General features: G+C 42.5%; 3 protein-coding genes and 1 pseudogene across 17 annotated transcripts; 1 reads left to right on the plus strand and 3 right to left on the minus strand.

The window, feature by feature from the left end:
• The first annotated feature begins 3,477 nt into the window (after nt 1–3,477).
• On the plus strand, nt 3,478–8,451 carry LOC109907728 (14-3-3 protein beta/alpha-2-like). Of its 2 annotated transcripts, XM_020505889.2 has the most exons (6): nt 3,545–3,832; nt 5,530–5,831; nt 5,922–6,045; nt 6,227–6,390; nt 6,724–6,819; nt 7,022–8,451. In XM_020505889.2, the coding sequence occupies exons 2-6, from the start codon at nt 5,538–5,540 to the stop codon at nt 7,076–7,078; spliced, it is 735 nt and encodes a 244-aa protein (XP_020361478.1). In that variant the 5' UTR covers nt 3,545–3,832; nt 5,530–5,537; the 3' UTR covers nt 7,079–8,451. The 2 variants fall into 2 exon arrangements, 1 of the variants encoding a protein (XP_020361478.1); XR_004203642.1 differs by having other exon boundaries at nt 3,478–3,832; nt 6,227–6,819.
• A 10,994-nt stretch (nt 8,452–19,445) lies between these two features.
• Nucleotides 19,446–20,641, minus strand: or90j1 (odorant receptor, family 90, subfamily J, member 1). The gene has a single exon (XM_020504770.2). It carries the CDS (start codon nt 20,500–20,502, stop codon nt 19,573–19,575), a length of 930 nt encoding a protein of 309 aa, XP_020360359.1. The 5' UTR covers nt 20,503–20,641; the 3' UTR covers nt 19,446–19,572.
• Nucleotides 20,642–21,625: 984 nt separating this feature from the next.
• On the minus strand, nt 21,626–47,318 carry LOC109907730 (RNA-binding protein 39). Of its 14 annotated transcripts, none has more exons than XM_031793893.1 (17): nt 46,956–47,282; nt 44,854–44,910; nt 44,472–44,528; nt 43,575–43,724; nt 43,208–43,260; nt 42,439–42,609; nt 35,953–36,006; nt 30,760–30,877; nt 30,449–30,601; nt 28,113–28,250; nt 27,963–28,028; nt 27,682–27,886; nt 27,322–27,423; nt 25,718–25,832; nt 25,332–25,437; nt 22,533–22,611; nt 21,626–22,267 (listed from the first exon to the last, which is right to left on the minus strand). In XM_031793893.1, exons 8-17 carry the CDS (start codon nt 30,820–30,822, stop codon nt 22,167–22,169), a joined length of 1,128 nt encoding a protein of 375 aa, XP_031649753.1. In that variant the 5' UTR covers nt 30,823–30,877; nt 35,953–36,006; nt 42,439–42,609; nt 43,208–43,260; nt 43,575–43,724; nt 44,472–44,528; nt 44,854–44,910; nt 46,956–47,282; the 3' UTR covers nt 21,626–22,166. The 14 variants fall into 14 exon arrangements, with proteins under 14 accessions (XP_031649753.1, XP_020361479.1, XP_031649754.1 ...); XM_020505890.2 differs by lacking the exon at nt 43,575–43,724 and adding an exon at nt 26,339–26,371 and having other exon boundaries at nt 46,956–47,068; XM_031793888.1 differs by adding an exon at nt 26,339–26,371 and having other exon boundaries at nt 21,630–22,267; nt 43,208–43,724; nt 46,956–47,068.
• A 3,242-nt stretch (nt 47,319–50,560) lies between these two features.
• LOC109907731 (solute carrier family 12 member 5-like) lies at nt 50,561–234,785 on the minus strand (annotated as a pseudogene).
• Nucleotides 234,786–284,253: the final 49,468 nt, after the last annotated feature.

Here is a 284,253-nt window from a genome sequence, read left to right on the forward strand (position 1 = left end):
ATATTTCTGTATTTCATTTTCAAGAAATGTGCTAAAATGTCTAAAACATGTTTTCTCTTTGTCATTATGGGTATTGTGTGTAAATGGGTAAGAGAGAAAAACATATTTAATCAATTTTGAATTTCAGGCTGTAACACAACAAAATGTGGAATAAGTCATGAATACTTTCTGAAGGCACGTGTCAAGAACATTAAAGTACTGCTTGACATTAAGGTAATGTTCTACTAACTTTCACACCTCAACATGCTAAAAAGGTTCTGAGAAGGTTTTTGCTAACATTGATAGAATCTTCCCCTAACTAACTGAAAACGGGACTATCAAACATTAGGGACATTTGGCTCCCGAGCGGTCTAAGGCACTGCATCTCAGTGCAAGAGGTGTCACTACAGTACTTGGTTCAAATCCAAGCTGCATCACATCCAGCCGTGATTGGGAGTCCCATAGGGCAGCGCACAATTGGCCCAGTGTCGTCCAGGTTGGGCCGGTGTAGGTCGTCAATTGCTGGCTTTCGCAGCAGAGTTGCAAAGAAAAAGCCATATCTCAGACTGGCCAAGAAAAAGAAAAGATTAAGATGGGGAAAAGAACACAGACACTGGACAGAGGATCTCTGCCTAGAAGGCCAGCATCTCGGAGTGGCCTCTTTACTGTTGACGTTGAGACTGGTGTTTTGTGGGTACTAATTAATTACGCTGCCAGTTGAGGATTTGTGAGGTGTCTGTTTCTCAAACTAGACACTCTAATGTACTTGTCCTCTTGCTCAGTTGTGCACCGGGGCCTCCCACTCTTCTTTCTATTCTGGTTAGAGCCAGGTTGCACTGTTCTGTGAAGGGAGTAGTACACAGCGTTGTACGAGATCTTCAGTTTCTTGGGAATTTCTCGCAAGAAATAGCCTTCATAGTTCAGATACTCAACTAGTCTAAAGAAGACCAGTTTTATTGCTTCTTTAATCAGGACAATAGTTTTCAGCAGTGCTAACATGATTGCAAAAGGGTTTTCTAATGATTAATTAGCCTTTTAAAATGATCAACTTGTATTAGCTAACACAACGTTCCATTGGAACACAGGAGTGATGGTTGCTGATAATCGGCCTCTACCCCTCTGTAGATATTCCATAAAAAATCTGCCGTTTCCAGCTACAATAGTAATTTACAACATTAACAGTGTCCACAATGTATTTCTGATAAATTATGTTATTTCAATGGACAAAAAATTGCTTTTCTTTCAAAAACATGGACATTTTTAAGTGACCCCAAACTTTTGAACGGTAGTGTAAATATTTGGACAAAGAATGTCGGAGCAGCATAGACTAAAATACAGTAGAATAGAATAGAGTATATACATATGAGATGAGTAATGCAAAATATGTAAACATTATTAAAGTGACTCGTGTTCTATTATTAAAGTGCCTGGTGATTTCAAGTCTATGTATATAGGGCAGAAACCTCTAAGGCGCTGGTGATGGCTATTTAACAGTCTGATGGCCTTGAGATAGAAGCTGTTTTCCAGTTTCTCGGTCCCACTTTGATGCATCTGGATTTTTGTTCACCTTTTCCACAGGCAAGCAACATGTCATTTGCCAGTCTGTCCAGAGGAAAGAGGCTGGCCCTATCATCATTGGGTGTGTTGACCGCAGGAGGGGCCAGTATTGCTCTGATGCTTCACCAGTCTGTGAAATCTTCAGATCGGGTGCTTCGTCCACCATTTTATCCATGGACTTACAGTAGCATGCTTTCATCTCTTGATCATGCCAGTTTACTTCACCTCCTTTATGTTATTGTCACATGTGAGAGGATGTTAAAACATGTTGGATTTGTTTTGTTTTACAGTATTTGATGTGGATATCAGGTGTAAAAGCAGGTGTGTTCTGCCTGTCAGTATGGAATGCATGGCCTTCTGAAATCTTGTAGGAGTCTCGCACATAGAGACTGAAGTCAAGGTGCTTGCTGAAGAGGTGAGAGCAACTGACTTGTTACTAAAGCATACATTCCAACATTGAGTATTCAGCTTTTTTAACTACTAATGACAAATACAAATGGACCTTTTTGTAATATATAAAACAAACTCACACAAAACCCTGACAACAACAAAGAAAATGGGAATAGATGCGTTAAAGAGGTGAATGGAATGCAGACCGTGGGGATAGAAAAAGGACACCGGATAGGAGCACATTCAACAAAATCAGCCATAAATCCCCTTGTGACAGGAAGCTTGTGTGCAACAGGGAGTGGCAAGCTTCACAAAAAATGAAAAATTATTAAAACAGTTCTAGCCTATCTATGGGTAACAGGGTTGACATGTTATGCTTGACCTGCTCAGTGTTCTTCCACAAAACACCAGAAAATGGCCAAATATAGTAGAACCAGCTCCCATGATTTTACTATGATTAAAAATCAAATTGTATTGGTCACATACATACATTTAGCAAATATTATCGCAGGTGTAGCAAAAAGCTTACAAGCATTTCACTATTAGATGTCCAATGTTTCTTTAAAAAAAATCATTTAAAAAGGAACCATTTCACCATATTAAAGCAAGCATTCAGTTCACGTAACAGGGTTGACCTTAAAATAAAGTACAAAACCAATACTGACTGAGGTACTGAGGGCTAAATAACGATGGGGAGCAGGTGTGCTTAATGATGGTACCAAGACCGGTGGTTAATACACCGCTGACGTCAAGCATTGGAGAGGGAGTAGGTGTGACACTTGGAGACATTTTGGGGTTAAGAGGTGACACAGAGTTGATGGAGCGACATATCAAAATGCTGAATTTTGGCACTTCAGCAAGTCTTTATTCATATTAAAAATGAGATTTATTGAATTCTCCGTGTTGTCTAAATTAAAGAGCACTTCATATAACAAGGTTTTAAAATGCAATATTGGTGCACGATTTCTACTTGAAATATCAAAGAGACGGAAAAGGAACCCATTTCGTGGGAACGACCCACTTATTGTGTAATAAATCCAATATATTTTCAATGACTAGATGTGTGTTTTTTGGAGGTAAGGAAGGGGAAGGGTGATTCATTACTTTCTTCATAATGTATATGAATGGAAGTTGGGCATTATGGACCCCTGATACATGCAATGACTTGGGGCATGTGAATGCATGCACAAAACCAAAAAAAAATGATGAACAGCACTGCATTAATGCAATGTACATATGTATGAGTCAACTGTATTGTTTGAAAGGAAGTCATTGTAAGATACCGAACACTACTCTCTCTGCTCATCTTCATTCCAAAGCATGTCTATTTAGCTTTGAGTCATGTTGGCTCATTCTGGCTCAACATACTCACTGTAAAATGTCCTGATCGTCAACTGCACGTTGCATTGAGTAGAGAAAAAGTATTCCAGTAGATAGGATTTTGAAAGCAAAGCCCATCTATAGTGCAAGTACACACCTGAACTTTGCATATCTTAAAACACTGCCCAAGTGCATTTGTTTTTCACGCTATCTTCAACAATATTTTAACGCTGTGATGAGATTTGTCCTCCAACTATATTAGTAATAGGGAAATATAATTGCTTCATATGTTCAGGTGCATCCAACATGCATTGCAATCAGTGCTAATTTGAAGATACTGTATGTGTAGCTGTTCCTCTTACTAGCCAAAACACACTGCATTGTCCTTTTTTAAATAAGGGGTTGAGGTAGCTGAATATAAATAGCGTGAAGTATTTTGTTGACATGAAGCTAACGTTAGCTAGCTAAAGGAAACAGAAGTGTCAATGTAGCGGAAGTGGTACTGCCCTGAACGATTCGAGGAGAGAGACGGAGGACGGAGGCTGCATTGTCCAGAGAAAAAGCAGGAATTAGAGCCGTAAAAATTGTGAGTTTGCATACTCGGGACCCGAGAAAAGTTCATTTTTGTCTTATGTTTTTATTTCGTGTGTTCAATATTACACAGTATATCCGTTTCGGTGTAATTATATTCGTTAGCCATCATGCTAGCTCGCTAACTTTAATTATTCAACGCTCCTCGGTGAAGTGTGCTGAACAAGGACTTGTTTTCTAGGTGGCTAGTAAGCTAACTGAGCTCCTGCCAAACTAGCTAGCTAGGCCATGTACGCGAAATGAAAATGGTTAGCTAACTTATCAGCTATAACTGATAAAGCGGGTAACATGACCTAAATCGTAGTGGAAAATAACCATTGACCTATTCCTACTGAAATGGACATGCGAAAAGTCGATAACCGCAGACATCGTATTTTACAGCTAGCTAGCTACTCCTAGCCATTTGACCGACCTCCACTGTTCTGAAGTGGTGTGCTGCAGCTAGCTGTCGACTAGCATCTATAGCTAGCGTCTAACAGGCAGAACACAGGCCTTTGCGGCTGACCCGCAACGTTAGCCGGATAATTGTTTTGATTCAATAACACATATGTCTAAGCCAGCTAGTCAACTACTTTAAATTATATCGTTTGACAAGGATAGTAACCAACGTTACCGTTTGCGAGTTAAAGTGAGTTACATCAAGCCTCTTACCGCAACGTTAACTAGCTAGCAAATGCCCCGCCATTCAACCATCGTTGTTTTAATATCGCATTAAATTGGCTAACGTTAGCTAGTAATAACCAACACGTTAACGCTAATGGCAAAACAATATACATAACATATGCCCCACTAAAGAGGTTGGGTAGTTAATATATACACGAATCGACATTAACCGTCCTATATATTTATTTATTGAAATGAGCTACTATAGTTATTGATTTCAAACGGGGTAGCTAGCTAGGGGCGGGTGAAGACACATCGAAAGGTTATTAATGTCGATTGATTGTTCTGTCAGAATTGGATAGCAGTAGTAAAGTTAACTAGCTTCTAGATAACTCAACGATATGTAAAGGTAGCTTGCTAAATTGATGAAATGATTGACCCATTAATATACATCCCTGGTTAGCAATTTTATGCATGTAGTCTTACAAGTTATGTAGTGAGTGGTGCCGCCCTACGGCCCCACTACGCATTACTGCCACTACTATCTAGTACAAGCTTGCGTGCAAGAACACATTCAGGACATGAACACACCACCATGCCTAGTTGTATGGAACTCTTACAATGGCGGCCATGCACCAGTAAAACATTAAGGCTAAGTGTAGTTCTACATAGCTACCTGATTTAGCTAACATTCAATTGCAATCATTAAAATTCATAGAAAATTGCATAATCATGGCGCAAATCACTGAAATCACTTATTTATCTATATTTCAAATGGCCTTAGTCCTGGTAATACGAAAGTAGGCAATATCAGAGTCCCCTAGACATTTAATTCATAAGAATGGCCTAATCTATCTAAAAAACCAAGAGAAGGAACATGAACATTAATCAGTTAGATTAACCTACCGCCCTGTGTCACCTCTCAGCAGTTTGAATAAATTCTGTAATTGACTAGTCATATGTATGGTGCTATAGGTATATCTAATATCAATAGTCCTTTCCTTCATCTGCACAGATATGAGAAAAAGTCCCACCAGACTATTTTGATACACTCCTAACATTCTGCACTCTTTTTTTTTCTTCTCACAGACTGAAAAATGGACAAGAACGACCTGGTACAAAAGGCCAAGCTCGCTGAGCAGGCTGAGCGCTATGATGATATGGCTGGGGCCATGAAGTCTGTGACGGAGCAGGGTGGGGAGCTCTCCAATGAGGAGCGCAACCTGCTGTCAGTGGCCTACAAGAACGTTGTGGGGGCACGCCGCTCATCCTGGCGGGTCATCTCCAGCATTGAGCAAAAGACAGAGGGCAATGAGAAGAAGCAAGCCATGGCCAAGGAGTACCGGGAGAAGATTGAAACCGAGCTGCAGGACATCTGCAACGATGTGCTGGTAAGAACTGTTGTGGTCCACCCTCTGAAATATAACTTTTAAATTTCTCTCTAGGTAGGTATGCTGATTTCAATCATTTTTGTCTTTCAGGGACTTCTTGACAAGTACCTGATTGCCAATGCCACTGCAGCTGAGAGCAAGGTGTTCTACCTGAAAATGAAAGGCGATTATTATAGATACCTGTCTGAGGTAGCAGCTGGGGATGCAAAAAAGAGTAAGTAAACAAGACAGAGTTTATTTAGTTGTATGAAATACACCAAATCACATAATGACTTCTAATGGATCAGATGTCTGGATAGAGGAATATGTTAAAATATTCCCTAAAGATGTGATGAATTGTACTGCTACACACTAAGTGCTCAAATTCATCCTCTCCCTTCTTGTTGCCTTTAAAGCCACAGTGGATAATTCCCAGCAGGCATACCAGGATGCTTTCGACATCAGCAAGAAGGAGATGCAGCCAACACACCCCATCAGGCTCGGCCTGGCCCTCAACTTCTCTGTCTTTTACTATGAAATCCTCAACAACCCTGAGAAGGCCTGCACCTTGGCCAAGACGGTGAGAGAGCGACTTCAAGTGCCAAATCATGCCGCCTCAGCTTTCACCCCCAAGACAATAAAAAAGTGCTTCACTCAAAGAATGCAGAGCCATTGTGACATGTCCTATCTTGCCAGTTTCTGCATTTGTAAGAAGGCACTTTGGCTCAGTTTGCAAACATGAAATTGGATCTAAAATTGTGCCCATCCTGCAGTTATTTCAGCATACCACTATTTTAACAAATTACTGGCGTGACAATAACTTAATGCATTTGTATAGCAAAGGGATAGCTGTGTACTGGAATAACTGGTGGCAATTTAGCATTCTATTCTTAGTGTAATTTCTTCTTTACAGGCATTTGATGAAGCAATCGCTGAACTCGACACCTTAAATGAGGATTCCTACAAAGACAGTACTTTGATCATGCAACTACTAAGGGACAACCTGACTGTAAGTCTTTTCTTTCTTCTTTTTTTGTATAATTATTAAATGGCTTGACACCAATTCCTCTTATTGTAATTTCTTCAAGTCAACCCATTGATGCTTCCAGTTACATGCATATGTTTTGTTCATTTCTATGGTGTTGTGTAGAAGACACCAAATTCAGTTTGGGGGAGTATAATGTAACAAACCTTTTCTTTTTTTTTTGCAGCTGTGGACATCGGAAAACCAGGGAGATGAGGGAGAGACCGGAGAAGGGGAAAACTAATGGAATTGCACTGTTAATCTACCTACACTCTTAAACACAAACAGCTTATAAACATCCACCTCCACTCCATCAACCCCTCCCCCCTCTGTATGACAAGCAGCCGGAATTGTTCCTGACCAACTAGTTTATCCCTCTCAGGTCACTGAGGCGACAGGGTAATGTCCAGGTTGTCATTTTGTTTGTGAAAATAATGTGGTTGTATTGAGTAGCGAGTCCATGTTGCTGTTATTTAGTTGTTGTTTTTTGTGTGTGTGTGCGCTAAATTGGGTGTGTGAATGACTGACTGTGTTGGGGGCGGGCGTTGTTAATTCTAATCGTCCTTAATTCCTTTGTTCCACCTAGCTGGTTGTGCATATTTTGTTACGGTCATTTTTTTTGTGATTTGTCATGGTATTGCAGATTTAACGTATGGTTATTAAACTGGCAGTTAATTTTCACCAATACTGTGATGCTAAGTGTTATATTTTCTTCCCCACATCACTATTGCTTTTAAAATTCAGACAGTACAATCCTGTATTTAACTAACAGTGCAATTCTGCTGTGTGCTCATACAGAAAGGAGGCAGGTTGTATTGTGACACTGGCATCTGGGCGTTTTGCTCTATAATCACTTTCACAATTTCAAGGTTTGATTAAGGGACCCCTTACTTCGCCATGTTAGATTTCCCCATTATAAGACATTCCACCAGAATTGTATTAGGCTTTATGAAAGGCAGAACTCTTTTTGAACAAAGTGGATTATTGTCCTAATGGTATAACTCACTGTTCAAGATCAAGCGCTGCTTGAACTCAATACAATGAAAATTGTATGTGCTTAAATGTTCCATTTATTTTGCAAGATTGACTATCTTTCTTAAAAACCTAAAGTAACTGAAAGTTTTTTTTGAAAATGTCTTATCACACTCAACCCTGCTTGCAAAATATTCCTCTTAAAGTGGTTGTTTTCTCTAATGTTTCTGTGCCTGGTTTCCTATTAGACACTTCAAAATGGAAGACTGTTCATGTCGCTTGTTTGACTGCCAAGAAGTTGAAATTAAGCTTAGACCGTCTTCTATTCTCTCTTAGAATCTCAACATATTTGTTATGTTTGTTCTATGGTTTGTAAGGTATGTCATAATTTGCTCTCATGCCCCTAAACTCCACTGCTTTGAACATAAGCCTCTGAAGCCATTGCTGTACAATTTATTGTGAAGCAGCAGATTGGAGACCCAACCCATACCACAACCCAAGTAAGAAGCAGTGTCACAAATTCACAATATCAACACAACCATTACATCCCACATAGAGTAAGACCCTCATCTACATATAGCGGCCAGTCTGCTTTCTTAGAGTCAATTCTCATCTTTATCTGAATAAATAAAATGTGGAACAGGCTATCTTGCTTTGTTTTTACTGACCAGTATTCTTTCTTGACAAATGTGCTCCTATAACCAGGTTTCTATCAAACCTTTTCATGTGATTTAAAGTACATGTTGGAGAATTGGTTTTAATGACAGGCCTGATGGAAACAGCTGATTTGTCTGTAAACTTTCCAAATGTCGACAAAACAAAATATGCTAGACAAGGAGGGCTCATTTTGTGTCGGTAAAATTGATTGTACGAGATGTGGATGGAAATGCTTTTATACATTAATATCGACAAAAGCATTATATCGAAGTGAATTTGCAGTCTCACAATATGTTGTGTGGTACTCCCACTGACCCAGGAAAGATGATGGTTGATGCTTGGCTGCCTTTTGACAAATGCAAATTTCATGTAGTATAGGCTATCCTACTTGCACTGTATCTGCAAGCTGTTATTTAGAGCACACGCGCCAGAACACAATATAGCTGAAAATGTTTTGTGACAGTCATCAGTGAAGTTAATCATTCGATGGAAACCCATTCACCTTTTAGTCTTTATTTGGTACATGGTAATTTAACAGTCAAGTTGTTTTTGTGTACTACGTCATCACGCATGTCAATTTGATGGAAACATCTGGGGAAAATGCACATTGTATTTGTTTAAAAAAATAATATTGTTATGAAAATCTGTTGCCAACTGGGTGGAAACCTAGCTTGAGACAGTCTATTTTCACAGTGGCACATGGTTGTCAAAAGTTAGAATAGCTAAAAGTAGCTATTAATGAAATTGGGAAAACAGGTTATAGATTAAATATTTCTTGCAAAAAACATCCCAGTTTCACTTAGGTAATCATTTGTAAACTGTCAAAGTCCAAGTGAAATAAGGTTGTTTAAGATTTATTTTAAAGGCAGAATGTCGTCATCTTTATTATTCAACAGTATTTACAAAGTACATTATTGTACAATCATTGGTTTTTGCCAATTATCAACCTGGTCTGTGAGCATTTCGTATTATTCTGTATGTCAATTCTAGATAACATATAGTAAATAGACTATATTTCATATGGCATGTACCCATTTCGTATGATATGTTATGAATTCTAGCAAGCTGGCTAACGTTAGCTAGGCTAGGGGTTAGGGTTAAATTTAGGAGTTACATTAATAAGGGCAAGGGTTAGATTATATAAGTAGTTGCAAAGTAGCTAAAAAGTAGTAAGTATACTGAACACAAATATAAACGCAACATGCAACAATTTCAAATATTTTACTAAGTTACAGTTCATATAAGGAAATCAGTCAATTTAAATAAATACATTAGGCTCTAATCTATGGATTTCACATGACTGGGAATACAGATACTGTATGAATCTGTTGGTCACAGATACCTTAGGTAGGGGCACGGATCAGAAAACCAGTCAGTATCTGGTGTGACCACCAATTGCCCCATGCAGCACTACAAATCTCCTTTGCATAGAGTTGATGAGGCTGTTAATTGTGGCCTGTGGAATGTTGTCCCACTCTTCTTCAATGGCTGTGTAAAGTTGCTGGATATTGGCGGGAACTGGAACATGCTGTAGTACACATCAATCCAGAGCATCCCAAACATGCTCAATGGGTGACATGTCCATGCAGGCAATGGAAGAATTGGGACATTTTCAGCTTCCAGGAATTGTGCATAGATCCTTGCGACATGGGGCCGCCCACGCATTATCATGCTGAGACATGAGGTGACATTTTCTGGCAATAGCTCTGGTGGACATTCCTGCAGTCAGCATGCCATTTGCATGCTCCGTTAAAACTTGAGACATCTGTGGCATTGTGTTGTGGGACAAAACCACATTTTAGAGTGGCCTTTTATTGCCCCCAGCACAAGGTGCACCTGTGTAATAATCATGCTGTTTAATCAGCTTCTTGATATGCCACACATGTCAACTGGATGGACTATCTTGGCAAAGGAGAAATGCTCACTAACAGGGATGTAAACAAAGATAAATAAGCTTTTTTGAAAATGTCTGGGATCTTTTATTTCAGCTGATGAAACATGGGACCAACACTTTACATGTTGCATTTATATTTTTGTTAAGTGTAGTTGAAAAGTTGCTAATTAGCTAAAATAATGAGATTCAAACTCTCAACCTTTTATACACCCACCCATCCACCCTACTTTTCTTTTTTTGCCTAAAGTAACCATATGTCTTATGTAACCATACAGTACCAAACATATTCTAATTTAGTATAACGAATTTACGTTTACGCTACGTCTAGTATATGAGACGAGGCTGCAGTGATGTATACACCAGGACTCATTTGTTTTAACAAAAGTGTCTGGGACCCAGTTTTCTGTTTTTTCGAATCCCAGAATGTATCTTTTCAATGTACGGGACTACTTTTTCACGCAGAAGATTTATTCGGGCCGCGTCGACATAGTTTGTCATGGCTACGGAGTGACAAGGTTGGTGTTTCACAAGGGAACGCCGTTGGGGTCTTTGAGTGTCAAAAAAGATACACGTCAAAGAACACTATTTAAGGAGTCAGTAAGCTTTTAAATTTGACACGTCAAGTCACAGTTCTATTATAGAATGTTATGTGCTGGATGTGTTAGCAAAGCACAACCACTCAAAGCTGTACTAAAAAAGTCTGCGAACAACACAGGCAAACGGTGTGTTTACAATACCGATTTGGTAATAAGGTATTACTTGTTAGACCAGATGGGAAAACGTTTGTGTGTGCCATTGGAATAAGATTTTAAAAAATGAAATATTTTTGATACAGATGTTATTAGCAACTTCTAGAGTAGCTAGCTAGCTTTAGCTTGGTACCTAGCTAGCGTCAATGCAACCAGCCTGAAACTGCAGTCATTTACAATATTCCAAACAATGATGTAGGAATCGTAAGTATTAGCTAGGTAGCCACTTGTTGTTCGCCTATTGGAGCTGAATTTAAGTTTATGAAAAATAACTAGCTAGCCATCTACTTATTCCTGTTGCCCATAGCTAAAACCATAAGCAGCCACTTAAGCATCGTTCGTGGACTGTGGGTGTTCGCAGACTTTTTTAGTGCAGCTTTGACGGTGCTACTGATAGTGGTGCTTTGCTAACACAAATCCAGCACACACAAAATTCTATAATAGAACTGTGTTACTTGTGTGAGGTTCTGTGTTATACACTATAGCCCGTTACCATATCATATGTGGTGGAATATTATTTGCTGTTGGCTTGTGTGGATATATGTGTTATGCAACATAGCTGACTTGAGACATTGTTAACAGTTTCAGGGCCATGGGCCTTTCTCGTGATGGAAAAATACAGAATAACGTAACGGACACATACAGAACGTAGTGTAGGGTACAAACGGTCTTTTGTTAGATAACAGGTGCCTGATAACTGTATCGAGCATGAGCGCTGCAGCTGTACATAGTCTATCGGTAAATAGCCCACCCATTTTTACCTACCTCATCCCCATACTGTTTTAATTTATTTACTTTTCTGCTCTTTTGCACACCAATATCTCTACCTGTACATGACCATCTGATCATTTATCACTCCAGTGTTAATCTGCAAAATTGTAATCATTCACCTACCTCCTCATGCCTTTTGCACACAATGTATATAGACTTTTTTTTCTACTGTGTTATTGACTTGTTAATTGTTTACTCCATGTGTAACTCTGTGTTGTCTGTTCACACTGCTATGCTTTATCTTGGCCAGGTCGGAGTTGCAAATGAGAACTTGTTCTCAACTAGCCTACCTGGTTAAATAAAGGTGAAAAAAAATATATATAGATATTCTACACAACTACAATGACTGACCGCTGAAGCGCCTAGGGGGTGGGACCAGCTCGGGCGCCAACAATCAACGATAGGCTGAGTGAGTTTAAACCACGCCCAGTCTCTACTCTGACAGGCCGGCTCGGAAGCAGGAACTACTTCTGTCAAAGAGTATATTATAATTTTGTCAGAAACGAGTCAGTTCTCTGTTTGCCCTGCAAGGTGTGACAGAGAGCCCGTATATACGAAAATTGCATTTACCACTTATTGCTTAGCTAATAAAAAGTACATAGTATACAATCGGTGACTCATTGTCATATTTATCCTGATACGAGATTTGATTAACGCAACCCTTAACACTTGACGTGTCAAATTTAAAAGCTTATTTGAAGCGTCAAATAGTGTTCTATGACGTGTAGCTTTTTGACACACAAAGGCGTTCCCTACTGTAGTTTAATGACCAAAAAAACCTACTTTTATAGGCCAGCACTTTGTAAATTAAGTAATCTGACTGCGCTCTGTTTCCACCTTGGGCATTTGAATATTTGGATTTTTAACAATAATGACTAAATAGTGTATACATTTTATGTGGAATTATAACTAACATTAATTAACAGAATTCTATGCTGTCTGAAGAGTAAGATGTTTGTACATAGACTAAGAAGAAGTGTTAACAGACAACTTGTGACCACAGTGAAACTAACAACAGGTCTGGTCCCCATCCAGGGAGGGGGAAAACCGTAGGACATGCAATAGATTGCGTAACATATGGTAACATAAGATAAACAATATGTGTGTGTTGGAATTGCATTGAAAAGTAGCTAAGTCATTGTCCAAGAGGAAGAGAGACAATGTCCAAGAAGAGGAGGGACATATTAAAAGCTATGACGCTATGTGTGATATAAAGCCTAATGAACATGTGATTAAGAGCAGAGCTCTCGGAAATAAATGCTACTGATTACTTTTAAGGCTGGTCTCTGTCCATTTTATGCAAATAAGGATCTTACAAATTCTTAGAAACAAGTGTTTTAAATGAATTGGTTAATGAACATATAGGAATCAAAATTCCTCTAACAGTCAGTCATTCTCCAATAATATAGATTTATAAATGCTATTTTCTGGAATTTATTTTGATTTCATTAGTGAAGCTGGAATTGATGGCAATCACGAGTCCGCCAACTTGGCTAGTGACCGTACCTAGCTAGCTGACATTAGCCTAACGTTAGCTAACTAGCTATCTATGGAAGTTGCTAAATAGCTAGCTAGCTAGCTAGCAAGCCATGTAGCTAAGCAAACAAGTTGTATTTCAAACAAATGGCCAAATCGTTTGAATGTTACCTGCTAGAAATCTGCAATCTGTTTAAACTATGAACGTTGTAGTTAATTTAACTCACTGCGTACCAAGCATCGATGATCATGTCACCAGAATAAGATCTTTGATTTTTATTGGAAAGGAGCATCAAGCAAATCCCCTTGCACTTTCAGCACCCTGGGAAGTTCATAATTTATTAGCCCTTATTTATCTGTAGCATAATAAACAGCTCGTTTTCCTGAAGAGTTGTAGTGGGAGGACCACACAACATGCCATAGTGTGACTCCAAAGCCTTGTTTCCATTGGCATTTAAAATTAGGGCCAAGTTTGAGCTGGCTCAAATGGAATTCTGAAATTCGAACTGGGTTGATGGAAAACCAGTGCAGCCCAGTTTCACAACTGGTGCCAAAGGTGACAGCTCCCTCTTTTTCCCCTGCCCCGCTACAAAGTTTCTCCCTGCAGGCGGTCACTGAGTCCAAGGTGCTAAAGGAGCTCCTTGAACTTGACCCCAAAAAAACATCTGGGTCAGATGGTTTAGACCCTTCTTTAAGGTTGCTGTCCCTATCATCGCTAAGCCTATCCCTGACCTTTTTAACCTGTCTTTAACCTGTCTTCTCTCTGGGGAGATTCCCATTGCTTGGAAGGCAGCCACGGTTAGTCCTTTATTTATTAAAGGGGGAGATCAAGCTGATCCTATCTGTTATAGGCCTATTTTTATTTTGCCCCTATTATCAAACATGTTGGAAAAAGTTGTCAATAATCAACTAACTGACTGGCTTTCTTGATGTCTATAGTTTTCTCTCTGGTATGCAATCTGGTTTCCGCTCAGGTTACGGATGTGTCACTGCAACCTTAAAGGTCCTCAATGATGTCACCATTGCCCTACCTAACTACCCCTCTGAAAGAGTGCAGTGTATAAAGTCAGAACATCTGCTGTCTCAGCCACTGCCTGTCACCAAGGGTGTACCCCAAGGCTCAATCCTAGGCCCCACGCTCTTCTCAATTTACATCAACAACATAGCTCAGGCAGTAGGAAGCTCTCATCTATTTATATGCAGATGATAGTGTTACACCCAGTTGGCCTCTCCTTGGATTTTGTGTTAAACTCTCTACAACAAAGCTTTCTTAGTTTCCAACAAGCTTTCTCTGCCGTTAACCTTGTCCTGAACACCTCCAAAATAAAGGTCATGTGGTTTGGTAAGAAGAATGCCCCTCTCCCCACAGATGTGTTTACTTCTTCTGAGGCTTTAGAGCTTGAGGTAGTCAGTCATCTCATACAAGTACTTGCTAGTATGGCTAGACGGTACACTGTTCTCTCAGCACATATCAAAGCTGCAGGCTAAAGTTAAATCTAGACTTGGTTTCCTCTATCGTAATCGCTCCTCTTTCACCCCAGCTGCCAAACTATCCCATCCTACCCATGCTAGATTATGGAGACGTAATTTATAGATCGCAGGTAAGGGTGCTCTCGAGGGGCTAGATGTGCTTTACCATTCGGCCATCAGATTTGCCACCAATGCTGCTTTGCGTGATGTATTGTTGTCTCTACCTTCTTGCCACTTGTGCTGTTGTCTGTGCCCAATAATGTTTGTACCCTGTTTTGTGCTGATACCATGTTGTGTTGCTACAATGTTGGTGTCATGTTGTGTTGATACCAAACTCTATGTTGGTGTCTTCGGTCTCTCTTTATGTAGTGTTGTCTCTCTTGTCGTGATGTCTGTTTTGTCCTATATTTTATTTAATGTTTTTATTTTTAATCCCAGCCCCCGTCCCCGCAGGAGGCCTTTTGCCTTTTGGTAGGCTGTCATTGTAAATAAGAATTTGTTCTTAACTGAATTGCCTAGTTAAATAAAAAATAAATACGCTGTTACTATGCAACCACCATGTTGATCACAGCTCGTCTGGGCTTGTTGCTGTTAGCTAGCACATGGACAAGCAGTACTGCGTTAATCCCACATTACACAAATTACCACCATAGCTGTTGGTTCATTTTTGCACTACACCATTTTTTCGTGAGAACAGTCAGCCCTCAAATGCTAGCTACCTAACATTAACTAGCAGGAATTTTAGCTGTCCAGGTCAAATTGAAAGCTAGCTAGGTACATCATATCACACCTGTCGTCTGGTTAGCTTGCTAGCTGATAATCAACTCCATGGCAAGCAAGGTTAAGCTAGCTAGCTTGTAATGCTAGTGAAGACGCTAACCGTTTAGCTAGATAGCCAACGTCAGCAAGCTAAATACATGGCTCTTGCTGGAACTGTCTGGCTGGCACCCTGCTGTAATGTTAGTTACAGCATCGTGAGGGTGAATACAATTCTTCAACATGCTAGCTAGCATCATTAGAGAAGCCGGCTGCAGTCACATAATGGCTACCTAGCAACATGACATAATTTGTCATTTCTGGAGGCAGTGGAAACTCAATTTGAGCTAGCCCACCAAGGCCAGCCAAACCTAGTTTGACTTTAAAGTGATAATGGAAACGGAGCTCAAGTTTACTTCGATATAATGGTTATTATATTTACAAACACAAAATGAGCTCCCCTTGTCTACCGTATTTAGTTTTGTCGACATTTGGAAAGTTTATCGAAGTTTATAGGCCTGTCATCCCTTTTTTTTTTTATCCAGCATGTACTTTACTTGCATAAAAAGTTTAGATGGAAACCTGGTTACTGTGCCAAAATGGATATACGAATGTTCAAGTCTGACATGTTAAAATGATCTTGGCAACCGGGGCTCTCAAATTATGGATAAAAATATACAGTACCAGTCAATAGTTTGGACACACCTACTCATTTCAGGGTTTTTCTTTATTTGTACTATTTTCTATATTAAAGAATAATAGTGAAGTGATCCTTTGCCTTGATGACAGCTTTTCACACACTTGGCATTCTCTCAACCAGCTTCATGAGGTAGTCACCTGGAATGCATTTCAATTAACAGGTGTGCCTTGTTAAAAGTTAATTTGTGGAATTTATTTTTTTGTTAATGCATTTGAGCCAATTAGTTGTAATTGTAGCAATTTAGAGGTGGTATACAGAGCTAGCCCTATTTGGTAAAAAACCAAGTCCATATTATGGCAAGAACAGCTCAAATAAGCAAAGAGAAACGACATTCCATCATCACTTTAAGACATGAATGTGAGTCAATCTGGAAAATTTCAATAACTTTGAAAGTTTCTTCAAGTGCAGTGGTAAGCCAAGCCATAAGACTCCTGAACAGGTAATCAAATGGCTACCCGGACTATTTGCATTGTGTGCCCCCCCCCGGTGTCTGTATGTAGCCTCTACTTTTATAGCCTCGCTACTGGATATTGCCTCGCTACTGGATATAGCCTATCTTTTTACTGTTTTATTTCTTTACTTACCTATTGTTCACCTAATACATTTTTTGCACTATTGGTTAGAGCCTATAAGTAATCATTTCACTGTAATGTCTACACCTGATGTATTCGGCGCACGTGAAATAAACCTTGATTTGAAAAACCATCAAGCGCTATGATGAAACTGGCTCTCATGAGAAACGTTACAGGAAATGAAATCTGTCCTTTGGTCTGAGTCCAAATTTGAGATTTTTGGGTCCAACTCCCGTGTCTTTTTGAGACGCAGAGTAGGTGAACGGATGATCTCCGCATGTGTGGTTCCCACAGTGAAGCATGGAGGAGGAGGTGTGGGGGTGCTTTTGCTGGTGACACTGTTTGTGATTTATTTAGAATTCAAGGCACACTTAACCAGCATGGCTACCACCACATTCTGCAGTGATACTCCAATACTCTGTCATAGTTGAAGTGTACCTATGATGAAAATTACAGGCCTCTCTCATCTTTTTAAGTGGGAGAACTTGCACAATTGGTGGCTGTCTAAATACTTTTATCACATTTACAAAAATATTCAGACCCTTTACTCAGTAGTTTGTTGAAGCACCTTTGGCAGCGATTACAGCATTGATTGTCCGTAGGTATGACACTACAAGCTTGGCACACCTGTATTTGGGGAGTTTCTCCCATTCTTTGCAGATCCTCTCAAACTGTCAGGGTGGATGGGGAGCGTTACTGCACAGCTATTTTCAGGTCTCTCCAGAGATGTTCGATCGGGTTCAAGTCCTGGTTCTGGCTGGGTCACTCTAGGACATTCAGAGACATGTCCCGAAGTCACTCCTGTGTTGTCTTGGCTGTGTGCTTAGGGTCGTTGTCCTGTTGGAAGGTGAACCTTTTTTGGTACCATTCCCCAGAGTTGAGCCTCGACACAATCCCATTTCTGAGCTCTACGGACAATTCCTTCGACCTCATGGCTTGATTTTTGCTCTGACATGCACTGTCAACTCTGGGACCTTACATACACAGGTGTGTGCCTTTCCAAATCGTATCCGTTTTTATTTTTAATACATTTGCAAAAATGTCAACCTGTTTTCGCTTTGACATTATTGGATAGTGTGTAGTTTGCTGATGATTTTGTTTTATTTAATCAATTTTAGAATAAGGCTGTAACGTAACAAAATGTGGAAAACATCAAGGGGTTGATGTGAACACTTTTCGAAGGCACTGTATAGGCTTCTTTCTGTTCTTGGTATCCCAGGCAGGACCCTCAGTGTGTGGTTGATGATGTAAGAAAGGGTGTCTTGGATTTGTAAACTATGGAAACCAATACTACCCTGAAGTTGCTCCCTTATGTGTCATCTCTTCATCAACCAGCATGATGTCATTATAATGTGAAAATTGGGAACATGACATTTAAAATTGGGCTTTTTAAGTCGACTTTGAATGCTTTTAGGCAGTTGAGATGAATGGGAAAGAACTCGTTCCTGGTCGAGTTTTGTACGCGAGCCGTGCTCAGAAGAGGATTGCGCGACAGGGGGAGCTGAAACGGAAGTTTAAACTGATGAAACAGGAATGCATCCACCACTATCAGGTACTATGGGGAAATGCACACACCGTTGGGACCATGCCCAGCCCAGTTATCGACTCCTACCAGCAGGCAGGCTACTATATGTCTGCTGTGCCTCAGGTTCGTAGTACAGTTGGAGGGAGGAGGTAATCACTAGATAGCTCACAGGCTTGCTAATTTTGTCTGTTACCTTTAGTCTTTTATCTTAGGACTGGCCTGGAAGAGGCGACTCCGGGATGCTGGTCTTCGCGGCAGAGTTGCAAAGATAAAGCCATATCTGGCCAATAAAAAAAGAGATTAAGATGGGCAAAAGAACACAGACAGTGGACAGAGGAACTCTGCCTAGAAGGCCAGCATCTTGTAGTCACCTCTTCACTGTTGACGTGGAGGCTGGTGTTTTGCGGGTACTATTTAATGACCCCAAACTTTTGAACAGTTGTGCATATGTGAAAATAAAATCATGCTGTTTGCAGTGGGTTGTGTTTATTCTACCAGTGTTAAAATTTAAGGAAGAGTCATATTTTGTGCTTTAAACCTGTGGATCACGTGTCATTTGTTGTGGATCTGTGGAATGAAATCCCCTTCAATTTTTCTGTTATAGATCAATGATTAGTTCAAAACAATAGAATATTGAAGTGTGAAATTGTGGTAAGGATTGTGATGTGACTGTAATTCCTTGGAGAAGTAGTTAATGTTGATAATAGCCTAATACCCCAATGGGATCTTTCAAAGGTGAAAACAAACTAGAGGCAAGGGGGGATCATATTGAGATGGGAATAGTTTCTGAATGTTCCAATAATAACGTCATGATGGAGACATTCAAACGAACCGATAGGTACAGGTACCAATTGAAACACCTTGGCTCATGCTGCATTTAAAAGTAACACATTAATGGTCAGTAACACAATTTAATGAAATGTTCTGTATGTAAGCAATAAGCATTACCTGCTGTGCTCGATAAAGGGCAATACCAGATTATAGAGCAGATGGTTTATTACTTAGGTGTGCAGTATAGCAATAATTGCACACGTTTAAACTCAGACTACATTATTTCACCATTGGCTCTTTCAACTGCAGGTAGTGGAGCACTGCACCTGACAACATTCATGTAAGTGCAGTAGAAATGTCTAGTAGCAATGTTCTACATGTTGCACTGGTTTACCCCACTGAATAAGCCCTGAGTGCTTTAGGTTTCAGTTAGGTTTCACCACCGGATTGGTTTTCATACAAAGAAGAGAACCCTTTATGTGCTTCTTAAACTTCTGATCTCGTAGACCGTAGATGAGAGGGCTGAGCAGCTGGGGTAACATGTTAGTTAGGATGTTATTGCAGAACAGTATGATGGAGCGGAAGTTGGGGAAGAGGATGATGAGGGTAGTGTCCATGACAGGAGTGATGTAGGACAGCATACAGAGTAGAAGCTGCACCCCATGCAGTAGTATAGTAATCTGGGCTTTTCTGACTGAAACTGGATCTGAGGTTGCAGCTTTGGCTGAAAGCATCACTCTAAAGTAAGTGTAGATCAATGTGATCCACACAAAGCACATGTAAAGGATATTGGTGGCATAGTTGTTGTTATAATTGTGAACTGAGCCAAAGACATTCTGATGATAGCACATCCTACCGGTAGAGAAAAATGACAAAGGCTTTAAGACAAAGGCAACAATGACATCTATGAACCCAGGGATGGCCCCTACAACCCAAATACAGGCGATGAGCGCATAGGTCCTACTCACTGTGCAGATCAGAGGGTGCTGTAAAGGATGACAGATGGCTACAAAGCGTTCAATAGACATGATTGCCAAGTTCAGAGGAGCGTTCTTATGAGTGTTGCTTTCTATTAGAATCAGAATTATACACACGGACACATTTAGGAAAGGGCAGACATATGACATGACAAGCAAGACCACAATGAAAGACATCTTGATGCTGTCATTGATGATCAGCTGCATGTACAGGATGTACCTGGAGTTGCTGTGGAAGGTTACGTTGAAGAAGGTGTACAACAGGGTCCCATTGATATAGTTAATAACAAGGCCAAACAGAACCACTGCGAGGTTCTTGAACAAAGCCTCCTCAAAGAAGTCTCTTCGCCCGCTGGGGGAGGAGAAGTTGCTAGTCATCCCTGTGGCCTCTGGTGCAGAGCCAAACACCAACGATGAACCTGTTACCGATCTCTCACTGCTACCTCTAAGGTGTGTGAAGAGCAGACACTATAGTAGCGTTGTCTCCAAAACACAATAAAGGAAGATGCATTAAGTACAGATGTGCTATGAAATGAATCAAGAAAAAGACCATGATAAAGAACACATGGCTACTGTTAACCATTGTGGTTCCTTGAAAATGGATACATACAGTACTGAATATCTGTTCTGTTGAATGGATGATAAATGTCTTACCCCTCTTTGAAGGGGGCTAGAAGGGTTTCTTATAGTCACTGGTGTAGAAAACAAGTCACCCACTGGTGATAGAACATAAGATGCATACATAGGATGATGTACTCAAGGGTCCCAGCCTAAATGTCAAGAACCAAGGTACAGTAAAGGGACCAACATTGGGGTATGAGTTCATGTTTATTGGTGAAGTCTGCAGGCTCTCAACAGATAACTGCTGACTTGGGACCTGTAGAGTTCTACAGATAAACATCTTATCGTGGGGGCTTAGGGGACCCAGTGACATTTCACATTCTCCTCAGGGTCAATCCCAAGCGACTCCTTAAAATGGTTATTACCAGAATGCATCACTGTCAAGTAATTCTCATAAGATGCTGTTGACAAAAGTTAGGAATGATTTGATGCGGGTTTCATAATTGGCATTCATGGGAGTTAGTGCTGTCCTAAGGGATTGAATTGCGAGTTGAGAAAAGTCATGACTATCTGAAGCACAAAACTTCTAAATCTATTGACCAGTTCTGTACTGCTAAATGTATTGATTTATTAAATCAGTACCATACCCATGGTGTAACTGTGTAGGAATACAGTTTCTACAGATGGAGGTTTACTCTATATTTAAACAGTATAATTATAAAGCAGGAGATGGGGTTGCGTAAACACCAACTTAGAGAATAAGACCAGCTGTTGTAAACCAGGTTATGACAAATACATAGGACTTTGGATTGTGTCATCTGGAATATGGAGGGCAAAGTCATTAAGATGACAAAAAGCATCACATTGGCCCAACCGAATCAAGTTGATTACAAAATGTTAACGTAAAGTAGTCTCAAAACAAATTAATATCTTGCAAAAATAAATTTGTTGGCATCGTTTTTTAATTTAACACTTTAACTGACAAAAACGTACATGGCAAATTAACATTTCTAAAGCACAACTGAATGACTAAATGTCCAATATAAATGCCCTAATGGGATGACAGCATACGGCAAACTGCAATTCGAGTCACAGGTTAATTTGGTTGGGCTGTCCAAAAATGGGTTGTTCTTCTGGGGTCGGTTTCAATAGAAATATACGCAGACTTCCCACTGTAAAACAACTCCGTACCCTATGTGCCCCTCCCCCCACCAAAACCCCAAAAGGTAGTATTTTCACAATGCAGGTTGAAACAACGTAATTTTCTCAAATGCAACTACAGAAATGTGTGACTACAGAATAACTCAAGCTTAGCCTCTAATAGCTGTCAGACTGAACAAGAAAACATTGCGTGATGAAGATAGGGTGGATTGGTACAGTGATTTGCTACTGTGTTCAATAAGATCCCAAAATATTGGCAAAAATGATGTACATTCTTGAAGCCAACAGGCATTGTGACATCTACCCCATGCATGGCAGAATCATTGCCGCACAGGCATCAATAACTGGGCTGCAGTTACCGAATCAGGAAAAAGGTTATGGTAGGTCGGAAAAGGTACGTACGCTGCAGTGATCATTTTACCTACAGAGAGAAGAAAAAAAAAACATTCCATCAATACTTGTCAAATACATATGCATTAGTCATGTATTAAATGTAGAAACCTGAGAGTTCAAAAGAACACAATCTAGCTACAGATTACAAATCAGCAGCACAAATTCCCTAAACATGGTACCATTTCATTTTGGTTAATTCCCACCATCCCTAGCCACACACATAACTGATTTAAATGCAAGGTATAAATATAAAATAATGACCATACATAATCCATTGGTACAAGGATACACACCAGCAAACCACCGCCCATGTAGCGCATTCACTGCAGCCATTGCTGTTGGGATTGTCGGGCATTTCATGTACACGTTGCCCTAAAAAGGAAAGGAAGAGGGTAAGGGTAAACTATCAATCTGCAACAGACCATTTGATGGGTAAAAAAGTAGAAACATACATTTCTACATTAAACCATAATAGAAAACAAAGAAATGGTAACTGCATTTATAATTTATTTGCAAAGTGCGCAATTTGCTGGACCACCTTAGACCTATCCACTTCTATAAAGTTGTCATGAAGTTACCCTTTTGTAGGTTTATGACCGCCATAAATACATTTCTCCCTTCTCTCCACCCTACAGAATGGACTCTTGGAAAGCCCGTTGTTAACATTAAAAAGGTTGGGGAAAGGTACAATATTTCTGTAATCCAACCAGTTGAAAGTGTCCGTTGGTACTTAAAGAATATGTCGTCAGATCAGTTGGTGTATGAGACATTATATCTGATGATAGGACGACAAATTGTATCTTGGAAAGGGTGCACATTCTGATTCACATCAGATTCACATGGAATTGTTGTGCAATTTAAAATGTTTAAATATGAAACGTAATTTTAGATTCTAAAATGAGAGAATTGTTTTCATAAAGTAAACTATACTCACTCAGTGGCCACTCCCAAGTGAACAGACATTGGTTGAGAACTATGAAACACACCCCCCTCTCTCCCCCAATACAAAAGCCCGTTGATGGATGTCAACTTAGGTTCTTCGATGACTGGTGTCCATGCGTTTAAAACGGCTAATTTCAACGTGGAGGTGACGATCATCACGCTAGAAGGAGGAATTTCTACTAGACAAGCCAGAATTCAGCGCGAGCTGATTATGGCAAAATTAACTTTGAACTCATTCACTAAAGAAATGAAACATCCTAAAAGTCGAGTTATCAGCTGCAGCTGTAACCGTACGTGGCCTAGGAAGGGACAGAATCTCCTAATAAGAACGACAGGGTACAACATATCCGACCTACAACCAGAAATATTCTTCAAAGGACAAGGGCGATCTCTGCTGGGCAAACCAGTCTTCCATCTATCGAAGCACAGCTCAGTGTAAATATATATCTTGCATTTTCCTTATCCGAATGGGCAGTTATTAGAATTCATAAGATTCTGTATTTATGGCAGCATAGCTTCTCAAGGACCCAATCCTTTTGTTCCTAGGTCTTCCCTCTCTTTCATTTAAACCCAACCCCCTTTCTTTGTTTAATCAGCTGTCATATCGGTTTAGTCCGCTAGGGACTTTCTTTTATGACATGATTTGTAATCGATGTATGCTCCATCCTGTGTATATGTAATTCTGTGTGATCATTTACAGTGGGGCAAAAAGTATTTAGTCAGCCACCAATTGTGCAAGTTCTCCCACTTAAAAAGATGAGGCCTGTAATTTTCATCATAGGTACACTTCATCTATGACAGACAAAATGATAAAAGAAATCCAGAAAATCACATTGTAGGATTTTTAATGAATTTATTTGCAAATTATGGTGGAAAATAAGTATTTGGTCACCTACAAACAAGCAACACTTCAAATTAAATCATTTACCTTTGATGCGCTTTGGATGTTTTCACTCACGAGACTCCCAGTTAGATAGCAAATGTTAGTTTTTTCCAAAAAGTTATTTTCCAATAATGAAAATAGTGCCCCCTAGATTCAAGAGGTTAACCTCTTGAGGGTAGGGGGCAGCATTCAGAATTTTGGATGAAAAGCATGCCCAAATTAAACGGCCTGCTACTCGGACCCAGAATATATGATATGCATAACTGGTAGATTTGGATAGAAAACACTAAAGTTTCCAAAACTGTTAAAATAGTGTCTGTGAGTATAACAGAACTGATTTAGCAGGCGAAAACCTGAGAAAAATCTATTCAGGAAGTCGTTTTTTGTTGTTGTAGCTTCTATTCAATGCCATTACAGTATCCATTGACTTAGGACTCCATTTGCAGTTCCTATGCCTTCCACTAGATGTCAACGGTCTTTAGAAATCGTTTCAGGCTTGTATTCTTATAAATGAGGGAGTGAGACCAGTCTGAACGAGTGGACCCTAATGTGACGCAGAGTTTCAGGCGCATTTCTTGTTTACCTTTTATATTGATGACGTTATTGTCCGGTTGAAATATTATAGATAATTTAGGCTAAAAAACAACCTGAGGATTGAATATAAACATCGTTTGACATGTTTCTATGAATTTTTTGTTTGATTGTTTTGACTGAGTTTGAGCCTGTGGATTACTGAAGAAAACACACTAACAAAATGGAGGTATTTGGATATAAAGAGACTTCAAACAAAAGGAACATTTGAGTAAATGAATGTCTTCTGATTGCCACCATATGAAGATCATCAAAGGTAAGGGATTAATTTTATCTCCATTTCTGAGTTTTGTAACGCTTCTGCTTGGCTGGTTACTGTTTGTAATAATTTGTCAACTGGGCTGTTCTGGGCTAGGTATGCTTTCGCCGAAAAGCATTTTATAAATATGACACCCTGGATGGTTTAACAAGAAGTTCATCTTTAAACCTATGTAAAATATGTTTTGTCTTCTGAATTTTTATAATGAGCTTTTCTGTAATTGAATTTGGCGCTCTGCAACCTCACTGGATGTTGGCCAGATGGGACGCTAGCGTCCCACATACCCTAGAGGTTAACGAGTTAATTGTTGCATGGTTTAATTCAATCATGTAATCAAACATTAGGTAATCGATTTGATAAAGTAGCCTGTCATAATTTAATCAGTCAGAGACAAAGTGCATTTCAAAAGTGGATTACCTGAGGGCAGTTCTTGTCAAGGTATATGTGGACAATTCCACCGTGTTTGTTGCACTCCTCAATGACGTCATCTTGAATCTCGACATCCCAGCCAGGTTCCTTTTCCCTGGAAAAGAGGCAGGTAATTTCAAGCCATTCATCACAAACGCATCTGACCTAACCCAGCTTCAGGAAATGATCAGTTACATTAACATTAAAGTAAATACTTTTGGGCTCCCAGAAACATGCCATATTAATTACTTTACAATCATTCAGTATTTTCCCATTTCTATCCTAATCTTATATTTGGGAATGCATTTATGAATTTAGTTCAGTGAATTAAATTAAAGATCTAAAACAATGCTTCCTTTCATCATGAAATGATAAGGTTAAAAGTAGTGTCTCACAACTGAGGGTTGAACATGTTGGACAGCTGTAGGCAGTGCGTAGCCAGTGGCTGCGTTGAGAGGGTCATGGCCTGGTTCATGCTTGGAGCCAGATTCAGTGAAAGGGTGGCAGGAGCTGTAAAAGGAGATGACAGTATCATTAACAGAGGTCCTTCTTACCAGAGCTGCTGTCAAGTGCAGATTAATTCCTGTCTGTTGAATTGAACATCAGTTCCTGGACTGACTGGAATTTCAATGTCATTAATTGACCCCAACCCTGCTTCTAACTGAGAACATCAGATTGACAATAATTGCCATTCCCTCCCTCCCAATGAATACATCTGAAAGTACAGGACTAGTTTTTCCTGTGTCGTTTCAATGCACATTTGGACAATGTAGTTACACACAAGAAAACCAGAGAAGATGAAAACAGACAGCTTGAGAATGTTATCATTTGGCTTAAACAAAAATAAAATGTGGGTATGCATGACAGCAATGATTTCAAACCAATACAAGAAAAAAGGACCATTGGAGAGCTCTCTCCGGTTTGAAACATGAGAACTTGAAACAAAATGATTTATTTTAGATGAGCATTAAATAATGTGCAGATTTGAGAAGCTGTTCACTTTCTTTCACATTCACCTTCAGGGGGTGGGTTCAGGCTGGCTTGTATGTCTAAAAGATTAGAAGAAGAGAAATTAAAGACGCACTTCAGTTAGAAAAGGTTGTGAGGATAGAACGATGCACAATGGATGAAGACCATTGACTTACTACACTGCAGTGCACATTAAGCCTATGTGCTAGAGGGGGACAGCCATAGCATTAGGCACACAATATGAGAGAAGCAATGGTTATCTGCATGCTAGTTCAATATCAGCATTCACATCTAACATGGTACTGTGATATTGTAGTGTGTTACATAAGTTTGAAGAGTCCCTTCACTTAGCAAGACAAACTGCTGGCTTTGGCAAGTCAAAACAACACACAGGTTGACTTGAATGATGTTAACTCATTTCTGGGTTTCGTACAAGTTTCCCATGATATTCAATGTGCTCTTTTCAAGCAGGGCCATAGTGAGTGAAAAAACAGCTCTCTCAGAGACCGACTCTCATCAGAGACTGGCAGGATGTTGAAGTGATTAACATACCTCATAATGAGTGTTGGTGGCAATGCCAGATTGGCCTTTAGTGTTTACATGTAGATCTATTGGATACATGTGGAAGAGATCATTAAAAGGAGAAATGATAGTGAGAAAAGAGAAGTCTTACGGCAGTTCATTTTAGATTATCATATATTGGTGGTCATGGATGCAGATAATGTTAACACACTTAATCTCCAGATAATGTTAGCCCCCTTTGCACTGTTTTCTGACACGTCACAAACCAAATTAAGGGAGGAGCAAAAAGGTAACTGGAAATCATCCTGCCAAAGCAGGTGTGACAGCATTCCTTTGCTACCTACCTTTAGAATGAGATTCATGATCAATAGCCAAAGCAAATTTAGTGGTGAATTTCACATTTGCATGAGGTATCAAAAAGCTCAAACTTCAAACTCCCTTTGAGGAGTCTGCAGTGCTCTTAGATGAGGCCAGTGAGTAGTTCATTCCACATGGATAATGAGCCTACCTGTACCAGCTGCCATGTTGATGAAGTGGATTGGAGTCGAGTGGATGGAACCACTCATCTGTAGAGCCTGCTGTGCAGCCGGGGGGATCTGAAGACCAGTACCTGAGAGAAACAAACTATTCATTAGCATCAAGTCTGTTCAAAGCTATTCAAAACAACTTGAGCACACACTGGAGTGATTATAGAAGTCAACTGGAGTAACACCTTGGTTGACCAAATCAGTTTTAGATTTCAGCACAAAAGTAGACATATCGAATACTAAGCTCAACTTTCACTTACTGCTGACAAACCTAAATGGTAATTTTGAGCACCAAACTAGACCAAACTACATCCACTCAAAAACAGCAGTTAATATCGCACCCTCTGCCAGCCGGGCCATGAGCTGCAGGCGCCCGGTGGTGCCCAGGTCAATGCCTGTCCTCTCCAGCTCGTCGTTGTCCAGGAAGGAACTGGCGGTGGAGGGGTCTGTGCGATCCGTCACGTGACCAACTTTCATGGGCCGCCCGGCCAGCTCAAAGCCATTCAGCTGCTCCAGGGCCTTCTTAGCGCACTCTGCATCTGCAAACTACAATACAGCATGAATCAGCTAACTAAAATGGCACACACCCTAATCTATTGCAAGTCTAAAATCAGGAACTTACTGCGATGAAACCATATCCTTTGGATCGTCCAGTTTCACTGTCATTCATCAGTTGTATGCTCTCAATCTGTTAAGGAAAACAGTTAGATACAAGAGTTAGTGTAAAAGGAGGTTAAAATGTAATTGATAAGTAATGGTGTTTCCTCCTTACTCTTCCGAAAGGCTCGAAGACACCTCGCAGCATGTCCTCTGTGATGTTGAAGTGTAGAGAGCCCACATACAGCCGCATAGGGCCAGCATTACCCTTCTGAAGGTTGTTGGCCATTGCTGCAGCTCTGTTCTTCTCAGCCTGCACACACACAAAAAATGGTGAGTCTATGCCATCTTCCAAGTAAGCGGTGAAAGGTGACATCACATATAATAATTCCATCAATGCTAAATATTTAAGTTAACCTCTCTGCGCACGGAACCCGCAAGTGGGCTGAAATTCCACAACATACGGTGATCGCTACATAAATAGTCATATTAAACATTCATGAAGTGTCTCACATGTATAGAAAGCCTAGATTCTTGCTAATCCAACTGCGTTGTCAGATTTAAAAAAGGATTTACTGCGAAAGAATACGATGCGATTATCTGAGCATAGAGCCCCATAAAAATAAAACATTTTTAAACCATCACAAACTGCATTAAAATAAATTGTTTCCCTTTGACGATCTTCGTCTGTTTGCAATTCCAATGCTCATTGTTACGCAATGAATGATCTTTTGTTTGATAAAATCGTTTTTTATAGCCTAACACGAAACATTTTGTGAACCGCTTGTGTCGTGAATTCCGTCTCATTCCATTTTCGACGACACATTCCAGGTAAATAACCCACACAGAACGTGACTTTCCCAGTCATGTTTGGTTTCACTGCAATCAACTGGTTTGTTTGTAACTGGAAATGGGACATTTCGCGGGACGTATTGACTGAAAGAAACCGATTTGAAGACAACAAGTCATGACATTGTGCACCAATTTTCCCGCTGTTTCGTTGATTGACTGTCTTTTAACCCAATGACCACTGATCGTCTTGAAATCTAGCTGGGTAGATAGCCAATGAGCTGAGCTAAACGGCAATACGCCATGTTTATGTGTTGCAAGACCAACCCATGTAGTAAGCTCCAGCGTAAAGAGAGTCATGTGCTATTGCATTTTCATACCGGAAGGAGAAACACATTACGCATTGCATTGTTTGGTGAATGCGCAGATTCAGCTGTTTATATATCAAATCATTATGGCGACTAAGTCAGGGAAAGCTAAATCTAAGTCTAGATATACAGATGTACACACAATTTTAGAATAAATTGATTGGGAAGGTGAGACAGATTGTTGTAGGACGATTCACTTAGCGATTGTGGAGGAATATTTTTTGAACGGGAGAGGACATCGTTTTGGACTGGTAAGTTCTTATCATGCTAATGCCCTAAAATATTATTTGTAAAAAATTTTTAGAAGCAATATATAAACATGTAATGTCATGTGAGATGCGTGTGTCTGCCGCCCCACCCCAACCCACATGGACTACCTGGCATGATGACTCCTTGCTGTCCCCAGTCCACCTGGCCTTGCCGCTGTTCCAGTTTCATCTGTTCTGCCTGCGGCTATGGAACCCTAAACTGTTCATTTTTACTCGAGGTGCTGTCCTGTTGCACCCTCTACAACCACTGTGATCTCCACCCGGCACAGCCAGAAGAGGACCGGCCACCCCTCGTAGCCTGGTTCCTATCTAGGTTTCTTACTAGGTTTTTGCCTTTCTAGGGAGTTTTTCCTAGCCACCGTGCTTCTACACCCGCATTGCTTGCTGTTTGGAATTTTAGGCTGGGGCTATATAAAATTGATTTGATAGAGGATTGAGGGTCTTCCAAATATTGAAAGTGTGTAAATAGTTACCCATGTTATTTTGTAAATAAATAAATAAATAAAATTTTCTTTTTCCCCCATATTTTTTTAATCAATAATTATTATTTTTTCATTTATTTTTCTCAATTCTTTGGGGGGGGGGGGGGGGTTAGAATACCATTTTGGTATTTTGTATATAGTTATTTGTTTCAAAATGTATACCTTCACCAATTGGGTACATTTGGGCTACTTGTGTGGGACACCTGGGTGACTTCATGATAAATGTAGCACACTCATTTTGGAAGTTATCACTCTGAAACTTTGCACAAGTACTGTTGCCCTCTTATATTTTTCACTGAAATTGTCCCCATCATCCTATCTGAATGTTTGTTATATCTTGTTCATTTTAAAGATGATAAAAAAATACAAAATGTATGGTTTTCTTCATTGTTTTATCTAAACCAGATCTATTGTGTTATATTCTCCTACATTCAATTTACATGTACACAAACTTCAGAGTGTTTTCTTTCAAATGGTACCAAGAATATGCATATCCTTGGTTCTGTGCCTGAGCTACAGGCTGTTAGATTTGGGTATGTCTTCAGGCGGAAATTGCACAAAGTAGGGGGGAAGCTGTACCCTCTACCCTCTTAAATCCACTACCTGAGGGGCCTGTACGATGATGGGCACTCCTAGAAGTCTCTGACCAGTTAAGCCAATAGCCAGCGGGACTGAATTCACATCCAGAAACTCAATGTAGGCAATGCCCTTTGACCTCCTGGAGTTTCTGTCAGAGATCATCCTCACGTCTCTCACCTACAGGGGATACAATAGTAATAGTGTGTCAAGAGTGAGCACCTTCCTAATGACCATTAGCTAAATTCTGTCAAAATAAAGTCTGCTGACTTATTTCATACGGCAAAGATAATGCAATCTACTTTTAAGTTTGTGAACTGTAAACTGCGAATACTGACTTTCCCCACAGCTGAGAAGAAGTCCTCTAGGTCCCGTGGTTTGATTCTGGCTGCCAGCTGCATACAAAAAACAGTGTGGGCATCCCTCTCCTCTGGGGTCAGGTTGTCAATTGGTTTCCTTGAAAAAAAAAAAAAACAGAGTTTAACACATATCATTTTCATGGATGGTGAGCAAAAAAAATAAAAACATGAGAGAGCTTATAAATCAAAGTTTATTGGTCACATACACAGATGTGCAAAAGTTATCCTAGGTGCAGCAAAATACTTATGTCCAGCTCCAACAATGCAGCAATACAACACACAAGTAGAAATAACAACGAGCAGTATCTGAACAATCAATGTCCACAATATAAATATACAGTATATGAATAGAAAAGGTGATTACAGCAGTAGTTATATAGGATAAGCCATGACTAGAACACTATACATATATACACACACAGTCGTGGCCAAAAGTTGAGAATTACACAAATATTAATTTTCACAACATCTGCTGCCTCAGCTTGTTGATGGCAATTTGCATATACTCCAGAATGTTATGAAGAGTGATTAGATGAATTGCAATTAACTGCAATGTCCCTCTTTGCCATGCAAATGAACTGAATCCCCCCCAAAAATGTCCATTGCATTTCAGCCCTACCACAAAAGGACCAGCTGACATCATGTCAGTGATTCTCTCGTTAACACAGGTGTGAGTGTTGATGAGGACAAGGCTGGAGATCACTCTGTCATGCTGATTGAGTTCAAATAACAGACTGGAAGCTTCAAAAGGAGGGTGGTGCTTGGAATCATTGTTCTTCCTCTGTCAACCATGGTTACCTGCAAGGAAACACGTGCCATCATCATTGCTTTGCACAAAAAGGACTTCACAGGCAAGGATATTGCTAGTAAGATTGCACCTAAATCAGCAATTTATTTATCGGATCATCAAGAACTTCAGGGCGTCCAAGAAAGTCCAGCAAGCGCCAGGACCGTCTCCTAAAGTTGATTCAGCTGCGGGATCGGGGCACCACCAGAACAGAGCTTGCTCAGGAATGGCAGCAGGCAGGTGTGAGTGCATCTGCACGCACAGTGAGGTGAAGACTTTTGGGAGGATGGCCTGGTGTCAAGATGGGGAGCAAAGAAGCCACTTCTCTCCAGGAAAAACATCAGGGACAGACTGATATTCTGCAAAAGATACAGGGATTGGACTGCTGAGGACTGGGGTAAAGTCATTTTCTCTGATGAATCCCCTTTCCGATTGTTTGGGGTATCCGGAAAAAAGCTTATTCGGAGAAGACAAGGTGAGCGCTAGCATCAGTCCTGTGTCATGCCAACGGTAAAGCAGACCATTCATGTGTGGGGTTGCTCCTCAGCCAAGGGAGTGGGCTCACTCACAATTTTGCCTAAGAACACAGAACATGAATAAAGAATGATACCAACACATCGGGGAGCAATCGGAGAGCAACTTCTCCCAACCATCCAGGAACAGTTTGGTGACAAACAATGCCTTTTCCAGCATGATGGAGCACCTTGCCATAAGGCAAAAGTGATAACTAAGAGGCTTAGGGAACATAACATTGATATTTTTGGTCCATGGACAGGAAACTCCCCACACCTTAATCCCATTGAGAACTTGTGGTCAATCCTCAAGAGGCGGGTGGACAAACAAAACCCCACAAATTCTGACAAGCTCCAAGCATTGATTATGCAAGAATGGGCTGCAATCAGTCAGGATGTGGCCCAGAAGTTAATTGACAGCATGCCAGGGCATATTGTAGAAGTCTTGAAAAAGGGTCAACACTGTAAATATTGACTCTTTGCATCAACTTCATGTAATTGTCAATAAAAGCATTTGACACTTGTAATTATACTTCAGTATCACATGGTAACATCTGACAAACATATCTAGACACTGAGGCAGCAGACTTTGTGAAAATTAATATGCGTGTGTCATTCAAAACCTTTGGCCACGACTGTGTGTGGTATGTATGCATGCACACATACACCTGGCCGGGTGGTGCCAGAACAACAACCTATCCCTCAACGTAACCAAAACTAAGGAGATGATTGTGGACTACAGGAAAAGGAGGAGCGAGCATGCCCCCATTCTCATCGACGGGGCTGTAGTGGAGCAGGTTGAGAGCTTCAAGTTCCTAGTTGTCCACATAAACAACAAACTAGAATGGTCCAAACACACCAAGACAGTTGTGTGGCATGGGTCCTGAGAACCTCAAAAGGTTCTACAGTTGCAACATCAAGAGCATCCTGACTGGTTGCATCACTGCCTGGTACGGCAATTGCTCGGCCTCTGACCACAAGGCACTACAAAGGGTAGTGCGTACCGCCCAGTACATCACTGGGGCTAAGCTGCCTGCCATCCAGGACCTCTATACCAGGCGGTGTCAGACCATTTTTAGGGCCTTTCTCTAAGACCCCAGCCACCCCAGTCATAGACTGTTCTTTACTACCACATGGCAAGCGGTACCAGAGTCCCAAGTCTAGGACAAAAAGGCTTCAACAGTTTTTTCCCCCCAGCCATAAGACTCCTGAACAGGTAATCAAGTGGCTACCCGGACTATTTGCATTGTGAACCCTCCCAAAACCCCCACCAACCATTTTACGCTGCTGCTACTCTCCGTTTATCATATATGCATTGTCACTTTACCTATACATTCATGTACATACTACCTAAATTGGGCCGACCAACCAGTGCTCCCACACATTGGCTAACCGATCGATCTGCATTGTGTCCCACCCTCCACCCCCTCTTTTACACTACTGCTACTCTCTGTTCATCATATATGCATAGTCACTTTAACCATATCTACATACTACCTCAATCAGCCTGACTAACCAGTGTCTGTATGTAGCATCACTACTGTATACAGCCTGTCTTTTATTTCTTTACCTACCCATTGATCACCTAATACCTTTTTTTGCATCGGTTAGAGCCTGTAAGTAAGCATTTAATTGTAAGGTCTACACCTGTTGTATTCGGCGCACGTGACAAATTTACTTTGATTTCACACACACACGGTTAGAGCATTGGGCCAGTAACCGAAAGGTTGCTAGATCAAATCCCTGAGCTGACAAGGTACAAATCTGTCATTCTGACCCTGAACAGGCAGTTAACCCACTGTTCCTAGGCCATCATTGAAAATAAGAATTTGTTCTTAATAACTGACTTGCCTAGTTAAATAAAGCTAAAAAAAAAACAAAGCTGTCTTCCTAGGCCGTCATTGTAAAAAGTTTCTTAAACTTCTTATGGCTCCAATCCCATTAACGGGATCGATATGACAACAGCCAGTAAAAGTGCAGGGCGCCAAACTCAAAACAGAAATCTCATAATTAAAATTCCTCAAACATAAATGCCATCAGTGTCTGATTTCAATTAGGCTTTACAGCGAAAGCACCACAAACGATTATGTTAGGTCACCACCAACTCACAGAAAAACAAATTTTTCTAGCCAGAGAGGAGTCACAAAAAGCAGAAAGAGAGAAAATGAATCACTAACCTTTGATGATCTTCATCAGATGACACTCATAGAACTTCATGTTGCACAATTACATGTATGTTTTGTTTGATAAAGTTAATATTTATATAAAAAAAATCTAAGTTTACATTGGCACGTTACGTTCAGTAGTTCTAAAACATGCAGTGATATTGCAGAGAGCCACATCAATTTACAGAAATACTCATAATAAACATTGATAAAGATACCACTATTATACATGGAACTTTAGATAAACTTCTCCTTAATGCAACCGCTTTGTCAGATTTCAAAAAAACTTTACGGAGAAAGCAAACCATGCAATAATCTGAGAAAAGCCTTTAGACAACAAAGCAGCCAAAAAGATACCCGCCATATTGGGTAGTCAACATTACTCAGAAATAGCATTTTAAATATTTACTTACCTTTGATGATCTTCATCAGAATGCACTCCCAGGAATCCAAGGTCCACCATAAATGTTTGATTTGCTCGATAATGTCCATCAGTTATGTCCAAATATCTTCTTCTGTTTGGGCATTTGGTAAACAAATCCAAATCGGATGAAAAGTTCCGATACAGCCCGTAGAAACATGCCAAACTAAGTATGGAATCAATCTTTAGGATGTTTTTAACATAAAACTTAATTAATGTTCCAACCGGACAATTCCTTTGTCTGTACAAATGAAGTGGAACGTAGCTACCTTACACGTGAGTGCGCCAGACCGAGGCTGTGGCACTCTGGCAGACCACTCACTCAAAGAGCCCTTATGAGCCCCTCCTTTAGAGTAGAATCCTCAAAACAGGTTCTAAATACTGTTGACATCTAGTGGAAGCCTTGGGAAGTGAAACAACTAATATCACCCTGTATCTTCAATCGGGGCTGAGTTGAAAATCTACAAACCTCAGATTTCCCACTTCCTGGTTGGAGTTTTTTTTCTTCGGGTTCTTGCCTGCCATACGAGTTCTGTTATACTCACAGACATCATTCAAACGGTTTTTAAAATTTCAGAGTGTTTTCTATCCAAATTTACTAATTATATGCATATTCTAGCTTTTACAGCTGAGTAGCAGGCAGCTTAATTTGGGCACGTTTTTCAGCCAAGCTACCCAATACTGCCCCCTACCCCAAAGAAGTTAAATGAAGGTTAAATAAAAACTTTTTTTTTTTTTATATTTTAAGTGGGTTAAAACAGTATGTAAGCATTGTTAAAAAGTGACCCGTGTTCAATGACTATGTACATAGGGCAGCAGTCTAAGGTTCAGGGCAGGGTACCAGCTGGCTAGCGAAGGCTGTTTATCAGTCTCTCAGTCCCAGCTTTGATGCACCTGTACTGTCTCCACCTTTTTAATGATAATTCTTGCCTTCCTGTGACACCGGGTGCTGTAGATGTCCTGGAGGACAGGCAGTGTGCCCCCCATAATGCACTGGCTGACCGCGCCACCCTATGGTTGCGGCCGGTGAAGTTGCCATACCAGTCGTTGAGACAGCCCGACAGAATGCTCTCGATGGTGCATCTGTTGAAGTTTGTGAGGGTCTTGGGGGCAAGGCCAAATTTCTTCAGCCTCCATAGGTTGAAGCGGCGCTGTTACACCTTCTTCACCCCGCTGTCGGTGTGCAGGAACCATTTTAGATCCTCTGTGATGTGCATGCTAAGGAACTTGAAGCTTTGGACCCGCCCCACTGTGGCTTCTAAGATAATCCGGCTGTGTATATCTCACCTTACTGGACTCTTGTCTTTCTTGAAGGGGCTACAACTTCTTGAGCGTTTCCAACTGAAAAAAGGAACAATCACAACGTTTAATTCTTACCCAGACTTTACATACATACTTTATTGACAAGACATCCAACAGGGAAACAGTAACATGTCACATCACAAAGAATTATAAAAATAAAATAAAAACTTTGTTTGTTGGCATGTGGTGGACCAACCTTCCCTCCCGGAACACCACAAAATCTCAGCTCCAAACTAGGGTGTAAAACAAGGTTCAGCTCAGTATGTACGCCTACAATGCCAAACTGTATAGGTTTTTAATAGATAAGTATTATTCTATTCAACTTACTTTCCTTCCCTCATTTGGGCCTACTTTTTGTACTCTACTTCACTTGAAACACATCAGCCCGGTCACAAACAGGGAGGGGATTGACCTGAGGACACAAAACCAGGGCTATGGCTTCAAGTTGAGATGACAACAGTAGTAGGCTTGATTACCAACGATGACTAGACAGCCTACAGGGAGGAGGGGAGGGCTCGGAGTGTGGTGCCTGGAAAACAACGTCAACAAAACAAAAGGAAATGATCACGGACTTCAGGAAACAGCAGAGGGTGCACCCCCCTATCTACATTGACGGGACCGCAGTGGAGAAGCTGGAAAACTTCAAGTTCCTTGGCGTACACATCACTGAAATGGACCATCCACACAGACAGTATGGTGAAGAAGGCACAACAGAGTCTCTTCAACCTCAGGAGGCTAAAGAAATTTGGCTTGTCACCTAAAACCCTCAAGCTTTTACAGATGCACAATTGAAAACATCCTGTCGGGCTGTATACGTAATATATATATATATATGGCAACTGCACCGCCCGCAACTGCAAGGATCTCCAGAGGGTAGTGCGGTCTGCCCAAATCACTACAGGGGGGAAACTACCCACCCTCCAGGACACCTACAGCACCCAATGTCACAGGAAGGCCAAAAATATCATCAAGGACATCAACCACCCGAGCCACTGCCTGTTCACCCTGCTATCATCCAGAAGCCGAGGTCAGTACAGGTGCATCAAAGCTGGGACCGAGAGACTGAAAAGCAGCTTCTATCTCAAGGCCATCAGACTGTTAAACAGCCACCACTAGCACATTAGAGGCTGCAGCCTATAGGCATAGACTAGAAATCACTGGCCACTTTAAGGAATAGAACACTTGTCACTTTAATAATGTTTACATATCTTGCATTACTCAGCTCATATGTACAGTGGGGCAAAAAAGTATTTAGTCAGCCACCAATTGGGCAAGTTCTCCGGCTTAAAAAGATGAGGCCTGTAATTTTCATCAGAGGTACACTTCAACTATGACAGACAAAATGAGGGGGAAAAAAAATCCAGAAAATCACATTGTAGGATTTTTTATGAATTTATTTGCAAATTATAGTGGAAAATATGTATTTGGTCACCTACAAACAAACAAGATTTCTGGCTCTCACAGACCTGTAACTTCTTCTTTAAGAGGCTCCTCTATCCTCCACTCGTTACCTGTATTAATGGCACCTGTTTGAACTTGTTATCAGTATAAAAGACACCTGTCCACAACCTCAAACAATCACACTCCAAACTCCACTATGGCCAAGACCAAAGGGCTGTCAGAGGACACGAGAAACAAAATTGTAGACCTGCACCAGGCTGGGAAGACTGAATCTGCAATAGGTAAGCAGCTTGGTTTGAAGAAATCAACTGTGGGAGCAATTATTAGGAAATGGAAGACATACAAGACATACAAGACCACTGATAATCTCCCTCGATCTGGGGCTCCACGCAAGATCTCACCCCATTCACAATGGTGAGCAAAAATCCCAGAACCACACGGGGGGACCTAGTGAATGACCTGCAGAGAGCTGGGACCAAAGAAACAAAGCCTACCATCACTAACACTACGCCGCCAGGGACTCAAATCCTGCAGTACCAGACGTGTCCCCCTGCTTAAGCCAGTACATGTCCAGGCCCGTCTGAAGTTTGCTAGAGAGCATTTGGATGATCCAGAAGAAGATTGGAAGAATGTCAGATGAAACCAAAATATAACTTTTTGGTAAAAACTCAACCTGTTTGGAGGACAAAGAATGCTGAGTTGCATCCAAAGAACACCATACCTACTGTGAAGCATGGGGGTGGAAACATCATGCTTTGGGGGTTGTTTTTCTGCAAAGGGACCAGGACGACTGATCCGTGAAAAAGAAAGAATGAATGGGGCCATGTATCGTGAGATTTTGAGTGAAAACCTCCTTCCATCAGCAAGGGCATTGAAGATGAAACTTGGCTGGGTCTTTTAGCATGACAATGATCCCAAACACACCGCCCGGGCAACGAAGGAGTGGCTTCGTAAGAAGCATTTCAAGTTCCTGGAGTGGCCTAGCCAGTCTCCAGATCTCAACCCCATAGAACATCTTTGGAGGGAGTTGAAAGTCCGTGTTGCCCAGCAACAGCCCCAAACAGGAGATCTGCATGGAGGAATGGGCCAAAAATACCAGCAAGTGTGTGAAAACCTTGTGAAGACTTACAGAAAACATTTGACCTCTGTCATTGCCAACAAAGGGTATATAACAAAGTATTGAGATAACTTTTGTTATTGACCAAATACTTATTTTCCACCATAATTTGCAAATACATTCATTAAAAATCCTACAATGTTATTTTATCGATTTTTTTTCTCCTAATTTTGTCTGTCATAGTTGAGGTGTACCTATGATGAAACTTACAGGCCTCTCATCTTTTTAAGTGGGAGAACTTGCACAATTGGTGGCTGACTAAATACTTTTTTGCCCCACTGTATATACTGTATTCTATACCATCTTTACCAGAAACAAGGCTCTCACCGTTGCTGCTTGTTATAGACCCCCTTCAGCCCCCAGCTGTGCCCTGGACACCATATGTGAATTGATCGCCCCCCCCATCTATCTTCAGAGTTCGTACTGTTAGGTGACCTAAACTGGGACATGCTTTAACACCCCGGCCGTCCTACATACTAAGCTAGATGCCCTCAATATCAAACAAATTATCAAGGAACCTACCAGGTACAACCCTAAATCCATAACCATGGGCACCCATCCTGACCAACTTGCCCTCTAAATACACATCTGCTGTCTTAAACGAGGATCTCAGCGATCACTGCCTCATTGCCTGAGCGTGTAATGGGGCCGCAGTCAAACGTCCACCATCATCACGGTCAAACGCTCCCTAAAGCACTTCAGATAGCAGGCCTTTCTAATCGACCTGGCCCGGGTCCCCTAGAAGGATATTGACCTCATCCCGTCAGTAGAAGATGCCAGTACTCTTAAATAAACACACCCCATTCAAAAGAAAATTGAACTAAGAACAGATATAGCCCTTGGTTCATCCCAGACCTGACTGCCCTTGACCAGCACAAAAACATCCTGTGGCATTCTACATTAGCATTGAATAGCTCCTGCGATATGCAACTTTTCAGGGAAGTCAAAACCCAATATACTCAGTCAATTAAGAAAGCTAAGGCTAGCTTTTTCAAACATAAATTTGCATCCTGGGACACTAAAGTCCATGGAGAATAAGAGCACCTCCTCCCAGCTGCCCACTGCACTGAGGCTAAGAAACTGTCACCACTGATAAATCCACTATAATTGAGAACTTCAATAAGCATTTTTCTACAGCTGGCTATGCTTTCCAGCTGGCTACCCCTACCCCGTCCAACATCTCAGCACCCCCTGCAGCAACTTGCCCAACCCCCCCCCCCCCCCCCCCCACTTCTCCTTTACCCAAATCCAGACAGCTGATGTTCTGAAAGAGCTGCAAAATCTGGATCCCTACAAATCAGCTGGGCAAGACAATCTGGACCAGCTCTAAAATTATCCACCTAAATAATTGCAACCCCTATTACTAGCCTATTCAACCTCTTTCTGAGACCTGAGATCCCCAAAGATTGGAAAACTGCCACGGTCAATCCCCCTCTTCAAAAGGGGGAAGACACTCCAGACCCAAACTGTTATAGACCTAAATCCATCCTGCCCTGCCTTTCTAAAATCTTCGATAGCCAAGTTAACAAAAAGATCACAGACCATTTAAAATCTCACCATACCTTCTCCACTATGCAATCTGGTTTCCGAGCTGGTCACGGGTGCACCTCAGCCACGCTCAGGGTCCTAAACGATATAACCGCCATCGATAAAAGACAGTACTGTGCAGCCGCCTTTTTCGACCTGGCCAAGGCTTTCGACTGTCAATCACTGCATTCTTATCGACAGATTCAATAGCCTTCACTTCTCAAATGACTGCCTCGCCTGAGTCACCAACTACTTCTCAGATAGAGTTCAGTGTGTCAAATCGGAGGGCCTGTTGTCCGGACCTCTGGCAGTCTCTATGGGGGTGCCACAGGGTTCAATTCTCGATGTCGCTCTCGCTGCTGGTGATTCTCTGATCCACCGCTACGCAGACGACACCATTCTGTATACATCTGGCCCTTCTTTGGACACTGTGCTAACAGACCTCCAAAACGAGCTTCGACGCCATACAACACTCCTTCCGTGGCCTCCAACTGCTCTTAAATGCTAGTAAAGCTAAGTTCATGCTCTTCAACCGATTGCTGCACACACCCTCCCGCCCAACTAGCATCACTAAGCTGTATTTTTTCTGACCTAGAATATGTGGACAACTTCAAATACCTAGGTGTCTGGTTAGACTAAACTCTCCTTCCAAACTCACATTAAGCATCTCCAATCCAAAATTAAATCTAAAAACGGCTTCCTATTTCGCAACAAAGCCTCCCTCACTCATGTTGCCAAACATACCATCCTTCCGATCCTTGACTTCGGCGATGTCATTTACAAAATAGCCCCCAACACTCTACTCAGCAAACTGGATGTAGTCTATCACAGTGCCATCCGGTGTCACCAAAGCCCCATACACTACCCACCACTGTGACCTGTATGCTCTCGCTGGCTGGCCCTCACTACATATTCGTCGCCAAACCCACCGGCTCCAGGTCATCTATAAAAGCCTTTGCTAGGTAAAGCCCCACCTTATCTCAGCTCACTGGTCACCATTGCAGCACCCACCCGTAGAACGCGCTCCAGCAGGTATATTTCACTGGCCACCTTTCCTTCCAGTTCTCTGATGCCAATGACTGGAACGAATTGCAAAAAAATAAAAAATAAATCACTGAAGCTGGAGTCATATCTCGCTCTCTAACTTTAAACATCAGCTGTCAGAGCACTGTACCTGTTCATGGCCAATCTGTAAACAGCACCCCCAACTACCTCATCCCCATATTATTACTTACCCTCTTGCTCTTTTACATCATCATCTGCACATCTATCACTCCAGTGCTAATGCTAAATTGTAATTATTTCACCACTATGGCCAATTTATTGCCTAACTCCATACTCTTCTACATTTGCACACAATGTATATAGATTTTAAATTTTTTTCTATTGTGTTATTGACTGTGTGTTTGTTTTATTTTTTTTATTTAACCTTTATTTAACCAGGTAGGCTAGTTGAGAACAAGTTCTCATTTACAACTGCGACCTGGCCAAGATAAAGCATAGCAGTGTGAACTGACAACAACAGAGTTACACATGGAGTAAACAATTATGTCAATAACACAGTAGAAAAAAAAGAGTCTATATACATTGTGTGCAAAAGGCATGAGGAGGTAGGCGAATAATAACAATTTTGCAGATTAACACTGAAGTGATAAATGAACAGATGGTCATGTACAGGTAGAGATACTGGTGTGCAAAAGAGCAGAAAAGTAAATAAATATAAACAGTATGGGGATGAGGTAGGTAAATTGGGTGGGCTATTTACCGATAGACTATGTACAGCTGCAGCGATCAGTTAGAGATTGTTTATGGGTAACTCTTGTTTTTGTCGCACTGCTCTGCTTTATCTTGGCCAGGTCGCAGTTGTAAATGAGAACTTGTTCTCAACTGGCCTACTAGGTTAAATAAAGGTGAAATAAAATTCTACTGTATCTTAGTCCGTTCCGCTCTGACATCGCTTGTCCATATGTATATAGTCTTAATTCATTTTGCTACACCCGCAATAGCATCTGCTAATCACATATGTGACCAATACAATTTGATTAGAAAGGCAACAAACCACGCCACTTTTAAATACAAAACCAGGTTTCATTTCATCATCAACACTAAGTTTATAGACAACAGCTTTCACAGTGGAAAACACAAATTATGTCCAAGGAGCAGACATAGCAGATTATTCCAACCCATTTTTGTCTGTAGACAACACATAAGGAAGCCCAAAAATTGTGACACAGGAAAAAAAAAGAAGACAGAAGCGTTTCCCAAACTCAGACCCCAGGAACCAAAGAGGTGACGTTTTGGTTTTTACCCCAAACAGCTGACTAAAATGATCCAAGCGTGATGATCAGTTGATTATTTGAATCAGCTGTGTAGTGCTTGGGCAAAAAATGAAATGTGCACAGTTTGAAAAAGCCTGCAATACGTACAAGGGGCCCCGGCATCCTCTGTAGCGTCCAGCATGTTCCCTGCTACGGGAACCACTGCGCCGGCGTTCTTTACTGTGGCTGCGTTTCTTCTCCAGACTCTTCTTCCCATCTTTGCTGTAGCACTTGTCAGAGCTCAGGCTGCGACTACTCCTACGATGGCTCCTCTTTTTCCTGGAACACAGTATGACATTCAGGGTGCAATCACACAACACAATTGGAAACGGATACTTCAGACATCACTGATGCCGTTTCCAAAAGGTTACATGATTGAAACATGACCTGTGGCAACTGACAAGATAAATCAAAACTACATTTTATTTGTCACATGCGCCAAATACAACAGGTGAAATGCTTACTTACTACAAGCCCCTAACCAACAACACAGTTAAGAAAAATAAACAAAAATAAATAAAACAAATACTTAAAGAGCATCAGTAATATAACAATAGCGAGGCTATATACACGTGTTACCGGTATGGAGTCAATGTGCTGGGGCAACAGTCAAGGTAATATGTACATGTATGTAGAGTTATTAAAGTGACTATGCAGAGATAATAACAGAGTAACAGCAGCTGAAGGGGGGGAATCAATGCAAATAGTCTGGGTAGCCATTTGATTAGATGTTCAGGAGTCTTCTGGCTTGGGGGTAAAAGCTGTTTAGAAGCCTCTGACCTAGACTTTAGCGCTCCCGTACCGCTTGCTGTGTGGTAGCAGAGAGAACAGTCTGTGTGGAGATGGTTTAGCAAAGAGTTTAAAAATCAGTACTTACTTCTTACTACTGCGCTCTTCATTTCCATTAGCACTAGAGGACTTTATTTCATCCTAAGCAGGGTTGATAGAAGAACATCATGAGGATGTAGAGGAAACATTGCAAGTCGTCAGGGGTGAGGGAGGGAACAAGAAAATACAGAACATAACCATTAGGTTAAAAATACTGTTAACATTAATATGTAAGGGGGTCAGCCCCTGTAGAGTTCCATTCCAATTACTCCCCCTGCTGTTATAACTACATATCATACAGTACTCAATCCAACCAAAAGTCAAAGTATATGGGAAAAATATATACTATTTTGGCATGATACAGTAAGTTATGGGAACAGTTTGGTCATCTCAACCCCACCCCTCCTTTGTCGTACCAGTACCACTATCTGTTCCTAAGCCCACTGAGACCATGCTTGGCCCACAGCCGCTAAAAGTGATCCTGTGGTTGATGTCAGTCCAGTGATCTTCACCCATTTTCCTTCTTGGACTGTAAGAGTTCGATGCCACCTCTGTCACATCTCGCCCTGAAGCAAACAGGGATTCACACTGCTTAGTAATATGGACTCCCAAGTAAAACTGAAGAAAAAAATCTAATCGTTTAGCCTCATGTTAAATGTCCTATAATTTTTTTTGTGCCAGTTGAATGGAGATGTTTGTATTTGAATGGCTTGAATTTTATGAGGGGAAACATACTCATACTGGTGAAATCATTAACTAAATGTATAATAGAAATGAAACCTTGAAATAAATCTTACAAATAAATTGTAGTAAGAAAATAAACGTAAAATATTACTGGTGTTAAAAGGCATGCAAAGTCAAGATGCTGATTTACAAAATCAGAAACCATCACAATAGACTTGGGCAGGGAGACAGTATTCATATTTTAAAATAATCAATAGCTTGTTTTGTTGACCTTGGCAAAATCATGACTACTCATTTAAGCCTGATTTGTTAAGTGATATACTATAGAGAAGACTAATCTACTACAGCCAAATGTAAGGGTAAAATAGGTACTTATGCATGTAATTCCTATTTTTAGGTCAGACTTACTTGATTGACACTGATGCATAACAAAAGGTCACATATATAAATAGAATATGTGCAAGAACTACTGGTACCACAGTAATTATATTTCTATGGGTCAATCCAACTGTAACATTAGGTGTAAACATTGTGAAAATGCCTTTAGCTACCATGTCAACAGAAAATTTGAATATTGTCTCCTTTGCATGTGGGGTAAAATGTGCTGATTATCATCCATTTGCATTCACCTTGTTGCAACCAAACAGGTGATAGATAGGATGTTCTAAGATGAAGCTCTTTTTGTCCTAGGGGATCACAGTACATCAATACATTGCTAAATTACTACCTTACACTCTCCCCCCAACACACAGTTCTCACTCGAATCAAAAGGTGAGAGAAGAGGGGAGATATCGTTAGGCAAGTCTACAAAGAGAGAGAGATGGGCATTTATTCAGACTGTTTGGATTATGTCAATGCATCACACACCGCATTCAAACGTTGAGTGGCACAAACAACCATTTAACCATAAATAATAGCAACATATCTCTGAGCAGCAAGATGATACAAGACCAGCAAATAGTGAATGCGCAAAAAAACATAGCTACAAGCCTGGCAATTCTAGCTACCCACCTTTTTGTATGGAGCCTCTAGCATAGCCTCAACATCAAAGTCGTCTGCCATGGTCTCCTGAAAGAGAAAATCCGATACAATCAAGTCAGAACATCAGTCATGAGATATACATATTTCTGCTTTTATCTAGATAGCTAGATACTACAACTGGCACAGAAAATAGGGGTTAGCTGACAACGTCACGAAAACGATGTGCACACTTAATTGGAGCAGAAGTCCGTGTTGTTGTGATTCTGGCTGGCCAGATAGCTAGCAACAATGACAAGAACCTGCCATGTGGGGAATCGTAGGTGGCTCGTTTCAACTTGTTCTTGATACCATGTCTTGTTTTGACTGGTGTCACGTATATGTTAATATTGCTAAAATTCGTTGGCTAGGTATCCAATCAACGATGTATGAGAGACAAGTGCTCATTGTGAAAATGTATTTACGTTTTCAATAAACATTGGAGACAAAATATTGTTTACATGTTGTCAATCTAGCCAAGCCGATAGCTTGCCTAGCTAGTTGGTCTAATTTGAATAATATACTAGTCAGAATAGATTCAGACCCTGCTTGCTTACAGCTGCACTGAGTTGGACAGGTTTCCTGTTTACATTTGCATTTTTTATTTGTGTCCTTCAAGGCAGATGTCAATGAGCACGTTAGGCTGCCTTTCACTTTTTTTTTTATGGCGGATTGATCGCGAGGGAGGCACTAGTAATGTCTGAAGTTTTCGGTTTGGCTATTTGTTTAAAAAGTTTATTAGACTATAAATAAATATTTGCCAAAATTTGTAATCTCTCCCATGTCTTATTCAACTGGTATGAGACACAAGTGGCACCTTACTCGTCAGTGTAAACTCCCAGTTCTGCATAAATATGTAAATAATATGGCCACCTTACTTTATATGAATGGCCGTAACATGCTGTAATTGTTTATTCAAATTAACACATTAAGTATCTGATTTGCATAAAGTAGTATAAAAAGTTGTATTCTAATTTCATAAATTGTTACAAACTCAGTTTTGCATAAATCATTTTGATTTGTTAATATGACCACCCTACCTTAAATTGGGCTTAAATTACTCTAGTTGTCTATTCCATACTGCCTAATTTGTATAATATAGCATTTTACTTAATTTGAATCAATTGTGATCTACATCAGCGCTGAAAATGGCAAAACAATATGACCACCATATCTTGAGATATTGGACAAAACGTGTTGAATTTTTTTGCCCAGACAAGTGATTTGGTGCCATTATTGACTAGGGATTAACATTGGCCTGTCTGCAACCTTTTTGACTTTAGCTGATAACTTAAAAATAAGATCTCAGCAATGGTAAATCCTATTCTCATGGAATAAACTGTTCTGTGTTACCATAACATGGAATATAAAGTATAACACCAGAACCAAAGTTGAATTTTGTCCCCCAACACCATAGGAAGCCTGTCCGACCCTAGAACAGCTGTAAACAAGCATAGGGTCAGAATCTATTCTCATTAAAATTATACCGAGCAGTACCAAAAACTGTACAGTATGAAGATAGGTCAAAACTGCTTGTCCAATAGAAATCCCCGATCACACTTGTAGGCGAATCCATTGCGAAGATAAACTCATATTTAGTAAACGTCACCGGGTCTAACAGTCGTCATGTGCAAGCCGTTAACTCTTGTCAGTCTTTCGATAGAAAATTGTTTGACCAATTAAAACGTGTCAATATGTCACTTTCACGATGTTGGAGTAATAACACGTCCACAACTACTTATGACATTGGCTCAAATCTAGGTTGTGCATTTTAAGATTTCGAGGAGAACTAAGGAATAATCTCATTGCCTTCTCAAATCCCGATCTGTGTCGCAAGCGTTCCCGGAAGTCTCGCCTCCAGGTTGAGAAACTCCTGAGAGTACGGAGCCTCACATTACATCAGCCCTTTACAATCTGCTAGCTAGCACATTACTGTCCCTTTTTTAGACCAGCAAGAACCATGTGGAACTTAACTAGCTACATGGCTTACTACCAATATGTTTTCTAGTAACGCTAGCTAGCTAAACAACGTTAGCCAAAATCTGTGAGGAAGATGTGCCTGTGACGATTTGTAATGGTAACGTTAGCTAACTTACCGCAGGGATTTGTCCCAACGTCTGCTTCTTCTGTGACCAGAAACAATTAAGTTAGCTAGCAAACTTATACAACCAGCCAGTGAACTAACGTTAGCCAACTACGTCTTCAGGATAAACTTGGCCAAATATGACCTCGGATTCGCCTGCTGCTGTTCTTACCAACAACACACAACAGCTTAAAAAGAAATGTTCTCGTTCCGCGCTACTGTACAGTAGCTAGTAATGAATTCAGCCTTATATTAGCTAGCTATAACTTGTTTTGCGTTTGAAGTTCATTAGCGTCTCTAAAATGGCGTTCTCTGGTTTTATCAACACGCGACTTGCAATGAGCGTGGTCCTATCCAGTGTTGCCAACTCCATAATGAAAGCAGCTATTGCAGCTATCAGTAAAGGAAACCAGCTATTGGCTGTCCTAGAAGTCGCTAAATTACGTCATCACCTCATTTGCATAAGTGGCCTTGTGCATGTAATTGTGATGGAAGCTGTAGGAGAGAGGAACAACGTCGTGGGGGAGACAAAAAGTGAGTAAAAAAAACACCCTAAATATGTTAAGAACTACAGATGAACTTTCTTCTGTCGTTTATTATTTTAATTTTTTATGTCACAATTCCAACCCTCCTTTATCCGGGCTTGGGACTGACAAAAGTGACCCAAAAGAGATACTCTGGCGGAGTTGCTAAGTTTTATTATTTAGTGTTTAGTTTTCTTAGTTTGGTTTTTAACCTTATGGTCCACTTAGGAGCCTACAACAAGTCACAGTAAACATTTTTTAACATTTTTTTTTAAAACAATCTAAATGGACCAAAAAGAGACACTAGAAAAAACTCTCAATGGCAATGTGCAATAATTATGGTGACTAGTCTGGCCCTAATTCATGTTAATTTTTTATGTATGCCAGGGCGGGATCAGCTAGGGTCGGCTTCCTGCATGCGCGATTCATTTGCAGTCTCGGCAGGGGTGAACATCCCCTGCTCTGACTGCAGCTGGGAGGGACTGCTGTGTGAGGACTGGGCCGCCTGTGAGTGCTTTGAGACTGGGGTGGGGCCCACTGCAGTGCTCGTTGAGAAGAGTAAGAACGCTATGTGCTTTCACTTAAGAGTCTCCAATAACACCAGAAAAAGTCGCTAGCTTTGTCGCCAGTCGCTTTTTTGAAAATGTGTTGCTAGAGGGGTCTGAATACTCGCTAAATATAGCGACAAAGTCGTTAAGTTGGCAACACTGGTCCTATCTAAAAAGGGATTAGTGCAATCCGGAATCCTTTGGACTTCCCTACTTTAACCCCCTACTACTTATTCTATGGTATATTGGCGATCACACACTGTAATATGCATCCCGCCACCTACTTTGCGGGATGGAAACAGGATTCCCTTAAACTGAACTACCAAAAAATAAATAAAACATATCTGATCCCTACACAGGCTCAAGGGGAACCTGGGAGGGCGGGGTCTTCCGGCACCAGTACCCCTTGCAACTCTTCCAATGTTAAGCTCTTGCGTCCAGAACACTTTTCTGCTGCAGCCACAATGTCTAGTTTCTTCGACTTCTGCTGTACAGTTTATAACTGTGGCAATGAACACAAAATCCCCCTTTTTGAGGCACAGGGTACCTTTTGTCTGTCAGCAAACATTTACTACAGGCTGTGGGGTATCCACTAGCATTACTTGTTTTTGCAAACCTTCTAATCGCCTCTGCATATGAGATTCGATTGACTGCTCTAACTTTTGACACTTCAATTTCCTTCACCCTTACAGGGCACTCCAGGAACTCAGCATCATGATATCCACCACAATTGCAACACCGTCGTCCTTCTACATACCTTTCTTCAGAATAATCTTTTTGTCTGCATACACTTGAAACATGGCCCAATTCTTACACTGCAGTGGTTTGGAGACGAAAGCTCTTACGTCGTATCTTACAAAACCAAGCGTCACATGCATAAGTACTTGCTCTTTATTTAAAAAACAACAGGACTGACATACTTTCGTCTTTTTCTCCATTCACCCAGATGCCGGGCACCAACCACACCAGGAATTCTCTTCAACTATTCAACCTGAACATCCGTTGGCACCCCTGAGATGACTCCTTTGACCTGTGCTCTACTCCGAAGTTCAAAACACAACTTCTGTGGTCCGGATTATTTTGAGGCTCACTGCAATCTTCCTCTGCTGTTCAGAAATACAATGAATTAAAATAAGACCACTCCTGGTCACTCTGACAGACTCTTCCAAGCGCATACTTCACAATTTGACACCTCAAACGGGTTTCCCACATATGCATCCCAACAAGAAGTGATTCATTTGCACACGTATTCTCCATTCCAATTTTAGACAATTAATTTTTTTGTTCCAGTTTTCAATATTACTGTTGAACATTCGCCTTCACCAAATTTACTAATCGCGCTGATCCATTTGAACTCATCAACCATTTCTGCTATCTTCCTCCCTTAACCCCCTACCATTTGACATGTCAACTTCAATGGAGTAGGGACGTCCCAAGAATCCAGATAGCAAAAGAGCTGGTTAAAAAGGGTACTCCACTGCCTCACTATGGTACTTTACCGCATCTACTGGAAGATCAGATGAATTCACACAAAATCAATGTGAAAAACAAATTCCCCATAGGACTGCATTACCACCTGCACATAAGTTTACGTTTATAAACAACTAAAAATTGACATGGATTTCACCAGCCAGTGAGACAGACTTTATGAGGTTTCTGTGTTATGCACTATAGCCCATTACCATATATATGATTGAATATTATCTGCTGTTGGCTTGTGTGGATGTATGTATGTGTTATGCAACATAGCTGACTTGAAACATTGTTAACAGTTTCAAGGCCATGGGACTTTCTCATGATGGAAAAATACAGAGAAGCATGAAGACAGGAACTGTTCAATGAGTTGGGAGGGGGGCACATTCAGAGCGGGGTGTTGCTAGAACAAGCGGTCTTTTGTTAGATAACAGTAGCCAGGTGCGAGATAACGGTATGAGCGCATGGATGTTCTTCGCAGCAACAGTTACATCTATCAACAGAAGCGCCAAGAGGCGGGGACCCGCCTGAGCGACTGCAATAGGCTGAGCAAGTTTAAACCACGCCCAGTCTCTACTGTGATAGACCAACAGACGGGTTGGAACTGTCTATCACAGTATAAAGAATACTGTTTACATACATCTTGTCAGTTCTCTGTTTTGCCCTGCGAGGTGGGACAGAGAGCCCATATATACGAAAATTGCATTACTTATTACTTATAATTACTTACAAGTAAATTACTTATTGCTTAGCTAATAAAAAATACATAGTATACAATCGGTGACTCATTGTCATATTTATCCTGATACCAGATTCGAATTGATGCAATTCTAACAACTTGCACACTATAACATTTGAAAATAAGTACAAAAGCAAATTAGAATGGTTCATTTAGTTAAATCATTGTGTGTGTGTGTAACACTTTTATTGTGTGTGATTGTAAATACAGAAGTGCAAGAAAGAGAAATGGACCACAGAGTACATTATCCATGACTGAGGGTTTCTTCTATTAAACTGAACAAATATACAATGATTTTTTAATCAATTTGAATCAAATTAAACGTATTTATACAATTTAAATGCATAGCTATCACTCTATTGTGCTGTCAAATCAGTTCTGATTTGACCATTTTAGACCCATCGGACAATCATAGTCGGGCGGAACATTGAAAATAGCTCATCATCAAAGGAGAGGTCATCTGAGGGTGATGCAAGATATGGCAGCTTCAACACAAAGTCTCTCAATACACCTAGTGCTGCCACTCCGATAGTGGAGAACACAGATGCCAGCTGGTAGAGGGCCTGTCCCCTGGCACTGCGCCCCAGACCTGGCTGAAGACTAGGAATCAACTCCTGGAGCTCCAGAAGCTTAGGGTCTCCTTCCATAGGTGCCCTGTGGCTAAAGATCTCATACATACTGGGTCCATACACCTCAGTGGCTGTCACAATGGCACATAACCCCTCAGTGCTTTTTGCAATTCTCAGTGCAGAAGGTACATCAAATCCTTAGATCAGAGAAAGCCTGCTTGGTCCTGATCTTCTTGATCCCTGCTTTTTACAACTGGCAGCTGATTTCATAGCTGAAGCAATTACATATCTGTTCAATCTAACCCTGGAATTTAATGAAATTTCAAAGATCTGGAAATCAGCATTTGTCCTACCACTTTTAAAAGGGGGAGATCCAACTCTTTTAAATAATTATAGGCCAATCTCAAAGCTGTCCCCCCTGGCGAAAATACTTAAAACCCTTGTCTATAAAAACTATTTTATCTGTTCACTAACTCTATTTTATCAATATACCAATCGGGCTTCAGAAAGAAGCATAACACAATTACAGCAGCCGTGAAGGTTTTAAATGATTTCACTGAAGCCCTTGACAAAAAACAGCACTGTCTCACTTTTGATACAGTTGATCATGCTATACAGAGGTTGTCGAGTGTCGGTCTTTCGGCGAATGCAGCTGCATGGTTTGCTAACTATGTGTCTGATAGAAGAACTCGGTGCACTCAATTTGATGGGCTCATGTCTGTTAAAATGTCTGTCTAATGGTGTGCCCCAGGGCTCTGTACTTGGTCCCCTCTTATTCACTATTTTAAAAAATTATTTTGTCAAATGTGCAAAATACACAACTTCACTGCTGATAATAATCAATAAATAATGTTGTTATTTATTGTTGTGCCTCATCTCTCACAAAAGCTTTCCAGAACTTGCAAACTGCTTTTTATATTGTTCAACATACCTTGTGTCAATTGAAGCTTATCCTCAATACTGACACCTAAACTAATGGTGTTTCCTAAGGCAAAAAATAGACCTCTGAACCTTTCACCTATTACTACCTGTCAGGGCAATGAGATTGAGACTGTAACCTCGTAAATATCTTGGAATTTAGTTTGGTAAATGGGCTTTTATGTACTCTGCCCCATCGGCTTGGAACGCCTTACAAAATACTTTTAAATTGGAAGAACTTTTTTTTTATCATTGATGAAGGATTTTGACACTGTTTCCCTGACCTGTCAATATTTTTTATTTGCTGTTTCATGATTTTGAAATACTCTTGTGAATTCTATGTTTTTTTCCTAGGTTACCTGTAGTTGTTCATGTTGTCTGTCTGTAATTGTGTAATGACTTGGTGCTGCCTATCTTGGCCAGGACGCTCTTGAAAAATACATTTCAAATCTCAATGAGCCCTTCCTGGTTAAATAAAATATGAGTCCTGTGAGGCCATGCAGGTTATGGACACCACATTGGATCTTGAAGTGGTGGGCCAGAAAGGGGCTGAGATGCTTGTATCCCATCACACCCAGCACATACGCTGCTGCAGGAGTGATCATCATGTCCACCGACAACCCCGCCTGCCAGTGTCACTTTCTGGATGTTGGCCATGGTGATCTTGCCGTTCTTGTTGAGCATGGTGGAGAGGGCAAACGCCGTGAGGATGGAGGAGCTGAAGTTGTGCAGGATGGCCCTGTGCTGGTCATCTCCCTTCAGGGTTAGAGCAAAGTTAGAGGACCAGAACACCCAGAGAAATAAGGTGTCCATAACTGACAGGATGTCTGACTGGTAACTGGTGTTCTCCTTGCCGTGGCCCTTGTTCAGATGTGGACTTTACAGGATAAACGTTACACCCAGGCTGAAATAGCAGGCTAATAGGTGGATGAGGATGGATCCCCCTGCGTCGTTGATCTTCAGGTACTTGAGCACAGCACATTCATTGATTGAAAACACTGGGATCTCCAGCAGGGCTTTGACTAGGAGCTGCACTAGGCTGGTCTTCCCCAGGACGGCCCCAAAGGAGATTAGCACCACGGCACAGGCAAACTCTGCATTGATCAGGTTGATGACCCCCTGGTGGATATTCCCATCATGGCTGAACTGGAAGTAGCCCTGCACCAGGATGGCCCACTGGATGGCGAAGGTGGCCGTCAGAAGGTTGAAGACCGTCCCACTGAAGCCGTAGAGGCAAAAGAAGACCAGAAGGCACCTCAAACCGATTAATATCATCACCTGAATGTCAGCAAAGAATGGGTAATATCTGTAAAGTGCGTTGTCCACGGGTTTGGTCTCATTGTTCTGCAGTTTAGCATCATCGTTGTAGCTAACAAAGGCAGCATAGATGGCTAGGAAGAGCACCTCCAGGACAGGCATTCTCACCCTCAGAATTGTGAAATGCTTCTTCACGCTGACAGCTGTTTCACAAATATGACCAGCATTACTTTTTCTTGACATTGTATTATCTCTCCCAAGATAAGAGAAGCATAGAAACACTGCTACTTGTACTTTGGCTTTTACAATAAGCTATCGCAGGGTCAGTGTTGGAGAAGCTACTCTATAAAATAAAGCTACCAATTACTTCACATTGGAAGAAGTTGAGCTACAGTAAAGCTACCCTGAAAATAAATATATACTGAACCAAAATGTAAACGCAACATGAAACAATTTCAAAGATTTACAGTTTATATAAGTCAAATTTAAATAAATTCATTAGGCCCTACTCTACGGATTTCACAGGACTGGAACAACAGATATGCATCTGTTGGTCAGATACCTTTAAAAAAAGTTAAGGGTGTGGGTCAGAACCAGTCGGTATCTGGTGTGACCACCATTTGCCTCATGCAGATCTCCTTCGCATAGACTTGATCAGGGTGTTATTTGTGGCCTGTGGAATGTTGTCCCACTCCTCTTCAATGGCTCTGCAAAGTTGCTGGATATTGGCAGGAGCTGAAACATCCTGTCATACACATTGATCCAGAGCATCCCAGATGTGCTCAAGGGGTGACATGTCTGGTATGCAGGCCATGAAAGAACTGGGACATTTTCAACTTTCAGGAATTGTGAACAGATCCTGGTGACATGGGGCCACGCATTATTAGACTAAAACATGAGGTGATGGCGATGTATGCCTGGCACGACAATGGTCCTCATTGCCATTATTGCCATTGATAATATGCAATTATGTTCATTGTCTTGTAGCTTATGCCTACCCATACCATAACCTCCCCTGCCAAAATGGGGCACTCTGTCACAACGTTGACATCAGCAAACCACTTGCCCACACGACACCATACACGTGGTCTGCGGTTGTGAGGCCGGTTGGACACATTGCAAATTTCGCTGTAGTTCGGTTCAGCGTAGTTTGTTTAGGTTTTCACTCCAACCATAAAAATTTGCAGGTTGATAAGCTAAATCAGGTTAGTTACAACTGGGGCTGTAGTGAAAACCTACAGGAGGGTAGCGCTACAGGAACAGGGTTGGAGAGCCCTGGGCTAGGCCTTGTCTGGTGAGTGGGACTTTTATGTCATTTTTTTGTTGTTGCAGCTAACCAGTGCCCCCGCACGTTGACTCTGTACCGGTACCCAGCTGTATATAGTCTCGCTATTGTTATTTTCAGTGGTGGAAAGAGTACTGTAAAATCTTACTCAAGTAGAAGTACTGTTACTTTTAATGAAGTACTTGTGTTGAAAACTACTCAAGTAAAAAGTAGCACATTTTAAAAAGTAACTTTTACTCTGAGTTCTGTGTTACTTCTAAAATAATTAGCTATTTCAATTTTGATTATTTTTATTCTCCTTTTACAATAATGGACATTTGAATCCAAGCTTCACAAACAAATGAATATCAAAAACATTTACTTTTCTATATACTAATGTATATTGTGGCATACAGCAGGTCAGCCACCAGAGGGAGACTCGTTGAGGCCTGGTGACAGACGGAGTACGCATCACGAGGCGATGGCTTTATCGGCTGGACGTGCCAGGTCTCGACGGGCTTTCCTGCCAGGACTTATTGTGGCTGATTGGTGAGTAATCAAGGGCTGATTGCTCACCAGCTGTACAAGTCCCAGAAAGCTGCCAGAAGGGCAGCACACAGGGGAGAGACTGGGGGATGAAAGGACTCCAGTATACAGTGCCTTGCGAAAGTATTCGGCCCCCTTGAACTTTGCGACCTTTTGCCACATTTCAGGCTTCAAACATAAAGATATAAAACTGTATTTTTTTGTGAAGAATCAACAACAAGTGGGACACAATCATGAAGTGGAACGACATTTATTGGATATTTCAAACCTTTTTAACAAATCAAAAACTGAATAATTGGGTGTGCAAAATTATTCAGCCCCTTTACTTTCAGTGCAGCAAACTCTCTCCAGAAGTTCAGTGAGGATCTCTGAATGATCCAATGTTGACCTAAATGACTAATGATGATAAATACAATCCACCTGTGTGTAATCAAGTCTCCGTATAAATGCACCTGCACTGTGATAGTCTCAGAGGTCCGTTAAAAGCGCAGAGAGCATCATGAAGAACAAGGAACACACCAGGCAGGTCCGAGATACTGTTGTGAAGAAGTTTAAAGCCGGATTTGGATACAAAAAGATTTCCCAAGCTTTAAACATCCAAAGGAGCACTGTGCAAGCGATAATATTGAAATGGAAGGAGTATCAGACCACTGCAAATCTACCAAGACCTGGCCGTCCCTCTAAACTTTCAGCTCATACAAGGAGAAGACTGATCAGAGATGCAGCCAAGAGGCCCATGATCACTCTGGATGAACTGCAGAGATCTACAGCTGAGGTGGGAGACTCTGTCCATAGGACAACAATCAGTCGTATATTGCACAAATCTGGCCTTTATGGAAGAGTGGCAAGAAGAAAGCCATTTCTTAAAGAAATCCATAAAAAGTGTTGTTTAAAGTTTGCCACAAGCCACCTGGGAGACACACCAAACATGTGGAAGAAGGTGCTCTGGTCAGATGAAACCAAAATTAAACTTTTTGGCAACAATGCTAAACGTTATGTTTGGCGTAAAAGCAACACAGCTCATCACCCTGAACACACCATCGCCACTGTCAAACATGGTGGTGGCAGCATCATGGTTTGGGCCTGCTTTTCTTCAGCAGGGACAGGGAAGATGGTTAAAATTGATGGGAAGATGGATGGAGCCAAATACAGGACCATTCTGGAAGAAAACCTGATGGAGTCTGCAAAAGACCTGAGACTGGGACGGAGATTTGTCTTCCAACAAGACAATGATCCAAAACATAAAGCAAAATCTACAATGGAATGGTTCAAAAATAAACATATCCAGGTGTTAGAATGGCCAAGTCAAAGTCCAGACCTGAATCCAATCGAGAATCTGTGGAAAGAACTGAAAACTGCTGTTCACAAATGCTCTCCATCCAACCTCACTGAGCTCGAGCTGTTTTGCAAGGAGGAATGGGAAAAAAATTCAGTCTCTCGATGTGCAAAACTGATAGAGACATACCCCAAGCGACTTACAGCTGTAATCGCAGCAACTTCCACACTTGTTATTCTCAGATACTGAGATTGATTTGAATTGTTCAAATGCATTCAGACCTAACAAATTCTATAATGTTGAGTCCATGTCTGGCTGTACCCAAACATAGTTATATGCTAAGGTTATTGTCCAGCACCTGTAATGAAACTTAAATAAAGAAAAACATGACAAAACAACAATTCAAGAAACGACTGAAAGACCAAAAGATATATGGACAATGAAGTTCAAACCTTTTGGAGTAAAGAAATCATACCGGCTGTGATGACATCAGCTTTGTCAGTCCAAGACGTCTTGAACTTTGGCAGAAGGATTGCAGCAGCAAAAAGCTGTGGCACCTCCATCATTTCTCCAAATAACTTTTGGAGATCGTTCTGAATGGCTCTGATAAGTGGTAGGCACATTTGGAAGATGCTTCCGGCCTTTGAAGTTTTTTTTTAGAAAGAAATCACTGGCAGCAGCCACTCCATATGCGTGTTGGTCTCAGATTGTAGAATGTTCAAGGCCTCATCACTTTGCAGTACTCATTCAAGAAGGACGTTTCTGCCGGGCTCAGCCTGAAAGACAAGGTAAATGTAATACCTCTTAGAATTCTAACATCTCATGGACAATAAATATTACTGTAATAGGAAAACATTACAATGATTCAAAGAATTGCTAGTCACATTTTCACTTTTAGTTCTTCACACACATTTCTTATGGCATCCTTCCCCTTCTCTTGTATGATACGGGTGATCCTCTCCACAGCCAGGTAAGTTGAGTTCCAACGTGTCTGATTTGGACAGATCAACTGCAGTTTGCACTCATTCTCTACAACTTCAGCGTGTTGCAATGAGGTTCAGCAGGTGACATGCTGAGGGAGTTGATATTCTAGGCCACTGTAATTTTCTAGGATGGAATAGGTGTCTTGGTATTCAACCTGCTCTGCTGGCTCTTCAGCATCTGAGTCTCGGTCTGCTGACTCAACTGCCTGGCTCTGCTCACCAAAAACATTGAATGCTTTGATGTTTGATCCACTCTCTGTTGTGGTTCTTACCACTTTCCCCCTGATCCTCTATGCACAATGGATGTCATCGAGGGCACCTGCAAGCACATCAAATGTGTGGGAACCTCTCAATCTCTTGCATGCGAGTGCAGCAGAACGTCTTACCAGAGTTTCTTCATCTATCCATGTAACTCCTTTGAGCTGTCCAACAATCAGTGGTGGTGGCAACATAATTTACCCTGCCACGGTCTGCCATAACTCTCTTCTTCATGTGATTGCTTCATGTATTCTTGAATGAACAGTAGATCTGGAGATCACTTTGCATTGAGGATGCAGGGTGGTTACCAACTATTTAAAAGCTGGTTGTTTGACCACAGAGAATAGCCCTCACAGATCAAATTGACAAGCTTGTCAACGGTTGCCTGTGAGATGCACCTGGCTCCTCCCACTGCCATCATTTCAGACATCTTTGTTTTCTTGCAAGTTGAAGAGGTGTTTGATAGTTCCTTGGTTCGTTTGTTTGTGGTTGCAGAGGTGAGCATATTGTAGTTTGTCATCTTTAATGGATGTTTCCTCTGTAGACAAAATTATTGCATCAATCTAGGCAAAATGTATATAGCCTGACCAGTTTGGTTTTATACAAATGAACTTAAACCAGCACAAAGTGCAATCTGTAAGTATTTGGGCAATGACAACATTTTTGTTTTGGCTCTGTAGTCTATCCAGCACATTGGATTTTAAAAGAAACAATGACAATGGGGTTAAAGTGCAGGTGTTTTTATTCATATCAAATTAACCATTTAGAAATTACAGCATGTTTTGAATATTGTCACTGTCCAAATACATACGGATATTGGGGAATATTGTTCTTTCTTTTCCCCAGTTAGAAGAACTATAGTTTTACCAAAAATGATTTTGGGCTATTATTCGAAACTCAATGATCCAAACAGATATAGCTAGGTAATAAGCAAGCAAAAAAATATACTGTACAAACCTAAAAAGCCCAGTATCAAAATGATTTATTTATTTTATATTCACAAATTCATTCATTTCACTATTTTAGCTATCCCCAACAACTTACATTATGGGGATGGCTAGCTACTAGCCACCATAATATCAATGCGGTAGTAGCACGCACTACAGCTTATAGTTCTTCAGCTGTATAAAGACGTTGGTCAGGGTTAGCTTCTAACTAGCTAGCAACAGGATTAGCTAGCTAACGTTAGCATTATGCTACAGATTGAATGCAGCTGGCTAGTAGCAACACTTTGTTAGCTACATTACATAGCCTACACAACAAACGCCATTCATGGCGATAAAATATATTTATAACTTTACTTTTTGTACCACTACATGTTTCCTCAAGTTTGATGCAGAGTTTTTGTAGTCAGCCACCACCACCATCTTTGGTAAGCAGAGCTTACATTCCATAGTTACACTGTCTCCTCTTCTCTGCTTAAAGTTGAAGTGTTCTTTGAGATGCGGCCAGGGATTTCCTTCCTCATGGTTTTCAGAAGATCCGTCCACTGGCTCTGTGTCTGTATTGTCTCCTGAACCTGCTTAATCTCGTTAGGCTCCATTTATTTTTCAAGTTGATTAGGAAACCTTTTTTTTCATGGCATGTAGCTACCTTTTTTTGTACTGTTAGAAAATCCTGCTACCGATCATCACTTTGTCTGCATACACAGCTATGATTGGGCCATTTTGGCGTGAAATTGAATTGTATTGGTCCATCTGGTCACGTTACTTATCAGTGACAAACAAGTGAACAGTTCTAGCCGCTTCAAAAGGCGCAAACTTTATGTGCTTGCCATGATGATGTGTATCCTTTTTCTAGATTGTACTCTGTGTAAAGTGTGGCAGCCCACTTTCCAGCTCCAGATCCCAATCACAGGAATTCTAATCACCTGTTCACAGACCTGCATGTCATCATCCCACACTATTTAGTTCAGTTCCTTGCACCCCATCACTGTGAGGTATTGTTTGTTTTGAGAGAGACTTTTTCGGAGCACTGGGTTTTCACCGCCTGTCTCTCCTCCCATGTATGATAGTTTTTGCCTGCCTGCCTGCCTCACTCATGACGCCTTTTGCCTATTCCCTGCCTGTACTGTTGCCATTTTTGGACCTACCGTGTATGACCTTCTGCCTGCCCCTGGACCCAGCTACCTGCCTCCTATGGAGGAGATTTTCTAGATTTTTTAGTTTGATACAATGTATTGGAAGATTTTTGGTCCCTCCTAAAGGCTTAGGTCCTATAGTCACGATTTGCCACTGTGACTACCGCATCTCTGTACCCCACAGCTACAATTATCTGTAAGGTCTCTCAGTCAAAATTTCAAACACAGATTCAACCACAAAGACCAGGGAGGTTTTCCAATTCCTCGCAAAGAAGGGCACCAATTGGTAGATTGGTAAAAAATAAGGTCTGATTTCAAATGATAGCCATGTGCTCAATAATCAGTTTAAAACTTTTACTTTGATTTATATAACACTGAAGCCTCTGGAGATTCCCAGTTGACAGACGCTATCCCCTCAAGTTTACCAATACCGAAGCTAAACGACAAAGTGAGAATGGATCTTGATAAACCACTTACCTCTTCAGAAATTTTACAAGCCATAAAGTCCTTAAAGAATGGCAAAGCACCGGGACCAGACAGGTTCTCAGCTGAGTTTTTTTAAAGACATTTCCTTAAAAACTCGTACCGCTTTTAGCCTTAGCCTTCTCCCACCTGTTTGATACCAAATCTCTACCCCATACTTTTTACCAAGCCACTATATCAATAATTCTAAAGAAAGATAATGATCCCATTGTGTGTGCCTCCTACAGTCCTATAAGCTATAACATATTGTATAAAACCTATCACTTTTCCTTGAGACTGCCTTACCTTCTATAATCAACCCCGATCAGACAGGGTTTATTTAAAAACAGACATTTTTTTTTGTTGAGATGCCCATTTAATATTATTTATATATATATATATATATATACTCCACCCTCTGCAAACTCAGAAATAGTTATTTCGATGGATGCAGAAAAAACATTTGACCATATTAGAATGGAATTATTTATTCCAGGCTTTAAAGGGCTTTGGTTTTGGAGATGCATTTATTTAATGGGGTAAAATAATATACAAATTTCCACTGGCTTCTGTTTGAAGTAATGCCATCCTTTCTGAATACTTTCCTTTACAACATTCCACTAGGCAGGGCTGTTCAATGTCTCCATTACTTTGTCTTTAGCCAAAGAGCCACTAGCCATCGCTCTACGTAGCAGTGAGGTTGTGAAAGGTGTGATAAGAGGTCTCAAACACAAAATCTCACTTTATGCTGATTATATACTTTTATTTATCTCTGATCCAATGTTATCTGCACCAATGGTTTTGAATACTCTTGAAACCTTTGGGGAAATATCTGGGTATAAACTAAATCTGCATAAATGTGAAATGTTTCCTATTCTCCCGCATGATGGATCCACCAGTTTGGCTACACTTCCATTCAAAAGGGTCACAAATAAATTCACATATCCAGATGTTTCAGTTACCCTCCATTTTGAAAGACTTCCTAAAGGCAAACTTTACAAAGCTACTAGAAAATATTAAACTTGACTTTGAGCGTTGGTCTCAAATCAAATCAAATGTATTTATATAGCCCTTCGTACATCAGCTGATATCTCAAAGTGCTGTACAGAAACCCAGCCTAAAACCCCAAACAGCAAGCAACGCAGGTGTAGAAGCACGGTGGCTAGGAAAAACTCCCTAGAAAGGCCAAAACCTAGGAAGAAACCTAGAGAGGAACCAGGCTATGTGGGGTGGCCAATCCTCTTCTGGCTGTGCCGGGTGGAGATTATAACAGAACATGGCCAAGATGTTCAAATGTTCATAAATGACCAGCATGGTCGTATAATAATAAGGCAATAATAATAATAAAGTCTCTTCTCCACCTTCACTATCTGGATGCATAAACACTGTGAAAATGAATGTCTTGCCAATGTTTACCCACCTATTTCAATGTGTTTTGGGGGATATTTGTTTTCAGCTCATGAAACATGGGACCAACACTTTACATGTTGCATTTATTGTGTTTTATCTATCAATAAAAAAGTGGTCAGATGAAGCGGATGCTAAGCTACAGGACAGTTTTTTTTGCTAGCACAGAATGTAATATGTTCCGGGATTCTTCCGAAGGCATTGAGGAGGAGTACACCACATCAGTCACTGGCTTCATCAATAAGTGCATCGATGACGTCGTCCCTACAGTGACTGTACATACATACCCCAACCAGAAGCCATGGATTACAGGCAACATCCGCACTTGAGCTACAGGGTAGAGCTGCCGCTTTTCAAGGAGCGGGACCAGGAAGCTTATAAGAAATCCCACTATGCCCTCCAATGAATCATCAAATAGGCAAAGCGTCAATACAGGACTAAGATCGAATCATTCTACTGTACATTGGCTACGACGCTTGTTGGATGTGGCAGGGCTTGCAAACTATTACAGACTACAAAGGGAAGCACTGCCGAGAGCTGCCCAGTGACACGAGCCTACCAGATGAGCTAAATTACTTCTATGATCACTTCGAGGCAGGTAACACTGAAACACGCATGAGAGCATCAGCTGTTCCAGACAACCTTGTGATCACGCTCTTCGTAGCCAATGTGAGTAAGACCTTTTAAACAGGTCAACATTCACAAGGTCGCAGGGCCAGACGGATTACCAGGACGTGTACTCAGAGCATGCGCTGACCAACTGGCAAGTGTCTTCACTGACATTTTCAACCTGTCCCTGACTGAGTCTGTAATACCAACATATTTCAAGCAGACCACCATAGTCCCTGTGCCCAAGAACACTAAGGTAACCTGCCTAAATGACTACCGACCTGTAGCACTCACGTCTGTAGCCATGAAGGGCTTTGAAAGGCTGGTCATGGCTCACATCAACACCATCATCCCAGAATCCTAGACCAACTCCAATTTTCATACCGCCCCAATAGATCCATAGATTATGCAATCTCTATTGCACTCCACACTGCCCTTTCACACCGGGACAAAAGGAACACTTATGTGAGAATGCTATTCATTGACTACAGCTCAGCATTCAACACCATAGTGCCCTCCAAAGCTCATCACTAAGCTAAGGACCCTAGAACTAAACACCCCCTCAGGCAACTGAAAAGATTTGACATGGGTCCTCAGATCCTCAGATCCTCAAAAGGTTTTACAGCTGCACCATAGAGAGCATCCTGACCGGTTGCATCACTGCTTGGTATGGCAACTGCTCGGCCTCCGACCACAAGCTTCCTGCCATCCAGGACCTTTTACCAGGCGGTGTCAGAGTAAGGCCCTAAAAATTGTCAGACTCCAGCCACCCTAGTCATAGACTGTTCTCTCTGCTACAGCACGGCCAGCAGTACTGGAGCGCCAAGTCTACGTCTAAGAGGCTTCTGAAACAGCTTCTACCCCCAAGCCATAAGACTGCTGAACATCTAATCAAATGGCTACCCAGACTTTTGCACCCCCCTACACTGCTGCTACTTTCTGTTATTATCTATGCATAGCCACTTTAATAACTCTATCTACATGTAAATAATTATGTCAATTACTTTGACACCGGTGCCCCCACATATTGACACATTGACTCTGTATTTTACTGCTGCTCTTTAATTATTTGTTATTCTTATCTCTTACTATTTTGGGGGGGATTTTCTTAAAACTGCATTGTTGGTTAAGGGCCTGTAAGTAATCATTTCACTGTAAGGTGTTGTATTCGGCGCATGTGACATAAAATTTGATTACCCCCAAGCCATAAGACTTCTGAACTGCTAATCAAGTGGCTACCCTGACTATTTGCATTGTCCCCCCCCCCCTTACACTGCTGCTACTCTCTGTTATTATCTATTCTTAGTCACTTTAACTCTACCTACATGTACATATTACCTCAATTACCTCTACTAACTGGTGCCACCGCACATTGACTCTGTACCAGTACCCCCTGTATATAGTCTAGCTATTGTTATTTTCCTGCTGCTCTTTAATTATTTGTTACTTTTATTTAAAATGTTTTACTTAGTTTTCTTAAAACTGCAGTGTTGGTTAAGGGCTTGTAAGTAAGAGTTTCACTGTATGGTATTCTGTTGTATTCGGCGCATGTGACAAATAAAATTTGATTTGATCTATCTATAAAGCAGGCATTGAATATCCCTTTGAGCATAGCAAAGCTATTAATTACATGTTGGATGGTGTATCAATATACCCAGTCACTACAAAGATACAGGCATGCTTCCTAACTCAGTTGTCGGAGAGGAAGGAAACAGCTCAGGGATTTCACCATGAGGCCAATGGTGACTTTAAAACAGTTACAGAGTTGAATGGCTGTGAGAGGAGAAAACTGAGGCTAGATCAACAACATTGTAGTTACTCCACAATACTAACTTCATTGACAGAGTGAAAAGAAGGAAGCTTGTACAGAATAAAAATATTCCAAAACATGCATCCTGTTTGCAATAAGGCACTAAAGTAAAACTGCAAAAAAATGTGGCAACGAATACAAAGCTGAATACAAGGCTTTATGTTTGGGGCAAATCCAACACCACATCACTCTTCCTATTTTAGCAATGATCGTCAACCAATTTGACAGAGCTTGAAGAATGTATTGTACTATATATTCATTCAGCAAACACATGCTCTCAATATAATTTTTTTTATTTATTTTTTATTTCACCTTTATTTAACCAGGTAGGCTAGTTGAGAACAAGTTCTCATTTGCAACTGTGACCTGGCCAAGATAAAGCATAGCAGTGTGAACAGACAACAACAGAGTTACACATGGAGTAAACAATCAATAACACAGTAGAAAAAAAAGAGTCTATATATTGTGTGCAAAAGGCATGAGGAAGTAGGCGAATTATCACTGGAGTGATAAATGATCAGATGGTCATGTACAGGTAGAGATATTGGTGTGCAAAAGAGCAGAAAAGTAAATAAAAACAGTATGGGGATGAGGTAGGTAAAAATGGGTGGGCTATTTACCGATAGACTATGTACAGCTGCTCAGATAGCAGATGTTTGAAGTTGGTGAGGGAGATAAAAGTCTCCAACTTCAGCGATTTTTGCAATTCGTTCCAGTCACAGGCAGCAGAGAACTGGAACGAAAGGCGGCCAAAAGAGGTGTTGGCTTTAGGGATGATCAGTGAGATACACCTGCTGGAGCGCGTGCTACATCGCCGAAGTCGAGGATCGGTAGGATAGTGTAATGAAGTGCTATTTCCTATGCAAATGACCAGCTTACTGCTATTGCATTGCTATAACTGAGACAACACATAGCAACGTATTTTCACAGTAAAACATGGTAGGGCTCATACAGGATATCTCTCACACACACACTCACTGCAAGGACACACAGACTTGCCAAGACAGGAACGCACATACACACATGCAGCCTCTCCCCTTCTGGATGGGCTCCAAAGACAAAGAACTCTGTCGAGAACCAATGGGATACTGACACCAGGCTGGAGGAGACTGTCTATCATCTACAAGCAACCTACCAGAAGCCAGGACTACCAGAATCTACCTGCGTCATTTCAAATCAAATCAAATCAAATCAAATTTATTTATATAGCCCTTCGTACATCAGCTGATATCTCAAAGTGCTGTACAGAAACCCAGCCTAAAACCCCAAACAGCAAGCAATGCAGGTGGAGAAGCACAGTGGCTAGGAAAAACTCCCTAGAAAGGCCAATACCTAGGAAGAAACCTAGAGAGGAACCAGGCTATGTGGGGTGGCCAGTCCTCTTCTGGCTGTGCCGGGTGGAGATTATAACAGAACATGGTCAAGATGTTCAATGTTCATAAATGACCAGCATGGTCGAATAATAATAAGGCAGAACAGTTGAAACTAGAGCAGCAGCACAGTCAGGTGGAAGTTGAAACTGGAGCAGCAGCATGGCCAGGTAGACTGGGGACAGCAAGGAGTCATCATGTCAGGTAGTCCTGGGGCATGGTCCTAGGGCTCAGGTCAGTTGAAACTGGAACAGCAGCATGGCCAGGTGGACTGGGGACAGCAAGGAGTCATCATGTCAGGTAGTCCTGGGGCATGGTCCTAGGGCTCAGGTCCTCCGAGAGAGAGAAAGAAAGAGAGAAGGAGAGAATTAGAGAACGCACACTTAGATTCACACAGGACACCGAATAGGACAGGAGAAGTACTCCAGATATAACAAACTGACCCCAGCCCCCCGACACATAAACTACTGCAGCATAAATACTGGAGGCTGAGACAGGAGGGGTCAGGAGACACTGTGGCCCCATCCGAGGACACCCCCGGACAGGGCCAAACAGGAAGGATATAACCCCACCCACTTTGCCAAAGCACAGCCCCCACACCACTAGAGGGATATCTTCAACCACCAACTTACCATCCTGAGACAAGGCTGAGTATAGCCCACAAAGATCTCCGCCACGGCACAACCCAAGGGGGGGGGGGCGCCAACCCAGACAGGATGACCACAACAGTGAATCAACCCACTCAGGTGACGCACCCCCTCCAGGGACAGCATGAGAGAGCCCCAGCAAGCCAGTGACTCAGCCCCTGTAATAGGGTTAGAGGCAGAGAATCCCAGTGGAAAGAGGGGAACCGGCCAGGCAGAGACAGCAAGGGCGGTTCGTTGCTCCAGAGCCTTTCCGTTCACCTTCCCACTCCTGGGCCAGACTACACTCAATCATATGACCCACTGAAGAGATGAGTCTTCAGTAAAGACTTAAAGGTTGAGACCGAGTTTGCGTCTCTGACATGGGTAGGCAGACCGTTCCATAAAAATGGAGCTCTATAGGAGAAAGCCCTGCCTCCAGCTGTTTGCTTAGAAATTCTAGGGACAATTAGGAGGCCTGCGTCTTGTGACCGTAGCGTACGTATAGGTATGTACGGCAGGACCAAATCAGAGAGATAGGTAGGAGCATGCCCATGTAATGCTTTGTAGGTTAGCAGTAAAACCTTGAAATCAGCCCTTGCTTTGACAGGAAGCCAGTGTAGAGAGGCTAGCACTGGAGTAATATGATCAAATTTTTTGGTTCTAGTCAGGATTCTAGCAGCCGTATTTAGCACTAACTGAAGTTTATTTAGTGCTTTATCCGGGTAGCCGGAAAATAGAGCATTGCAGTAGTCTAACCTAGAAGTGACAAAAGCATGGATTAATTTTTCTGCATCATTTTTGGACAGAAAGTTTCTGATTTTTGCAATGTTACGTAGATGGAAAAAAGCTGTCCTCGAAATGGTCTTGATATGTTCTTCAAAAGAGAGATCAGGGTCCAGAGTAACGCCGAGGTCCTTCACAGTTTTATTTGAGACGACTGTACAACCATTAAGATTAATTGTCAGATTCAACAGAAGATCTCTTTGTTTCTTGGGACCTAGAACAAGCATCTCTGTTTTGTCCGAGTTTAATAGTAGAAAGTTTGCAGCCATCCACTTCCTTATGTCTGAAACACATGCTTCTAGCGAGGGCAATTTTGGGGCTTCACCATGTTTCATTGAAATGTACAGCTGTGTGTCATCCGCATAGCAGTGAAAGTTTACATTATGTTTTCGAATAACATCCCCAAGAGGTAAAATATATAGTGAAAACAATAGTGGTCCTAAAACGGAACCTTGAGGAACACCGAAATTTACAGTTGATTTGTCAGAGGACAAACCATTCACAGAGACAAACTGATATCTTTCCGACAGATAAGATCTAAACCAGGCCAGAACATGTCCGTGTAGACCAATTTGGGTTTCCAATCTCTCCAAAAGAATGTGGTGATCGATGGTATCAAAAGCAGCACTAAGGTCTAGGAGCACGAGGACAGATGCAGAGCCTCGGTCCGATGCCATTAAAATGTCATTTACCACCTTCACAAGTGCCGTCTCAGTGCTATGATGGGGTCTAAAACCAGACTGAAGCATTTCGTATACATTGTTTGTCTTCAGGAAGGCAGTGAGTTGCTGCGCAACAGCCTTCTCTAAAATTTTTGAGAGGAATGGAAGATTCGATATAGGCCGATAGTTTTTTATATTTTCTGGATCAAGGTTTGGCTTTTTCAAGAGAGGCTTTATTACTGCCACTTTTAGTGAGTTTGGTACACATCCAGTGGATAGAGAGCCGTTTATTATGTTCAACATAGGAGGGCCAAGCACAGGAAGCAGCTCTTTCAGTAGTTTAGTTGGAATAGGGTCCAGTATGCAGCTTGAAGGTTTAGAGGCCGTGATTATTTTCATCATTGTGTCAAGAGATATAGTACTAAAACACTTGAGCGTCTCTCTTGATCCTAGGTCCTGGCAGAGTTGTGCAGACTCAGGACAACTGAGGTTTGGAGGAATACGCAGGTTTAAAGAGGAGTCCGTAATTTGCTTTCTAATAATCATAATCTTTTCCTCAAAGAAGTTCATGAATTTATCACTGCTAAAGTGAAAGTCATCCTCTCTTGGGGAATGCTGCTTTTTAGTTAGCTTTGCCACAGTATTAAAAAGGAATTTCGGATTGTTCTTATTTTCCTCAATTAAGTTAGAAAAATAGGATGATCGAGCAGCAGTAAGGGCTCTACGGTACTGCACGGTACCGTCCTTCCAAGCTAGTCGGAAGACTTCCAGTTTGGTGTGGCGCCATTTCCGTTCCAATTTTCTGGAAGCTTGCTTCAGAGCTCGGGTATTTTCTGTGTACCAGGGAGCTAGTTTCTTATGAGACATTTTTTTTGTTTTTAGGGGTGCAACTGCATCTAGGGTATTGCGCAAGGTTAGATTGAGATCCTCAGTTAGGTGGTTAACTGATTTTTGTCCTCTGGCGTCCTTGGGTAGGCAGAGGGAGTCTGGAAGGGCATCAAGGAATCTTTGTGTTGTCTGTGAATTTATAGCACGACTTTTGATGTTCCTTGGTTGGGGTCTAAGCAGATTATTTGTTGCAATTGCAAACGTAATAAAATGGTGGTCCGATAGTCCAGGATTATGAGGAAAAACATTAAGATCCACCACATTTATTCCATGGGACAAAACTAGGTCCAGCGTATGACTGTGACAGTGAGTGGGTCCAGAGACATGTTGGACAAAACCCACTGAGTCGATGATGGCTCTGAAAGCCTTTTGGAGTGGGTCTGTGGACTTTTCCATGTGAATATTAAAGTCACCAAAGATTAGAATATTATCTGCTATGACTACAAGGTCCGATAGGAATTCAGGGAACTCAGTGAGAAACGCTGTATATGGCCCAGGAGGCCTGTAAACAGTAGCTATAAAAAGTGATTGAGTAGGCTGCATAGATTTCATGACTAGAAGCTCAAAAGACGAAAATGTCATTTCAATGTATAAAATGAACTGTCCGACATGTGTCCGGTCTCTTTTTTCCAATAGTTCACATAAGAACTTGACGAAACGGGGCCGTGCCGCACGAATTGCCAGATATCATTACTCTTGAATAAACGGCCTTTACTATACCGTATCCGCCTTGTCCAGAGTCGCAACTTGGTCTCGTTTCTCATATATCTATTCATCAACAATAGTCAGTTTTACTAGGGTAAGTTTGGCGGCGTGAGTGAAGGAGGCTTTGTATAGAAAGCCGACTCTAGATTTGATTTTCGATTGATGTTTGATATGAGTCTGGAAGGAGAGTTTACAGTCTAGTGTAATGAAGTGCTATTTCCTATGCAAATGACCAGCTTACTGCTATTGCATTGCTATAACTGTGACAACACATAGCAACGTATTTTCACAGTAAAACATGGAAGGGCCATACAGAATCTCTCACACACGCACTCACTGAAAAGACACACAGACTTGCCAAGACAGGAACGCACACACACGCAGCCCCTCCCCTTCTGGATGGGCTCCAAAGACAAAGAACTCCGTCGAGAACCAATGGGATACTGACACCAGGCTGGAGGAGACTGTCTATCATCTGCAAACAACCTATCAGAAAGCCAGGACTACTAGAATCTACCTACGTCATTTCAATGTATAAAATGAACTGTATGATTGTGACCGGCCACTTTCTTTTTCCAATGGTTCGCATGAGAACTTGACGAAAGGAGCCGTGCACGTAATTGCCAGATATCATTACTCTTGAATAAACGGCCTTTACTATACCGTATCCGCCTTGTCCAGCGTCTCGACTTGGTCTCGTTTCTCATATACCTATTCATCAACAAATTGGTAGCAGATGGATGGTTTAAACCCATGAATTCGGTCCATAGAGAGTTGATGAGAGAAAAGACAAGTTGACGACTGATTCAAAGGACGGGCGACCTGTTTACTAGGAGCCATCGGGGATTCAACTCGCCTTAGGAAACTGATCTAAAGAGCTCGACAATATAAGGTAGGCAGAAACCTGTTAAATCAAAATCTGCATATTATATCATAGTCATTATCCAAATTATTGATCAGAAGTACTAAAGGCGTAGGTATGAATTCCTGTTAAATTTATGGGAAAAATTATCCGATAACAAAAGGCATTCCGTAATGATATCTGAGTGATAAATTGTCATTTCATATTCAAATAGTCTGACAGTGGTTGATCAATCTTATCTACATAGTCTGACACTAAACGAAGTTGCGATCGTATTAGGTGTACAGTGAAGATTTGATGACCATGAATCAATCAGGTGTACAGTGAGGGATTTGATGACTCTGTGATATGTGGTAAAATCTTATCTACATAGTCTGACACTAAACGAAGTACGATCGTATTAGGTGTACAGTGAGGATTTGATGATGACGATATATGGTAAATCTTATCTACATCGTCTGACACGAGACGATGTGGCGATCGTATTAGGTGTACAGTGAAGATTTGATATCGAGACGTGTAGCCAAGACTGGGACTGGTGGAGCTGGCATCCCACCAGGAGCCTCGGTTATAGATTAAGATTGGACTAGGAGTGAAGGAATTAAACCTGATCTCTCCAGATTAATGTCACTGATTGACCGTTTCATGAGACCGAGTGATACTGACCACTGACTCTAAAATTGACCGCCGAGTCGAAAGTGGAGCGGGGTGGTGCGGCCGCCGTGCTGTGTAACGAGTTGATTTTTGTCCAATTCGAGCTGTTGGTGTTGCCTATAATTAATTCGACCAATATTATAGAAGGCAGTTGAATATATTGACACTGACCCAAAAGTAGGCGTTAGGGACACTAACATTTGGCCAGGCAGTAGAAATGTGGGTAGTTGTAGAATTACAATATTTTTTTTTTAAACGCATAATTATCTCGCGAATATCCCTTTTCAATATTTTTGTACAGTCTACTCCAATAAACTATCCCAGACGCATAATTATCTCGCGAATATCCCCATCGATATTCTAGTATAGTAATTCTACAAAACTCTTTGTGCACGAGGGTGAGACACAAGAGATAACTTTGTGTGAGCACCGTGAATACATTGCTGGTTTAGACTAAGTGACGGGCTAAGTGTATGAAGATAGTTATTAAACCCAGACATAGTTAAACGACAGAATGGCCACAACCACCATTCCCAAACTCAAATTCAACGAATATTTAGATCTGAGAATACAGGAGAGATCAGGGGGAAAAAATGAATATAATTCTATAAAGAAAGTATGGGAGGGAATTAGGCTGAAATGGACACAGGCAGGTTACATTAGTGGAGTCGCCCCGTCAAGGGAACAGCTCGTCGCTATGGAGAGAGAATTAGATGAAACAGTGGAACACAGTAAAAAACTGAGAAACAGAAATAAATAGAGCCATTTTTTCAAAAATAAAGGGACGAAGAATAGGAAGAGCGCTGGAAGCTGAGAAAAAAAATAAAATAGGAACGTGGCAATTCAAGAGACAAAAAGGACACGCCCACACAAAAAACCTGATATGATGGGCGTGCTTGCCGGGGCCTCAGATGACGTCAGAGAAGGCAAAAGCAACAACCACAAACCACAAACCACTACCGCCCACCGTGACCACCCCATCAGCCCCGCCCTCTCTATACCCACCACTGCCCCAGGAAGAGAAGACTGAAGTGCCACCTCCCTATTCACAAAATCCATTCACACACCTCCCACACAACCCGTTTAAAATCCACACCACCCCAGCCGCCGTACAGGCCCCGGTCTTTATGGTGCAGGGAGGACAGCTAAAAGGGAACATGACTGTGGGGTTGATGGCGCTACCTTTAGCTCAGTTTAACTCCAATGTACATCACCACATCACCCAATTCAACAAGGAAAAGGGTGGAGCGGATACACAAGTCCAGTCCCTACAGATTCAACTTCTGAAACTTCAACTGAAAGACGCGCAGGGGGGAGACAAACCACAGAAACAGATGGTGGCCGAAGCATCTACAGACATTGCCGATATAATCACTAAAACAGTCACCCAGATGATGCAGCAACAAACTGTCCAGCAGACCTCCGCACCCGCTCCTGCCCCTGCGCACTTAACACCAATGCCAATGGCAGCAGAGGGGGGACCACAGGTTGCATTCCAGCCACAATGGATTCCAGGACTGCCTAAAGGGGGAGTCTGCTACAACTGTAGGACGCCCGGTCACTACTCAAGGGACTGCCCATATCCACGGTCTCAACCTCAGTCCCCACCCAGGGGAAGAAGGCCCTTCTACGGTCCACCTAGAGGGACGGGTGGCTACAGGCCATCCCCTCAGCCACAACCACAGCCGCAATCAAGAATTGAGAGTGAACAACCTGCATACAACCACCCAGTGCCATTTGCCTCCTACCCACCACAGCAGGCGCCGTTCCAGGGTATGTCAGGAGAATACCCACCTTGGCAATGAAGCTGCCCATCATCACCACGAGAGAAAGACCTGACTCCTCCACCGAAACAGCTGCTAAAGAATTGAAACTAAGACCCGACCTGGGAAAACACACCACGGACCAAACCTGACCTATGGTTATACACAGGTGGCTGCTGCTACAAAGGAGAGAATGGTGATGTGGCGGACTATGCAGTGGGACAGCAGGCCCAGACGGCTCATACGTTACCCTTGAATCAGCCATCATCCCTCAACCAGCACCTGCCAATTAGGTGAAATCATCGGATTTGACGCAGGCCCTCATCAGAGGAAAAGGAAAGACTGTGAATATCTATACAGACTCAGCCTATGCCCATGGAGCAGTCCACACTGATGGACCCAGAACTTTTACGAGAAGCACATAGCCACACACACGAAGGCAAACTAAGGATTTTACAGAAGGTGTCTCACATCTGGTGGCACCCTCACATGAAAATATGACTGATTTTTAAAAATATATTTTTTAATTGTTTAAATTATTTTACTTTATATGACGATGATTTATTTTATGACAAATGAAATGTTTGTGACAGACACAACCCATTGAAATCATATCAAACACCAATGGGCTCATACTCAGTACCTAATGCATGTTTTCAGGATATTAGTATAGACCACACCGACATGGGCCCCGACAAGGTATTCTAAAGATAAACGCTATCTCCTAATTATGATAGATAGGTTAAGTGGCTAACAAACCAAACTAATACCCAGGTATGGCATCCAAAGAAAATTCTAATTTGACTATTTGGCTCACATTTCAATAACAAACACCTGAGACAGTTGGAAGCGATTTGGCATAACACACAGATATGGTTCTGTGTACCACCCCCCGATCCCAAGGTCTCGTGAAACGCAGGTCAACAGTTTAAATCCAAAAGAGTTAAAGTATGTGCCGGGTCGAAGTTGAAATGGGTCAAAGCCCTGCCCCTGGCGTTGATGGCCATGAGAGCCTCACCAGGGTCAGGCACCCATCTCTCTCCTCATGAGATAATGACTGGTAGAGTCATGCCTGGTCCACCAAGGGAGGGAGGTCATATGCCCGCCCTTGATGTACAACAAATTGTAATGTCTGATTATGTGAAAAAACTGACGGTTCTCTCTGTAGCTCTCTCTGTTCAGGTTCGCAAGGTCCAGGAGAGAGAACTGCCGGAAGCTCCAGCACCACTGAAGGTAAAAATTGGAGACTGAGTAAGGGTGAAGGTCCACAAAAGAAAGTGGCTGGAACCCAGGTGGACTGGTCTGTACGAAGTGAAGGAGGTTACTTCACACTCAGTCCAGGTCAAAGGTAAATTGGGCGCACCTTGGCACCACCTCACATATTGTACACCAGCTCCAACCCCTTCCCGCACACTGACGGAAGTCAGAACTGACCTAAGTGGTCTACATTCGGTCCCAAATTCTACATCTATTTAGCCAAGGAAAATGGGAGGTTCAGCCCCATACTCCCTGACTAAATCACACTTTTCCCCCTGGGAACGGTTGGGAATCTCGATACCCCAGTTTGTTATTTTTCTTCTAATAGGAGGGGTCACTCTACTTACACTCACATGGCTCATAGACAAACAGATGACCCACTACCGATTCACACACTGAATTCTACTCTGCCAGGTGAAACTAACTCTCTCTCTCTTCCCTCTTATCTACCACAAGACCATACCGTTTCTAGGCGTGAGGTGAGGGTAACTAAGTGCACCCCCCAGGAGTTGAAGAGCACCACTTTGTGTTTGCCTTTCAATGCCACCACCACCGCTTACCTGCCTTGGAGCCTTTTGGGTCATGCGCGAAATAGTCTGGGGCTACCTGCCTGGACCTATTCCAGTTTTAACTGGTATATAACCAAAGGGGGATATGGTGAGTGGTCTTGGAAAAACCTGGTGGCAGAAACAGGATATGACTGGTCCAGCTATTCCAAGGGACGGGCTGTCCTTGCCTGGCGCAAACGGCTTACACTTTCACGCACTGGTTTTCAAATGAAGCTGATTATACGGCCTGGGACCACTATGGGTTGCCAGGTTTTTACGTTGGCCCCATATGTAGATAGTGTTAGAAATTAGATATGTAGACGGGCGAGTCGGTCAAGGATCGATTCAGACAAGGTGGTAAATTGTATGACAAGCGACAGTTTATTCAGAGTGAAGATATCTAGAACAGCGTAATTACGGCTCTCCCGCTGGTTCGTACGGAACTGCAGACAAAGAGACCGATACAATCAGTACACCACTTATATATAGAACAGAAAGTAGGTTGATTCTGGAAGATCGGATCTTTGGATTGGTTCAGCTGGGGTGTAGTCTGTAGTCTTCCGCCATTGGCTCAGTTGTCTGTCCGTCATCGTAGAATCCTCTTCGGGCACACAATGTTCAGCTACAAAGGAGATTATGCGTGTGTGCGCTGGTTTTGGCCGTTAGTGTAATGCGGGAGCTATCCTGTAGGGGACCCCACAGGCTTTACTTTAAGTTGTAGCCCTTTATTAGCCACAGGTTGGTCACCTGCATAAGAAATAGCATTTCTCTACAAAACCCTCTCTTCACGTCTCACCAGAGACGTGACACAACCTAACTGGATCCAGACACAAAGAGAAACTTCTCCCAAGGGGACTATGAAATAAGGCACGGTTTTAAACAGAAATAGATATATATGTATTACCATCATGTTCTCCATTCAATCCCACTATGTACTAAGTTGGCTACCAGCCACCTAGGAACTTACAACCCTCATTTAACAGAGCGGAGAACAGCTCAAAATAAAAGTAAATGCTTGTCTACATAAGCCAACTTTTTTCCCCGCAGGAAAAAGTTGTGATTCCCTCTCTTCACATCTCCAAAGAGATGTGACTTAAACTAGGCAAGTCAGGCGGAATGATCCACTTGCATAACACATACATACATCCCCATAAGGCAACAGCAGATATAATGTAAACCTAAATAGGCACTCTCCTCCTCATCCTTGAATTCAAGTAGGTCTTTATCCAGCAGAGGAAACATCTGGGAGGGGAGGAAGGGTCAATGGCTCTAGAGATAACCCTAGTGGCAAGGGAACGGATGCATGGAATGCAACAGCATCCAGAGAACTAAAATGGCAGCGAACACCGAAATGGATACCAAAATGGAGGACACCAGGGTTTTATATTTACCAAACGCACTCATCCAGGAGTCCCACATCGAGGTATCCATCCCAGAATGAGATTTCATTTTACCATTAAGCGTCCGCAGACCTTCTAGGGCTATGGTCAAGCTACCATCCGAGGCTGTGTTATTAGGGATGAAAGTACAACACTGTTCACCAAACATAGTACAAGCTCCACCTTTCTCCGCCAGTAGCATATCCACTGCAATGTGATTCTGGAATGTCATAAGAGAAGTTGCAGCCAGGCTCTCATGCTCCATACCGTTATCACGCACCTGGCTCCTGTTATCTAACAAAAGACCGCTTGTTCTCGCAACCCCACGCTCTGAATGTGCCCTCCCTTCTGTATTTTTCCAGCATGAGAAAGTCCCCTGGCCCTGACACTTTTAACAATGTTTCATGTCAGCTATGTTGCATAACACTTGCATACATCAACACAAGCCAACAGCAGATAATATTCAATCATATATATGGTAATGGCTATAATGTAAAACACAGGAACCAATAATCCCTCTTTTTCACACCCCCAAGGGTGTGAACAAAAATTCAGCAATGAATCATATAACAGTCACAGAGTTTAAAATACCTTCATGTCAAAAGAGAACAGCTCATTCAAAAACAGAACAAAAAAAAAATGGTGTGAAATTTAAGTCCCCCTTTTGACACCCACAAGGGTGTCACTTAGCAAAAACAGGATAACACTTTATTGTTTATTGACATGTAAGATACCGGATAAAACTTTGGTCATGGAAAACAGAGTAAAGCAAAGCAAAGCATTATTATAAACATCTGGTCCTCTCAGCTACTCCTATCCTGCACCAGTTGGGCTTCATGCCACCCAGGGACTCAAAACCTTCACAACAGGGAGAACAAACATACTGGAAAGAAAACCCATCATAAAGATGTATAACAAGGAACTGTGGTGGTGTAAGATTTATTCTACTACCTCACCCACAGCATACCATGGGTCATCCTCAGTCAGTCTCATCCTCCCCTGAAAGCATGCTTCAGTATCAGCATCTCCAACTGGAGCATCACGCAAAGTTATCATCATGCCTGAAGCCTTCACCACATCTGTAACAGACTTCTTGAAACACGGTATGATGCAAGCAGCACACCACATCAATAACAAAAATACAAAAATTAGGGTCAGAAATCCAGTAACCACCATTCTAGTGTACTTACCAAAACCAGGCTCCCACTCAAGAGAACAGGCCAGACTCCTCCACCCCCGCCATGGTCCTCATCTCAGCAGATAGTGCATCAAGCCCACTAAGGGCCTTAGATATACTACCATCTGGACTGGTGTTATTAGGAATATACGTGCAACATTGTTCACCGAACATCTTGCATACGCCCCCCTGACTGGCAAGAAGCATATCCAAAGCAAGTCTATTCTGTCTGGCAACCCTAGATGTGGCCTCAAACTGTTCAGACATACCAGTGAGTGCATCACGGGGGTAATTAACAAAACGCTGTTGATCATAGTAGATGTAATGAATCCATGCAGTCTGTCTTGCATCCACTATGGCTGGACCTATAATCCATCATTCCTGCCCAAGGCCTGAAGCTCATGAGGAACCCCCACCGGCACTCCCAACAGGTTAGTGTGTATGTCAACTACATCCTCTGTCCATGAAGCACTACTTCTATGTCTCCCATGGGATGGAATGTTTTCAGGTCCCCTGGATACAGAACCCAACAGCTGTTCAGCAGTAACATCAACAATGGTCAGTGGAATTATCAAACTGGTCAGAGCACATGTACCTTGCCAGTCTCCTCTAAGAATGGGTCTCAGCACTCTTTTGGGTCCACAGATCCACCACACATCAGCCAGACCACTAGTTTGGTTTAGGCCTGTAACTGGCCAAGTGGAATTAATGGTTATGTTACTACTGCAATCAGCTTCAGGCAATCTCCCATAATCAATGCCATTACCTGTACCCGTGATGCAACTGTAATTGCCCCCATATGCTCTAACACCCCAAGGGGCCCGATGAGGAGGTACTGTAGGAAACACAAGGCTCAAAGAGGAACAGAGAGTTGAATTGGCCTCAACCAGGTAAAAACCTCTCAGAATACACAACCACCCCTCTCCTTCTCCTATAGCAAATGGGTGTGTAGCCAGAACAGGTCTATCATGACCAATGTTTCATGTAACTCATGCAGTCCTTTCTTTTCAGGGTCTTAACTGTATACCTCATATAAGAAAGCCACAAATTGTCCCTACCAATAACACCAGTCTCAGTGCCTAATTGATCAATAGCTGAATAGTCTCTAACATTAATTACCTGAATGGGATTTTTAACACAGTGGTGGCAGGTTCGGTCCAGGGGTGGTAGAGGAGTGTGTCTGGCCCTGGTTCATCTGGGACCTCTGGTTTTGGCAGCACCTTAATAGAAAACACACCCATCGTGTCTGTCCCGGTCCTTTGTAGTCCGAGGGTGTAAGTGCCTGCATCAGAGAGCTTAATAGTTTTGATGGTTAGTAGGATTTCATCACCTTTACAAAGTTCAACAGTGCTCCCAGGTTTTCCCATATTATGGAAAACCTATCCACCTTTGTGGGATCCCCTATGCTATAAGGATACCCTCTCTTCCAATCCCAGAACTGTCCCAAGTCGGTTATCCTGTAATCCCCATACGGACACCCTCCCAATTTAATATAATTTCATTTATAATTTTCGTCCACTTGTTCTGTAGACATACATTCAGCACTCCACGGGTCAGAACCTGGAATCCGCTGGTACATCACCATCTATTTCCATCGATTTCTCCAGAGTCCTGGAAATAAGGCCTCATACACAGGGAATTAGACAACAGCCCCATAAAACTAAAACAGTCACACAGGTGAATGTAGCCCATAATACAGTGATCATAATATTTTCCCCATTTTCTAAACATACTATCAAACCCAATTAATCAGAGAAGTATCCACCCCAGTGTTTTCTGTCAACCCGTGAGCCAGGGTGGTCAAACCAGCTGAGGCTTCGGGTACTGATTTATCCGGAGCTGTGTTATTTGGGATGTCACCCACGATAAGACAGCTCAGACAAACAGCTTCCATGTGAAGCCCCACCCTTTCCCCGAGAACACATCACTTAGCAAGAGCCAGACACATCTTCACTTCTATGAACAAAAACAGGGGTGACAGGACAGGGAGGATTTTCTTCATTCGAGAGATGGCCCCCGGAATTCTGTTAATTCCAGTTCTCCTCTCGAACACTGTTTATTGTTCGATAGTGTCAGTGTGTCTTACCCTCCCACCGTGCAATATGAATCCGGGTAGCTCTTTTAGCTAGCTGTCACCAGGAGACCTTGGTATGGTCCCCCCAACAAGCCTCTGGGACTGGATTGAGTGACTTCACCTGCAGTTCACCTATAATGCATAAAATGCTGGACATACAGGCTTGGTTAACAAACAGTTTCTCATGTTTTATCTGATTCTATCTTTAACTTCTATGCCCATTTGTTAACTACATTTTTTTAAATATTAGTTTCTTATCCAATAGGCCCCATCCTATCCTAGACCACAATTTACCTATCCCCCTTTTGATACCTGGCTATGCCCAGGTAACAACCTTACCTACTCTAAATAATGACTTAGGTAAGATTAGTATATTATCCTTCTGTTCTGACATTATCATGTAGGAGCGCCCCTTTAATTTTCCACATGTCCAATTCTCCCTTTTGTCTCCACTCAGTGACTGTTATCTACACACTCCGTTATCTTTGCTCGTCCTGGCTCCCTTCTAAAACTTCTCCTCTCTGCTCTCCAACCGTCAAGGTCTCTGCAGTGCGGGGGAGGGCTCATCTGTCTGCCTTTTCCCATGTTTCCACATTTTAACTAAATGTCTCACTGTTTGGCTTTATCTAAATTTTTATTTTTAGAAAAACATGTCTATGGTGGCAATTTCTAAAGTCTTTATATAGGTTAAGTAAACTCCACTATAATTAAGTTACCTTAAAAAAATTAAATTTCAAAAAACTTTTAAATGTATTTTTATTTTTTTTATTTTTTTTTAAACAGTATTTACCCATGACCACAAATGTATTATTCAAATGGCACCCCCTTGTGGCTGATCAGACCACCCGAGAGAGCCATGAAATCCGGTCACGGGTTACACCATCCCCCCACATTCGTGTTCCATACCATATTAGACATATTAAAGAACCCTTTATCCTTAAAATAAAATAAAAATTACTTGTGTAATTAAAACTCATAAAATAAAAAACTCATAAAGGTTCCATATGTGAGCGTGCCTCTTTAAAATATCATGTCTCTGGGAACATGGAAATCCCCTTAACCCAAACATTTACTACAAAAACAAAACCTAATAATTATGATAATCCCCTCAAACTCAAATAATTTGTCTCGATGTTTCATGTCTTATTCGTGTTTCTCCAAATTGTTTCCCCAACATACTTCTTAAATACCCAGCCATTAGACAGACACACACAACTGTGATAAATGTGCACTGTCCCTTTAACATAAAAACCTCAGCCTGCAATCCACTCTGCGGGCCTTTCATTGTTCTCCATAATGAAAACAGATTCTAATGTTAGTATACTTTGACCTCCTGTTTAATTTCAATGATGTTATCTGAACAATCAAACCAAAATCAATACCCGGGAAGTACTTGTGTAAATGAATTAAAATAACTAAATAAATCTACCTTATTTCTCAGCATTTGGTTAGAACACCACTCCCGTCTTACATCGACCACACCCTTCGCCCCGTACCTAGTGTACAGCTTATCTATTACTCAGTGGCTCAATTAATGTTTAACGTAAGTATGTTCAGATGTTGATTATGTAATTCTACAACATTAGTATAGTTCAAACCTCATAATATAAATCCGCAAAAAGAATTTTGCGTTAATAGAGTTTAACACTCTTTCCAACAGTCACGCACCCCCCTCAATATTCTATGATATAACTCTCATCAGCAAGCCTGCGACTTTTTCAACATTCTCACCGGTTCCAGCTCCAACTGAAACACCTAATGTACCACACTCGCTTTGTCCCCGACCTCATTCATATCGATATTAGTCCCCGACTGAATATCAAGCGTGTTTCATGCACAGGATTTGATTTTCACAAATCTTCATTTACGCCAGTAAGCAGACCAGTGGGAGATGCAATGGCCCCGCCTTCTGTTCATTCTCTGTTTGGTCCCTTGGTTCTTAAATACATGGCTTTTATTTCTTTCAACTTCCTTGTCTCTGGCCTCCTGCTACGTCCCTCTCAACCGACATTCCATTGTTTTCAGCTGGGCCCCTGTTGGCGGCCACCCCCCTAGATAACCTGCTTGTGTCCATCTTAACTTCAATCCCTCCCAAACTTTCTTTATAGGCGTCCATCGTTCCTTTCCCCCTGATCTATATTCAATTTTTTGTTCTAGGAACTCATTAAACCTCAGCTTTGGAGTATTGGGAGTCGCCATTGTGAATTTGCTTTAAACGTAATTTAATTTAATTCAATCGGAATTTAATCGTAGTTTTAATCGAAATTCTCTCCTTCTATCTGAATGTAGTTAGCATATACTTCGCCCGACGTTGATTAATACCCACGATGTATTCGAAGAGACACTATTGCTCGTACTCTGCCTTATCTCAGAGCTTCTCCTTCGTATATTCAGGTTGAGAAAAAACGCATGGGCTGGTATAGCATTTGTGGAGCGCACAACCAAGGGATCTATTCGACTATTTAGTCTCAATATTTAAATATTATATTCAGTTATTATTTCAATTATACATCAGTCATTTCGTTCCTGATTATACATTTATACATGTACCTATTAACATAGGTACATACAATATAGAAGTTTCGGATTTATCCAATATCCCTTATTATAATTCTCTCTCTCTCCCTCTATCTAACCACCAACAATCTTAATGGAAACAATTACAACCACATTGCATTTTAACATAACATAAACAGTTACAAATAGACAAAACAAGACAAAACAACACGTTATATCTCTGACCCCTGAAAGCCGATCCTTATCAGTGAATTTATATCAGACTGAGCCATACCGGGTCACGGGATAAAATTACAATTTATCCCCTCGGCGCCAGATTTGAAGAATAGTAATTAGCTATCCCCTACTGATCTCTATTCCTGATCCCTATCGAGCTGACCCCTATCAGAATTATTACACATGTCCGACCCCTATCGGTGAATCTCTATCAGACTGAGCCGTACCGGGTCACGGGATAAAATTACAATTTATCCCCTCGGCGCCAGATTTGAAGAATAGTAATTAGCTATCCCCTACTGATCTCTATTCCCGACCCCTATCGGAACTATCAAAGACAAAACAGTGATCACTCATCATTGAAAGCTAGCAGACTGTGCTGACCGGGTCACGGGTCCCAAAATTACAATTTGTCCCCTCGGCGCCAGAGTTAATGAATAGTAATTAGCTATCCCCTTACTGATATCTCATCAATGATTTAAATCACACCGGCCGTCGCCGGTTCGTTACTACATATGTTCACATACACTGTTATTTCGACTCGTCAGCAAATTATAAATTTACACAAGAATTCATACTTACTCGGAAAAACTGATCAAAATTTGGACAGACTATACGACAATATGCAAAGTTTGATTTAACAGGCTTTTGCTTACCTTATTTTTTATGGTGCACCTTGTAATCAGTTTTCCGAGTTGAGCAGAATTGTTGCCCTCCCCCGAAAGTCTTCACCCGTCTTTTTTATTTATTTAATGAATCGTCCTTTCACCAACTCGCCTCCCCCACACCCAAATCAACTCACTTCGACTGGATCGTTAGTAAACTATACTCTGCTACCATTTCTGTTAGAAATTGGATATGTAGACGGGCGAGTCGGTCAAGGATCGATTCAGACAAGGTGGTAAATTGTATGACAAGCTACAGTTTATTCAGAGTGAAGATATCTAGAACAGCGTAATTACGGCTCTCCCGCTGGTTCGTATGGAAACGCAGACGAAGAAGAGGCCGATACAATCAGTACACCACTTATATATAGAACAGAAAGTAGGTTGATTCTGGAAGATCGGATCTTTGGATTGGTTCAGCTGGGGTGTAGTCTGTAGTCTTCCGCCATTGGCTCAGTTATCTGTCCGTCATCGTAGAATCCTCTTCGGGCACACAATGTTAAGATACAAAGGAGATCATGTGTGTGTGCGCTGGTTTTGGCAATTAGTGTAATGCGGGAGCTATCCTGTAGGGGACCCCACAGGCTCTACTCTGAGTTGTAGCCCCCCATTAACAATAGTTTGGTCACCTACATAAGAAATAGCATTTCTCTACACAGGGCAGGATGGATATAGGTCTGTAACAGTTTGGGTCCAGGGTGTCTCTCCCTTTGAAGAGGGGGATGAGTGCGGCAGCTTTCCAATCCTTGGGGATCTCAGACGATATGAAAGAGAGGTTGAACAGGCTGGTAATAGGGGTTGCGACAATGGCGGCGGATAGTTTCAGAAATAGAGGGTTCAGATTGTCAAGCCCAGCTGATTTGTACGGGTCCAGGTTTTGCAGCTCTTTCAGAACATCTGCTATCTGGATTTGGGTAAAGGAGAACCTGGAGAGGCATGGGCGAGTAGCTGCGGGGGGGGGGGCGGAGCTGTTGGCCGAGGTTGGAGTAGCCAGGCGGAAAGCATGGCCAGCCGTTGAGAAATGCTTGTTGAAGTTTTCGATAATCATGGATTTATCGGTGGTGACCGTGTTACCTAGCCTCAGTGCAGTGGGCAGCTGGGAGGAGGTGCTCTTGTTCTCCATGGACTTCACAGTGTCCCAGAACTTTTTGGAGTTGGAGCTACAGGATGCAAATTTCTGCCTGAAGAAGCTGGCCTTAGCTTTCCTGACTGACTGCGTGTATTGGTTCCTGACTTCCCTGAACAGTTGCATATCGCGGGGACTATTCGATGCTATTGCAGTCCGCCACAGGATGTTTTTGTGCTGGTTGAGGGCAGTCAGGTCTGAAGTGAACCAAGGGCTACATCTGTTCTTAGTTCTGCATTTTTTGAACGGAGCATGCTTATCTAAAATGGTGAGGAAGTTACTTTTAAAGAATGACCAGGCATCCTCAACTGACGGAATGAGGTCAATGTCCTTCCAGGATACCCGGGCCAGGTCGATTTGAAAGGCCTGCTCACAGAAGTGTTTTAGGGAGCGTTTGACAGTGATGTGGGGTGGTCGTTTGACTGCGGCTCCGTAGCGGATACAGGCAATGAGGCAGTGATCGCTGAGATCCTGGTTGAAGACAGCGGAGGTGTATTTGGAGGGCCAGTTGGTCAGGTTGACGTCTATGAGGGTGCCCTTGTTTACAGATTTAGGGTTGTACCTGGTGGGTTCCTTGATGATTTGTGTGAGATTGAGGGCATCTAGCTTAGATTGTAGGACTGCCGGGGTGTTAAGCATATCCCAGTTTAGGTCACCTAACAGAACAAACTCTGAAGCTAGATGGGGGGCGATCAATTCACAAATGGTATCCAGGGCACAGCTGGGAGCTGAGGGGGTTCGGTAGCAGGCGGCAACAGTGAGAGACTTATTTCTGGAGAGAGTAATTTTTTAAATTAGTAGTTCGAACTGTTTGGGTATGGACCTGGAAAGTATGACATTACTTTGCAGGCTATCTCTGCAGTAGACTGCAACTCCTCCCCCTTTGGCAGTTCTATCTTGATGGAAAATGTTATAGTTGGGTATGGAAATCTCTGAATTTTTGGTGGCCTTCCTGAGCCAGGATTCATACACGGCAAGGACATCAGGGTTAGCAGAGTGTGCTAAAGCAGTGAGTAAAACAAACTTAGGGAGGAGGCTTCTGATGTTGACATGCATGAAACCAAGGCTTTTTCGATCACAGAAGTCAACAAATGAGGGTGCCTGGGGACATGCAGGGCCTGGGTTTACCTCCACATCACTCGCGGAACAGAGGAGGAGTAGTATGAGGGTGCGGCTAAAGGCCATCAAAACTGGTCGCCTAGAGCGTTGGGGACAGAGAATAAAAGGAGAGTGGTAGAGTAGAGTATGGTAGAGTATATTCAGGGCATAATGCACAGACAGGGGTATGGTGGGGTGCGGGTACAGCGGAGGTAAGCCCAGGCAATGGGTGATGATGAGAGAGGTTGCATCTCTGGACATGCTGGTTGTAATGGGTGAGGTCACCGCATGTGTGGGAGGTGGGACAAAGGAGGTATCAGGGGTATGAAGAGTGGAACTAGGGGCTCCATTGTAAACTAAAACAATGATAACTAACCTGAACAACAGTATACAAGGCATATTGACATTTGAGAGAGACATACAGCGAGGGATACAGTAATCACAGGTGTTGAATTGCGAGAGCTAGCTAAAAAAGTAGGTGAGACAACAACATCTGATCAGCTAGCACAACAACAGCAGGTAAAATGGCGTTGACTAGGCAGGGAGGGTCAGATTAACTACACACAGAGCCTGAGTGCGGCTGGGGCCGACAGATAAAACATAAACAAGCAGAATGGAGTACCGTGATTAATGGACAGTCCAGCATGCATCAGCTATGTAGCCAAGTGATCAGTGTCCAGGGGGCAGCGGTGGATGGGGCAGAGAAGCTAGACTGGCGAGTATTATCCAGGTTAAAAAAACTGGTAAAAGGTAAAAGCTGTTAGCAGTGGCTAACAATGACTAAATAGCTTGTAGCTAGTTAGCTGGTTAGCTTCTGGAGGTTCTTGAATGTGTTCTAAAAATAAAAAATAATAGCGATTCCGTATCACATTGGGTGAGGCAGGTTACCGGAAGGTATAATCAAATTAAAAATCGAAAAGAGATTGAAAGTAAATATGGGTCCAGTGAGTGGTTGGGACGCGGCGATTCAGACAGTTTTGCCGGCCTGTGCTAACAAGCTAACAGTTAGTAGGCCGGGGCTAACAAGCTAACAGTTAGTAGGCCGGGGCTAAACAAGGTAGCAGTTAGCGGACCGGGGCTAAACAAGCTAGCAGTTAGCAGGCCGAATTAGCAAGCAAGGAGATAGCAAGGGCTAGAAAGTTAGCCTTTGGGGGACGTCGCGATGGGGTGTGTCTGTTTATGCCTCTTCATGCGGTGACATCGATAGACCGGTCGTGGGTCCGGATATTGTAGCCCAGGAGTATGCTTCGGTGGTAGCACAGGAGCTCTGGCCGGGCTAGCTTCAAGCTAAGTGGATCGAAACGCTAGCTAGGAGTAATCATCCGGGGTTGCGGTTAGCTAGTTAGCTAGTTGTGAAGATCCAGCTGAAAATGTTCCGTTTGCGGTGGGAATCCGGGGATAAAAAAATAATAGGTCCGTTATGCTCTGGTTAGAGTCGTGTTGTTCGAACTGGCCGAGAGCCCTCCGAGCTAAAGGTTAGCTGATGACCGGTTAGCTGATGACCGCTAGCAATGGTTTGCTGACTGATAGCTGGTAGTTAGCTGGCTAGCTTCAGTTGAGGGGTTCCGGATCCGAAGTAAATATAAATACTTTAGAAAAAAAAGCAGATCCGCGCTACATTGGGTGAGGCGGGTTGCAGGAGAGTATTTAGAAGTTGAGGTTTAGCTAAATGTTTTAAAAGATATGCGAAGAAAAATATGTTAAAAAAACGATATATACAAGGGACACGTCACGACAAGACGTCTGACTGCTACGCCATCTTGGACACACACCCCAATTAACGCAAGGCATCACAACCTAAACTCAAAGAGCACACCTTTCTCCAGGTGCAAACACTAAGCCTCAAAATTGTTAACACACCAATCAGAATAGCAGAATCAATAAATAGGGCCAAGAAGCATGTCCATGTGCTTTGGAACAATGGATCCTTACAATGCTGAAGTTGCAAGACAGTAGAGAGGATGAAGCTGAGGACAACGACAACAACAACAAAGCCAAGTAATCTCAGATGAAACCCGTGCCACCCTAGTTCATAATGTGCCATACATGGGAGGACTATGAGAGAAGCTGGACAGCTAGGCATGGTCCTAGGGCTCAGGTCCTCCTAGAGAAGAGAGAGAGAAAGAGAGAAAGAAAAGAGAGAGAGAGAATTAGAGGGAGCATACTTAAATTTGCACAGGACACCGGATGAGACAGGAGAAATACACAAACTCTGTAACCTGACAACACCCATGCAACTAGGCGTCACACACACCCCAAGGGGGTAGAGAGAGGATATATTACATACAGTTATGTCATTGTCTTTCATACATACCTGTTGTAAAACATTGAAACGTTAAATATTTGTTAAACTTAGAAATGTCCTTGTTTTTGAAAGAAAACATTTTTTTGTCCATTAAAATAACATCAAATTGATCAGAAATACAGTGTAGACATTGTTAAATGTATTGTTTGTTTTTCATATTAATAATAAAAAAATTCAGAACAGAAATACTTTATTTCCATAAGTATTCAGACCCTTTACGATGACACTCAAAATTGAGCTCAGGTGCATCCTGTTTCCATTGATCATCCTTGAGATGGTTCTACAACTTGACTGGAGTCCACCTGTGGTAAATTAAATTGATTGGATACGATTTGGGAAGGCACACGCCTGTCTATATAAGGTCTCATAGTTGACAGTGCATGTCAGAGCAAAAACCAAGCCATGAGGTCGAAGGAATTGTCTGTAGAGCTCCGAGACAAGATTGTGTCGAAGCACAGATCTGGGGAAGGGAACAAAAAATGTCCCCAATAACATAGTGGCCTCCATCATTCTTAAATGGAAGACGTTTGGAACCACCAAGACTCTTCCTAGAGCGGGTCACAAACTGAGCAATCGGGGGAGAAGGGCCTTGGTCAGGGAGGTGACCAAGAACTAGATGGTCAGTCTGACAGAGCTCCAGAGTTCCTCTGTGGAGATGGGAGAACCTTTTCTACATCCCTCCATCAATCAGCAGATTCCTACATTTGAGGTCGTCGATCCCCTCCATCTTTCCTCGCACCCCCAGAGGCCTTGATGAGCTTGAGAGATGGAAGGCAAGAGAGTTCTGTCAGTTTCTCCTGTACATGGGGAAACTGGTGCTGAAGGGATCATTTTCATGTTTGAAAACCACCTGCAGACAATCAAGAAGATGGTACGATCTGTGAAGAGTCCCCTAGCTCAAATATTCAACGGACTGAAGGAGAGTCTGACCAGGCCAATTGAACAGCCAAAAAGCCAAACCACAAAAAAAGAGCAAGGACCAGACCAAATCTGTTGCAAGATGGAGAGAGCTGTGAGCTTGTGGTGGTAGTTGGGAAAGAGGGAAAGGGGCTTTGCAAACTGTACCACCAACCAGAACCTCTGTTCTTGGAGTCATGCAGCTCATCGCTGATTGGTATGTTCAAATACCACAGGAGAAACACTGTTGTAAAATGAATACCAACCACCGAGATCTGGCAGAGGGCCATATGAGTGGAGAGAGGACAAAATACAATTTTTATTGCAGTACTACATCTGAAGATGCCTGCTGTGGAGACTAACACACTGACACAAACACGGTTGCTGCCCTACCACATATGAGATCTTGACGAATGGAAGATGTTCCACTGCCACTAGTGGCACAAACATTTGGTGAGAACACAAAAACCGTATGCCACAGTGCCATGGTAGTGGTCACTGATCAAAGTTATCTTTCAATATTTTTAAGGGCAATATTTTTGTTAAACAGAAAACCCAGACATATGGCAGCAGATCCACAAGGTCTGCCATGAGAGGTGACTGTATAGTTCCCCTAAGGAAAAGCACCTTTAGTAAATCTGCATTCTCTGTGAGAGCTTCCCATGTCTGGAATACACTGCCATCAGACACACATAACTGCACCACATATCACACTTTCACAAAATGCTTGAAGACATGGCTAAAGGTCAATCAGATTTGTGAACATGGTCCCTAGCTGTGTGTTGCCACTCTCCATGTTGTCTGTTGTCTGTAGCTTGTGAGGTGTGGAAACACTTTGTTGCTTTTATGAATTTTGTCTTGCTGCTTTTTGTTTTATGCTGCTCTGTCTGTATGCTACGTCTTGCTTGTCCTATGTTGCTCTGTCTGTATGCTATGTCTTGCTTGTCATATGTTGCTATGTCTTGCTTGTTCTATGTTGCTATTGTCTATATTGTAATTGTTTTTAATAACCTGCCCAGGGACTTGCGGTTGAAAATTAGCCGGTTGGCTAAAACCGGCACTTTTACTGAAATGTTGATTAATGTGCACTGTCCCTGTAAAAATAAAAATAAACTCAAACTCAAATCAAATCTAATCTAATTTTATTGGTCACATACACATGGTTAGCAGATGTTAATGCAAGTGTAGCGAAATGCTTGTGCTTCTAGTTCCAACATTGCAGTGGAATCAGAACATGATTTTGTGCATACGTGTGTCATGGTTTGGGGTTTAGCTTGCCCAAAGCCTGATGAATTTCTAATGAGCTTATTTGAACATATTCTTCATAAACATTGAGACACCTCACCAGTGATGACATATAACTAAAAGATATTCACTATGAACTCACCAAAAGGGATTCACCTTGACATTGGATACAATTCTGAAAGTAATCAAATGATCATGAAATAATGCAAATGCACACTTATCTTTTTTGATAGTCCATGATCAGGCGCAGTGGGTCCTGGAGGTGGAGGAAGGCAGGCACCATCAGCCAGAGACTGGCAACACACTCGTCTTGTTCCAGGACAGAGAAGAGAGTGACTAAATGCCACCAATTGAGGAGTTTTTGTATGGAGGTCAATGAGAGAGTATTGAATTTGGTCAGCAAAAAATGTAATTGCTCATTTACTATATGAGGTGAGGCTTATTTGATGTTTAAGTTTTACGAATGTACTGATACAAGTAGACAAGGTCACAGTGGATAATGACTTGATTTCAAACTTTTAAGTGTGGAACTGCACTGCTTGCATTTTGTCTACTTGTATACTGTATGTTCTCACAGACAATGACAAACCCTCAACACCATTCTCAGATGGACTGTACATAGCCGCCCAGCAAACAGCTCACTTCCTGGCACCACAGATTAAATTAATTCATGGAATTTTAACCTTTTATTTTAGGTTTAGTTTAACCTGAAACATTTATTTTATACTTCTCAAGTACTGTATTTTTATTAATGTGACTTGCAACATTGAAAATGTGACTCTACATTCGCCTCCTTTCACGTACCTTCCATATTTTCTTAAAGTTTGAGGACATGTATTTCCATTGTTAAGGCGAAGTTCTTTGTTAGAACCTTTGTAGGATGGCATCGTTAAATCTCCAAGCTGTTTCCAAGCTATTTCCGAAAACCATCGTTACTAATGTTGCACTTGAAAATGCTCTTTATTTACCGACTGCCTCAGACCACTCGTAGGACAGCTAAGGGCATTATTATACACAAGATATCTGCTATACACGGAATCAATATGTTTTTCTGTCTCTCTGTGACCACTGTTAGCTTCAGAACAAAGTTGACTACAAATACAAAGTTGCCAATGTCTTTGGAATTGTTACAAACAACCAAAGGATACAAATATACTTAAAATGTAAACTGAAATGACTGCATAGCAAGATAATTAAGCAACATGGGCCTATATATTTAAAGCTGTTGTTTAATCAAGTTCTATTTTCTATTGTACTACATTTTCGCCCTAAGCATTTAGAATAAGCCGCCTCACTATTTGCAGCCATAGGTGTAATGTATCTTTAGGGGCTGATCTGTCGTCAGTATTGTGAAATAATTATAATGTTAAGGTAAGATTTGAATGGAGAAAACTGTTCAGAGAGCAGCGCTGGATTTCTTTCGATCCTATCAGTATCAATACATATCTTTCTTGTATGTTGGAAGGATTGTCATACAATCTGCGATGGGAGCTTTAACAGTACATGGATAAGGTTGATAGAATCCATGTGTGATCACTGCCATGCAGTCATGGGTGAACAGGGAGTACAGGAGGGGACTGAGCAACAGGGAGAACAGGAGGGGACTGAGCATGCACCCGTGAGGGGCCCCCGTGTTGAGGATCAGCATGGCAGATGTGTTGTTACCTACCCTTACTACCTGGGGGCGGCCCGTCATGAAGTCCTTAGCTTAGTGATGAGCTTTGAGGCCACTATGGTATAGAATGCTGAACTGTAGTCAATGAATAGCATTCTCACGTAGGTGTTCCTTTTGTCCAGGTGGGAAAGGGCAGTGTGGAGTGCAATAGAGACTGTATCATCTGTGGATCTGTTGGGGCGCTATGCAAATTGGGGTGGGTCTGGGGTTTCTGGGATAAAGGTGTTGATGTGAGCGATGACCAGGCTTTCAAAGCACTTCATGGCTACAGACGAGAGTGCTACGGGTTGGTAGTCATTTAGGCAGGTTACCTTGGTGTTCTTGGGCACAGGGACTATGGTGTTCTGCTTTAAACATGTTTGTATTACAAACTCGGTCATGGACAGGTTGAAAATGTCAGTGAAGACACTTTCCAGTTGGTCAGCGCATGCTTGGAGCACACATCCCGGTAATCCATCTGGTCCTGCGGCCTTGTGAATGTTGACCTGTTTAAAGGTCTTACTCACATTGGCTACGGAGAGCGTGATCACACAGTCGCCCGGAACAGCTTCGGTGTTGCTTGTCTCGAAGTGAGCATAGAAGTCATAGAAGTGTGGTAGGCACGTACCACTGGGCAGCTTGCGGCTGTGCTTCCCTTTGTAGTCAATAGTAGTTTGCACGTCTTGTCACACCCGACGAGCGTTGGAGCCGGTGTAGTACGATTCGATCTTAGTCCTGTATTGAGGCTTTCCCTGTTTGATGGTTCGTCTGAAGGCATAGTGGTATTTCTTGGTTAGAGTCCCGCTCCCTGAAAGTGGCAACTCTACCCTTTAGCTCATTGTGGATGTTGCCTGTAATCCATGGCTTCTGGTTGGGCTATGTACGTACAGTCACTGTGGGGATGAAGTCATCAATGCACTTATTGATGAAGCCAGTGACTGATGTGGTTTACTCTTCAATGCCATCGGAAGAATCCAAGAACATATTCCAGTCTGTTAGAAAAACTGTCCTGTAGTTTAGCATCTGTGTCATCTGACCACTTCCGTATTGAGCGAGTCACTGGTACTTCCTGCTTTACATACAGTATTCTTATACACAGTGCAGACCTGAGATGACACAAAGTGAAAAAAAAAATAGCTCAAAAGTAACAGATAAATGTTCCTCAACACACAAACTGTGAACACATTTGTGTGTTTGAGGTTCTTGTTGTGGGTGGGGGGGTTCAATCCAATGCACTTACAATAAAAAACACTCAAAACATCATCACTGTGGAATGAAACCATGCAAAGATGAGATCTGGTGTTTGTTACTCTTGCACACGTGCAACCTGCCTAAATGACTACAGACCCGTAGCACTCACATCCGTAGCCATGAAGTGCTTTGAAAGGTTGGTAATGGCTTACATCAACACCATTATCCCAGAAACCCTAGACTCACTCCAATTTGCATACTGCCCAAACAGTTCCACAGATGATGCAATCCCTATTGCACTCCACACTGGCTTTTCACACCTGGACAAAAGGAACACTTATGTGAGAATGCTAATCATTGATGTGGAAGTACCACCAGAGTGCAGGCTGGGCTCACGGATAGTAGCCCAACAAGGCATGGGAGACAAGGTAACCAGAAGCAATTAAGCACAGCTGACGGTACTAATGACATATTCTCCTTCCCCTATAAGAGAGAGTATGGAACCAGCAGAGAAGGGGGGAAAACTATCTCTGGAAGATGGCCACCGAGGCAGAGGAGCTATCCATGAAGAACCACTAAGACGGTGACAATCCCATGACTTCTGTTGTAGTTTAAAGATAATCGTATTGTGTTCCTGTTTGATCTGGAGAAGAAGATGTATGTTTTTTCCTTGGGAGATTTTCATTGATTATGTTGGAGTGTTTGTGTTGACCAAATGCCCTCAATAGAGAACTGTGTTCAATCAAGAAAACCTACTCCTGACTCGTTTATTCCACCTTTCCGCTTTAGTGACGCCCAATTACTTGGTCCGCTCACATTGACTTCAGCTCAGCGTTCAACACCATAGTACCCTCAAAGCTCGTCACTAAGCTAAGGATCCTGGGACTAAACACCTCCCTCTTCAACTGGATCCTGGACTTCCTGATGGGCCGCCCCCAGGTGGTGAGGGTCAGTAGCAACACATCTGCCACGCTGATCCTCAACACTGGAGCTCCCCAGGGGTGCGTGCTCAGTCCCCTCCTGTACTCCCTGTTCACCCACGACTGCATGGCCAGGCACGACTCCAACACCATCATTAAGTTCGCGGACGACACAACAGCCTGATCACTGACAACGACGAGACAGCCTATAGGGAGGAGGTCAGAGCACTGACCGGATGGGGCCAGAATAACAACCTATCCCTCAACGTAACCAAAACTAAGGAGATAATTGTGGACTACAGGAAAAGGAGGACCGAGCAAGCCCCCATTCTCATTGATGGGGCTGTAGTGGAGCAGGTTCCATGGTGTCCACATCAACAACAAACTAGAATGGTCCAAACACACCAAGACAGTCGTGAAGAGGGCACGACAAAGCCTATTCCCCCTCAGGAAATGAAAAAAATTTGGCATGGGTCCTGAGATCCTCAAAAGGTTCTACAGCTCCAACATCGAGAGCATCTCTGTCTGGTACGGCAATTGCTCGGCATCCGACCGCAAGGCACTACAGAGGGTAGTGTTAGGGCTAAGCGGCCTGCCATCCAGGACCTCTACACTAGGCGGTGTCAGAGGAAGGCCCTAAAAATTGTCAAAGACAACAGCCACCCCAGTCATAAACGGTTCTCTCTACTACCGCATGGCAAGCGGTACCAGAGTGCCATGTCTAGGACAAAAAGGCTTCTCAACAGTTTTTACCCCCAAGCCATAAGACTCCTGAACAGGTAATCAAGTGGCTACCTGGACTATTTGCATTCTTCTTTTTACGCTGCTGCTACTCTGTTTATCATATATGCATAGTCCCTTTAACTATTCATTCATGTCCATAATACCTCAATTGGGCCGACCAACCTGTGCTTGGCTAACCGGGCTATCTGCATTGTGTCCCGCCACCAACCACCCGCCAACCCTTTTTTTTTACACTACTGCTACTCTCTGTTCATCATATGCTCACTTTAACCATATCTACATGTACATACTACGTCAATCAGCCTGACTAACCGGTGTCTGTATGTAGCTTCGCTACTTTTATAGCCTCGCTACTGAATAGAGCCTGTCTTTTTACTTTACTATTATTTATTTACTTACCTATTGTTCACCTAATACCTTTTTGCACTATTGGTTAGAGCCTGTAAGTAAGCTTTTCACTTACTTACAACACCTGTTGTATTCGGCGCATGTGACAAATAAACTTTGATTTGATTGGATTTGAATTTGCTTAAATTAATAAGAAATACACACCTGGTGTGAACAAGAAACGAATTGTTCAGAGATTTGAACTTATTGTTTTGAAAAAAATAATTATCATTCGAGAATTGAGCCAAAGCTATTGAGAGAACCTGTAACATACACAACACAAAAGAATGCCAAAACTGCTCCTACACCATTTTGCATGTCTATTTGAATGTATGCGAGACACTGTTCTTTGTTACCTTTTACATGCACAGAAACCCGAAAAAGTGTTTTAAACACTGATATGAAGAACCACATATTTCAGAGAACTTCTATTCTGTTTGAAAACACATTGTGTGTTTCAGAACACTTAAATTGACTTTACAGCCTCCAAACACCAGATCTCATCTTAAGTACATTACTTTGCATGGTTTCATTATACAGTGATGGTGTTTTGAGTGTTTAATAGAGGAGGAGGGAGAAGGCAAAAAATAAGAGTCCCTGATGAAATCAGAGCCACAATTGTGGACTGTGTCATCAAGCACAAGACATTTGCAATGTGGATACAGCCAACAATTCCATCAGGCTAAGAGGGATCCAAAGTGCAATCATAAATGACAACATCATTGCAAATATCAATTCTGTCAGCATTTCCACTCTAGACGGAGTTTTGAAAAATAATCAAATGACTATGAAACAACTCTACAAGGTGCCACTAGAGAGGAATAGTGACTGAGTGAAGGAGCTGCGTTACCAGTATGTCCAGGTAGGAGCTGTGGGACCAGTATGTCCATGTAGGAGCTGCAGTACCAGTATGCCCAGGTACCAGTATGTCCAGGTAGGAGCTGCAGTACCAGTATGTCCAGGTAGGAGCTGTGGTACCAGGATGTCCAGGTACCAGTATGTCCAGGTAGGAGCTGCAGTACCAGGATGTCCAGGTAGGAGCTGCAGTACCAGGATGTCCAGTTAGGAGCTGCGGTACCAGGATGTCCAGGTAGGAGCTGTGGTACCAGGATGTCCAGGTAGGAGCTGTGGTACCAGTATGTCCAGGTAGGCGCTGTGGTACCAGTATGTCCTGGTACCAGTATGTCCAGGTAGGAGCTGCAGTACCAGTATGTCCAGGTACCAGTATGTCCAGGTAGGAGCTGCAGTACCAGTATGTCCAGGTAGAAGCTGTGGAACCAGGATGTCCAGGTACCAGTATGTCCAGGTAGGAACTGTGGTACCAGTATGTCCTGGTAGTAGCTGTGGTACTAGTGTGTCCAGATATGAGCTGTGGTACCAGTATGTCCAGTTAGAAGCTGCAGTACCAGGATGTCCAGGTAGGAGCTGCAGTACCAGGATGTCCAGGTAGGAGCTGCGGTACCAGGATGTCCAGGTAGGAGCTGTGGTACCAGGATGTCCAGGTAGGAGCTGTGGTACCAGGATGTCCAGGTAGGAGCTGTGGTACCAGTATGTCCAGGTAGGCGCTGTGGTACCAGTATGTCCTGGTACCAGTATGTCCAGGTAGGAGCTGCAGTACCAGTATTTCCAGGTACCAGTATGTCCAGGTAGGAGCTGCAGTACCAGTATGTCCAGGTAGGAGCTGTGGTACCAGGATGTCCAGGTAGGAGCTGTGGTACCAGGATGTCCAGGTAGGAACTGTGGTACCAGTATGTCCTGGTAGTAGCTGTGGTACTAGTGTGTCCAGATATGAGCTGTGGTACCAGTATGTCCAGTTAGAAGCTGCAGTACCAGGATGTCCAGGTAGGAGCTCTGGAACCAGTATGTCCAGGTACCAGCATGTCCTGGTAGGAGCTGTGGTACCAGTATGTCCAGGTACCAGGATGTCCAGGTAGGAGCTGTGGTACCAGTATGTCCAGGTAGGAGCTGTGGTACCAGTGTGTCCAGGTACCAGGATGTCCATGTAGGAGCTGTGGTACCAGTATGTCCAGGTACCAGGATGTCCTGGTGGGAGCTGTGGTACCAGTATGTCCGGGTAGGAGCAGTGGTACCAGTATGTCCAGGTAGGAGCTGTGGTACCAGTATGTCCAGGTAGGAGCTGCGGTACCAGTATGCCCAGGTAGGAGCTGTGGTACCAGTATGTCGAGGTAGGAGCTGTGGTAACAGTATGTCCAGGTTAACCATTGGTGTGCACATGGTATATTGTACAGGGAGTTTTACTGTACTTCAGTGATGCCTGTATATATTTCTTGAAGTTTTAGATACCCATAAAAACATTTCTACTTTACTAAACTGTCTGATTCCAGAAAAGGCTATGTTAAACTAACTTCATGTTTTGTTTCTGTGTTACTATATAGATAATAATGGAGCTGGAAGGACATAAAATGACCCACATTCTTGTTTTTGTGGAAGAGGCTAGGTTCAATCTGGCCGAAGGCAGAGACGTGGAAGCAATCTCATTGGCCACCGAGCCACAATTGTCACACCAGGCCAACGTGGGGGCAATATTACAATGTGTTCTGCCATTTCTGAGAATGTTGTGAGCAAACATATTCCACACATTGGGTCCTATAACACCCAACTTCTCCTGTCCTTCCTAAATACACTGTACAGAGACCTAATACCAGAACATGAAAGAGATTGCATCGCAAGGGAAAACATCAGATGTGATTCTGACTAAAATCTCTGGCCAGACCAACAAAAGCGACAGGGTGTCCACCAAGAAGATGGGAACTTGTAGTGTTACGTAGTGTGCGGAGGTACTATTTATTGTTTTTTACAGAACTGTTGCAGGTTTTTTTTCAATGTTGCGAGTTTATTTATTTTTTGCATAGATGTCATTTTGTGGCAAATTTTCTGTTCAATATATATGACTTTACATGTAAGAAATATATAAAAATGGACATGCAAATGTGAATTTTCTGTTTACATGTAACACATTGCTATAAATTTTCTGTATACATGCAAATGTGCATATCCTTTTTCTGTGTACTACAGTATTGTTCAGTATTGACTTTTCCCAGTAAACTTTGACCTACTGTTGAAGTCGGTATCTAAAAAGCTCAGTGTGATACACAATGGCATTCAGCTAGACAAAACTGGCGTTCTGGTATAGTTCAGTAAGCAGTCAGTGTCCACAAAAAAGTAGAACAAAACTGAAATGTGTATTTAACAAACATTTCCAGGGTTGACTGCCACGGAGAAAAAACATCTAAACATTTTGACCAGTACGGCTCACACGATGACAAAAAAAACACGTTTTATTTTGGTGGCATCGGTCAATTTACTGACACAATAACTAGGCTTTGAAGCACAAATAGAAAAAATTGGGTGACTACATTTTGCAGACATGCAATAGAGTTGTGATGTTCCATAAAACAGTTGTGACAATTGCACTTAGAGTTTAGAGAATGTTAAGCCTGTTTAAAAAATTGAGCCAAAGCGATTGAGGAAAAACTAATTCTATAAATATATTAGCTTGTTTATACACTAGGGGGCACTATATGTTAGGGTCATTGGTCACTGGGCAACTACAGTTGCCTGGCACATTGTGACAGTATGCTGTTACAATCAAAATGTTTAAGGCTATACAAGTTAAAGCAGAGCTAACATGTATAAAGTAGTTCTTCATCTATGTTATTTACGTGTTTCATGTTTATCATCATTGCTTGGTATGCTATTTCTCTGTCTCTCTGCAGAAAACCATACATGCAAGACAAGGATCACAGACAAATTCCATCAGAACTGTCAACGCAACCATGTTATCTAACGCTAATGTACTGTGATTCAATTAGAACAACACAAATGTCCCAACACAAAAATACAAATTTCCCTGACAGACAAAATAATGGATGACTATTTGATAGCATTGAGCCCTGGGCTGAAGTTTTTTAAGGGCTACTGTTTTAGAGAGTAGCACTATATTAGACGACCATAAGAGCGTTTTAACCTTTCCCAGTAGTGCTCCCAGTCTCTGGCAAGGTGTTTCAGAACATGCAGGGTTCTCCCCATTAATTTCTGACAAGGTGGTGCTGATGTAAAGCATGGGGAGGGGGGAAGCTGGAGTAAATGCCATTTCTTGAAATCTTGAGCCTCAAATTATGGGTGCGTTTGTAAATTCACTCTGGCTATCTATTCCGATTTCAGAGCACTCTCGTCTGTGTGCCAGAGCGCAGAATAATTTATGATTTTACGAACATGCAACACCGTATATGACCTGTCAGCTAAAAAATGAATTAAATTGTTGCCAGCTGCACAGTTAGTCACCATAGCTCTAGATAACATGAAAACATCTTAACTAGCTCTGCTAGGGTCATCAAAATGATCAGAGTGATGTGTTCTCTCATTTGTGTCTGGAAGTAACTAGTAAGCTAGCCAACTTTAGCCGTTAGCTTGGGTGCTTCACTGCCGTTGTGGGGTCAGAATGCTCAAATCTATCCTACTACTCTGCCAGAGGGTCCAGTGCGCGTTCTGAAAGCTAGCTATTATCAATTCAGCAAAAAAAGAAACTTCCCTTTTTCAGGACCCTGTCTTTCAAAGATAATTCCTAAAAGTCCAAATAAACTCCCAGATCTTCATTGTAAAGGGTGTTAACACTGTTTCCCGTGCTTGTTCAAAGAACCATAAACAATTAATGAACATGCACCTGTGGAACGGTGCTAAGACACTAACAGCTTAAGACACTAACAGCTTACAGACAGTAGGCAATTAAGGACACAGTTATGAAAACTTAGGACACTAAAGAGGCCTTTCTACCGACTCTGAAAAACACCAAAAGAAAGATGCCCATGGTCCCTGCTCATCTGCGTGAACATGCCTTAGGCATGCTGCAAGGGCATGAGGACTGCAGATGTGGTCAGGTCAATAAATTGCAATGTCCGTACTGTGAGACGCTTAAGACAGCACTACAGGGAGACAGGACGGACAGCTGATCATCCTCGCAGTGGCAGACCACGTGTAACACCTGCACAGGATCGGTACATCCAAACATCACACCTGCGGGACAGGTACAGGATGGCAACAACAACTGCCCGAGTTACACCAGTAGCGCACAATCCCTCCATCAGTGCTCAGACTGTCTGCAATAGGCTGAGAGAGGCTGGACTGAGGGCTTGTAGGCCTCTTGTTAGGCAGATCCTCACCAGACATCACTGGCAACATTGTCACCTATGGGCACAAACCCACCGTCGCTGGACCAGACAGGACTGGCAAAAAGTGCTGTTCACTGACAAGTCGTCGTTTTGTTTCACCAGGGGTGATGGTCGGATTCGCGTTTATCGTCGAAGGAACGAGCGTTACACCGAGACCTGTACTCTGGAGCGGGATCGATTTGGAGGTGGAGGTTCCTCATGGTCTGGGGCGAGGTGTCACAGCATCATCGGACTGAGCTTTTTGTCAATGCAGGCAATCTCAATGCTGTGCATTACAGGGAAGATATCCTCCTCTCTCATGTGGTGCCCTTCCTGCAGGTTCATCCTGACATGACCCTCAGCATGACAATGCCACCAGCCATACTGCTCGTTCTGTGCGTGATTTCCTTCAAGTAAAGAATCCCATTGAGCACGTCTGGGACCTGTTGGATCAGAGGGTGAGGGCTAGGGCCATTACCCCCAGAAATATCCGGGAACTTGCAGGTGCCTTGGTGGAAGAGTGGGGTAACATCTCTGACAAATCTGGTGCAGTTCATGAGGAGGAGATGCACTGCAGTACTTAATGCAGCTGGTGGCCACACCAGATACTGACGATTACTTTTGATTTTGACCCCCCTTTTGTTCAGGGACACATTCTTCCATTTCTGTTAGTCAGATGTCTGTGGAACTTGTTCAGTTTATGTCTCAGTTGTTGAATCTTGTTATGTTCATACAAATATTTACACATTAAGTTTGCTGAAAATAAACGCAGTTGACAGTGAGAGGACGTTTACTAGTCACTAGTTTCCTAATTGACAGTGTTTTATCCTGAAATAACTAGGCTAATTATTGACTCCAAACTGGATGTTGAGATAAAGGAGCGATAGTTTTCAAATTTCACATGGTACGAAGCAAAGAGAACATGATGGTGCAGTGCTGCTATTGGATTCTGGGGAGAACACCAGTGGAGGCCAATCCTCCTCAGGGAATTTCATAAAAATAAAAATAGTGAAACATTCAAAAAGTTATCCTTTTTTAGACAAAACTATACTAAATATATTCACTGATTATTGATTAAAACATACTGTTTTGCAATTAACAGCACTCTGTAGGGAGGCACCATGTCGTAGCCGGAGGACAACTATCTTCCTTTGGATACATTGACTTCAATATAAAACCTAGGAGGATCATGGTTCTCACACCCTTCTATAGACTTACACAATAACTAATTCTATAGACTTACACACTAATTACTAACTTCCGGAGGACATCTTCCAACCTATCAGAGCTCTTGCAGCATGAACTGACATGCCTAGTTAAATAAATGTTAAATAAATAAAAACGGACATGTTGTCCACCCAATCAAAGGATCAGAGAATAAATATAGTACTGGAAGCATAAGCTACAGCTAGTTAGCACTGCAGTGCATAAGATGTGGTAAGTAGTTGACTCAAAGAGAGAGAAAGACAATAGTTGAACAGTTTTGAATAAATAAATGTATTCAAAAATGAAGGAGGAGCAAGAGAGAGTGAAAGAAAGAGCAAGCTATGTATACATAGGGATGCTATGTTAGCAAGCTGGCTATGACTATCCAACACTGGAACTCTTCGAAGTCAAGGTAAGCTTTTGGTTTTACTAATTTATTGCCGCTGGTGTCCGTCGGTGTAAGTGCTAAACTGTTACTAACTGTACACTGTACTGCATGATTGTAGCTGGTTTACTAATGTGTTAGTTTGATTAGCTATGTTGACTATGGCTTTACTTTAGCTAATATGGTGACAAAGATGTAGGCTGTGTGTAGCGGTTATGATGTGAAGGTTTGGCTTGGAAAGCTTTTTTCGCCTGGTCACAGACAGCCAATGTGTTGTGTATTTGTGTGTTGTGTATAAGTCCACAAGCAAAGGAGAAAGGTAAGAGGAGGAAAGTGCATAGATGCAAGAAGAAATACAAAAAGCTGTTTGTATGTGGCTATGACAGTGAAATGTTTGTGTGTCATTATTTATTTTATTTATTTATTATTATTTTTTTTTTTTTAGGCAAGTCAGTTAAGAACAAATTCTTATTTTCAATGACGGCCTAGGAACAGTGGGTGAACTGCCTGTTCAGGGGCAGAACGACAGATTTGTACCTTGTCAGCTCGGGGATTTGAACTTGCAACCTTTTGGTTACTAGTCCAACGCTCTAACCACTCTAACCACTAGGCTACCCTGCCCTGTGTGATCAAGGGTATATTCAAGGGTATATTCATTCTGCCGATTATGTTGAAAAACTTTTCTTAAATGGAAGCAAATGGAACGAAACGGGGATAAACATACCTGAATTTGCCCAATAGAAACTCAAAAGCTGTGCTACAAATTCTGGCGTTCCACCAAACTGGAAGTCTTCCGACTAGCTTGGAAAGACAGTACCGTGCAATATCGAAGAGCCATCACTGCTGCTCGATCAGACTACTTTTCCAACCTGATTGAGGAGAATAAAAACAATCCCACATTTATTTTGGATACTGTCAGAAAGCTAACTAAAATGTAGCATTCCCCAAGAGAGGATGGCCTTCAGCAGTGATGAATTCATTAAACGAAAATATCATGGTCATTAGAAAGCAAATTATGGACTCCTCTTTGAATCTGTGTATTTCTCCAAAACTCAGTTGTCCTGAATCTGCACAGAACTGCCAGGACCTAAGATCAATGGAGACACTCACGTTTTTTAATCTCTCAAAACATACACGAAAATAGTCAGGGCTTATCTGTCGAAAAGATATCAGTTTGTCTCTGTGGATGGTTTGTCCTCTGACAAATCAATTGTATGCTTTGGTGATCGCCAAGGTTCCATTTTAGGACCACTATATACAATGCATTTGAAAAGTATTCAGAACCCTTGATTTTTCCAAATGTTATTAAGTTACAGCTACACACAATGCCACATAATGACAAAGCAAAAACATTTTGTTTACAGATTCTTACTGATTTATTGAAAATAAAAAACAGAAACACCTTATTTACATAAGTATTCAGACCCTTTACAATGAGACTCAAAATTGATCTCAGGTGCATCCTGTTTCCATTGATCATCCTTGAGCTGTTTCTACAACTTGATTGGAGTCCACCTGTGATACAATTAATTGATTGGACATGATTTGGAAAGGCAGACACCTGTCTATGTAAGGTCCCAGAGTTGACAGTGCATGTCAGAGCAAAAACCAAGCCATGAGGTCAAAGGATTTCTCCGTAGAGCTCCGAGACAGGATTATATTTTTGTAATTGTATTTATTATGGATCCCCATTACCTGCTGCCAAAGCAGCAGGTACTCTTCCTGGGGTCCAGCAAAATTAAGGCGGTTTAAACAATTTTAAAACATTACAATATATTCACAGATTTCACAACACACCATGTGCCCTCAGGCCCCGACTCCACCACTACCACATATCTACAGTACTAAATCCATGTGTATGTATATTGCGTATGTTATTGTGTGTGTGTGTGTGTGTTATTGGAGGACCAAAAAATGCCGATACCGATTAATCGGCCGATTTCTTAAAAAAAAAATTTGTAATAATGACAATTACAACAATACTGAACAAGCACTTATTTTAACTTAATATAATGTATCAATAAAATCAATTTAGCCTCAAATAAAATGAAACATGTTCAATTTGGTTTAAATAATGCAAAAACAAAGTGTTGGAGAAGAAAGTAAAAGTGCAATATGTGCCATGTAAAAAAGCTAACGTTTAAGTTCCTTGCTCAGAACATGAGAACATATGACAGCTGGTGGTTCCTTTTAACAGTCTTCAATATTCCCAGGTAAGACGTTTTGGGTTGTAGTTATTATAGGAATTGTAGGACAATTTCTCTCTATACGATTTGTATTTCATATACTTTTGACTATTTTATGTTCTTATAGGCACTTTAGTATTGCCAGTGTAACTGTATAGCCAGGAACACATCGACAACAGCCACCCTCGAAGCAACGTTACCCATCGCTCCACAAAAGCCGTGGCCCTTGCAGAGCAAGGGGAACAACCACTCCAAGTCTCAGAGCGAGTGACATTTGAAACGCTATTAGCACGCACCCCGCTAACTATCTAGCCATTTCACATCAGTTACACCAGCCTAATCTCAGGAGTTGATAGGCTTGAAGTCAAGCTCAATGCTTGAAGCACAGTGACGAGCTGCTGGCAAAACGCACGAAAGTGCTGTTTGAATGAATGCTTACGAGCCTGCTGGTGCCTACCACCGCTCAGTCAGACTGCTCTATCAAATCATAGACTTAGTTCTAACATAATGCCACACAGAAATACGAGCCTTAGGTCATTCATATGGTCGAAACCGGAAACTATCATCTCGAAAACAAGACGTTTGTCACGTTCTGACCTTAGTTCCTTTGTTATGTCTTTGTTTTAGTATGGTCAGGGCGTGAGTTGGGTGGGTTGTCTATGTTCGTTTTTCTATAATTTGGGATTTCTGTGTTCGGCCTAGTATGGTTCTCAATCAGAGGCAGCTGTCAATCGTTGTCCCTGATTGATAATCATACCTAGGTATGCTGGTTTCACTTTTGAGTTGTGGGTGTTTGTCTTCCGTGTCAGTGTTTGTTACCACACGGGACTGTTTCGTTTATTCACGTTTATTCACGTTTATTGTTTTGTTCCAGTGTTCTGTTGTGTTTGATTAAACATTATGAACACCTACCATGCTGTGCATTGGTCCCCTGATCCTTCTTGCTACTCCTCCTCAGAAGAGGAGGACGAAATCCTTTACAGAAACACCCACCACCAAAGGACCAAGCAGCGTGGTGACGAGAGGCAGCGATATTTGGAGAACTGGACTTGGGAGGAGATTCTGGGCGGCAATGGACCAAGGGCACAGTCGGGAGAATATCGCCGCCCCAAGGCAGAGCTAGAGGCAGCGAAAGCAAATTAGGCGACCCAAACTGTTGCATATACACTGACTCTGCGTGCAATGAACGCAAGAGAAGTGACACAATTTCACCTGGTTAATATCGCATGCTAACCTGGATTTCTTTTAGCAAAATATATACTTCTGTGTATTGATTTTAAGAAAGGCATTGACGTTTATGGTTAGGTACAGTCGTGCAACGATTGTGCTTTTATTGCAAATGCGCTTTTGTTAATTCATCAAGTTAGCTGTCTTTGTTAGGTAGAAATAGTCTTCACAGAGTTCGCAACGAGCCAGGTTAGCAGGCAATATTAACTCAAATATGCAGGTTTAAAAATATATACTTGATATATACTTGTGTATTGAGTTTAAGAAAGGCATTGAGGTTTTTGGTTAGGTACACTGTCATGTTCTGTCCTTAGTTCCTTTATTATGTCTTTGTTTTAGTTTGGTCAGGGCGTGAGTTGGGGTGGGTAGTCTATGTTCTTTTTTCTATGTTGTGGTTTTGTGTTTGGCCTGGTATGGTTCTCAATCGGAGGCAGGTGTCGTTCGTTGTCTCTGATTGAGAATCATATCTGGGTAGCCTTTTCCCACCTGTGTTTTGTGGGTGATTCTTTTCTGTTTAGTGTTTTCTGCACCTTTCAGGACTGTTTCGGTTTTCGTTTATTTCACATTGTTATTTTGTATTTTCAGTGTTCAGTAAAATAAACATCATGAACACATACCACGCTGCACATTGGTCCAACATTTCATACTCCTCGTTAGAGGAGAATCACCCACCAACCAAGGACCAAACAGCGAGGTATCGGGCAGCAGCGATCTCAGGACTCCTGGACATGGGAGGAGATTTTAGACGACAAGGGACCCTGGGCACAGGCTGGGGAATATTGCCGCCCCAGGGAAGAGCTGGAGGCAGCCAAAGCAGAGCGGCGGCATTTTGAGGAGTTGGCACGGCAGCGTAACAGGGACGAGAGGCAGGGGTATATGGCACCAGCACTGCGCACGGTGTCCCCGGTTTGCCAGCACAGCCCAGTGCGGTCTGTTCCACCCCGCCGCACTGGCCGGGCGAGGTTGAGTATCCAGCCAGGACGGGTTGTGCAGGCTCGGTGCTCGAGACCTCCAGTGCACCTCCACGTTCCGGTCCATCCGGTGCCTCTTCCACGCACCAGGCCTCCGGTGGCAGCCCCACGCACCAGGCTGTCTCTCTGTCTCCTCCCTCCAGGTGCTCCCTCCTGTCCAGCGCTGCCAGAGACATTTCATACTCTTTTTCGCGAATATGCACCGCATCGATTATAAGCAACGCAGAACACGCTAGATAAACTAGTAATATCATCAACCATGTGTAGTTAACTAGTGATTATGATTGATTGATTGTTTTTTATAAGATAAGTTTAATGCTAGCTAGCAACTTACCTTGGCTTCTTACTGCATTTGCGTAACAGTCAGTGTCATCGTGGAGTGCAATGTAATCAGGTGGTTAGAGCGTTGGACTAGTTAACTGTAAGGTTGCAAGATTGAATCACCGAGCTGACAAGGTAAAATCTGTAATTCTGCACCTGAACAAGGCAGTTAACCCAGCGTTCCTAGGCCGTCATTGAAAATAAGAATGTGTTCTTAACTGATTTGCCTAGATAAATAAGAAATAAATAAAGGTGTAAAAAATAATAATAATTCAAATCTGCCAAATCGGTTCCCAAAAATACCGATTTCCGATTGTTATGAAAACTTGAAATCGGCCCTAATTAATCGGCCATTCCGATTAATCGGTCGACCTCTAGTATACATGGGTGTACAAGCTGTGTGCCAGTAGTTTAGACAGACAGCTCGGGGGATTAGTGGTGATGTAGTGATGAAGTCACTCTCTTCTCCACTTTCTGCCAGGAGAGATTGACATGCATATTATTAATATTAGCTCTCTGTGTACATCCAAGGGCCAGCTGTGCTGCCCTGTTCTGAGCCAATTGCAATTGCAAAAGTCCTTTAAATACTTTCCTTTGGTTACTACATGATTCCAAAAGTGTTATTTCATAGTTTTGATTTCTTCACTATTATTCTACAATGTAGAAACATTTTAAAATAAAGAAAAACCCTTTAATAGTAGGTATTCTAAAACTTTTGACCGGCAGTGTATACACACATTAGCCAAATACATTTAAACTTAGTTTTTCATATCACAAGACATTTAATCCAATAAAAAAATCCCTGTCTTAGGTCAGTTAGGCTCACCACTTTGTTTTAAGAATGTGAAATGTCAGAATAATAGTAGAGAGAATGATTTACAGCTTTTATTTATTTTATCACATTCCCAGTGTGTCAGAAGTTTACATACAGTCAATTAGTATTGGGTAGCATTGCCTTTAAATTGCTTAACTTGGGTCAAACGTTTCAACGGCTCATGGTTCTCACCCCCTTCCATAGACTTACAAAGTAATTATGACAACTTCCGGAGGACGTCCTCCAACCTATCAGAGCTCTTGCAGCATGAATTGACATGTTGTCCACCCAATCAAAGGATCAGTGAATTCATCTAGTACTGAAAGCATTATCTACAGCTAGCTAGCGCTGCAGTGCATAAAATGTGAGTAGTTGGCTCAAAGAGAGAGAAATAAAATAGTTCAACAGTTTTGAACAAATTATTTTCTTCCTAAATGAAGGAGAAGCAAGAGAGAAACCGATTTCAAAACGGAAACGTGACTCTTCTACAGACACAGACGATTTGGTAAAGGTCGAATGGTAAAGGTCGAAACCGATCTGTTAAAATCAAAAAATTACAAACTGGGTATACTTGAATAAGTTAGTAAGGATATAAAAGAGGCAAGCCTTGAGATGAGGAAACACACAAGCTAAAAGGGACAGTCAATAAGATTGAAACCGAAATGAACTAAATTAAAAAGGAGAACACCGTTCTAAAGGAAGCCTTACTGGACATACAAACTAGGTCAATGAGGGAGAATCTGGTACTTACAGGTATCCAGGAGAAAGAAGGGGAAGTTCCTGAATCTGTAGTTATAGAGTTCCCCCTTACAGCGATTCAGATCCCACGCAAAGTTATTGACAAAATCCAACTTGAACTTGTACACCGCTTCGGACAGAGAGGCCAAAGGTATGACCACCCAATCGTTGCCAAATTTGCCTCATTTAAAGATAAAATAATGGTTAAAAGACTTGCTGGGACCAAAATTGGCATGGAGTTTCCGAAGGAAATTGCAGAACGGCGCAAAGTTCTGTATCCAATTTTAAAAGAAAATAGATTAAAAGCGAGTAGCTCTCGTCGTTGATAAACTATATATTAATAACCAGTTGTTCAGAGACACAAAGACTACTCCATGGTTATTTAAAAAATTGCAGTTCTCATAGATGAGGAAAATAAACACAATTCTAGCCCGGTTATGGATTGTAACAATCCAATAAAAAATATAGGTTTTATATACAGTGCCTTGCGAAAGTATTCGGCCCCCTTGAACTTTGCGACCTTTTGCCACATTTCAGGCTTCAAACATAAAGATATAAAACTGTATTTTTTTGTGAAGAATCAACAACAAGTGGGACACAATCATGAAGTGGAACGACATTTATTGGATATTTCAAACTTTTTTAACAAATCAAAATCTGAAAAATTGGGCGTGCAAAAATTATTCAGCCCCTTTACTTTCAGTGCAGCAAACTCTCTCCAGAAGTTCAGTGAGGATCTCTGAATGATCCAATGTTGACCTAAATGCCTAATGATGATAAATACAATCCACCTGTGTGTAATCAAGTCTCCGTATAAATGCACCTGCACTGTGATAGTCTCAGAGGTCCGTTAAAAGCGCACAGAGCATCATGAAGAACAAGGAACACACCAGGCAGGTCCGAGATACTGTTGTGAAGAAGTTTAAAGCCGGATTTGGATACAAAAAGATTTCCCAAGCTTTAAACATCCCAAGGAGCACTGTGCAAGCGATAATATTGAAATGGAAGGAGTATCAGACCACTGCAAATCTACCAAGACCTGGCCGTCCCTCTAAACTTTCAGCTCATACAAGGAGAAGACTGATCAGAGATGCAGCCAAGAGGCCCATGATCACTCTGGATGAACTGCAGAGATCTACAGCTGAGGTGGGAGACTCTGTCCATAGGACAACAATCAGTCGTATATTGCAAAAATCTGGCCTTTATGGAAGAGTGGCAAGAAGAAAGCCATTTCTTAAAGATATCCATAAAAAGTGTTGTTTAAAGTTTGCCACAAGCCACCTGGGAGACACACCAAACATGTGGAAGAAGGTGCTCTGGTCAGATGAAACCAAAATTGAACTTTTTGGCAACAATGCAAAACGTTATGTTTGGCGTAAAAGCAACACAGCTCATCACCCTGAACACACCATCGCCACTGTCAAACATGGTGGTGGCAGCATCATGGTTTGGGCCTGCTTTTCTTCAGCAGGGACAGGGAAGATGGTTAAAATTGATGGGAAGATGGATGGAGCCAAATACAGGACCATTCTGGAAGAAAACCTGATGGAGTCTGCAAAAGACCTGAGACTGGGACGGAGATTTGTCTTCCAACAAGACAATGATCCAAAACATAAAGCAAAATCTACAATGGAATGGTTCAAAAATAAACATATCCAGGTGTTAGAATGGCCAATTCAAAGTCCAGACCTGAATCCAATCGAGAATCTGTGGAAAGAACTGAAAACTGCTGTTCACAAATGCTCTCCATCCAACCTCACTGAGCTCGAGCTGTTTTGCATGGAGGAATGGGAAAAAATGTCAGTCTCTCGATGTGCAAAACTGATAGAGACATACCCCAAGCGACTTACAGATGTAATCGCAGCAAAAGGTGGCGCTACAAAGTATTAACTTAAGGGGGCTGAATAATTTTGCACGCCCAATTTTTCAGTTTTTGATTTGTTTAAAAAGTTTGAAATATCCAATAAATGTCGTTCCACTTCATGATTGTGTCCCACTTGTTGTTGATTCTTCACAAAAAAATACAGTTTTATATCTTTATGTTTGAAGCCTGAAATGTGGCAAAAGGTCGCAAAGTTCAAGGGGGCCGAATACTTTCGCAAGGCACTGTATATCTTCACATATAACTAATTGAACACACAAGCACTAATTCAACATAGTGAAGATAAAAACTAAGTAAAAGAAAGCACAGTATGTGTGGATGGTGTGGTGTACGTTTATTTTTTATTTGTTATGTTTGTAAGTTGAGTGAGTGAGTAATGAAATGGTTGCATATCCCAGAGCCAATGTATTGCTGTGGGCCAGGGTATGAGAGGGCTTTCAATGTTGTTCAGATGATGGAGATTATATAATAGATTATATTATATTATATTATATTATATTATATATAATATAATAATAATTATACGTCTTATTTATTTATTGCCCTATCATGGTGTTATTGTCGTATAATGGGGAACTACATTTTAAAATAAATTATATCTAATTATTTGTTTATGATCCTATTTTAATGGTACAGTCCATGACCCTATACCCAGACACCCACCTGAATGACCCAGAGACTCAGGAGAAGTCCCTAACTGTTTTATGTGCATGCTGTAAGCGGTCTGTATGCAGCCAAATGATGGTCAGAGACCAAGAGCAGCACTGCCCCCTCAAGATTCTGAGCCTGCTTGGCAGGGTTGGTCCTGCAAAGCCAAAGCCCCCTAACGGGAGAGCATACTACACAAGGAAATTCTCAAAGCTGCTAATGAGAACCTTGATGACCTTGTACCTAGCCGGTGGGGATTCCGATGGGGTGCCCCCACCCAGGCAGTGGCAGTGCTGGCAACACTAGCTGCAGTAACCCATGGGGAGGGGGTCACACTCGGACATTCAGAGAGTGGGTATATTATTGTGACCCTAGTGGCACAGAATCAAATTTGGACTGCATGGAGATGCTTGGGAATATGGTCAATACGGATGACCGTATTGTGGGTGTTTCAGGGAAAAGGTGTACATCTGACCTCCATCAGCTTATGGTTGTGTGGGGGTATGGGTTGAGTGTGTATGTGTGTATCCCACAACTGTTGCGAAGAAGTAAAAGATGTTAGGGACAATAGAGGATGATCCACAGCTATATTTAATACAAATTGAGGTGAGGGCGATGGAAATGCATTTGGCAGTTAATCTACTTCAATTTGGTAAATGGCACTGTGTGCTCTTTTCAAAGGATGGATCCCAGTCGGTTATGGGTTATGGGATACAGGGGGTCGAGGGTGGTCTGCCGGGCATTGGGATGACAAATCAACTCGGGATGAGGAGGGCTTTTAGCGGGTGGAATAGTAGGGACCAATTGGAGGTTTACTTAGTAGAAAGGCAAAGATCATGGTACAGCTATATAGACACTCAATCATCATGTTACTTTTTAATGGTACGTTTACAAACATATATTTTGATAAAAATAATTGAAAGTGGTGTCTCATTATGATAGGTGGTGAAATAAGTATAGCCAGTGTAATGAAGTGCTATTTCATATGCAAATGACCAGCTTACTGCTATTGCATTGCTATAACTGAGACAACACATAGCAACGTATTTTCACAGTAAAACATGGTAGGGCCCATACAGGATATCTCTCACACACACACTCACTGAAAAGACACACAGACTTGCCAAGACAGGAACGCACACACTTACACACACGCAGCCCCTCCCCTTCTGGATGGGCTCCAAAGACAAAGAACTCTGTCGAGAACCAATGGGATACTGACACCAGGCTGGAGGAGACTGTCTATCATCTACAAACAACCTACCAGAAGCCAGGACTACCAGAATCTACCTACGTCATTTCAATGTATAAAATGAACTGTACGATATGTGTCCGGTCTCTTTTTTTCCAATGGTTCGCATGAGAACTTGACGAAACGGAGCCGTGCACGTTTTGCCAGATATCATTACTCTTGAATAATAGGCCTTTACTATACCGTATCCGCCTTGTCCAGCGTCTCGACTTGGTCTCGTTTCTCATATACCTATTCATCAACACCAGTCACAATTGTAATGGCCTAGCAGATAATAAGAAAAGACAATCAGTATTTACCTGGCTAAAAGAGAAGGAATATAATATATATTGTTTACAGGAAACCCATTCAACAGTTTTAGATGAAGTTATGTGGAAAAATAACTGGGGGGGGGGGGGGGGGTGAAATATACTTCTCCCATGGGCAAAGAAATTCAAAAGGGGTGAGGGTTTTAAATTAACAATCATTTTGATCCAAATGTGCAAATTGTCCAAACAGATCCTCAAGGTAGATGGATTATTTTAAATATGTTATTGGACAATAAATTGATGTGGTTTATTAACCTATACGGTCCGAATAATGATGATCCAAGCTTCTTTCTATCAACTCTACAAGCAACACTAGACTCTATTATTATGGTGGGTGTTGATGTTCAAATACTGGAGAGTTGAGACCAAATCACGGACGCTGGACAGAGTGGATTTCAGTTGTAACAAAAGACAGTTTTAATGAGTCAAAGATATCTTGTCCCACAGTTTTACGTGCACGGATCTAGTTCATTTAACTCGGTAAGGAGTCAGGTGAAAAAGAGACCTAGACATTGGTCACAACAGATTTTATACATGGAATATGTAGGTGGAGTCTTGTCGTGTTGGTCTTCTGACTGGTCCCAAAGGGTTGGAGGCGGACCTGCTCTAGCCAGATCAGAAGCCCCATTGGTGCACAGCAGAGTCTTGTTCTCTGAGCTCCCGACCAGTAGAGGGGGTGAGATGTGTGTTTATACTAGGAGATGTTTGTGTCAGGGGTTCGTGAGGTAGAGGGGCAGTTTTTTTGGCTGGGTGTATATGTTCATGCGATGGAATGTCTTTGTTTCCTGGGGTCGGGAGACAACAAAGCTGAGGGGATAGTGTTAGGGGGGTAGTTTTATTGCTGGCTGTGTGAGCTAGTTCCTGTTTTAGCAGGGGTACGTAAGATGACTTGAGTCAGGCGGTTTGGCTTGGCGCTGTATAATATATGAGCCATGTATATGAATGTTTACATATATATATATATATATATGACATGGGAGATTTTAATACGGTCTTAAATACCTCTATGGACCGGAAAGGAAATCACACCACAAACTATCACCCTCAGGCACTTAAGGAAATCATGAATGTCATGGATATATTGGAATTAGTGGATATATGGAGACTTAAATACCCTGACCTAGTGAGATATACATGGCAGAGGCTTAATCGAGCTAGTCGCCTTGACTACTTTCTTATACCATTCTCTCTGGCACCAAAAATTTAAATAGTGTTGATAGGGGACAGAATGCGGTCTGATCATCACATAATTGGCATATATATTACTCTTACAGAATTTCCACGTGGGCGAGAATATTGGAAATTTAATCAAAGCCTACTAGATGATAAATTGTTTAGAACTAGGACAGAAGAATTTCTAACTGACTTTTTCAGACATAACATAGGTACAGCAGATCCCCTTACTGTATGGGACACTTTTAAATGTGCCTTTAGAGGCAATGCAATTCAGTACTCATCTATAAAACAAAAGCAATTTAGATCAAAAGAGTCCATATTAACAAAGGAAATTGAAGGACTAACAGTACAGTTAGATAGCAATAAAAACGGTACTATAGAGGCACAGAATAAGTTAGAGGAAAAACTAAAAGAAATGGAGGTACTTATTCAAGAAAGATCTAGTGTTGTAATACATTATAAAAATAAAGCGAACTGGATGGAATATGGGGAAAAATGCACCAAATTATTTTTCAATCTTCAATATAGAAATGCTACCAACATTTTTTTATTAAAACTTGTTACAAATGATGGAGTCACGCATGATTCACCAAATTATATTTTGAAAGAGGAAGTAAAGTACTTTAAGAATATGTTTTCATTTCAGACAATTTTTTTTATTTTTTTATTTCACCTTTATTTAACCAGGTAGGCTAGTTGAGAACAAGTTCTCATTTGCAACTGCGACCTGGCCAAGATAAAGCATAGCAGTGTGAACAGACAACACAGAGTTACACATGGAGTAAACAATTAACAAGTCAATAACACAGTAGAGAAAAAAAGGGGAGTCTATATACATTGTGTGCAAAAGGCATGAGGAGGTAGGCGAATAATTAAAATTTTGCAGATTAATAACACTGGAGTGATAAATGATCAGATGGTCATGGACAGGTAGAGATATTGGTGTGCAAAAGAGCAGAAAAGTAAATAAATAAAAACAGTATGGGGATGAGGTAGGTAAAAATGGGTGGGCTATTTACCGATAGACTATGTACAGCTGCAGCGATCGGTTAACTGCTCAGATAGCAGATGTTTGAAGTTGGTGAGGGAGATAAAAGTCTCCAACTTCAGCGATTTTTGCAATTCGTTCCAGTCACAGGCAGCAGAGAACTGGAACGAAAGGCGGCCAAATGAGGTGTTGGCTTTAGAGATGATCAGTGAGATACACCTGCTGGAGCGCGTGCTACGGATGGGTGTTGCCATCGTGACCAGTGAACTGAGATAAGGCATAGCTTTACCTAGCATGGACTTGTAGATGACCTGGAGCCAGTGGGTCTGGCGACGAATATGTAGCGAGGGCCAACAACTGAAACTAATTGTATGGATTTTTTTCCTAATAGTAATGTAAAATTAATATCTGTACAGAAAGACTCATGTGAAGGCCAAATTACAGAGGAGGAACTGCTTGTGGCAATTGGAACCTTTAAGGATGGGAAAACTCCAGGGCTGGATGGCATACCAGTGGAAGTATACAAAAGTTTTTTTGATATACTCGAAGGACCATTATTGGCTTGTTTTAACCACTCCTACATAAATGGGAGATTATCAGACACGCAACAAGGTCTGATATCATTATTACTGAAGCAGGACCCAAGTGGTATATATACAAAGATCCAGTCCATTAAAACAATTGGAGACCTCTTACACTTCAGCGTTGTGATGCAAAAATCCTAGCAAAATGCTTGGCACATAGAATTACAAAAGTATTGTCAGATATTATTCATCCTAATCAGACAGGTTTTTTACATGGACTATACATTGGAGATATTATAAGACAAGTACTGGAAACAATAGAACACTATGAAATATCGGGGACACCAGGCCTGGTTTTGTAGAGAAATGCTATTTCTTATGTAGGTGACCAAACTATTGTTAATGGGGGGCTACAACTCAGAGTAGAGCCTGTGGGGTCCCCTACAGGATAGCTCCCGCATTACACTAATGGCCAAAACCAGCGCACACACACATAATCTCCGTTGTAGCTGAACATTGTGCCCGAAGAGGATTCTACGATGACGGACAGACAACTGAGCCAATGGCGGAAGACTACAGACTACACCCCAGCTGAACCAATCCAAAGATCCGATCTTCCAGAATCAACCTACTTTCTGTTCTATATATAAGTGGTGTACTGATTGTATCGGTCTCTTCTTCGTCTGCGTTTCCGTACGAACCAGCGGGAGAGCCGTAATTACGCTGTTCTAGATATCTTCACTCTGAATAAACTGTAGCTTGTCATACAATTTACCACCTTGTCTGAATCGATCCTTGACCAACTCGCCCGTCTACATATCCAATTTCTAACAGAAATGGTAGCAGAGGATAGTTTACTAACGATCCAGTCGAAGTGAGTTGATTTGGGTGTGGGGGGGGGGCGAGTTGATGAAAGGACGATTCATAAAAAATAAAAAAAAGACGGGTGAAGACTTTCGGGGGAGGGCAACAATTCTGCTCAACTCGGAAAACTGATTACAAGGTGCACCATAAAAAATAAGGTAAGCAAAAGCCTGTTAAATCAAACTTTGCATATTGTCGTATAGTCTGTCCAAATTTTGATCAGTTTTTCCGAGTAAGTATGAATTCTTGTGTAAATATTAATTTGCTGACGAGTCGAAATAACAGTGTATGTGAACATATGTAGTAACGAACCGGCGACGGCCGGTGTGATTTAAATCATTGATGAGATATCCGTAAGGGGATAGCTAATTACTATTCATTAACTCTGGCGCCGAGGGGACAAATTGTAATTTTGGGACCCGTGACCCGGTCAGCACAGTCTGCTAGCTTTCAATGATGAGTGATCACTGTTTTGTCTTTGATAGTTCCGATAGGGGTCGGGAATAGAGATCAGTAGGGGATAGCTAATTACTATTCTAGTCTGATAGAGATTCACCGATAGGGGTCGGACATGTGTAATAATTCTGATAGGGGTCAGCTCGATAGGGATCAGGAATAGAGATCAGTAGGGGATAGCTAATTACTATTCTTCAAATCTGGCGCCGAGGGGATAAATTGTAATTTTATCCCGTGACCCGGTACGGCTCAGTCTGATATAAATTCACTGATAAGGATCGGCTTTCAGGGGTCAGAGATATAACGTGTTGTTTTGTCTTGTTTTGTCTATTTGTATATTGATATTAAGCAAATTCACAATGGCGACTCCCAATACTCCAAAGCTGAGGTTTAATGAGTTCCTAGAACAAAAAATTGAATATAGATCAGGGGGAAAGGAACGATGGACGCCTATAAAGAAAGTTTGGGAGGGATTGAAGTTAAGATGGGCACAAGCAGGTTATCTAGGGGGGTGGCCGCCAACAGGGGCCCAGCTGAAAACAATGGAATGTGAGTTGAGAGGGACGTAGCAGGAGGCCAGAGACAAGGAAGTTGAAAGAAATAAAAGCCATGTATTTAAGAACCAAGGGACCAAACAGAGAATGAACAGAAGGCGGGGCCATTGCGTCTCCCACTGGTCTGCTTACTGGCGTAAATGAAGATTTGTGAAAATCAAATCCTGTGCATGAAACACGCTTGATATTCAGTCGGGGACTAATATCGATATGAATGAGGTCGGGGACAAAGTGAGTGTGGTACATTAGGTATTTCAGTTGGAGCTGGAACCGGTGAGAATGTTGAAAAAGTCGCAGGCTTGCTGATGAGAGTTATATCATAGAATATTGAGGGGGGTGCATGACTGTTGGAAAAAAGTGTTAAACTCTATTAACGCAAAATTCTTTTTGCGGATTTATATTATGAGGTTTGAACTATACTAATGTTGTAGAATTACATAATCAACATCTGAACATACTTACGTTAAACATTAATTGAGCCACTGAGTAATAGATAAGCTGTACACTAGGTACGGGGCGAAGGGTGTGGTCGATGTAAGACGGGAGTGGTGTTCTAACCAAATGCTGAGAAATAAGGTAGATTTATTTAGTTATTTTAATTCATTTACACAAGTACTTCCCGGGTATTGATTTTGGTTTGATTGTTCAGATAACATCATTGAAATTAAACAGGAGGTCAAAGTATACTAACATTAGAATCTGTTTTCATTATGGAGAACAATGAAAGGCCCGCAGAGTGGATTGCAGGCTGAGGTTTTTATGTTAAAGGGACAGTGCACATTTATCACAGTTGTGTGTGTCTGTCTAATGGCTGGGTATTTAAGAAGTATGTTGGGGAGACAATTTGGAGAAACACGAATAAGACATGAAACATCGAGACAAATTATTTGAGTTTGAGGGGATTATCATAATTATTAGGTTTTGTTTTTGTAGTAAATGTTTGGGTTAAGGGGACTTCCATGTTCCCAGAGACATGATATTTTAAAGAGGCACGCTCACATATGGAACCTTTATGAGTTTTTTATTTTATGAGTTTTAATTACACAAGTGATTTTTATTTTATTTTAAGGATAAAGGGTTCTTTAATATGTCTAATATGGTATGGAACACGAATGTGGGGGGATGGTGTAACCCGTGACCGGATTTCATGGCTCTCTCGGGTGGTCTGATCAGCCACAAGGGGGTGCCATTTGAATAATACATTTGTGGTCATGGGTAAATACTGTTTTAAAAAAAATTAAAGATTAAAAAGTTTTTTGAAATTATATTTTTTTTAAGGTAACTTAATTATAGTGGAGTTTACTTAACCTATATAAAGACTTTAGAAATTGCCACCATAGACATGTTTTTCTAAAAATAAAAATTTAGATAAAGCCAAACAGTTAGACATTTAGTTAAAATGTGGAAACATGGGAAAAGGCAGACAGATGAGCCCTCCCCCGCACTGCAGAGACCTTGACGGTTGGAGAGCAGAGAGGATAAGTTTTAGAAGGGAGCCAGGACGAGCAAAGATAACGGAGTGTGTAGATAACAGTCACTGAGTGGAGACAAAAGGGAGAATTGGACATGTGGAAAATTAAAGGGGCGCTCCTACATGATAATGTCAGAACAGAAGGATAATATACTAATCTTACCTAAATCATTATTTAGAGTAGGTAAGGTTGTTACCTGGGCATAGCCAGGTATCAAAAGGGGGATAGGTAAATTGTGGTCTAGGATAGGATGGGGCCTATTGGATAAGAAACTAATATTTTTAAACATGTAGCTAATAAATGGGCATAGAAGTTAAAGATAGAATCAGATAAAAGATTAGAAACTGTTTGTTAACCAAGCCTGTATGTCCAGCATTTTATGCATTATAGGTGAACTGCAGGTGAAGTCACTCAATCCAGTCCCAGAGGTTTGTTGGGGGGACCATACCAAGGTCTCCTGGTGACAGCTAGCTGAAAGAGCTACCCGGATTCATATCGCACGGTGGGAGGGTAAGACACACTGACACTATCGAACAATAAACAGTGTTCGAGAGGAGAACTGGAATTAACAGAATTCCGGGGGCCATCTCTCGAATGAAGATAATCCTCCCTGTCCTGTCACCCCTGTTTTTGTTCATAGAAGTGAAGATGTGTCTGGCTCTTGCTAAGTGATGTGTTCTCGGGGAAAGGGTGGGGCTTCACATGGAAGCTGTTTGTCTGAGCTGTCTTATCGTGGGTGACATCCCAAATAACACAGCTCCGGATGAATCAGTACCCGAAGCCTCAGCTGGTTTGACCACCCTGGCTCACGAGTTGACAGAAAACACTGGGGTGGATACTTCTCTGATTAATTGGGTTTGATAGTATGTTTAGAAAATGGGGAAAATATTATGATCACTGTATTATGGGCTACATTCACCTGTGTGACTGTTTTAGTTTTATGGGGCTGTTGTCTAACTCCCTGTGTATGAGGCCTTATTTCCAGGACTCTGGAGAAATCGATGGAAATAGATGGTGATGTACCAGCGGATTCCAGGTTCTGACCCGTGGAATGCTGAATGTATGTCTACAGAACAAGTGGACGAAAATTATAAATGAAATTATATTAAATTGGGAGGGTGTCCGTATGGGGATTACAGGATAACCGACTTGGGACAGTTCTGGGATTGGAGGAGAGGGTATCCTTATAGCATAGGGGATCCCACAAAGGTGGATAGGTTTTCCATGATATGGGAAAACCTGGGAGCACTGTTGAACTTTGTAAAGGTGATGAAATCCTACTAACCATCAAAACTATTAAGCTCTCTGATGCAGGCACTTACACCCTCGGACTACAAAGGACCGGGACAGACACGATGGGTGTGTTTTCTATTAAGGTGCTGCCAAAACCAGAGGTCCCAGATGAACCAGGGCCAGACACACTCCTCTACCACCCCTGGACCGAACCTGCCACCACTGTGTTAAAAAATCCCATTCAGGTAATTAATGTTAGACTATTCAGCTATTGATCAATTAGGCACTGAGACTGGTGTTATTGGTAGGGACAATTTGTGGCTTTCTTATATGAGGTATACAGTTAAGACCCTGAAAAGAAAGGACTGCATGAGTTACATGAAACATTGGTCATGATAGACCTGTTCTGGCTACACACCCATTTGCTATAGGAGAAGGAGAGGGGTGGTTGTGTATTCTGAGAGGTTTTACCTGGTTGAGGCCAATTCAACTCTCTGTTCCTCTTTGAGCCTTGTGTTTCCTACAGTACCTCCTCATCGGGCCCCTTGGGGTGTTGGGGCATATGGGGGCAATTACAGTGGCATCACGGGTACAGGTAATGGCATTGATTATGGGAGATTGCCTGAAGCTGATTGCAGTAGTAACATAACCATTAATTCCACTTGGCCAGTTACAGGCCTAAACCAAACTAGTGGTCTGGCTGATGTGTGGTGGATCTGTGGACCCAAAAGAGTGCTGAGACCCATTCTTAGAGGAGACTGGCAAGGTACGTGTGCTCTGACCAGTTTGATAATTCCACTGACCATTGTTGATGTTACTGCTGAACAGCTGTTGGGTTCTGTATCCAGGGGACCTGAAAACATTCCATCCCATGGGAGACATAGAAGTAGTGCTCCATGGACAGAGGATGTAGTTGACATACACACTAACCTGTTGGGAGTGCCGGTGGGGGTTCCTCATGAGCTTCAGGCCTTGGGCAGGAATGATGGATTATAGGTCCAGCCATAGTGGATGCAAGACAGACTGCATGGATTCATTACATCTACTATGATCAACAGCGTTTTGTTAATTACCCCCGTGATGCACTCACTGGTATGTCTGAACAGTTTGAGGCCACATCTAGGGTTGCCAGACAGAATAGACTTGCTTTGGATATGCTTCTTGCCAGTCAGGGGGGCGTATGCAAGATGTTCGGTGAACAATGTTGCTCGTATATTCCTAATAACACCAGTCCAGATGGTAGTATATCTAAGGCCCTTAGTGGGCTTGATGCACTATCTGCTGAGATGAGGACCATGGCGGGGGTGGAGGAGTCTGGCCTGTTCTCTTGAGTGGGAGCCTGGTTTTGGTAAGTACACTAGAATGGTGGTTACTGGATTTCTGACCCTAATTTTTGTATTTTTGTTATTTGACGTGTTCTTCTGCTTGCATCATACCGTGTTTCAAGAAGTCTGTTACAGATGTGGTGAAGGCTTCAGGCATGATGATGCCTTTGCTTGATGCTCCAGTTGGAGATGCTGATACTGAAGCATGCTTTCAGGGGAGGATGAGACTGACTGAGGATGACCCATGGTATGCTGTGGGTGAGGTAGTAGAATAAATCTTACACCACCACAGTTCCTTGTTATACATCTTTATGATGGGTTTTGTTTCCAGTATGTTTGTTCTCCCTGTTGTGAAGGTTTCGAGTCCCTGGGTGGCATGAAGCCCAACTGGTGCAGGATAGGAGTAGCTGAGAGGACCAGATGGTTTATAATAATGCTTTGCTATGCTTTACTCTGTTTTCCATGACCAAAGTTTTATCCTGTATCTTACATGACAATAAACAATAAAGTGTTATCCTGTTTTTGCTAAGTGACACCCTTGTGGGTGTCAAAAGGGGGACTTAAATTTCACACCATATATATATATATTTTTTTGTTCTGTTCTTGAATGAGCTGTTCTCTTTTGACATGAAGGTATTTTAAACTCTGTGACTGTTATATGATTCATTGCTGAATTTTTGTTCACACCCTGGGGGGTGTGAAAAAGAGGGATTATTGGTTCCTGTGTTTTACATTATAGCCATTACCATATATATGATTGAATATTATCTGCTGTTGGCTTGTGTTGATGTATGCAAGTGTTATGCAACATAGCTGACTTGAAACATTGTTAAAAGTGTCAGGGCCAGGGGACTTTCTCATGCTGAAAATAAAATATATATACAGAAGGGAGGGCACATTCAGAGCGTGGGGTTGCGAGAACAAGCGGTCTTTTGTTAGATAACAGGAGCCAGGTGCGTGATAACGGTATGGAGCATGAGAGCCTGGCTGCAACTTCTCTTATGACATTCCAGAATCGCATTGCAGTAGATATGCTACTGGCGGAGAAAGGTGGAGCTTGTACTATGTTTGGTGAACAGTGTTGCACTTTCATCCCTAATAACACAGCCTCCGATGGTAGCTTGACCATGGCCCTAGAAGGTTTGAGGACGCTTAATGGTAAAATGAAATCTCATTCTGGGATGGATACCTCGATGTGGGACTCCTGGATGAGTGCGTTTGGTAAATATAAAACCCTGGTGTCCTCCATTTTGGTATCCATTTCGGTGTTCGCTGCCATTTTAGTTCTCTGTGGATGCTGTTGCATTCCATGCATCCGTTCCCTTGCCACTGGGGTTATCTCTAGAGCCATTGACCCTTCCTCCCCTTCCCAGATGTTTCCTCTGCTGGATAAAGACCTACTTGAATTCGAGGATGAGGAGGAGAGTGCCTATTTAGGTTTACATTATATCTGCTGTTGCCTTATGGGGATGTATGTATGTGTTATGCAAGTGGATCATTCCGCCTGACTTGCCTAGTTTAAGTCACATCTCTTTGGAGATGTGAAGAGAGGGAATCACAACTTTTTCCTGCGGGAAAAAAGTTGGCTTATGTAGACAAGCATTTTACTTTTATTTTGAGCTGTTGTTCTCCGCTCTGTTAAATGAGGGTTGTAAGTTCCTAGGTGGCTGGTAGCCAACTTAGTACATAGTGGGATTGAATGGAGAACATGATGGTAATACATATATATCTATTTCTGTTTAATACCGTGCCTTATTTCATAGTCCCCTTGGGAGAAGTTTCTCTTTGTGTCTGGATCCAGTTAGGTTGTGTCACGTCTCTGGTGAGACGTGAAGAGAGGGTTTTGTAGAGAAATGCTATTTCTTATGTAGGTGACCAAACTATTGTTAATGGGGGGCTACAACTCAGAGTAGAGCCTGTGGGGTCCCCTACAGGATAGCTCCCGCATTACACTAATGGCCAAAACCAGCGCACACACACATAATCTCCGTTGTAGCTGAACATTGTGCCCGAAGAGGATTCTACGATGACGGACAGACAACTGAGCCAATGGCGGAAGACTACAGACTACACCCCAGCTGAACCAATCCAAAGATCCGATCTTCCAGAATCAACCTACTTTCTGTTCTATATATAAGTGGTGTACTGATTGTATCGGTCTCTTCTTCGTCTGCGTTTCCGTACGAACCAGCGGGAGAGCCGTAATTACGCTGTTCTAGATATCTTCACTCTGAATAAACTGTAGCTTGTCATACAATTTACCACCTTGTCTGAATCGATCCTTGACCGACTCGCCCGTCTACATATCCAATTTCTAACAGTTTTCATAGCTGATTTTGAAAAGGCTTTTGATAAAGTACGACTGGAGTTTATATATAAATGCCTAGAATATTTCAATTTTGGGGGAATCTCTAATAAAATGGGTTAAGGTTAGGTATAGTAACCCTAGGTGTAAAATAGTAAATAATGGCTACATCTCAGAAAGTTTTAAACTATCTAGAGGAGTAAAACAAGGTTGTCCACTATCGGCATATGTATTTATTATTGCCATCGAAATGTTAGCTGCAAAGATTAGATCAAACAATAATATTAAGCGATTAGAAATCCGTGGCTTAAAAACTAAGGTGTCATTGTACGCTGATGATTAATGTTTTCTTTTAAAACCACAATTGGAGTCTCTCCACGGCCTCTTAGAGGATCTAGATACTTTTGCTATCCTCTCTGGATTAAAACCAAATTATGATAAATGTACCATATTACATATTGGATCACTAAAAAATGCACATTTTACATTACCATGTAGTTTACCAATTAAATGGTCTGACGGAGATGTGGACATACTCGGTATGCAAAATAAATTATCTCACTCCAATACATTTTTATAGAAAGTTAGCAAAAATAGATAAGATCTTGCAACCAGGAAGGAAAATATCTGTCTATTTGTGGAAAAATCACCCTGATTAACTCCTTAGTTATATCACAGTTTACCTATTTGCTTATGGTTTTGCCTACACCTAGTGACCTGCTTTTTAAATTATATGAACAAAAAATATTTAATTTGATTTGGAACGGCAAACCAGATCAAATTAAAAGGGCAGAAATGATTAAATATTAAAGCATTAGACCTCTCACTAAAGGCATCAGTCATACAAAAGTTATACTTAAATCCAAACTGGTTCTCTAGTCAATTGGTACGAATGTCTCATCCTATATTCAGGAAGGGCCTTTTCCCCTTTATTCAGATTACACCTGCTCACTTTCGGTTGTTTGAAAAGGAAATAAGCTCCAAAATATCTTTATTTTTTAAACAAGCCTTAGAAAGTTGGTTGCAATTTCAGTTTAATCCACCTGAAAGGACGGAACAAATAGTACAACAAATATTGTGGTAAATTCAAATATACTAATTGATTAAAAAAAACTATATTTATCGAATAAATTTTTAAAAAAGGTATAATTTTAGTGAATGATATCATAAATAGGACTGGTGGAGTTATGTCACACATGCAGCTAATACAGACATATGGAAATGTCTGCTCTACCCAAAATTACAACCAATTAATTGCAGCATTACACAAAAATGGAAGAGGCAAGTAGAAGGGGAAAAAAGTAAGGAACTTGTATGTCGGCCCTATATTAAAGAACATAAATGGTTAAAGAAAAGTGTGATAAATGAAAACATACACCAATTTCATTTAAGGACCAAAAAACTGACAGCTGTGCCATATAAATTGCAAAACAGTTGGGAAGAGATTTTCGATGTACCCATTCCATGGCACATGGTTTATGAATTGATACGCAAAACAACGCCGGATTCAAAACTTAGAATTTTTCAATATAAATTACTATGCAAAATTCTTGCAACTAATAGAATGTTATATATATGGGGGATACAATCTTCTCAGCTCTGCAGATTATGCTGTGAGGAGGCAGAGTCTTTAGATAATTTATTTTGGTATTGTCCGTATGTTGCTCATTTTTGGTCACAGGTCCAGGAATGGCTGAAGAATTGCAACATTTGCCTCGAACTAACACTACAAATAGCAATACTGGGTGATTTGAAAAGTCATAGTCAATCAATAAAGGTCTGTTCAACGTTGGTCCGACCAATCTGATTCCACACATCAAGACTGCTTCCATCACGTGGACTGGGATATGTTTCGTATTGCGTCAGACAACAACATTGACGAATACGCTGATTCGGTGAGCGTGTTCATTAGAACGTGCGTTGAAGATGTCGTTCCCATAGCAACGATTAAAACATTTCCAAACCAGAAACCGTGGATTGATGGCAGCATTCGTGTAAAACTGAAAGCGCGAACCACTGCTTTTAATCAGGGCAAGGTGACTGGAAACATGACTGAATACAAACAGTGAATACAAACAAGCTAAGCGTCAGTATAGAGACAAAGTAGAATCTCAATTCAACGGCTCAGACACAAGAGGTATGTGGCAGGGTCGACAGTCAATCACGGATTACAAAAAGAAAACCAGCCACGTCACGGACCAGGATGTCTTGCTCCCAGGCAGACTAAATAACTTTTTTGCCCGCTTTGAGGACAATACAGTGCCACTGACACGGCCCGCAACTAAAACATGCGGACTCTCCTTCACTGCAGCCGACGTGAGGAAAACATTTAAACGTGTCAACCCTCGCAAGGCTGCAGGCCCAGACGGCATCCCCAGCCGCGCCCTCAGAGCATGCGCAGACCAGCTGGCTGGTGTGTTTACGGACATATTCAATCAATCCCTATCCCAGTCTGTTGTTCCCACATGCTTCAAGAGGGCCACCATTGTTCCTGTTCCCAAGAAAGCTAAGGTAACTGAGCTAAACGACTACCGCCCCGTAGCACTCACTTCCGTCATCATGAAGTGCTTTGAGAGACTAGTCAAGGACCATATCACCTCCACCCTACCTGACACCCTAGACCCACTCCAATTTGCTTACCGCCCAAATAGGTCCACAGACGATGCAATCTCAACCACACTGCACACTGCCCTAACCCATCTGGACAAGAGGAATACCTATGTGAGAATGCTGTTCATCGACTACAGCTCGGCATTTAACACCATAGTGCCCTCCAAGCTCGTCATCAAGCTCGAGACCCTGGGTCTCGACCCCGCCCTGTGCAACTGAGTACTGGACTGGCAACAACATCTCCTCCCCGCTGATCCTCAACACTGGGGCCCCACAAGGGTGCGTTCTGAGCCATCTCCTGTACTCCCTGTTCACCCACGACTGCGTGGCCACGCACGCCTCCAACTCAATCATCAAGTTTGCGGACGACACAACAGTGGTAGGCTTGATTACCAACAACGACGAGACGGCCTACAGGGAGGAGGTGAGGGCCCTCGGAGTGTGGTGTCAGGAAAATAACCTCACACTCAACGTCAACAAAACTAAGGAGATGATTGTGGACTTCAGGAAACAGCAGAGGGAACACCCCCCTATCCACATCGATGGAACAGTAGTGGAGAGGGTAGTAAGTTTTAAGTTCCTCGGCGTACACATCACAGACAAACTGAATTGGTCCACCCACACAGACAGCATCGTGAAGAAGGCGCAGCAGCGCAGAAATTCGGCTTGTCACCAAAAGCACTCACAAACTTCTACAGATGCACAATCGAGAGCATCCTGTCGGGCTGTATCACCGCCTGGTACGGCAACTGCTCCGCCCACAACCGTAAGGCTCTCCAAAGGGTAGTGAGGTCTGCACAACGCATCACCGGGGGCAAACTACCTGCCCTCCAGGACACCTACACCACCCGATGTCACAGGAAGGCCATAAAGATCATCAAGGACAACAACAACCCGAGCCACTGCCTGTTCACCCCGCTATCATCCAGAAGGCGAGGTCAGTACAGGTGCATCAAAGCTGGGACCGAGAGACTGAAAAACAGCTTCTATCTCAAGGCCATCAGACTGTTAAACAGCCACCACTAACATTGAGTGGCTGCTGCCAACACACTGACTCAACTCCAGCCACTTTAATAATGGGAATTGATGGGAAATGATGTAAAATATATCACTAGCCACTTTAAACAATGCTACCTAATATAATGTTTACATACCCTACATTATTCATCTCATATGTATACGTATATACTGTACTCTATATCATCTACTGCATCTTTATGTAATACATGTATCACTAGCCACTTTAACTATGCCACTTTGTTTACATACTCATCTCATATGTATATACTGCACTCAATACCATCTACTGCATCTTGCCTATGCCGCTCTGTACCATCACTCATTCATATATCTTTATGTACATATTCTTTATCCCCTTACACTTGTGTCTATAAGGTAGTAGTTTTGGAATTGTTAGCTAGATTACTTGTTGGTTATTACTGCATTGTCGGAACTAGAAGCACAAGCATTTCGCTACACTCGCATTAACATCTGCTAACCATGTGTATGTGACAAATACAATTTGATTTGATTTGAATATAATAATTATTTTAGCAAAAATGTTTATTTTTAATTTACAATCTGTAGAAGCTATGAGAATAGGAAGGTTCAATTATTTTGTGAAACATCACAGCACAGTTGAAAAATATATGGCAAGTAGAAATCCGAAATGGATGATGTTGAGAGACAGATGGGAGGGGTTGAATGGAGCTGAAGGGTGGGACTAATAACAAGATAAACAATGTTAAGCATACGGGATCTGTAAAATGTATATAGGTTCGTATCATTTGTGAAATAGCATAGTTATAATAGAGGAAGGACTAAGAACAAACAAGAGTGAACTATTGTAAAGTAGAATGTGTATAAGATGTATGGGTTGAAGGTAGAAGCAGAAGTGTTTATTAGTTTACTTCAATTGGGGGATCGGCGGAAGGGTTTGCGGGGTATAATAATAAAGGTATATTCTTTAAAAAAGTATGTATGCCTATATAGGTATGTGTATGTATATATGTGTATATATATGCATGCATGTATGGATATATATATTTACCCCAAAAATATGGGGGATTGGAAATGATGCAGACAATTACATTGGAAGCAACATTCTTTCCGCAATATTAAGCTGATCCACCCTCTGGGGAAAATAAATAAATATATATATATCGTTTTTTTTCACTTTCAGTTTCATTTACTTAGCTAGCAAATGCAGCTAGCTAGTTTAGCCTACTGAAACACCCTGCTCAAACAGAGGGATGCTATGTTAGCTAGCTAGCTATTACTATCCAATACAACACTGGATTTCTTCCAAAACAAAGTAAGCTTTTGGTTTGACTAATTTATTGCCACCGGGGTAACTGCTTTACTGACTACACTGTAACCTTACTGCGTAATTGTAGCTGGTTTACTAAGTTATATTAGCTATGCTGACTCTGACATAACATTAGATAATATGGTGACAATGGTTTGGCCTGGATTTTTTTTGTTTGCCTTGTCACATACAGCTGATGTGTTGTGCATTGAAGTCCAGAATCGAAGGGAAGAGGTGAAGGGAGGAGAGTAATACAACATGTCTGCTATGAAACTATCAACTGTGTTTATGCGTGATCAGGGGTGTATTCATTCCCCCGATTCTGTTGAAAAACATTTCTAAAACAGAAGCAATTGGGACATAACGGGGATAAACATACCTGAATTTGTTTAATAGAAACTCTCTTTTGCAACTGTTGGACTAATGATTACACCCATAATCATCTAGATGCAGGCAAGAGTGTGCAAGGCGGTATTGAATGTCACTGTCTGTCCATGTGTCACTGTGTGTCACATCAAATTTGTCTCTCCGACCTGTGTGCACCTACGTTGAAAACTTTCATTCATAGGCTAGGTTGTAGCAACCTCACGATGGGTATAGGGAACATTTGAGTATCATATAGTAGCCTAAAGCGATCGCTGTTACATTTATCTGGGTGAATGGAATATGAATGACAGTCATCCAATATGCTGTAATAGAAATAAGGCCATGCTCATGAATTTTTTTGTTGTTGTCCTCTCTCATTTGAAACGGCACTGACCACCACTGATATATAAACAGTGCATTCGGAAAGTATTCAGACCACTTGACTTTTTCTACATTTTGCTACGTTACAGCCTTATTCTAAAATGAATTAAATTGTTTGTTTTTTCCCTCATCAATCTACCCCACAATGACAAAGAAAAAAGGTTTTTAGAAATCTTTGCTAATTTGTATTAAAAAAATTATATCACATTTACATAAGTATTCAGACCCTTTACTCAGTACATTGTTGAAACACCTTTGGCAGCAATTACACCATCGAGTCTTCTTGGGTATGCCGCTACAAGCTTGGCACACCTGTATTTGGGGAGTTTCTCCCATTCTTCTCTGAGGGTCCTCTCAAGCCCTTTCAGGTTGGATGTGGAGCTTTGCTGCACAGCTATTTTCAGATATGTTAGATCGGGTTGAAATCAGGGCTCTGGCTGGGCCACTCAAGGAATTTCAGAGACTTGTCCCGAAGCCACTCCTGCGTTGTCTTGGCTGTGTGCTTAGGACTGTTGTCCTGTTGGAAGGTGAACCTTCACCCCAGTCTGAGGTCCTGAGCGCTCTGGAGCAGGTTTTCATCAAGGATCTCTATGTACTTTGGTCCGTTAATCTTTCCCTCGATCCTGACTAGTCTCCCAGTCCCTGCTGCTGAAAAACATCCCCACACCATGATGCTGCCACCACCATGCTTCTCTCATCTCCACAGAGGAACTCTAGAGCTCTGTCAGAGTGACCATTGGGTTCTTGGTCACTTCTCTGACCAAGACCCTTCTCCCCTGATTGCTCAGTTAGGCCAGGCGGCCAGCTCTTGGAAGAGTCTTCGTGGATACAAACTTCTTCCATTTAAGAATGACGGACACATGTCCAATCAATTGAATTTACCACAGTTAGAAACATCTCAAGGATGATCAATGGAAACAGGATGCACCTGAGTCTCATAGCAAATAGTATAAATACTTATGTAAATAAGGTATTTCTGTTTTTTATTTTTAATACATTTGCAAAAATAAAATAAAAAAAGTTTACGATTTGTCATTTTGCCGATTGTGTGTAGATAAAAAAATACATATTTTAGAATCTATCTATATACTGTATATTTAATTTTTTGCATGTATTTAATATTTTCTTGTTCATACCTGTGTTTTTGGATTTGTTAGACATGTTTGATGTAGCGATGTAAGTTGTTGATCATTTTGTATTATAACATAAAAAATTCAAAAAATTCATTAAAAAGATGAATAAATTAATCAAAAAGGAAAATACGCATGTGCACTTCCTATTAGGTGTTGTAACATAACACTTTTGTAATACATTACTGCTTATTAACAGCATAGTAACTAATACACCAATACTGCACATAGCACAAGTCAAAGTATTTCTCTGTCTACGAAATGTCACTGGACTAAAGATGAGCATTTTTTGTGTTTAGTGAGACCCTCAATAGTTTGATAATAAACAAAGAATATACCTGCAAGCAAAGTTGTAATAAAATTACTTTAGTTTATTGCATTTTGTACATACAAATCTTTAAAATGGTTTGAGGAAACCATTAACAATTGTTGATGTATAAGCCTTTGACATGGTAAAACAACATGGTAAAACAACTGTTTATATATCCTTATTGAACACAATAGATAATACATATGTCTATATCTGTAAAATATTCAACTTGCATTGACACACAAATTAAACATCAAGTTCTACTTTGATAGTTATTGATGTATTTACAGATGCTATGTCTTTATCCTTTCCTTACAGGTACATACACCGTCATCTCCAACACAAACACACACACACACAAACACACACACACACACACACACACACACACACACACACACACACACACACACACACACACACACACACACACACACACACACACACACACACACACACACACACACACACACACACACACACACACACCACTACATTTTTACTCTACATCATCACTTTTGTTGCTAGAGTGAACATAAAATTGTGAACACAAAACACCTACTAATCAATATAGCTATCTTTAGATCTACATCAAGTTGTACCTTTAAAAATGCATTACAATGCACCTATGGACCAAGTATAAATACAGTATCATAAGTGAAGATTTAGAAACACTAGTTCTTGTTTTTTTTTTTTGCTCGCATTAAGTGCCCACACTTCTCGAGATGATGAAGGAATCATGAGGGTTGCACAAAAATTCTACCTTCTAAAAAAGGAGGCTTATTCAACATTAATACAATGTGTTGAGGTTTACTTTACTGTCATGAAAACGACACACCTACATGCATATACTAGGTTCTAAAGTCTGAGGGAACCAGAATACTGAACACACAGTAGTGCATTCTCAGTAAAAGCTACCAAATCCCACTCACACTATGTATTATCCTCAGTGAAAACAACTAAAAGTTCCTTGCTTAATCAAGAATCAGTCTGTATGGAAAACAATTGCTATTTTAGAAGAGTATGGGGTGGTTGTGCAGAACAGCAGTTGGAATTAGTACATAAAATGGGAGCATGGGGTATATTTCAAATGACACCCCATTAAAGATATCGTGCACACATTTTGAAGTCCAAATATGCACATAATTGTAAATAAATGGTGTCATTTGAGACACAGATATGGAGGAACGTTCTCTAAAAATAATTATGTGTCTAAATTTCCTTGGACTGAATAGCCCTTCAAATGTTATGATTGATTTAAGTTTTATTTCCCTTGTGACTTTAATGATTACACTACACTGGAAGCAGCTGATGTATGCAACTTAACTTAAAAACTAATTGTTTTTGGGGGGCAAATGTGTTGTAGTTAAATAATTGCATAATAATACATTTTCAATCTAAATCAACATGTATAAAATATGCTCAGTAGGACCATTGCATTTATTTGACCCTGTGATTAGTTTCACACTGTTAATGAAATACTTGTGGCCAAATTCTTTATCGAAATTGTAAAATAAATAAATGAATATTACATTGCAGAAACAAACTGTAGTATGCACTGAGTGAACAAAACATTAAGAACACCTGCTCTTTCCATGACATAGACTGACCAGGTGAATCCAGGTGAAAGCTATGATCCCTTGGTGATTTCACTTCATTCAGTGTAGATGAAGGAGAGGACACAGGCTAAAGTATGATTTTTAAGCCTTAGGACAATTGAGACATGGATTGTGTATGTGTGCCACTCAGTGGGTGAATGGACAAGACAAAATATTTAAGTGCCTTTGAACAGGGTATGGTAGAAGGTACCAGGCACACCGTTTTGTGTCAAGAACTGCAATGCTGCTGGGTTTATCAAGCTAAACAGTTTCCTGTGTCTTTCAAAAATGGTCTCCCACCAAAAGGACATCCAGCTAACTTGACATAACTGTGGGAAGCATTGGTGTCAATGTGAACCAGCATCCTTGTGGAACACTTTCGACACCTTGTAGAGTCTATGCCCTGCCGAATATTCTTCATGTTTTGTACACTCAGTGTACATTACTTGCATGCATTGAACAAATCACAGTTATTCACATTTGTGCACATATGCGCTAAAACTATCACAGTGCAATGCCTGTATCTGCTTTGGACTGACACAAATAGCCTCGCAGCAATATAACATGTTGGATTCTACATTAATTAAGCGGTGGTCTAATTAAATTGGTCAAGTTATTTTACAGGGTTGTAAACAGAAGTGCATTCCTGATTAACACTTTCATATCTCATAGTTTCAATGTAGTCGGCAAGGCAAGGTCCAATGTAACATGGTTAGAATACATGGATTCGAGAGCCCTTTTCACACCCTGTTAAAAAATGGATGTAAATTATCTGACATCTTTTTTTGGTGTAGAGAAGGATTCTAATGTATATTGGGACATGATACTTTGGAAACACCTGAAGGATGGCAGCTTTACTGCAACAATTCTGTCACTGAAATCCCTCTCACTTCTAGAGATCGAGTCATCAAACATGGGAATGTGATACCATTCTGCAAAGGTCTCTCTGACCACTGCCAATGGTGGAAGCCATGGTTTTGTTGTCTTTGATAATATTATTAACTACCACAGTCACACTGCTGGTGGATCAGTAGATTGGTAGGTTATAGGGGAAATCTTATGTGTCTTTAGAAACCACATATCTAAGAGCCATGCTGTAGCCAAACATACACATTATCTGCACAACATACATCCGTGTGCCAACGCACAGTCATTTTCCAACCATGGATATTTAAGCTCTATAGTTCTATGGCTCCAGCACTTGCCATCTCATGTACCAAAGAACCCCACGCACAAAAATGGACGGATCTACTTGATTCAGAAGAATGCAGTAATTTAAACATCGTCCTCATGCAATATCAGTAGGCTCATGAGTGTACTCGCAAGGCCAGACAATACAGTGGGGCAAAAAAGTATTTAGTCAGCCACCAATTGTGCAAGTTCTCCCACTTAAAAAGATGAGAGAGGCCTGTAATTTTCATCATAGGTACACTTCAACTATGACAGACAAAATTAGAAGAAAAAAAATCCAGAAAATCACATTGTAGGATTTTAATGAATTTATTCACCTACAAACAAGCAAGATTTCTGGCTCTCACAGACCTGTAACTTCTTCTTTAAGAGGCTCCTCTGTCCTCCACTCGTTACCTGTATTAATGGCACCTGTTTGAACTTGTTATCAGTATAAAATACACCTGTCCACAACCTCAAACAGTCACACTCCAAACTCCACTATGGCCAAGACCAAAGAGCTGTCAAAGGACACCAGAAACAAAATTGTAGACCTGCACCAGGCTGGGAAGACTGAATCTGCAATAGGTATGCAGCTTGGTTTGAAGAAATCAACTGTGGGAGCAATTATTAGGAAATGGAAGACATACAAGACCACTGATAATCTCCCTCGATCTGGGGCTCCACGCAAGATCTCACCCCGTGGGGTCAAAATAATCACAAGAACGGTGAGAAAAAATCCCAGAACCACATGAGGGGAACTAGTAAATGACCTGCAGAGAGCTGGAACCAAAGTAACAAAGCCTACCATCAGTAACACACTACGCCGCCAGGGACTCAAATCCTGCAGTGCCAGACGTGTCCCCTTGCTTAAGCTAGTACATGTCCAGGCCCGTCTGAAGTTTGCTAGAGAGCATTTGGATGATCCAGAAGAAGATTGGGAGAATGCCATATGGTCAGATGAAACCAAAATATAAATTTTTGGTAAAAACTCAACTCGTCGTGTTTGGAGGACAAAGAATGCTGAGTTGCATCCAAAGAACACCATACCTACTGTGAAGCATGGGGGTGGAACCATCATACTTTGGGGCTGTTTTTCTGCAAAGGGACCAGGACGACTGATCCGTGTAAAGGATAGAATGAATGGGGCCATGTATCGTGAGATTTTGAGTGAAAACCTCCTTCCAACAGCAAGGGCATTGAAGATGAAACGTGGCGGGGTATTTCAGCATGACAAGGACAGTGGCTTCGTAAGACAGTGGCTTCGTAAGAAGCATTTCAAGGTCCTGGAGTGGCCTAGCCAGTCTCCAGATCTCAACCCCATAGAAAATCTTTGTAGGGAGTTGAAAGTCCACGTTGCCCAGCAACAGCCCCAAAACATCACTGCTCTAGAGGAGATCTGCATGGAGGAATGGGCCAAAATACCAGCAACAGTGTGTGAAAACCTTGTGAAGACTTACAGAAAACGTTTGACCTCTGTCATTGCCAACAAATACTTATTTTCCACCATAATTTGCAAATCTATTCATTAAAAATCCTACAATGTGTGATTTTCTGGATGTTTTTCTTCTAATTTTGTCTGTCATAGTTGAAGTGTACCTATGATGACAATTACAGGCCTCTCTCATCTTTTTAAGTGGGAGAACTTGCACAATTGGTGGCTGACTAAATACTTTTTTGCCCCACTGTATATACACAACCGTTCAAACATCTGGGGTCACTTAGAAATGTCCTTGTTTTTGAAGTGTAGACATGGTTAATGTTGCAAATTACTATTGTAGCTGGAAACAGAAGATTTTTTTTATTGAATATCTACATAGGCATACAGAGGCCCATTATCAGCAACCATCACTCCTGTGTTCCAATGGCACATAGTGTTAGCTAATCCAAGTTTATCATTTTAATAAAAACCTTTTGCAATTATGTTAGCACAGCGCAAAACTGTTGTCCTGACTAAAGAAGCAATAAAACGGTCATTCGTTAGACTAGTTTAGAATCTGGAGCATCAGCATTTGTGGGTTCGATTACATAATCAAAGTGGCCAGAAACAAGTAACTTTCTTCTGAAACTTGTCAGTCTATTCTTCTTCTGAGAAATGAATGCTATTCCATGTGAGAAATTGCCAAGAAACAGAAGTTCTCGTACAGCGCTGTGTACTACTACCTTCACAGAATAGAGCAAACGGGCTCTAACCAGAATAGAAAGAGGAGTGGGAGGCTCCGGTGCACAACTGAGCAAGAGGACAAGTACATTAGAGTGTCTGGAATGATGGTTGCTGATAATGGGCCGCTGTACGCCTATGTAGATACTCCATAAAAAATCTGCCGTTTCTAGCTACAATAGTCATTTACAACATTAACAATGTCTACATTGTATTTAGATCAATTTTATGTTATTTTAATGGACAATTTTTTAAAATTTCTTTCAAAAACAAAGACATTTCTTAGTGACCTCAAACTTTTGAACAGCAGTGTATGTTTTAGGCTTACAGTAGGTTTGTATTGCATATATACCAGAGTTTTAACACTCAAATCATATTCCACAGCTCCAAATCTCCATATCTTTTCATGTTTTCTGTAGTTAAATGATGACTGAGGCCGAACATATTGACTCAATTACTAGTTTCCCTAGGCAAACAGGTTGCCTCCCACAATGTAAACAATGTTCCAGCTCTTGCCCTAGGTCTGGGATATCTGAGACATATCAACTACCTATTTTGAACTCAAAAGATAAACTTTGGACAATTTTCTTCATGCATTAATTTATCAACAAAAAAAACAGTTGAGTGAGAAGAAAAGTGACACAACTGTGAGCTTCGTGTCTTGTCCTCCATGACAACTAACCAACTCCTGTCTAAAAGGATATACAGTGCCTTGCGAAAGTATTCGGCCCCCTTGAACTTTGCGACCTTTTGCCACATTTCAGGCTTCAAACATAAAGATATAAAACTGTATTTTTTTGTGAAGAATCAACAACAAGTGGGACACAATCATGAAGTGGAACCACAATTATTGGATATTTCAAACTTTTTTAACAAATCAAAAACTGAAAAATTGGGCGTGCAAAATTATTCAGCCCCCTTAAGTTAATACTTTGTAGCGCCACCTTTTGCTGCGATTACAGCTGTAAGTCGCTTGGGGTATGTCTCTATCAGTTTTGCACATCGAGAGACTGAAATTTTTTCCCATTCCTCCTTGCAAAACAGCTCGAGCTCAGTGAGGTTGGATGGAGAGCATTTGTGAACAGCAGTTTTCAGTTCTTTCCACAGATTCTCGATTGGATTCAGGTCTGGACTTTGACTTGGCCATTCTAACACCTGGATATGTTTATTTTTGAACCATTCCATTGTAGATTTTGCTTTATGTTTTGGATCATTGTCTTGTTGGAAGACAAATCTCCGTCCCAGTCTCAGGTCTTTTGCAGACTCCATCAGGTTTTCTTCCAGAATGGTCCTGTATTTGGCTCCATCCATCTTCCCATCAATTTTAACCATCTTCCCTGTCCCTGCTGAAGAAAAGCAGGCCCAAACCATGATGCTGCCACCACCATGTTTGACAGTGGGGATGGTGTGTTCAAGGTGATGAGCTGTGTTGCTTTTACGCCAAACATAACGTTTTGCATTGTTGCCAAAAAGTTCAATTTTGGTTTCATCTGACCAGAGCACCTTCTTCCACATGTTTGGTGTGTCTCCCAGGTGGCTTGTGGCAAACTTTAAACAACACTTTTTATGGATATCTTTAAGAAATGGCTTTCTTCTTGCCACTCTTCCATAAAGGCCAGATTTGTGCAATATACGACTGATTGTTGTCCTATGGACAGAGTCTCCCACCTCAGCTGTAGATCTCTGCAGTTCATCCAGAGTGATCATGGGCCTCTTGGCTGCATCTCTGATCAGTCTTCTCCTTGTATGAGCTGAAAGGTTAGAGGGACGGCCAGGTCTTGGTAGATTTGCAGTGGTCTGATACTCCTTCCATTTCAATATTATCGCTTGCACAGTGCTCCTTGGGATGTTTAAAGCTTGGGAAATCTTTTTGTATCCAAATCCGGCTTTAAACTTCTTCACAACAGTATCTCGGACCTGCCTGGTGTGTTCCTTGTTCTTCATGATGCTCTCTGCGCTTTTAACGGACCTCTGAGACTATCACAGTGCAGGTGCATTTATACGGAGACTTGATTACACACAGGTGGATTGTATTTATCATCATTAGTCATTCAGGTCAACATTGGATCATTCAGAGATCCTCACTGAACTACTGGAGAGAGTTTGCTGCACTGAAAGTAAAGGGGCTGAATAATTTAGCACGCCCAATTTTTCAGTTTTTGATTTGTTACAAAAGTTGGAAATATCCAATAAATGTCGTTCCACTTCATGATTGTGTCCCACTTGTTGTTGATTCTTCACAAAAAAATACAGTTTTATATCTTTATGTTTGAAGCCTGAAATGTGGCAAAAGGTCGCAAAGTTCAAGGGGGCCGAATACTTTCGCAAGGCACTGTACTTACTTCCATGATCACATAATGATCAGGACAAACACATAGGAGCACTGTGAACTAGGATTCATTCACTAACCACTGCGATTCATTTACCGTCGCGTCAGGACTGAGACGAACATCACAATACGATGTTCTACTTGAGTCATTCCCTCCCAACGGCGGGAGCCTTTTAATGGTATTACACCACCCAGGGGACAAGGCCTTCTCTTGTTCATACAGACATTATCATTAATCTTACAAGACAAGGAGAGAGACCACACATTGGCCTAATCGGTGCTCGCTGTTAATTGGCCTGTATGCAACTACTGTTACAAACACCATGCCAACAGGAATATAAAAAAATACATTGTTTTCAACCATCAACTTTTAAACAAGTCATGTCATATTCATATGTCCAGTTACAGTATATACGTTATAGTATTTTTATTTTACTTCAATACTATTATAGATTGTATAGTTAAATATTTCCAAGATTATATTATTTTGTTTTTCTGTAGTATTTGTGTGCCACGTAAAAAGTGTGCTGACTGAGGATAACTATCTACCACTATCTAACCCCAAACCTCATCACCTCTCACTCAGCTTAGAGCTGTCAACAGACACGGAGTGTCTTACTGGTATCTATGGGACCAGTCAAACACCTAAATAGGTCTGTCCCCTCACTGATTTCAGCATACTTTAAAATATATTTGGGTAACAACTGAATATTTAATAATATCTCAAATAAACTCCATTAAGGATTGTACGTATATATTTTAATCTGCCCTTAGACCTGCCTTTCAATAACAAGTTCAAAATGTTGTTTTGTGGCTTGAATCTACATTTTCTCCAACTAAACAATGCTCAGTGGAGATGTTCATTGACTAATGTCAGCTATGATTTTTTTTCATATCTTTTCACATAGAAAACAGCGTCATGTCCAGGTCAATAACTTCATGAACTATTTGATTTGTTGGAGCAAACTGTAGCTGACTGTTGAACCTCAAGGACAGTGTTGAAAACCACTGACTAGTGTCAAACATCCCTGCCTTGCTACCCAAGTAACTCAAACCCTGTATACCCTTCCTAGTCCCCAATCTGATTAATAGACTTCTTAAATTTTTCTTTTTGGTTCAATATTTACACATGAATCAGAATAGCAGCTTTAATTGTTTTTAAGAACATCTATAATATGTCCTAATATGTTAGATACAGAATATCCTTCACAGAATACAGTGATCATCACACGCAAAATATATTGTTTTTACGTAAACTATTCAGTAAATTGAATTAAATAATTTTCTTCTGAAAACAATATCATACAAATGTATATCATATATCCTATGTTTCTATCACGTGTTCAACAGTGCCATCCAGTGCACAGAAACTAACATGTTAAATACTTGCAAATATGAGGTCGACCTGTATGTACATATATCTGTATAATATTTGTTTACAAAAATAATGAATATGATTAATGTATTATTCCAGGGTAGATTCTTTAGACATACCCTTGTAAATATGCAGAACATAGGGATTCACAGTCATATTCTATTTCGCAAATAAATAGCTGTGCCACACTGACAATAAATGGTTTCTTCCCATTCTAGTCCAAGGTTGTGAAGATTTGCACTGGCTTCAAAACTATCCATTCAAACCAGTTGTCATTTCACTGCTAATTTCCATCTAAAGCATAGTTTGTTCATTCACTACACAGTTTTGCCTTTGTACTAAAAATAGGTTTGTATCAAAAAGTTATTTATTGTCCTATGGCACAATTTGTATATTTGTATTTGGCAAGAATTGTAGAATTCACATTTCTAGACTGGAATTAGTGTAAACCAAATGATGACAAAGTAAAACAGAGGTATTTACTAAAATATATCAGTGTATCACAAACATGATATGTTTATGACTGTCTCTAAATTAGCAATTTACATGTTCTAATGTAGACTGCATGGTAATATATTGTTGCCGTTTGATATTATAGTTTCAAACACATGGACTTTTGTTTTAGATTATAACATAGTAGTTTCTTGACATCCATATCTAATTTATATCAATACATTTCAGGGTTTCTCCTTACAGTTGTATAACTGTAATAACAATAGTTTATGCCACCTAAAAGTCTTGTCAGCACTAGTCACTGATCAGGAGGAGCATCAGGTGCAGCTGGTAATAGTATGTATTAAATGATAGGACAAAGCACACTATTTACAGTAATCAACACCAACCATCAGAATTCAGTGAGTTCAATGAGAAATGTAATCCATTCAATTAATTGATTCCCGTCTGTGAACTGACTGGTATGAAGTTGACCTCAATCCTGACAACAGCATCCTAGTAGCAGTTTGCCTGTCTCCTCCACACGTCACTGTGTGCTGTGCCTATGCATGCAGTTATTCTTCCTTCCTTCAAATTGATATAGACTGTGCTGCTGCTCAGGATTCGTCAACTGACCTTGTCCCCAAGGTGAAAATCCATAGGAAGACATGCTGATGATGATTGATGAATTCTCAACCCATCCCCTTCCCTCAACACATCATATCGTACATTACATTAAAACAACTAACGCACAACAACAAAAAGAGAAAAATATATGAAGTGTATCCTCTAAATACTGGAACAGATTAATAAATAAAAGTAAGAAATAAAATAGACCAGCAATGAGAAGATATCAATCCCTCTCTTGCAAGTAACCCACATCCCTGCAAAAAGAAGAAGAAAAGCAACAATATTGACAGACAGGTAAAAAAAAAAAACACAAGGACAAACAGAACAAAGACATTGGCGCTGCCAAACAGAAATTACTTTTAGTTTGGGGAATAATTTGTCTTTGGGATATGTCCACTCCTCAGTATAAGGAGAAACTCATGTGCCATTTGGCATCTAGTGATCTGATAGGAGGAGTGACTGATAGTAAAAGAGAATTCAGCCAGTGCCTTTAGGGGGCTGCAAAGTGAGCTACGTGGTGCAAAGTGATATGTTATGAGTGTGTGTGTGTGTCTGTGGAGGGGTTAGTGGGATGTGATGGGAGTAAAAGTGTAGGGGGAATGGAAGAAGGGGCCATAAACCATTAAGATGCTAGGTGAGTGGGTGGTGGGGGGGGTTGATGATTTGAGGTTGTTTTCTCAGGAGTAGATGGTGATGACCTCACGTCCACCCCCACGTACTAGGAGGACCCGGTTGAGACCCTCGGTGAGGACCTCGAGGAACTCCATATCTGACAGATGATTAGAGTTAAGGAATATGCAAGTTTTCACAACTGGCGTTCATAGTCTATTCATGCTAGCTATTTGCTATCTTGTATAGCCCTTTGGTTTCACTTACTTAAATGGCAGTATAAGCCACATAATGTTATAATATAATATCATATAATACAGTAGGCTATAATATGATGCATCATGCCAAAGAAGTGATAGGATACAATTTTCCTCTCCCATGTGGTTCTTGGGTGGTCCGGGCATGTTCAGCAGAACCAGTTTGGCATCCTTGGACTTCTTCATGATGACCTCGTTGAGCCTCAGAGCTGTGTGCATGCGCCTCACGTTGGACTGGTTCCTAATGGGACAGACAGGTGAAGAGGGAATACAGTACAGGGTGGATGTTGTGTCATTACTGCTATTTTTGCATGAAATACATTTAAACCTCATGACAATATAATACTTACAGGCTCTCCCACTCCCTGCAGCATGGTAAGAAGAGAATGACAATGCAAAGATGACTCTTTACAATACTGAAGATACATTGAGAAGTTGTGCTGTGTGAATGACACTAAAAGCCTTTCAAACTTTTGAGCCATTACTCCTGAAACTAGTTTTTAAACCACTGCCACTCCCCAACAGCAACACCCTATAAATACTTTCTCCTTATCCTCTGTTTACTTTAGAAGTAGCTGATGTCCGCATAAGCCTTTGGACACAATGTGATTGGAAGTGAAAGTGAAAGCAGACTCACGGCTTCATGTTGAAGATGTCTTTGACCCCGCCCTGCTCTGGGTGGGCTGCTGCGGCCTGGTGCTCAGCCTTGTCTGTCCAGGTCATCTGCACCTCCGACCCGGGGGTGGCAACTCCCCCTGCAGGTGTGATGGGGGACGTGGGGCTGGTGGGGGTTGCGTTCTTATTGTGAATCAGCTGCACCTGTTTGGGGCGGGAGACAGCCACAGACTAAGAGAAGGGCACCACACGACAACGTGAGAGGGTGAAGGAAAGAAAGAGACATCTGTCGGTTGGGGTGACACATCAAAAACACCAGACCACCACTAGGCAGTGAGTTGAAAGCACAATTGGGTCATTTTAGCAAAGCAAGTATGTAAGACGCTGCTCTGTCATATCCCTTCTTTATGCTGCAGAGGAAAAGATCCCCTTAAAATGCTACACGCCAGAGGACAATGTCAAAGCGAGAGAATTGGCATTTTGACAGAGGACAGAGGATTAGGTAATGCAGTAGGCCTAGAGATGAGAAAGAGGATAGACAGTAGAACAAAGAAAAATACAGTGGATGTGAAAGATGGTGAGAAATAAGAAGAAAGTTTAAACAGCAGAATGAAGAAGGACTGATAGAGTAATCTTCTGCACCTCAGTTGGCTGAGCATGGCACTTACAACCCCAGGATAGCAGGTTTGATTCCCAGGACCACCCATACGTAAAATGTATCCACGCACGGATGTAAGTCGATTTGGATAAAAGTGCCTGCTAAATGACATATATTATTATGTTATATTATTATACTACAAAGGGTTATCAAAGAGCAGTGGAGGCTCCTCACAGGAGAAAGGGGAGGGCCATCCTCCTCAGTGAATTTAAAAAAAAATTTAAATGGGAAAACTTTATTTTTTAAATTCCTTTTTAGATAAAACTAATACTAAATATATTCACATCACCATATTATTGATTAAAACACACTGTTTTGCAATGAAGGTCTACATTAGCCTCAACAGCACTCTGTAGGGTAGCACCATGATGTAGCTGGAGGACAGCTAGTTTCCGTCCTCCTCTGGGTACATTGGTTCTCAACCCCTACCATAGACTTAAACAGTAATTATGTCAACTTCCGTAGGACGTCCTCCAACCTGTCAGAGCTCTTGCAGCATGAACTGACCCAATCCACCCAATCAAAGGATCAGAGAATCAGAGAAAGCATAAGCTACAGCTAGCTAGCAGTGCAGTGCATCAAAGATAGAGAAAGACAATAGTTGAACAGTTAGGAACAAATTAATTTATTCCAAAATGATAGCTGAACTAGCTAGCAAAATGAAACTAGCTAGGTGAGAGGAGGAGAGTGCATAGATGCGAGAAGGAACACAACGTGGCTAATATGAAAGTGAACGTGTTTACGCGTGTATTCATTCCACCGATTCTGTTAAAAAACGTTTCTTAAATGGAAGCAAACAGAACGAAACGGGGATAAACATGCCTGAATTTGTCCAATAGAAACTATCGTTTGCAACTGTTGGACTAATGATTACAGCTAAATGCAGGCACATTTTTCTCTTGACCTGTGTGCACCTAACTTGCAAATTTTCATTCATAGGTTTGGTTGTGGCAACCTTATGATAGGGCAAATTTGAGTGTCATGTAGTAGCCTAAACCTATCACTATTACATTGAGCTGGGAGAATGGAATATGAATGACAGTCATCCAATTAGCTGCAATAGAAACAAGGGCATGCTCATGAAAAAAGTATAATATTCTCTAATCTTAAACGGCACTGACCTCCACTGTCAGTGAGTTAGGTAAAATGACACTGCTGTACCTCCTCCTCCGGTTTCTCTTCCACGCTGACTCCAGCCGGCTCCCCACTGCTTTGCTGAGACCGCAGGTTAGACGGGTTCTTACGACGGATAGAACCACGGGATGAATCAGTGATGCTCTGGATCTGTGACAGTCAAAGCAACAAGGGATTTGAACTTTGAACAGATAAAATGAGTTCAAACATGAGAGTTTGAGTCGAGATATGAGGGTGTCTGTTACAACACTTCAGAAAATCACATAAAAGAAATGTGTCAACACTTGAAATATTATAATTTGCTCAACACAAAGCAGATTTGATGCATATAAATCTATAGCATGTGTTTTTCAGTAGATGTTTAGAAATGCATGACATTATAGAATGAAGACACAGGTCACACAGGTTGTTTTGTAAATCCTCACGGGGTATCTTAGATTCCCTGATATGTTATTGTTGCTTAGTCTGCTTTCTTGATTAATGAGACAGATCAAACTGGGTGTCAAACTGGGTGTTTTCTTTATTGTTTTGGTTATGTCAGGGTGTGACATGGGTGATGTATGTGCTTTTGTACTGTCTAGGGGTTTTGTAGGTTTATGGGGTTGTTTATCATCTAGGTGTTTATATATGTCTATGGTTGCCTAGATGGGTTCTCAATTAGAGGCAGGTGTTTATCGTTGTCTCTGATTGGGAACCATATTTAGGCAGCCATCTTCTTTGGGTATTTCGTGGGTTATTGTCTATGTCTATTTGCCTGTACTAGTATTATTTAGCGTCACGTTTTTGTATAGTTTGTTAAGGGCTCTTCGTCTTCATTAAAAGTATGTATTCACATCACACTGCACCTTGGTCTCCTCCGTATGACAAACGTGACACTGGGCAAGTGCAGACACAGAGATGACATTTTAAAACCAGCTCAGTAATTCTAATCATTCACACGCTGCCTTGCCCTGTTGCTGGCATTTCAATTTGAGTGAGTGATGATGGCTGGTAAGTGTTAGAGAAACTGCTTAGGAGCTTTTTTTTTGGACACTATGGGCTTTGTTTGGTGATCACTAACAACTACACTGTTAATATAAAATCAAATTCAGTTACCTACGTAAGAATTATACTGTACATATTACATGGGATGTGTCAGGGCTTACCTCTCTCTCCATCTCGTTTTTGGTGAGGTGCATCTGTTTGAGGATCTGGGAGCGCTGCTCCATCACTAAAGTCTTCTCATATGTATAGGCTGAGATGTCACTGTCATGCTAAAAAGGGACATGGGTGTTAAAACATATATCAATGCACAGTATTCGACTGAACTGCTATTACTCTCACCAATAAATCAATTTATAGAGCATATAATAGTTTTTCGTTTTTGTCTCTCACCATTTCCACCACCTCGACCTCGGCATCGATACGCAGGTGATACAGGAAGGTGATCAGGTCTTTCTTCATTTGGATGCTGTTGTCATCCATCTGGGCCACGGTGAAGATGCGCATCTTACACTTCCTCCACACCTGTCAACACATGGAAGTCTATGACTGATATCTCAATAACCAACACCCAAAAGCATCCCAATGGGCACACACTGGTTGAATCAACAACATCCACGTTATTGCAATGAAATTCAGTTGAAACAACGTGGAATAGACATTGAATTGACAGCACATGCCACTGGGCACAGACATCTCTCCAAATGCCCAAATGGGGTCCAAATAGGGCCGTTGGTTCTCACCTTGTGCTGGCGCAGAAGGAAGGGCAACAGCATCAGCATGCCTCCATCATGGACAATCCACCACACATCAATGTGGCCTTCAGTGAAGCGCTCTCCATTGGACGGGTAGGCAGCAATGTTCTTAGGGACCAGCAGGGCCATGCTGGCTGCAGTCGTCTCCCTAACCACCTCTACAAATAGATTGAACAGGAGTTTGCATATAATGATGATAACACACAAAACCATCCAAAGCATTGTTAGCCTATGGAAAAATGACTTCTCTAACTCACCGATGAAGTTCCTGAAGCGCAGGTTATCCTCAGCATGTTTCCAGGTGCGTGGCCAGCTGACCAGCACAGTGTTGTGCTTCAGGCCTCCCAACCCCCCGACCTGGATCAGGTGGGAGGTCCCATCCCTCAGGTTGGAGGAGATCACCACCTGGGAGAAGCCCTTCACCTTCTCTGTCTCCATCAGCTTCCTCAGAGACTGGAGCACACAGTGGTAGAGGGGCAGGGGCAGAGACCAGGGTGTTATAAATTATTAATCAATCATTCATCAGTGTATGTGTCTGTGTGTTTGTCTCAGACAATACTGACCTGGTCTGCCTGCTGGGCCTCTGCATGGTTGTTGAGGTATGTGCCCACCACCGAGGTGCCCACAATGGTCAGGCCTTTTCCTGCTTTCAGCTGATTGGTCAGGGACAGCAGACGGGGCTGCTCTACATTATGTTCTGCATCCACGCTAACCAGGACCATGATCTGAGGCCTAACCAGGAGGAATATCAAATTCAGTCACATTCAGACTTACAGAGACAGTAACTAAAGCTGGAAACCGACAGAAAACATGGGATAGACATGGACTGTTGATGTAATGTCTGTTTTTGAACATACTTGAATATGCATGTGTTACCTACAAACAAATACAGTACCAATCAAAAGTTTGGACACCTACTCATTCAAGGGTTTTTGTTTATTTGTACTATTTTATACCATTTAGAATAATAGTGAAGACATCAAAACTATGATATAACACATATGGAATCATGTAGTAATCAAAAAAGTGTTGAACGAATCAAAATATATTTTATATTTGAGATTCTTCAAAGTAGCCACCCTTAGCCTTGATGACAGCTTTCCACATTCTTGACATTCTCTCTACCAGCTTCATGAGGAAATTACCTGGGGTTCTTTGCTAAAAGTTCATATGTGGCATTTCTTTCCTTCTAAATGAGTTGGAGCCAATCAGTTGTGTTGTGACAAGGTAGGGGTGGTATACAGAAGATACCCCTATTTGGTAAAAGACCAAGTTCATATTATGGCAAGAACAGCTCAATTAAGCAATACATAAATAAATAAAACATGGTCAGTCACTATGGAAAATTTCAAGAACTTTTAAAGTTTCTTCAAGTAGTCGCAAAAACCATCAAGCGCTATGATGAAGCTATCTCTCATTAGAACCGCCACAGGAAAGGATGACCCAAAGCTACTTCTGCTGCAGAGGATAAATTCATTACAGTTACCAGCCTCAGATTGCATCCCAGATAAATGCTTAACAGAGTTCAAGTAACAGACACATCTCAACATCAACTGTTCGGAGGAGACTGCGTGAATCAGGCCTTCATGTTGCATCAGATGACCTGGGGCCTCATTTTATAAATCATGCGTGGGCACAAAAGAAGACGTACACCACTTTCGAAGCAAACGTTGTGATTTATTTTAAAAAACGAACTTCAAGGAAGAATGTGCGTTCCTTCACGGACACTTTGACCCATACATACACACATAACCTGGAGAAATGAGAAACTGCGACTCCGATGGCAGAAGGATGAAACTTGAGAAACGCTTTGAAATTGACACCATTGTGTAAAATAAATGGAAATATTACCTTTCACATATTATATATGAAGAGTTCCCTGGAGTGCACACAAAATAATAAATTTTTATTTAGGATAATAAATACAAACGGAGATATCTGTTTTTGCAAAAGAACCGCTCAAATACGTTGTACAGTTTAATTGGGAATCATATTTAATTGGATCTGTAATTATTAAACATCACTTGCATGTTATGAAATGTATTCTCATTAATAATGATGTGCACTTGTATCTGCCCAATTGAGTTACCGAAACGAAACAGTTTAAACGTAATTTGTCTTACTGTTCACCGTTTCATACAGTTGAAGTCGGAAGTTTACATACACTTATGTTGGACTCATTAAAAATAGTTTTTCAACCACTCCACAAATTTCTTGTTAACAAACTATAGTTTTGGCAAGTCGGTTAGGACATCTACTTTGTGCATGACACATGTAATTTTTCCAACAGTTATCTACAGACAGATTATTTCACTTATAACTCACAGTATCACAATTCCAGTGGGTGAGAAGTTTACATACACTAAGTTGACTGTGCCTTTAAACAGCTTGGAAGGTTCCAGAAAATGATGGCATGGCTTTAGAAGCTTCTGATAGGCTAATTGACATGATTTGCTTGACATATGGGAAAATCTAAATAAATCAGCCAAGACCACAGAAAAATAAATTGTAGACCTCCACAAGTTTGGTTCATCCTTGGGAGCAATTTCCAAATGCCTGAAGGTACCACGTTCATCTGTACAAACAATAGTACACAACTATAAACACCGTGGGACCACGCAGCCGTCATACCGCTCAGGAAGGAGACGCGTTCTGTCTCCTAGAGATGAATGTAATTTGGTGCGAAATTTGGTGCAATCCCAGAACAACAGCAAAGGACCTTGGGAAGATGCTGGAGGAAACAGGTACAAAAGTATCTATATCCACAGTAAAACGAGTTCTATATCAACATAACCTGAAAGGCCGCTCAGCAAGGAAGAACCCACTGCTCCAAAACCACCATAAAAAATCTAGACTACAGTTTGCATCTGCACGTGTGGACAAAGATCATACTTTTTGGAGAAATGTCCTCTGGTATGATGAAACAAAAATAGAACTGGTTGGCCATAATGACCATTGTTATGTTTGGAGGGAAAAGGGGGAGGCTAGCAAGCCAAAGAAAACCATCCCAACCTTGAAGAACAGGGGTGGCAGCATCCCTTTGTTGTGGGGATGCTTTTCTGCAAGAGGGACTGGGGCACTTCACAAAATAGATGGCATCATGAGGTAGGAAAACTATGTGGATATATTGAAACAACATCTCAAGACATTGCAAATGGGTCTTCCAAATGGACAATGACCCCAAGCATACTTCCAAAGTTGTGGCAAAATGGCTTAAGGACAACAAAGTCAAGGTATTGGAGTGGCCCTCACAAAGTCCTGACCTCAATCCTATAGAACATTTGTGGGCAGAACTGAAAAAGCATGTGCGAGCAAGGAGGTCTACAAACCTGCCTCAGTTACACCATCTCTGTCAGGAGGAATGGGCCAAAATTCACCCAACTTATTGTGGAAGGCTAGCCAAAAATGTTTGACTCAAGTTAAACAATTTAAAGGCAATGCTACAAAATACTAATTGAGTGTATGTAAACTTCTGACCCACTGGGAATGTGATGAAAGAAATAAAAGTAGAAATTAATAATTCTCTCTACTATTATTCTGACATTTCCCATTCTTAAAATAAAGTGGTGATCCTAACCGACTTAAAACAGGGAATATTTACTAGGATTAAATGTCAGGAATGGTGAAAAACTGAGTTTAAATGTATTTGGTGTATGTAAACTTCCGATTTCAAACTGCATATCGTTATTACATGTTCGTTGCGCAGAACTGTCAATGTGATAATGGCCCTGTCATGGTCAGTTACAATCAGGGTAATTACCACACCTGAAGATGTTACGCAATTGGGTAGCTTTGACAATCAAATGGGTGGCTATAAAAAGGCATGCAATTACAATGTGTAATGATGCACAATGGCTGCTTTGGCACTGTTGGAAGATTTGGCGAATGGAAGAATTTGGAGAGAGACCAATGATGATGAGTGGCTTATGAGCCGTTTCCGATTACCAAGAGCTGTTCTCTTGGATCTCTGTGCTGTAGTGGGCCCAGCTTTACAGAGAAGCACCCACAGAAACCAAGCTTTGCCTGTCCCACTTCAACTCCTTGGCAACCTCGTTAATAGCATCGACGGTGCCTCTTTTTGGCCTCCACTTTTATGTCAGGACCAGGTCTTTTTTTATTTCTGAGATGGTCCGACCTTCTGAGCTAGCAGCATTCACAGCGTCCGACACATAGTGCCAATCTAACGCCTTTTTGTCATTTGTAATGCCCACACTGTGTCCACCAAACAATATATTTGTTCTTGCTTCAACCTCCCTGACAAGAACTTCCATTTCACACTGGGTGAATTGTATTTTTTTTTAGATGTCATTGTTGTCATGCAGTCAGTATGGAGGAATATTAATTAGGGGCGTTTCACTGACTATTCATAAGGCAACTATGGGCGTTAAAAGGGTGGGACAAGACGCTCGCTCACGTGCACCAAATTTCGTGTTGATTGTGATTTATAAAGGGAAACCGGCGTGGGGATCTGTGCACGCACTGTGTTATAAAACAGAATATTTTTGTGCGTAAGCACTTTCTGTGTTTCTTTTGACGTGAAGGATTTGAATCCTCCGTACAGTTTTATAACTGTGCCTCCACAATCACCCAACCTCAACCCAATTGAGATGGTTTGGGATGAGTTGGACGACAGAGTGAAGGAAAAGCAGCCAACAAGTGCTCAGCATATGTGAGAACTCCGGCAAGACTGTTGGAAAAACATTCCAGGTGAAGCTGGTTGAGAGAATGCCAAGAGTGTGCAAAGCTGGCATCAAGGCAAAGGGTGGCTACTTAGAAGAATCTCAAATATAAAATATGTTTAGATTTGTTTAACATATTTTTGTTTGCTACATGATTCCATATGTGTCATTTCATAGTTTTGATGTCTGCACTATTATTCTAAAATAGTAAAAATAAATAAAAACCCTTGAATGAATAGGTGTGTCCAAACCTTTGACTGGAACTGTACATTTCCCTTGAGTTCAGTATGGTACACATGATGAATAAAGCTTGTGCAATAATAAAAGTCTATTTTATAGATGTGAGTAGAGGCATTTAGCCTCTTTGTGAGTCACTGACCTCCAGTTCTTGGTGTGAGGCGGTCCCTCCTCCAGCCTCATGAGGGCAAAGCGAGCAGCGCTGAGCGAGATGCCACGTATACCATCTCCCCATTCCTTCTCCGCCCTGTCACACGCCACCAAGCAGAGAGTTCGAGTCAATCAACCATTAATTAACTGAAATGTTCACTGGTACTAAGTGTGTGGGTTTAGTAACCTGTGAGTGTCAGTTACTAATGAATATAAGAACATCCCAACAGTGTTTAACCATTGTATTTGAAAATCTCCAGTTTGATTTATATTTCATTCAAATTTATTTTTGGATGGCCCATGTGTGAGAATAACATAAGTGCTGGTACATCAATATAGACTCCCTGATTTCTCAAAGCAGCCACATTAATCAGTGTGACTCAGTTAATACAACTTGATAACCCTCTGAACAGAATCAGGATAAATTGCTAAGAAAATGGAGAAAGACAACTTTTCTCTCTAGACTCAGCCAAATCTGTTATGGGTCTTGGCTCTGGGAAAAACCCATTTGAAAGGATAATTATTAATTATTAATTATTTCTTAGTTGCAATTATTCTCTGCTTTATAGTCTAAGGACTGGAAGCTCACTCACCCAGCGAACTCAATGTATTTGTAGATGCAGGTAGCGATCACCATGGCAACAATGGCGTAGTACCAGGAACAGATGAACATGAGTGACAGACACAAGCTCATGCCCAGGAAGGAGAGAGCCCTGTGGGGCAGAAGAACAGGATGTCACGTCTTCAGTCTGATGTTTGTTGCTGCTAGAGTCACACCACAGCTCTGATCATAATAATGGCCAGAGATTGGAGACAGGACATCTTGTCTCTCTGTCTGCTTTTGTTGTGGTCTTGCCAATAGAGGATTAATATAGGCTAAGACAAGCTCCAGATTCCCACAGTGTCTCTGGCAGACTACTCAGGTAAATAACAGCTTCCTAACAGAAACCTACTTGGCCTGGCCAGATATTCGGTGCCAGACATAAATGCTATAGTAGACTGTTTCACACCTGAGAATATTAGCACTCTTTGGTGATGATCCCACAGCTAAGAGAGAGACCAATGATGTTGAGTTGTTCAACTCACCAGTGGTAGAACTTGAAGCGCGGCCTCCAGTTGGGGGTTCTCAGCAGAGTCTGCAGGGCACAGGCCAGGTTGACAAACATGTAGCACATCAAGAAGAACCTACACAGAAATAAGAACTCAGTCAGAACAGCTGTACTTGCTACCAAGACATAACCATCTCCATAGTGTGTTTAAGGTGAAGCAAAATTAATATTAGATGGGGGATTGTCTTACATGGAGAGGATGGGGGCAACAGCGTCCAGAGAGGCGATGATGATGCCGATCTCACAGATACTAGCTGTGAGAAGCAGGGCCCAGGTAGGCTCTCCGTTGGCCTTGCCATGCCCAAACACCTACAGACAGTGAGATACTATTAACTATCCCGAGTGGCGCAGCGGTCTAAGGCACTGCATCTCAGTGCTAGAGATGTCACTACAGAACCTGGTTTGATTCCAGGCTGTTTCACAACCGGCTGTGATTGGGAGTCCCATAGGGCGGTGCACAATTGGGTCAGTGTTTGGCCGGGGTAGGCTTTCATTGTAAATAATAATTAGTTCTTTACTGACTTTCCTAGCTAAATAAAGGTTAAATAAAATAAAAAACACACATGCATCACAGCACATTGTAGTAAAAAATGGAGTGGACTGTAGGAGTTTCAGTGTCTCCTTTTTTCTCATTCAGGTCACACTGTTCCCTGCTGCAGGGTGATTAATCACTATCTACCCACAAGCTGCAAACGGTGGGTTTGGCAGGGGGGGTAAAGACAGCTTCCATCACAGCAAGTCAACCTGAACCTGGACTATAGTAGGGCCATGCATAAGTAATCACTGCTAGCTCCTACACACTTGAGAGGTATTTGAATAGAGTGGACTTAAATTGCTCGGAACAAACAGATACATTCTCTATGTGGTATTAAAACAGTAGTAGCTATGGTTCTGGTAATAGTATACAGTAAATTTACTATGCAGATCATTACCAATGTTGTGTGTGCTTGTTCGCTGATTGACCACTCCAAGAAATAGCTGTGCTAGCGTGGTTGTGAAAGTGTGTTTTATTTGCCTTTATATGTGTATGTGTGTGTACTCACTTTAAGGAAAGGGATGACGCTATCGCGAGAAATGGCCTGCAGGAGGCGTGGTGCTCCAGTCAAACTCTGAAGCCCAGCCCCACAGGTGGAGAAGAAGGATCCAATCACGATGACCCATGGTGACGGCCAAGCCAACGTACCAATCACAAGGTTACCGTCCACCCCCTCACCAAACCTGAGGTCAGAGTGATTCATTTCTAAGTTGTCTTTTTCAATGAATGTTTTTGCTATAACAACTGGCTTCTTCCATTGCATAATACATTCAGTATACACAACAGTTTTTTGGATTCTGAGTGTTTGGAAAGTTATTTGTTATTCTATGTTTTGTATCTGATTACATAGACAATTAGTGGGAGTATGCTAGTTACAGTCGCTAGTGAAAGTCTACACACCCCTTGCGCAGTCTTCACATTTTGCTGCCTTAAAATTACATCTGAAAAAGGGATTGATGTGTTGATTGCGTATGTCTTCATGCATCAGAGTTAATATGGAGCAAAGCCCAGGTAATAACTTACCTAACCCTGGGACAGAGTTTTATTTTTCAGAAAGACAATTATACACATGTTAATGCCAATGCCAATGTTTCCTGAATGGTCCAGTCTCAGTCCTCACTTTAATCTACTTGAAAATCAGAGACAAGGTTTGAATATTGCTGTCCATCAATGATTCACAATCACATTTACTGAGCTTGATCAATTTGAACAAAAACAATGGATACATTGCACTTAGAGTTGTACAAGGTTGGTAAAATCTTATTCAAAATGATTCACATCTGTAATGGCTGCCAAAGCTGCTTCAATCAAGTATTTACTCTACGGTGTGAAAACATATGCAATCAAGACATCTATTATTATCTTTATTATTAATAATTTGGAGAAAAAAATTCACTTTGAAAATGTGGAGTAGGTTGTGTAGATCTGTAAAAAAAATCTAATGTATTCCCTTTTAAGTTTTAATTTAAGGCAGAAAAATGGGAAGACTGCGCAAAAGGTTGTAGACTTTCACTAGGCACTGTATAGTAATAATGAAGGCAGTGGATGTATAGGTGAATACTAATGACTCACTTGTCCCTCAGAACCACCCCTTCAATACAGGCCCCAAACAGGACCACTGCAGACATGTCTGAGAGAAGCAGTGAAGGAATACACCTGCAGACTGTCTCCCAAACAAAGTTAGCCGAGCGTTTACAAAAGCTCAAAGACATATAGACCTAAATAAAGGATCAAATGCTTCATATGGTTTATTCAAACATTCAAACAAAGTATAGTTAATATTCCAGCGTATTATTGTCAGCAGTCCTTGAGAAATTACAAATCAGATTTCAGCACAATGGACAGCACCGCTTCAGTAATACTGGCAGTGGACCATGTTTCAGAACCATGGACAGCTCCGCTTCCAGTAGAACTGCCAGGGGTAGTACAGTGCATTCCATTCAGAAAGTATTCAGACCCCTTGACTTTTTCCACATTTTGTTACGTTACCGCCTTATTCTAAAATAGATTAAATAAAAATGTTTCCTCATCAAGCTACACACAATGCCCCATAATGACAAAGTGGAAACAGGTTTTTTGACATTTTTGCAAATGTATTACAAATAAAAAACAAAATTAACATAACATTCAGACCCTTTGCTATGAGACCCAAAATTGAGCTCAAGTGCATCCTGTTTCCATTGATCATAGAGCTCCGAGACAGGATTGTCTCGAGGAAAAGATCTGGGGAAGGGTACCAAAAAATGTAGGCAACATTGAAGGTCCCCAAGAACACATTGGCCTTCAGCATTCTTTAATGGAAGAAGTTTGGAACCACCAAGACTCTTCAATAGCTGTCCGCTGACAATCAAAACTGAGCAATCGGGGGAGATTGGGAGGTGACCAAGAACCTGATGGTCAATCTGACAGACCTCCAGTGTCCCTCTGTGGAGATGGGATAACATTCCAGAAAGACAACCTGCAGCACTCCACCAATCAGGTTTTTATTGTAGAGTGGCCAGACGGAAGCCACTCCTCAGTAAAAGGCACATTACAGGCTGCTTGGAGTTTGCCCAAAGGACTCTCAGACTATGAGAAACAAGATTCTCTGGTTGGATGAAACCAAGATTGAACTCTTTGGCCTAAACGACAAGCGTCACATCTGGAGGAAACTGGCACCATCCCTACGGTGAAGCATGGTGCTAGCAGTATCATGCTGTTGGGATATTTTTCAGCGGTAGGGACTGGGAGACTAGGCAGGATTGTGAGAAAGATGAATGGAGCAAAGTAAAGAGAGATCCTTGATAAAAATCTGCTCCAGAGCGCTCAGGACCTCAGAATGGGGCGAAGGTTCACCTTCCAATAGGATAATGATCCTAAACACACAGTCAACGCAGGAGTGGCTTCAGGACAAGTCTCTGAATGTCCTTGAATGGCCCAGCCAGAGCCTGGACTTGAAGCCGATCGAAGGTCTCTGGAGAGACCTGAAAATTACTGTGCAGCGACGCACCCCAACCAACCTGACAGGTTTTGAGAGGATCTTCAGAGAAGAATGGGAGAAACTCCCCAAATACAGGTGTGCCAAGCTTGTAGAGTCATACCTAAGAAGACTCGAGGCTGTAATCGCTGCCAAAGGTTCTTTATCAAAGTACTGAGTAAAAACCTGTTTTTGCTTTGTCATTACTGGGTATTGTGTGTAGTTTGATGAGGGGAAAAAACTATTTAATCAATTTTAGAATAAGGATGTCGTGCAACAAAATGTGGAAAAAGTCATGGTGTCTGAATACTTTCCGAATGCACTGTATATACTGTATTATAAACCAGGTGGTTCGAGCCCTGAATGCTGATTGGTTGACAGCAGTGGTATATCAGACCGTATACCACAGGTATGACAAAACACTTATTTTTACTGCTCTAATTATGTTGGGAAACCGTTTATGATAGCAATGCGGCACCTCGGGGGTTTGTGATATATATATATATATAATATACCATAGGCTAAGGGCTGTGTCCAGGCACTCTGCATTGCGTCGTGCGTAAGAACAACCCTTAGCCGTGGTATGTATACTACACCCCCTCAGGCTTTATTGCTTAATTATAAACCGGGTGGTTCGAGCCCTGGATGCCCTTGCCTGAAAGGCGTGGCCAACTACCACACCCCCTCACGCATTATGGCTTAATTAAAGGATACACACTATAGAAGTCGTGGTGATGGCTGCTATGGTGCCTATGGGGATGGACTTCTGGGCATCACGCAGGTCTCCAGAGCGGTTGGAGCCAGCCATGATGCCTGGGAGGCAGAGGAACAGACACAAACAGGATTAAACAGGACCAATTCCCATCCTTCACACTTGATGTCCTCTGTTTTACACGTTTAACTTTTTTCATTACACTGTGCTAGGAAGTGCTTTTTGGAATTATGTGGTGCACATTTTCAGAAGTGAAAAAGTGGAGGCACAACAAAAAAACGAATAGAATTTTCGATAAAAGACCTTAACAAAACGTATTCTTTACTTGTAGCAACTGTGTTTTTATGATGATCCAGCAAACGGGTGCTGTGTTCAACAAACCAGGAGCATCTCTCACAAAACATGAGTACTGATAATACTATACTGTATGTCACAGAGCAAATGTTTATACACAATGGGCATTTTATTCAGCTGTTATGCCATTGGGATGATAGTGGGAATGTGACTCATGTATTCCCCAGAATTTCTGCTGATGTGGTTTTTGGCAGAAATTCTACTTCCTCTCATTTCGCCCTATTCAGCTCCTTTTGTGTCATCAGTTGTGGAATGTATTTCTCTCTCTCTGCATTTGGGCCTGTGGAGAGACTCTCACGGCACTATTTGTCACCATGAAGTGGATATTACAACAGGAATAATGTTTCTCGCTGGTTTCCTTGGGTCTAGGAATGATGCTTTTGATCTGGTATTTACTTTGAATTCATAAGGTAAGATCTTTAAATGTAAATATAATAACTTAATATAGGTTATTAGATAAATCAGGTTACTGCTTGGCTGAAACAAAAGCCTGTACCTATACTGTCCTTTTGGGATAAGCTTGACCTAGTCGGTCCCCAGCAGTGACTCCTGACCCTTGACCCAGTGACTGACCTGTTACCCAGCAGTGACTAACCTGTGACGGAGGGGAAGTAGATCCCCACCAGTAGGGTGAAGAAGCTGGTGATGTCAGCCAGGACGTAACGGTTGGAGTTGGTGATGACAGCTTCAGGGTCCTGCATGGCAGAGATCCCCCGCTTCTCCAAGAAGTCTCCCTTCTCCAGATAGTAACCAAACAGATTCTCTGTGTAGAGAGAGAGTAGAGAGAGAGTAGAGAGAGAGAGAGAGAGAGAGAAATGCACATCATAACAATTACATACCTTTTGTGGAGTACCAGTACATCGCTCTACTACAGACTACATTCGATTACAATACATTCTGAGTGGGCACCTCTTACCAGCCAGTATACCACTGCTGACCCCTGGGATACCCTGGATCTCAGAGACATTGTTGTTTGCAAAGTATTCATCACAGGTAGCATTGAGGAACTCGGAGTCACAGAAAATCTTCCACAGTTTGGTGGTGACTGTGCCGTTGTCCCGCTCAATGACCTTGGCACAAACGTCAAATCCCTTGGAGATCAGAGTACGGTTCCCCAGGATACACACGCTGTAGGGGGTAGGACAGACATTACATAATCATTAGCTCCTTATTTATTTAGAGGTTGGGGAAAGCACAACATAAATCAACATAAATATGCAAGGCACATGGCTTGATTGAGTGAATGAAGTAAACATTAAACAAACAAATCAAAATCCGCTGGTTGCTTTGAGTTTATGGCTAGAGACAAGGTCATCATGGTTTTGTTTGTTTGGTTTGTAAAGCTCCGAAAGCTTTAAAGCTGGAACCCTTAACTGGTGAAATTGCTATGTCCGTTTGAGATATTACAACAACAAAGAAGTTACTGCAAACAACGAATATTGTTTTTTCCCCCTCAGACATCATTGCACTAGGACAGCAGAATATGCACTGCAATTTATTTGACCACGCTGCCAAATGCTCTTCTCTTCCCTTTTCATAAACAAAACAAAAATAATAACAAATACACTGGGGTGAACAGTGGCACTGTTTCCCCTAATGCGTATTTGATCTTTAAGGGACAGTTTGAAAATTATTGGGGGAGGAGGGAGTCAGAGACCACTCAGAGGTCAGAGAAGTAAGTGAACGTCATGGTCATCTCGTTTTTGGCATGCTGGATGCCCTATGCCACAGTGGCCTGTTACATCTTTACCAATCAAGGAACCAACTTCAGCCCTTTCATGATGACCATCCCAACCTTCTTTGCCCAGAGTGCTGCCCTCTACAACCCAGTCATCTATACTGAGTGTACAAAACATTATGAATCTGCTCTTTCCATCACGTAGACTGACCAGGTGAATCCAGGTGAACGCTATTATCCCTTATTGATGTCACTTGTTAAATTCACTTCAATCAGCACAGATGAAGGTGGAGGAGACATGATAAAGAAGGATGTTTAAACCTTGAGATAATTGAGAGATTGATTGTGTCTGTGTGCTATTCAGTGGGTGATTGAGCAAGACAAAATATGTAAGGGCCTTTGAACAGGGTATGGTACGTAGTAGGTGCAAAAATGCACCGGTTTGTATCAAGAACTGCAACGCTGCTGGATTTTTCTCTTTCCCATGAGTATCAAGAATGGTTCACCACCAAAGGACATCCAGCCAACTTGACACAACTGTGGGGAGCATTGGAGTCAACATGGGCCAAAAAAGGGTGCAACTCAATATTAGGAATGTGTTCTTCATGTTTTGTACACTCAGGTGTTCTTAATGTTTTTTTACATTCAGTTACTAGGGTGGAGGGTGGTCCAAAATAGGTGTTTTTTTTTAAGCTTTTGGGAGGATTTAGTGTGTGTTTATATTCGGCATGGGAGGGTAGTACATTTTCCTCCTGGTTTACATTCACTATTTTGCAGGCTTTACTATATAATAGATTCCATCTTAGGCATATTTCCTCATCTGCTTCTCTTATGCTCTATGCTAACTATACCACATGTCAATATAGTCTATCTTGTCCTCTATCCACCATTCATAGTGGCAGAAGTGGTAGGTGGATTGTTTGTCCAGATCTGCAATAGGCTAACTAGCAATCATACCACACATGAATAATTTAAGCTGCCCCAATTTTATATACAGTGGGGAAAAAAAGTATTTAGTCAGCCACCAATTGTGCAAGTTCTCCCACTTAAAAAGATGAGAGAGGCCTGTAATTTTCCTCATAGGTACACTTCAACTAGAAAATCACATTGTAGGATTTTTAATGAATTTATTTGCAAATTATGGTGTTCACCGGAACAGCTCTTCCACCTGAGGCAGGGGACGAAGAGCACCCAGGAGTTCGCCCTGGAATTTTGGACCTTGGCAGCCGGAGCAGGATGGATCTACAGACTCCCTAAATTCTATCAGCATATTGATTGTGCTACCCAGGGCTTGTAAAACCCTGGATCATTGATATTCTAACTTCCGCGACGCATATAAGGCCCTCCCCCGCCCTCTTTTTGGAAAAGCTGACCACGACCCCATTTTGTTGCTCCCAGCTTATAGCTCCCGCGCTCAGGTCTGTTCAACGCTGGTCCGAACAATCTGATCCCACGCTTCAAGATTGCTTCGATCACATGGAATGGGATATGTTCTGCACTGCGTCAAACAACAACATTGACGAATACGCTGATTCGGTGAGCAAGTTTATTAGCAAGTGCATCAGCAATGTCGTACCCACAGCAACAATTTAGCTGTTGTCACGAATCCCGCCGAAGATGGTGTCTCTTCCAGTTCGGGCGGCGCTCGGCGGTCGTCGTCGCCGGCCTACTAGCTGCCATCGATTCCCTTTCCTTTTGTTTCTGTTAGTTGGGTCTAATTGGTTACACCTGTTTTGAGTTTAGGCTATTTAAGGGCACTAGGCCCGCTGGTTATTGTGCGGGTTTGTTCTCTGTTTTATGGTGTTGGTTGATTATTGTGATCTCTATTTTTCCGGACAGTTTTAGTCCTGTTTATTTGGACGGGTTGTTTCATGCGCCCTTGTGTTTTGCATGTCTGTTTTTCCGCTGTCATTGGAATAAAAGATCCACGTACGGAACTACCTGCTCTCTGCGCTTGACTCCTCCACCCACCATTCATAGAAGTCATAACACCTGTTTGGGGTAGCAGGCAGCATTTTCACTTTTGGATAATATTATTATTAGTATTGGATAGAAAACATTCTGAAGTTTCTAAAACTGTTCAAATCATGTCTTTGAGTATAACAGAACTCATTTAGCGGGCAAAATCCGGAGGACAGACCATTCAGATTATTTTTTTTTAGATACAAAAAATCACTGTCTTTTCAATAGGTTTTCACGGGGAATCCAGAATTCTAATCGACTTTCCTGCAGGTTCTACCGCTTCCACTTGATGTCACCAGTTTGTAGAAATTGGTTGAGGTTTTTCCTTTGTGTAATGAAGAAGTACCATAGCTCAGAACGAGAGTCACTTCATGTGTACCTTTTGATAGAGGCACGTTACCAGAAAAGTAGCGTCAGTTTGTTTTGCTCCTGTATTGAACACAGATCATCCCGTCTTCAATTTGATCGATTATATACGTTTAGAAATACCTAAAATTGTATGACAAAAGTAGTTTGAAATGTTTTGGCAAAGTTTACAGGTAACTTTTGAGATATTTTGTAGCGACGTTGCGTAAGTTGGAAGTGGTGTTTTTCTGGATCAAACATGCCAAATAAATTGACATTTTGGATATGTATCGACGGAATTAATTGAACAAAAGGACCATTTGTGATGTTTATGGGACATATAGGAATGCCAACAAAAGAAGTATACTGAAATATACTACTCTCTCATTGTTTACTGTTGTGCTATCATCAGAAAATAGCATCTTATGCTTTCGCCAAAAAGCCTTTTTGAAATCTGATATGTTGACTGGATTCACAACGAGTGTAGCTTTAATTTGATATCTTGCATGTGTAATTTATTGAAAGTTAGATTTTTATAGAAATGTATTTGAATTTGGCGCTCTGCATTTTCCCTGGCTATTGGCCATGTGGGACGCAAGCGTCCCGTCTACCCCAGAGAGATTAAAACATTCCCAAACTAGAAACCGCGGATTGATGGCAGCATTCGTGAGAAACTGAAAGTGCGAACCACTGCTTTTAACCAGGGCAAGGTGACCGGAAACATGACCGAATACAAACAGTGTAGCTATGCCCTCCGCAAGGCAATTAAACAAGGTTTGTGTCAGTATAGAGACAAACTAGAGTCGCAATTCAAGGGCTCAGACACAAGAGGTATGTGGCAGGGTCTACAGGCAATCACGGATTATAAAAAGAAAACCAGCCCCATTGCGAACCAGGATGTCTTGCTCCCATACAGACAATACAACTTCTTTGCTCGCTTTGAGGACAATACAGTGCCAATGACACGTCCCGCTACCAAAACCTGTGGACTCTCCTTCACTGCAGCCGACGTGAGTAAAACATTTAAACGTGTTAACCCTCGCAGAGCTGCAGGCCCAGACAGCATCCCCAGCCGCGTCCTCAGAGCATGCGCAGACCAGCTGGCTGATGTGTTTACGGACATATTCAATCAAACCTTATCCCAGTGTGCTGTTCCCACATGCTTCAAGAAAGCTAAGGTAACTGAGCTAAATGACTACCGCCCCGTAGAACTCACTTCCGTCATCATGAAGTGCTTTGAGAGACTAGTCAAGGACCATAACACCTCCACCCTACCTGACACCCTAGACCCACTCCAATTTACTTAACTCCCCAATAGGTCCACAGACGATGCAATCGCAACAACACTGCACACTGCCCTAACCCATCTGGACAAGACGAATACCTATGTGAGAATGCTGTTCATCGACTACAGCTTCGCATTTAACACCATAGTACCCTCCAAACTCATCATCAAGCTCGAGATCCTGGGTCTCGACCCCGCCCTGTGCAACTGCGTACTGGACTTCCTGATGGGCCGCCCCCAGGTGGTGAGGGTAGGTAACAACATCTCCACCCCACTGATCCTCAACACTGGGGCCTCACAAGGGTGTGTTCTGAGCCCTCTCCTGTACTCTGGCTATCGAGGTCTAAATCAAATCACGGTGAGGTACAGTTACCCGCTACCTCTCATCGACACGGCGATTGAGTCAATGCACGGGCCGCGCTTCTTCACTAAACTGGATCTCAGGAGCGCTTACAACCTGGTGCGTATCCGGGAAGGAGACGAGTGGAAGACGGAGTTTAGTACCACCTCAGGGCATTATGAGTACGGAGTTTAGTACCACCTCAGGGCATTATGAGTACCTCGTCATGCCGTATGGGTCTTCCAATCCTTTGTAGACAAAAATTTCAGGGAACTGCACGGGCAGGGTATAGTGGTGTATATCAATGACATTCTGTGTCCTTGATACGCAGGGTACTTGGGCGACTGTTGGAGCATGACCTCAAGCATGACCTCAAGACTGATAAATGCCTGAGAAATGTTCTGTTCTTTCAGAAATGCCTGTTCTTTCCACATCAGGGGTGAAGATGGAAAGTGACCGCATTTCAGCCTTGCGTAATTGGCCGACTCCCACCACTGTAAAGGAGGTGCAGCAGTTTTTTAGGGTTTGCCAATTACTACCGGAGATTTATCAGGCGTTTTAGCCAGGTGGCGGCTCCCATTACCTCATTGCTGTACGTTTGCATTGGTCGGCTGAGACGGACAGTGCTTTTGGGCACCTAAGGGCTCTGTTTACCTCGGCACCCGTGCTGGCCCATCCGGATCCCTCTTTGGCGTTCATAATGGAGGTGGACGCGTCCGAGGCTGGGATAGGAGCCGTGCTCTCTCAGCACTCGGGTACGCCACCGAAAGCTCCACCCCTGTGCTTTCTTCTCAAAGAAACTCAGCCCGGCGGAGCGGAACTATGATGTTGGGGACCGGGAGCTGTTTGCTGTGGTTAAAGCTTTGAAGGCGTGGAGACATTTGCTTGAAGGGGCGAATCACCCTTTCCTCATCTGGACTGACCCCTGCAACCTGGAGTACATCTGGGCAGCGAGGAGACTGAATCCTCATCAGGACCGGGTTCCCAAAATGTGAAGGTAGACGCACTGTCCCGGCTGTATGACACAGAGGAGCGGCTCATGGTTCAGACTCCCATACTCCCGGCCTCCTGCCTGGTTGCACCAGTCGTGTGGGAGGTGGACGTGGACATTGAGCAGACGTTACATACAGAGCCCGCTCCCCTTCAGTGTCCCGTCTGGCGTCTGTATGTTCCATCTGCTGTCCATGACCAGTTGATCTATTGAACCCACACGTCACCCTCCTCTGGTCATCCGGGGATCGGTTGGACGGTGCGCTGTCTGAGTGGGAAGTACTGGTGGCCTACCTTGGCAAAGGACGTGAGAGATTATGTTTCCTCCTGCTCGGTGTGTGCCCACTGTAAGGCCCCTAGACACCTGCCCAGAGGTAAGCTACAACCCTTAACCGTTCCACAATGGCCTTGGTCACACCTGTCGGTGGATTTTCTGAACAATCTTCCTCCCTCACAGGGAAACACCATGAGTCCTGTAGTCTCCTCCATCTGTCCAGTCTCCCTATGGCCCTACAGACTGTGGAGGCCTTGTTTACACATGTCTTCCGGCACTACTGGGTGCCTGAGGATATAGTGTCTGATCGAGGTCCCCAGTTCACTTCAAAGAGTCTGGAGGGCGTTCATGGAACATCTGGGGCCTCGATCAGCCTCACCTCAGGTTTTCACCCCGAGAGTAATGGGCAGGTGGAGAGAGTGAACCAGGATGTGGGCAGGTTTCTGCGGTCTTATTGCCAGGACCGGCCGGGGGAGTGGGCGGCGTTCGTGCCCTGGGCCGAGATGGCGCAGAACTCGCTCCGCCACTCCTCCACTAACCTCTTGGGGTACCAGCCGGTTATGGCGCTCTGGCTTCAGAGTCAGACTGAGGCTCCTGCAGTGGACGACTGGTTCAGGCTCGCGGAGGAGACATGGGAAGCCGCCCATGTTTACCTCAAGCAGGCTGCGCTGCGGCAAAAAACCAGCACGGACCTTCACCGCAGTGAGGCCCGAAACCTGCCCCTGCGCCTGCCCTGCCGGAAGCTGGGCCCGCGGTTTGTGGGGCCATTCAAAGTCCTGAGGAGAGTGAACGAGGTATGTTACAGGTTACAGCTTCCCCCCGATTACCGTATTAACCCCTCGTTCCATGTGTCTCTCCTCAGGCTGGTGGTGGTTGGTCCGCTCCAGGAGTCTGAGGTAAGAGAGGTTCCTCCACCCCCTCTGGACATCAAGGGGGCCCCGGCGTACTCCGTTCTTCCCATCCTGGATACGAGGCGTCGGGAGGGGGGCCTTCAGTACCTCATGGAGTGGGAGGAGCACGGTCCGGAGGAGAGGTGCTGGGTTCCGGTGGCGGACGTGTTGGACCCTGAAATGCTGCAGGAGTTCCACCGTCTCCGGCCAGATCGCCCTGCGCCTCGCACTCCGTGTCGTCCCCGAGTCAGCCGCATGTCAAGGGGGGGGGGGTACTGTCACGACTTCCCGGCTCCTCTCCTTGTTTGGGCGGCGGTCGACGTCACCGGTCTTCTAGCCATCGCCGCTCCATTTTTCATTGTTCCATCTGTTTTGTCTTGTTCCCCGCTCACCTGGTTTACATTCTGTAATCACACTGCATATATATATTCCTCTGTTCCCCCCATGTCTTTGTGTGGAATTGTTTTTTGTGTTGTGTTTATTGTATCGAGCCAGTCTGGTTTTTCACCCTGGGCATTGCCTGTACCCTACTGCGGAAATTTTGGTGAAACTTATGGTTGTATTCTTGAAGGTATTTTGCGCTTGTCACTTTTGCCGGTTGGCTTGAGTTGTTGCTGTTTGCGCCCGTCTGTTATTTCTCTTGGCAAATAAAGTCGCCTGATCACCTATCTCTGCTCTTCTGCACTTGACTCGAATGACCAGCAGAGAAAACCCTGACACTCGTATTTCTCTATTCTGACTATTAACTCTAGAAAAGCTGGGCATCGAGCAATGCGTTCTGAGCCAAAGTCAAAACAATCATACATACATTACGAAAAAAACTTTCTAGAGTTTATTTTACTGTAAAGAAAACAAAAAACACCACAATTCAAGTGTTATACAACATCATAAAGAAATGAATTTAGTTAAGGGAGGACTTTAGAAGCATAAAAAAGGAATACATTTTATTTCAAAAGAACATAAAATTATAGTTGTATTATGTTACTAGTCTGCTTTAGTGGCCTATGGCTATACTTCTGCAAGTTCTCACTTGTAGAATGCATGGAACAACAGATGTAATATTCTACAAAAAGTAATATTTTGAAATAGAGCGCATCCCTTACTTTTAAGAGTTGTTTGGCAAATGAACAGTACTAGTCAAAAGTTTGGACACACCTACTCATTCAAGGCTTTTTCTTTATTTTTACTATTTTCTACATTGTAGAATAATAGTGAAGACATAAAACTATAATAACACATATGGAATCATGTAGTAACCAGAAAAGTGCTGATCAAGTAGAAATATATTTTATACTCGAGATTCTTCGAAGTAGCCACCCTTTGCCTTGATGACAGCTTTTCACACTATTGGCATTCTCTCAACCAGTTTAATGAGGTAGTGTCACATTCTGACCATCGTTCGTATGTGTTTTCCTTGTTTTAGTGTTGGTCAGGACATGAGCTGGGTGGGCATTCTATGTTGGTTGTCTTGTTTGTCTATTTCTGTCTGGCCTGATATGGTTCTCAATCAGAGGCAGGTGTTAGTCATTGTCTCTGATCCTTCAACTAAAGAGAACCGTTACAGGTAGTCAGCTGGAATGCATTTCAATTAACAGGTGTGACTTGTTAAAAGTTATTTTGTGGAATTTATTTCCTTCTTAATGCATTTGAGCCAATCAGATGTGTTGTGACAAGGTAGGGGTGGTATACAGAAGATAGCCCTATTTGGTAAAATACCAAGTCCATATTATGGCAAGAACAGCTCAAACAAGCAAAGTGAAACGACAGTCCATCATTACTTTAAGACATGACGATCAGTCAACATGGAAAAGTTCAAGAAATGTTTAAGTTTCTTCAAGCGCAGTCACAAAAACCATTCAGCGCTATGATGAAACTGTCTCTCATGAGGACCACCACAGGAAAGGACAACCCATCCTCTGCTGCAGAGGATAAATTCATTAGAATTACCAGCCTCATAGATTGCAGCACACTTAACCAGCATGGCTACCACAGCATTCTGCAGCGATACGTCATTCCATCTGGTTTGCGTTTAGTGGGATTATCAATTGTTTTTCAAGAGGATAATGACTCAACACACCTCCAGGCTTTGTAAGGGATATTTGAACAAGAAGGGGAGTGATGGAGTGCTTTATCAGATGACCTTGCCTCCACGATCACCCGACCTCAACCCAGTTGATATGGTTTGGTGTGAGTTGGACTGCAGAGTGAAGGAAATGCTAGCCAACAATTGCTGAGCATATTTTGGAACTCCTTCAAGACTGTTGGAAATTAATTCCAGGTGAAGCTGGTTGAGATAATGCCAGGAGTGTGCAAAGCTGTCATCAAGGCAAAGGGTGGCTAGTTTGAAGAATCTCAAATATAAAATATATTTTGATTTGTTTAACACTATTTTTACTGTTTTCTACATTGTAGAATAATAGTGAAGACATCAAAACTATGAAACACGACAAATGGAGTCATGTAGTAACCAAAAAAAAGAAAAATCCTTGAATGTGTAGGTGTGTCTGTCACACCCTGATCTGTTTAACCTGTCTTTGTGCTTGTCTCCACCCCCCTCCAGGTGTCACCAATCTTCCTCATTATCCCTAGTGTATTTATACCTGTGTTCTCGGTTTGTCTGTTGCCAGTTCGTCTTGTCCTGTCAGATCTTACCAGTGTGTTTTCCCGGCTCCCTGCTTTCTCAAGTTCTGTTCCCTAGTTCCCCCAGTTCTGACCATTCTGCCTGACCTGACCCCGAGCCTGCCTGTTGAGCTCTACCTGCCTGACTGACCCGTTTACAAACTTCTGCCTGTCCTGACCCTGAGCCTGCCTGCTGTTCTTTACCTTATTGTCTCTACCCTGGATTACAGACCTCTGCCTGCCTTTGACCTATCTTTTGCCTGCCCCCTGTTTATGCATCTGTGACTCTAGCTGTCTGCATCCGGGTCTTATTCTGAGTTCTGATAGTGTCCAAACTTTTGACTTGTACTGTATGTGTTTTAGAAACCTTGTAAGAACCTGCTCTTTCCATTATGAAATCAAAATGTCTTACCTCTATGAAGGATAATTTGAAAAAGTTGGTAAGCTCTGTTGTCTTCTTTGTCAATTACTCACGCTGTTCTGCTATCTCTTCATTCACATTTTAGCGCCTGGCTCTGCAGACGCGCGCAAGGAGTGTGGATGAAATGATGAATAACATGTGCAAGTCTATTTATTTTGGAACGCTCGTACAAGCAACGTGTTATTGAAATCCAAACAAATAAAATATGATTTGTCTCATGCTTTGTAAACAACAGGTGTTGACTAACAGTGAAATGCTTACTTACTGGCCCCTCCCAACAACGCAGAGAGAACTTTTTGATAAAATAGCACAATAATAACATGAGGAATAAATACACAATGAGTAACGATAACTTGGCAATATACTCATGTTCGAGTAACGAGTCAAGGTGCAGGAGTACGAGGGGTTTGAGGTAGATATGTACACATAGGTAGGGATATGGCGACCAGGCAACAGGGTAGATGATAAACATTAGTAGAAGCAGCATATGTGATGAGTTAAAAGAGTTAGTGCAAAAAGGGTCAATGCAGATAGTCTGGGTAGCTTTAATTGGATAACCATTTGACAGTCTTATGGCTTGGGGGTGGAAACTTTTGAGGGTTCTGTTGATTCCGGACTTGGTGCATCGGTACCGCTTGCCGTGCAGTAGCAGAAAGAACAGACTATGACTTGGGTAGCTGGAGACAATTTTTAGGACTTTTCTTTGATGGTGCAGCTGTATAACTTGCTGAATTTTTTCAGTCCTCCTGAGTGGGAAGAGGCTTTGTCGTGCCTTCTTCATGACTGTGTTGGGGTGTGTGGACCTTAGTGATATTGACTCTGAGGGACTTGAAGCTCTCAACATGCTCCACTATATCCCATCAATGTGGATGGAGGTGTGCTTGGCCCTCCGTTTCCTTTAGTCCACGATCAGCTCCTTTGTCTTTCTGATGTTAATGGTGAGGTTGTTGTCCTGGCACCACACTGCCAGGTCACTAACCTTCTCTGTATAGGCCGTCTCATCGTCATTGGTGTTCAGCTCAACCACCGTTGTGTCGCCAGCAAACTTAATGATGGTGTAGGAGTCGTGTGCGGCCATGAGTGAACAGGGAGTGCAGGAGGGGTCTTTGCACGCACCCCTGAGGGGCCCCCATGTTGAGGGTCATTGTCTGGTTTGGGTGTAAGTGAGCAACAGCAGGAAAACGTTTTGGAAGCACCAATGTGTATGGGAGAGCATGTAAAGGACACCAGCATGCACCAGCACAAGGCTCAGTCAGGTCAAACTTACGGGAAAACAGGGGGTTCAAAGGCCGTCTTGATGACCCCAGCATAGACAGCCAGGATGGACAGAATGACGCAGGCCAGGAAGACCAGAGCCAGCTTGTTGACATATTTGACCCCCACAAACACCACCGTGGCCATGAAACTGAGCACAATGGTGCCGTATACACGCATGTTGTTCAGCATCGCTGCCTCCATATCAGCACCCTCCAGACCCTCCATCTTAAAAATGGCTGCCTGGGGGAGGATGTAGATCTGGAGAAGGGAAAGATGGAGGAAGAGAGAGAAAGGGAGGTGGAGGGAAAAGGAGAGAGGAAGAGAAAAGAGAGGAAGAATAGGATGGAGGGAGAGAAAGGGTGTGTTAAAAATGACATGGTGAGACGAGGATGGAGGGAGAGTGGGAGCGAGCGACAGAAAAGGATGAGGAGAAAAAAGGAAGCAGGGAGTGAGTGAGAGGGTGTGGGAATAGATATCAGATATTATCTCAAACATTGGAAAAATCATATAAATGTAATGGATAATGGATTTCTTTAATATCATTATAATGGCACAGACAAGGCACTAACAAATGAACAGTTTGCTGTGAGTGTGACAGCTTGCTTGATTAATCAATTATAATTGAGATATTATCAGGAATTGCAACAACTTTTCATATTTGTCTAAAATGAAAATATATCAACATAATTGATTGTATTTAATGGATACTTTTGGCATAATCTATTGCACCACAATCTGTAGGCAGAAGAACAAACATCTTCCTCCTGCATTCATCAATGTTGCATGTGGTCTCGCCCCCAAAATAAAACGCCAGACACAAGGCACAGGGGGAAAGAAAACAGATAGCAAACAAAACAATAAAATAATAGCAATCATCTTTCCTTACCAGTAGAAGTTCGATGGCACCAAGGATGTACATTGCACCTGCAAAAGTAGTTCCTAGATAGAAGCAAATTCCGACAGCTCCGCCAAACTCAGGGCCAAGGGAACGGGAGATCATGTAGTAGGAGCCTCCGGCTGAAAGACACAAACACAAACACAGCCATTGGCATTCCTCTTTTGCTCAATATTGTTTTCAATGATAAACCCCAGGTCTGCACATACAGTAAGTCTAAAGACTTTGGGCTTGAATATGCAGAAGTAGTAGTTTGTCAACAGAAATATAGTTGCTGCATAGACATTGCTTAGGCATGTTAGAGCTTATCAGGAAAAAAGCCCTAGCCTTTCTATACAGTATCATGACTCAATGGATTGGCACAGAATAGTTTGAGTTTCCGAATAGAAATAGAAAGGTTTCTGATGTTTCACACTTTCACACTTCGACACTTTCATACTTTGTACAGATGATAGAAGGGGTGCTAGTACAGTGTGGTTCTGGTTTAGCCATGCTAGCATTAACTGTCCTATCACAGACCAGAGAAATATCAGATGTGAAAACCTAACTGGTTGGGGAAAAAACAACAAGATTGTCATGCGTTACCCAGACCATCCATTCATGCACGCACCAAGGTGTGCCTGTGACACACACTCACCTGGCACCACTCCATTTGTTGCGATGGCACTCATGGAGATAGCTGTCAGCATGGTCTGAGAGGAGGCAGAGGGGAGATAGCACTATTTTAAAAATGGAGCAGTTCCATCTGTTTTAGCCCTCAGCTGCAGAGTGCTGATTCTTAGTGAAACAGTGTAAGGCAAGGCACCACACCCGAACAAAGGAATTATAGTCGTTTAATCATATCACAGTCCACTTTTACCAGTTGAATGTGGACACAAATATAATGCTTTTTTTCTTCACCCTGAATGATGTCAGCCTTTTGGTTTCATTTTGTTAAGACACTTCAGGACATACACATGGGAGATTGTGGATAATTATGTTTTTCATCTTCATTTCAATTGCACTTTGGGTGCTTTAAAAAAAAAACGTAATATAGAATAAAACTTTGACATCATACCAACAATTCCCTAAGTGTAAGTCTGGAGAACATGTCTAGTGATAAATACACAACCTTTGATGAATGCAGATGGTTCTGAGGCTGAGAAAAAGGATATGGCAAGTGGGAAGAGTCTGCCTTTTGGAAAATGGCAGTTAAAGATAAGTACACTGAATTTAGACTACCAAATGTCAAACACCAATTTAGACCCAATCCCCATCTCTCCAAACTAAGTTGCTATAACATTCTCTATGAAATTATGTGTGATTCAATGTAGTGAGCTTTGAAGTTATGCATGTATGCCCATTTACAGGTGGTATACACTTTCATCAACTTTATGACATTTTTACTTCTATTTTTTGAAAATACTAATGTTAATGGACCAAAATACCCCAAAATCTCAAAATTGTAATTTTAGCCTGTGGTGCCTATATTGTTTGTGATGAATATGTATGAATATGAACTTTGGGAGGATGGTTCCAAACAGTTTCTTAGCTATTTGGCTGATGATCGATCATGACAACATACACAATGCAACCTTGAACTAAACTGACGCCTCATCAATCTTAATCAACATCCCTGATGGAAGAAAATAGAGATCACAGCAATCAATAGTTTCAGTATTTATATCTAAGGTGTGAATAATCTGCAGGCTTGACATAAAAGTTTCCCTTAACCACAGATCTAGGATCAGATTACACTACCTCCAAATAACCATATCCGTTCGATGGGTGAAAAAATAGCAGACTCTGGATCAGTGGTTTATGTATACCTAATCTGTGTTGCTTATTTAATCTGCCCTTTCAGCTGGGTCCCAAAGCCCCAGAGGAGAAAAGGGCATCAGCTAAATAAAGGATTAATCATTTATATGTTTGGGCAGGCAGACCAACCATCTCTGCTAAAGCTCAGTGCAGGTAGGGCATTTCACAAAACCACAAGGTAGAATGAAAATGAGGAGAGAGAGAGGGGGAGAGGCAGGAAGACAGAGAGGGCAGGAAGGGGGGTGAGAATGGAGAGTGGAGAGAGAATTGAAAGGGACAGATATGGAGAGAAGTGGGAAAAGAAGGAGGGAGAATTAGGCTCGTAAGAATGGAATCATGAGAGATAGAGCATGAGAGGAGTAGAAGGGTGCCTGTGAGAGGGGAAAGATGACAGTAAATTAACAAGACATGAGAAAGACAGTTGTGGGGTGTCAGGAAGAGGGCGAGAAGGACAGTAGAAAAAGGAGGTAGAGCATGAGGGATGGTATTAGAGAGAGGCCCTCATTAAAAAGAGAGAGGGATAGTTAGCCAAAGAAAGATAGAGCTAGTCATGGGGAGAGAGAGAGACGGCTAGATAGAGACAAATACGGAACAGATCAGGGAAGAGTCGAACGGAGAGAGAACAAGATATCTGGAGAAAGGGAAAGAGATGGATACAGAGAGACACTGATGAAAATAGATCTCAGGACAGAGGGAGAGAGAAGAAGTCACGGAGAGACAAAAATAGTGTGACATAACAAATGTGATAGAGAGAGATGATTTAGCTCAATCAATAAATAAAAGAAAATGTTATTTGTCACATGCACCAAAAACCGTGAAATGCTTACTTACAAGCCCTTAACCAATAATGCAGTTGAAGAAATAGAGTTAAGATAATATATACAAAATAAACTAAAGTATAAAATAAAAAGTAACACAATAAAATAACAATAAAGAGGCTACAGTGCATTTGGAAAGTATTCAGACATCTGGAATTTGAGATGTTTCTACAACTTGATTGGAGTCCACCTGTGGTAAATTCAATTGATTGGACATAATTTGAAAAGGTACACACCTGTCTATATAAGGTCATACAGTTGACAGTGCATGTCAAAGCAAAAACCAAGCCACAAGGTTCAAGGAATTGTCCATAGAGCTCTGAAACAGGATTGTGTTGAGGCACAGATCTGAGGAAGGGTACTAAAAAATGTCTGCAGCATTGAATGTCCCCAAGAACACAGTGGCCTCCATCATTCTTTGGAACCACCAAGAATGATCCTAGAGCTGCCTGGGAAAACTGAGCAATCGTGGGAGAAGGGCCTTGGTCTGGGACGTGACCAAGAACCCGAAAAAAGTTCCAGAGTTCCTCTGTGGAGATGGGAGAACCTTCCAGAAGGACAGCACTCCACCAATCAGGCCTTTATGGTCGAGTGGCCAGATGGATGCCACTTCTCAGTAAAATGCCCATGACAGCCCGTTTCGAGTTTGCCAAAAATCCCCGAAAGACTCTGACTAACAAGATTCTCTGGTCTGATGAAACCAAGATTGAACTCTTTGGCCTGAATTCCAAGCATCACATTTGGAGGAAACCTGGCACCATCCCTACAGTGATGCATGGTGCTGGCAGTATCATGCTGTGGGATTTATTTATTTATCTGTTATTTTACCAGGTAAGTTGACTGAGAACACGTTCTCATTTGCAGCAACGACCTGGGGAATAGGAGCGGGATGAATGAGCCAATTGTAAACTGGGGATTATTAGGTGAGGTCCAGATTGGGAATTTAGCCAGGACACCGGGGTTAACACCCCATACGATAAGTGCCATAGGATCTTTAATGACCTCAGAGAGTCAGGACACCCGTTTAACGTCCCATCCGAAAGACAGCACCATACACAGGGCAGTGTCCAATCACTGCCCTGGGGCATTGGGATATTTTTTTTTAGACCAGAGGAAAGAGTGCCTCCTACTGGCCCTCCAACACCACTTCCAGCAGAATCTGGTCTCCCATTCAGGGACTCATCAGGACCAACCCTGCTTAGCTTCAGAAGTAAGCCAGCAGTGGTATGCAGGGTGGTATGCTGCGGGGATATTCTTCAGTGGCAGGGGGACTAGTCAGGATTGAGGCAAAGAATAGCAGAACATTTTAGAATAAGGCTGTAACCTGTAAAACGTTGAAAAAGTCAAGGGGTCTGAAAACTTTCCAAATGCACTGTACATTGGGGCGGCAGGGTAGCCTAGTGGTTAGAGTGTTGGACTAGTAACCGGAAGGTTGCAAGTTCAAATCTCCGAGCTGACAAGGTACAAATCTGTCGTCCTACCCCTGAACAGGCTGTTAACACCGTCATTGAAATTAAGAATTTGTTCTTAACTGACTTGCCTACTTAAATAAAATATACAGGGCGTACATAATCAAGATAATTTGTACATGTAGGTAGGGGTAAAGTGACTCTTCCGTTTGTGTTTCCAGTGTATAAGCCTGGAGCTGTGTGTGTAATCTGGTGAGTAGTAAATGCAGAGGTGACCCTCTCAGGGCCCAACAGTAGTGAAGGGTAATTTGTCTCTCAGACAACTAATCGTTGTCAGTGAACTCTCGTTCACATGTCGTTAACCATAGTGTGCTTACTGGATTTGTCTATGAGACTTGTTCGGCATACAAATAAGATTATGTATTGATCTCTTTGAAACAAGATCTAGTCTAACCAGATTAGATTGCGAATGACATTTGGCGGAATACATTTCTTGCCGTGAGGGTGATAGGCACAATATCGTTTGTAGCACCCGAAACAATTCGTCCTCAAGTTCAAGTTTGTTGAGCAGAGGCTATATATGTTTTTGTTCTACAAAGCTGTGTCCATAACATTCAATAATCAATTAATTGTATACATTCTTGCACCATGGGATCAATTATTAGTTGTAAACATGTATTTACGGCCGCGTGTGCGGCCAGCAGGTCAAACGAACGACTCAAATGAACAAATCACTCAGAAAAACAAATCATGACTCTCGAGTCAGTACAAAGAGTAGTTCAAAAATAATGAATCGTTTGATAACTGCACATCATTATCCAAAAGGCGTGGTGGCGTGGCACCGCTAAGTGACTCCTAATCAGGTGGTAATGCTACCTAAGGACCACAGATAAGGCCCTAATTAATGGGACTTGCAACAGCAAACGTCCCACTTTAAATCTACATCACACTTCTTATTATTATTTCGAATGCTACTCCTCTTCCACCGTTTAAGCTAGAAACTCTGTGCAGACCGGTCTGGATTAAGTTGCTTGTATACAACTTTTTGATATAATTTATTTTTAAACTATTCAACTTTTTGTCAATCTTTCATGGGATTTCCTCAACATTGTACAACATTGTGACTTTGTGACTCCCAGCATTCTATTCTATTCACTCTAACAACGTAACTTTTGACACAAATCAGCTATTTTGACCACTTTCCCAATGACTTAGATAAAACTTAGAGTATTTGAAATATTCCTCTACTTCTCTGCTATTCATATCCGAAATGAGAACAAAAATATATTCTACTAATCTGTTGATACAGCCGTTCTAGTAACCACATCACAGCACTTTAGACAACAATATTATTTTTTTTTTTTGTTTTTTTGGGGGGTGGGGTGGTTCAGCTTTAATTTTGGAGATAGATTGTAGCTTCCATCAATGTAATTGTCTGCATCATTTCCAATCCCCCGTATCTTTCTATCTTCCTACAGTTGAAGTCGGAGGTTTACGTACACTTAGGTTGGAGTAATTAAAACTCGTTTTACAACCACTCCACAAATTTCTTGTTAACGAACTATAGTTTTGGGAAGTCAGTTAGGACATCTACTTTGTGCATGACACAAGTCATTTTTCAAACAATTGTTTACAGACAGATTATTTCACTTATAACTCACTGTATCACAATTCCAGTGGGTCAGAAGTTTAAATTCCAGAAAATGATGTCATGGCTTTAGAAGCTTCTTATAGGCTAACAGACATCATTTGAGTCCATTGGAGGTGTACCTGTGGATGTATTTCAAGGCCTACCTTCAAACTCAGTGCCTCTTTGCTTGACATCATGGGAAAATCAAAAGAAATCAGCCAAGACCTCTGAAAAAAACCTCCTCTGGTTCATCCTTGGGAGCAATTTCCAAATGCCTGAAGGTACCACGTTCATCTGTACTAACAACAGTACGCAAGTATAAACACAATGGGACCACGCAGCCGTCATACCGCACAAGAAAGAGACGCGTTCTGTCTCCTAGAGATGAACGTACTTTGGTGCGAAAAGTGCAAATCAATCCCAGAACAACAGCAAAAGACCTTGTGAAGATGCTGAAGGAAACAGGTACACAAGTATCTATATCCACAGTAAAACGAGTCCTATATCGACATAACCTGAAAGGCCGCTCAGCAAGGAAGAAGCCACTGCTCCAAAACTACTATAAAAAAAGCCAGACTACGGTTTGCAACTGCACATGGGGACAAAGATCGTACATTTGTAGAAATGTCCTCTGGTCTGATGAAAAAAAGATAGAACTGTTTGGCCATAATAATGACCATTGTTGTTGGAGGAAAAAGGGGGAGGCTTGCAAGCCAAAGAAAACTATCCCAACCGTGAAGCATGGGGGTGGTAGCATGATGTTGTGGGGTTACTTTGCTGCAGGAGGGACTGGTGCACTTCACAAAATAGATTGCATCATGAGGAAGGAAAATGATATGGATATATTGAAGCAATATCTCAAGACATCAGTACACAAGTTAGTTAAAGCTTGGTCGCAAATGGGTCAACAATTTAAAGGCAATGCTACCAAATACTAATTGAGTGTATGCAAACTTCTAACCCACTGGGAATGTGATGAAAAAATACAAGCTGATATAAATCATTCTCCCTACTATTATTCTGACATTTCACATTCTTAAAATAAAGTGATGATCCTAACTGGCCTAAAACAGGGAATATTTACTAATATTAAATGTCAGAAATTGTGAAATGTATTTGGCAAAGGTGTATGTAAACTTCCGACTTTAACTGTATATACACATACATACACAGACATATATACATATATACACATGCACACTGTTTTTAGAATATACCTTTATTATTCCCCACAAACTCTACCACCCCTCCCCCAATTTGAGTAAACTAAATAACAATAACACTTTGGCTTCTACCTTCAGTTTATACATATTTTACAGACACAATCTATTTTAAAATAATTATATTTTGTTTGTTGTTAGTCCTGGCCTTCCTCTATTTCTGATGTCCATCCAGTTGATTTCTATTTGTAACTGTGCTATTTCACAAAAGTTCTGATCCTATACACATTTTTCAGTCCCAGTTTGTTTTACATTTGTTATCTTGTTGTTATTAGTCTCACCCTTCAGCTCCATTCAACCACTCCCATCTATTGCTTAACACTATCCATTTTGGATTTTTATTTGCCATATATTTTTCAACTGTGCTGTGATGATTCACAAAAGTACTGAACCTTTCTATTCTCATAGTTTCTACAGATTGTAAATTAAAGATAAACAATAATTTTGTATAATAATTTTGAATCCGGTGTCGTTTTGTGTGTCAATTCATAAACCATGTGCCATGGAATCGGTACATCTCTTCCCAACTTTTTTCCAATTTAGATGGCACCTCTGTCAATTTTTTGGTCCTTAAATGAAACTGGTATACATTTTTATTTATCACACATTTCTTTAACCATTTTTGGTCTTTAATGCAGGGATGACAGACAAGTTCCTTACTTTTTTCCCCTTCCACTTGCCTCTTCCATTTCTGTGGTAATGCTGCAATTAGTTGGTTGTAATTTTGGGTAACAACAAATTAGAGGGTATGACATTTGAGTCTATTCTGCTATTTAAGTCATGCTCTTTGGCACAGAACTGAGATCAGATTACCCATTATCAAGTGAGGATAAATGATATTCTCCCATCCTGCTGTCTTTTCTATCTAACACATCTGATGGATCTCCACAAAGAGCAGGCTTTGCTGCTCAGGGTCTTCTAGTCTATTAGTAATGTAACACACAGCCCTCTACTATCCCTGGGGTGGGACTGGAACAGAGGTCAAACTGGTCACCACCTTTATGTATTGCCCCAAATAGCAGTTCTTTATAGTCCTGAGCTCACTGCTGAGTTGTTGGGGTTTGATGTTGTCTTTGATCAGTTCGGGATGGGCTATATCTGCCTTCAGGGTCAGTGCTGCTGCTGACATGCTAATCGGCAGTAATTGAGCTGATAGCAGCTCAGAGCGCTAGCTAGCCTTCATTTGTCACTGGATCAGTGACAGGTGTGGGTAAGGGCAGTCACCTAGTGTTTGGGGATTGGCTCAAGATAGTACTAGCCTTGAGAACTAAGTACTAAGGCTATAGCTTTCAGTCTCTTGGTGCGCAAACCAAAAGGAACACCGTTTGGATAAATGCATTCTACATGCATTATGAAATTTAAGTTACAGTTCTTATGGCTTAAATCCTTATTTTCAGTAGAAAATGATGAAATTACTGTGAACCCGGAATGTGATGGAATCTGAAAATATACTTGGGTATACAACACTTAAAAAATATATATATATTTACGTAAGTAAGTTAAGGGAAATGTATTCTGTAAAGCTTTCAGGGCTACCTCAGGTCAAAACAGGATTAAACTAGGATTTACTCAACTGGGAGAGCTTTGGGACATCAAACATAATTCAAATGGAAGTGGCGTTGAGTATATCCTTATCAGTGCTGCAAACGTGCCTCTCTTTCTGCTCTGGCTGGCAGAGTGCCCATTCTAACAATGATGGAGAGAGGATAGAGGGGAGGGGAGAGACAAAGTGGATAGAAGGGAGAAAGAGAAAAAGAGGAAAACACGGAGGGTGATATAAAGAGAGAGCAAGTTTAAGGGGAAGAAAAAGGAGGAGAACAGGAGAGAGAGAGTGAGTGAAAAGAATATGGTCCAGAGCTGTGACTCACCGTGGAGCAGCACATGAAGACGATGATGAAGGAGCCAAAGACCCCTCCTATGCCCACCATCCAGGTCATCCGCAGGAATAGGATCACACCAAAGATATTCTGGATGCAGGGCAGGTAAACCCCCATCAGAGTGCCCAGCGATGGTGCCTGGAGAACAAACACAAATCAATACTGATTAAATATGAAAATGTTTAACTGTGGCATGGCAGTACAAACTTGATAAAAGTACAGTAATGTACCCCACACCATTAGTGGAACAAAACAAATTCCTCTAGTGACCGGCTCCGGCATCTGAGTTGATTGGAGGAATTGAGTGGGGGACATCTCCTCCCTCATTAACCTATTTGAATGGCAGCAGTAAGAAAGCACTTTCTCCTCCTTTTCCTCATTATTTTGGGCTGGCGATACGTTTGTGGCTCTCCTTGATTGAAGGCTTTTTTTGCTTGTGAGGCATAAAGCTGAAATTCAGGCAACAGAGATTCCTCGGTGTCTCACTACATGGACTTAAAATAATCCAGATGTATGATATCATATTAGTGGACACTTACTTTCACTCTTCTATTCACGCAGGTGGAGGTGGCTCTAGGATACTGGCTGAGGTTGCACAAATCCTCTATCTCTGTCAGCTCATTTAGCTAATGACTAGCAATTGTCCTATTACTAGGGAGAAGGACCATCTAATTATTTTCTTAATGTGGGCCTGTCTGTCTAGATATGTATAGAGGAGAAAATGTAGTTCTCAAACTCTTCAATTGACCAGACATGGCTTTCAGCTATTGAGTTATATGGGATTGGATCTCCCATAGGACTTCACTTCACCATTCTTCTCTGAAGATTCTCTCAAGCTCTGTCAGGTTGGATGGGGAGCAACGCTGCACAGCTATTTTCAGGTTTCTCCAGAGATGTTTGATTGGGTTCAAGTCCGGGCTCTGGCTGGGCCACTCAAGGGCATTCTGAGACTTGTCCCGAAGCCAATCTTGTATTGTCTTGGCTGTGTGCTCAGGGTCGTTGTCCTGTTGGAAGGTGAACCTTTGCCCCAGTCTGAGGTCCTGAGCGCTCTAGAGCAGGTTTTCATCAAGGATCTCTCTGTACTTTGCTCTGTTCATCTTCCTCGTGATCCTGACTAGTCTCCCAGTCCCTTCTGCTGAAAAACATCCCTACAGCATGATGCTGCCACTAACATGTTTCCCCGTAGGGATGATGCCAGGTTTCCTCCAGACGTGATGCTTGGCATTCAGGCCAAAGAGTTCAATCTTGTTTTCATCAGACCAGAGAATCTTGGTTCTTAAGGTCTGAGAGTCCTTTGGGTGCCATTTGGAAAACTCCATGCAGGCTGTCATGTGCATTTTACTGAGGAGTGGCAGTCCGCATGAGAGCCAGTTTCATCATAGAGCTTGATGGTTTTAGCGAAGTTCTTGAAAATTTCCGTATTGACTTACCTTCATGTCTTAAAGTAATGACGGACTGTTGTTTCTCTTTGCTTATTTGAGCTGTTCTTGACATAATATTGACTTGGTCTTTTACCAAATATGGCTTTCTTCTGTATACCACCCCATACATATTAAGAAGGAAATAAATTCCGCAAATTAACTTTTGACAAGGCACACCTGTTAATTGGAATGCATTCCAGGAGACTACCTCATGAAGCTGGTTGAGAGAATGCTAAGAGTGTACAAGCTGTCATCCGTGCCAGAGGTGTCTACTCTCAAATATAAAATAAAACATAATATAACACTTATTGGTTACTACATGATTCCATATGTGTCATTTCATAATACCACATCCTAATAATATTATCTCATAATACCAGCCTCTTGTGGCCTCCTGGCTGGAAGGAGCTGTCAAATTAGGATGTAGATAACAAGAAAAGGAGTGGAAGTGAATGATACAGTAACCTGACTCAGACCAGTGTAACAAGACAGGCCTAGAGAGTAGCTTCATGTATCAGGATTATGCTCCACTCCACATAACAGGGCTAACAGGGCTAATGTGGCCCTGCTCAGGTCCTATAAATTACCAAACTGATGTGTAACATCAGGGAAGGAAAAGGGCAGCACACACAGCCATCAATCACGTCCTGTCCAGGCCTAAACATGGCTGACAGCGTCATCAGTAATCCTCCTTTCCGTTCTTAATCAGCTTAATCCTCCACCTTGTCAGGTGGACAATGGTGACCTGGAAGGACCATACTCTGCCGCATCAGATCAATTCAAACTCCAGCTAATGTTTATGTTTAGGGACCACACTTTAGTTTAGATTAGATGAAGTACCTTGATAGCAGGTTTTTTTTTGGACGGAGCCGCCCCCTCCTCGTTCTCGGCCTCCTCGTGCTCTTTGCTGCCCTGAGGCAGGTTGGAGTAGTTGGCCAGACTGCTGAGTATGGACGACACCATGGGACTGTTGTCCATCTCCTCCTGCAGTACACAGGGACAGGTGGACAGACATCATATCAGCCCTCTAAGGTGTATTGACAACTGAGAAACCACTACTTATTTCAAAGAATTCAAACCACCTGGTGCCTGAGCAAGCAAGGTGTCGTATAAACTGTAGGTGGTCGTTTTAAACAAAGGGAACAAAGTAATGACAGTATTTAATTATTGTGTAATTATAGTGAAGCAAGTTAGGGAGCCCTGTGTTACAGACCTCAAACAGGGCCATATTCTTGCCATTGTACTGCTGGCTCTTCTCCACGTCGCTGGCACTGCTGCTGTTGATGAAGGGACTGCTCTCCTTGGGGTTCCCATCACCTGCAACAAACAGACAGCACAACAACAGTTAACAGAGAAACACACATTATACAAAATATAATCATTAAAGGAGAGATGTTGATTAAAATGGGGGTGAGGGGTTTTTGATTTTTTTCTTTCTATGAATATAAACGTTTGCAAAACACAGGCATTAGCCACAATGAAAATGTACTTTCTCATTTACTTTTAAATGAGAGACCCAGTTTGTTTTAACAGGAGGAGAGAAATTATTGGATTTCAATGAGTATGTGTATGTGTTGTTGTCACGTTCTGACCTTTATTTCCTTTTTTTTGTCATTATTTAGTATGGCCAGGGCGTGAGTTGGGGTGGGCAGTCTATGTTTGTTTTTCTATGATTTTAGGATTTCTATGTTTCGGCCTAGTATGGTTCTCAATCAGAGGCAGGTGTCATTAGTTGTCTCTGATTGAGAATCATACTTAGGTAGCCTGGGTTTCACTGTTTGTTTGTGGGTGTTTGTTTCCATGTCTGTGTTTTTCACCACACGGTACTGTTTTGTTTTTTGTTTGTTTCACGTTTATTGTTTTTTTTTATCAGTTGTGTTCATGTTGAGTATTTCTTATTAAAAGAACCATGGACACTTACCACGCCGCATATTGGTCCTCCGATCCTTCTCGCCTCTCCTCTTCAGAGGAAGAGGAGGAAAACCGTTACAGTTGTTTGTAAATAAATGATGTTAGCTTGGAGAAATGATTCATTGTTCAGTATTTAATTACGTTAGCACTCATAGTTGCTAGAGCCAGGAAACGCTTTGTTTAGATGGACCGATACAGGCTTTGTGTGGGGAGGGTCTGTGCTGGCAATGACAAATGGAACCAGATATTCCAAATTGTGTGTGTTCATTATCTTGGTAAATATGTATCATATCACACAAAGAACCTCATAGAAATGAAAACAAATCAGTGTCGTTTTGATATTAGGAGGTGTTATTTCACTTTCGGGAAACACAGAGGGGCATTAGACACGCATACATGCAGGCAAGCAGGAACGCTGACGCTCGCACACATACACACACACCTTAGACAACACACCTAACAGAGTAGTTAACAGTCTCTTGGCCTTGCTCTGTGTTCATGCTCTGTGGGTCCTACAGTCAGCAGCCCCTATCACTTTCTGACACACAGAGAGGCCCAGTCATCCAATCAATACCTTTTTGGATTGCCTGTCCTGTCCCCTCTCCAGCCTGGCCAGGCGCTCTGACTGTGTCCCCTGCATGGCCCTGTCTGCTGCCTGCCACAGACTCTGTGCACAGGGCTTATTAATAGTGTGTATGGAGGGCGGTAGGGAGCGGTGGCCGATATGGGCACCGGCTGCATCTCTTCCCCGCCACTCCACGCCAGTCCCAGAAGAGAACCTTCTCAGACGGCAGGAGAGGAATACTAAAGAGCCACTGCAGTGCATTAGCGCCAGGCAGCCAGGTAGCACAGAACAACCAACCAACCACACCAACAAAAACTAAAACACGCAGCACATCACTGCACAATAAAACTGAGTCTACACACTCTTAGAAAAAAAAGAGTTCCATAAGGATTCTTCGGCTGTCCCCTTTTTCATTACAGGTAGAACTCTTTTGGGTTCTATGTAGAACCCTCTGTGGGAAGGGTTTTACATGGATCTTAAAAAGGTTATATCTGGAACCAGATCAAACTCTTGGAAGACTTGGAAATCTCTAACAAAGCATTTGCAGCACACTATGATCTTCTTACATGGTAGAACCCCTATAGTGTATGGATCTGGATAGCACCATGCTACTAGAGCTATAACATGTCATCTTAATATGCTGTATACAAACCTAAACATCATCCTGATCTCATTCCTGAGATGCCCATTAGGGAGCAGATGGAGTGGCTCATATCATTAACAATAGCCCGGCTCTTTTAATCAACAGGCATGGCCTTGCAATGTGCACAGCAGTTTATTCTGCTTTATACTTTTCTATGTCCCTATCCAAGTGCATGTGCTTCAACATTGAATTAGTCCTTATCTGCATGCTTTATAGAAATGGGCCATAAAATGGGCTAACTTTCCTCACAAGGTCTCAAAGTGCTTTTAAGATGTATTTCATCTTTCTGCATGCTCTGTTTGGAATTCAAATTGTTCACTGAACATATTCTTACTGTAGTAATTGATTATTCATTATAATTATTGTAAACTAAATAGATTGTTATTGAGTTGAGAAATCGAGAACAATAGAGGATGTTGTAAGGGAGCGTCTGTATGCCTGTGCCATCTGTGAGTGTGTTTTGTGTGTGTGTGTGTGTGTGTGGATCGATTTGACCTCCGTTAGATTTACATACAGCTCTCTTCGCCCTTTACCTGCCATATTGATCGTGACAGGTAAGGACGTCCACACACTTCAGTTGTGAACTGATTCTCCCGCTCAGCTATCCTGCACCATCTTAACTGCTTTGGTCCTGCATACCTCACTCTCTATCTCCACAGTGATACCAGTTGGAGGGAGGTAGGTAGAACATTAAGAGGGACAAAGTGAAAATACAGATCTAAGCCTAGATTCAATCATGTCACGCGTTAACCAGTGGTAGCTGGACCCGCAATAGCATGGTGTTTTGCGTTAAAAGCTGTCAAATCAGTGGCTGCTCGTGTGGTCATTGTCACGAAGCCATAAGCATCCCATTTGCATTAGAAGAAGTTCAGAACGAGAAAGTGTAGACTATACAGAAGTAATGGCACTGACATTTAAAATCTTTCAACAAAAATAATAGTGATTAATATCAGCCTAATCGAGGTGTAGATTACAACACACATTCCAGTGTTCCAATTTGTAACAAGGCTGCATGGGATTATTACTAATCCAACTCGGCACATCCAATGGCAATTTCCGCAATAGGTATAAGGCCAGGAGCCGCTTGCTGATTTGACAGCTCCAACGCCGTTACACCTGCGACACGCCTAAATAAAAACAATGAAACTTCTATGCAGTTGTCGGTTATTGCGGATTAAGGCAGAACTGATTGAATTTCTGGACAAGTGGAGAAGGGGGCCATTTAGTGAGGGTAGGTGGTGGTGTGTGTGTGTGTCAGCGTGTGTGTGTGTGTGTATGTGTGTGTCTGTGTGTGGGTGGTTGTGTGACTATGCTCTATATACATTCTCTTTAATTAAGACCACAGTGTGTGCGCTCATGATAAAGGTTGCCCCATACAGCGTGTCCACCGAGTCCTTGGTGCCACAGAAAATGTTGCTTAATGCCTAAGGATAAGGCTCCATGTTATTTAGACCACTCTCCTTTCCTCTGCCTCTGCACGTCCCTCACTGTAAAAAGATTAAAAAGTGGATTCAACGTACAATGTAACTCTTTATGACAATACTTTACATATATCCTAAGGCCTTTCTTTGAGGGCCTAGTTACACCCTAACGCAGTGATCTGAAATTCCTGGTTTTCAGGCCACGGCAAGCCTGCAAGTCACATTATGCTGGCTTGCAAAGGGCAGTGTAAATCCTATTGGAATCAAGCCAGAGTGAGGATATCCAACAACTGGAACTATTAATCACCCCCAACCTACATTGAGAATAACTGCCAGAGTAAGGAAAACTGATTATTGAGAGTACTTAAATCCTATAAACTTGAATAGCCATTTCAGTCATGGGTACAAAAGTCCAACTACTAACAGATTGGATTAGTTCAGAAATATTTACGTTATTTATGTTTGTGTAGCCTAAAATTAATCAACCAATCAATGAACTGTAATTGCAAAAACACAGTTATTGAAACAAACAATTCTGAAAATACTGAAAAAAGAGCTTGCTGGGAAATATGATATTGATGGGTGTGGTTATGAGTGGTTTTGCACAAACACATTTGTGTTTTTACTCAAGAAGCTTGTTCAAATTCAGCTAATTTCGATCACAGTTTGTTGATTCAAGGTACCATTGTAAGGCAACAAGCTACAATAGGATTTTGAGTTAGCTCAACATTTGTGCAAATAGCTAAACCAACATACAGTGTTGCCTTCCAAAGGCAAACATGAATTTGTAATTCAACACAACACGTTTTTATACATTCAGCCTACTGTGTGCAAAGTTTGTTTAGCTCAATTTGTTGTCTTTCTGAAGTCCACCCAACTCACAGAACAACTATGATTAAGTCATTGGTTAAGTTGGCATTTTTACAGTGCTACGATGTACTGCCTAGAAGGTCAGCATCCCGGAGTCCACTCTTCACTGTTGACGTTGAGACTGGTGTTTTGCGGGTACTAATTAAGCTGCCAATTGAGGACTTGTGAGGCATCTGTTTCTCAAACTAGACACTATGCACTTGTCCTCTTGTTCAGTTGTGCATCGGGGCCTCCCACTCCTCTTTCTATTCTGGTTAGAGACGGGAGTAGTAGACAGCGTTGTACGAGAACTTCTGTTTCTGACATGGAATAGCCTTCATTTCTCAGAACAAGAATAGACTGATAAGTTTCAGAAGAAAGGTCTTTGCTTCTAGTCATTTTGAGCCTGTAATCGAACGCACAAATGCTTATGCTCCAGATACTCAACTAGTCTAAAGAAGGACAGTTGTATTGCTTCTTTAATCAGATTAACCCTTTTCAGCTGTGCTAACATAACTGCAAAATGTTTTTCTAATGATCAATTAGCCTTTTAAAATGATAAACTTGGATTAGCTAACACAACGTGCCATTGGAACACAGGAGTGATGGTTGCTGATAATGGGCCTCTGTACGCCTATGTAGATATTCCATTTCCAGCTACAATAGTAATTTAAAACATTAACAATGTCTACGTTGTATTTCTGATCAATTTTATGTTATTTTAATGGTAAAAAAATGTGCATTTCTTTCAAAAACAAGGACATTTCTTAGCGACCCCAAACTTTTGAACGACAGTGTATGTGTGGCTGTTGGTCCTCAAGTAGCTCGCTGACACTATCCGATCCTCTCTCTCAAGCAGATCAATGATGTTCAAGGCATTAACTATGCACACACAAACTGACTGAAATAACATAAACAGGAAATACATGACTTTCATCATCAGCTTGAGCCATAGGTCTGATGGCGTAGCAGTGAAGACGTGTTTGTTTGTTTGTTTGTTTGTTCCTCTCGTGTACTTTTGTATTTTCCATATTTTTTGTTTATATATTTCAATTTATTTTCAATCTCTTTTCGATTATTAATTCGATTATACATTCCAGTAACCTGCCTCACCTAATGTCATACGGAATCGCTATTATTTTCAATTTTAGAACACATTCAAGAACCTCCAGAAACTAACCAGCTAATTAGCTACAAGCTATTTAGTCATTGTTAGCCACTGCTAGCGGCTTTTACCTTCTGCACAGATAACAGCCCTGTTCTTAGCCTGGATAATACTCGCTAGTCTACCAGTATCGGACTGTCTCTCCACAACAACGCCGGATTCCTGCTGTAATCCCTGGACCACTACTTCTGATCTTCACAGCTAAATTGCAGCTAGCTAGCTAGCTAGCTCACAGCCTGCAGCTAGTTAGCTCACAGCTAGCTTGGACTCACCGTGGCATCCAGTACCAAAGACATCCCTGAGGCCCACCACCCGGCCTACTCAGCTGTTCACCCGAACCCCACTCATACACGGCTAGAGCCCAATACTCCACCGGATCCTTGCCGTAAACTCTGGACCTTGACACTGGATCACCGCTGCTACCGATTGGCTATAGTGGCAAACGCCACTGCCACGAAGCTAGCACCAGTTAGCCGTGAGCCAGGCTCATCTCCCGGCTAGCAAACTAAATTCTACAATAACTCTTTCACCATCTGGCTTGGATTCTCTGTCGACACAGCGCCCCTATGATCACTTGGCTACATAACTGCTGGACTGTCCATTAATCACGGTACTCCATTCTGTTTATTTATTTTTTATCTGGCGGCCCCAGCTGCGAACTCAGACTCTGTGTGTAGTTAATCCGACCCTCTCTGCCTAGTCATCGCCATTTTACCTGCTGTTGTTGTGTTAGCTGATTAGCTGTTGTTGTCTCACCTGTTGTTTTAGCTAGCTCTCCCAATCAACACCTGCGATGACTTTATGCCTCGCTGTATGTCTCTCAAATGTCAATATGCCTTGTATACTGTGATTCAGGTTAGTTATCATTGTTTTAGTTTACAATGGAGCCCCTAGTTCCACTCTTCATACCTCTGATACCTCCTTTGTCCCACCTCCCACACATGCGGTGACCTCACCCATTACAACCAGCATGTCCAGAGATACAACCTCTCTTATCATCACCCAGTGCCTGGGCTTACCTCCGCTGTACCCGCACCCCACCATACCCCTGTCTGCGCATTATGACCTGTATATACTCTACCACGCCCAGAAATCTGCTCCTTTTATTCTTTGTCCCCATCGCTCTAGGCGACCAGTTTTGCTGCACCCTCATTCTACTCCTCCTCTGTTACACGTTTGATGTGGAGGTGATGTGGAGGTAAACCCAGGCCCTGCTTGTCCCCAGGCACCCTCATTTGTTGACTTCTGTGATCGAAAATGCCTTGGTTTCATGCATGTCAACATCAGAAGCCTCCTCCCTAAGTTTCTTTTACTCACTGCTTCAGCACACTCTGCCAACCCTGATGTCCTTGCCGTGTCTGAATCCTGGGTTAGGAAGGCCACCAAAAATTCTGAGGTTTCCATGCCCAACTATAACATTTTTCGTCAAGATAGAACTGCCAAAGGGGGAGGAGTTGCAGTCTACTGCAGAGATAGTCTGCAAAGTAATGTCATACTTTCCAGGTCCATACCCAAACAGTTTGAACTTCTAATTTTAAAAATGAACCTCTCCAGAAATAAGCCTCTCACTGTTGCCGCCTGCTACCGACCCCCCTCAGCTCCCAGCTGTGCCCTGGACACCATTTGTGAATTGATCGCTCCCCATCTAGCTTCAGAGTTTGTTCTGTTAGGTGACCTAAACTGGGATATGCTTAACACCAATCTAAGCTAGATGCCCTCAATCTCACACAAATCATCAAGGAAACCACCAGGTACAACCCTAAATCTGTAAACAAGGGCAACCTCATAGACGTTATCCTGACCAACTGGTCCTCCAAATACACCTCCGCTGTCTTCAATCAGGATCTCAGCGATCACTGCCTCATTGCCTGTATCCGCTACGGGTCCGCAGTCAAACGACCACCCCTAATCACTGTCAAACGCTCCCTAAAACACTTCTGCGAGTAGGCCTTTCTAATCGACCTGGCCCGGGTATCCTGGAAGGATATTGACCTCATCCCGTCAGTTGAGGATGCCTGGTCATTCTTTAAAAGTAACTTCCTCACTTTCTTAGATAAGCATGCTCCGTTCAAAAAATGCAGAACTAAGAACAGATATAGCCCTTTGTTTACTCCAGACCTGACTGCCCTCGACCAGCACAAAAACATCCTGTGGCGGACTGCAATAGCATCGAATAGTCCCTGCGATATGCAACTGTTCAGGGAAGTCAGGAACCAATACACGCAGTCAGTCAGGAAAGCAAAGGCCAGCTTTTTCAAGCAGAAATTTGCATCCTGTAGCTCTAACTCCAAAAGGTTCTGGGACACTGTAAAGTCCATGGAGAACAAGAGCACCTCCTCCTAGCTGCCCACTGCACTGAGGTTAGGTAACACGGTCACCTCCAATAAATCCGTGATAATCGAAAACTTCAACAAGAATTTCTCAACAGCTGGCCATGCCTTCCTCCGGGCTACTCCAACCTCGTCCAACAGCTCCGCTCCCCCCACAGCTACTCGCCCAAGCCTCCCCAGCTTCTCCTTTACCCAAATCCAGATAGCAGATGTTCTGAAAGAGCTGCAAAACCTGGACCCGTACAAATCAGCTGGGCTTGACAATCTAGATCCTCTATTTCTGAAACTATCCGCCGCCATTGTCGCAACCCCTATTACCAGCCTGTTCAACCTCTCTTTCATATCGTCTGAGATCCCCAAGGATTGGAAAGCTGCCGCGGTCATCCCCCTCTTCAAAGAGGGAGACACCCTGGACCCAAACTGTTACAGACCTATATTCATCCTGCCCTGCCTATCTAAGGTCATCGAAAGCCAAGTCAACAAACAGATCGCTGACAATCTCGAATCCCACCGTACCTTCTCCGCTGTGCAACCTGGTTTCCGAGCCGATCACGGGTGCACCTCAGCCACGCTCAAGGTACTAAACGATATCATAACCGCCATCGATAAAAGACAGTACTGTGCAGCCGTCTTCATCGACCCTGCCAAGGCTTTTGACTCTGTCAATCACCATATTCTTATCGGCAGATTCAGTAGCCTCGGTTTTTCTAATGACTGCCTTGCCTGGTTCACCAACTACTTTGTAGACAGAGTTCAGTGTGTCAAATCGGAGGGCATGATGTCCGGTCCGCTGGCAGTCTCTATGGGGGTACCACAGGGTTCAATTCTTGGGCCGACTCTTTTCTCTGTATATATCAATGATGTTGCTCTTGCTGCGGGCAATTCCCTGATCCACCTCTACGCAGACGACACCATTCTGTATACTTCTGGCCCTTCCTTGGAGACTGTGCTATCTAACCTCCAGACGAGCTTCAATGCCATACAACACTCCTTCCGTGTGGCCTCAAACTGCTCTTAAACGCTAGTAAAACCAAATGCATGCTTTTCAACCGTTCGCTGCCTGCACCGGCACCCCCGACTAGCCCACCACCCTGGATGGTTCCGACCTAGAATATGTGGACATCTATAAGTACCTAGGTGTCTGGCTAGACTGTAAACTCTCCTTCCAGACTCATATCAATCTCATATCAATCTCCAATCTAAAATCAAATCTAGAGTCGGCTTTCTATTTCCCAACAAAGCCTCCTTCACTCACGCCGCCAAACTTACCAGGTAAAACTGATTATCCTACCGATCCTCGAATTCGGCAATGTCAACTACAAAATAGCTTCCAATACTCTACTCAGCAAACTGGATGCAGTTTATCACAGTGCCATCTGTTTAGTTACTAAAGCACCTTCTACCACCCACCACTGCGACCAGTATGCTCTAGTCGAATATGCTCTACATATTCGTCGCCAGACCCACTGGTTCCAGGTCATCTACAAGTCCATGCTAGGTAAAGCTCCGCCTTATCTCAGTTCACTGGTCATGATGGCAACACCCACCCGTAGCACGCGCTCCAGCAGGTCACTGATCATCCCTAAAGCCAACACCTCATTTGGCCGCCTTTCCTTCCAGGTCTCTGCTGCCTGTGACTGGAACGAATTGCAAAAATCGTTGATGTTGGAGACTTTTATCTCCCTCACCAACTTTAAACATCTGCTATCTGAGCAGCTAACCGATCGCTGCAGCTGTACATAGTCCATCGGTAAATAGCCCACCCAATTTACCTACCTCATCCCCATACTGTTTTTATTTCTTTACTTTTCTGCTCTTTTGCACACCAGTATATCTACCTGTACATGACCATCTGATCATTCATCATTTATCACTCCAGTGTTAATCTGCTAAATTGTAATTTTTCGCCTACCTCCTCATGCCTTATTTTTTCTTCTTCTGTGCTATTGACTTGTTTATTGTTTACTCCATGTTTAACTCTGTGTTGTTGTCTGTTCACACTGCTATGCTTTATTTTGGCCAGGTCGCATTTGTAAATGAGAACTTGTTCTCAGCTAGCCTACCTGGTTAAATAAAGGTGAAATAAAAAGGTCTGACATGAACATAATGCAAACATCAACACTGATTATGACACCGTATCACGGCGATTGTCCTTTTATTGTAATCTGTGTAATGTCTCCGGTGCAGATAATCAAACCAGTATACAGACAAGCAGAAAACCACACAAACACAAGGCCTTAATCCCTGTAGCGTTTTAAAACACTGATACACTACAGTACCTGAGTGGATGAACCAAAACACTTGGGGAGAGTGCCAGGCGATGGAAGAGACAAAGCCCTTTAATTGATTGGATTGAGAGAGAAGAGAGGTGGCTAGGGGATAGGGCTGTGATAGGGCTGGGAAACCTGCTGTAAATCATCTGTTGGTCTCTGTGGAGAGATACGTTAACACCTCAGCTAACTAAAAGACCAGCATTACAACACTCTTATTTAAATTAGCTCCATAAGGAATTTACTTGAAAGTATAGCTAGAACAGAACCATAGACCTAGAATGGGAGCATTACAAATCCTGCTCAGTACCAGTGGGCTTCCTTCTTTCTTCACATGCAAAGCCTGCCTCACTGTTTAACAGTCAAACCTGTACTCAACACTTACGTGATCAGGCAGCAGCAAAATCACTATTCATGTGCAGCAGAAGTGGAGCATCTTTTTTTCAGATTTTTCTCAGATATTATGATGCGAGGACTGAATGACCCATAGAGGTTAAGTGTTTCTCATCCATATTCATGAGCTACAGTTGGGCTGGGGTAAGGCAGGGTGCTGTATGCATTCTGAAACCGTTTGGACTGAGAGACACTACACTTTTAAAAGCTTTATTGGAACAGTAACATGCACAGTAACACCCTTTCCTGTGAGCCAAGTTAGCGCCCTCAGCAGGGACATTCAGAGACAATGTGCACTTCCTCATTAGAGTCTGATACTTCCTCTGCTTCTTAACACAGCGCGCATCCAACCCGGAAGCCAGCCGCACCAATGTGAAACACAGTGCACCTGGCGACCTGGTTAGCATGCATGGCGCCCGGCCTGCCACAGGAGTCGCTAGCATTTCTGATGATGAACATGTAGAGGTAGCTACAGGCTGGTCATAATAGCTCATAGTCAGTCAGTTGTGTTTTTTTGTATCGAGGGCTCCAATGGTATTATACTCTAATCTTAAAAGCAAGGACAAAAAGGCAAATAGCAGCCAAATTGCTCTCATACAGCACAGTAAATCCTTTGAAACTTGGAACATTACCCTAAAGACTCATTACCTGTCAAATGTGATTGGCAAACATGTAATGCTATGTAGTTTTAGCTTGTACAGAGGATTACAGCATTTAGCTGCATTGTTTAGCCTATCCATACCTGAACTCAATGCTCCCTCGTCTCAGTGCAATACCTGAATGTAAAGCAGTGCTCTCATTTACATCAATGTAATGAGACCAAAAAACATGTCCCAAAATCAATGCTTTTATGAAGATGTCAATATTCGAATGAACATATCACTTTACATAACGTGGAATTGTATTTTGATCTTTTTATTCCCTTCATAAAATAACACCAATGGCCAACCTCCTGAATATACAATAATCCACAGCAGTTTTCAAATCTGCACATAAACCCATGTTTTTTGCTTTTGGTTTAGAATGTAATCTGCTTGGATTTTTTTGTACTTTTTCCAGGTTTTCTAAAACGTGTTTATTTGTGTGCCTGTATGTGTATGTGTGTTTATATTTTTCATCTTCTCTGGTGCATTACTTTCCCTCTACACTTTGAGTAGTGCTCTTTGAGTCCCAGTCACCCAACATCAGAGCCATATATCTGAAATGTCTAATCTTTGGTAGGATGGTAGAGGCATGAAGATTACCCAGCACTGAGGTCAAGCAGGCCAACATCCCACTGCTGGCTGATGATTTAACCTCCGCCGATATTTTTTCAAACACTGGACACAGTCAAAAACTGCTGTATCTCTCTCTCTCTCTCGTTCTGTCTCTCTCGCTGTCTCTTTGTCTCTTTCTGTCTCTCTGTGTCTCTCTCATGCCTCTAAACCATGTCGACACTATTGCTTCTTGTCACACCCTGATCTGTTTCACCTGTCTATGTGATTGTCTCCACCCCCATCCAGGTGTCGCCCATCTTCCCCATTATCCCCTGTGTATTTATACCTGTGTCTCTGTTTGTCTGTTGCCAGTTCATTGTGTTTGTGAAACCTACCAGCATTTGTTCCCCTGCTCCTGCCTGTTTCTTGCTCCTGTTTTCTAGCCCTTCCCGGTTTTGACCTTCTGCCTGCCCTGAGCTTTAATGCCGTTTTGTACTTTACCCCACTTTACTGGATTATTGACCCCTGCCTGCCCTGACCCTAAGACTGCCTGCCGTTCTGGTCCCTTTGCATCCTCTCTGACCTCTGCCTGTCTTTGACCTGTCGTTTGCCTACCCCTATTTTAGAAATAAACTTTTGTTTCTCGACACTGTTTGCATCTGGGTCATACCTTAAACGTGATAGTAAGAACTGGCCATGACCGACCTAACAGACTCGGACCAGCTCCGCAACGCTATCTTCTCCCAAGGAGCCACCATTGGAAGGCTCGAGGAGTGGTTTCGCGGTCTTATGGAAGGGTTCCAAACGCATTACTGGAGCAATTTTGTAGCTTGTCTGTCAGGCAGCCTACCACAATGGTAACCTCCCAGCCCCTGAGTAACTCAACTATTAGCAGTGTCACCTCGCCGGACACCCCAGTGTTCCGGAGCACTATGATGGAGATTCCGGGACCTGCCGGCCTTTTCTCTCCTTCAAGGCTCCCTCAGTTTTGAGCCGCAGCCATCTTCGTTCCCCTAGAACCGCTCAAGGACAGCATAAGCCATTACGCTGATGTCCGGGAGGGCGCTCACCTGGGCCATGGCGGTGTGGGAGCAACAATCCGTTGTCTGCCTCGGGTCTGGAGGAGTTCATGGAGGAAGTTCGGAACGTGTTTGATTCTCCGTTGTCTGGGAGAGGGGCTGCTTGCAAGCTGCTCCAGCTACGCCAAGACTCCCGTAGAGTGACAGGCTATGTGGTGGATTTCCGCATGTTTGCAGCTGAGAGTGCTTGGAACCCAGAAGCGCTCTTTGACACGTTCCTACACGGAGTATCAGAGGAAGTTGCAGCCTGGGAACTACCGATGGATCTCGACTCGCTTATCACCTTGACCATTTTGATCGATTGACGACTACGGGAACGAAGGAAGGAGAGGAGAGTCGATTCCCCTTCGCCGCCAAGGTATCCCGGAAGTCCCTGACGGCTCCATTGCTGAGAGAAACTGAGGCTACCCGAGTTCCGATCGGGGGCCTCCTAAGACTGCGGATTCACCTCTTCCCAAGCCAATGCAACTAGGCAGAGCTAGGCTGTCTCCAGCCGAACGCCTATGCAGGCTTCACACCAAGAGTTGCCTGTATTGCGGGACTACTGGTCATTTTGTTTCCCCCTGTCCACTAAAAGACCAGGCTCACCGGTAGGAGTGATTACTCTGGTGCGCCATACGGATAACTTTTCCACACCCCTTACTTGCATTCCTTTTCATGCCATTTTCAGGCCATGTCAAAAAAAAGTGGGGATAACCAGTCAAAATCTCTCTGGGTACTCATCAACTCTGGGGCTGATGAGAGCTTTATGGACACTACCCTGGCTTCCGAGCTGGATATCCCCACTCGGCCCCTCTCCATTCCCATGAACGTTAGAGCACTGGACGGGCGCTCTATTGGCCGAGTCACCCACAATACCACCCCCATCAACCTACGTGTGTCAGGGAACCACATAGAGACGAATCAGTTCCTGCTCATTAATTATCCTCAGGTTCCCGTGGTATTGGGATTCTCCTGGCCATCTCTGCCCCGCCCATTGCCTGAAATCAGTGCAGCCTTCCCTTGGGACGTCTTCCTGGGAGCTCGGAAGCTGCCCTGGACCTCCTCCATCCCCGTAGAGTACCAGGACCTCCGTGAGGTGTTCAGTAAGGCCCGGGCCACTTCGCTGCTGCCGCACCGACCATATGACTGCGGGATTGATCTTCTCCCAGGCATCACTCCGCCACGGGTACGACGGTACTCCCTGTCGGGTCCGGAGACCAAGGCTATGGAGACCTACATTGAGGACTCCCTAGCTGCTGTGTTCATCCATCCTTTTGCCTCTCCCGCTGGCACAGGGCTCTTCTTTGTGGAGAAGGACAAAACCCTGGGCCCGTGCATCAACTACCAAGGTCTCAACGACATCACGGTGAGGAACCACTACCCTCTACCTCTCATCTCCTCGGCCTTCGAGCCGCACCAGGGGGCCACTGTGTTCTCAAAGCTGGATCTATGGAATGCCTACCACCTGGTGTGGATACAGAGGGGCACGAGTGGAAAACTGCCTTCAACACGGCCAGCGGTCACTACAAGTATCTGGTTATGCCTTTTGGCCTCACCAAAGCCCCTGCTGTGTTTCAGGTTCTGGTTAATGATGTTCTCCGCAACATGTTGAACCGGTTCATCTTCGTCTACCTCGATGACATCCTTGTCTTCTCCCGCTCCACCCAAGAACATGTGCTCCAAGTCCAAAAGGTTCTCCAATGCCTCCTGGAGAACCAGCTTTTTGCAAAAGCAGAAATGTGTGAATTCCATTGCTCCACCATCCCCTTTCTGGGTTACATCATCGCTTCAGGGAGCGTACAGATGGATCACAGGGTGCTGAGAGCGGTGGTGGATTGGCCTCAGCCTACATCCACAGTATAGCTGCAGCGTTTCCTGGGATTTGTCAACTTTTATTGCCACTTTATCTGGTGCTACAGCAAGGGTGCTACTTGCTTCCCCCCTGTCTGCACTCACCTCTCCCAAGGTTCCATTCACGTGGTCCCCAGCTGTTGACCAGGCGTTCTGGGATCTTAAACATCGTTTCCCCACAGCTCCCATCTTGGTTCATTCTGACCTGTAGCGCCAGTTCCGGGGGGAGGCCGATGCCTCGGATGCCGGAGTGGAGGCTGTCCTGTCCCAGCGGTCGTTACATCACTGCGTCTTCTTCTCCCACCTCCACAACACCACGGAGAGAAACTACGATGTGGTGAATCATGAGTTTCTCGCGGTGAAGATGGTGTTGGAGGCACTGGCTGGAGGGGGCGGAACAGCCTTTCATTGTGTGGACCGACCACAAGAACCTGGAAAATCTCAGCACCGCCAAGCGCCTCAATTCCAGGCAAGCTAGGTGGCTCCTGCTGTTCACCTGGTTCAACTTCTCCCTCACATAGCGGCCGGGATCCAAGAATGTCAAGCCGGATGTGCTGTCACGCTGCTATAGACTCACGGCTACTACCCTGGAACCCGAGACCATCCTACCCACCTCATGCCTGGCATTGGCACTCATCTGGGGATTAGGGAAGCATGTTCGTGAGGCGTTCCCAGCTGAACCCCGGGGGGGAGGGGGTTGATAACTGGATGTTAGTTTCTGACGCGGTCCACTCTGCGGTCCTGGAGTGGGCCAACTCCACCAGGATTGCCTGCCACCCAGGCTCCCGTCGGACCCTGGCTCTTGTGCGACAATGCTTTTGGTGGCCTACCATGGTCCCTGACGTCTTTGCATTCGTCGCTGTTTGCATGGTTTGTGAGTAAAACAAGACTCCTCTGCAAGCTCCGGCTGGTCTCCTCCAACCTCTGCCTGTCCCTCACCGTCCCTGGTCTCACATCTCCCTGGACTTTGTAATGGGTCTTCCCCCATCTGATGGCAACAACGCTATCCTGAATGTGGTGGATTGGTTTTCCAGAGCCGCCCACTTCATTCCTCTCCCCAAACTACCATCTGCCAAAGAGATGGCCCAGCTCACGGTGCAGCACGTCTTCCGGATCCATGGACTACCAGTAGACATGGTCTCCGACTGGGGTCCTCGATTCTCGTCCCGGTTCTGGAAGGTGTTCTGCAGCCTCATTGGGTCGTCAGCCAGCCTGTCCTACGGGTTCCACCCCCCAGTCCAACGGCCAGTCAGAGCGGGCCAACCATGACCTAGAGACTACTCTGCGCTACCTTGTCTCCACTGCCTTGTCTCCGCCAACCCCACCACCTGGAGCCAGCAGCTTGTGTGGGTCTAATATGCCTGCAACACCCTTCCCTGCTCTGCCTATCACATTTTGAGTGTTCCCTGGGGTATCAGCCCCCGCTCTTCCCTGAGCAGGAAGAAGAGGTTGGCATACCTTCTGCCCACATGTTTGCCCGCCTCTTTTGTTGTACCTGGAGCAGAGCCCGGTCGGCCCTCCTGAAGACCACCTCCAGGTATCGACAAGTTGATCGCCACCGGACCCCGGCTCCCCGATATCGTCTCGGGCAAAAGATTTGGCTGTCCACTCGGGATCTGCCCCTCTGGGTGGAAACTACCCCCCCTCCTTGGTTTATCGGCCCGTTTCCCATCTCCAAAATCATTAGCCCCTCTGCTGTTAATCTTCTATTGCCCCGTACCCTTCGTTTATATCCTACCTTTCATGTGTCCAGAGTTAAACCCATGTCTCACAGCCCTTTGTCTCCTGTTTGACCTTCTGCCAGCCCTGACCCTGAGCCTGCCTGCCGTTTTGTACCTTACTACACCTTACTGGAATATTGACCCCTGCCTCCCCTGACCCTGAGACTGACTGCCTGCTGTTCTGGTACGTTTGCACCCTCTCTGGATTACGGACCCCTGCATGCCCCTGTTATATAAATACATTTTTGTTTCTTCGAAACTATCTTTATCTGAGTCATACCTTAAACCTGATACTTCTCACGTAATGACGTGGCCTGTCAGCGTCAATAAATGAACAGTGATGTATCCTTGCTGTGGCCCTGAGATACTGTATTACCCTGGGACCGCTGTAAATATCTTCCATTACAGAACATGAAGTTAACACAGAAAAAATGGGCCATATTTCCTGAGCAGGGATGTCTGGAGGCCACATTTGCTATATTTTCGCATTTGTGCAAAGTTTGCAGTTGTTATTTCTCTAACAATTGGTGTGATGTTAAAAAAGGCTACCTAGCAATATCACTGGTGTCGTGTCTGGACTATCATTAAATGACAATTAATTTATCAAATCAATTCTCTGTGTAATTATTATTACGTGATTCAAATAATCATGTAAACTTTAATTATCTAGGAAGTAGGTGCACCATGGAAAATGTTGATTAGAAAGTTATAACTTTCAGAATATAACTCTTCAGATATTTTAATATCTGATCATTATCTGTCTTCTATTAATTAATGATTAATCGTTACCTCATTAGTCTCATTCCAAACGTTGTAAAATTCTTGGTTATCTGCACGAAGCCTAGTTTACATAATGAATCAGCAATATGCAAATTGGCTTAATTATTTATTTACTAAATAAGTAAATAATCACAGAAATACATAACAAACAAACAGCAGATATTGGTTACTAACAATGATAGGAAAGTCCTGTCTCAGCCTCCAGTATTTATGCTGCAGTAGTTTATGTGTCGGGGGGCTAGGGTCAGTTTGTTATATCTGGAGTACTTCTCCTGTCCTATTCGGTGTCCTGTGTGAATTCTCTAATTCTCTCCTTCTCTCTTTCTTTCTCTCTCTCGGAGGACCTGAGCCCTAGGACCATGGCCCAGGACTACCTGACATGATGACCCCAGTCCACCCCAGTCCACCTTGCTGTCCCCAGTCCACCTGGCCGTGCTGCTGCTCCAGTTTCAACTTCCATCTGACCGTGCTGCTGCTCCAGTTTCAACTGTTCTGCCTTATTATTATACGACCATGCTGGTCATTTATGAACATTTGAACATCTTGGCCATGTTCTGTTATAATCTCCACCCGGCACAGACAGAAGAGGACTAGCCACCCCACATAGCCTGGTTCCTCTCTAGGTTTCTTCCTAGGTTTTGGCCTTTGGTTTTTCCTAGCCACCGTGCTTCTACACCTGCATTGCTTGCTGTTTGGAGTTTTAGGCTGGGTTTCTGTACAGCACTTTGAGATATCAGCTGATGTACGAAGGGCTATATAAATAAATTTGATTTGATTTGATTTGGGCTAAGCCAATATGGCGGCTTGGTAGACATAAGGAAAAGGGTTGGGACTGAGAAAGAGCGGGAAAGACCAAATGGATTCACTACACACAGTCTATAATTATATGCATTGAAATGCTAATCCTTTGCACATGAATGGCCACTCATTCGAGAATAATTGCAATTTATATATTTACGCCCGTTGTTGTCTTCTCTGTTGAAATCCTCGATCGTCCTGTGGGTTTATCAGAGTCTAAGGTTCACTTTCCCAGAAGTCACGATGTCTTTCCTGGTTGTAGGTGGTTAGAATGGATACTTCAGAGTACCATTCAGAAAAGTTCTCATAGAATAGATTCTTCGGCGGTTGTCGGTATTCTTGTTCTAGATTTAGGTAATTTCTAGCTGAAGACTAGTAATTATAGTCTAAGATTGACTCTTAATCTGTAGTGATCGATAGTCTCAGAGTTGAATCATTTGCAACCTTAGTTTACACCGTGGTTTGCGTGGTCTTAACCACTTGAGACCTCCCGGCTTACCGTGGGTCTCTTTGGCATGAAATGTAAATGTCACGGGTTATACACGGGTTTATACATTTCAGTAGAAAAGGGCGGTTCCTTGAAACCGACATAATGGCTATGCTCACGTTGGCGTGGCCACTGACTAGGTAATCTTTATTTGAAAATCCATACTCTCATTTAGAAGGTTAACATTACATTACATCTTTTCACAAATAGTTTCATGTTTAATCACATATGTTTCACAATATTTAGATGTAAACCTGACAGCTGGGAAATGTACACTTTAAGAGGTACCGTTATGTGTTTCCTGTCCTTCCTGAGATCACCAAATTAAACACACTTGTCATAACTGTCCCTTAAGTGTCCGTGGACCATTCCCAAATTCTCAAAAGTGGAAATACTGTTTAATTCTCCCATTTTGGGGATTAGGAGTTTCTAAAGAGAAACTCTTTGTTCTCCATAGGCTCTCTATCTCTTTCTGCATGACCAGGAATGTATAACCTGAGATGATAAAACCTGGGTTAGGAGAGAGAGTGAGGGGGAGGCACGACCTACACCCAGAGGGCCATGTCATAACACTGGTTTCATGCATAGTATAACATCAGATAATCATCAATAACCCCACTGTCAGATGGGTCCATCCATAGCCTCTTCTCCTTCATGAAGTTTAAAGATGAAGCCAAAGAACCTAAGAAATCATGAATCATAACCGATTATTAAGTATTTCCTGACTGTTACGTTTTTCTTCCGGTGAAAGGGAGGTGAACCAAAACGCAGCGTGGTTATTTATAAACATCTTTAATAAAGATGATAACGTGAACAATATACTTATACAAAACAAGAAACCGTGGAAAACCGAAAACAGTCCTAACTGGTGCAAAAAACAGAGACAGGAACAATCACCCACGAAATACCCAAAGAATATGGCTGCCGAAATATGGTTCCCAATCAGAGACAACGATAAACACCTGCCTCTGATTGAGAACCACTCTAGGCAACCATAGACTTTCCTAGACTACTTAACTAAACACAACCCCATCAATCTACAAAACCCCTAGACAAGACAAACACGAAATCACCCATGTCACACCCTGGCCTAACCACAATAATAAAGAAAACACTAAATACTAAGGCCAGGGCGTGACACTGACCATAATCCACAGGGTGTTAGCTGCATGTACATCCCTCCATACTGTACCTGTACTTCATTCCAATCTACCAAATTAGCTTTACCTATGAACCCTCACCTTTGACCTTGTTCTGACATCACTCTGAATTCCTCCCTCACTACTTTCTACAATATGTAAAATGTTTTCGACACCTATCATGGATTCGGAAGTGTGCAGCTATTATACTAGTGTAAAATCCTACCATAGCCGTCAAAGCTTGTTGTTAAAGTACAAGGCATCCAAACAATTTCCCTTGCTCCATGCCAAGATGCTATAATAGGCCCAGTCCTGTCTATACCTACAGTAGATGGGTTATTGCTGTTGGGGCCATTACCTCTTGTATACCTCTTGTATTCCCTTCCTTCCCCACAACCTTTAAATCAAACAGCTACAGTATAGCCTCACATTTAGACTTCCCTGGCAATGACGTGAAATGCTGCAATAGCAGCAAGCCTCCCTGAACAACAATAAAGGAACAGAGCGAGAACAAGCAATGTAACAGTCTGCTCAGTGCCACAAGGTCAGCTTCGGAGTCTGCTCCAATCAAACTTGTCTATCTCCCAGTGAGTTCCACCCAATTAGACTTATTCTGTGTTTTTTCTCTCAGTTGGCTTACCTGTCCAGAGGGTTGAGGTTAAGGCTACCTGCTGCTCTGCTGCTCGTTTGAGGAGGGGATCAGATGTGAGAATCTTTGGGGTTGCTCTCTCCTCTTCAGTCCCTCAGCTGCAACTGACAGCTCTAAATTGACCCTTCTTCTTCTTCTTCTCTGCCATATCCACTCTCTCTCGTCCTACCCTGTGACACTTGTTGAATTCCTTTCCTCCTTAGGGACAAATTATGGTCTGTTCAAACAGACCCTGTATTGATCTCACCATCTCACCATTGACATGCTGTCAATCAGAACCATCTGATATTCCTGTGTTAACCTAGTGCCATTAGTTATAGAGTGAACAATGCCAATGCAAATGGTGACTTATTGATTACTTATGGCTGTGTGGTTAACGCTGTGAATTATTCATTTACACACTAATTATATACATCCAAGCCTCAAGGTTGAACTTGTGCCAAGACAGTGCAAGTAAATAAAAAGTGCAAGTAATGTTGAATAATTAATGATAAGAAATGTTTGGTCAACTTTATCACTCCTCTGTAATCCTGTTTTCTTTCAAAACATTTCTCCTCTCATTATCCAGTACCTGCTATGCAGTGAAAGGTTGAGCAGTGCAGTGGCTTGGGGGGGGGGGGGGGGGGGGTTTGAATGAATGGGGCAGTTTTCACATGGGCATACAGTACCAGTCAAAAGTTTGGTCACACCTACTGATTCAGGAAATAAAAACTATAAAATAACATGTTATGTTGTAACCAAATTAAACAAATCCAAATATATTTTATATTTGAGATTCTTCAAAGTAGCCACCCATTGCCTTGATGACAGTTTTGCACACTCTTGGCATTCTCTCAACCAACTTCACCTGGAATACTTTTCCAACAGTCTTGAAGGAGTTCCCACATATGCTGAGCAGTTGTTGGCTGTTTTTCCAACTCATCCCAAACCATCTCAATTGGTTTGAGGTCGGGTGATTGTGGAAGCCAGGTCATCTGATGCAGCACTCAATCCACTCTCCTTCTTGGTCAAATAGCCCATACACAGCCCGGAGGTGTGTTGGGTCATTGTCCTGTTGAAAAACAAATGATAGTCCCACTAAGCGCAAATGAGATGGGATGGCGTATCGCTGCAGAATGCTGTGGTAGCCATGCTGGTTAAGTGTGCCTTGAATTCTAAATAAATCACTGACAGCATCAACAGCAAAGCACCCCCACACCATCACACCTCCTCCTCCATGCTTCACGGTGGGAACCACACATGCGGGGGTCATCCGTTCACCTACTCTGCGTCTCAAAAAGACACGGTAGTTGGAACCATAAATCTCAAATTTGGATTCATCAGACCAAACGACAGATTTCCACCATTCTAATGTCCATTTCTCATGTTTCTTGGACCAAGCAAGTCTCTTCTTCTTATTGGTGTCCTAGTAGTGGTTTCTTTGCAGCAATTCGACATGAAGGCCTGATTCACAAGGTCTCCGCTGAACAGTTGATGTGTCTGTTACTTGAACTCCGTGAAGCATTTATTTGGGCTGCAATTTCTGAGGCTGGTAACTCTAATGAACTTATCCTCTGCAGCAGAGGTAGCTTTAGGTCTTCCTTTCCTGTGGAGAGCCAGTTTGGTGATGGTTTTTTGCGGCTACAACTGGAAAAAGTTTCAAAGTTCACATTTGTTCACATTTGTCATTTCTCTTTGCTTATTTGAGCAGTTGAGCACTTTCCTTCTCTTTGCTTATTTGAGCACTTCTGTATACCAACCCCACCTTGTCACAACCCAACTGATTGGCTTAAACTCATTAAGAAGGAAAGAAATTCCACAAATATACTTTTAACAATGCACACCTGTTAATTGAAATCGATTCCTCATGAAGCTGGTTGAGAGAATGCCAAGAGTGTGCAAAGCTGTCATCAATGCACAAAGGGTGGCTACTTTGCAGAATCTCAAATATAAGATATATTTTGATTTGTTTAACACTTTAGTAGGAGTAGGTGTGTCCAAGCCTTTAACTGGTACTGTATGTCAAGCAATGGCTGGATGTGCAGACTCACTGGGCACTAGACCTGTTACTGTTTGAGGCAAAAATCCAGAGAGGGATTGTAAAATAACCACAGAAAATGGACTTGGTTATATTAGTGTAAAAACAATGCTTGGGCTGTTACATTCACAGAAAGAGGATCTTAGCTGGTGTGTTGCGAAAGCTCAAACTTTTAAAGCTCAAACACTTAAAAACGGATCTCGTTTTTTTAAGATGCAGTGTATGCTCTCTAGCACTCGCCACTAGTCAACATATTTGTATCTGGGTAAGAGTTACATATAATTAAGTAGCAAACAAACTGCCAATCATAAAAAGTAACGACACAAATAGGCATGGCAGAGGAAAGTTTCTGCTTTAATCATCAAGGGTTCTGAAAAAAAAAATATATATCCTTCTCTATAATGTAATATAATAACCAGATCATGTAATTGCTCTATATGTTTTACAATCTATGAAATGATAACATAGCACTAAACCAACATAATGTATTCACTAATGGTCCTCATCCAAGGTGGAGGTCTAGAGTGCAGAGCCAATGCAGAAAGACCAGTCTCACCTGGGGATTAGCTTTCATTGGCTGACTGAGCCTGCCACGTTTGTGGGGGTAATATGGACATGTGTAGGAGCACAGAGCTACCGTAATCCCTGCTATCCCTCATTTTGTAGGTCAGACATCACGAGGAAGAAGAGTAGCTTCGTCTGAACCCATTTTGCCCTGCCCATGGTGAAAAGCTGGTCAAAGATGGGTGTCGTACACACACATACAAACACTATCGCTTACAGCACAGACTTAAGTGAAGAAACACACAAGTTAGTGCACAAAGACCTACATGCCCGCACTTGCATGCATGCACAGAGCGCCAAAACAGTGAGCCTCCACATACCTCTGTCCGCACTAGCATATCATCCACAGTCAAAAAGAGGGAGAATAATAACCACACTCCAGTGACTCAATGACTCGGTTTATGCATTTCGATATGCAGGGCTAGAGGTTAAGGGCTTAAAAATGCAGCCAAAGGTTGTTAAACTCCAAATCTAAAATTGGACATGGCCTGTCAGAGCACACTGTTAACCCCCAGGAGTGTAGTGTGCGCACGACTCTCAGAGTTCATTAGCTGACGGGATAAATCCCTGTGCCTCTGTGGCCCAGTCCAGCCTTGACATTTAGGAGAGAGGGGTGCTGCAAAGCAGATAAGCTGCCATTCTCTACCAGGCCTAATTGCCACAGCAGCCCCATTTACAAATGTAAAACATGTACTTGTCATGCTGGTGGCACATTTGGAGGCAACAGCATTATCATGTCTCAGTGACGCTGCCTTGTCAAGATAATTATCTGTCAAAAAAATAAAATGAGCAAAATGAACCATGCCTTCTTTTTTGTAGAGAACAAACTCTCTCTCTTTTGAACAGCTTAGATATGGGTTAACAGTGACGTTATGTAAAGACACTTTTTCATCACAGTGATGTGATTCGTGTTCCGCGCTGTTTGGTCGTCTCCTGATGACCATGTGCATTTCCTAACCATTCAGCCACACAACACAGCAGACATCATCCCCATAGAACCATGAGAATTAAAAAGGCCTGATATAGTGATGGCTTTGCCATCATCAGGCATTAACAAACACTCATAAAGAGTAAGAAACAGTCTGTAAACTGATGTCATAAAACGGTGCCACAGAAACTGCAGGAGCCTCTGGCTACTACCAAACGCTGCTTCAGTGGAGTTGAAAAGCTGCAGGTGGTGCATACTGTATCTTTGATGTGACATGGATATTACAAAATGGACAGATTATACCGGCTTTTAAAAGCTTAATAGAAGGCTGGCTCAAGGGGATTATCCAACAGCTGCTGGAGGCCACAGTGGAGGGAAGACATGAACCTCTGCATGTGAGAGAGAGATCTCTCTCTGTCACTCTCTGTCCATCTGACACAGGCACACATACACACATGTCACACACACGCACATACGCGCACCAGAACACACACACACACATGCACAAATCTATCCGAGAAGGTAAAGGTCATTGCTCTAGGTCTGCTGCTTTTAAGACACCTATCTCTGTTTTGTTTTGTTTTAGGATAGTTTTTTTGTCTCTGAGTGACAGCATTGCCTGCTTGCCTGCCGACCTGTCGGTCCATCTGCAGTGCTGCTCACATCCCCAACCCTATGAAATGTGGCTCAATCTGCCAACAACGCATCCACTTTAAATGTCAATTAATTGTGCATTTCATTGCCACTTGTCACAAAACAGATGTGTTGCTGTGTTAAAAAGTGACGACCCCTGGCAGCAGTGTGGAGGGAATAACAAATGGAGGAATTACATTTTATGGGATGGTGGGAACTCAATGTCACACAGTTGAGATCTGCCCTTGGCAGGCAGCGTAAATATGGGATGAATTACAATATGATCAAGTTGAATGAACTGAACAGGGTATCATATTGCTTACTTGCTCATGGCAGGCAGCCCATTGTGCCAACTGATGGCGTGCCATAGCTCTGTGTCCTTGATAGAAGCTGGGGCACCTGGCACTCTGTAACAGTGATGCTTAACTATTGCATACTCCTGAATACTCTGCTGCATAATCCTGACGCCCTTTACTAAAGTTAACTCTCTGTCTTTTTCATGTAACAAGGGAGACAGGTGATTATTGCAAAATATCAGTAAATGAAAGTAGCATGCATCATTGGGTTTCTGATTAAAGATGGCCCATGCAGTGTTATTCTAATAAAATGCAGTGCATTGTTTCTACCGACAGGTATAGTGCCTTGTAAACCTGTCAGTCAAAACAGACAACTGAGCTGCTCTACATTGTGGATAACATCATTAAACCCACTCCTCCTTCCACATAAACAGCCAGCATGAGAATGTTAATAAGGGAGATTGTAGAATGTGTCCACACCACAATTTAACTGCACTTAAGACACACAGGCGTCAGATCCTTAGTAATCCCCACTTTTCTTTCCTCCCCTCCCCCTCTTTCCTCTGTCACCCTCGGCGAGGCAGTGGTGGCTGCTGTGAGCTAGAGAGATAAGATGGCGTGGGGATGATAAGATAAGAGAGAGAGGGTTACAGAGCATTGAGTTGGCCAAATGAAATTACATCCCTGTTGCCATCTACAGCTATTTACAGGATTCCAGGTATTAATGAAATAGAAGGCTGTTTGGTATGCAGGCTGGCTGCGGCTGACAGGGCTGAGATGGGTACTGAAAGGGGTCATCCATTGTCCAGGCCCTGCTTTTAATTCAGATTAATGCTCCGCCTGGCACGGGATCTCTCTCTCTCTCTCCCTCTCTTTCTCTCTCTCTCTCTTATTACATGCTCTCTCTATCTAATTTTTTTTCTCTCTCTCCCCCACTCTCCCTTCCTCTCTATTTCTTTCTCTCTCTACCTGTCTTTCTCTCTACTTCACTACCAATCTCTCTCTCTACCAGTCTTTCTCTCTACTTCACTACCAATCTCTCTCTCTACCAGTCTTTCTCTCTACTTCACTACCAATCTCTCTCTCTATCAGTCTTTCTCTCTCTCTCTACCAGTCTTTCTCTCTCTACCAGTCTTTCTCTCTCTCTACTTCACTACCAGTCTCTCTCTCTCTCTCTTTACTTCACTACCAGTCTCTCTCTCTCTCTCTACTTCACTACCACTCCCTCTCTCTCTCTCTCTCTCTCTCTCTCTCTCTCTCTCTCTCTCTCTCTCTCTCGCTCACTCTCTCGCTCTCTGTCTCTGTCTCTGTGTGTGCACCTTGGCCAATGGGTACATGTCAGTGACATCATGAAGAGGCTTCGGACGGGCCTGACTGTAGGAGATGATGTTATGGACTGGATGTATAGGGAGAGAAAGAGGAAGACATAAAGATGTAGAGAAATAATCTACTTTACTTGCTTTGTCAAAGTTAACATATGTTTCCCACATATGTTTCCCATGAGAGAGAGAGAGAGAGCAGTGGTTCTTGTGGTTGATGGTTATATAACTGTGACTTTCTCTTTATTCTCACGCAGCCCAGGTATCTGCCTGTGGATGGGGTTATAAATACATCTGCAGAGTGTCTTCAAAACGAGACTGTGAGAAGAGAACATCGAGCACGGAGATGGATCCTGGGTAGAAGCGGCCATGTTTGTGTGTGCGGAGGGGAACGTGATATGACCTAGATAGAGACTGTTCAAAATCACTGTATACTGTCTACAGGTGAATCCACATCACCAGCATGTCAATGATTACACCTAGGGCATAGCTACCAGTCAGAGATTCTCATTAACCAGCTCTTCACCTAACCAAGCTTGTGACGGAAAATAAAAACTGAGATCTCAGAAGCACATATAATACCTTATATAAGAGCACAGTACATATTATCTATAGTAACAGTACAAAGTATATGTCCATAGCTGTATAGTATAAGAAAACCAACTAATAAGGAATACAAATCCCAGCTTTTCTCACTTCTAAAAAACACTGTTCTCACCACCATCTTTTCAGCATAATCTCTTACATCCATGAAATCACCTTACAAAAAAAGCCCAACACCTCCATAAGCTTGTGGTGCTGCAGCTTGCAACATGACTGTCCCCTGAGGGTGGCAGTGAGCCGCTGAGCTCCTGGTGACAATACTCTGGGGAGATGGATTTTATGGGGAGCACAGGCAATAATGAGCGCACTCTGTTCCGCTGTTTGTTGGCACGTTAGCAGCCGATGGAGAGGGTGAGGGAATGAAGGGACCATGACAGTCATGGACCTGTGGAGGCAGTCCCTCTCTCTTTCTCTGCCTCTCATTGTCACCCTCACTCGCTCTCTGCTCCCTCTCTCACGTTCTTTCTCTCTCTTCATCTCACTCCCTCTGCCTGCCTGCAGTTTGACCTATATACAGTAGTTGAGTGTAGACAGTGACAGAGAGAGTCCGATGGTTCAGGCAGCTGCACAGTCAGCCCTGCTACAGATTGTGTCTCTGTGCAACGGAATGAGCTCACACTGCAGGGGAATACAGTGTACAGATACAGGTCAATACAGTTGAACACATACACCCACAAAAGTGCACACACACACACACACACACACACACACACGCACACACACACACACCGAATAGGGAGGTAAGGTAGTGCCCGGGGCTGAGGCTAAGAGGAGTCCTCTAGACACTTGGCTTATAGTGGGCTTCAGACCATGACACGTGCCATCCCCAGCTGTGTGAGACAGAAAGGCCTGATCTGAGGCTGGCATATGTCTAAGACTGCTGTCCAGCCCTTCTGCTATTGCTCAGTCAACCGCAAGGCAGCCACATGGGCCTGCTGTTTACACAAGCGACCATGCAACCGTGATGTCATTCAGAACCATACTGCCATTCCGGAACTCACCCTATGGGACGTGTTCACGGCAGCCAAATTACACAGGGCTCCTCCAATCCCTGCTAGGACAATTGGCCCTGTGACTGTGGGGGGAGATGTTCAAAAGAACATCCTTTTGTTGTGCAACAAAATGTCAAGGGCCTCTTCCCCTGAAAAGAGAGGCTAGCTACCTTTTTTGCTGTGCTGATAGTAATCCTCTGTTTGCTAGTCCTAATCCCGGCCCTCTAGTCCCCAGAGCACTATGTTAAAAAAGATTAGTGTCCTTCCTGTTTGGGCTTAGTCAGGCCTAACAACAAGAGCACAGCAGGACAGCAGGAAGGCAGGACGATGAGAGGACGATGAGACAGCATGACAGTGGTTCAGAGCCATGTTACTGGGCAGTTAAGCAGGTACTGCTCACACTGGAGACAAGGAGAACCATTCTGACCAAGTAAAAATGCAGAGATGTTGTACTTGGCATGGCACTTTGCTTTATAGTATTGTGTAACATCTCTGCATCCCAGCTTCATTTCCATAAGCAGGGTTGGGGGTCAGTTCCATTTCAGAATATTAATGTCCACCTGCTTTCCTGGAAATGGAATTCAACTGAAATTGAACAGAAATGTAACCTCAACTCTACGTCATGAAGCAGGGATGAGACTTTTCACTGTCTGTGAATGAACAAAAACACTTTGGAGGCAGCCTGTTAATTCTGTAAAACAAGACTGTTCTGCAGAGAGAGGCAGTTTTCATTTTCCACTAGGGAGGAATGAGACAGAACCACTAGGGGGAATTGGCCACCAACCACCAACAGGACTTAAATGACTGGTTGGATCCCATGAGGGTCTAAGGCCAGTTCCTGCCTGCATAAGAGAGATGATCGTTAGCAGAGGAAAAGTAGGGGAGGAGGGGAGACAATGCTTTGGCTTCTGCATAAGGTAAAGGTAAAGTTAAACTGAGAGTGATTTTCATCCATGCAATCCTTTGCCAAACCACACCTCTTAAAAATCCCAGTTTACTCTAATAATGGGTTCAAAATTAGCCGGTTCTTGCTTCCAGTGAACAATAAAGACAGTTTCAAATGCTTTTTCCAAAATCAAATAACTGGAAGCCTAGCCTAGTGCTAGAGACTTAGAGTATCTTTACTTTTTGCAAGCAGAGGCAGCATTCAGCACAAACCAAATTGACTATATGGTTTACCTCTAATTGAGGACAGTAGTGTATTTAATTATCATTTTTTGGCTGGAGCTCAAGATGAAAGTGGTTATTCAGTATTTGTTTACAGGCCCGAGGGCTGCTTTCAAATTTGGATGCCACTATACGCCTTCAAAATTGAATCTCAACACCGAACCTTAAACCATTTATTGACTGTTCCAGAGTGTTCCAGAGCAGTACACTCTTAGAAAAAAAAGATGCAATATAGAACATAAAATTGTTCTTCAGCGGGCCCCATAGGAGAAGCACCCTTTTGGTTCAAGGTAATACCTTTTTGCGTTCCATGTAGAACCCTTTCCACAGAGGGTTCTATGGGGACAGCCGAAGAACAGTTTTGGAACCCTTTTTCTAAGAGTGTAAAGTATCAGAGAGTAGGGGGAGATGAGCTAGCTAGTGAGACACTGTAGAGGAAACGTGTCTACAATAGCAAGCAGACCTCAGATATGCTTAATTCAACCTGCTGACAATAACTGTGCCTTCATTTGTTTTGCACAAATGTTGAAAAAAGCTACCTCCACCCAGCACCAGCCGAGGCTGTGTGATGATGAATCAGATAGGCTTTTTGGAAGAAAACAAGTTGCACCCCAAGGCCAGACTCGCCATCATGCAAACAGCCCTCCAAAGCCCATCAACCTTTTCTCAGGTGCACCCATTGCTTGAGATCTTCAAAGTTGTGTGACATAGCCTCTAAGGTGGGTATTAGGATGCAGGCGGCCTAGCGTTGGGCCAAAGGTCGTTGGTTTGAATCCCTGAGCTGGCAAGGTGGAAAAATCTGTTGTACTGCCCTTGAGCAAGGCAGTCAACTCAAACCAACTGCTCCCTGGGTGCAGATTATGTTGATTATGGAAGCCCCCCCCCCACACCTCTGTGATTCAGAGTGGTTTTGTTGAATGCATTCTGTTGTGCAACTTCCCTTATGGGAACGTTGGCTTCTTCCGAACACTTCTGAGCTAATTACCTCTGGTGTTTGCTTCAATGCTATGGTGGAGAATAGTGAGAGTGAGAGAGATGCAGAGAGAGAAGGAGAATGAGAGCGAAAGAAAAAAACCAACAGGGAGAGATACAACAAGTGAGATGAGAATGAGTAGGCCTCTAGTCTCAATCAGAACACCAGCCTCAGTGCAGTCACGTAATAACTCAACCAGGGTTAGCCCTGACCGATCACCCAGGGAAGTACACTCACATCCATCCAATTAAGGACAACATCCACTCCTATTTTCATTACTCAAAAAGACTGTTGTCATCTAATCTTCTATTAGCTGTTTTGAAATGGATCCGATTTCGAAGCACGACTCCTTCGCACATTTGTGTTGCTTGAGTAGAGGGTTTATCCTACTAGAAATCATAATGTTATTGTATGTATGGAGGAGACAGATACCCTGCTGTGTATGCTCCCAGTACTGGGACTTCACATGGGCCGCTACACATGGGCCCACTGTCTCCCCTGGACACAGCTGCCTGGTGTCACTCTCCCTTCCCTCCATGTTTATGATCAAACCTAAGCCAGCTCCCGAACTTCATTACCCACTGGAAACATTTAACCAGCCGCTGTGATCACACCTTGCCTGTGTATCATCAACCTGCGCTGCTGACAGGCACAGCTAATCAGCAAAGAAGGCTCCGATACGGTACGGAACGCCACAGTAAGGCAATTCCACGGTATGCTGCAGCAGGACTGAAGCATTGTTCCACTTATTTAATGTTCCACTTCTCACCGGGACCCCTTTAAGGGCTAGCTGTGGGACTGACATGTTCACTCACAGATAGACACATGCCAATAGTAACAGCTATCAGGTAAATATTTAGCCAGCTACCTTAAGTATGGTATATTCAGAGTGTTTAGCCTGGTACCATATCTCTATGTACTACTCTATGCCAACTACTCAATCAATGGCATGACAACGATAGTCAAAGTTATTCCAATTGTATACAACATTATGGTCGGCTATGGGGAGGGCTGCCTGCCAATGAACATGAAATAGTGAATAATGTTCAGATATTTCCTCTGTATTCTATGGAGCCTGTTTATTCCTCTCTCTCTTCTTCTCCCTACTTACTGTGCATGCCTAAATAACTTCATCTCAGTATCCTCTTTCCCATCGCAAGGATCTAGAAATGCTAAAATATACAGAATATGCTGAATAACTACAACTAGATACATTGTGCAGCTATTTCCTGTGGAGAGAGAGCATTGTCAATAAACAGATTAAAATGTATATGATGGAGTTGGTAAGCAGCTAATGTGGAACAGTGCGAGCTGGTTGCGAGAGAAGAAATGACGAGGAAGACAAACAGGAGGAGAAGGGGATTAGATGAGAACGATATTTGATAATCTCCAATCTAAAAAGACAGGGTGGAGATAAAGTTTCAAATGTATCATTTTAGCTCGAGGATTAGTGTTGTGTCTCTCTCCCTCTCTCTCCCCCTCCCCGCTTTCGTTCTCTCCCTCCTTCCTCGATTTCTCTGTGCTGTGCAAAGTGCTGTCAAAACAAAATAAAACAGAGGTGTAAACACTAAAGACTAAGGGGCCACACTCGCAACCCTTTGGTCGTCCTCAGCATCATGGCTAATTGTGCCAGGTTGGCCTATGAGAAAAGCTAGCAGCTAGCCATTTTAGACAGGTATAAACCTTGGTTCTAAGCAAAAGTTTGCGAGTATGGCACCCATAGGCCTTTCTACCCGAGACAAGCAGCAGAGCACTACTACCCATTATTTAGGCAGGCAGGCCCTAGTTGTGCAAGATCTGTTAGAGGTTTCTCTTACCAAAGAAAACAGAAGCCCATTTAAAGCTCCAGCACTGCACTTCTGGCATTCTGATGATCCCTGCGATCAAAGTTAAAGAACAGGGATTTAATAAAGCTCCAATCAGCAGCAGGAGAGGCAACAAGCCTCCTGATTGCATCAATAGATAAGTGTGACTTTCCAACAAGATCTCCCGGTTTACCAATTTAACTATAGATTCTGACATTTCTCCACATTTCTCCAAATATCCCATTTCTAAATGTTTTTAAGTTAAGAGTTAAAACCCCAAAAATGTAAAACAAGTGTCTACCACTGGGACTGTGTGACATTCCAATCTAGAGTCATGGGATTATGCATATCCGCCAGACCCATCCACAATGCCCTTGCAAAACTAAAGCCTACTTGATGGTAACAGTGCTTACTGTTGCCCCTAGGGGTCGGTTTTGAAGGCATTTCCCAATATACTCAGGACATTGGGAGATGTCCGATTTCAAAGTCAATCTTGAACGATCTCCCTGAATTTTTCTATCAATATTGTGTGATCGTTAGAAGTGCTGGTGCTATTTCATGACACTTATGTGTAATACAATGCTGCAATATACTAATGAATAATAATAAATGCAGTATAACACTATATATAGAGGAGATGGCAAGGCCATGTTTGTTTTGGAGTGGATCTACATCAATCACCATTTTAAAAATCTGATCACTGCATCTACATTATTGAGTACAAGATGTTCAAGTATTTTTTTTATATCTGAACAAGATAATATGACCTTTTCACTCGCTATCGATTAATGACAGCTTCTGACACCCAAGTATGAGACTGGGCACAGGCACTGTTAAACTAAGCAAGCATAGCACATGATTTTAAACAACCCTCAACCTCCCTATTGATATTCCAGTTCTTCCAAGATCAGATCAGTTGGCCGTCCTTCACCTGCTGGGATGTAGGAGCAGGTCTGAGATATTTAACCACCACCACCATCGTTATGACACAGATAATTGGCTAGTATCCTATCATCCAAACCAGCCAGAAACAGCTGGCAATTTCCAAAAGCCGTACATCAACTGAGACACCAGTGGAATTACCAGGAAGCAGCAGCAATATTAAAACCCTGTATATGGTAATACGAGGAGGAATGCCTTACATAATGCATCACTCTACTGCAATGACATAATACCCAACACACTCCACAATTATATAATGACTGCTCAGCTCTCTCACTAAAACCTGCCGATAAATACGCAAATTAGTGAATGAATGAACACACTATTGAATAGATAGTTAAATGAGTAGACATTGTAAAGAAGGAAGACAGGACATTCACAAACATTACTGCACTGCATGCACTGTGTTCCCTCCCTCCACCGAATAAATATAATGTTCTTCCATATCTACTGTGAACCTGTTTATTCAAGCAAACCACATCACACCACTATTCATGACTTGTTTTCCAACGCAATATTTCCATACAATATTCACCTTGGAAACAATAGGCAAGGAACAGACTTTGAGAACCTGAAGAATCTTTTGGGTAATGGAACCCACTGTACATTATGATATTGGTTGAAGCAGCACCATGAAGCACCATGCTATAACACCCAGACCTGAAATCTGTTAAATTTCTGCCTCCCTGCTGGTTGAGGTGAGGATTGGGATGGGGTAAACTGACTGGAGTTGACCTCTGCCAGGTTGGTCAATGAGATGATGCCATAGACAATGAAATTCTGCCTGCATTGCAGTGGAATGACAGAGTAAAAGACATCAGGACCAGATGAGTCTGAAGACAACCGGCCATCTCTCTCTCTCTCTCTCTCTCTCTCTCTCTCTCTCTCTCTCTCTATTACTATAATTGCAGTGGGGTCATTCTGCATTAGTGTATGGGCAATCACTCACATTGATTCAGATCCAAAACACTGTGATGGGCTGGTGACATCTGGCAAGCAGATTACGCCAATTCAGAGAGAGAGCGATGGGGGAAAGAGGGAGAGAGAGAGAGAGCGAGAGAGAGAGAGGCAAAGACAAAGACAGAGACACAGATAGACAGACAGGGACAAAGGTAAAGAGTCAGGGACAGAGTCTGAGAGACAGAGAAGGACAGGCAGATGCCTCTGGTCAGGCCCACTAACCTTGGGATGGAAATGTTTCATTTATTTTCATTATTCAACCTAATACTCTAATACCTAATGATGCCACCGTTCATCATTTACCTGGGAGTGTGCAGAGATGACGTGTTGGGGAGCAACTTCAAGTATGGGTAGCTGCAGCCCAATAAGGGGACTGGACTATGGGCAAGTAGATGTGTTGAAAGTGAGTGGGCGTATGGAAAGCGAATCAGATAATTGGGCAGATTTGTTGCCACTCAAGACCATTTTGTATGGCTAAGTGGTCTGCACGACGAGATGATAAGTGCACCGGTGTATCGACCTATCTGCCGACTTGCTTCTTACTGGGTGTCACAGTCGTGTCACCAGGGGTAGCACGAATGTGGATTTTTTTTTTTTTATCTCACAGACTTTTTTATTCATGTAGGATAGCAGCCTACACAAGAAAATACTAACATTGATAACCATCTAGATGTCACCTCGATATATACACTACATAGCGTACATTAAACACCTAGATGGGTATGGACAGAAATTGCTTGCCATTTCCTTCCACCTTTCCAGTCACCCATTGTCTGTCAATAGAAGTTCCTAATTTGTCCACTGGATGTCAACTAAAAGTATGTGGACACCTGCTCGTCGAACATCTCATTCCAAAATCATGGGCATTAATATGGAGGTTAAATATGGTGGTGGTCCCCCCTTTGCTGCTATAACACCCTCCATTCTTCTGGGAAGGCTTTCCACTAGATGCTGGAACATTGCTGCGGAGGCTTTCTTCCACTCAGTCACAAGAGCATTAATGAGTTTGGGTACTGATGTTGGGCGATTAAGCATGGCTCGCAGTCCAATTCATCCCAAAGGTGTTCGATGGAGTTGAGGTCAGGTCTCTGTGCAGGTCAGTCAAGTTCTTCCACACCGATCTTAACAAACCATTTCTTTATGGTTTGTTTTCCTGGTATCCACTAAACCCAGATTCATCCGTCGGACTGCCAGATGGTGAAGCATGATTCATCACCCCAAAGCACACGTTTCCACTGCTCCAGAGTCTAATGGCAGCAAGCTTTACACCCCTCCAGCCAATGCTTGGCATTGCACATGGTGATCTTAGACTTGTGTGCGGCTGCTCGGCCACGGAAACCCATTTCATGAAGCTCCCGACGAACAGTTCTTGTGCTGATGTTGCTTCCAGAGGCAGTTTGGAACTCGGTAGTGAGTGTTCCAACCGAGGACAGGCGATTTTTACACTCTACGCACTTCAGCACTCAGCGGTCCCATTCTGTGAGCTTGTGTGAACTACCAGTTAGCGGCTGAGCAGTTGTTGTTCCTAGATGTTTCCACTTAACAGCATTTACAGTTGACCGTTCTAGCAGTGCAGAAACTTGATGAACTGATTGTTGGAAAGGTGGCATCTCATGACGGCGCCACGTTGAAAGTCACTGAGCTCTTTAGTAAGGCCATTCTGCTGCCAATGTTTGTCTATGGTGATTGCATTGCTGTATGCTCGAGTTTATGCACCTGTCAGCAACAGGTGTGGCTGAAATAGACAAATCCACTCATTTGAAGTGGTGTCCACATTCTTCTGTATATGTAGTGTACATACAGTCTACTACACAATGGGGAGGGCAGAAGAGGCAAGAACACAGGGACACAGTACCCTTCTCTCCATCTTGACAAGTACTACTATCTGGCAACGCCATGGGAAGTAGCTACCAGAGTAGCCAATATCAGGGTGACAGTCACAGTACAACGCTTGAAGCAACAGTACACAAACAATAATCAGTTTAATAATTGAAAATTATTTGTGTAAAACTAACTTTGAAAAACAACTCAGACTCATTCTCTGGCTTAAAAACAGAAGTCCAAACTCTCGTGTTACGGTATCTCAATGTGCAGTAGTTTCCTGGTAAGAAACAGAAGAACCTATAGCAGAGCACTTGACACACCCACTCCTTTCAACACACCCACTACTTTCCTTTTGACACACCCACTCCTTTCCACACACCCACTACTTTCCTTTTGGCACACCCACTCCTTTCATCACACCCACTACTTTCCTTTTGACACACCCACTCCTTTCCACACACCCACTACTTTCCTTTTGACACACCCACTCCTTTCCACACACCCACTACTTTCCTTTTGACACACCCACTCCTTTCCACACACCCACTACTTTCCTTTTGACACACCCACTCCTTTCCACACACCCACTACTTTCCTTTTGGCACACCCACTCACCCATACGCCGGTCGCCATATTGTGATGCAGCTACCCTCTTTTCAGCAATTTCATTAAAGCAATCCACTTGAACATCCTAGAGCCATACAAAATATAATTTGCGTGTTTCTGAGCACCTCTAAGACGAATGATACCTACTAATGGTCTACTTACTTGAGACAGAAGTGAAAGTAGTTAGGTTGTTCGGGGAGGATGGGTGGGTGTAATTCATGACAGTCTAGCAATCCAAAGGTTGCACGTTCAAGTAGCATCGGGGTCAACTGTAGCATTTTAGCTAACCCTTATTCTAAACCTAACCCAATTCAACTAACCTGCTACCCAAATTCAACATTTGTTGTTTTAGTTCTCTTAACCTTTTGTGGTTAATTCTCCTAACCATTAATCATTAACATAAATTCTCTTTGTTGTGTGAGACCATCTCTTTGTTGTGTGAGACCATCGAGACCATCGTACTCAACCAGTTTCAGCGAGGTCTACCCCAAGAAGTGAGACGATGGGTTGGCCAGAACGAGGTACTTTCCGCCGACCATCTCGTGGGCCTGGTTGAATGGTATTGTACGGCAGGAACAGCTGAGCAGGCACAGGAGGAAAGATTCCCGTTCCCCAGGCATGGGCGAACCAGCGGACAGGGTAAGGCTGTCCCAACATATAGAGGGGGAAGAGAGCAGCGTGGGGCCAAGGGGGTCTCCCCCCCCCCGAACCCCTATTATCTGTTACAATTGTAATCAACCAGGACATATTGCAGCCTACTGCCCTATTAAAGAAGAGCCAATGCAATGTAACCTTGGTGAAAATGAAGATGATATACGGTATGCATGTCCTGTTGTAACCACTGTACCTGAAAGATCAAAAAACAAACATATGTGCAGGGTGAAGGTTGAAGGGAAAGAGGTTGAAGCACTGCTGGATTCCGGCAGTATGCTAACCCTGGTCGTTGCAGGCCTAGTGCCGACTCATAAACTGGATACAAGACAGGATATCAGTGTTACATGCATTCATGGGGATACCCGTCTGTACCCCACGGCCTTAGTGAGCATACAAACAGAGGACGGTCTGCTGGATTATGAGGTCGGCGTGGTCCCAAAGATGCCATATGATGTAATATTGGGTAGCGACTTTCCTAACTTTGCGAAGTTAGGCCACAAGAATGGCATATTTGAGAAGCCAACAACCCCGACCAAGCAGGAAGAAGCATGGGGCCTTCAACCAAAGCCAAGAAAAGAGGTCTCCCAGGGGACAACATCACAGGTGCTAGTAGGGGAGGAGTAGGATGAAGTGGCAAACCTCGCTAATAACGAACAGCCAGGTACTAGTGGGGCTGGGGTCGTTCTGAATCCAGAGGACGACGATCTAGAACCAGCAGACCTGGCAGGGTCCTTGACTAATTTTGGGACGGCCCAAAACCAGGATCCAACCCTGCAGCAAGCCAGAGCAGATGTGCAGGTCGTGGATGGTACTCCCATAAATGTTGGGATGATGCCTAATAGTTTTCCCCACTTCATCATGAAAAAGGGTTTGGTGTACAGAGTCTCGAAAATAGTGGTTGATGTGGTGGAACAGTTGTTGGTTCCCACTCGGTACCGGAGGACAGTACTGGATCTAGCTCATGGGCACATTCTAGGTGGACACCTTGAAACCCGAGACCGGATTGTAAGGAGGTTTTACTGGCCAGAAATTCAAGCTGAAGTGGCTCGGCATTGTGGAGAGTGCCCGGAGTGCCAGTTAACAGCTCCCTGACCAGCTTTTAGAAGCCCGTTAGTGCCACTCCCCATAATCGAAACGCCATTTGAGAGGATAGCGATGGATTTAGTGGGCCCACTACCCAAATCCGCCAGAGGGCACCAATACATTCTGGTCATTCTAGATTATGCCACTCGCTACCCAGAAGCCATTCCCCTTCGGACGATGACTTCCAAAAATATCGCAAAGGAATTAGTGCTCTTGTTCACCAGGGTAGGGGATCCAAAGGAGATCCTTACCGACCAGGGGACCCCCTTTATGTCCCGCCTTATGGCGGACCTTTGTAAACTGTGGCAGGTGAAACAGTTGAGGACATCGGTTTACCATCCTCAGACGGACGGGCTGGTTGAGAGATTCAACCGAACCCTGAAGTCAATGCTCAGGAAGGTAATCGAAAAGGATGGGAAAAACTGGGATTGCATGTTGCCGTATCTGATGTTTGCCATTAGAGAGGTTCCTCAAGCCTCTCTGGGGTTTTCTCCCTTTGAGCTGGTATATGGGAGGCATCCCCGGGGAATCTTAGACATCGCCCAGGAAACCTGGGAGCACCAATCCACCCCGTATACTAGTGTCATAGAGCACGTCACAGCAATGGAAGACAGGATAGCCACAGTCATGCCCATCGTCAGAGAGCACATGCGACAAACAAAAGAACACCAGCGGCACACTTATAACCGGCAGGCTACCCTGAGGGAATTTCAACCGGGAGATAAGGTGTTAGTGCTGATCCCCACGGTAGAGTGTAAACTACTAGCCACATGGAAAGGACCATATGAAGTACTGGAGAGAATAGGAGATGTCAATTATCGGATCCGACAGCCAGGTTTACGGCCCCAGGAACAGATTTATCACATAAACCTGTTAAAAGCATGGAGAGAGAAACACTAATGGTCACATACCCCACACACATTCAGGAGACAGCCGAAGTAAATATTTCACCCACTCTGTCCCCAGCGCAAGTACAGGAAGTAAAGACCCTGATCCAGAAAAACAGATGTGTTTTCAGAGGTACCTGGCCGAACTGAGGTTACGGCTCATGATATCGTTTCCCTACCAGGGAGAAAAGTGAGTATGAGGCCATATCGGGTAACCGAGGCTCGACGGGCCGCGATTAGAGCAGAGACTGAGAAAATGTTGACAGCTGGAGTGGTCGAAGAGTCACATAGTGAGTGGTCTAGCCCAATTGTGATGGTCTCCAAGCCCGATGGGTCTTTGCGGTTCTGTAATGACTTTCGGAAGGTAAATGAAATCTCGAAGTTTGATGCCTACCCCATGCCCCGAGTAGATGAACTACTGGAGAAAATTGGTCATGCTCGGTACATTACGACCCTTGATCTGACAAAAGGGTACTGGCAAATTCCTCTGACCCCCAGGGCCAGAGAAAAGACAGCCTTTGCAACACCTGACGGTTTGTTTCAATACACCGTCATGCCATTCGGCTTACACGGGGCCCCAGCCACCTTTCAATGGCTCATGGACAAAGTCCTAAAACCACACAAAGCATACGCCGCAGCTTATTTAGATGACGTGGGGATCTACAGCCCAGATTGGGAATCCCACTTACCCCGGGTACAGGCAGTGTTAGACGCCCTTAGAAAGGCAGGGCTCACGGCAAACCCTGCCAAGTGTTATGTGGGGTTAGAGGAAATTGAGTATCTGGGATACACTGTGGGAAGAGGGTTAATCAAACCCCAACATAAGAAGGTGAAGGCAATTAGAGAATGGCCGAAACCAGTAACTAAGAAGCAGGTTCGAGCCTTCCTAGGGCTGACCGGTTACTACCGGAAGTTCATCCAAAGTTATGCCACAGTGTCCGCCCCACTTACCGACATGACTAGAGCCAGAGGGCCAAACATGGTCAAATGGGATGAAAGGGCCACCAAAGCATTTAGGACATTACAGGAGGCTCTCTGCTGTAACCCAGTGCTGGTGGTACCAGACTTTGAGAAAGAGTTTGTGGTTCAGACGGATGCCTCAGAGGTCGGCTTGGGAGCAGTACTATCCCAAGAGGTAGAAGGGGTGGAACATCCCATCCTGTTTTTAAGCAGGAAGCTGGAACCACGGGAAACCAACTACTCAATCGTTGAGAAAGAGGCGCTGGCAGTAAAGTGGGCTCTAGAAAGCCTGAAGTACTACCTGCTGGGGCGCCACTTCACCCTCATCAGTGACCATGCCCCACTCACCTGGATGCATAAGGCTAAAGAGAAGAACGCTCGGGTGATGCGGTGGTTTTTGAGTCTCCAACCGTTTCATTTTGACTTGAAACACAGAGCAGGGAAGGAAATGAGAAACGTGGATGGGTTATCCCGCATGCATGCATATTTTGCTGCGGTAGCCCGACCTAGGGGGTCGGATCTAGGGGGAGAGATATGTGGCAAAGAAGGGGGTCGAGTGATAAGTGGTAGATATGTGAGAGCAGAACTAATAAACGGGCTCTGCCCGATCACTAAAATGGCCACCCCTGTCAGAACTACAGATCACAAAATGGCCGACCGCCAAAACTACAAGTCCCAGAAGCAAGGGGAACCCTCAGAAGGTGGAGCCGACCCACAGATAAAGGGTCAAGAAAAACCAGGAAGAGGGAGAGAGAGTGCTGGAAGGAGCTATGAGAAATAGAGAAAGAGACTATAGAGATTGGCTGGATTTACCGTGTATGAGCTGGATTGTTTTGGACTTACCTGTTGGCGTTTGGACCTGGACCTACCGAGAACCCGATTCGTGTACCGAACCCTGCTATCCTTGACCTCGCCTACGGCCTGGGTGGACCAGGACGGAGAAACAAACACACAGGTACTGTCCTGTTCGAAAGAACTCTCATTCTTGGGTGATTTGGTGACAATTTACCACTTAGTTTGTGACAAATGCTCCTAACCTTGAAGAGGTTTGCCACAGTTGTTACGGCAAAACAAGAAACTTGGTCTCAGATGATGAAGCACAATACTATCCCACTGGTCACACCCCATCATTTCGATGTGGATAATTGGGTAATATTTGGTTGAGATGTTGATCATTGTGATTACAACTTATATGTGTAACGTCTGCTTCCAACTCATACTCTCATACATGTAGATCCCCTGAACGCAGCTCACTTTCCAGCCAACTTTCCAGCTCACACTCTCACACACATCTGGACCCTCTCTTTCTAAAATTGTCAGCCAAAATTGTGGCAACCACTATTACTAGCCTATTCAAACTCTCTTTCGTATCGTCTGAGATCCCCAAAGATTGGAAAGCTGCCGCGGTCATCCCCCTCTTCAAAGGGGAGACACTCTAGACCCAAACTGTTACAGACCTATGTCATCCACTCCTGCCTTTCTAAAATCTCAGAAAGCCAAGTTAATAAACATATCACCAACCATGTTGAATCCCACCGTACCTTCTCCGCTATGCAATCTGGTTTCCGAGCTGATCATGGGTGCACCTCAGCCACGCTCAAGGTCGTAAACGATATCATAACCACCATCGATAAAAGACAGTACTGTGCAGCCGTCTTCATCAACCTGGCCAAGACTATCGACTCTGTGAATCACCTCACTCTTATCAGTAGACTCAATAGCCTTGGTTTCTCAATTGACTGCCTCACCTGGTTCACAAACTACCTCTCAGCTAGAGTTCAGTGTGTCAAATCGGAAGGCCTGTTGTCTGGACCTCTGGCAGTCTCTATGGGGGTGCCACAGGGTTCAATTCTCAGGCCGACTCTTTTCTGTGTATATATCAATGATGTCGCTCTTGCTGCGGGTGATTCTCTGATCCACCTCTACGCAGACGATACCATTCTGTATAAATCTGGCCCATCTTTGGACACTGTGCTAACAAACCTCCAAATCGAGCTTCAACGCCATACAACACTCCTTCCGTGGCCTCCAACTGCTCTTAATGCTAGTAAAGCTAAGTTCATGCTCTTCAACCGATTGCTGCCCGCACCCTCCCGTTCCTACTAGCATCACTACGTTGGACGGTTCTGACCTAGAATATGTGGACAATTACAAATAGCTAGGTGTCTGGTTAGACTGTAAACTCTCCTTCCAGGCTCACATTAGCCTTTTACGACTAGGCGGCAATATTTAAATTTTTGGATGAAAAACGTTCCCGTTTTAAACAAGATATTTTGTCACGAAAAGATGCTCGACTATGCATATAATTGACAGCTTTGGATAGAAAACACTCTGACGTTTCCAAAACTGCAAAGATATTGTCTGTGAGTGCAACAGAACTGATGTTACAGGCGAAACCCAGATAAAAATCCAATCAGGAAGTGCCGCATTATTTGAAACCGCCTCATGCCAATGACTCCTTATATGGCTGTGAATGAGCTACGAATGAGCTTATGTTTTCTACGTATTCCCCAAGGTGTCTACAGCATTGTGCCGTCTTTTTACGCATTTCTGTTGAAGAATAGCCGTAAGGGACCACATTTAGCAAGTGGTCACATGATGTCTCCCGCAGAAAATCGCTTCTTATGAGAAACCAATTGCCTCGACGGATATATTATCGAATATATATGTTAAAAACACCTTGAGGATTGTTTCTAAACAGCGTTTGCCATGTTTCTGTCGATATTGTGGAGCTAATTTGGAAAAATGTTTGGCGTTGTAGTGATAGCATTTTCCGGTCGATTTCTCAGCCAAGCATGATGAACAAACGGGAGCTATTTCGCCTACAAAATTAATATTTTTGGAAAAAAGGAACATTTGCTATCTAACTGGGAGTCTCCTGAGTGAAAACATCCGAAGTTCTTCAAAGGTAAATGATTTAATTTGATTGCTTTTCTTATTTTCGTGAAAATGTTGCCTGCTGCCAGCAGAGCCTAGCATAGCATTATGCCATGATAAACTTACACAAATGCTTGTCTAGCGTTGGCTGTAACGCATTTGAAAATCTGACGTAACAGTGTGATTAACAAAAGGCTAAGCTGTGTCTCAATATATTTCATTTGTGACTTTCATGAATAGGAACATTTTCTATGGGTATTTATGTCCGCTGCGTTATGCTAATTCATTTGAGGTTATGATTACGCTCCCGGATCCGGGATTGCTAGTCGCAAAAGCATCTCCAATCCAAAATTAAATCTAGAATTGGCTTCCTATTTCGCAACAAAGCCTCCTTCACTCATTCTGCCAAACATACCCTCGTAAAAGTGACTATCCTACCGATCCTTGGCTTCGGAGATGTCATTTATAAAATAGCCCCTAACACTCTACTCAGCAAATTGGATGCAGTCTATCACAGTGCCATCCGTTTTATCACCAAAGCCACATATACTACCCACCACTGCGACCTGTATGCTCTTTTTTGCTGGCCCTCACTACATATCCGTTGCCAAACCCACTGGCTCCAGGTCATCTATAAGTGTTGCTAGGTAAAGCCCCGCCTTAGCTCACTGGTCACCATAGCAACACCCATCCGTAGCATGCACTCCAACAGGTATATTGCACTGGTCATCCCCAAAGCCTACACTTCCTTTGGCCGCCTTTCTTTCCAGTTTTCTGCTGCCAATGACTGGAACGAATTGCAAAAATCTCTGAAGGTGGAATCTTATATCTCCCTCCCTAACTTTAAGCATCAGCTGTCTGAGCAGCTTACCGATCGTGGTACCTGTACACAGCCAATCTGTAAATAGCACACCCAACTACCTCATCCCCATATTTTTTTATTTTATTTTTTTATTTCACCTTTATTTAACCAGGTAGGCTAGTTGAGAACAAGTTCTCATTTGCAACTGCGACCTGGCCAAGATAAAGCATAGCAGTGTGAACAGACAACACAGAGTTACACATGGAGTAAACAATTAACAAGTCAATAACACAGTAGAAAAAAGGGACGTCTATATACATTGTGTGCAAAAGGCATGAGGAGGTAGGCGAATAATTCCAATTTTGCAGATTAACACTGGAGTGATAAATGATCAGATGGTCATGTACAGGTAGAGATATTGGTGTGCAAAAGAGCAGAAAAGTAAATAAATAAAAACAGTATGGGGATGAGGTGGGTAAAAATGGGTGGGCTATTTACCGATAGACTATGTACAGCTGCAGCGATCGGTTAGCTGCTCAGATAGCAGATGTTTGAAGTTGGTGAGGGAGATATTATTACTTACCCTCTTGCTCTTTTCCACCCCAGTATCTCTGCTTGCACATTCATCATCTGCACATCTATCACTTCAGTATTAATGCTAAATTGTAATTATTTTCACCTCTATGGCCTATTTATTGCCTCACCTCCCTACTTTTCTACATTTGCACACACTGTGCATAGATTTTTCTATTTTTCTTTTCTTTTGTGTTATTGACTGTATGTTTTTTTATGTGTAACTCTGTGTTGTTTTTGTTGCACTACTTTGCTTTATCTTGGCCAGGTCGCAGTTGTAAATGAGAACTTGTTCTCAACTGGTGTACCTGGTTAAATAAAGGTGAAATAAATAAATAAACACATAGATCCCCTGAACGCAGCTCACTCTCCAGATCCCAATCACCCAAAATCTGATCACCTGTTCACACACCTGTACGTCATTATCACACTATTTAGTTCCGTTCTTTGCACCCCATCTTTGTGAGGTATTGTTTGTTTTTGACACACTTCTCTTCGGAGCTCTGTTTTCCCCATGATTTATGCCTCCCGTGTATGATAGTTTTTGCCTGCCTCACTATTGACACCTTTTGCCTATTCCCTGCCTGTACCTTAGCCTGTCGGATATCCTGTTACTCACCTATTGCCTGATCTCCCGGACAACGTTACTAGCCTTTTCCCTACCAGTACTGTTGCCTTTTGGACCCCCTGTGTATAACCTTCTGCCTGCCCCTGGAACCAGCTACCTGCCTCCTCCTGCGGTACTTTACATTAAGCATGCAGAATACCACATAACTTCAAACGCTGTGTAATGAATTTTTGTTGTTGATAAAGACGGAATATTACTATCCAAAGAAGATTACACAGGAAAGACCAGTTGTCTAGAAAATGTAGATGTGATTTTCAAGTTCTGAGTTCAAGGCTGCGTCATTCTTCTTTGCAGAAACAGTAAGTAGTTACAGAACATACAGTTGAAGCCGGATGATTACATACACTTAGGTTGGAGTCATCAAAACTCCTTTTTCAACCACTCCACAATTTTTTTTGTTGACAAACTATAGTTTTGGCAAGTCGGCATGCCACAGTCATTTTTCTAACAATTGTTTACAGACAGATTATTTCACTGTATCACAATTCCAGTGGGTCAGAAGTTTACATACACTAAGTTGACTGTGCCTTTAAACAGCTTGGAAAATTCCAGAAAATTATGTCACGGCTTTAGAAGCTTCTGATAGGCTAATTGACATCATTTGAGTCAATTGGAGGTGTACTTGTCGAGGCTTACCTTCAAACTCGGTGCCTCTGCTTGACATCATGGGAAAATCAAAAGAAATCAGCCAATACCTCCGAAAAAAATTTGGAGACCTCCACAACTCTGGTTCATTCTTGGGAGCATCATCCAAATGCCTGAAGGTACCACGTTCATTGTACAAACAATAGTATGCAAGTATAAACACCATGGGACCACGCAGCCATCATACCACTCATCAAGGAGACGCGTTCTGTCTCCTAGAGATGAACGTACTTTGGTGCGAAAAGTGCAAATCAATCCCAGAACAACAGCAAAGGACCTTGTGAAGATGCTGGAGGAAACAGGTACACAAGTATCTATATCCACAGTAAAATGAGACCTATATCGACATAACCTGAACCATAACTCCTCAAGGAAGAAGCCACTGCTCCAAAACTGCCATAAAAATCCAGACTACGGTTTGCAACTGCACATGGGGACAAAGATCGTACTTTTTGGAGAAATGTCCTTTCTGGTCTGATGAAACAGAAATAGAATTGTTTGGCCATAATGACCGTCGTTTTGTTTGGAGGTTATAAGGGGGAGGCTTGCAAGCCGAAGGACACCATCCCAACCGTAAAGCACGGGGGTGGCAGCATCATGTTGTGGGGGTGCTTTGCTGCAGGAGGGTCTGGTGCACTTCACAAAAAAGGATGGCATCATGAGGTAGGAAAATTATGTGGATATATTGAAGCAACATCTCAAGACATCAGTCAGGAAGTTAAAGCTTGGTCGCAAATGTGTCTTCCAAATGGACAATGACCCCAAGCACACTTCCAAAGTTGTGTCAAAATGGCTTAACAATTTAATGGCAATGCTACCAAATTCTAATTGAGTGTATGTAAACTTCTGACCCACTGGGAATGTGATGAAAGAAATAAAAGCTGAAATAAATCATTCTCTCTTCTATTATTCTGACATTTCACATTCTTAAAATAAAGTGGTCATCCTAACTGACCCAAGACCGGAATGGTGAAAAACTGAGTTAATGTATTTGGCTAAGGTGTATGTAAACGTTCATATATTTGCAATTATGGAATGCCCTCAAAATTGTATTTTGGGAGCTGGTGACAGACAGATGCTATCACAGTTGTGTTGCAGGTGTCACTAGTCTCCTGTCTGCCTGTCCTTGTCTAAGTGGAGTGGGTCAGAATGATCACCAGGTGGTACACACCTGTTGTTGGGTCTGTTGGAACTGACAGATTAAGGGGGGGGCTGGAACCATGGAACCATGTCACATGGAATGTAGATAAGAACACGCTATGGGCTCGCATTCATTCACCCTCCTAATGTTGAGTCTCCCTCGTAAGCAATGTGGCAGTGTGACCATGGCATCAGTGTTGTCAATGTGTGACACTCCATTTAGGATGATATGTTACATTATGAATGGCGTATCATGCGAATTTGAGTATAGTATCACACATCTTACCCGGTTGTGCAATAGCATGCGAATTGGATTGTCATTGATAGTACTGTATATTTTGGAGGACGTATCCCACTGGGAACAAACTGGTTACGTTGTTAAACGTAATTTGTTAACGTATTGTGATGTAAGAATCAACTGTTGTTCTGAGGGTGAAATTTCAACCATAGGATTATGTCACCATGGTAACCAAATGTCAACATAGACAAACCTTGTATAAAGTGTGTTGAATTTAAAACGTCAGATCTTCAACATTAAATCCACTATCAGAAAATAAACTATAGGCTGGGCAGCAACTCTTACTGGAGAGTTGATATATCTACAGCTATCCATTTGGTCTACCATCCAGGGTTTAATCAAGCCCAGCCCTGCATACAGTAGCTATGATATGTGTCACTGTGCTATCATGAGAATGATTGTTGAGAGAACCACACCTAAAAACTAAATATATTCACTGTTGCAATCAAAGTCATTCCAAATAGTAGTTTTAACATGGAAAAAGAATAATTAATCCATAATCAATTCTGCTATTTAGGCCTATATACCATTTGGAAAGTCATAAACTGCCATTGTTTCAATTCAACCCAGAGATCAGCAAATAAATAGACAACAGGCCTAGGGTTTCAAGCTCTGGTTGATTTCAAATCATATTTTGTGATACAGTATTTAACTGTGTTTGGTGGCAACACAATCAAATATCAACATTTGAAGGAGTGGTATCTTCTGCTTGGATAGTTCCAGTTTGTTTACAAATGAGTAAATAATATGTTGGATTCACGTCTCCAACTCAACCAAAAATCTAAGTTAGAGAATTGTCACGTTCTGACCTTAGTTCTTTTGTTATGTCTTTGTTTTAGTATGGTCAGGGCGTGAGTTGGGTGGGTTGTCTATGTTCCTTTTTCTATGATTTGGGATTTCTGTGTTTGGCCTGGTATGGTTCTCAATCAGAGGCAGCTGTCATTCGTTGTCCCTGATTGAGAACCATACTTAGGTAGCCTGGTTTCACTTTTGAGTTGTGGGTGATTATGTTTCCCGTGTCTGTACCACACGGGACTGTTTCGATTTTCGTTTGTTCATTCACGGTGTTATTTTGTATTTTGGTAGTGTTCAGTTTTACATAATAAAATGGACACTTACAACGCTGCGCATTGGTCCTCCGATCCTTCCTACTACTCCTCTTCGTCAGAAGAACATTGGATGTTCTTCACCCATCTCATTTTCTTTTAGATCATAGTGATAGCACATTGGAAATTCAACACATTTTTGGCTGTCTTTTTGAGTGGTCCATGTTGTAATGAACACGAGGGAGACAGAGAGCTGGGTTCAAGCGCAGGGTGCAGCAGGTGTTTAAATGCTTTAAGTGTTTGCATCTGGATTTCTACCATTTATAGTTGGTTTGGGGTTTTTAAGTCAGTGACATTTGGAGATACTGATTTAAAAAAAATATTGCCCCAGGTATTTTGTAGAATTTACTGATGGTCTCCATCTAGCCCCATAGGGATATCGAATGTCAAACTAAATTCACCATGGGCATGTCGATTGTGTCACATGCAGCTGAGCTCCGAACTGATGATTGCCTGGGTGCTGCCAACCCACACACCCTTTTTTCCTACCATCTCGCAAATCTCAGTTTTGGACGAGACTGACATCATGGCGAAATTATCTTTTTACACATTGTCGTCAATTTAATAAATGTCTCTGACTCGTATTGACGCCACATGGGCCATTTTATAAATGAAAAGTTGCTTTTTAGAGGCAGTCACTCTTTCAATAGACATGGGGGCCTCAGACTGGGCTCTGCCTGGGGCCTCCATGTCACGTCCTGTGTGTGTGCGTGCGTGTGTGTTTGCGGGTGAGGTTAACCAGGTAGAATACAGTGTTCTGGGCATATGCAGTAATATGTAGATCACTGCAGACAGAAAGGTGATGTATACTGTGAAGAACACAGTTCACATTCCATATCCTGAATCAGAGTAAAAGGGAGACATCTTTTGAAAAAGAGGGAGAGTAAGCGAGGAGAGGATAATGACCTTTCCATCTGACTGTAATTGGTGAAAATCAATGTGTATCAAGACCGCAAGATGTTTTAAGGGAATTAAATCTGAGTTTACAAGAAGTGAGATTGATAAACAAAAAAATACACTTGGCCTTCAGATGGATGCACTTAGCTTGGATTTATGAGTTTACATAATTTATTCTGTAGAGATAGGCAATAGGGTCCTTAAAAACCTGATTGGATGTTTTTCTATGTGGTTCACTGCGCCAGTATAAGATAATCTATTGAGTTCTTTAGTAATGCATACTCTCATAAATTCAAAGCTGCAAACATGTAACACAATGCTGTTTAATTAGCCAATGATGAGTGTTGCTGCATTATGCACGTATCAGCTAGCTTGGGGGATTAGGTACATCAGAACTCTGTTGCGTGGGATGGGAGAGGGAAGATCATGTACTAGAGCAGTCGATACAGAAATGGAGTGAATTAAAGTGTTTCTGATGTGCGAGCACATTCCAGAAGAGAGCCTCCCGTCCTCTCTCCTCTCCTCACCTTAGCGCCAGTCCCATTGATAGACTATTGATTAGCCCCCAACGTGTCAATTTGTATTGCTGCTTGGCAGGCAGTGAGCTGAGGCTCTGGGGACTCTGTAGCCTCAGTGTCCCTTGGAATGGGCAATTTTTTTCACATTCTGACTTTTGTTTTATGTAGTTTGTCTTTGAAAAGGATCAGAGTATGTTCCAAGGCCTATTTCATTATTATGTTCCCGTTCTGTCTGCCTCTATGGGGCCGACGATCACTCTCCTGTGCGTGTGCGTGTGCGTGTGTGTGTGTTCGTGTCTGTGTGTGTGTTTTATGTGTTAAGACTGCAAACTGCCTCATTATCCCACTGTTTGGCATAATGATGTATCTCAACTGTTGGATTGAAAACAAAAGGTCACGCTCCACCTGTGAGCCGTGTCTGACACCCAAACAACTAGAGGTTGGTGCATTTCCCAGTCTCTATCTACACAGGAAACAATGGACAATTCTGGTGTTTATGGGCAGTGAAAACATGTGGATTCAATGACTATGTCCTGTACTGACTTTGTTTCACTGTAAATTGTGGGTGCAGGATGTGATGCACATATCTTCTGCACTGTACATTCAAATGCATATTCTGCGCTCTAAATGTTGAGACATAAGTGTTGAGACAGAAACTTGAAAACCTATCCTCAAGTGTGTGGGGGTGGGGGGGGGACCTTGAGGGGTATTTCAACTCTCAATTTCACAGTTGCCCTTCTAGATTGTGTATCAGCCAGCTAGCTGTGTCTTTCCCAGAACTGTTTGTGCTGATATAATAATAATAATAGAGAAGTAATTATCTGGGATCACACGCAGGGGACAAATGGAGCCACATGCAGTCAGGCTGTGATATAACCAAAGCATAGATCAGAGTACAGGAGGAGAAGGTAGGTGAAGAAAGGAGTGACTCAGGCTACTCTCTCTCTCTCTCTCTCTCTCTCTCTCTCTCTCTCTCTCTCTCCCATCCCATTTCTGTTTCTGTGTTATGTCATCTGCCTGTCTGTCTCCCTCTTATTCTATACCTGTTTCTCTCTTCATCTCTATGAGAAGATGTATAAAATACTAACTGAACAATCTGAGCTATGTCTGTATGTTCTTCAATGGCCTCAAGTACATTACCATTACCATTAAACAGTGGCACAAATCACTCCTGATATGAGATTCATATGTATTTCTCCACAGGACCCTGAAAGCTGGTGAGACGCAGTTGAACAATCCTTTACCCCCAGAGATAACAATCTGTCTGCTGGTCTGACAGCGGGCCAAGGCTTATTTATCAAGTGTATCAATTTCCATTTGTCTTGCCATTACACTCCTCTGTGGCTGTCCACTTACTCCCTAGTCATTTTAACAAACGTGTCAAATGAAACCCGTGTCATCAGATTTTGCCTCTCTCTACCTCTCTCTCTGTGTGTCGCTCTGAAATGTATTTCAGAGCTGATTGGGAGAAATAAACCTCAGAAACAAAGATCGGGACCTCCTCTAGTCACAGTCCCTCACCTTCCATTAGTATTAAGCTCAGAGCTACAAAAACATTTTTAATCACTGCTAAATAAAAACAAATTACATGTCACTCTTTTACCAAGGAGGGACTTGCGTCAGCCGTTTCCGTCAAATAGAATAAGTACAGGTTGGAACCGAAGTAATGACTAGTTATATATTTAAACAGTCACCAAGCAATTACAATGAAGTAGATGGCAGAGCCTGCTGTATAATTAAGATGTTTTTCTAATATATATATATATATATATATTCCCTCCATGTTCTACCTTTTATTGGCAATATACTATGAGGCAGATTCAATTAAACATTTGTGTCAGTGCAAAGTTTGCACCTGCTCTTTTCACACTTTTTATGATTGTGATGCCTGTTATTGTTACTTTCTGATAATAGCAGGTGCCAACATTCAATTGTGAATTAACCTTTCCAACAACATTGCATGCAAACAGGTGATAATATTGCATGACACCTATGGCAGTATGTGTTAATGGGCCAAATTTGCCATGAAGATCTATTTGAAGTCTTAAATGTTTGAATGATGTTTGCTCTACTGAGGTGGGTGTTTAGTATATATGCTGGCTATTAACAGTTTGATTTGTCGTCCTGTCTTTGTGTCACAGCGGTGCAAATTAGCACCTTCTCTTGGAACATTAATATTATGCTGTGTCAGTCCCATAACTCAGACTATTGACCATAACCTCTTAACTCATCAGAGGTGTGTGTGTGTGTGCTCAGCAACTCCAGGAGACCACAGCAGGGTCAATGCTCACTGAGTTTCAAGTCAATAAACAGACAGCACATCTTCGCTGTTAATCCAATTTAAATTTTAGGGCTCTATTCCATCCGTATCGTGGAAGTTCAGCGTTACAGCCAGTGGCAACTCTTCAGAGGAGGAGGAAGCAGAGGACCATGCGGAGAACCATAAATAATAAATCATACATTTTAAAAATCCTTTTTAGATAAAACTATACTAAATATATTCACATCACTAAATACCTGATTTAAAACAAAATAAAGGTCCACAGTAGCCTCAGCATCACCTCCTAGGGTAGCACCATGGTGTAGCCAGGGGACAGCTATTTTCCATCCTCCTCTGGCTACATTGATTTCAACACAAAACCTAAGAGGTCGTGCTCCTCACCCCTTTCCATGGACCTACTGTACATGGTAATTATGATGACTTCTGGAGGAAGTCCTACAAATCAAAGATGTTGCAGTATGAACTAACATGTTGTCCATCCAATCAAAAGATCAGCAAATGAGCCTAGTACTACACTTTTATGATTTAGAAGCCTGGTGATTTGGTGACATTGTTGGATAGATTAAGATTGAAATTGAGATTGTGAATAATGACAGTTGAGAATTTTTTGGATTTTATTACATTCAATTAGTTTCTTCAATCTACAGGAGATGGATTATATATTTCTTGCTTGTTTTTATTTTAGTGTTGTGTTAGCAAAGCATATTGAAATAAATTACACTAACTGCAGTAGCAAGTAGATAGATAGCTACCAGAGTGCCATTTTCTCTGTCAGAATGGCTAACTCTAACAATGTAGTGGATTTTATGTTGAAGAAGCCCTTTCATTCATTGACCTCAGATTCCAGCTTCTGGGAAAAAGTTGTATAGTTCATGTAATGGACGAAGGTCTGTGTATTCAAACTGCGCAACACAAGGAGAAGTTAGGAAGGAACAGGGATGTTTTCTCAAGCAGCTTATCGACACTACTGCATTTTTGGGCATGCAAGAGTTGGCTTTTACTTAGGGGCACGATGAGAGGGGAAGTTTTGCTAACAAGGGCAACTACAAAGAGCTTGCAGAGGTAATTGCATGTTACAATGCTTTACTTGCCGAGTTTCTACTGTCTAGAGAGTCAGCAAGTTTCTACATGTGGCCGTTTCTACTCTCTTCTCTGGGATGTAGATATCAATTCTGAATGATTTCATAGCTTCCATCGCATCATCCATCAAAAGTGAGATTAAAAGACCGGTTGATGCAGCATGTTTTTTGGCCCAACACGTGCTCAAGTGCACTTTCCACTTTCCTCTGGTATTTATTTAGCAAACCCGATTACATGACCGACACAAGCAAACATTTTCGGGGGGGGGGGGGGGGCAGGTAGCCTAGTGGTTCGAGCATTAAGCCAGTAACCGAAAGGTTGCTTGATTGAATCCCTGAGCTGACAAGCTAAAAATCTGTCATTCTGCCCCTGAACAAGACAGTTAACAAACTATTCCCCCATAGGCCGTCATTTTAAATACAAATTTGTTCTTAACTGACTTGCCTAGTTAAATAAAGGTTCAAATGTAAATTTGAAATATATAACTGTTGCAGCAGTCTAGGCTACAACTAAACATTAGCAATCTGACATGCTGTATGGGATGAAAACAACATTTGGATCAACTGTATGATGCTAACAACAGCAGCTGCGTTCAGCCTATGTGCCCTGTCCACCTGGTCAGGGTAAACTAATTGGTAACATTTTTTATTTATACTGTAGTCCATTTGTTTGTATCAGGAGAAAATGCGAATGTGATCAAATTTGGTTTATATTCCAAATTGGGCTGGCTATGCTGCCTAGACATTTTCAATAAAAAATGATTAACTGGAATTAATCCATCAACACAATAGTGATGACATAGACTGTGAGTGAATTCTTTATTAGGCCTACAGTTGCATAGGCCTACATGATGCAAACATGCATAAAGCAATCTCAGCCCTGTAATTTCTATTGTCAATCAATTGTTGTCTCTGTGTCTGTGTAAAGGAAACCACCCTTTTAGTCTAGTCTAAATATAATTACTTAAGGTCGGTGCAGTTTGACAGGGTTTTCATCCTGCCCAGGGCCAGGAGTTTTTTTTAAACCATGTGACCTGATTAGGAAAAACTGGTCCCATAGCCGTTATAAAACCTTTTTACAACTGATTAATCACTGTCATACCCTATAGGGTCCAATGTTTTATCTGGTTATTAACCTATGATGATGCCACTGTTATGGAATGTTTCTGCTATTTGTAGTCCCCTCCTGTTCCTGATTAAGAGGTGATGACCACTCAACTCTACTACCAGTGTCAACTTTCTCCTGCCATGAACTTAAGCCATGTCTCATGTGCCCTCTCATCCACTGGCACATCGAGATCATCCTGACGGGTTGCATCACTGCCTTGTATGGCAACTGCTCAGCCTCCGACCGCAAGGCACTTACAAAGGGTAGTGCGTAAGTCCCAGTACATCACCGGGGCAAAGCTTCCTGCCATCTAGCACCTCTATACCAGGTGGTGTCAGAGGAAGGCCCTAAAAATTGTCAAAGACTCCAGCCACCCTATTCATAGACTGTTCTCTCTGCTACCGCAAAGCAAGCGGTACCAGAGCGCCAAGTCTAGGTCCTAGAGGCTTCTAAACAGCTTCTACCCCCAAGCCATAAGACTCCTGGACATCTAGTCAAATAGCTACCCAAACTATTTGCAAACTGCAGGCCTTGTGACAAATGCCAAGTCAGGCAGTCAATCCAAAATATTACAGACCAGATCAACCCTTCATTGAAAAAGACATGAGTTGGACAGGGATTACGGCAACACTTTTTTTTTTATAACCCACCTGTATAATGCATTATGAATTAATTTATTGTTCCCTCTATCACACAGTGCATTATAAGACTTGATATAAGCATTCATAATGCATCACATAGCATTATGCATTATAAAACAAAAAATCCTTTAGAAATACATCAACGTTTATAAATGCAGAAGGCTCATATGCTGATATATGCATGTTGCTGCAGTAGTTTTAATTGCCTAATGTTTTATTCCCTGTGCAGCACACATTTGGGCTCTCTGCCCATTCTATGCAACACCGGGTAATAATTTAACTTCAGACAATGACCAATGACAAGCCAAAAACCAGCCAGGACCACAAGAGTTCAATGAGAAACCCAGGAGAATTCAGAATGAGTTTAAAATGTGCACACACTCCTACACACACAAAAAAAAACACGTTGATGCAAGAATGTGCACACAAATGCACACACTCTAGGAAAGATAGTTTAGCAGGAATTTTACTATTCCTTGGTAACGTGAGATCCTAAAATCCCATACAGCTGGGGATTGAACATGACGCAGAGTTTGAGCATTTGCAGCAGACTGGGGGCAGGAGTAGAGAGAGAGACTTCCGCACAGCCTCATTTCAGCACCATGGACAGAGTCTAATCCCAGCAATGTGTGCAGTCCACTGTATTAACAAATGCAGTAGACTGGAACAGCATTGCATAGTTCCAGAGAACAGTATTCAGAACCAAGGACAGCGACTGTGTGAATACCAAGATTAATGCTTGCACCATGGAGGTAAGACTGCAGTGGCTTTGAAAGTGTTGCTTCACATTTTTAAACGTAAGTAGTTCAAAAGCATAATTGAAGTGTTCAGAAATAACATCAGCTTAATACATTTTGGGAAATCCCTGTGATTCATAATTAATTTGACTTATCAGCACATAATTAATCCTGTCTTGACAGCAGTGGTGAGCAAAAACACACGCATGCACATGCATACACAGATGGAGCACAAACAACATGGAAAGTCTGTTTTTGCCCACATATGCATACTGTCAACCTCCATCAAAAGGCTTTTCAATATGATCCAAGATGACTGAAGTGTGAGCTCAATGTGAACACACACTAACAGGGGCTATCAGGCTACCGTAATTCTCATCATGCCCCCTTGAGACAATATCCTTGATGGGGTGAGCCATCAGCATGAATGAGTTCTGTAGATCCCTGGAGTTGAATCTAAAGACAGGATTCCCCAGACGTTCTGTAGGGGCTGACTTTCTGCTCTGATCACTCTTAAGCCTTATCATAGAGCAGAGAAAATGGCTATGACAAGAATACAATAATCTACAAGCAGAGGTTGAAAGCACTGCAAGCCACATCTGAAGGAAACAAGTTTCTCTGCAGGTACACAAACGTTACTGCACCGCTCTGGTGCAAAGACGCAGGGGTCGAGGAGCGTCCTTCCTGCCAATGTATTTACTCAACTTCAGAAGAAAACTGAGGGATTATAGTCAAGGAAAAAAGGAAATGTTCTGAATGCTTGGCAAACGGACTGTGGTTGACATATGCATCCCCAGGCAGTCCCTTCACCCAAACATGACTCTGCCTGGGAGCCAAGTGACAGTGCCATGAAGCAGACTGGTCCTCTGGCTACAGGAATACAATAATCTGCTGCTCCTCTCCTTTCCTCTTCTTCCCACTGAAACACCATTATTATTCCTGTCACTGCAGCCTTGCAGTAACAGCTACAGCTGAACACTGTAAATGCCAGTGGAGGAAGAGGAGTGCAGAGATACATTCCTCTGTCCATCCCTTTTTCTCTCTCTCTTTCTGTCTCCCTCTCTCTTTCTGTCTCTCTCTCTCTCTCACACTCTCTCACTCTGTCTCTCTCTCTCTCTCTCACACTCTCTCACTCTCTCTCTCTCTCTCTGTCTGTCTCTGTCGTGGAGTGACATTCACATGAGTGTTTGCACACCCCCACATATCCCTGAAAACAGACACACACTCACTCCCACAAACGGTATACTGTAACTTGCAAAGACACGCATTGTACACACATGCACACATTCATGAGCACACCCCCCCCAAAATACTGTTGCCATAAACACCTTATACTCCTCCTCACAAACACACTTATTATCCTCCCTCCCCTCCCACCTTCCAACACAAACACAGTCACCCCACACACCCCCTCACACCCCCTCGCATCTCTGTGATAGATTTCATCACTCACCCTGGCAGTTGGGTCCCCCCTCTCCCTCCTCGGTGTCTGTCAAGTTGTTTAGCATCCTCTCTTCCTCAGGCTGCTTTCTGTGGAGAGAGAGACACTGCTACTGCGCTAGCGCTCTGCTCTTTGCTGGCTGACAACCAGAGCTCTGTGGGTTGGAGCCACGGCAGGGAAAGCAGCACCAATGACAAGAAGCACCTTTTTTATTTCTGTGGCTCACTGCCTTCCTGTCTCTCCCTCTTCCCTTCCCTCTCACGCTCAGAAAAAGAGCAGTGCAGAGAGGAGAGAGTCTTTGCCTCTGCAGATTTTTTTCTCTCCTACACTTCTTGTCGTCTTTTCCCTGGCGTGTTGCGTGATCTCTCTCTTTTCAGGAGGAGGATAAGGAGAGTGAGACAGGCTGTAGGGTATAGCTGATGATGGAGTGCCGGTCTCTCACTCACACGCACGATCCGTGCACTGCCCAACTACGATCGCCCCCCAGTCGGCCTAAGCTGTTGACTAAATTCCTTGTGCATTCAAAACACATTATCTCTCTCTCATTCTCTCGCACACACACTCATCACCATCCACCATCTCATCACGAGAGAGAGAGAGAGAGAGAGAGAGAGCGAGAGCACATCAAATGGAGTTCTGCCTTCTGAGATTAAGCCTCTCTTTGTATGTTATTTTCAAATGCAAGACAATATTTAATTTCATTATTGATTATTTATCCCTCTTTTAATAAAAATGTTCTACTTCGCCCTTTAATTTTACGCCTGTATAGTTACTGTCAGTTATCTGCTGCAGGGTTTGTATAGCATTCTCTGAACCTAATCATTTGAAACTGAAAGCTTTCACCGTCACCAAGCTGTGGATGCACTGGTCTAACTGCTAATAGCCTGACAAGGTTAAGTTGAAAGATTACACTGGTTCACCAGCATCTTCAGTCAAAGGGTCATGACATTTCCAAAGAATCCCTCACAGCATATTTATTTAGTATCTGTTCACAATGAGAAATGTACAGTTGAGATTCTAAATGACCTATGGAGGGAAACTCTTAGCCCTTACAGAAAAAAATCTAATCACATGATGAAAACATGTGGTTTTTGGAACACTTCACACGTGACATTTCCCATGTGAAAACATGTGGTTCACATATGTCTTGAGGTCGACATCAATTCTTACTCACCTCCAGGCATTGACCTGGAAATTATCTGATGACGTCAGACTCATTCTGAACAGATTGCAGCCTACCAGGATACTTGGTTTTCTTTCCCTTGGCAAATTAAGATTTATGCTAGGATCACTTAACTTCTCTAGGATAGTGGGCAGCATTCAGAATTTTGGATGAAAAGCATGCCCAAATTCAACTGCCTGCTACTCAAGATATGCACTGCCTGCTCAACTCAACTGCCTGCTAGATAAGATATGCACATTATTGGTAGATTTGGATAGAGACCACTCTGAAGTTTCTAAAACTGTTTGAATCATGTCTGTGAGTATAACAGAACTTATTTAGCAGGCAAAACCCAGAGGACAAGCCATTCAGTTTTTTTTGAGGTCACTCTCTTTTCAATGGTTTTCATTGGGAATCCAGATTTCTTAAGGGACCTTCTTGCAGTTCCTACCGCTTCCACTGTATGTCACCAGTCATTAGAAATTGGTTGAGGTTTTTCCTTTGTGTAATGAAGAAGTACGGCCATCCAGAACGAGGGTAACTTGAAGTGTACTGTTAGATAGAGGCGAGTGACCAGAAAGCTTGCTAAGGTTTGTTTTCCTCCTGTATTGAACACAGATCATTCCGTCTTCAATTTTATCGATTATTTACATAAACAAATACCTAAAGTTGTATTACAAAGGAGTTTGAAATGTTTTGGCAAAGTTTACAGGTAACATTTGAGATATTTTGTAGTCACGTTGAGCAAGTTGGAACCAGTGTTTTTCTGGATCAAACATGCCAAATAAATGGACATTGTCGACGGAATTAATCGAACAAAAGGACAATTTGTGATGTTTATGGGACATATTGGAGTGCCAACAAAAGAAGCTCGTCAAAGATAAGGCATGAATTATATCCTTATTTCTGCGTTTTGTGTCGCGCCTGGAGAGTTGAAATATGTGTGTCAGTGTTTGTTTACTATGGTGCTATCCTCAGATAATAGCATTGTTTGCTTTCGCCGAATAGCCTTTTTGAAATCTGAAATGTTGGCTGGATTCACAACAAGTGTAGCTTTTAATTTGGTATCTTGCATGTGTGATTTCATGAATGTTAGATTTTTGTATAGTCATTTATTTGAATTTGGCGCTCTGCATTTTCACTGGCTTTTGGCCAGGTGTGACGCTATCGTCCCACATATCCCAGAGAGGGGGTTCGAGCAAAATTCCAGCCTCAGCCAAATTACTCTAAGGCCTTTTGACTCTACAGCTACAGTACTCACCGGTTTCTCCTCAGAGGTCCATAAGTCATCCCTGTAGACTGCCCGAAGCTGGTGCATAACAGCTGTAAACTTATCATGTAATTATCAATATAGGATAGTACCCGAAGCAACATACAGCGAATTAGGAACACCCTAGATATGACACTAGACAATGCCATGACAGGGTCATTTGCCAAGACCTTGGACGTATATAGAATACAGTCAAATTAGATGATTATGGTGTGGTAACTATATTATGTATATATTTTGTTTATGCCTTTATACCTTTTCAATTTATTTGATACTTAGGAAGTGATAGGCCATAAACAAGTTCCCAATACAACCATAAGTTAGTGCCACAATTCCGCTCATTTGGGAAGAAATGTAATTATATATTTTGTGAGTGTGTGTGCGTTGTTAACATCTGCCCAGATATACAGCCCAGGTCTACCAGCCTGGGCGACCAGACGACAGGTCCGGAACGCCGATCCCCAACCCGGACAGCCGCTGCCCATTCTTGTGGTGGACTGCTCTGTTGGCAGAAAGCCTACCAGGGTAAACCACCAGAGGGGGGCCGCAATGGTGATCACGAACCAGGACATCCCTTGGCCATTCATATGGTGTGTTTCAGCTTTCAGAAAGCCTACCAGAGTAAACCACCAGAGGGGGCCACAAAGTGATCCACAACCAGGACATCCTGTGATCATTTTTATGTTGGGTTGCAATGTGCAGGATAATCACAATATTGAACCCACCACAGGGGGACTGTCATGACTTTCCCTCCTGGGTGAGGATCAAAATAGAGCCCACCCACCCCCCCCCCCCCCCCCTCCCTCCAGAGATGAAGGGGGGAAGTTGGGCCGGTTGTATGACTTGAGTTTTACCCAGTCAGTAACCATGCCCACAAGAGCACAGGCATTATGCCAACAGGATGGAACACCCCTTTTACCAGAGTGCATAAAAGGATTGCTAACGAAATGGACATTAGACCAAGCAGGTGGATGGTGTTGAGCCAGACGTCACAAATGGCTAGACTCTTCCAGACCAGAAAGCGTGGAGCAGTGGCTACACGTTGAAATGGTGGCAATTTAAATACAGACCAGCGTGACCGACTGCGTCAGCTGAATGTTTCAAAATGGTAAGACCCTCTGAAACTCGACGAGTGAAGAAGGCGAAGACTTGACCAAACATTCTCAGTCTGCAACTGGGTAATGTAAATTAGTCTAGAACTTTGACCAAAGACACAAGGAACATTTCAGCAAACGACCATTAGTACATTTCCGATGTACCCAGTCTAACAAACACTCAGATACAAAGAAGCCTACTACAACTGAGGACATTGTGACCTCTGGTGGACAACCAGAGACTTACACTTCCAGAGACATTCTGTCAAACTATTTGTCACAGACAGATCGAGTGGTTTTAACAGAAAGGCAACAGACAAAGACATCTAAGTGTAAATAGATGTTGCATTTCTAAATCCGAATTAGCGGTTGTTAGGATGATAAATATCCATATTTACGGTGAGCGTATTATTCAACTGTATGCACGTAGTTGAATTCCTTTGTCTCTCCTTCTCCCGCTCTTTCTTTCCCCACCCCTTTCATTTTATAACAAGCCGTCATATCGGTTTTCAATGCTTTATGTTAGTAATCAATTCAACCTATACTATGTGTGTTTATGTATTTCTGTGTGATTATTTAGTTAGTTAGTAAATATATAATTAAGCCAATTTGTGTATCACTCAATCATCATTGAGACTAGGGTTTGTGAAAGTTTTATGAAGAATGAGAATTATATGAGGTAATAACGATGAATGAATGACTGGTATGATAACGATATATTCTGATATATTCTTGAGTTCATTCGGGAAATGGTAACTCATGAAACAAACTTTTCCCGTGGTGCCCCAAGATTGTTAATGTCTTAATTGTTACATGATTAATTTATTCACAAAATATTTAAACATAGTTTTGATAAAATAGCCGTCATCACATTAATGATAGTCATGTCACGACACCATGTTTTCGAAAGTAAAAGCAGAGATGAGGTGAGAGAAGGGAAGTCCATTTGAGCAGCAGCAAGTATGAAAATATTTGCTGAACGACACTGAGGAGGTACATTGACAAAAATGAAAATGAACATGTAGTACCTGTGCGAAAGAGAGGCTTTGATAGAGTAGCAGAGGAACACAAGGTCTTATCTGCTGATGCCATGCAGTCTGAGCTTGCTAAACATTATCAAGAATCTAGCAGACCAGATTCATGGGCTTTAGTATCCTCCAATGCAGAGAACTTGCCTATGAATTTGCACATCGAAACAACATCCCTGTTTTAGATAACTGGTTAATAAATGAAAGGGTAAGTGATATTGAACAGAGAGATCTATAACTAAATGTAGATATACTTGTACATGTATTAAGATATATCATATGCCACACCCCTAGCCTGACAACTCAAACTAAATTATTTTGCTGCTCTGTTGTTCGCTACATACTTTAGTCTGAGTCTGCCATCATTGAAGTCGTTTTTGTTGACGAGGGACACAAGGGGCGTTGTACAAAACAAAATCATCAGCGGTTGGATTGTCTCTAACAAATCAGAATATTACCCAAGTATATTCTGGCTCTGGCCCAACCCATCGGTTTCTGGACCAATCACAGCCCCAAATGCGTTCGCATTCAGTGAATCATAGGGGAGGTGCTCAGATCTAGACTCATTGAAGTTTGTGGGTGATGTGTAGCACGGAAAGGGGATATCTACAAGTTGCACAACTGAATGCATTCAACCGAAGTGTGTCTTACGCATTTAACCCAACCCCTCTGAATCAGTGAGGTGTGGTGGGCTACCTTAATCGACGTACATGTCATCGGTGCCCAGGGAGCAGTTGTTGGTGGTTAACTGCCTTGCTTAAGGGCAGAACGGCAGATTTTTCCACCTTGCCGGTTCAGGGATTTAAACCAGCAAACTTTTGGTTACTGGCCAAACGTTCTTAACTGCTAGGCTACCTGCCGCCACACCCCCATACCACACCTCTGTTCCATGAATGAGTTTACAATTCCACATATGGAATTGCAGATTATGTAATGCTATTCTGTAAAAAGGAAACAGTATAGAAACATATTGCGATGTCAAAACAAATTGACTTTGATTTATCAATTTACCTGATTTTGCTAACCGTTACTTTGGACAATCAAAATGACCATTTTCTTGAAATGATTTTTATTCCTAGATTGCACCTCATGCTATTGTTATGAACTTTCGCAAGCCGCCCTCTATCGGCGGCACCATAGTGGTGTCCTTAAGTCGTGATAAGCCGAGTCATTCTGGACGGAGGCTAACGACTGTTTAGTCTAAATTACACTATACTGCCTGGAAATACAAAGACATCGCTGAAGTTGTCAAATGTTTAGTAGGAAACAACTTTGTCCAAAATAGCTAGCAATGCTAACAGTAGCTAGCTAAAATCCAGTGTCCTCCCAATAATCTTAAGCTAACTAGATAACATGATACTACATCTAAAGTAAATCTTCAAAATGATGACAAAAAGGTTTTCCTACTAATTATTTGCCTCCTTTTGTATGACATTGTATTTCCAGGCCACTTTAATTGCACTTTTAATGAAATCTTCATCAGCGCTCATTGACGATGCATTGAGTAGAATACTCAGTTGGGCATCAGTCGAAAATGGAAGTTCAAAAGAATATTGTGACAAAACATGCAAACCATGAATATGAAAAATCTTAAATTACAGCTCAATTTGAGTAAATTAGGAATTTGCAATTAATCATGATAAATAACATGCAACAAATCCTGCGATAAACTCAGTTACATTTTTGAATCATTTGACAGCCCGTAGTTGACCTTAAATTGTGAAAATGCACTTGAAAGTGTTGCGTACATCAAATCAAATCAAATGTATTTATATAGCCCTTCGTACATCAGCTGATATCTCAAAGTGCTGTACAGAAACCCAGCCTAAAACCCCAAACAGCAAGCAATGCAGGTGTAGAAGCACGGTGGCTAGGAAAAACTCCCTAGAAAGGCCAAAACCTAGGAAGAAACCTAGAGAGGAACCAGGCTATGTGGGGTGGCCAGTCCTCTTCTGGCTGTGCCGGGTGGAGATTATAACAGAACATGGCCAAGATTTTCAAATGTTCATAAATGACCAGCATGGTCGTATAATAATAAGGCAGAACAGTTGAAACTGGAGCAGCAGCACAGTCAGATGGACTGGGGACAGCAAGGAGTCATGTCAGGTAGTCCTGGGGCATGGTCCTAGGGCTCAGGTCCTCCGAGAGAGAGAAGGAGAGAATTAGAGAACGCACACTTAGATTCACATAGGACACCGAATAGGACAGGAGAAGTACTCCAGATATAACAAACTGACCCTAGCCCCCTGACACATAAACTACTGCAGCATAAATACTGGAGGCTGAGACAGGAGGGGTCAGGAGATACTGTGGACCCATCCGAGGACACCCCCGGACAGGGCCAAACAGGAAGGATATAACCCCACCCACTTTGCCAAAGCACAGCCCCCACACCACTAGAGGGATATCTTCAACCACCAACCTACCATCCTGAGACAGGGCCGAGTATAGCCCACAAAGATCTCCGCCATGGCACAACCCAAGGGGGGTTGCGTACATCAGTCGGTCATGGTTGCGCATATTTTGAAGTCAGTTGCACACCAATGGTCACGTGATGTTGTGCAAATGGCTTCAAAATGTGTTGTCCCAAATGGTCAAGACATTGGTTTCTCCCGTGGGAGACTCAGGTTCTAATCTTGGGTTACAAAAGCACACGTGAAACGTATAACATCGCTTGAAATGTTTGGAAACCACGTGTCTGAGTCATATGAAAAATGTACGTGAATCTTCACACGTGTCTGCTTTTCCCACGTGACATTTTTCACATGTGATTTGTTCACATTTGTAACATTTAGAGTGCATTCGGTAAGAATTCAGACCCCTTCCATTTTTCCACATTTTGCTACGTTACAACCTTATTCCAAAAAGGATTTTAAAAAATCCTCATCAATCTACACACAATACCCGATAATGACAAAGCAAAAAGTTTTTTTTGCAAAAAAATAAAAAAAATACAACTCAAATACCTTATTTACGTAAGCATTCAGACCCTTTGCAATGAGACTCGAAACTGAGTTCAGGTGCATCGTGTTTCCATTGATCATCCTTGAGATGTTTCTACATCTTGATTGGAGTCCACCTGTGGGAAATTAAATTGATTGGACATGATTTGGAAAGGCATACACCTGTCTATATAAGGTCCCACAGTTGACAGTGCATGTCAGAGCAAAAACCAAGCCATGAGGTATAAGCAATGGTCTGTAGAGCTCTGATACAGGATTGTGTCAAGGCACAGATCTGGGGAAGGGTACCAAAACCTTTCTGCAGCATTGAAGGTCCCCAAGAACACAGTGGCCTCCATCATGATGAGAGTGAGCCTGGGGAAGGAAGATGAAAGACTGTGACACGGGCTTAATTCTAGACACATGGAACTTTGGGCGAAAATGGAGGGTACGGGGTAAAAAGAGACAGACAGCAGTGGACCTAAGGATTCTAGAGATGGGAAAATGACCAATAAAATGGGGAGACAGCTTGCTGGACTCCACCCGAAGGTGAAAGCCATACCATCTGCCCAATGAGGTAGCAGGAAGCTGGGGTCCGGCGAAGTTCCGCTTGTCAACGATACCTGGAGTTGGTCTTGATAATAGCACTTCTCCAGGTACGTCGACAGCGGCGGACAAACATCTGGGCCGAGGGTACGCTGACCCCTGCTCTTGTTCTGGGAAGAGTGGAGGCTGATACCCCATGGAGCACTCAAAAGGGGAGAGTCCCATGGCAGAACAGGGAAGGGTGTTCCGGGCATACTCCACCCAGAGCAGTTGACGGCTCCAGGTAGTGGGGTTGGTTGGGACTAGGCATCTTAGGGTGGTCTCCAGGTCTTGATTAGCTCGCTCTGACTGGCCATTTGATTGGGGATGGAATCTGGAGGCTGGCCAATGCCCCAATAAGGGTGAGGAACGTCTTCCAAAACTGAGATGAGAATTGAGGACCCCGGTCGGAAACCATATCCACCAGGAGACCATGGATGCACGGAAGACATGCTGCACCATGAGCTGGGCCATTTCCTTGGCAGAGGGTAGTTTAGGGAGAGGGATGAAATGAGCGGCCTTAGAAAACCGATCGACCACCGATCGACGAATGACGGTGTTGCCATCAGACGTGGGAAGCCCAGTGACAAAGTCCAGAGAGATATGGAACCAGGGACGATGAGGGACCAGTAGTGGCTGAAGAAGGCCAGAAGGAGCTTGCCGTGGAGTCTTGTTCTGGGCGCACACTGTGCATGCGGTGACAAAGGCAGAGACGTCAGGAACCTGCTAGGCATGAGATAGGGAGAATGGTTTTGGTGACCGAGGGTGTGGCAGGGGAACTGTGTAGGCGAGAGAGAGCATCAGACTTCACATTTTTGGACCCTGGGAGGTAGGAAATGGTGAAGTTGAATCTTGTAAACAACAGAGTCCACCGGGACTGCGTGAAGTTAAGGCACTTGGCTGTACGGAGATATTCCAGACTTTTATGGTAGGTCCAGACCAAGAATGGCTGTTCTGCTCCTTCCAGCCAGTGCCTCCACTCTTCCAATGCCATCTTGACCGCCAGGAGTTCTCGGTTGCCTACGTCGTAGTTCCTCTCTGCAAAATTGAAACGATGGGACAGGAAGGTACAGGGATGAAGCTTTTGCTCCTGGGCAGATCGCTGGAACAGGATGGCCCGCACTCCAACATCAGATGCATCCACCTCAACCACAAATTGACGCAACGGGTCCGGATGGATGAAGATGGGTGCTGTTGTGAACCAATGCTGTAGGTCCACAAAGGCTTTGTTGACAGCAGGAGACCATTTGAGCGGTACTTTGGGAGAAGTGAGTGCCGAAAGGGGGGCCGCCAGGGTGCTGTAACGCCGAATGAATTGGAGGTAGAAGTTTGCATATCCTAGGAAACGTTGCAACTGCACCCTGGATGTAGGTTGAGGCCAATCCAACACAGCTTTCACCGTTCCAGGATCCATCTGGACATATCCCCAGAAAAGCAATTTTAGAGCGTTGGAACGCACACTTCCGGGCTTTCACGAACAGTTGGTTCTCCAGGAGGCGCTGAAGGACCTGCCTGACGTGAAGAAAATTTTCTTGGGCAGACCGGGAAAAAAACTGGATGTCGTCAAGGTGGACGAACACAAATGGTTGAGTATGTCCTGGAGCACATCGTTTACCAAAGCCTGGAAGACAGCAGGGGCGTTGGTGAGTCCAAACGGCATGACCTGATACTCATAATCTCCGCTTGCTGTGCTGAAGGCTGTCTTCCACTCATCCCCTTCACGTAGCCGAACGAGGTGGTAGTCATTCCGGATGTCCAACTTGGAATACAATGGTGGCCCCCCTGGAGATTTTCAAAGCCGAGGAGTGGTCATTTTTTACAGTATGCCATTCAGTCCCCGGTAGTCAATGCACTGATGCAGTGTCTTGTCCTTCTTCTCCACAAAGAAAAACCCTGCGCCAGCAGGAGATGCAGACGGACGGACGGACGGCCTCAGTAGCCAGAGACTCCTCTATGTATTCCTCCATAACCTTGGCCTCCGGCTCGGATAGAGAATATAGCCGACCCCGAGGTGGTGTGGTGCCTGGGAGAAGATCAATGGCACAATCATAAGGACGGTGCGGGGGTAGGGAAGTTGCACGTGCCTTACTGAAAACTTCAAGTAGGTCATGGTACTCATCCAAAGCCTTGCTGACGTCCTCAGGAAGACATCTGGGAGAAGGCTGTGCTGCTTGGGAATGGCAAAATGGGCTCCAACTCATGATGGAGCTTGTGGTCCAGTCAATAACAGGGTTACGTTTTTGGGGCCAGGAAAACTCTAAAACATCAGGAACATAGGGAGATGCAATGAGCAGAAACTGTATGGTCTCACTGTGGTTACCGGAAATCTTTGTTTGAATGGGTACAGGACAATGGGTGACTCCACCTATTGAGCGGCCGTCCAGTGCCCTGGCATCCATGGGAACGGAGAGAGGTTGAATGGGAATACCTAGCTCAGAAGCAACAGTAGCATCCATAAATCTTTCATCGCCCCAGAGTCAATAAGCACCCAGAGAGACTTAGGTCTCCTCACAGCACAAGCACAAAGAAAGATGTGCGGGTGATGGGAATTAGGGAACTCCCAGTCTGACTCACCAAAGTACTTGTACCCACCAGAGACAAGTGTTTCCTAACAGGGCAGGTAGCTATGTAATGTCCTGCCCCTCCACAGTACAGACAACAGTTGGAGTTCAGCCTACGTGAGCGTTCCCCAACCGAAAACCTAGCTCTTCCCAATTGCATAGGCTCAGGAGAATCCAACTCACCCATTATTGATAATTCACGAGGAAGCTCGGGTGGCTTCGGACCCTCTCTGGAAAACTGTCTTCATGAACTTCCGGATTCCTTCGAAGGTGAGCGAGCCATAACGGGTGGACGAGTGTGCCTGAGGCCAGACTTCCTCTCACTCCTGCGTTCCCTTAAGAGTCCATCAATTTGAATGGTTAGGGCGATGAGGGAGTCGAGATCCAACGGCAATTCTCGAGCAGCTAGCTAATCCTTCACCACCTCGATAATCCATGAAGAAAAGTATCGAAGAGAGACTCAGGATTCCAAGCACTCTCGTCGGCCAACGTGCGAAAATTAACCGCGTAGTCTAGTTTTGGCGTAAATCAAGATATTTACTGGCCGCCCCTCTCCCGGATACCGGAGACTCGAATACCTTCCTCACCTCTGCCATGAATTCCTCCAGATGACAGCATGTAGCTCAAAAATAAGGGAGCACTGAGAAAGAAATCCCAGACAGGTACCAGGATCTCCAGAATATTGCTCCAGAGGAAGTAAGCGGGGTTCGTGGGGTAGGCTGTACCAACTCACCACTAAAAGGATAACATGTCCTGGGAGGTTGGGGTCTCTCAGGGATGGCAGACAGGGGAAATTGGGGGAAATTATAGGGGAAATTGGGGCCGAAAGGCCAAGAGGATAAGCCAAGCTTTGGCTTTGTTGGCCAAGATGCGTCACATTACTCAGTGCCGAAAGGCCAAGAGGAGAAGACGACTGAGGGACACATGAGGGAGGCAAAGACTGAAACCTATTGTCTTTACTCCTTTGAGTACAGGGCTCCGGTTGCTTGGATGGGTAGTCACGCTGTAGAGCCTGACCATTCTGGACATCCTCCAGATGGTACCTAAGGGTGGTATTCTGCTGCATTGCAGAGTCCACTTGAGCACTTAGTACTGATTTTGGACACGTGAGTTTCGCACTTGCTCCTTTCGGTATGAACCGTATATGTCATGGTTTGCAGATAGAGGTCTTGAGTACAGAGCGAGAGATTCAATGATGAGATTTCCTCCGCTTAGTTAGAAATCAATATTTCCATCTTCATCACCCGAGTTCTCTCATCATTCATTTGGTCAGCGACTTCCATGAGTTCTGCTGATCTGTCATCGAACTTAGCCATCGTGTTCATTAACCTTTTGCGACGAGCAAACCCGTATCCAGGAGCGTAATCATAGCCTCAAATGCATTAGCATAACGCAACGGACATAAATACCCCTATAAACTTTTCCTATTCATGAAAATCGCAAATGAAATGAAATAAATATATTCAAACACAAGCTTAGCCTTTTGTTAACAACACTGTCATCTCAGATTTTCAAAATATGCATTACAGCCAACGCTAGACAAGCATTTGTGTAAGTTTATCACGGCATAATGCTATGCTAGGCTCTGCTGGCAGCAGGCAACATTTTCACGAAAATAAGAAAAGCAACCAAATTAAATCATTTACCTTTGAAGAACTTCAGATGCTTTCACTCAGTTAGATAGCAAATGTTCCTTTTTTCCAAAAATATTAATTTTGTAGGCGAAATAGCTCCCGTTTGTTCATCATGCTTGGCTGAGAAATCAACCCTAAAATGCTACAACTATAACGTCAAAATTTGCTCCATAATATCGACAGAAACACAGCAAACGTTGTTTAGGATCCATGCTCAAGGTGCTTTTAACAAATACATTCGATAATATATCCGTCGAGGCAGTTGGTTTCTCATAAGAAGCTATTGGAAAAATGGCTACGTATTTTAGGCAAGATTTTCTGCGGGAGACCACATGCCATATATGGTCCCATTATTCAAGGAAAATGCCTAAAAAGACGTCACAATGCTGTAGACACCTTGGGGAAAACGTGGAAAACGTAAGCTCATTCGTAGCTCATTCACAGCCATATAAGGAGTCATTGGCATGAGGCGGTTTTAAAAAATGCAGCACTTCCTGGTTGGATTTTTATCTGGGTTTCGCCTGTAACATCAGTTCTGTGACACTCACAGATAATATCTTTGCAGTTTTGGAAACGTCAGAGTGTTTTCTAAATCCAACTGGTTAACTGATCGTCTTTGGTCTGCAGCATTTTGAGTAGAACCATGTTACTTTGAGTAATGTTCAACAAAACTGCATATATGTTATCAAGTTGAGCACGCCTGATTGTAGATAACTCGTCAGATTTATCTAGTTTGGCGTGGACATCATCGTATTTAGTTTTGGCTAAATCGAGTTGTTCCTGAAGCATATGATTTTGTTCCTGTAGAAGACGATTTTGTTTAAGATTTTTTGCTTGTTCATCGTCTACAGCTGGTCTACAGCTTATCATGAAGTACTCTACTTCAGGTGAGTAATACCTTGAGACTACCTTAATAGAGACCCCGACTGATATTCAAAACAATTTAAAAATGATATAATTTAGTGTAGATACAATCATCATGAAACAATACAATATTTGAATTTGTGGAAATCTGTTTTTTGGACCTAACTTGCTTACCACTTTTGCCATGTGGTTTCTTCCTTCAAAGACTCCATGAAATGATGACCTCTTCCTAAATATTTGCTCCAAAGATTCATTTTGTGTATGGTTTCCATGGAACAAGTGTCACGTTCTGACCTTTATTTCCTTTGTTTTGTCTTTATTTAGTATGGTCAGGGCGTGAGTTGGGGTGGGCAGTCTATGTGTGTTTTTCTATGTTTTTCCATTTCCATGTTTGGCCTGATATGGTTCTCAATCAGAGGCAGCTGTTTATCGTTGTCCCTGATTGAGTACCATATTTAGGTAGCCTGGGTTTCACTGTTGGTTTGTGGGTGTTTGTTTCCGTGTGAGTGTTTGTCGCCACACGGCACTGTTTCGGTTTGGTTATTTCACGTATTCGTTTATTGCTTTTGTATTTCATAGTGTTTAGTGCTTTTCTTATTAAAATCGTCATGAATACTCACCACGCCGCATCTTGGTCCGATCCTTACTCCTCTTCAGACGAAGAGGAGGAAATCTGCCGTTACAACAAGGGGTGGCCCAACTAACCTTTTGGCTCACCTTTACCTCCCTTTCCCCTCCAATCCAGTTTCTTATGTTTGATACTTTATCCTCAAACCTTTAAACTCCCTGGCATCTTAGCAGCAAAGGACTTATCCAGTACACTATATATGGCACACTGGGATCTCTGAGGGAGTAGTGAAATCTGGGTCATACAGACAGTGTTTTGTATGGCTGTGCTGTGCTGTGAGCTAGAGAAGACTCACCGGCAGTCTAATTAAAAGCATCACTAATGAGGAACATCTTTAATCAAGCAGAGAGAAACTTCCTGACCATTAAGCTTCAAACATAAATCATAAAATCCTCCAGATGCTTCTGTCTCCTTTGACCCGTTGTGGAAGCGCGACCCCCTGCATTGGCCCCTCTGCAAAATCAAATGTTTGTTTACATTATGTAGCAGGTATGTTGTCAGGGAGATGGATCCAATATCAAAACCACTACAATAAGGATACTTTTATCTTCGTGCAGATGGGGGGGAATATAGCATTTGATTTGTCCTCAGAGAATGCTGGTGGAAGATGAACGGCGAACAGTCACGGTGGGTTTCTTCCTGGCAATGGTAGTGGAAAATTATGTTTCCTCCTTAAAGCATTTGAGAGTTTAATGTTGACTATTTTTAGGAGCTGCGATTGAGAGCAAACCTTCCTATGTATTCTCCCATAGGGGAAGGGAAGGAGAGATTGAGTCAGGGAAGGGAAGGCACTCTCCCTTCTCTTACTCCAAGCTCAGGCTTCTACTCGCTTACTTGAGAAATGCTAAATCATATCCAGCATGACAGAACCTGATATGGCTAAATTGCTCTTGTAAAACTGAGAAAATGAAGATGGATTCAAACCCCAGGGGATGTTGTTCAGTACAATTGATCATGGCTTTTTTTCCTATTGCTTATTCATCCTTTCTACACTCCTATAGATACCAGGACCACCAATTCTGTGATACACTGTCTCATCCAAAGAAGACAACAATCTACTCTTTACCAGGCTGCCTCAATTCAATATACACTACATGACCAAAAGTATGTGGACACCTGCTTGTCGAACGTCTCATTCCAAAATCACGGGCATTAATATGGAGTTGGTCCCCATTTTGCTGCTATAACAGCCTCCACTCTTCTGGGAAGGTTTTCCACTGAATGTTGGAACATTGCTGCAGGGACTTGCTTCCTTTCAGCCACAAGAGCATTAGTGATGTCGGGCACAGATGTTGGGCGATTGGGCCTGGCTCGCAGTCGGCGTTCCAATTCATCCCAAAGGTGTTTGATGGGGTTGAGGCCAGGGATCTGTCAAGTTCTTCCACACCGATCTCGACAAACCGTGTCTGTATGGACCTCGCTTTGTGCACAGGGATATTGTCATGCTGAAACAGTAAAGGGCCTTCCCCAAACTGTTGTGACAAAGTTGGAAGCACAGAATCATCTAGAATGTCATTGTATGGTAAGGCATCAAGATTTCCCCTCCTTCACCAAACTTTACAGTTGGCATTATGCAGGTAGCGTTCTCCCGGCATCCGCCAAACCCAGATTTGTCCGTCGGACTGCCAGATGGTGAAGCGTGATTCATCACTCCAGCGAATATGTTTCTACTGCTCCAGAGTCCAATGGCGTCTTTACACCACTTCAGCCGACGCTTGGCATTGCGCATGATGATCTTCGGTTTGTGCGCGGCTGCTCGGCCATGGAAATCCATTTCATGAAGTTCCCGACAAACCATTATTGTGCTGACATTGCTTCCAGAGGAAGTTTGGAACTTGTTAGTGAGTGTTACAACAGAGGACAGACAATTTTTACGAGCTACTCGAGCAGGGCAGAAATTTGACGACCTGGTTCATTGGAAAGGTGGCATCCTATGACGGTGCCACATCGAAAGTCACTGAGCTCTTCAGTAAGGCCATTATACTTCCAATGTTTGTCTATGGAGATTGCATGGCGGTGTGCTCGATTTGATGCACCTGTAAGCAACGAGTGTGGCTGAAATAGCCGAATCCACTAATTTGAAGGGCTGTACAGAGACTTTTGTATATATATATATATATCACAGTGCACAAATTGCAGGCCTTTGAAACAACAACACTGTATGTGTAACAGAGCATGCAAGATTGCACTGACATATTCAGTGAACCAGGCCTGAACGCAAAATGGCAAGATATATAAGTGGTTTTAAAAACATGGCAATGTAATTGCATTTGAGAAAAATAAGAAACCCCCAAACCGCTCTTGATAGTATCACTTTAATTAATAAGCTTTACGTATCGGACACGTGGCCTTCGTCAGAGCTTTTGTGAGTTTTTAAAATTAGAACCCTTATGTAGACATAGCCCCACCCACATTCCAAGCATCGAATGGGGTTGGAGTCAAGGGAAAACATATAAGTGGCACCAAATATAACAATGTGCATGTCATAAATATTTGAATAGTGTGTGTACATAAGACATATTAAACATGTCTGTAAAACCACAACGAGGACATCGACCTACCAAGCAAGTTTTCATAAATCAGCTCAAGAAAAAAGTCAGAGTAATTTGGAATGGGGGCATAATTAATGTTCACATTTACAACATAACATACATAGGCATTTCATCATTAAGACATCTAGGAAATTATTTCTGGAGGGTGAAAATCCCAAAACATTATATTTTGCTCAGAGTATTATTTATATCACCTCCCTTGTCTGATATCTTAACTTTCTCTATGCCACAAAATCTAAACGGTAGAAATGTCATTAAAATGCACTGCGACTGGATAATCCCTGTTTCTCCTGATTGAACTTTTATGTTCACAAATTATCTGTTTGAGAGAACGAGAGGTCTTACCTTCATAACACAGCCCACATGGACATTTAATAATGTACATAACATTGGTGGTGGAGCACATAATAATGTCATTTATTTGGAACCGTTTTCCTGTATGTGGGTGGCACAAATATTCACACTTCATCATATTGTTGCACTGCCCGCATGTATAGCTACCATTTGGAAGAGGGCATGAAAGAGCCTGGCTGATTTTTCTTTTGTGGCTGGCAGTTGGCATGGACCAATTTATTACGGTAATTGCGATCTCTCCTATACAAGTGGTGAATTCTTAAATTCAGATGGCAAAACTGGCTCTGATGATAAAACATGCCAATGTTTCTTGACAGCAACTCCCACTTTTCGTGAGTTCAAAGTATATTTGGAGGAGAACATTACAGAGTGTTCTTTAGATCTAATGGGTCTTTTTTGTAGCAGTTCATCTTGTGTTTTCACCAATGCCAAAATAAGAGCTTCATCCAGACAACCTCTTCTTAGAAACCTATTGCACATCTCTGCTTCTTTTTCTAGATAGTCCTTATTTTACCAGTCAAATCAAAGTGATTTTCTGTTTGATGCTACAGCTTCATTAGATAAGAGGGGGAGCTGCTTGAAAGTGATACAAGCTAAAAAAAAAGGCAGTTGTGGCATTTTTAAAGCTCTTCGTAAATATATATTTTTTTTTTAAAGAACAAAATCTTAGTAGGAACAGTGGGTTAACTGCCCTGTTCAGGATTTTTATCTTGTAAGCTCAGGATTTGATCTTGCAACCTTTCGGTTACTAGTCCAATACTCTAACCAGTAGGCTACCTGCCGCCCCATATGCAGTGCAGTCTGAAAAACTCCTCTTTTTAATGGCTCACGATGGAAGCTGTCCCCCTGTAATAGAGTATTTCTGTCCGTTTCTTTTCTATACAGAGTTGTAAACAGGGTTCCATTTGATTTCCAAAACCACATATCAATGTGATGAACACGTAGAATGTCACATTCATAGTGAATTTGAGATTGGAGTCAATGTCATTGAGTAGTGCCATAAAGTCTGACAGCTCTTTTTCCGTTCCTTCCCATTTGCAATTTTTTTTGTCAATATATTGATACCACTTCAGGACTTTATTCAAAAATGTATTTTAGTTTTCATTGTTAACAAAACGTTCTTCCCCCCTACATGGGGAATGCTGTTATATAGACTCCCGACATCTAATGTGATCAAAATGCAGTCTTCTGTTAATCCCGTTATTGGTGAAATCTTGTTAATGATGCCTATAGAGTCTTTTACATATGATGGCAATGCTTGCACATTTTTTTGCACATTTAATAAAAGAGTCTACGATGGTTGGCAACAGCACTAGCATTGAGCCTATTCCTGCAACCACTGGTCTGCCTGGATAATTGCCTTGTTGTGTTTTAGGTTTGTGTAATTTCAACAGAATGTACAGGCATGGACATTGCACATTTGCAGCAAAGATATTCATATTCAAGTTGTGTGATAAGGTTATTTAATAGGGCTTGCTCCAGATCAGAGCATATACTGTATCCTTTTGGAACACCTGTGTGGGATCAACACTTCATTACTGAGTTGTCTCTGAATTTCTTCTTTATATTTTACATAGTGTAAAACAACCACAGCACCCCCATTGTCTGCAGGTTTAATAACCAAAGATGAATCTTTCATTAATTCATTAAGTGCCTGTTGTTCTGTCCTTGTGAGATTCTTCTGAATGTGGTTTGTTTTTATCCTATATACTGACATGGTTTCTTGTTCAACTAACCAACAAATGGGTATTAACCGATGAGATGTTAACTATAGGACAAAATTAGCTTTTGTGCTTAAAATGGGTAACAGTCTTTGTTGGGTTTCTAGGCCTGAAACAATGTTTTGAAAAAACGTGTCCTTTTTATTTTACTAGGCACGTCAGTTAAGAACAAATTCTTATTTTCAATAACGGCCTAGGAACAGTGGGTTAACTGCCTTGTTCAGGGGCAGAACAACACATTTTTACCTTGTCAGCTAGGGGATTCAATCTTGAAACCTTTCTGTTACAAGTCCAACGCTGTAACCACTAGACTACCCTGCTGTCCTTAAGTTTAATCTTGTGAAATAATTTAAATAGATCTACTTTCCTATTAAATTGTTTGTCTGTTGATGTACACTACGGTTCAACAGTTTGGGGTCACTTAGAAATAATTGCAAAAGGGTTTTCTAATGATCAATTAGCCTTTTAAAATGATAAACTTGGATTAGCTAACACAACGTTCCACTGGACACAGGAGTGGTGGTTTCTGATAATGGGCCTCTGTACACCTATGTAGATATTCCATAAAAAAATGTGCCTTTTCCAGCTACAATAGTAATTTACCATATTAACAATGTCTACACTGTATTTATGATAAATTCAATGTTATTTTAATGGACAAAAAATATGATTTTATTTAAAAAACAAGGACATTTCTAAGTGACCCCAAACATTTGAACGGTAGTGTAGGTACCAAAGAGAGGACCTTAGAAAAGACTGAGACTTGCGTGTTCTGCTGTAGCTCCGTAGCTCTGTGAACACAGCTACAGCTGGACTCGGTAACTAAACTCTCCAGAAAAAAGCTCACTGACATGCAAGTCTCAGTCTTATCTAAGGGCCTCTCTTTTGTACCTACATGTACAGACGAACCATTTGATACAAAATAAATTCTGTTTTAAATTCTTTCGCAAGATTACATTTAAGCACATGTACAAAAGCTCTGATGAAGGCCGTGTGGCCGATACTTAAAGCTTATTAAAGAACAGTGATACTATCAAGAATGCCCTCGCTACCTATTCGTCGCCAGACCCACTGGCTCCAGGTCATCTATAAGTCTATGCTAGGTAAAGCTCCACCTTATCTCAGCTCACTGGTCACGATAACAACACCCACCCGTAGCACGCGCTCCAGAAGGTATATCTCACTGGTCATCCCCAAAGCCAACACCTACTTTGGCCGCCTTTCCTTCCAGTTCTCTGCTGCCAATGACTGGAACAAATTGCTGAAGCTGGAGACTTATATTTCCCTCACTAACTTTAAACATCAGCTATCTGAGCAGCTAACCAATCGCTGCAGCTGTACATTGCCCATCTGTAAATAGCCCATCCAATCTACCTACCTCCTCCCCATATTGTTTTTATTTACTTTTCTGCTCTTTTGTACACCAGTATTTCTACTTGCACATCATTATCTGCACATCTATCACTCCAGTGTTAATTTGCTAAATTGTAATTACTTCGCTACTATGGCCTATTTATTGCCTTACCTTCTCATGTCATTTGCACACACTGTATATAGACTTTCTTTTATCTATTGTGTTATTGACTGTACGCTTGTTTATTCCATGTGTAACTCTGTGTTGTTGTTTGTGTCACACTGCTTTGCAGTGTGACAGGTTGCAGTTGTAAATGAAAACTTGTTCTTAACTGGCCTACCTGATTAAATAAAGGTGAAATATTTTTTTAAATGGTGTGTGGGTTTCTTCATTGTATTCAACCATTACCATGCACCTGCAAAAAATATAGCTCAGATGTGGGAGTGCCTGTTGAGTTTGAATGTAAGTACATTTGAAATGGTATTCTTCAATTCTGGTCCTGGGGACTCACAGGGTGTGCAGGTTTTTCTACCAGCCCAGCACTAACACATCTGATTCAACCAATCAGGTGAGAAAGTGAATGCAGTGGTTGAGAGAGAGAATGCTTAAGTCTGCCATTCATTGCTGTGTGGGTGTGTCCTAGCTCACCGTCAGTGAGAGTGGGTTGCTGGCTGTGGTGGGATTGGTCGGGAGCCTGATAGTCATATTCATCTGGGCCAAGCGGCTTTTGAACCTGTGGGCACATCCCTGCCTGTCTGATGCACATGCAACACAATCTCACACACACAAACACACATGCATGCACAAGTATACACATATGCATGCCCATACACACACTCACACATATACACGCGCGAGCATACTTACACAAGGATTCACTCGTAAGTATACACATGTGCACACGCATGCATGCACACAGACACGCACTTACACGTGCACACGCACACAGTCACAGCAGCATTTCTGATGCCCTAATCCCTCAGATTAAGGCCGTAGAGCCCTGGGCTTGGCTGATTAACTTTTCCAGGCACACTCTTTTTAAATAGTGTTTTTTTTGTATCTCCTTCCCTAACATGCCAGTGATCTGATCAGTTTTTCCTAGTCTGATCACATGGTCAGGATATCGCCTGGCCATGGGTGTGAATCCCCCAAAAATTCACGCCAGGAGGTTTTCCCTGATGCCTTGACCAGACCAGGTCCTACCCATGTCCCACTCATAAGGTTTCCTCCAGGCTAGTTGCTGATGATGCTGATTTGCAGATGGCATGTCTTCCCTGACTGCTCGGGGCCTGCCTTGGGAAGACCTTGGGCCCAGTCAGATCTTAATGGGGCTTGTTATTAAGAGCACTGTATAGTTGAAATCTCTCCAAACTTCCCCACAAACAACTTGTTGCTCCACGGTGCGTTTTATGTTAGATGTTGTTAGCCATATTTCTATGTTTCTGTTCAATAATGCATGTTAACTGAACATTGTTCACAGTATATAATGTAGGTTTCAATATCATGCGTTTTTCCCTGTGTGATATATTGATATACCACAAATGTGTATAGCGTGTCAGTTGCTATACTGTTGCTTCTCAAGTTTTTTTTTCTCCCTATTATACCAGCAGAAACTGTTTTATGCTAGCAGTGTAGTGCTGAAGTTGATACAGTGCGGTGTGCTAAATTCGTTTAAGCCAATGTGGTCGACTCTGTCATTATTGGAAATGCAGTCCATACGGTTTTGAGATTTACGACTGATATGGAACTCTGAGAGCAGTGTGAAAAAGGAGTGAGAGATTGAGCTGTCCTGAATCTGTCCCCAGGGCTTTCCAAGGGCAACCAAAGGCAGAAGTGATGGTATATGAGCTCTGGGGCTGTGCTGCCCTGACCTCCAAACCATATTTCTGCCAGCTGTAGTGCTCTCATAAAACTTCTGAGAGAGCCCCCCACCCACCCACCGCACACACACAAACAGACACACACATACACAGTGATGTGGCAACCGTACAGAGGTTGAGTCACATTATCTAGGCTTGATGGAGCACATATATGGTGTATGTTTGTCATAAAAAAATGGGTAAAATAAAACACGCAGTGAGTTGATGAGGTGAACTGACTTTTTTCAAAGCCAAAAGAAAAAGCACTACAAAAACATCCTACATTGGACACCCACATACAGGTCGAAAAATCTCTGTCAGGGATATCATCTCATGCAAGACCAAGAGAGTAATCTATCAATGACATTTCCTTTGAACAAGTCTTGTAAATTAATATATTATTTCTACAACTTATCAACCGATATGTTCCCCCCGTTGATTATGCTTATTATGCATTATGGTTGAACCCAAAAATTACATGTAACAAAATGTTATGAAATTGGAAACCATCAAATATACAGAACCATTCAAAAGTTTGGACACATCTACTCATTCAAGGGTTTTTCTTAATTTTTACTGTTTTCTACATTGTAAAAGAATAGTGAAGACATCAAAGTCTATGTAATAATACACATGGAATCATGTAGTAACCAAAAAAGTGTTAAACAAATCAAAAATATTTTATATTTCAGATTCTTCAAAGTAGCCACCCTTTGCCTTGATGACAGCTTTGCACACTATTGGCATTCTCTCAACCAGATTCACCTGGAATGCTTTTCCAACCGTCTTGAAGGAGTTCCCACATTTGCTGAGCACTTGTTGGCTGCTTTTCCTTCACTCTGCGGTCCAACTCTTCCCAAACCATCTCAATTGTGTTGAGTTGGAGGGATTGTGGAGGCCAGATCATCTGATGCAGCACGTCATCACTCTCCTTCTTGGTCAAATAGCCATACACAACACCATTACAATTATACAATGAATTATCTGGAACACCCATTGCTACCACACACTTTTTACCGTCTGAATGAAGATTTTACAATAAAACAAGAGATATGAGAAACATGTGGAATACAGGGTAGGAAACAGCAATCTGCAGAATTCCAATGCAGCTTTTTAACAATGGCACTTCTTTTAAAGGGTCAAGGATGGAGCGAGTACCCCCTGTCAACATGAGGACTAAGCTTTTATTGCACCAGACAGACAGCAGGCCTGTACTCATCTACCCTTTTTCCATATCAGCTGAGTCCATACTTTTACTTGTCTAAGGGGCTGTCATGCAAAAAAAGTCAGCCCCATTGAAATGGAGGGCCCACGTGTCAATTCAATGTTATCCATTTGTTGGATAAAAACATAAAATGTATAATTTCTTACAGACATACTGTACTTGGGCCATCAGTGCCTTCACTAAAACCTTTGTTGAATGACTCCATAAGGTCATTGACACTGATAGATGAAGGTGAAAAATCTTTAATCTATTACTTAATCACCTCTCCTCCACATTGGCCTTGCCTGTAGAGAGGGACACCCAGCGATGAGGAGATCCGACTGGTTAAAAGGTCCACTCTCTCTTTAAAAGGATTTGATCCTCATTAGTAATTCAGTGTTTGATGGCTTAGCTACAACAGCCGTGGTTTGTTGATAGCCGCGAGATGCAACTGTATGTTGTTTACACTGTTGTCAGTGAATCCCCACGTAAACAGCACAATAGTCAAGTAGCAAAGATTAATGCATAAAAAATGAATAGTATTTGTTTGTCTTTTTGGACAGATTTCTAAACATCCTCTAAATGTCATGCTCAGCTAATATTACTACATACCATGAGCATAATTTCTGTTTCTCATACTATGGGCCATCACACAATTTGGGTTGTCTATGTTCGTTTTTCTATGTTGTGTCTTGTGTTTGGCCTGGTATGGTTCTCAATCAGAGGCAGGTGTCGTTAGTTGTCTCTGATTGAGAATCATACTTAGGTAGCCTTTTCCCACCTGTGTTTTGTGGGTGAATATTTTCCGTTTCAGTGTTTGCACCATTCGGGTCTGTTTCGGTTTTCTTTTTGATACTCTTGTTCTTTTTGTATTTTGTATTCATTCTCATTAAAATACATTATGGATACGTACCACGCTGCGCATTGGTCCGATCTCGCCTACTCCTCCTCAGAAGAGGAAGAGGAAATCCTTTACACTGACCTTCCACAGAGTTCAATTGTTTTCCAGAGAACGCATAGAGCCCTGAGTTGATTATCCCTTTTATACCATGGATATAATTGAACACATTTGTCGCTAGAAATGCCAATAAGAAATGTGTTCAACATCCACTGAAGTAACTATCAAGTTTACTTTGATAGCTACAGTAGTTGTCGTGGTAACCAAACAAACCGACTTGCTAGAATAGCTAACCAAACCATCAGTCCTAACTTGCCATTATGAAAATCGTGTTCAACATTATCAAAGTTATCCATTTGGCTTTTCCTTTCAAAAGCAGCTAACTATAGCCATTGAATTCTACCTTGCAAATGTACCGTGCATTATAGGGTAATAATACATGCTCTAGAATGCCCTTCAAGCCAATCACAAACAAGTATTTCCACAACATCATGGTATATTATCTAGATAAATCATCAAGCACATATGATAACACATTAATCATGCACTTCCTTCATTTACATAGTCATAATTATTATGGAAATCCTATGGAATGTCTGCCCCCGGAGATTCATACAGAAAAATTATTATTTCTCCAATTATGCTTGCATAAAAAATTTATTGCCACCGTCAATGAGGATGAAATATGGGAAAGTCAATAAAGAGCAAATGGAGTGATCTCAGGACATATTTTCAGACTGTATGTCTAGAAATAGGATGAACTTGCCCCTAATTATCTATGGTCAGTGTTATGCATCCTCCCTAATGGCTAGATCGGAAGGGTAAATTGATTCTAGATCTGTGTCTACGACCAACGACTACCTAGAACGCCTGTATATACTACAGGTCCCTCATGTCCTTGCTGAAAGGAGAGGAGGGTTAAGTTCCTGCCTTCCAAGAAGGCAGTAGTGAGACAGCAGAGACAGCACCAAGCCCCCAGACTGAGTCATCCTCCAGGCCTTGGAAGAATAGGAACATCTCTGAAGAGTTTGGCTCTCTCGTTAACACATCTCTTTACCTTGACTTATTTACCTTCCACTCTGAAGCCCTTTCCATTTTAAAGTGACGTCTGCCTTTATATAAGCCCTTGAGATGCTTCCAAAGTACACCATGTTAAGGGCAAATTAAATAGATGTGTAAAGAGAGAGAGAGACAGAGAGAGAGAGAGGTAAGAGGAATCAGATTAATCAAAATGTAGTAGGCAGGCATTTTGTTCGAGTGTGATATTACAAGCCTGATGACATTAAAGTGAGTAAGATTAAACCTCAGAGCTTTTGTAGGGTGGTAATGAGCTGAGCTGCGCATAATGAAAGAGATGCAGAGAGAGGAATAGGAATCAGGGGCTCTGGGTTTGATTTCAGAAACCTCAGAGACATGGCAGCAGTCAGAGGGGCCATATAGGTGTAGTAATGTAATGGCATTGTTCATTCTCTCAGATCTAGATCACTGTTCGTTCTATGTCATTGTAGAATGTCAAGTGTTGAAGATTAACCTCACACTTCTCAGCCAGGACAGTTCGGAGAAGAAATGCCAATAACCAGATTTGTGAAATTATAAAAAGTTTTACTTTCTCATTGTGGAAGAGCGGATGCTCATAATTGTCAATGCATTAATAGGGGTCTAAAGACACTCGTAATCTGGAGTATGAATTATGAATGCCGACATTTCAAGCCTTTCCAGTCATGATAGGTGGCTACTGAGTGAGTGTAATCTGCATGCATACTGTATGTGAAATCCTGCTTCACTCTGCCATAGTCACAGGGAAATCTGACAGCGAGATACAGTATCTCCATCTCTCAAGGAACACCAGGGTTCCCACTTTTTCCCTCCGAGGCCTAGAGGAAGTGGTTAGGAAGAGACTGAACGCAGAAGAGAGAGGGAGGATAGAAAGATGGAGAATGAGTGAGATGGAGAGAGAGAGAGAGAGAGAGAGAGAAGGAGATGGATAAAGTGATTTGAAGCAAGAGAGATGGAGAGAAAGCGAGTCAGCGGGAGACAGGGAAAGACTGAATGAAACCCAGAGAGAGAGAGAGAGTGATAGAGAGCTTTTTGATGAAAATATAAAGGTGCTGTTGTGCTGTCTTAACAGCCTAGATGGAAAGTAGGAAAAGTCTGTAAATGAATTAAGAGTGAGGCCGGGCTATAAATAGCCCAGAGAAGGGAGTAGGAAGGAGTCTCGGCTGATGAATTATGCAACAGACTGTGAGAGACATTCAGAATGACAATTATGTCCACATTCCACTTACGCACATTAACAGCCCAGTGGCGTTTGAGGGAGACAGGCTTACTGGGAATCTCTCGACAAGGGCGCTGCTGATGACCACGCTACCTAGGTCATTTACACACACAATCTCTGTTCAATCAAAACCGTTTTCCTGGAAAAACTCAAATTGAATATTATATTATACTATTGGAATATTCGGCCTTACGTTTAAATTGTTCAAGATAAATTGTGTTTTCGCCTTATCACGGAAATCTGGTAACCGTGTTTTAATACAAAAGAGCTCCCATCTCGGTCCACTCATATTGATTTCTATATCGATGGTGTGACTTTCTCAGTTTCTAAATCTTTGTGTGAAGTACCCACTCATCTCTTAACCCAAAATCAATGTATTATACTTTGATGTAATTATTTTTGATTTGCTGTTAATGTTCGTTTTTTTGTGTTTGTGGTGCCGTACAATCTCAGACAGTGAGATTTATGAGGTCGTGAACATTATTGATAAGAATGGATTTCTGAACCCCATTGTAAACCTGTGGTTTGAATTGAAGAGGGCAGTTCATAAGCACAGACAAACGATATCAATGATCTGGAAAGATTCTGTATGGAGGAATGGTCTAAGATCCCTCCCAATGTGTTCTCCAATATCATGCAACATTTTAGATAAAGGCTCAGTGTCACTATCCTTGTAAGGGTAGGCTGCTAGAGTACTGAAAACAGGGGTATTCTCTGAGCAATTGTGTTCATATAAAATCACATAATTTTCCTCTTTTTTTTAGCATGCAATATTTATTTATATACAGTATTATTTTATACAGTATTCATTTGCTCGTCTTTATCAAGGGTGCCAATAATTATGCAACTGACTTTATATACTCACACACACTTACCACATGCTGAGACACAAGAATGTGCACGCACTCATGCACCATGGATGCAAGCAACCACCGCATGCACACACACACCAGCATGCTCGCAGGCAAACACACACAATCTCTCCCTCTCACTCTTTGGCAGGCGAAAATCTGAGAAAAATCAGTCTAGGAAGTAGGATTTCTTTGTTTGTTGTAATTTTCTATTCAATGCCATTACAGTATCCATTGACTTAGGACTCAAATTGCAGTTCCTTTGCCTTCCACTAGATGTCAACAGTCTATAGAAATTGTTTCAGGATGGTATTCTGAAAAATTTGGGAGTAAGAGCAGTCTGAATGAATGGACCCTGCCGTGTCACAGAGCTTTTTCATGCGCGCGACCGAGAGAGTGCATTTCTTGTTTATATTGACGACGTTATTGTCCGGTTTAAATATTTTCGATTATTTACTTATTTACTTTATTTAACTAGGCAAGTCAATTAAGAACAAATTCTTATTTTCAATGACGGCCTAGGAACAGTGGGTTAACTGCCTGTTCAGGGGCAGAACGACAGATTTGTACCTTGTCAGCTCGGGGGTTTGAACTTGCAACCTTCCGGTTACTAGTCCAACGCTCTAACCACTAGGCTACGCTGCCGCCCATTGAATATAAACATCGTTTAACATGTTTCTATGAACATTACGGATACAATTTGGATTTTTTTGTCTGCCTGTTGTGACTGCGTTTGAGCCTGTGGATTACTGAAGAAAACGTGCGAACAAAACAAAGGTTTTTGGATATAAAGAGAGACTTTATCGAACTAAACAAACATTTATTGAGTAAATGAATGTCTTCGGAGTGCAACCATATGAAGATCATCAAAGGTAAGTGATTAAATGTATCTCTATTTCTGACTCTTCTACTTGGCTGGTTACTGTTTGTAATGATTTGTCTGCTGGGCGATGTTCTCAAATAATCGTAATGTATGCTTTCGCCGTAAATACGTTTTGAAATCTGACACCGTGGTTGGATTCACAAGAAGTGAATCTTTAAACCTATGTAAAATAGTTGTATGTTTTATGAATTTTTATAATGAGTTTTTCTGTATTTGAATTTGGCACTTTGCAATCTCACTGGATGTTGGCCAGGTAGGACGCTATAGCGTCCCACATACTCTAGTTTAACAAACCTCCAGATGAGCTTCAATGCCATACAACTCTCCTTTCGTGGCCTTCAACTGCTCTTAAATGCAAGCAAAACTAAATGAATGCTCTTCAACCGATCGCTATCTGCACCTGCCCGCTCGTCTAGCATCACTACTCTGGACGGTTCTGACTTAGAATATGTGGACAACTACAAATACCTAGGTGTCTGGTTAGACTGTAAACTCTCCTTCCAGACTCACATTAAGCATCTCCAATCCAAAATTAAATCTAGAATTGGCTTCCTATTTTGCAACAAAGCATCCTTCACTCATGCTGCCAAACATACCCTCGTAAAACTGACTATCCTACCGATCCTTGACTTTGGCGATGTAATTTAGAAAATAGCCTCCAACACTCTACTCTGCAAATTGGATGTAGTCTATCACAGTGCCATCCGTTTTGTCACCAAAGCCCCATATACTACTGACCACTATGACCTGTATGCTCTCGTTGGCTGTCCCTCGCTTCATGTTCGTCGCCAAATATTGAAGTGCAGTTCGCAAACAATTCGTTAGTTTTGAACAGCTCTTTTTTCTGACTCGAGAGTCATGATTTATTTTTCAGAGTGAATAGTTCATTTTGGTAACATTTCATTTTAAGGGGTCCTTATTACAGTATTATTACATGTGTATTTACACTGCAACAAGTATTGTAGTTAATTGTAATTACTCATAGTTACACTGTAATAACAAAATGTAACTGGTGGTAATTGCAGTCTGTAATTACAGATGTGTAAAAACATGTGGTAATGGTGGTAATGTTGCCAGAGAATTGAATGTTAATGTCTCTACCATAAGCTGCCTCCAACATTGCTTTAGAGAATTTGGCAGTATATCCAACCACCTCAGACCACATGTAACCACGCCAACCAAGGACCTCCACATCCAGCTTCTTCAACTGCGGGATCATCTGAGATCAGCCACCTGGACAGCTTATTACAGAGTATTTCTGTCTGTAATAAAGCCATTTTGTGGGGAAAGCTCATTCTGATTGGCTGGGCCTGGCTCCCCAGTGGGTGGGCTTGGTGCCCCAGTGGGTTTGCCTATGCCCTCCCATGCCCACCCATGGCTGCACCCCTGCCCAGTCATGTGAAATCCATAGATTAGGGCCTAATGAAATTATTTCAATAGACTGATTTCCTTATATGAACTGTAACTCCGTAAAATCATTGAAATTGTTACATGTTGCGTTATATTTTTGTTCAGTACTTATTACTCATTACCAAGTGAAAATACCTACAAACAAAAGATGAGCTTCTACTTTAGTCAACTTTATTGCAACATGTAAAAAGAATATGTTTGGGAAAGGCCCTTTCCTATTTTGGCATGACAATGCCCCCATGCACAAAGCGAGGTCCATACAAAAATGGTTTGTCGAGATTGGTGTGGAAGAACTTGACTGGCCTGCACCTCAAACCCATCGAACACTTTTGGGATGAATTGGAACACCGACTGCGAGCCAGGACTAATCGCCCAACATCAGTGCCCGACCTCACTAATGTTATTGTGGCTGAATGGAAGCAAATCCCTGCAGCAATGTTCCAACATCTATTGGAAAGCCTTCCCAGAAGAGTGGATGCTGTTATAGCAGCAAAGGGGGGACCAACTCCATATTAATGCCCTTGATTTTGGAATGAGATGTTCGACAAGCAGGTGTCCACATACTTTTGGTCATGTAGTAGATTTTATGTTCAATAAATGTAGTTCTATTTTGGTACTTGTAGGCTACTGTCTGTAATTTGTCTCAATATATTTCAGAATCGTTTGCGGTCTGTGTCGTTTAAGATGAGCGAGCACAATTATTTTCTCATGAGCATGTCCTTATTTCTATTACAGCTTATTGGATGACTGTTGTTCATATTCCATTCACCCAGATAAATGTAACATCGACAGGTTTAGCTTACTTCATGATGTTTAACTTTTCCCTAAACCCATCATGAGGTTCCTACAACCTCGCCTATGAATGAAAGTATACAACTTGGGAGCACAGGTCGAGAGAAACATTTGAATAATCAAGGCAACAGACAATGACACTTTCAATACTGCCTTGCACACTCTTGCCCGCATATAGTTAATCTAGTTTATGTAAGTTCAACAGTATGTTCATCCCCGTTTCATTCAGTTTGCTTCCATTTAAGAAACATTTTTCAACCGAATTGAATGAATACACCCCTGATCACACGCAAACAAAGTTCACTTTCATAGCTGCCAAACAAAACAGACGGATCACTTTGCTCGTTAATTCCTTCTCGCATCTACAAATTCTCCTTCTCTCACCTTTTCCATTCACTTGTGGACTTCTGTGCACAACACGTTAGCTGTCTTTGACCAGGCGAAAAAACCTTTCCAACCAAACATTCCTATCATAACCGCTACACACAACCTACATCATTGTCACCATATTAGTTAACGTCATAGTCAACATAGCTACTAGAACTAACACTTTAGTAAACCCGCTACAATCATGCATTACAGTGTACAGTCATCAAGCAGTTTAGCAGTTACACCAGCTGGCCCCGGTGACAATACATTAATTAAACCTAAAGCTTACCTTGACTTATGGATAGCCATAGCCAGCTAACAGGGCATCCCTCTCTGTTTGAGCTGGGTGTTTGTGTAGGCTAAACTAGCTAGCTGCATTCTCAAGATAAGTAAGTGAAACTGAAAAAAAATACAACAAAACATATCTATCTCTTTCTCTCCCTCTCTTGCTTCTCCTGTATTTTGGAAATTGTTAAAAACTGTTCAATTAAAAACTGTTAAACTAAAACTGTTCAACTATTGTCTTATTCTCTCTTTGAGTCAACTATTCACCACATTTTATGCACTGCATTGCAAAGCTAGGTGTAGCTTATGCTTTCAGTACTAGATCCATTCTCTGATCCTTTGATTGGGTGGACATGTCAGTTCATGCTGCAAGAGCTCTGATTGGATGGAGGATGTCCTCCGGAAGTTGTCATAATTACTGTGTATGTCTGTGGAAGGGGGTGAGAACCATGAGCCTCCTAGGTTTTGTATTAAAGTCAATGTACCCAAAGGAGGATGGAAACTAGCTGTCCTCCGGATACATCATGGTGCTACCCTAAGTTCCATCGCTATCAGGAAACTGAACCCTAGTCTCAGAGCAAAACATATTATATTTTACTAAAATTCATGCCACTCCATTTAGTATGATACAGTATGATACTTTACATTAGGCTATATTACATTGGCCTACCAAAGTAATAGCGGTCGGTTGTACAATATAATACAAAATGTAGACTATAGAGTCCTATGTCTTGATCGCACCGGTTTACTTTGACCCATTTAGTATGCTATATTATGTTCTACTGCTTTAGTATGATATGCTACGCTCAACTGCTTTAGTATGATATGCTACGTTAGGTTAGTGGTTAAGGTTAGGGTTTAGGTTAAAGGGTTTAAGGGAAGGGTTCGCCAAAATGCTATGTAGATGCAAAGTAGCTAAATAGTAGTAAGTAGTTGCAAAGTTGATGAGGTTCAAACACAAAACCTTTGGGTAGCTAGAAGTTTGCGTTATACGGCCACCCATCCACCCCGACCAACCACCCTTCTTTCGTTTTTCTGTTAAGAAAGTGTAGTAAAATATAATATGTTTTGCTCTGAGACCAGGCTGGAGATACGGCTGTACTGTATTATACAGCATACGGCTGCCCTGTATTATACAGCATACGGCTGCCCATCATCTATCTCTGATTCAACCACATCAATCCCAGGAGGTCAGGATCGAGGTGCCTCCGTCATCAAAAATGTCAAGCAGTTTAATCCATTTTAGATCCCCAATCCTCTTAGCATGACAACGTATTCTGTTCATGGATCAGTGATGAGTAGCACCTCCAGAGTTCACTCCATGTCTCATAAAACAAACAGGGGCCTGACAGGAGGGAAAACACATTGAGGTAGAGAGAGAGAGAGGTAGAGAGAGAGAGAGAGAAGCCCTTTGGAATACAGGCTGACATCAGTTAAAGGTAGAGGTAGAGAGAGGTAGAGAGAAGTAGAGGTAGAGAGAGAGTTAGAGCGGGGTAGAGAGAGAGGTAGAGAGAGGTAGGGGTAGAGAGAGGTAGAGGTAGAGAGAGGTAGAGAGAGGTAGAGGTAGAGAGAGAGAGGTAGAGAGAGAGAGAGGTAGAGAGAGAGAGAGGTAGAGAGAGAGAGGTAGAGAGAGAGAGAGGTAGAGAGAGAGAGAGGTAGAGAGAGAGAGGTAGAGAGAGAGAGAGAGAGAGAGATAGGTAGAGAGAGGTAGAGAGAGAGGTAGAGAGAGAGAGAGAGGTAGAGAGGGAGAGAGAGAGAGAGAGAGAGAGAGAGAGAGGTTAAACAATCAGATAGTAATCAGAGTAGTTATTTTCACCAGATCCATTTTAATAGTAACCTTCCATCAAAGGGAAAACAGACTTTGCAGTACAGACAGTTCTACAGGGTACAGGGTCAACTCAGTGAAACAACAAACATCCAGTCATCAGCGTACTGTAGCTATCAGCAGTATCCCAGAGCTCCATCCCTGGGCAAGTAGAGTCAGTATAATAACACAACCATCACAACAGGAGGGACCTGGCCCCAACACCAGGCAGCATCCCAAAACAAGTATCCTCTCATGGGACCTAATTACCCCAACACCTTGGGCCCTAAAATTAGTCATCACGGGTATGGTTAAAGTCATGGAAGTCTGCTGCATCTGTGAGATCTCTTTGTTTTTGTTCTGGTTTATTGATAATATGTCTATTAACCAGAATCACATATTAAGGATGCCATGTTGCTGCCACTGATCAACCCACTGGTTGAGATTGCCCTGGAATCCAATGTCATTTAAATCATCAAAATGCTGGTCTGTTCCAAGCCGTAATGGCCAAGTTCTCTATCTGATTGTGGCTCCAGGCACCACACAACCACATCAGAAACTCAGCAGACGGTCAAGGTAATGGACTTGTGTTGAAGTCAATGACAGTGTGACATGTCGCACTTAACAGGTGCCAGTCTTTCCACCCAGGGTCCTGTAGGACCTTTTTATCTGTGTGTAATGAACTGACGAAGACGATCGATGCTGTCTGTAATGGATATAGTATTCCCAAAGCAGCCTTACTTCCATCCAGAAAAGGCATTATCTTGACAGCCAGGAAAATACCTGTCCTAGACCTGTCCTAGTCAAGAGAGCTGCTTGATGAGATCCCACTCAGTTTACCTTGTAATGGAAGAGCAGCTCAACTGGTGTCTGTGGCCAAATAACCAGTATCCTGCATCCCGATTCAATGTACAGACCAATTAAAGCGTGGCACACATCGCTCTGAGTAAAGGAGTGACATTCCACAGATTTGAACTTGCAACCCTCCTTGCAACCCTCCGGTTACTAGTAAATTGCACAATAATTCAATGTGAATCTGATAACTAGAATGTGTCGACTTTCCAAGATACAGTTTATGTCATCCTGTCATTAGTAGTAATGTCTCAGACAACAACTGATCTTAGATTATATTCATTAAGTACCAACGCATATTTTCAACTGGTTGGATTACCGAAATATGGTTCAGTTTCCCACCTTTTGATGTTACCAGAATCTCTATGTTACAAAGGCTTTACAAGAGTCAACTCTATAAAGTAGAGAGAGAGAGAGAAAAGGGGAAAGGTATTTATGGGGGTCATAAACCTCCCCAACAGGCCAATGTTATGACAATCCCCAAATGTTGGGTTCAATCGTGTGACCTGCACGTTGCAAACCAACATAAAAATAACCGTGGGTTGTCCTGGTTGTGGACCATCGTTGTGGTCGACCCGGGTATGGTTTCTGCGAATGAAGAAGTCCGCTCCAAGGCTGGGCAGCAGATGTCCAGTTGGTGATCGCTGTTGCAGTCCCAGTATTCGGCCCCCTTGAACTTTGCGACCTTTTGCCACATTTCAGGCTTCAAACATAAAGATATAAAACTGTATTTTTTTGTGAAGAATCAACAACAAGTGGGACACAATCATGAAGTGGAACGACATTTATTGGATATTTCAAACTTTTTTAGCAAATCAAAAACTGAAAAATTGGGCGTGCAAAATTATTCAGCCCCCTTAAGTTAATACTTTGTAGCACCACCTTTTGCTGCGATTACAGCTGTAAGTCGCTTGGGGTATGTCTCTATCAGTTTTGCACATCGAGAGACTGACATTTTTTCCCATTCCTCCTTGCAAAACAGCTCGAGCTCAGTGAGGTTGGATGGAGAGCATTTGTGAACAGCAGTTTTCAGTTCTTTCCACAGATTCTCGATTGGATTCAGGTGTGGACTTTGACTTGGCCATTCTAACACCTGGATATGTTTATTTTTGAACCATTCCATTGTAGATTTTGCTTTATGTTTTGGATCATTGTCTTGTTGGAAGACAAATCTCCGTCCCAGTCTCAGGTCTTTTACAGACTCCATCAGGTTTTCTTCCAGAATGGTCCTGTATTTGGCTCCATCCATCTTCCCATCAATTTTAACCATCTTCCCTGTCCCTGCTGAAGAAAAGCAGGCCCAAACCATGATGCTGCCACCAGCATGTTTGACAGTGGGGATGGTGTGTTCAGGGTGATGGCCTGTGTTGCTTTTACGCCAAACATAACGTTTTGCATTGTTGCCAAAAAGTTCAATTTTGGTTTCATCTGACCAGAGCACCTTCTTCCACATGTTTGGTGTGTCTCCCAGGTGGCTTGTGGCAAACTTTAAACGACACTTTTTATGGATATCTTTAAGAAATGGCTTTCTTCTTGCCAATCTTCCATAAAGGCCAGATTTGTGCAATATACGACTGATTGTTGTCCTATGGACAGAGTCTCCCACCTCAGCTGTAGATCTCTGCAGTTCATCCAGAGTGATCATGGGCCTCTTGGCTGCATCTCTGAACAGTATTCTCCTTGTATGAGCTGAAGTTTAGAGGGATGGCCAGGTCTTGGTAGATTTGCAGTGGTCTGATACTCCCTCCATTTCAATATTATCGCTTGCACAGTGCTCCTTGGGATGGTTAAAGCTTGGGGAAACTTTTTGTATCCAAATCCGGCTTTAAACTTCTTCACAACAGTATCTCGGACCTGCCTGGTGTGTTCCTTGTTCTTCATGATGCTCTCTGCGCTTTTAACGGACCTCTGAGACTATCACAGTGCAGGTGCATTTATACGGAGACTTGATTACACACAGGTGGATTGTATTTATCATCATTAGTCATTTAGGTCAACATTGGATCATTCAGAGATCCTCACTGAACTTCTGGAGAGAGTTTGCTGCACTGAAAGTAAAGGGGCTGAATAATTTTGCACGCCCAATTTTTCAGTTTTTGATTTGTTAAAAAAGTTTGAAATATCCAATAAATGTCGTTCCACTTAATGATTGTGTCCCACTTGTTGTTGATTCTTCACAAAAAAATACAGTTTTATATCTTTATGTTTGAAGCCTGAAATGTGGCAAAAGGTCGCAAAGTTCAAGGGGGCCGAATACTTTCGCAAGGCACTGTATAGAGCTTTCCTAATTTGCGGGGTGTTGCTTAGAGTACTATCCTAAATTGATAACTACATGATAAGTCTACAGCTGTAAGGCACTAGTTTTGTGGCAGTCTACATGGATGACCTATGGACTTCTGGGAAGAAAACTGATGAGTACTGTAGCTGTAGAGGCAAAGGCCTCAAAATAAATGTTCAACTGTACTTAGGCTGGTATTTTGCTCGGACCCTTAAGTGATCCCAGCATAAATCCTAATTGGATGTTCCGTTGTGCATGTGCGTTTATGCTTACACAAGCGCACATGTCAAGGGAAGAAAACCAAGTATCCTGGCAGATTACAACTTGTCCAGAATGAGTCTGACGCAGTCAGGTTACTTTCAGGTCAATGCCTGTAGGTCAGTCAGAATTGGTGAGGAGGGAGTCTTTTGTGGTTTTACTACCAGTCACCGTCTTCCACTATTGTAGTGACAGTAGGTATGAAGAAGTATACTTCATAGCTATGTTATCCCTGGAGGAGCTAACCTCACGACGGAAGTACTCTCTAAGCACGGAACCAGTCGTACGCGGTGTGATCATGGTTCACGATTTCTAATAACCTTTCTCCTGAACGGAGGGTTCTATTTATTAGTGGCATGTGTGTAAACCATTGGAAGAGTGCAATGGAGATTCCCTTCCCCGTGTTGCACTCTGAGTTATCAATAGCAATTGAACTTGTGAGGTTACTAATCCTTTTACTGAGTGTTGCTGGACTGACTGTGGTATTGGTACTGGTACTCAAGGGGACCAGTTGTCCTACTGATTTATTCTGAAATGTTATCCTACAGGAATACATGATTAGAGTATTTTACCAGTTGTCTTGTAGAGGCTACTACACATGGCAAGGAATGATTACGACCAGCGTAGTACACCTCAGTACTATCTTAGATATGTTCTAAGATAATCCCTGTAGAGGGGCCTGTCTGCTCCTCACTTTTCTCATGGGGGAGCTTACATCTAGATTTGATATATGCTCTGGCGGCCTCGTACGGTGTTGTCCATAGTCTCGACCCCCTCACCGGCCTCATCATCGGTCTTGGCTACTAGTGAAGTTGCTCATTCACAGAGACAACTGGCTCGAAATCATGGAAAGAATGGTCAATCAGATTGGCTGATGGAATGTGTAGAGATATCGTAATACCTCATTGGATTGGATTCTGCACCAAGAGGTTTCTAAATGTCTTTTTCCAAGGGGCGCTTTCGAAAGATACCCCTCGTGAATGACTGCGTTGCAGCTAGCGTTAGGGGAAGACAGTGTGGTCAGTGGAGAAGGCACTGTGGCCTGTGACCATACCTGATTGGTTTTCCAATCCATCAATGGGAGAAACCAATCCATCAAGTCTGCTCCAAGTAGCAGGGGTACAGTTTCGAGTCTGGTAACATACACAGGGTGAACGAGCGATACGTCATGACTCTCAATGTGAGAGCCGAGGTAGTCTGCGTGACCCCTCGAAGTGTAGTGTCGCATCGTTCCACTTTTAACCAACGTTTAGTTGGCTTCACAGCCCTTTTGAAATCATTGTATGAGTGATAATATTGCACACAAATCAATTAGCGCTTGACAAGTCAAGCAGTCCTCCAGGACCATTTCCAGGTATGGGCGTTTAGATTCATGATTGGTGGACATATTCCCCACAAAGTGGAGTGGTCATTCGCAGCGACATGATGTGTCATTTCTGTTCAAAGTGGAAGCCGATCGACTTTTCAGATTTTGAGTGGGCTTGGCTTTTAACGAAGCGTTTTACCTTTTTCTTCGCAACCTTTGTGTAACGATCGTTGTTGGAAGGATGGTCGGACCAAGATGCAGCGTGGGGTAGGTTAATCATTTTTATTTATGATAACCGGCACAAAACAAGAAAAAGTAACAAACGAAACTTACAGCCTTGTAGGGCTAAAAAGCAACAATACAAAAGCAAGATCCCACAAACAACAGGATTTACCGATCCTCTGCAGGTGTTGTTACACATGGTCTGCCACTGCGAGGTTGATCAGCTGTCCATCCTGTCTCCCTGTAGCACTGTCTTAGGTGTCTCACAGTACGGACATTGCAATTTATTGCCCTGGCCACATCTGCAGTCCTCATGCCTCCTTGCAGCATGCCTAAGGCACGTTTACGCAGAGGAGCAGGGACCATGGCATCTTTCTTTTGGTGTTTTTCAGAGTCAGTTGAAAGGCCTCTTTAGTGTCCTACGTTTTCGTAACTGTGACCTTAATTGCCTACCATCTGTAGCTGTGTCTTAACGTCCTTTTCACAGGTGCATGTTCAATAATTGTTTATGGTTCATTGAACAAGCATGGGAAACAGTGTTTAAACCCTTTACAATGAAGATCTGTGAAGTTATTTGGATTTTTACGAATGATCTTTGAAAGCCAGGGTCCTGAAAAATTGACATTTATGTACAGTAGCTTTGATTGGACTGATCATCTCAACATCATACTTTCAAAATCTTAGCTATCAGTCTTCATCATGAATAAGTTGACAATTTACTGGCAAATACTTTTAAATCCTTGTCATGTGAAGTGAAATAATGAAGGTAAATGATAGATAAAACTTATCAGTGCTCATCGGCCATAAACATTACACAAGAAGTTGGAAATTGCAAAAAAGTGGTTTGGAAGGAATCAGTGACAGTGGCTGTGTGGTCCCAAATCTGGGATTAAAAGGCTCTTTTCCAAGTTTAAAATGATAAACATTCAACATTGACCAAGCTGTCAATGAAGCATGATTTGTGCTGCGCTCAAAACAACTGTTAATTAACTCGGATCTGCGAAAACTTGACTTCAGTGAGTTGAATACAACTGGGAAGTCTGGGAATAATTAAGCTCTGACTGGGAAAATAAGTTTTGATCGGTCATCCAACTCAGAATTGTAAATCCGGCCTCTTTCTAGAGCTACAACCTGAAGATCGATGATGTCATCATGATTCGACCTTGTTTTTTTTTCTCGAGTTCCCAGTTGTTTTGAAAGCACCATAAATCCAGAGAATGCCATACTTTGATGACAAAATTTGCCCTCGAAGGACAAAAAGGTGAGCCAACAAAATGTATTGTATGCTGCTGCATAAATGATGTACTATGCCAGGGAGATATGTATACTGTAGCTAAGAAAGTAATACTAAATGTATGTTGTTAGATGTTAGTAACCCATGTGTCTCACCCTAATAATTTGGTCTATGGTGGTGCACATGTAGCCTATAAACTGTTGTAGAGAAATGTAATCATCGAATATTGTCAGAGCTTTCATTGTCTGCTTATATGCCCCCTTTTTTATCCCACGGTTCTGACTTGGTGTACAGGGAGAACACTGTAAGAATGGCCCATCTTCTGAATTCTGTCGCTGTAAATTTCAAAGTGCTGAACAAATATTTATATTGACTAACTTATGTCCGTCCTAGCTCGCTCATTAATGTCTTAATCGAAATGACAGATTTCCGCTTTTCTGCCTGTCGTCCCATTATGTCATAGTTTGTACATCTCAATTGTCATTAGAAACCACATTAGTTTAAGAAAGTCAGTCATACCAGCTTTGTTTTTTTTAAAGGCAGTAAATAAGGCTGAATGACCTGTTTCGCTGCCAGACAAGGCTCCGCTGATAGCCAGGTGTAGCAATGGTAAGAATTTGTGACTGCTGTTGGGACAGCTTTATGTGGGCACTGTTTGTCACTGTTATAATGAAATTAATGTATTGTTTAGTGTTGGGATGTGTAGTGGCTTTGCTGGCATGCATCCCACTTTTAATTGTTTTGCCCCACCAAGATTTACATGCTGAAATCATCACTGTGTGGGAGGTAAAACCATCCTCAACAGTTACACCAGAATGGTACCCTTTTATCATCACCATTACCATCTACTGAATGGGATTGAACAGATGCCAAATACAGAAATATTTAACGGTCCAATGCGTTTTTATCTCAATATCATATCATTTTATGGGTAACAATGAAGCACCGTACTGTGATTGTTTTCAAATGGTCAAAAACAAACAAAAATAGCTCAAGCAAGAATTTTGATAGTACTGTCGGAGTGGGGAGGGGGAAACTGAAAACTTTGGTATTGGCAGAGAGGTTTGAAATAATTTTTCTTGTTGGTCTATTAACTAATTTATCAACTGGTGATGTCACCAGGCAGGCCAAAACAGGCTGATATTTCAGGCTGTCTTTTCAAACAGCTCTTGTACTTAAACGGCATTATCATCATTTTCATTATCATGGATTCCCTGTCCCTCAGGGGGTGAAGTACAAGATGACCCTAGATGTCGAATCCTCCACAGCAATTCCTCTTCACTGCTCAGAATACTGATCACGGAACCCTGGTTTCCCTGGAAACAAGACTCCTCTTCTAATATAGCAACCAGCACACGTGCCAGAATGTTTTTGTTGTTTTCTAATTCCAACCAACCCTTACTCTCTTCATGTCTATTCAATCAGTGGCATGCCTGTTTTGTTCACTCCTCCTCCAAGGAATTTCCCTCTGCTTTCAACATGTTTTAAGAACAGCAGAAATCCTTTTCTATACACCTCTAATCAGTGTGGTTGGCATGCTGTTGTACGTTGCAAAATGTCAAGCAGGTAAACACCCCAGGACTGGATCCTGTTACCTAATAAATTGAGCCTTGAAGCCATGATTATTGTCATTACTGTCATTGTGTTCCCATTGTTGTCCAAAATACCATCACTCACTGCCTGGGGTCAGTCATATCTGCTTGGATTCCACCTGGCGATTTGTTCACCGTCTTCTAGCCATAGCCGCTCCACCTTTCATTTTCCATTTGTTTTGTCTTGATTTCCTGCACACCTGGTTTACATCTCATAATTACTATGTGTATTTCACCCTCTGTTCCCTCCATGTCTGTGTGGGGTATTGTTTATTGTCAAGGTTGGCACGGTTCCGGCTGGTTTGCGCCGGGTTTTGTTTTGTACCCGTGCTTTGTGGCAGCCGGTACTTTGTACTGGGTTGTTGTACTTTGTGATGCCTCACTTGTTCTTTGGGCATTTGTTTTTGTGACGCGGTTGCATTCTGTTCTAATTATATCGCCTCAGTAAAGTGCTTTGTCCACTCAGCTCTGCTCTCCTGTGCCTGACTTCCATGCACCAGCTACATCCACCGTTTCGACAACTAATTAACTTGTCAAGCTTATTATGTGAACTTACTCAGAAACGCTTTAATTAACTAATATAGGCCTACTATTTATTTTCTTTTATCTCATAATTGTATAGCCTACTGGACTCATAGAGAGTCACTCTATCAAGTTAATCTTGTTGGGGTGGGTGACTCCTTGAACCTACAATGGCTAGCCCCAAGTCATTATATTTTTTATTCTGGTGCTTTATGCTATTTGCCTCGTGGCTCCTGTCTGCTTTGTTGACTATGAACTTGCTTGTTTACCCAAACGTTGCACAGACTATCTTTGTTACCACACTCGGGAATCTGACTCTCTATAGGTTAACACTCTTGGCCTCCCATCATATTCTAACCACCTCTCTCCAGCTTTGTATTCATTTTACCTGATGAAATAAAAAATCAACACTGCAGAGCTCTCCCTGTCCTCTTCCGTGCCCTGATTGTATTACTACTGATATCTAGAAATGTGCATGTACATCCTGACCCATCCACAGTTGCTTGCTCCAATTCTGTCTTGTGCTCTGATATCTGCTTCACTGATTTCTGCTCTCGTAAAAGCCTGGGTTATCTGCACATTAACACTAGAAGCTTATTACCTAAAATGTATCAATTGAAAGTGTAGGTTCACAGTTCCAATCCAGATGTGTTGGTCATTACTGAGACATGGTTAAGAAAGAGTGTTTTGAACACTGATGTTAACCTTTCTGTTTGTATTCTTTTTCTGCAAGATAGATCTTCCAAAGGTGGTGGAGTAGCAATCTTTACCAAGGAACACCTTCAGTGCTCGGTTGTCTCCACCAAGCCGTTCTCCAAACAATTTGATTTGCTGGTTTAAAGCATTAAACTTTCAAATAGCTCTTTGTTGATTGTTGCTGGGTGTTATCATCCACCGTGGGCACCGGCCTGTACACTACCTGCCCTAAGCTCTCTCCTGGCCCCTTACACTAAGTCTGAATTTTTCCTGCTAGTTGACCTAAACTGGGACATACTTAAACCACCTGACCAAGTTGTAAAGCATTGGGACTCCCTAAATCGTTCTCAGATTATTACCAATTTCACAAGGTATGACTCCAAACATCCAGAAAAGGCTACTCTCCTTGATGTATCCTCACAAATATTCCTGATAGGCATCAGTCTGGTGTTTTCTGTAATGACCTTAGTGATCACAGTTTTACAGCCTGTGTTCGTAACGGCTGCTCAGTGAAACTCTCTGTCCTGATTTGTCATAGACTCTTGCTAAAAAACTTTAATGAGCAAGCCTTCCTTCATGACCTGGCCTCTGTAAATTGGTATAGAATCAGCTTGATCCCCTCTGTCAAAGACACGTGGACAGTATTTCTTGATATTTTCAGCGGTATTGTTAATAAACGCACCACCATAAAGAAAATGAGAATTAAAACAGGTTCAGCCCCTTGTTCGACCGTGATCTGGCAGAGTTACTCCACCTCAAGAATTCCATTTGGCGAAAGGCTCGGCACACGCATACTCAGTCTGACTGGGTCTCGTTCAGGCAATTGAGAAATAAGTCCACTCAGGCTACCCGGAAGGCCAAAGTTAGTTACTTTAAGGAGCAATTCACTCTCTGTGGGTATAACCACAAGAAGTTCTGTAAAACAGTTTTAAAGACCTGGATAATAAACCCTCCTCCTCACAGCTGCCAATGTCCCTTAATGTAGATAATGTGGTTGTTACTGACAAGGAGCACGTGGCTGAGCTCTTTAATCACCACTTAATTGAGTTAAGATTCCTATCAGCTATACCTCATTGCCTGTCCAACATTTCCTCATCTCCCACCCCTTCTAATGCGACTAGCCCCGATGCTCCTCCCTATTTTTCCCCTGCCCCGCTACAAAGTTTCTCCCTGCAGGCAGTCAAATCAAATCAAATCAAATCTATTCATATAGCCCTTCGTACATCAGCTGATATCTCAAAGTGCTGTAGAGAAACCCAGCCTAAAACCCCAAACAGCAAGCAATGCAGGTGTAGAAGCACGGTGGCTAGGAAAAACTCCCTAGAAAGGCCAAAACCTAGGAAGAAACCTAGAGAGGAACCAGGCTATGTGGGGTGGCCAGTCCTCTTCTGGCTGTGCCGGGTGGAGATTAAAACAGACACTGTCTGACACTGACACAGTCACTGTCTCTCCTCTCTGGGGAGGTTCCCATTGCTTGGAAGGCGGCCACGTTGCATCCTATATTTACAGGGAGAGATGAAGTTGATCCTAACTGTTAGGCCAATTTCTATTTTGCCCTGTTTATCAAAAGTGTTGGAAAAACTTGTCAATAATCAGCTTACTGGCTTTCTTGATGTCTATAGTATTCTCACTGGTATGCAATCTCGTTTCGTCTCAGGTTATGGATGTGTCACTGCAACCTTAAAAGTCCTAAATGATGTCTCCATTGCCTTTGATTCTAAGCAATGTTGTTCTGCTATTTTTGTTGACTTGGCCAAAGCTTTTGATACGGTAGACCATTCCAGTATTGGTGTCTCTGAGGGGTCTTTCGCCTGGTTTGCTGACTACCTCTCTCAAAGGGTGCAATGTATAAAGTCAGAACATCTGCTGTCTCAGCCTGTCACCAAGGGAGTAACCCAAGGCTCGATCCTGGGCCCCACGCTCTTCAAAATGTGCATCAAGAACATAGCTCAGGCAGTAGGAAGCTCTCTCATTAATTTATATGCAGATGATACAGTCTTACACTCCATCTCTTCATTCAAAGACTCAATCATGGACAGTCTTACTGACAGTTGTGGCTGCTTCGCATGATGTATTGTCTCTACCTTCTTGCCTTTGTGCTGTTGTCTGTGCCCAATAATGTTTGTACCATGTTTTGTGCTGCTACCATGCTGTCCTGCTGCCATGTTGTGTTGCTACCATGTTGTCATGTGGTGTTGCTACCATGCTGTGTTGTCATATGTGTTGCTGCTATACTATGTTGTTGTCTTAGGTCTCTTTTATGTAGTATTGTGGTGTCTCTCTTGTCGTCCCCGCAGGAGGCCTTTTGCCTTTTGGTAGGCCATCATTGTAAATTAAGAATGTATTCTTTAACTGACTTGCCTAGTTAAATAAAGGTTAAACAAAATAAATAAGTAAGAAATATAATGGGAAAAAATGTAAACTACTGTCAACGTATAACCTTTGCACAGAGATGTCTTTAGGCCAGCTAAATGTCATGTAAGATTGTGCAGTTATGTGCAATGCAGTGCAGAACAGATTCTTTGCTTGTGGTGTAGAAAATGTGAGCTTCCAAAATATCAAACTGTTGGAAAGGAATCCTTTACCCAAAGTACCCACACAGTGCCATCTGTTGGCTAGCTTCAGCAGTACACTAAATTATTCAATAAAACTTCATCTTCATCTGTACCTGCAGCCTGGCCTCAAAGAATAGATGTATCATAGTAAATGTAAATCCGTGACACCCAAATTAACACAATATCACATTTGGTATGGTTACATAAGACAAAAGGTTACTTTCCATTTGATCTGTTTTCTGTAGTTTGTGAGTTGTGTAAACACTTTGTGGCTTTTATGTATTTTGTTTTGTTGCTTTGCATGTGCTCAATTGTTGTCTGTATAGTTATTGTAATTCTTTTTAATAACCAGCCCAGGGACTGCGGTTGAAAATTTGCCGGCTTGCTAAAACCGGCATTTTACTGAAATGTTAATTCGTGTGCACTGTCCCTGTAAAAATAAACTCAAACTGTCACGCCTGCTCCCGCTCTCCTTCTCTGGCGCTCGAGGGCACCAGGCTGCCCTTAATTACACACACCTGTCACCATCATTACGCGCAGCAGCACTCATTGGACTCACCCCGAATATAATTGTCTGCTCCCCCGTTTGTTCCCTGTGTCTGCATTCATGTCATTATCTTGTCCTCTGTCCAGACACTGATCCTGTCCTGTTTCATGTCCATTGTCTATTAAATGTTTTCCCTGTGCCTGCTTCCTGTCTCCAGCATCGATCCTCACACAAACTCTAACTTAAGCCCCATAAAATTAAAGGAGGGAGGATGACTAGGTGTCAGATGAGAATGTCATGTTTGAATCACATCACAGACAACTTTAGCATGTTAGCTAACCATTCCCCTAACCCCTAGCTAAAGTTTACCACGTAGCTAATGTTAGCCACAACAAAGTGGAATGGACATCCACAAATTAATACATACCATATTTTTATTTTTTTATTTTTTATTTCACCTTTATTTAACCAGGTAGGCTAGTTGAGAACAAGTTCTCATTTGCAACTGCGACCTGGCCAAGATAAAGCATAGCAGTGTGAGCATACAACAAAGAGTTACACATGGAGTAAACAATTAACAAGTCAATAACACAGTAGAAAACGAAGGGGGGGTCTATATACAATGTGTGCAAAAGGCATGAGGAGGTAGGCAAATAATTACAATTTTGCAGATTAACACTGGAGTGATAAAAGATCAGATGGTCATGTACAGGTAGAGATATTGGTGTGCAGAAGAGCAGAAAAGTAAATAAATAAAAACAGTACGGGGATGAGGTAGGTGAAAAGGGTGGGCTATTTACCAATAGACTATGTACAGCTGCAGCGATCGGTTAGCTGCTCAGATAGCTGATGTTTGAAGTTGGTGAGGGAGATGAAAGTCTCCAACTTCAGCGATTTTTGCAATTCGTTCCAGTCACAGGCAGCAGAGTACTGGAACGAAAGGCGGCCAAATGAGGTGTTGGCTTTAGGGATGATCAGTGAGATACACCTGCTGGAGCGCGTGCTACGGATGGGTGTTGCCATCGTGACCAGTGAGCTGAGATAAGGCGGAGCTTTACCTAGCATAGACTTGTAGATGACCTGGAGCCAGTGGGTCTGGCGACGAATATGTAGCGAGGGCCAGCCGACTAGAGCATACAAGTCGCAGTGGTGGGTAGTATAAGGTGCTTTAGTGACAAAACGGATGGCACTGTGATAGACTGCATCCAGTTTGCTGAGTAGAGTGTTGGAAGCCATTTTGTAGATGACATCGCCGAAGTCGAGGATCGGTAGGATAGTCAGTTTTACTAGGGTAAGCTTGGCGGCTTGAGTGAAGGAGGCTTTGTTGCGGAATAGAAAGCCGACTCTTGATTTGATTTTCGATTGGAGATGTTTGATATGAGTCTGGAAGGAGAGTTTGCAGTCTAGCCAGACACCTAGGTACTTATAGACGTCCACATATTCTAGGTCGGAACCATCCAGGGTGGTGATGCTAGTCGGGCATGCAGGTGCAGGCAGCGACCGGTTGAAAAGCATGCATTTGGTTTTACTAGCGTTTAAGAGCAGTTGGAGGCCACGGAAGGAGTGTTGTATGGCATTGAAGCTTGTTTGGAGGTTAGATAGCACAGTGTCCAAAGACGGGCCGAAAGTATATAGAATGGTGTCGTCTGCGTAGAGGTGGATCAGGGAATCGCCCGCAGCAAGAGCAACATCATTGATATACACAGAGAAAAGAGTCGGCCCGAGAATTGAACCCTGTGGCACCCCCATAGAGACTGCCAGAGGACCGGACAGCATGCCCTCCGATTTGACACACTGAACTCTGTCTGCAAAGTAATTGGTGAACCAGGCAAGGCAGTCATCCGAAAAACCGAGGCTACTGAGTCTGCCGATAAGAATATGGTGATTGACAGAGTCGAAAGCCTTGGCAAGGTCGATGAAGACGGCTGCACAGTATTGTCTTTTATCGATGGCGGTTATGATGTCGTTTAGTACCTTGAGTGTGGCTGAGGTGCACCCATGACCGGCTCGGAAACCAGATTGCACAGCGGAGAAGGTACGGTGGGATTCGAGATGGTCAGTGACCTGTTTGTTGACTTGGCTTTCGAAGACCTTAGATAGGCAGGGCAGGATGGATATAGGTCTGTAACAGTTTGGGTCCAGGGTGTCTCCCCCTTTGAAGAGGGGGATGACTGCGGCAGCTTTCCAATCCTTGGGGATCTCAGACGAGATGAAAGAGAGGTTGAACAGGCTGGTAATAGGGGTTGCGACAATGGTGGCAGATAGTTTCAGAAATAGAGGGTCCAGATTGTCAAGCCCAGCTGATTTGTACGGGTCCAGGTTTTGCAGCTCTTTCAGAACATCTGCTATCTGGATTTGGGTAAAGGAGAACCTGGAGAGGCTTGGGCGAGGAGCTGCGGGGGGGGCGGAGCTGTTGGCCGAGGTTGAAGTAGCCAGGCGGAAGGCATGGCCAGCCGTTGAGAAATGCTTATTGAAGTTTTCGATAATCATGGATTTATCAGTGGTGACCGTGTTACCTAGCCTCAGTGCAGTGGGCAGCTGGGAGGAGGTGCTCTTGTTCTCCATGGACTTCACAGTGTCCCAGAACTTTTTGGAGTTGGAGCTACAGGATGCAAACTTCTGCCTGAAGAAGCTGGCCTTAGCTTTCCTGACTGACTGCGTGTATTGGTTCCGGACTTCCCTGAACAGTTGCATATCACGGGGACTATTCGATGCTATTGCAGTCCGCCACAGGATGTTTTTGTGCTGGTCGAGGGCAGTCAGGTCTGGGGTGAACCAAGGGCTGTATCTGTTCTTAGTTCTGCATTTTTTGAACGGAGCATGTTTATCTAAAATGGTGAGGAAGTTACTTTTAAAGAATGACCAGGCATCCTCAACTGACGGGATGAGGTCAATGTCCTTCCAGGATACCCGGGCCAGGTCGATTAGAAAGGCCTGCTCACAGAAGTGTTTTAGGGAGCGTTTGACAGTGATGAGGGGTGGTCGTTTGACTGCGGCTCCGTAGCGGATACAGGCAATGAGGCAGTGATCGCTGAGATCCTGGTTGAAGACAGCGGAGGTGTATTTGGAGGGCCAGTTGGTCAGGATGACGTCTATGAGGGTGCCCTTGTTTACAGAGTTAGGGTTGTACCTGGTGGGTTCCTTGATGATTTGTGTGAGATTGAGGGCATCTAGCTTAGATTGTAGGACTGGCGGGGTGTTAAGCATATCCCAGTTTAGGTCACCTAACAGAACAAACTCTGAAGCTAGATGGGGGGCGATCAATTCACAAATGGTGTCCAGGGCACAGCTGGGAGCTGAGGGGGGTCGGTAACAGGCGGCAACCGTGAGAGACTTATTTCTGGAGAGAGTAATTTTCAAAATTAGTAGTTCGAACTGTTTGGGTATGGACCTGGAAAGTATGACATTACTTTGCAGGCCATCTCTGCAGTAAACTGCAACTCCTCCCCCTTTGGCAGTTCTATCTTGACGGAAGATGTTATAGTTGGGTATGGAAATCTCTGAATTTTTGGTGGCCTTCCTGAGCCAGGATTCAGACACAGCAAGGACATCAGGGTTAGCAGAGTGTGCTAAAGCAGTGAGTAAGACAAACTTAGGGAGGAGGCTTCTGATGTTGACATGCATGAAACCAAGGCTTTTTCGAACACAGAAGTCAACAAATGAGGGTGCCTGGGGACATGCAGGGCCTGGGTTTACCTCCACATCACCCGCGGAACAGAGAAGGAGTAGTATGAGGGTGCGGCTAAAGGCTATCAAAACTGGTCGCCTAGAGCGTTGGGGACAGAGAATAAGAGGAGCAGGTTTCTGGGCATGGTAGAATATATTCAGGGCATAATGCGCAGACAGGGGTATGGTGGGGTGCGGGTACAGCGGAGGTAAGCCCAGGCACTGGGTGATGATGAGAGAGGTTGTATCTCTGGACATGCTGGTAGTAATGGGTGAGGTCACCGCATGTGTGGGAGGTGGGACAAAGGAGTTATCAGGGGTATGAAGAGTGGAACTAGGGGCTCCATTGTGAACTAAAACAATGATAACTAACCTGAACAACAGTATACAAGGCATATTGACATTTGAGAGAGACATACAGCGAGGCATACAGTAATCACAGGTGTTGAATTGGGAAAGCTAGCTAAAACAGTAGGTGAGACAACAGCTAATCAGCTAGCACAACAACAGCAGGTAAAATGGCGTAGACTAGGCAACGGGGCCAACAGATAAAACAAACAAGCAGAATGGAGTACCGTGATTTATGGACAGTCCAGCGTGCATCAGCTATGTAGCCAAGAGATCAGTGTCCAGGGGGCAGCGGTGGATGGGGAAGGGAAGCTGGACTGGCGAGTGTTATCCAGGTAAAAAAAAAAAAAAAAAAAAAAAAAAACGAACAATGACTAAATAGCTTGTAGCTAGTTAGCTGGTTAGCTTCTGGAGGTTCTTGAGTGTGTTCTAAAAATAAATAAAAAATAATAGCGATTCCGTATCACATTGGGTGAGGCAGGTTTCCGGAAGGTATAAACAAATTAAAAGTCAAAAGAGATAGAAAGTAAATATGGGTCCGGTGGGCGTTTGGGACGCGGCGATTCAGGCGGTTAGCAGGCCTGTGCTAACAAGCTAACAGTTTGTAGGCCCGGGCTAGACAAGGTAGCAGTTAGCGGACCGGAGCTGGACAAGCTAGCAGTTAGCAGGCCGAATTAGCAAGCAGGGAGATAGCGAGGGCTAGAGAGTTAGCCTTTGGGGGACGTCGCGATGGGGTGAGTCTGTTTATTCCTCTTCATGCGGTGACATCGATAGACCGGTCGTGGGCCCGGGTATTGTAGCTCAGGAGTATGCTACGGTGGTAGCGCAGGCCGGGCTAGCTTCAAGCTAAGTGGGTGGAAACGCTAGCCAGGGGTAATCATCCAGGGTTGCAGTTTAGCTAGATAGCTAGTTGTGAAGATCCAGCGTATTTGGAAGCTTAGGTTTAGCAAAATGTTTTTAAAGGGATAGCTATGTAAAAAACGAAAAATATGTAAAAAAACGAAAAATAAACAAAATATAAACTAAATATACAGGGACACGACACGACAGGACGACTTACTGCTACGCCATCTATGTTACATATGAAATGTAACATATCATAATAAATAGAGGGAGACATATTTGCATTCCAGGTTGGAATCTGATAAGATTAGATATGAGCAGGAAGAATTTGTGTCATCAATTTAATGGACAAATGTAGCATTAAACTTAATTATGCAACTCTAGCCTACAACCAATTTCACATTGGAGTAATAGCAAATTCACCCCTTGAAGGCGGAAAACAGTTAAACTTCCACCAAGCACATCACTTAACCTTTGACCCTGTGACACCTGATAATGAAACAGGTTCATGGGCAAGTCACAGTAGCCTTATCCTGCCTGTCTTATTCGGTCTCTCAGCAGGAAACACAATAGAATGCTCATTCTGCCTTCTAGATTCTAGAACGTTGCCAACGTCAGCACATTGTTCCTTGGCATGCACCAACCCGTTTGTAATGACACCCTATACCTTAATGAACTACTTTTGACATCATAGCCTACAGGTTATGGCAGTGGCAGACGGATGGACTAGGAGTGGCAGTTGCAGACGGATG

The sequence above is a fragment of the Oncorhynchus kisutch genome, linkage group LG17, assembly GCF_002021735.2.
Source record: "Oncorhynchus kisutch isolate 150728-3 linkage group LG17, Okis_V2, whole genome shotgun sequence".
Taxonomy (NCBI): Eukaryota; Metazoa; Chordata; class Actinopteri; order Salmoniformes; family Salmonidae; genus Oncorhynchus; species Oncorhynchus kisutch.

Bases quoted from the DNA above. Each gene is read 5' to 3' on its own strand.
- LOC109907730 (XM_020505890.2), bottom strand. From the start codon at position 44,904: ATGGCAGACGACTTTGATGTTGAGGCTATGCTAGAGGCTCCATACAAA. The intron at 43,261-44,471 runs GTGAATGCAAAT...AACCCTGCTTAG, and splicing joins ACCTGTTTGGTTGCAACAAG to GATGAAATAAAGTCCTCTAG. The intron at 28,251-30,448 runs GTAGTGGATTTA...GTGTGTGTGCAG, and splicing joins TCATCGTACAGGCCCCTCAG to GCTGAGAAGAACAGAGCTGC.
- LOC109907728 (XM_020505889.2), top strand. From the start codon at position 5,538: ATGGACAAGAACGACCTGGTACAAAAGGCCAAGCTCGCTGAGCAGGCT. The intron at 6,046-6,226 runs GTAAGTAAACAA...TTGCCTTTAAAG, and splicing joins AGCTGGGGATGCAAAAAAGA to CCACAGTGGATAATTCCCAG. The intron at 6,820-7,021 runs GTAAGTCTTTTC...TTTTTTTTGCAG, and splicing joins TACTAAGGGACAACCTGACT to CTGTGGACATCGGAAAACCA.
- or90j1 (XM_020504770.2), bottom strand. From the start codon at position 20,502: ATGACTAGCAACTTCTCCTCCCCCAGCGGGCGAAGAGACTTCTTTGAG.